Source organism: Eretmochelys imbricata, chromosome 2 (genome assembly GCF_965152235.1).
Source record: "Eretmochelys imbricata isolate rEreImb1 chromosome 2, rEreImb1.hap1, whole genome shotgun sequence".
NCBI classification, from domain to species: Eukaryota; Metazoa; Chordata; order Testudines; family Cheloniidae; genus Eretmochelys; species Eretmochelys imbricata.
In genome coordinates, this window is record NC_135573.1 from 51,913,814 (window position 1) to 52,202,171 (window position 288,358).

The following is a 288,358-nucleotide window of genomic DNA, read 5'->3' on the forward strand; positions in this document are numbered from 1 at the left end:
CCAGCTCCTTAGGGGGAAAAAATACCAGGACAATGTGCAATGCAGATTCCCTTCCTACCCTATGTTCCTCCTGCTACTCTGATCTTTCTAACCCCTGTAGTATTTTTCCTTTGATGTGAATGGTCTTTTCTGGGAGATGAATCTTTGGTTGAGGGTTCTGCACTGGCATAATAGTGTGGTTTTGCAGAACTGTAGTGTAGTAGCTAATTGAGATTGCAACTAATGAGTGCACTGCTGCTTCGGAAATATTTATAAGACGGGCTCAATTCTCAGTTCTTCACTGAGCTACATCCAGCCCTTGTTCTTTATTGTTATGTTTTCATGCTGACAGAGAAACATCATTGACCTTTTTCTAAGTGTTATAGCTCATCATCATGTTTCCTCATCTTGAACTGTTTGCCAGGTTATAAATTAACTGTGCATATCCTGTTTTGAAATTATGATGGCATAATGTAATCCATTTAAAAAAAAACTGTTTTGAATACCAAAGAAAAACTTTACAATATACAAATGGCATTAGACTGAACCATGTCTCAAGGGCTCCCGCAATGAACAAAATAATTTGATTTATAGGCTCTTGTGTAGCAAAAGTATTGTTGACTCAGGTAGTTGGAGGGGAAAGCCCCATCTCATCTCTTCTGTGTTATTCTTGAGTTTCTGCTAAGCTCGAAAATAATTTTGAATTCAGTTTTATTATTCTTGAGCCCAAGGCAGTCCAATAAAAGTAATAACGTTTTACACAGAGAAAATTAACTCTAATTATAATCCCTATGCAGGAAGTGTTTTATGATATTCCATTTAGATTTACCTTGCTTGTTTGACATTAGAGCTGGGCAGAATTTTTCAGACAAAAGCTTTTTTTACTGAAAAATGCAGGTTTGGGTTGACTGGAACATTTTGCGACTTCATGTCAAATTCACTTAATGGTTTATGTCAAAAATGAAACAAAATAAATATTTCAAAAAAGGTAAAATATTTTGACTTTTTGATTCAAAATGACTCATTTAAAATTTTACTTCAGTTTTGTTTTAAAAAACTTAAAAAGCAATTAAAAACTTAAAGCAAATTGAAATGTTTTATTTCAAGTCAAACAAAATGTTTCATTCAACCCAGAAACAAAATATTTTTGACTTTCTCAGTTTGCTGAAAAATTACAATTTTGGGTTGACCTGAAACAATTTTTTAATTAATGTTCAGTTCAGCCCTTAAACCAAAAAAAAAAACAGCTATGCATACAGCTCTACTTATTTAACAGATGGTCCCATGCAGGCAGCAGACGCTGAGAACTGGGAAGAAAGGAGGTGCCATATAAACCATTTTTTTTCTTGGCAACTTTGCAGAATTTTTCATTGTGTTTGAAAATGCACTTACTAAAATCATTATTAACAATTATAGATGGAGAATGGACTGCTTTGGTACCTGGCAATTGACATTTGGGGCTATTTTTTCCAAAATACAAGTACTGAGATTATGCTACTTTCATCTACTTGAAGATTGTTGATATTTGATCATTTCTGTTAATATTTGACAGGTTTTTTCTATGTTAGTATCAGGAGCTTACTGAAGACGTATTTTTGTTAGTCTTCCTGTTCTTAGAACAGTTTTTTATAGAATCATACAAGTGTAGGGCTGGAAGGGACCTCGAGAGGTCATCTAGTCCAGCCCCCTGCACTGTGGCAGGAACAAGTAAACCTGGACCATCCCTGACAGTTGTTTGTTCAATCTGTTCTTAAAAACCTCCTATGACTGGGGAGTCCATAATCTCCCTTGGAAGCCTATTCCAGAGTTCAACTACCTGTATGGTTAGAAAGTTTTACCTAATATCTAATCTAAATTTCCCTTGCTGCAGATTAGGCCCATTACTTCTTGTCCTACCTTCAGTGGACATGGAGAACAACTGATCAGTCCTCTGTATAATAGCGCTTACCATATTTGAAGACTGTTATCAGGTCCTCCCTCAGTCTTTTCTCAAAATTAAACATGTAATGTTTTTTAACCTTTCCTCATGGGTCAAGTTTTCTATAAACTGAGCATGTTTAGTCTTTGTAGACTATATTTGAAGATCTCTTTTGTCAGACCTGTAATTGTCAGTCTATCTTCAAAATCCATAACAATTTCTAAAAACATTGTTCTCTTTGCAGAAAGAGAAGGTGCTTTCACCACAGATGCCAGCATTCTCCAAGGATTAATCCCTTCATCCTTAAATTACACCAGCTCCTATTAATATCATGGGACCTGACGGTGGTTTCCTAAGCAGTGGACAACTTCATGTCATTGTGTGGGGAAGTTTGGCAGCTGTGACAACACTCTTATTCCTTACTTTCCTCATCTTTCTGTGCTCCAGCTGTGACAGGTAAGACTCTAGTGCATCAGGAGGCAATAAAGATAAAAAGAAGGAAATGTGACAGAGGGATCCTGTTGCATTTTTTGTTAAGGTATAAATAAAGGAAAATCCTACTCTCATCATAATATGCTCTCGTCAGTTCTAGGGTAAATATTTTGATACTGTAAGTATAGCATGGATTGAAGTCATTTAATTTACAACCAAGTAGCAAGAATGGCTAAAATCACAAGAATGGCTAAAAATGGGCCACAAACCAAAGTAGTTTATTGGCCAGTTTTCTTCACATGAAATTGCAAGCCCAATAGCAAGGATTGTTAATGAATCTGTGAATTCGGGGGTCAGATCCTATGACTGGAGAATTGCAAATATATTACCTATTTTTAAAAAAGGAAAAAAAGTGACCCAGGAAACTAAATGCCTGTTAGTTTGACCTCAATTGTATGCAAGGTCTTGGAACAAATTTTGAGAGAGAAAATAGTTAAGGCCATAGAGGTAAAGAGTAATTGGGGTAAAATACAACATGGATTTACAAAAGGTAGATCATGCAAGACCAACCTGATCTCTTTCTTTGAGATGATAACTGATTTTTTAGACAAAGGAAATGCGCTAAATCTAATCTACCTGGATTTCAGTAAGGCATTTGATACAGTTCCAGATGGGAAATTATTAGTTAAATTGGAGAAGATGGGGATTAATATGAGAATTGAAAGGTGGTTAAGGAGCTGGTTAAAGGGGAAACTACAATGGATCAGACTGAAAGGTGAACTTGTCAGGCTGGAGGGAGGTTACTAGTGGAGTTCCTCAGGGATCAGTCTTGGGACAAATCTAATTCAACATTTTTATTACTGACTTTGCACAAAAAGTGGAAGTGTGCTAATAAAATTTGTGGATGACACAAAGTTGGGAGGTATTGCCAATATGAGCATAGCCACTGACTCCATGGGTGCTCCGGGGGCTGGAGCACCCAAGGAGAAAAATTAGTGGGTGCTCTGCACCCATTGACAGCTAAGCTCCCCTCACCCCGCGCTCCAGCTCCTCCTCCTCCTCCTCCCCTGGGGGCTACTGAAGTGTTCAGAGGAATGGAAAACCTACCTTATGAGAGGAGATTAAAGGAACTTGGCTTGTTTAGCCTAACCAAATGCAGGCTGAGGGGAGATATGAATGCTGTCTATAAATACATAAGAGGGAAAATACCAGGGAGGGAAAGGGATTATTTAAATTAAGCACCAGTGTGGACACAAGAACAAATCGATAAAAACTGACCATCAACAAGTTCAGGCTTGAAATTTGATGAAGGCTTCTAACTAAGGCTGTCGATTAAGTGTAGTTAACTCACACATTAACTCACAAAATTAATCACGATTTAAAAAATTAATCGCGATTAATCTCGGTTTTAATCACACTGTTAAACAATAGAATACCAATTGAAATTTATCAGATATATTTGATGTTTTTCTACATTTTCAAATATATTGTATTCTGCATTTTAATTGAAATCAAAGTGTATATTATTTATTATTCTAAATAGTTCCATAAAATTATAAACAAAAGAAACAGTATTTTTCAGTTCACCTCATACAAGTACTGCAGTGCAATCTCTTTGTTGTGAAAGTGCAACTTACAAATGTAGAAATTTTTTGTTACATAACTGCACTCAAAAACAAAACAATGTACAACTTCAGAGCCTACAAGTCCACTAAGTCCTACTTCTTGTTCAGCCAATCGCTAAGACAAACAGGTTTGTTTACATTTACAGGAGATAATGCTCCCTCTTCTTATTTATAATGTCACCAGAAAGTGAGAACAGGCATTTGCATGGCACTTTTGTAGTAAATACGTAAGGTATTTACGTGCCAAATAGGCTAAACATTCATTTGCCCCTTCATGCTTCGGCCATCATTCTAGAGGACATGCTTCCATGCTGATGATGTTCGTTAAAAAAAAGTGTTAATTAAATTTGTGATTGAACTCCTGGGCGGAGAATTGTATGTCCCCTGCTCTGTTTTACCTGCATTCTGCCATATATTTTATGTTATAGCAGTCTCAGATGATGACTCAGCACATGTTGTTCGTTTTAAGAACACTTTCACTGCAGATTTGACAAAACACAATGGAGGTACCAATGTGAGATTTCTAAAGAGAGCTACAGCACTCGACCCAAGGTTTAAGAATCTGAAGTGCCTTCCAAAATCTGAGAGGCATGAGCATGCTCTCAGAAGTTTTAAAAGAGCAACTCTCTGATGTGGAAACTACAGAACCCAAACCACCAAAAAAGAAAGCTGCTTTGGATTGTTATTGAGTAGAACCTGTCATCAGCATGGATGCATGTCCCCTGAAATGGTGGTTGAAGATTGAAGGGACATATGAATCTTTAGTGCACCTGGCACGTAAATATCTTGTGACGCTGGCTACAATAGTGCCATGAGAACGCCTGTTCTCACTTTCAGGTGACACTAAATAAGAAGCATGCAGCATTATCTCCTGCTAATGTAAACAAACTTGTTTGTCTTTGTGATTGCCTGAACAAGCAGTAAAACTGAGTTGACTTGCAGGCTCTAAAATTGTACATTGTTTTATTTTTCAGTGCAGTTCTTTTTGTACATAATTCTACATTTGTAAGTTCAACTTTCATGATAAAGAGATTGTACCGTAGCAGTGGTTCCCAAACTTGTTCCGCCGCTTGTTCAGGGTAAGCCCCTGTCGGGCCGGGCCAGTTTGTTTACCTGCCACGTCCACAGGTTCAGCCGATCGCCGCTGCCAGTGGCCGCGGTTCGCTGCTCCAGGCCAATGGGAGCTGCTGGAAGTAGCGTGGGGTGAGGGACTTACTGGCCGCCGCTTCCAGCTGCAATCCGCCGAACCTGAGGACGTGGCAGGTAAACAGCCCGGCCTGGCAGGGGCTTTCCCTGCACAAGCGGCGGAACAAGTTTGGGAACCACTGCACTATAGTATTTGTATTAGGTGAATTAAAAAATACTATTTTTTGGTTTTGACAGTGCGAATACTTGTAATCAAAAATAAATATAAAGTGAGCACGGTACATTTTGTATTCTGTGTTGTAATTGAAATCAATATATTTGAAAAATGTAGAAAACATCCAAAAATATTTAAATAAATGGTATTCTATTATTGTTTAACAGTGTGATTAATCGCTTTTATTAATCGCAATTAATTTTTTTAATCGCTTGACACCCCTAATTCTAACCAGCAGAGGAGTGAAGTTCTGGAAAAGCCTTCCAAGGGGAACAATGGAGCAAACAACTGGCTTCAAGATTGAGCTTGATAAGTTTATGGAAAGAATGGTCTGATGACATTGCCTACAACAGCATGTGGTCTATCTGTGACTGCCAGGAGCAAATATCCCCAGCAGCCAGAGGTGGGACACTAGATGGGGAGAGTTCTGAGTTACTTCAGAGTATTCTTTCCCAGGTGTCATGCTGACATGCTTAGGATCCAACTGACAGCCAAATTTGGTGTCAGCAAGGATTTTTCCCCCTGGTCAGATTGGCAGAGATCCTGGTGGTCGGGGGGAAGGTTGCCTTCGTCTGCAGCATGGGGCACAGGTCACCTGCAGGTTTAAACTAGTGTAAATGGTGGATTCTCTGTAACTTGAAGTCTTTAAATCATGATTTGAGGAGTTCAGTAACTCAGGCAGAGGTTATGGCTCTATTACAGGAGTGGGTGGGTGAGGTTCTGTGGCCTGCAGTGTGCAGGTCAGATTCGATGATCACGATGGTCCCTTCTTGCCTCAAAGTCTATGAGTCTTTGAGGTTAAAATCGCTATGGTTTTGGAGTAAAGTCCTAAACTCTGAATTCCCTTGCAAAGAAAGGCAACCTGTATCGTATACTGAACAGATCTTGTACTTCGTTTCCTCTGCAATGGACCCCTCTCACAGGCTCCAGCATGTCAATAAGGTGCTCATCCACATACTACAACCTGAAACTCCCAAGGACACCTAAGGTCACAGCCCAGTGCTATAGTATCCATGACTTGTGTAGTGAGAAAAGAGGTTTGCTGTTTTCTGCAGGTTATGGTCCAAACATTCTCCCTCTCTGCCCAGCTAGTGGGTCAATTAGATCTGTCCAGACTTTGTGGATTCTTTTCAATAATAGATGTTTGTTTACAGTTGTCATAAATGTAAAGGGAAGAGTAAACGCCTTTAAAATCCCTCCTGGCCAGAGGAAAAATCCTCTCACCTGTAAAGGGTTAAGAAACTAAAGGTAACCTCGCTGGCACCTGACCAAAATGACCAATGAGGAGACAAGATACTTTCAAAAGCTGGGAGGAGGGAGAGAAACAAAGGGTCTGTGTCTGTTGGTATGCTGCTTTGCCGGGGATAGACCAGGAATGGAGTCTTAGAACTTTTAGTAAGTAATCTAGCTAGGTATGTGTTAGATTATGATTTCTTTAAATGGCTGAGAAAAGAATTGTGCTGAATAGAATGACTATTTCTGTCTGTGTGTCTTTTTTGTAACTTAAGGTTTTGCCTAGAAGGATTCTCTATGTTTTGAATCTAATTACCCTGTAAGGTACCTACCATCCTGATTTTACAGGGGTGATTCCTTTACTCTTATTTACTTCTATTTCTATTAAAAGTCTTCTTGTAAGAAAACTGAATGCTTTTTCATTGTTCTCAGATCCAAGGGTTTGGGTCTGTGGTCACCTATGCAAATTGGTGAGGATTTTTACCAAACCTTTCCCAGGAAGTGGGGTGCAAGGGTTTGGAGGATTTTGGGGGGAAAGACATGTCCAAACTACGTTTCCCAGTAAACCCAGTTAGAGTTTGGTGGTGGCAGTGGTTATTCCAAGGACAAAGGATAAAATTGATTTGTACCTTGGGGAAGTTTTAACCTAAGCTGGTAAAAGTAAGCTTAGGAGGTTTTCATGCAGGTCCCCACATCTGTACCCTAGAGTTCAGAGTGGGGGAGGAACCTTGACAACAGTATTGATTACAGTACAATACAAAAGAGAAAAGATTTACGCTTAGGTAAATTGTGTTTGATGACGTCAGTACTTCAGTCTGACTTGAATAGTTTCTTTCGGTACTGGCATCATTGACTGATAACAGCTCCAGCAAATATATTAACTGCTACTTCAGAACCAACAGAGGGGGCACTTCATAGGGTATACGCGAACAGTGAGTGTGGGAATTGTTTTGATTTCTCAAATTCTTAGCACTGAAGAGGGGCTGATGAGGGCTTCAGATCCCCACACACTTTTCAAGTCTTGTGTTAACAGTTGTTGGACTAAGTTATTCTACACATCTTGCAGGGTAGCTTCAGTAAATTGCTCCTAGGCCCTCAAGGGAAAACCCTGTAAAACCTTCCGCACTTCCAGGGTGTGTCTTTCGCTTCCACAACCTACCTGCTGGTGATGTGTAGGAGCTCTGCACACCAACAACCTCCTTTTTCCCCTCATTGCATCCCAGACTCCCTCCTCTCTTTGAAATGCCAGTGTAGACCCGGGAGCCCAGGGCGGAAGAGAGAGTGAGTGGTATTCTGCTCCCAGTGTTCAGTGCTCGGATCACTAATCTGCCCAGGTTTTCAGGCAGAGCAGAGAATCTTGGAGAGAAGCAGGAGATGAATGTTCCACCACACTGTTATCCAGTGGGTTGAACTGGGCAGAAGCATATGGGAGACAGACGAAGCAGTAAGCAAAGTATTATACTGATATTCCTACAAGTTTCACCTTTTTCTCCTCCCTCTTTGGAGACTTAGGGGCTGATCCTGCACCCCCTGAAGTTAAGAACAAGGTTCAAACCTTCAGATTTCAAGCAAGCATGGTACTAAGCAAAGCTTTGATTTGCCACACTACCCTTAAGATTTCCTTTGTTATTAGAGAGCCTCGTTCCACCAAGACCAGCAGCTTCTCTTAATAGAAATACTTTGTTTTTCAAAGGTGAATTTCAAGCCCTTTCCAAAACATGTGAAATCAGCCCCACTGATAAAGTGATGATGACTTTCATTGGATTTAATGGATCATGCAGCTAAGTGAGGTGCAGTGTAGTGCTTTAAAAATGTACTCCTTAAAATCCAGAGGACTTTTCTGAAAAAATTCTAACAATGGTGGATTAAGTTTTGAGCAGAAAAACTTAAATCTAAATTTTGTTTTATTTATACTAGTGTAAATGCAGAGTAATTTCATAAATATCAATGGAGTTCACCTGGATTTTACATCATTTTAAATGAGAGCAGAAACACGTCCATAATATTTACAGCTGAAAGTAGAGCTGTGGTTGCCTGAGGTGTGCAACCTGCATCTGACCCAAAATGGATGTCTAATAAGTAGATTGAGGTGTACCTCTTTATATGAACAATAAAGAGTAAAAAGGTTTTTAACAAATTTCAAAAATTATACATTAAAATTATGAAAATTACAAAAATTATGCGTCATTTTCCTTTACTGATGTAAAGAATGTGGACGTGCACAACAAGGAATGTCGATGTGTACCCCAAAATGTGGCTTACGTTGTGGTCTATGGGAATGTCAGGAGAAACAGACAGTTTCAGCATATTCCTCTCAGACCAGTGATTGCAAGTCATTAAGGCTAAATAGGTTATTTTCTTAGATGACCTGCCTGAATCACTGGGAGAGACCAGTCTGAGGCAAAAGGAAGACTTCACATCTGGGTTCTGTAAAAAGACCACTTGGCAATATCGTAATTGGGGGCCAGAAACTCATATGGAAGGTGCGGTTTTTTTGAGAGAGCCTGTAACAAAGCGGTCTTTGGCAGGACACTACTGAGAGTATCAATTCAGGACAAATTGCTTAGAGCAGGGCAGTCATAGCCCAAGGCTGGGGTCCTTCACTACTAAGGCATGCCAAACCAGCCAAACAGAGAAGACTTCGGTTTTACCCCACTGGCTAACCACAAGTCATACAAGCAACTCCCTCAGACACTTCAGTTTTCCAGTATCACCACCAGCACCGCTCCTTATGGGGATGAATGGTTATGAAAACTAATAACCCAGTAAAAGAAAAAAGGTTCTCACGATCCCAAAGGGCCAAGCCCCAGACCCAGGTCAATATACAAGTCAGATCTTGCCCACAAATCACACTGTTGCTAATTATTTAGAATCTAAAATCTAAAGGTTTATTCATAAAAAGAAAGAAATATAGATGAGAGTTAAAATTAGTTACATGGAATCAAATACACAGAACAATTGCAAAATTCTTAGTTCAGGCTTGATGGGATTACTGTTGATTTAAACCAATCATGTCTCTGGAATGCAAACATCCCAGCTTGGATGGGTTGTTCAGTCATTTTGTTCAGACCTTCAGTTTCAAGCAAAGTTCCTCCACAAGTGAGAAGCAGTCTTGAAGACAAAATGTAGGGGTTTTCAGGGCCTTTTATATCCTCTGCCATGTGGAAGGACCCCTTTGTTCTTCCTGTGGAAAATCACAGCAGCAAGATGGAGTTTGGAGTCACATGGTCAAGTTACATGTCCGTGCATGACTCAGTTTGCAGGCGGCAGCCATTGCTCAGATGCTCCTTGAACGTTCCCAGGAAGGCTCCTAAGATATAGATTGGAGTCTCCCAAGGTCCATTGTCAGTTAAGTGTTTCTTCACTGGGCACTTATTCAGAATAGTCCTTTCTCAAAAAGCTGACCAAATGCTTCAGTGATACTACTTAGAATCAAATACATTGAGATACAAGTACATAGCCAATATTCATAACTTCAAATACAAAAATGATACATACATACAGACAGCATAATTATAACGAGCAAATTACAACCTTTCCGTAGACACATTACTTGATCTCCTTTGTACAAGATTTGGTGCAACCTTGGTTGCAACAATGATTTATACTGTCCCAGTTCATGTCAATAACGTCACATAGCCTAACTTTCCTGAAAGGGAAAAACAGACTGAGGCACTCTCTGGAAGACAAGTTGGGACCAAGCTGGGACCAAGAGCTTCTTGGTGTCAGGGGGCTTATTCCTTCACTCTCCCACTTCCCTAGTCCTTCTCTCATGAACAGAGAGCAACAATACCCAAAGTCTGAAGGTGCAAACAATTCCATGTTTATTGGGGTAAACTTCCAGCAAGCTTAAATCCAAGTTCCTTTTTTCTTATTTTCAAATCCCAATTTACTTCCTGTTTGCCCCTAATTTAAATAGTTTATACCTTAACCAGTCATTCTACTAAAATTTACCTAACCAATCCTAACATATTGTAGCATGATTAGCTAACCAATTATATCCCACCACCTTAATTAGTTTACACCCACCAAAATTAATTATACAGCAGACAGAAACAATCACAGAACCAGACAGAGACCATGCAAATAAACAATAGTAAATAGGGAAGTATAATGACAAAACAATACAGAATTGAGGATTTCACAACTACATCTATAAAGACATAAGGGTTTCCCAGCAGTGTCTATTGATAAGTGTCTATTGATGCTCAAATAAATTGGTTAGTCTCTAAGGTGCCACAAGTACTCCTTTTCTTTTTATTGATAAGTGAGTTCTTACCAAACAGAAAACTATCAAACTAAATTTCCTTTTACATCTTTTAGGCTCTTCTCTTTATCTGGAGGTGATAGATGGGATCACCTTTTTAACAGCCTGAGATTGCCTTATTTCAGTATGACTAGTTTGGAATGTGAAGATGTGACCGTTCGCTTCCCAGTTTATGGCTGCCTCTGCTGCTTAGCCAAAGGCATTAGCCTAAGAACAGGGCCTCAGACTGTCACAGTGAGAGAATGCCCTTACACAGATTTCTTTCTTTTATACTTCTATAACTAGCTAAATGATAAACATATACGTAAATTCTTCAAGTATAGGCCTTTACAGACAGGCCTGAATATCTATATCCTAACACTTGGCTTCTTAAAAAGCATGTGTAAATTGGTTCTACGCTTAAAAGGGATACCCATCTAATCTCATTCTTTACTACATGATCTCATGTGCACTCCCACATTCGTCACAACTGCCTGTATACAGATATGAGTTAAAAATCCTCTTATTCTTAATCAAAGTTCTGATTAATGAATATTGCTCTATATTGTATCTAATAATGCTTGAGTCCCCGAGACAGTGCCAGAAACAGGAAGCAGCGGAAAGCTTTTATGAGAATCAATCTGTTGGATATTTCTAACAAGTTATGCAAATTCATTGTTAGAAGTTATCTAGTGATGTTCTTCAGTTATTCAGCATGTTGCTAATCTGCATGCAGTATCGTTTATTACAAGTTATTTTGTTTGGCAGGTTGTTTACAAAGTATATATAATTTCTTCATAGCGCACTTTTTGAAAATTGTTGATGGAATATTTGATGACTTAAGAGTAAAATCTACCATGCTTAAAATGCTTTGTCAAAAACCTTTGGGGAAACAAAGTATTTGTAAACATGAATCACATTCTGCATGGCATGGACATTGTTGTGTATTTAATTGGTGTAATTACTTGTTTCACAATTAAGTAGAAGTTTAAAGATATAGGCAGATTTCTGTTGAGGAAAATGCCATGTGTCTCTGAGTATTTGGGTTAGGCGACATCATTAGTCTCCCACCTCACCACCCTGTGCTTCCCCTCCCCACTGCACTTTTTACTCCCCTTTTCTTCCAGATTAGAAGTCTCTATGTGTCAGCCTTATAGCTATGTTTCAGAGTAAGTAATCTGTTTCAGAAAGGGGCTGTTGACATAGTTAATCCCTTCTAAGAATCTGTAGATTATAAAGCCTATCTGAAACACATTCATTGTGTAATGAAGTACATGCCACATGGTGCTACACACACTGTAAGTGTTTTGCTTTTTAAAGTGCCCACTCTTTATCCACTTGTAGATTTTTTTTAAGGAATCATAAACTGTGCTGTTAGTAGGACTTTTGTGGCCCATAGGACCTTTAAAAAGCCTCTTCTAATTCCTCAGACTGTAGTGTTCCTTAAAAGGTGTTGCCCTGGCCATTTAAAGAGACAGCTTCACAGATTACAGAATCTGTCACGGAAAATACGTACATGAGAATTTCAGAAAGTGACAAAAAGAACGGTTAAATTGATATTTTAATGTGATAGTTCACAAACTTCTCCATTCTGTGAATGGACGTTAGAACAGAAAAACGTTTTGATGAGACTGTCTGAACCTGTTTGCTGCCCCTCTCTAGATCGTGGCACCTCCCAGGTTAAGAATCCATGTTTTAGTCTGAAGAATAAAAGTGCAGCAATATGGTCAATAGAGATCACTATCAGAACATTCATTTTACTAGAGGTTTACTGGATGTTCTCAGCATAATTTTACATTTTTTTTTAATTTAAGGGAAAAGAGGCCAAAACATCAGAATGGGGACCATGAAAATCTGATGAATGTGGTAAATATTATTTATGTATTACAGCTTGTGTCTTTCTAATGCTTTGTAATCAGCCCTTTTCCTGAGCCTGGGCATACAAAATAAAATATTGCAGGTGAGAAAACAGAAATAGACCTATTTTAGACCTAGGTTTAGGGGAGTTAATGGGAGGATTTGTGAGGTGGGTACAGTTAATTCCCCTTACTAGTAATCCTGATATTAGCAACTTCCAGTTAATGGCAACATATTGCTGGGAACCAATCCCATCCCATTAACATCAGCGTTGACGGGATTCTGATATTATCAATGGCATGCCACTTATTAGCAACTTTTCTTGGAAGAAAGGCACCACCTGAGCCCCAGAAGGGAGCAATGGGATGTGCTGAGCACCCCCTGCAGGCAGGTTTGTGAGGCTACAGTCAGGGAAGGAAGTGCTGGGTTGTGTCTTCTCTGGCTGCAGCCCCGCAAACCTGCTTGTGGCTGGTGCTCGGCACATCCAGCACTTCCTTCTGGGGCCTGCAGCCCAACAAACCTGCCTGCACAAGGTGACCATACAGGACGTAAGGGTTTGGAAGGGAGGCTGTGGGCCGGGGCAGTCGTGGAGTGGGGGACTGCAGCCCAGCAAATCTACCTGCACACAGGGACCACTCAGGAGGTAAGAGGCTGCAGGCTGGGAGGGGAGGCCATGGGCAGAGCAGTAGCAGGGAAAGGGGCTGCAGCCCGAATGCCACAGCAGCATGGTACTGCTCTCTGGGCTGCACCTTGCTGGGGGACTGCATGCAGGGAAAGAAGCACTGGGATGTGGTGAGCCCCAGCCCCAAGAGAGTTCAGTTGGGTGCACAGGGATGAGGCAGCATCTGCGATATCAGGCAGTATCCTGAGGCTTTAGCACGTCCAGCATAGTAAATGACAAGGTGATGTCCCAACATTTAATGCTTACCTTTGAATTTTTATTGCATGGACTTAAGTCAGACTTAATTCAACTTATGCAGTGATGACATAAATAACAATGCTAGTTTCACGCTGAACATAAATTGGTCAGAAAACAGGTGTGTGTACTGGTCGCCATTAAAAAGTCAACCTTTACTTAAAATCATCACATAGGGATATCAAAGAAAGTGCAGTCATTTTGTGTTTTAATATTGTGGTAGATAAGATATCTCCGTGTGGTAACTGAAGGTAAATGTTAACTTTTCACTGTGCAACAGTTTCTGATTTTATTTACGCAGACTAGCTCCATTGAGTGCAGTAGACTTACTCCTGATTTGCACATGATAGCTTAGAGTACAGTTGTATCCTGTACATGGCAAAGTACAATAGTATAACTTGTGGGAATTTGTCAGTCTGTGTGCAAAATAAATGTAATTTACACATTGGCCACACAGTAGCAAAAGCGGCGAAGAAGAATGGCAGCTTGGTGGGCTATTTTCTCTACACCTTCCTATTAGTAGCTTTTCCTGCTACCCTAAACCCCATGACTTCCACTTTTTCCGCACTCAGTATGGAAATTACACTTGCTTTGCACACCCACTAACATCTATTTTTTTACCAATTTATACTACAGAACATTACCAGTGAGTTTGGAATAGAGATTTCCATGAGAGTTATGTCTGCTTTATTCTTGGCTGAACTTCACAGTATAATTAGATGCAGTTAGTGTTTTATATAGCATATGCACAAAGACTTTAATATATAAGGCCTGATTCTAATCTTACACCAGTTTTATACCCGATACAGAGCAGTGTGAGATCAGAATCAAATTCATAATATGTGTATGCAGTAGCAATATGTGTATCAGTGTAAACAGATTTGTGTCCAGTTTCAAATTAACTGGACTACATTCACAGTATTATTTTGCAATATAGTTTATCTCTTGCTCTACTTAAATGGTAGGTAATCCTTCAGATTTTGTTTTCCAGCCTTCAGATAAGGAGATGTTCAGCCATTCCATCACAAGTCTGGCTATAGATCCTCTTGTCAGCAGTGACCAGAATGGGGGACTAAGTAATGGGGATGGTAAGTACTGCAGTACTTTGAAAAGGAAAGGGAAAGAAATACCCTACTCTCTAATTAGTTTCTTTTGTATAGCATCCTTTATATCTGCTTCACTTTGTGCAGTCTCTTAGCCCCATCCTGCAAATATCCACATGCTTACCTTTATGCATGTGAGTAATGCCATTGACTTTAATAGAACTATTCACATGAGTAAAGCTAAGCACATGTGTAAATGTTTGCAAAATCAGCACCTTCAGCTGTAAACTCTTTAGGGAAGGAATTATCCCTTCTTTTAGATTTCAGCAGCACAAAGGCACATTTTGGGCAGGATGGGAAAAGAAATTATAAATAATGACAATGTACAAAGCTGTCCTGATACCAGAATCATTTGAACACACTATACGGTCAGTAGTTTGGAAAAAAACAAAACAACTTTCTTGTTCACTTGAACATATTTTTATATTTTAGAAAACTGAAACATGAATAAGCTTTTTTTAAATTCCTCTTGCTTTGCTGAACACTCAGAATGATTCACACTCATGTAACACCAGAAAATATTGTACTCAGTTGAAACTAAAAATAAACATGCTCCTAATACAGAGCTCCGAGGGGCCAACTGTTTTTTTCTCTCTGGGTTAACCACTGACACCCTGGGCTGCATTCCCTAGTTTACAGCTAAACCCCTAATCTCACTGTGAGGCTGTAAACTAATCCGTTAAACCTTTAGCACTCAAAAAACAATTAACAAAAGGAATTTTGAAACCTAGTCTTTTTTATGGCTGATCCCCATTCCCTCATATTGGTTGGTGTTTCACATTTAGGTGTATTTACCTCACAGAGTGACTTAATACACTGAGTAGGCCCAGCAAAGCCAGAAGGGGAGTATTTACAAAAGCTTCCATTGGAAAGTGCATGTAACTGACACACAAATTTTACAGTTTAGGTATAAGTTGCCCTTTAAATAGCATGGACAGATTTGTTTTAATTTGTTATTTGTGAGGTCTTTCATGGCTCTGTCTGCTGCCCCAGTGATGTTTGTGTGGATCTTTTCAGCAAGGGAGCATGGTCAGTTTCAGGCCTGAGAGCAGCACTGCTTAAGGTACTCAGGTTTGTCCCTCTTTCCTCCCCCTGCTTCCACTCTCTGTGCACACTTGCTACCTAGCCAGCCTCTTCACTTTCAATGGCCTTGGCAACAGCAGCATAGGGATGAGCTTTCAAACTTCCAAACTGTCCCACCCCATTTCCCAGTCCTTGCCTGGTTCCTGGTGCTGCCCAGGAGCTGCATCCTGGGAGTGAAAAACACCCTACCAGATTCCCATTGGCCCCTGCACAGGGCTTGAGTTGAAGGAGAAGAAGATTCCACTTCTGCTCTTTACCCAATTCCTGTTGTTCCCTGGCTTTGTTCAGGGATCCCAGGAGGGAAAGGAGACTTCCTGACACCATCACTCTCAGCCTGAAACTCAGAAACATCCTCAATTATGTTGCTGTGCTACAGGTAAACATCCTCTTGTTGGGCTGGGGCAAAAGTGTACGCCCAGAGCAGGGTGTGAAAGCGGTCATCATACTTGTGCATGGCAAAGAAAGTAGAGCTGACAACCAGCAAAATCAGTGACACTTCTTACACACAAAGTGCAGTCAAATCCACACATTAGACTGGAAAAATGGAGGAAAATACCACTTTCTCTCTCTTCTTTTTTTGAGCTTTTGTCAGTGTGAAGTGTTACTAGAAGCTAGTAAGTAAAATAACTTCACAGAGAAATTATTTTCATGTAGATGTCCCTTATAAAAGCACACGATAAAATCTGGAAAGTGTTTGTATGGATATGTGTATATATCCGACTCCAGCAAACTGCAGTGCATACCCACATGTGCACAACCAGATAATGAGATCTGTAAATTCCATTCCAGGAGTGTTCTCTTTGAAAATAACAACTTATTGTAACCCGCATCTGAAAACATGACATGTTCTGCTTAATAAAACAGCTTGCCCTTTTTTTCTTTTCTCCCCCCCCCCCATCTAAGATGGACTACCTTATTTGTGACTGAGTTACTAGAAATCCCTCATTTGTAGAACTAAAGGTTGTCAGTTCATATTATGCATTACAATATTAAGAAAAGTACTTAAATAAGGAACTTGTGGAGTAATGAATGTGCTCTGCAACCCAGCTGACTTCAGTAGGGTTGCACAAGGTGTGGGTCAGGTCAGAATTAGGCCATTCTGTTCAAGTGAGGGCCTTTCTATTTGTGTCAGAGAAATGAGCAAACAGAAATCAAATATCCAACGGGACTTTTCAAAAAGAACAGTAGCTGAGTCCAGGATCCTCACCAACATCTTCACTCTTAACCCCAGCAGTCTCTAATATGCAAAAATGGATACCAGCCATTTTTGAGAACATTACATATGTTGCATCTACTCGCCCGTTCCCTGGGCTCACTATGAGCATTGCTGCTGTGTAAAGTGTTTTGAGATTCATTGCATAAATACTATACTGCAAAACCAAACTACCTTATCTGGTAAGTACAGCAATGTCTTTTTATTTAAAACCTGAGAATACTGTGAATGCCAGAGAATTCCAAGTTATCTTTTCTCACTGTAAATAGCAAATAGTAATGCAGAAACAAAGTAGGTCATATGCTTATTTAATCTAACCTTCCTGAAGTCAGGGAGAGTTGGTAAATTATTCTGTTTTATTTTTTTGTAGTTCTCTCAGAAGACAGCACAACTGCCTGCATCCAACCTTATGAAGAAGTACAAACTTCTGTTTCTGATCTGTTAGACCATCAGGACCCTCTGGGAAAGTCGATAAAATGTCACCAGAGCAGGGAGCTACCCAGAATTCCTCCTAATGATGCCATGGAAACCATCCTCTCCCCAAGAAATATCGAAAATGATCAGGGTCTTGGAATGGAAGGGCCTTATGAGGTCTTGAAAGATAGCTCCTCTCAAGAAAACATAGTTGAAGACTGCTTGTATGAAACTGTGAAGGAAATTAAGGAGGTAGGAGTAGCAGCCAACACTGAGAGAGGCTGTGGCAGCAAACCAAAGTGTACACTGGCAGTTGCTGAAGATCTAGACCAGGTCCCTGAGTGCAGGACTGAATCAGCAGAATATGCCTCTGTTGACCGAAATAAAAAAAGTCGGCAAAGTACTAATTCAGAGAGTCCTCTTGGCAACACTCCAGACATGGAAGATGAGGCTCCACCTCCCGTACCTATGAAATTTCTTGATGAAAACGAGAACGTTCAGGAAAAGGGAGCAGAGGAGGAAGAAGAGGTGACTGAGGGGGCTGGTGAACCTGATAAGGTAAACCCTATACTGACAATTGTATAATGACAGAAAAAAGACCCTATGTACATAGATGATGGTCATAGAGCTGAAAGTTTAAAAATCATCCTTTATTTTAAAGAACATATTTAAATTAAGGTCATGCATTACTGTGAAATAGTGTAGGTGTGAAGCATACACTCCAGTCTCTCTGGTGAGGGCAGTTATCCATACCATCCTGACCTCCAGATTGGAGTCCAGCAGTGTGCTTTACTTGGGGCCACTCTTAAAGGCTACTCAGAAATTGCAGGTAGTACGAACTGCTTTTGCCTGCATCTTCAGGGGTGTTAGATGTATAGAAGCTATCACACTAGTTCTCTAAAGGCTGCACTGGCATCCTATTCTTTTCTGTGACTCAGGATCTTTTTCCTTTAGTTTTTGCTAATAGCTTATGCAAACAATACCTAGATGTACAAAATGGAGAGCAGGGCTTCTTGGTAGAGGCCATTCTTACTTTGGAATGCACTTCCCGTGTTGGTTTAACAGCAGTCCAAGAAAAGTTTACAGGCAGGTATGATGAGGCCCAGTCCTGAAGTTCTTGCAGTCTAGAGGCCAGGTTCTCTGCTGTGTCTAAGGCCTGGTCTACACTACGAGTTCAGGTCAAATTTAGCAGCATTATCTCATTTTAACCCTGCACCCATCCACATGACAAAGCCCTTTTTTTCACTTAAAGGGCTCTTAAAATCGATTTCTTTACTCCACCCCCGACAAGGGGATTAGCACTGAAATCGGCCTTGCTGGGTCGAATTTGGGGTACTGTGGACGCAATTCGACGGTATTGGCCTCCGGGAGCTATCCCAGAGTGCTCAGTTGTGACTGCTCTGGACAGCACTCTCAACTCAGATGCACTGGCCAGATATACAGGAAAAGGCCCGCGAACTTTTGAATCTCATTTCCTGTTTGGCCAGCATGGCGAGCTCACCTGCACCAGCTCACCATGCAGAGTTCATCATCACAGGAGACCATGCAGTCCCAGAATCTCCGAAGAGCTCCAGCATGGACTGAATGGGAGGTACGGGATCTGATCGCTGTATGGGGAGACGAATCGGTGCTGGCAGAACTCAGTTCAAAAAGGTGAAATGCCAAAATATTTGAAAAGATCTCCAGTGGCATGAAGGACAGAGGCTATCACAGGGACCCGCAGCAGTGCCGCGTGAAAATTAAGGAGCTCAGGCAAGCCTACCAAAAAACCAGAGAGCCAAACGGCTGCTTCGGTTCAGAGACCCAGACATGCTGCTTCTATGATGAGCTGCATGCCGTTCTAGGCGGATCAGCCACTGCTACCCCAACCCTGTGCTTTGACTCCATCCAAGGAGTGGGAAGCAACACAGAAGCGAGTTTTGGGGGCGAGGAAGATGAGGAGGAGGAGGAGGCTGTAGATAGCTCACAGCAAGGAAGCAGAGAAACCAGTTTCCCCAACAGCCAGGATCTGTTTATCACCCTGGACCTGGAGTCAGTACCCCCCGAACCCACCCAAGTTGGGCTCCTGGACCCTGAAGGCAGAGAAGGGACCCCTGGTGAGTGTACCTTTGTAAATATTATACAAGCTTTAAAAGCAAGTGTGTTTAATGATTAATTTGCCCTGGCATTCGTGGCCAGTACAGCTATTGGAAAAGTCTGTTAACGTGTCTGGGGATGGAGCGGAAATCCTCCAGGGACATCTCCATAAAGCTCTCCTGGATGTACTCCCAAAGCCTTTGCAAAAGGTTTCTGGGGAGGGCAGCCTTATTCCATCCTCCATGCTAAGACACTTTACCACACCAGGCCAGTAGCACATCGTCGGGAATCATTGCAGAACAAAGCATTGCAGCATATGGTCCCAGTGTTTGCTGGCATTCAAACAACATCCGTTCTTTATCTCTCTGTATTACCCTCAGGAGAGTGATATCATTCATGGTCACCTGGTTGAAATAGGGTGGTTTTAGTAAGCGGACATTCAGAGGTGCCCATTCCTGCTGGGCTGTTTGCCTGTGGCTGAACAGAAATCTTCCCCGCTTTTAGCCACGTGGTGGGGGGAGGGTGAAGCCATCATCCCAAAGAATTGGGTGTGGAGGGGGTGGGGGGGTGTTAGTTGGGTTTCTGCTGCACATGAACCCGAAAACTGTAGCCCCTCTTTTCAAATTGCCAACCCATTTTTAATGGCCAACCCAACGGCTACTTGGTATGGGAAATGAGGGTGCTGCTGTTTGAAACCATTCCCATATGTTATGAAGGTTAAAGAAGCCAAAAGACTGTGGCTTACCATGGCTGCCTGCAAGCCGAAATCTGCTTCCCAGCCCTGCGTGAGAGATCTCTCACACCAAACTGGCATACCCTCAATAAGAGGCAAAATGCGACCTTGTAATGAAAGCACATGTGCTATGTAATGTTAACAGCAAGGTTTACCATCAAGGAGTGTACACATTGTTCTATAAAATGTGTCTTTTTAACTGCCACTCTCCCTTTTTTTTCCTCCACCAGCTGCATATGTTTCTCCTTCCCAGAGGCTAGCGAAGATTAGAAGGTGAAAAAATCGCACTCGTGATGAAATGTTCTCTGACTTCATGCTGTCCTCCCACACTGACAGAGAACAGCAAAATACGTGGCGGCAGACAATCTCAGAGTGCAGGAAAACACATTATGACCGCGAGGAGAGGTGGCGGGCTGAAGATGGTAGGTGGCATCAGCTTGCTGAAAGAAGGCAGGAGTCAATGCTCAGGCTGCTGGAGGATCAAACTCATATGCTCCAGCATATGGTTGAGCTGCAGGAAAAGCAGCAGGAGCACAGACCGCTGCTACAGCCCCTGTGTAACCAACTGCCCTCCTCCCCAAGTTCCATAGCCTCTTCACCCAGACGCCCAAGAACACGGTGGGGGCCTCAGGCCACCCAGCTACTCCACCCCAGAGGATTGTCCAAGCAAGAGAAGGCTGGGATTCAATAAGTTTTAAAGTGCTGTGTGGCCTTGTCCTTCCCTCCTCCTCCACCCCACCTGGGCTACCTTGGCAGTTAGCCCCCTATTTGTGTGATGAATAAATAAAGAGTGCATGAATGTGAAGCGACAATGACTGTATTGCCTCTGCAAGTGATGATCGAAGAGGGGAGGGGAGGGTGCTTAGCTTACAGGAAAGTAGAGTGAAACCAGGGCTGGGGGGGGTCCATCAAGGAGAAACAAACAGAACTTTCATACCATAGCCTGGCCATTCCTGAAACTGGTTTTCAAAGCTTCTCTGATGCGTACCGCGCCCTCCTGTACTATTGTAACCGCCCTGGTGTTTGGCTGCGCGTAATCAGTGGCCAGGCGATTTGCCTCAACCTCCCACCCCGCCATAAATGTCTCCCCCTTACTCTCACAGATATTATGGAGCGCACAGCAAGCAGTAATAACAATGGGAATATTGGTTTCACTAAGGTCTAACCGAGTCAGTCAGTAAACTGCGCCAGCGCGCTTTTAAATGCCCAAATGCACATTCTACCACCATTCTGCACTTGTTCAGCCTACAGTTGAACAGCTCCTGACTGTCCAGGGTGCCTGTGTACGGCTTCATGAGCCATGGCATTATGGGGTAGGCTGGGTCCCCAAGGATAACTATAGGCATTTCAACTCCCCAGTGGTTATTTTCTGGTCTGGAAAGTAAGTCCCTTGCTGCAGCTTTTGAAACAGACCAGAGTTCCTGAAAATGTGAGCGTCATGTACCTTTCCCAGCCATCCCACGTTGATGTCGGTGAAACGTCCCTTGTGATCCACCAGTTCTTGCAGCACCATTGAAAAGTACCCCTTGTGGTTTATGTACTCGCTGCTTTGGTGCTCTGGTGCAAAGATAGGGATATGGGTTCCGTCTATCACCCCACCACAGTTAGGGAATCCGATTGCAGCAAAGCCATCCACTATGACCTGCACATTTCCCAGAGTCATTACCCTTCATATCAGCAGCTCAGTGATTGAGTTGGCTACTTGCATCACAGCAGCCCCCATAGTAGATTTGCCCACTCCAAATTGATTCCCAACTGACCGGTAGCTGTCTGGCATTGCAAGCTTCCACAGGGCTATCGCCACTCGCTTCTCAGCTGTGAGGGCTGCTCTCATCTTGGTATTCTTGCTCTTCAGGGCAGGGGAAAGCAACTCACAAAGTTCCATGAAAGTGCCCTTACGCATGCAAAAGTTTTGCAGCCACTGGGAATCGTCCCAGACCTGCAACACTATGCGGTCCCACCAGTCTGTGCTTGTTTTCCGGGCCCAGAATCGGCGTTCCACGCCATGAACCTGCCCAATTGACACCAGGATGTGCACATTGCAGGGGCCCGTACTTTGTGAGAAGTCTATGTCCATGTCCTAATCACTCTCGTCACTGTGCTGCAGTCGCCTCCTCCTCGCCTGGTTTCACTTTTCTTGCAGGTTATGGTTCTGCATATGCTGCTGGATAATGCGTGCGGAGTTTATAGTGCTCATAATTGCCGTGGTGATATGAGCGGGCTCCATGTTCCCAGTGCTACGGCGTCTGTGCTGAAAAAAGGCACGAAATGATTGTCTGCTGTTGCTCTGACAGAGGGAGGGGTGACTGACAACATGGCTTACAGGTTTGGCTTAGAGAGAATTAAAATCAACAAAGGGGGTGGCTTTGCATCAAGGAGAAACAGAATGGCCCCCTCAAGGGTAGAACTCAAAACCCTGGGTTTAGCAGGCCGTTGATTTCACGGAGGGAGGGAGGAAGAGAGGAGAAAATGAATACAAAACAAATCTGGTCTATTTCTTGTTTAGATTCACTTCCTCTATCTTTATACATCTTGCTGGCAGCAGACGGTGCAGTAGGACTGCTGGCCATCATCATCTCCAGTCTCCTGGGTGCTCGGCAGAAGACAGTGCAGTCTGACTGCTGGCCATTGTCATCTCCTGGCTGCTCATTAGAAGATGCTGCAATAGGACTGCCAGCAGGACTGAATCGTCAAGAGACGAAACTTAAAAGGGAAATGACCTGGCTGAGTCACTCCCATGTTTGCCCAAGCGCCCCGACCAACCTCACCGAGGTCAGCTAAAAGAGCACCCTGGAGTACAGCGACGATGGCTACCAGTCATACTATGCTGTCTGCTGCCAAAAGGCAATGAGCTGTGTAGCAATGTAGTACCGTGTCTGCCAGCACCCAGAAGACATACAGTGACGGTGAGCTGAGTGGGCTCCACGCTTGCCATGGTATGGCGTCTGCACGGGTAACCCAGGAAAAAAGGCGCGAAACAATTGTCTGCCGTTGCTTTCACAGAGGGAGGGAGGGAAGGGGTGCTTGATGATATGTACCCAGAACCATCCACGACAATGTTTTTGCCCCATTAGGCATTGGGATTTCTACCCAGAATTCAAATGGGCTGCGGAGACTGCATGAACTGTGGAATAGCTACCCACAGTGCAACGCTCTGGAAGTCGACGGTTGCCTCGGTACTGTGGACGCACTCCGCGGACTAAATGCACTTAGAGCATTTATGTGGGGGGAAACACAATAGACTGTATAAAAATGCGTTCTACAAAACCGACTTCTATAAATTCGACCTAATCAAGTTGCAGTGGGGGAGGTTTAGATTGGATATTAGGAAAAACTTTTTCACTATAAGGGTGGTGAAACACTGGAATGCATTACCTAGGGAGGTGGTAGAATCTCCTTCCTTAGAGGTTTTTAAGGTCAGGCTTGACAAAGCCCTGGCTGGGATGATTTAACTGGGAATTGGTCCTGCTTCGAGCAGGGGGTTGGACTAGATGACCTTCTGGGGTCCCTTCCAACCCTGATATTCTATGATTCTATGATTCTAATTTCATAGTGTAGACATAGCCAAGGCACAACATAGGAGGGGACAAAGGTGACTTTAAGCCACCTTTTTGCCACCCAGATTCCACTTGCATCAGTGGTTGGGACAGCCCGCTGATGTAAGTTAAATCTGCCCTAGGAGCTACTCTATCTTAGGCATCTTCCCCCTGGCTGCTATTAAGCTGCTCTGTAGGCTAGAATGGCCATAGAGTTCTTAACAGTGTTAAGATAGAGCAGGTTTCACAAAAGGCTCAAGTGAAATTGTAGTGACTTTTTCCCCCAATTATTTACATTTGCTGAGGTAGATAATAGCAGAATGAGTTTGGGGGCTTTCATGAGACAAGAACTGCTTTAGTCTTTATGTGTAACTATAGACTCCTAAAAGACATGATTGTTTATAGTCTAGTCAGCGCTGTTAAGTGATTTTCGAGACTGCGTGATCACAATGGCAAAAATGTTAGCCTAGTGATCAAAGTTAACTTTTCCCGGTAGTAGGGCAATAATGTGTGAGAGCAGTTCATCACTTTGCCATATACTAGTTCTTCTTGTACACCACTCTAATCAGTGCTGGAGGAGACCAACTGTGGAGAGGGAAACTGAGGCAGGAAGTGCCAGCCATGCCACGCTTGACCAACAGTGTGTGCTACAGGGAAGCCACATCCTTATGATATGGGGTTGTATTATTTGTTATTTGTGTGTGCTCAAATTATATTGGGTATTTATTAGGGCTGTCAATTAATCACAGTTAACTTACGCGATTAACTCAAAAAAATTAATCACAATTAATCGCACTTTTAAGCAATAGAATACCAATTGAAATTTATTAAATATTTTTGGATGCTTCTCTACATTTTCAAATATATCGATTTCAATTACAACACAGAATACAAAGTGTACAGTGCTCACTTTATATTGTTTTTTATTACAAATATTTGCACTGTGAAAATGATAAAAGAAATAGTATTTTTCAGTTCACCTCATACAAGTACTCGAGTGCAATCTTTTTATCATGAAAGTGCATGTTACAAATGTAGGGTTTTTTTGTTACATAACTGCACTCAAAAACAAACCAATGTAAAACTTTTGAGCCTACAAGTCCACTCTGTCTTACGTCTTGTACAGGCAATTGCAAAGACAAACAAGTTTGTTTATATTTGCAGGAGATAATGCCCCACGCTTCTTGTTTACAATGTCACCTGAAAGTGAGAACAGGCATTTGCAGGGCACTGTTGTAACTGGCGTCCCAAGATATTTACGTGCCAGATGCGCTAAAGATTCCTATGTCCCTTCATGCTTCAACCACCATTCCAGAGGACATGCGTCCATGCTGATGACACTTATTAAAAAAATAATGTGTTAATTAAATTTGTGACTGAACTCCTTGGGGGAGAATTGTACGTTTTACCCGCATTCTGCCATATATTTCATGTTATAGCAGTCTCAGATGATGACCCAGCACATATTGTTCATTTTAAGAACACTTTTACTACAAATTTGACAAAATGCAAAGAAGATATCAATGTGAAATTTTTAAGACAGCTACAGCACTCAACCCACAATTTAAGAATCTGAAGTGCCTTCCAAAATCTGAGAGGGATGAAGTGTGGAGCATGCTTTCAGAAATTTTAAAAGAGCAAGACTCTGATGCAGAAACTACAGAACTCAAACCACCAAAAAAAAGAAAATCAACCTTCTGCTGGTGGCATCTGACTCAGATGATGAAAATGGATATGTGTTGGTCGCACTGCTTTGGATCATGATCAAGCAGAACCCATCATCAGCGTGAACGCATGTCCTCTGGAATGGTGGTTGAAGTAGGAAGGGACATGAATCTTTAGCACATCTGGCATGTAAAATATCTTGCAACACTGGCTACAACAGTGCCATACAAATGCCTGTTCTCACTTTCAGGTGACATTGTAAACAAGAAGCAGGTAGTATTATCTTCTGCAAATGTAAACAAACTTGTTTATCTGAGCGACTGGCTGAACAAGAAGTAGGACTGAGTGGACTTGTAGGCTCTAAAGTTTTACATTGTTTTATTTTTGAATGCAGGGGGTTTTTTGTACATAATTCTACATTTGTAAGTTCAACTTTCATGTTAAAGAGATTGCACTACAGTACTTGTATTAGGTGAATTGAAAAAATACTAGTTTGTTTGTTTTTTACAGTGCAAATATTTGTAATAAGAAATAAATACAAAGTGAGCACTGTACATTTTGTATTCTGTGGTATAATTGAAATCAATATATTTGAAAATGTAGAAAACATCCAAAAATATTTAAATAAATGGTATTCTATTATTGTTTAACAGCACGATTAATCACACGATTAATCACGATTAATTTTTTTAATCACGCAATTAATCGTGATTTTTTAATCACTTGACAGCCCTAGTATTTATTAAAATATTAACAAATCTCCAGAGTTTCACAATTTTTAATGTGAATGATTTTTTCTGAAATGTGTATTGGATATATATTACTTGCTGTTTATTATTGGTGAGTCTCCTATTTAACATGTTTCAATCATCCAATCAGGGAGCAGAAAAACGCCCTATAATATAGGTGGCTATATTAGAATTAAAGTGAACAATTTACACACAACCCATAAGCCTGAAAATTATTCATCAAGATTGTTCAGTGAATACTTACAAATAACAAGGTTATTGAAAGAAAATTAAGATTGCTTTGCTAATAATTAACCAAAAAGAGCTAAATATATAATAAATATTATTTGTAATGAATATTTACACCAACCCTAATATTTATGGGGAAAATTTGTCAGTATTAATGACTTTATTCCTGTCAGGTGTGAAAAATCTTCCAAAAAATCTTCTTATTTCATAGTCGTTGATGCAAAGAAATGTATTTGCTACTCTGTAGCTCCCCAATCCAGAGAATACAATGTCAGAATCTGCAGGGACTGGGAATTGATTAAAATGGTTCACGCTTTGAAGAATTAATCGAGAGCTGACACATACAGTTCCCTGAGTGCCAGAGAAAAGGTGTTTGTCTAATTAAAATGTATTCAGAGTAAAAGTCATCCTGAGGTAGAGCTCCGGCAGCATCACGTGTTTCTTGACATGTACGTGCATAATGCATTGAAGTGCAGGCCTGCTCTGTCTTTGAGAACTACAGCTGCAGCACAGTTGAAAATGGGAATTGATTGAATCTTTTAAGCATTGTAGATGGGGGTTGTTGTAGGGGGTTTTTTTATTCTAATTTCCCATTCCTCTGTTTAGCTTTCACTATCAACGCACAGCAGCATCTGCTGGTTCTGCTGTAGCAACAAAAAAGGGAATGTTTATGTAAATATATCTTTGATTTTTTTGTTAAACCAACTTCACGGGTAACACCTGTATTTCCTCAGTTGTGAGGCCAAAGCCTCCAACCCAACATCAAGACAACAGCCACAACCATTTTGCAAAGGTTCCATCGACATTTTAACAAAGAATGGTACCTCCAGTAACTCAAGTGTCTCTTTTAAAGGGATATTATTCCCTTGAATTTGTTTAAACTAACTATTTTTAATTAGAAATAATTCTTAGATGTAAATAGAGTGTTATGGTAAGCCTTACATAACAGCCTGGTGTTAATTGTTCATGATTGTAAACCCTTTGAAAACTCCTCCTTTTTTCACTAGAAATCTAACTGCAGGAATCCTATAGAACCAAGTCCATTTAACCATTGAATTGTATTTACCTTTATTTATGATAGTCAGGTTCAGAACAATGCTGGTGCACTAAAAAGCCATACTACCCTCAGGGCTGTTTATCTCAAAAGCAGTAGCATGGATATTAGTTAATGTAAAATAGAATGGAGTGAGCAAATACCCATGTAATATATATTGATTCTAAGGGGAATGCTGTATTACAGATTTCACCATGTTCACTGTTAATGAGGATTTTTTTCTCTTACAGAGGCTTAGTTCACTGTCTTACAAGTCTCGAGAGGAAGACCCGTCTCTTACAGAAGATGATGTAGGTTTCTTGCATGAAATTTAATAACTAAGCAGAAGACATTTTTTTCAGACTGAGATCAGCATAAGTTGTGCATGATTAAGTGGGGTCTGAGAAAGGTGAAAATTCTCTGGAGGGAGACTAAAGATATGGATTATTTTTTCCATTTATAAAGCCAAAGTCATAAAATCTGAAGTGTTCTAAAGGAGAACATTGCATTTTGGTTTTTCATACCTGTTACTAGGGGGTTACTGCCTTGTAAAGAATTAATACCAATAAATAATTTGAGGCCATAAATAGTCCAGTTGATTTCAATGAGGAGTTCTGCTTAAAATAAATCAATGGCCCAATATGGCCTGTTTTTTTAAGTGCTCCCCTACCCATAGTGATTGGGGCAGTGTAAAATAGATTTAAATCATAATAAAACCATTTGGAATATAAAGCCATCCTCTAAAAATGTATACAAGTAAAACAAACTAAGGGGATCCAAATAGGGAAGGAAGAGAAAAGTTTTTTTTAAAAAAAAAGAGAGAAGCTGAGTGTGGTCACCTCGAGTAACCCCATGAAATACACAAATATGTGTTGTCTAAACAAAAAAGCAAACACAAACTTTACAGTGCGCCACATGATCTCATATATTATATTAAAAGAGTCATAGACAGGCAGTCATCCTTGAAGTTGGGTTCCTTTAATTTAGTCCTGGGACTCTATGCATCCATGAACATGGTATTTCAGGAAATATATTAGTAGGAAAACTTTTTGTCTGTATTTCCTATTGTTTGTAGGAAATAAGAGATGGGAAATATCACCACCTGGAAAGTGATACATCTGTTAATCAATTAAAAAATACACCAGAACATTAATAGAAGTGTTTGAACTGCCTATGTGAATCACAGATGCACCTGCGGCACTCAATGTTATCTTATGATAATGCACATCTCTTGTTTCTTAATTCACTTAATCCAAATCATGAATGACCCTGCATGCGTGTGAAAGACCCAAGATAGAAGAGCTATGTTTCCATTAACAAAGGTGGTAGGCTCAGAAAACCCACATATGTCAGCTCCACCCCCTGCCTTATGCACTGCAAGGCTCTCTGCGTTCCAGCAGAGAAGGGGTATAGACAGAAGTGGAACCACAAAGCTAAATCCACACATAGGGTGGAGCACTGAGTATCATCTACTTCTGCACCACATATCTAGAGCAGCGGCTGTGTGCTGTCTACTGCATTCTGGGGTTCAGGATTCCAAGTCTGGACTCCAGGCCTTTTATGTGTGCTTGTTTGAGCACATGGCCCCTGTATTCAGCTCTGTGAGTTTTATGAGATTTGGCTCTCTTTATTAATTATTCCCTTTGAAAGTGCCTTTTTATGGAACCATTAATGCCCTTGTTTGCGGTTTATTATTTCATAGCTTTTTAGGCACATTGATTTTGTCATCTGCTAGTGGGAATTGACTAGTGTGACCATGGGTGTTCCCTCTCCCTGTCAGCCTCCAAGACATGCTGACAAGGGTTTGCTCTTTAACTTGTAATCCTAAATCACAGAGGGACTGATCCTGTGACTCCTGCTCAGGAAGCAATCCCACTGAAGCCAAATGAATAAGGTCTGAAGCATCAGGCCCAGCATTAGCTCTAGTTTTATTTAATATTGCCTTGTCTGAGTAAATGTTGTCCTCCGTTTTTATTTTCTCTTCACATCCTTGGTCCCTCATAGCACCTGTGACTACTATAGTTTCAGTGCAGCCTCTATCCACGGGTAAAAGAGTAGGCATTCTATCAGAGGATCTAAAATTAGGTCCAAATTACATTCCACACACACACTGTTTTCCAGAAGCTGAAACCCGTCATCTCCTTGTCACACCCACAGTCAGCCAGAGCATTGAGAATCTTGAGGTAGAACTTACTGTAACTCTATCAACTTTCCCACAGGGCTGGCTCTCTTTTGTATACAGATTTGGCTACAAGGGATTATGTTCAATGGTGGTTGTTAATAAATAATGTTTTCTCCATAAAGAAAATCGATGCATGTAGCAGCAATATACTTTTCCATGGCTGACTTCAAAACAGATTGAGGATGATGAAACAGAAGTTCTTTGCTATGCTTAAAAATTAAATCCGTCTCTCTCTTCCCTAGATTTCCGCTATGTACTCTTCTGTGAGTAAACCAGGGCAGGCCATCAGAGTGCTGGATTCTACTTACACTAGTATTCAAGAAGTTGTACCTCAAAGGTCTCCATCTATTTGCAGTGGCCTCTATGCTAGCGTAAAGGACTTGGAAAACACCTCAGACATTACCACTGTGCCTCAGTCAGCGGACAGGCCAAATGGGGAGTCCGAGCCGGACTACGAAGTGGTCCAGTCAGTAAGCCAAGAGGAAGACAAGACCTTATCAGTGCCTAACACCAGCCAAGCTGTTCTCCAAGGAGAGAATGACTATGAGAGTATAGGGGACTTGCAGCAAAACTCTAGGGATATCACCAGACTTTAATTGCCCTGGCAACAAGATTATGACAAGTATTATCAACAGATATTTTCAACAGATTCATGTGAAACAAGAACAGGAATATTTTTCCTTTTGAACAACAGAAAGTCAAAGTATAAGTACAGAACAAAAGTTAAAGACAAAGAAGCAAAACATTTTTCATCCAGGATGCACTATCTTGCTGGTTGTGTGAACCTCACTAGAATGATTACATCTGTTCAGGATTGAAATCAAAAGGGTTTAAAGGATCCTTTATTGTTAGAGTTTCAAGACAACCAGTATTTGGGAAAGAGTACCACATTTGTCACCTCAAAGTGATCACTTCCTAAAAATACTGTCATTAAAGAAAACCAGCTTTACATTTCTAAATATTATTCTTGTCCTTAGCTTCAAAATATTTCTCAAGGATCGTTTGGCTTCAAGTTCAGCCCTCCTCTTCAAAGAGCAAATCTCAGATTATTTTAGCTCCATACTTCAACTCAGACTTTCTTTGTGGGGCCAGGAAAAATGAGTTTAACTTTACACAGGAGGAGCTCTGCATTTCAGTATATTAGGACTGTGAGCTCTTGCAGCCAGATGTGATAAGAGATGGATACAGAATATTAATGTGTTCCATTCCGGTTTTATTACTGCAATGGTCTAAACAAAAGGTACTTCAGTTCACAAGTGACTTACATCAATAGTACTTGAATTCATTTTGTAGAGTCCATGTTTTTTTAAGTCAAGCTTTAGAACTTGACTGTCAGTATTTAAGGACTGGTATTTGTAGGGGTTGTTTGTTGCCTTTTTAAAAATTATCTGGGAGCATATTGCTTTAAAACTATAGCCTTAACATTTAGGTTCTGTCTCTCGCACACATTCAGACTTACACACACAGCATTTGGGCAGCTGTCGTGTTACATCTGAAGGGCTGTGCAAATGGATGTCCGGTCCACATTAACGCAGCATTGACCTCATCTTTAAGAAATCTGCTTCTTTTAAGTTGCTCAACTTAAATGTAATCAGATCCAAATGTAAAAAACATATTTTTTTATTATGAGAATTTATTTACTGGGTGTGGTCCATGGGGGTTGATATTTTAAGTTTTATGCTTACTTCCTAACAAATTTTCCATGTTCAAAAATATTGTATATTAACTTGCCATTTTATGTAACAAAAAAATTATCCTGGTTTTAAAAACATTACCTATTAGTTGTAATAGAAGCACATAAATGAATACTTTAATTGTTACTAGGCTTTATCCGATTTCTAAGCAGGTGTGTAGAATATGCCTTGCTGTTTTTTCAAAAATCAAAATCATTCAGTCTGTGCAAAGACCACTTTGTTAAAAGGCAAAGAGAGAAAAGAAGAGGATGAGAAATGTTCAGGGAAAGCCCTGGTGCTCAACATTCCTATACTAAAAACTAATGGGGAAAGAAAACAGCAAGGGAGGAGAAGATTCTCTTGGGATGAGATGGTAATTGACCATTTTGGCAACCAGTTTTAAAATCAGTATCATTCCAGAGCATTCAAGTTACATGGTTACTAATAAAAACAAAGGATATGGCTTAGAGAGATTAAATAGATAGGTGTTTTGCTGGTTCTTTTGTTTCTTTCAACACACCATAATGGACCACACTAAGAACACAGGAAAATGCACCACATCTGGTATATGTGTGTGTGTTATTTTATACACACAAACACAGCTGCAAAATTTAAATTCAGATTTAAATTTCTCCTTCTCCCAAAATTTGATAGTGTTCAAATCCATGGGCCATCTCATGTTCGTATATGCAATATTATATAGTGTGTGTTTGAAAATGTTTGTTTTTGCTTTAAAAAAGAAAAGCAAAAAGATATGCATACACTGAGACTGGGCCCAGTTAGTGGTATAATGTTTCAATTGGTATTAAGCAATACTAGTAATTTTTACCAGGGATGTATCAAATCTAACTGGGCATTTTTGTAACTTATGGGCACAGTAAATACTTGGTCTCATAAAGCACTACATACCAAACATGAATTTGTTTAATAACACACAGTTATAAAAGTGATTATTTTAAGCTGTAAGCAGTAAATTCATTCATTACTATACAAGACACAGAATTATTTTGTGAAGCAGTGATACTCTCCAATGAAATCTTGCAGTATCAGAGCAATGAAAACTTTCTGGATCCTAACCTCCCACTCACTCTGGGACATTTGGGCTGTGACTCTTTTCGTGCACATGCAGAGGCAGTTCAGACTAAGCCACAAGTATCTTGGTCCTGGCTCAAAGTCCTTTCAATACTTTCATCCTTGTACCAGATTCTCTGCCTCCAGTTTATTGTTTCTGCCTCTTCCACCTTTCAAAGCCAATTTTTGGGGGGGGGCAGCCACAGTCTTTCCCCCCTATTTTCCCATTTCCTTTCCTCAAAAATTTTGGAGGGGAGGGCTCCCTAAACAAGGGCCGCTGCTGGGATCCTTCTTTGCCTATTCTTCCCACTCCCATCATGGCAGCACAGGTCAAAGGTCAAGAGGCATACCATTTGTAAGGAAACCTACTCAGGAGCCACAGATGGGGAGATCTGCCAAGACTACTCCCTAAGGGGCTCAGAGTCTGGGTGGCTAGTTGGGGCATTTATATTCCTTCACACCCCTGAGATTCCTTTGTGGGGGTGGATCAGTGCTCTTCAGCTGTTGGAAGCCAGCAAACAGAACAGTCCTCCCTCATGAAGGACTCTTCAGGGGCAAGTCCAAAATTCCCTTTCAGCCTCCAGGTCCAATCCACCTTTAAAGAGAAATGTGCCAGGGTCCCATCCCAAGTTCTCACCTGGATAATGTAATCACTTGACAAGGAATCTGGCATCTCTTCTCACTCCTTTCCAAGAGTAAGATCTGGACTCTCAATGATGCTTCCACTGCACTTCCTCTTCAGCTGTATATTGGATGGGGGAAGCACCAGAGCTCAGCAGCATCCTTCGGCAGATGTTTCAAACCAGGGTCACAAATAGATTAATACTAGTATTTTTAAGGCAGAGGGACATGCTTTGCCTGGCCTTACTTCTCTCTCCTTTTCCATTAATTCCTCCATGCTCACTACATCCCAAATGTCTCATATTAGGGGTGAGGTCAGTATCCAGAACATATTTGCTATCTGATGATTTTCTTTCTACAGCCTGCTGTACACTTAAAAGTTTCGCTGGCATAGCTATATTGGTTAGTAGTGTGAAAAAAATCACACCCTAATCAGCATAGCTGAATCAGCAAAAGCCGTAGTGGAGATACCAGCAAAAAAGTCCTTTGGCTGGAATCACTAATTTCTTTCAGGGAACTGGTGTAAACTATGCCAGCAAAATAACTTTCTTTGTCAGTATAAACTAGAATCTCACGATATAAACTGTCTCTTCACTAGGAGCTTTTGCTGATTTAGTTATACCAGCAAATCTTTTCTAGTGTAGTCAAGGCCTAAAACTGATCTCTCCTCCAGCCACAAAGATAAAGCCACAGAGTATCTATATCACATCCTTATTGAGGCCCATGTACCTAGTTACCAAAATAATCTAATCTATTCATAATCTGACCAACTGATTAGTATTCAATGTTTCCATACCACTTCGTAAGTGTTCATTTAGTACAGAGGTAGAGAGGATGTGGCCAGCTCCTGAAGCCTCTTGGACAAGTCAGAACTGACTGTGCAATTTGTAGGAAGAGAGGAACACAGACTAAAAGTCTTGGAAAGTCAGAATGGTTAGGCCCAGGATGGGAATAGCCATGTCACAGTCTTTGCAGAAAGATAGATGTTACAACAAAGCCTTGCAATGAAGAATTATTGATCTTTTTTTGTAAATCTTTAGTGATCCAGTGAGCTTTCAGGCCGGGGGCGTACTGGGTCTACATCTGTCTAGGATTAATAGTTGCTCATGGTCTTTTGCATAAAAATCACTTGTAAACTCTCTCATATGTAGCAGGGTGAATAGTATTAGAAAAAAATTGCAGGAGGGAAATAGGTGCTGTGATTCAGACTCTCATTGGTCACCCAAAGCTGAAATCTTCCACAGTAGCAGTTGGCTAGGTGTCAACTGCTGCATCCTTCAGGACATAACATATTGTGCCTTTAGGAATCCATCTTCCAAGGATTCTTCTGGGCTGTATACTTTTCCATGGATCCCTGCACAGTTCCTGCTGATACTCTTGCTCAAAATTCTGTATACCGAGTGTTCTCTGTTGTTAAACCTTTTAATGGTGCTTTTTAAGATGCTGGATAAATGGTTTCAATGTGCTTTCTCAAAGCTGAAATGTAAAGCTGTGACATACATCATTCTCTGTTGCAATGTGTGCTTTCCAGAACTTAGCTTTGGCAGTATTATTCTAACTGCAAAACTCTCTAACAATGCTTCCTTTTTTCTCGTCAGCTCACACAGATTCAAAATGGAGTCTTCACACCTGACAAGTCAATCAGAGTTTAAAATCAACCAGTCAGAGCCAGTGCCTTGGCTTAGGATCAGTTGGACACGTGAAGGTGTGATCTGTACATTATGGGGTTGGAATAATATATAAATGGGGCCCAGTTCAGGAACTTACCTCCCACTCCCAATTCTTATATATACATTTTACTTTGTAATCTATCTAATGAAATATAGTCCTGAAACATAAATTGAATTAGAGTCAAATTCTGAGGTCCTTTCTTTGCCTTTACACAGGCAAACTCTAATTTAATTCAGATTTGAATCACTGACTTCAATTGGAGCATACCTGAGTAAGGCTGTTGGACTTTGCCCAAATGAAGAACTTGGCATTTAGCTTCTTGCAAAATACAAGAATTCAGAAAGAATGACTCAGCATCTCAGACAGTGGTTTGTTGCGCTGTTACAGACCTCAAACCAAACATTGTTCTGAGGGAAAGAGGATCAACTTTTATTGACTTGGATGAGTATTGCAACTGTTGACACCAGTGCAGAAGTTGGTCCCTAGTGTCTCTCTGTATGATGGTAGTGATGGAGGACATTGTGAAGGAAGCTCTCGGTCTGAGGAAAGGCAGGAAGATACATTCCAGCATCCCTTTCCAACTAGCCATAGCTTTTAGTGATAAAAGAAATTGGTAGATTTATAACACTGAAGAGATAAATGGGACAAGGGAGTTCCCACACTCAGATAATTATCTGAAGTCCCTTCCTTGCAGAACAGAGAGCCCCATCATATATACCATTGAATGGGTCAGTATGGAAGAACCTATGCTCATAATTCTTATGTTCTCCCCCCACCCGACCCAACCTAGAAACATGCAATAGATTTATTGCCTACGTGCCACTTTTCCAGTAGTGCTAAAGCATACCACGTGCACTGGGCATTGCACTTTTCTTGGGGGCTAGTCCAAACATGAATGGTGATTTCTAATGTGATCGGTTTCTGACGTGACCCAGTGATCAGTTTACAAAACATAACTGCACATCTTGCATATGTAAACCACTGGTCAGTGTGTATCATGCATCTGTCCTCAATCCACAGAGGACATGAGTCGGCTACAGTGCCTGGCTGTCTAATTCAAACTATAACAACTCATGCTTTTAGCTCTGGAGGGCCCCAGTTCAAACTCTTGCCAAGCTGGCAATCATCACACGTAGGCTGACAAAGTGCCTGCAGCTAAAGATATAAACAGATCACTGTTTCTGCACAAGAGTTATTAGGCTGATCTACTGTACATGCTGTTGTCCTGCTGCTTACTTTCTAAACTTATGGCTTTCATTTATGTTCTTTTTATCCTTTTAATAGTCGTTGCCTACAAGTTTGTATATTTAGAAACCCACTGGCTAATTTTAACAAGCATGAGTACATGTTTGTAATAGAAAAGATAAAAGGAGACTCGGATTTAAAGGGCAGCTATGTTCAAAGGGTAGCTGTGTTATTTCTTCCTGTTTGTATAAAAATAACAAACTGTTCAGACAATTGGAGGGTACTTAAAGTTAATTTTGTTTTAAAGATTCCATTATTTATTTTATTCGGGATAACTTCCTTTCAGTACAATATAATGTTGTCACCTCTTGTGTTTTATATGAATCTTATAAAATTTAGTACTGGGGTGGGGGGGGGTGTTCAGTGTCTCCAGCTCCTGGAATCCTGTGATTACTTGAGAATCTCAGCTTCTCAATTTTTTAATGAAAATTTCTAATGCCTCATACTTGCAGAGAAAAGCTTGAAAACATGACAAAAGTGTAACCAAAAGGGTCTACAACCCAAGACGCAACTTTTATTTTTAAAAAAGTCATGATTTTTTTAACACTGGGAGTTGGCAGTGCTGAAGCTCTGACTTCGTAATGCCCTGAAAGAGACTTAAAGTATTTCATTTCTGGCTTTCACTATAGGCTGGGTTTGTAACATCCATCGTTTATGGAGCTGTTTGGTTGTTGGTGTTTTTTGTCACATTGACAGCAATCAGCATTTTAACAACACTTCAGTCGTTTTTGAAATATGGCTTAGCTGTCAGGGAGCGTGGATACTGCATCAGATTGAGAACTTAGCGTGAAATTTTCAACAGCAGCTAATTGATTTAGAAGAATGGGCCCTATGCTCCTCCGTCACTTAGGTCCTTTTGAAAATCACAGCCTTAAGGACCAGATCCTGCAGATCCTTAAGGACCTGATCCTTACTCAGGTGAGTAGCTGTCACCTCAGCAAGCAGCTCAGCTGACAAGCAAGGATTGGTGAAACATAAACAGATAATATGATAAAAATGTATTTTAAAAAACACATCTAAGACAAGACAAGAACTTTTCAGGCTCTTGCAAGCAAGTGCAGTCTCTCAGATACCTGAGGACACTTGCATTTTGCTTTTATCCTTGAGGCTATATCGGAACTATTACTTAGCCCGTTTCGTCAGCGTTTTCCTACAAGCAACCAGCTCCAGTCTACTGCTCTGGCTTTGCACAGACAACTGAATTTTCCTAGTAGCTGCTGATTTGGCACCTGTGTCTCCCTTATTGCCACCTGGGCCTGTTTCCGCTCCTGGAAGCGGCTGTTTGCTTCACAAGCTTTAACTCATACCAGGAAAGCTAACTGATCCTCCTCAGGCAGACCAGTTCTCCAATTTAAAGAAAAGGGTGTTGAGAGCCAAACTGCCAAAACAGAAAGAATAGTTTCTTCTGAGGGATGAAATGTAGAATGCTGTAGCAACTGGAAGAAGAGTAAGAAAAGGAATGACAGGTAAGTTTCATTTATGTTTCAGCCATATCACAAAGATGTATTCCTCCCAGGAAAGATTCCCCTAGCAAGAAAGACTGCAATTCAAGGGGAACATTCCCAATGCCTAGAAAGAGATTAATTCAGCTCCCCCATCTCTCTTCAGGAGCGTTGCTCCTGAAGGTTTCCATAAGCCAGGGGTTCTCAGACTTCATTGCACTGCAACCCCCTTCTGACAACAAAAATTACCCCAGGACCTCAGGAGGAGGATCAAAGCCTGAGCTCCCCTGAGCACCACCACCCCAGATGAGGGGGCGGGGATCCCAAAGCCTGACCTCCACCACTCCAGGCAGGGGGGAGAGGGGCCAAAGCCCAATGGCTTCAGCCACAGGCAGGAGGCCTGTAACCTGAGCCCCGCCGCCCAGGTCTGAAGCCTTTGGCCCCGGGCAGTGGGGCTTGGGCTTCGGCCCTAGGCCCCAGCAAGTGTAAGCCAGCCTTGGCGATCCCATTAAAATGGGGTTTTGACAGTTTTGACACCCACAGTTTGAGAACCGATGCAAAAAGAGGCAATGCCAGGAATTCTCTCCTCCCTCTGCCCCATGCGGTACTCGGCTAGCTTTTTCTGGAGAGCCCAGATAAACAAACAAACAAAAATAATGAAAACCTAACTTCTAATTAGTCAGCACTGTATGGGAAATCTCAAGTGGACAAATTTTACAATTGCAGTGATGGAAATCCTGTTTAACCACTGCTTCCAAGGTGGTGATCTGCACGGTGCACTAATGGACTGTGACTGAAATCAGAAGAATTGGCCTCTTTGATTTCAGTAGGATTATTCGCAAAAGTAAGAGTTGCTGGAGCAGGCCCTTAGATACAAAACAGCTAATTTGTGTTTCTGTGAGTATTCTGTGTATTACAACTGAAGTGATAAAAGGTTCTTTATTTCTCTGACCCTGGTCTACAATCGATCATGACTTCCATTGCACCAAATAGAAATACGGAGCTTTTTGTATGGGGAAAAGTTGTTAGTAATGGCTATTACAAAAGAAAAGGAGTACTTGTGGCACCTTAGAGACTAACCAATTTATTTGAGCATGAGCTTTCGTGAGCTACAGCTCACTTCATCAGATGCATACCGTGGAAACTTCAGCAGACGCTGCAGTTTCCACGGTATGCATCTGATGAAGTGAGCTGTAGCTCACGAAAGCTCATGCTCAAATAAATTGGTTAGTCTCTAAGGTGCCACAAGTACTCCTTTTCTTTTTGCGAATACAGACTAACACGGCTGTTACTCTGAAACCTATTACAAAAGAGTATGCCTTGGTAATAATTCTTCAAGGATTTGCTTTAAAGCAGGTGTTATAGAGAATAGCTAGGCTTCAGCACAAAAATCTTTATTTATGTATGAGACATCGTATCCTTAAAGCATATGGGGTTTATATTTGTAATTATAGGCACTTGTTTTTAGTTTAACTATTGTTCTAAAATGGAAAAAACATTTTTTATTAGAATGATTTCCTCGTAATGGTCTAATAAGGAACAAATAGTGTTTTCTGGGCTATAGTTGACTTTTGTCACTGAAGCAGAACTGAAAAAATATTCTCTAACCAGCCTGATTTGAAAATGAGATGATTAGAGCTGTATCCTGCTATGATATCTTGGACTAGATACAGAGAACATGTTAAATATATGGTATGTAGTTCAGATGCATGGATAGTGAGACCTTTAAAGGAATGCTTGTGATATAAGAAAGTGCAATCAGTGCATGCAGACTTCCAAGATGGCAGCATTTGAGGTTTGTTTGCAATATGGTTGGTGATTTGGCTTGCTACCTTTGAAATCCATATAGTTTTATTCACAGAACCAACCAGCAGTAAAGTAGGTTAGTTTTCAGAAATTATATTCCATAAACTGTAGCTTGGCTGTAATTTCAGGGGTTGTACCATTATGAAAGTAATTCAGATCCAAAATTCTAAGTTATGGTTTTGTAAATTGATAAATGACATGAAATTCCTTTCAGTGTGGTGGGGGTTGGTTTTTGGGCGGGTTGGTTGTTTTTTTTTTGTTGGTAATATGTATGATCTGGTGTCATCTAGCTCTACCATTATTCTAAGAATGTTCGTTTGATGTTTCTAGCCAATTTAGCTTTTGGCTGCTGAAAGCACAGTAGGTAATTATGGTTATTTACTGTAAATATAGACAAGTTGTGTGTAAATAAACTTTTTTGCCTTGATGTAACTTAAGTATGAGGCAAGTTATGTAAAAGTAAGAACACAGGTCAATAATTTAAAATATAGGTTTTAATTATGTACAGCAGTGCCCTAATCCTTATTTGTTTGTATGCTGGTAAAATCTTCATATACTGTACTGTACTCTCTGAAAAGCTTTTAAAATTGGCTCTGCCATATTTCTGATTCATGTGATATTTGCATATCGCTTTTGAATATATTGGTGATCCGTGTAAACAATGTCAAACTGAGAAATGTTTCACATTGAAATGAAATGAAACACACCAAATTTTAAAAATCTTAGGGAAATTCAGTCGATTGAAAATCTATAAAAATTTAATCAAAACTAATAACTACAATAAATCAGTTTTGTCACTTTTTGAAAGTGTCTTTTTTTTCTTTTTTTTAACAAATATTTCCACATTCTTTTTCATCCTGCTCCTGAAGCCTCTGAAATCCTCATTGTTTGATGGAGTCTTTTGATATTAATTTCAACCAGAAATATTTTGGGCTGGCCATTCAATCTGATTATTTAAAGGGAGACTCTGACACTCTTACTCATGTTGAGTAACACCTTCTGCCACAGGCTGATCTTGTAGAGAGTTGGTATGTGTGTACTTCCATGCATTACAAGCAGTCCCACTGCAGACACAACTGATAACCTGATTTCACTGAAATTGGTGGTATTGGAATTTGGCTGTTAAACTTTTTAACGTGCAGTTTTTCAGCATTTTTGAAGAGCAACGATTACCAAGTTTGTGCACCATATTCTGATGATGCTGTAAAATTCTATTTTCTTTGCTAAAATGTGTACCCAGGGTAACATTGCAAAGCTCTAGTTGCCTCAAAATACATTTTTTGTTTGTTTTGGGTTTTGTTTTAGTTCTGAAAACTTGTAACTTTCACTGTTCATAGATGCTTAGAATTTGCATAAGGAATGCATAAGGAAAACATTTTAATGGTAGACTTCAAAATATTTTGAAGTGTTATCTTCATACTTGTACTCATAGCATGTAGCCTGGCTTTGAGAAACTCAGCAAAAATCAATAACATGTTAAGTAAGTGTCTGATTTTGCTGCCAATAATTTTGTATTTATTTTACATGTATTTTCACATTTCAGAGTTAGAGTACAAATCATGCAAGGTAGCTAGCCAAGACTCACTTTAGAAGGGAAAGACTGGACGGGAAGGTTATTTCCAATGTTAAGATAAAGGGATTAATTTTAATATATTCAGAAACAGAAATGAGTTTCCACAGTCCGGTATTTACTATTCCAGCCTTAAAGGTACCTGATGAGGAACTGCTACCTTCCAGCATACAGACCTTATCCTGTACATAAGTAGTCTCATTAATTCATCTTGGAGACGCAGAACTGCTCAGCTGAACCGGCCTGTATAGATATTTGTAGCATTTGATCAGACAGACTCAGCAAAATATTTTTGCTAATCAAATGTTTAGTCTATTGTATGTCTGTATGTTGCATTTAAAAATAAAACAACCCATACATAACCACCCAGACTTTTTCCTTGGCTAATCATAAGGCATTGTTATAACTTAAAAACCATGGACATCATTGTCTTAATACAGTTAGACATGTCCAACTATCTGAATGAAGCTTTTGATCATGGAACACCAGCATTCCACCTCACTGAGCAGTTTGTGACTTTCCACTTGCAGAATCATAGAAGTGTAGGACTGGAAGGGACCTCGAGAGGTCATCTAGTCCAGTCCCCTGCGCGCAAGGCAGGACTAAGTATTATCTAGACCATTCCTGACAGGTGTTTGGAGGTTTTTAAGAGCAGATTAGACAGTGACAGAGATTTCACAACCTCCCTAGGCAATTTTGATCCAGTGCTTAACTACCCTGACAGGAAATTTTCACAAATGTCTAATCTAAATTTCCCTTGCTTCAATTAAGCCCATTTCTTCCTGTCCTAGCCTCAGTGGTTAACAAGAACAACTTTTCTTTGTAACAACCCTTTACGTACTTGAAAACTGTTAACGTGTCCCCCCCTCAGTCTTCTCCAGACTAAAACAAATGCAAGAATCAAGCGCTCTGTGTGTGGGGAGAGGATTTTAATTTCGGATGCAATGTATTCTGTTATATGAAAGCCTGTGCATGTCATCAGAGATTTTAATAAACAGATTTTTCTAGTCTTCCCTATTAGGCACCTTATATAGACTATCACCATGATGTCTAAATGCAGTGTTAAAGACAATACTGGGCATGCCCTAAATGGCAAAATTCCCAGCCTTCTGTGTTCGCCGTGTGATGGTTTAGGTTTGTTCTTGTTTTGCTCTTTTCTTCCTAGTTCAGAGGTGGGCAAACTATGGCCTACGGGACCCTCCTGCCCAGTCCCTGAGCTCCTGGCCCGGGAGGCTCGCCCCCGGCCCCTCCCCCGCTGTTCCCCCTTCCCCGCAGCCTCAGCGTGCCGTGCTGCCAGTGTAGTGTATTAAACTGCTCCGCGTAGGAATGGGCTAGTGGTAGCCGTTATGGAGAGCAATTTACTACTCTACGTTGGCGCAACGCTCCGGGTGGCCGGGCAACGCTTTGGGCAGCGCGACTGTAGTGCCGCCAGCCACCAGTGCCCTGTGCTGCGCGGTGAGGGGGCAGGGGGGTTGGATAGAGGGCAGGGGAGTTTGGGGTGGTGGTCAGGGGGCGGGGGTGTGGATGGGGTTGGGGTGGTCAGAAGGCAGGGAATGGGGAAGTGGGGTTTGAATGGGGGCAGGGCTCCCGGGGGGCGGTCAAGAAGGAAGGGGGGTTGGATGGGGTAGTGGGGGGCAATCAGGGGCAGGGGTTCTGGGGGCGGTCAGGGAGTGGGGGGGCAGGTGTCCCGGGGGGGCCATCAGGGGGTGACAAGCAAGGGGGGGCGGATAGGGGGCGGGGGCACAGCCTCCCCTAACCGGCCCTCCATAAATTTCCAAAATCCGATGTGGCCCACAGGCCCAAAGGTTTGCCTGCCCCTGTCCTAGTTGCTTCCCCACTCCATGCACCCCGGCTCATTGCAGAGGAGCTAGTGCCCACACAAGACCAGCTTTATGGACGGAAAGCTGGTAGGTGTTTTATATGCGTGCGCACAATCAAAGCAAATCACAGGCAAGGTGATGTTACAACAGTTGTCAGGAATGGGGGAGGTGAGGCTAGAGGCCTTTTCTCCACTGTGCAGTTTAAATGGGAAACTGTTTTGAACAAGGCTTGTTACCTCAGTGGTAATGCAACTGCGACACACCAATAAATGCAGAGAGTCCTATGACAGGGTGAAGCCCTGCTCCCTTTAATAGGGAGGAACAGCCTGGATTTTTTTTTTTTTTCCAAATAGAGAAGATGTCACTTCTTTTGGCGGAAGAGGCAATGTTTTCCCTGATGAGGCCTGTCTGTTTTGTTAAGCACTGGTAATGGCTACGCAGAAAGACAGACATTTGCTGAAATGCAAGCGATGTGCTAATGAACGCTATGGCCTTGTTTGTGTTATGAAAAAATAATTAATTGTAAATTTTTATTGCCGCTGACGGGGAGTGAGTGAAGAAAAACTGCTGGTTATGGTGACACCTTCACCAGCGACGGGGCAGATTATCTGATGTAATTCCCTTGAAATCCATAGTTGCATCAGAGAGGAATAATAAACAATGGGTAGAATGCCTTACGTCTGAAGAGCTCCAAGAACTATTCAGGCAATGAATGAAACGCCACAGCACCTTGCTGGTAATTGCATTCGGGTCTGCAGTGCTAAGGGAGGTGAAAAGCAGTAAGAAGCTGCTATTGTTACATAAACACAGAGTTGCATCTCTTTTGCATGAGAAGCAATTGGCCTGAGGTTGGAGCAGTCATTCTATATGCCCTTTAAATGGGGGAGAATTGATTTTTCCCCTCACGCTCATTAAGTCAGTGAAAGTTGACTCTACTGGAAAAGATTCCCTTTCTTCTATGTATTGCCCCCCCCACCCCGCTCACAAGCCCTGTCATTTTGATGGTTAACATTCTCTCTTATAACTATTAATGAGGAGGCTACTTCATAAAGCTCTGTTGCAGTGTCATAAATCTGCATAAACTCAGGTGAGCCTCTTGTATATTTCATAGGAACTACGATAATGAATATAGACTGTCAGCGGAACAAAACTGGTAGGTTACCTTTACTTATATATAAAGTGTCAGACTGGGGTTTTTTTTATCGTCTGCACAAGTTATACTTAATAGCCTCAAAAATTCAGTGAAGCTCTAGTTGACAAACTCTTTCTATAATTACTTCTCTATCAGTTATTAGCCAACCAAGCATGTGCACTATTATTAACTCTTAGATTAATTACATGAGCATAACGAAGGGCGCCTTCTGTTAAAGGGCTATTAGAACAGGAATTGGAAAGTATTAGTCTTGGCGAAACTATAGTTTCTGTGCTTTGGTTCACAGCTCTTTGATGCACTGAGTCAGGACTTCCTGATACGCTTTGCAGTGGCGTAGTGCATTAGAGCTAACATGGATGCTCCTAACCTAGCCAATGCCAAGCAGCTTATCAACCAAACCAGTCAAGACCTATGAATTCACAGTTTGTTAGTGAAATGGAGAGGAAGGTTCATGATCATTTTACCATGGCTATGGGGCTATCGGCGTTCTTTAGTGCACTAAAATATCCGACAATAGAATAATAATCAAATATTCTTCTTCAAGCAGTGTCCCTATAGGTGCTCCACTGTAGGTGTATCTGCTCCCTAGCGCCTCTAATCAGAGATTTTAGGTAGCAGTGTCCATTCAGCCCACACATGCGCTCTCCCTCCTTTGTGGCCTTCCTCAAAGCTATCTAGTGCTTTGTGTGTGAACCCCCCTTAATTCCTTCTGGACCATCTTTGGCCTCAAACGGAGTGAGCAGTTATCTCTTCATTCTCTGCATCATTAGTATAAGCAGTAGTTATTTTGGTTCTTTTGTTCTTCTTAGTTGTTAGTGTTTCCATTTACCAATTTTGGGTTTAAAAAAAAAAAAAGAAGCAAAAGAACTTTAGTTCATTTTCCGGCCCTTTTGGTGGGGGGATCCTCCCCCTCTCAGCGGTGTTCAGAAGATATTCTAACTTTTCTCTCATTATTAATAAAAAAAAAAGAGGAAGAAAGAACATCTTTTTTCTGCATTCCTCACTGCTAGAGGGTGATAGTCATCCCAGGCATAGATGATTCCTGCCTCCCCATACTAGGGTGGCACAATCTAAAAGGGAGGACGTGAGCATCCCATGTGATCACCCAGTGACACCCCCACAGCCCTGCACCCAGTCCGGGGCCACCATGCTCTTCCCACCCCACATTGTCTGGGGAGGGGACTCTGTTCTTCTCCTGTTGTGCCCCCCTACCCCACCCATGACACGTTCAGCCACTCTCCCTGGCAGCCGGGTTCAGGTGGGGAGCAGGACGGAGTCTCTTCTCACACAGGAGAGTCCCCAAAGGTGGTACCTCTCTGGACGTGTTACAGCCTGAGTGATTTGCCTTAATCACCTTCTACTGTTTCTGGTTCCTGGCGAAGCAGTGGTAACCCTGTTCCTAGTATTGAATACAATCCCTAGCCCACAGTGATACTGCTACATAAACTTAATATAATATGGTCTCCAAAGATATTACATGGGATTACAACATCCGTATCACCAGCCTCTTCTGCTTTACATTAAATGGGATGAGGACGTCTGCATCTGGAAGCAATCTGCCTGCCTGAATATCTTAGACACCCGTGACTAGCCCACACTGTCTGATTCGGGCTCGCAGGGCTCAGGTTAAAGGGCTTTTTTAATTGCAGAGTAGACGCTCAGGCTGGATCCTGGATTCTAGAACCCTATGAAGTGGGAAGGTCCTAGAGCTCTATCAAGCCTGAATGTCTACATCACAATTAAACAGCCCTGCAAGACCAAGTCAGCTGTCACAGGCCAGTCTTGAGTGTCTAGCTGCAGTGTCAACATACCCTAAATGTACAAAATGAGTACCCAGCCCCAGCACCTATCCTGCAGTGCGGTGAGCACTGGATAAAACTCCCAGGAGCCTTTAAGAACCAGACAGGAAATTATCAATCCAAAACCACAGAGTTGCTTACAGAGATGAGCAAAGGACTGAATTCTTGTATTGGGAAGAGTGAGGAAAACAGAGAGAAATAGCGAGAGCTATTAAATAAGTTCCAAGTCTTTAATAATGTTCTTTGATCTTCCTCTTCCTCTTCTTATCCCACTCCTAATTAGTCTTTGCCTATAACACCTTAGGATGAAGTACATTAAGAGCTCATCCTTCAGTAATGTTAATTCCTTTCCTAAAAGTCCAATGACATGTTGGCTCTGATTAAGTGGAATATTCATATTATTTTACTTGTTTCCCTTAACATGATTAGATTTCTATTAATTGGAAAACTTGCTCTTTCAGTCATATCTTGAAGCAAACTCACAGGTTGACTGAGAAAGCACCAGCTACAATCTGTATTCTGAGAAAAATTACTTTGATAAAACCATTTAGCATTTATTATCTTCTGGGGTTTTTACAAAAGTGAACTAATTAATCCAACTAAAACAGATAAGGCAAGTGTTATCTTTGTTGCACAACTGAGGAAACTGAGGCAGAGAAATGAACTGACTTTGCAAAGGGCACAGATGGAGATGGAATTAGAACTCAGGGGTCTATGGCTCAAGGTCTAGGTTCACCAGGCCACAACTCTCCCCAATCAGACCCTGACTATAGAATTTTGGGATGAAATCCTAGGAGCATTAGCCACTCTGCAGTCCCTATTGGGAGGAAGTGTGGGTGCCACTGGGGCCAAAAGACTGCATTATTTGTGTGTGTGTGTGTGTGCTTGATGTAGATGTTGAGCATGAGTGAAGGAAAAATGGAGAGGAGAGGATCAGAAAGTAAAAAAGAGAACAGATGGAGAGAGGGCAAAGTTCTTTTCTATCTCCCAGACTCTGAAGTTAAATCTATTATTAAAATCTCAATGGAGTTGTGTGTGTGTGTGTGTCATAAATACAGGGAAGCAGCCATGGGTATAATAGGCCCCGGGAGGCTAAGACTCCCCAAATCCATGCCGTGGCCCCACTCATGCTCTGCCCTGAGGTCCTGCTCTCACTCCCCCTCACCCTTTCTTCCTCCAAAGCTGGCGAGGGCTCAGCTTGGGTCTCGGGCCAGCCAGCAGCCTGGGCTGGCCTAGGGGTCAGGGTGGCTGGAGTGGGCTGGCTGATGCTCGAGACAGTTTGACTGGGGTTCCTCCAGCCACAGTGGGGGTGGAAGAGCCACTCAGGGCTCCAGTGGGAGCGAGGGTAGGGGCAGGGCTGGGTGACTAGCATCCCCAAAGGCGGGTTCACGCACCACCCATGCTTCAGTATTCAACAGCAACTGTCAAATGTTAACAGAATAGCTTTGGCTACTGTTAAGGATCACAGGAAGAGAAAGAGGGAAATGTTGCCAAAAACTCTCAGACAGGGAATGGGTATTCTGAACATTTACTGATGCTCACGAAGGTTGTTATTTTACATATTTGGAAACATAAGTAGGAAGAGGATTGTGAGTGTGAGAGGGGATTAACGGGTATGGGACTCTTCACTTGGGATTTTCACACGTTGTCCCCCACTTTCATTTGTGGGTGTTTGGTTTAATGATAATGGGATAATTATTGACTTTGCATTCCAGCTGCAAGTCTGGCTTAAACATTAACGAATGTTTCTTTCAGAATCCGTTTAACCCACAACTGAAAATGTTTGTTCAGGATTTCTAAAATCAGTTTAAGTTCCAAGGTGTTTTCTTTTGTTTTTGCTATTTTCAGTTATTGTATGTCTGTTGGAGAGAGACTAGAGTGCTTACTACAGTTGTTTACAATCATTTTGCTCGTTTTGCCAAGTTTTGCTTCCCTAGGTCATAAACAGCAGGTCACTTTTAGAAATCTGCAATGTAAATAAATTGTGTGTGAAAAGTGCTGGCTCAACAGTCCTGGAAGCAGAAGTTGTCATACAGCGTTGAACAACAGCATAATGGGCATGGGCAGGGCACTGATGTACTCCACACTGTGCCTCAGACCACTCAAGCCGGACACTGATAGTTGACTACTGCACACCCTTGAGTGGCTTATTGCTGTGAAAGTATGGCTCACTGACTAATTTATGGAAATAAATGTTTTTTTGGAGCGGGGGTAATTATGCAACACATCATGCTGCTATCCAAAATCCTTCCCACTAGAAGGGAGAGATAAAACAGAAGGAAAAAGTTTTCTACTATCCTAGAAGCTGTCAGAGATTTTGGCATTTGGGTTCAGGATGGTAGAGGTTTGTGGCACCTGGAATGGTGAAGTGGAAGTGGGCGGTTTGGGATTGTGAGAAAGCACATTATCTGAATGTTCCTGCCACACTATAGTGAAATAGTTAGCAGTGGTGACATTCAGATTGCCAGAGTTAGGTTTCAGAGTTAACGCCATTGACATGAATGGGCCAGGTGACACACACCTTGGAGCTATGGTTTCAAGCTGTCTGCTGACTCAGGCAAACATTTCATGGGTTTAAACTCTGCTTCTTTTCAGGATTGTCTCCACAACAAGGAGGCCTAGAGCCTAGCTTTTATCAAAATTAAAGCTTAAATGCTGGGATGATTTTGTTGGGGTTGGTCTTGCTTTGAGCAGAGGGTTGGACTAGATGACCTCCTGAGGTCCCTTCCAACCCTGATATTCTATGAGTCTATGATTCTAAGTGGTAAATATGTGGATTCTGTAATCACTCTCCTGTAGCATGTGTGGTCTTGGTTATAGACGATAGTGTAATGTGTTTCTCTGTGCAGCAACAGGGTGAACAGTAGAGCTTTGCTGCTTGTCTCAAGCATATGGACGTAAAATGAAGTACTGTGCGTTGTGTACATACAGACTGATGGGTGATTTTTCCTATTGTGATATTCACAGTCAATCGTCATCACCTTCCGGCCATTCTCCTATTTACAGAGACGCTCCCAGAAGGAAACTTAGTTAACATAGCGCCCTTGTCAGCCTATGTAATTGCTACAGAAATATGAAACAGAAGAGACAGAATCTGCTATACTCTACAGGTTTGTTTTAAAGGTTGGTACTTCAGTCGCCTTAATAAGAGAAGCAGCAACTACCCTAGGCTACAGTGCGTGACTTATACGCTACCCTAGTGTGCTGGGTTCTCATGGGCTTGGCCACACTCTATTAAGATAGCTTCTCCCATTTTCATCAGCTGTATCGTAGAATAAACTTACACGCTTTTGTTCTGGGGCTCATGTATAATTCTGATGTCTTCATAACCAGCTCCAACCCAAGGCTTGTAAACTCTAGTCCATCACCCACACCGCAAGCAATGAAATAAGAATTGTTCAACGGTGAGCTGGACCGGTGAGTCCAGAGTGAGGCAAATTTTAATATTTCATTCCAAGGTCGCACTGTATTATATGGAAAGCTTTATTGAAAGAAATCTCTCATGGATGCGCGTGTGTGTGTATAAACTATATAGATTAGCTATGCAAAAAACACTATAAAGGTTGCAAAGCCAGGCACTCAAAATTTAGGAAATGCCTCTGCAATCTTAATTTGGTCCCTTTGTGAATGCATTTGAAACAGTCTTGAATTATGTAACAATTCTGCCTGGTGTTGGCTGCAGCAACAGGGGCTGAGTTCAGTATCTAAGGGTTCCTCTTAAAATTACAAACCAGAACCATCTCAAGCTGGTGAAATCAGACGATAACAACCCCCGCCGCAGAGCCCCAGTGTGCACTCCTCATATACCCCTGCAGAGCTACAGTCCTCCTGTTCCGCCGCCCTCTCCGCAGCCTCAATTGCCCCTGCACAGCCCCATTTTGCAATGTGCTTCCCAGACCTTTCCTGTCCCTGCTCCCTACCAGGTTCAGCTTTTCGATGTCATGTGGATAGTTTTGTAGCTAGGCATCAGTGGCACTGCTAACTGTGCTGCAGGACGGCTGTATATGGGGAAGGGAACCAGTTCTGGTTAAAGAAGCCTGGAGTCAGTATTGGTTTGCTTTGAGAGTATATATTTTATTTATTGTTACTAATTGTTGGGGACACTGGGGCATGGCCACTAGGTAACTTGAGGGGATGGAAGACCCCGAGTGTCGATGAAGCCCCCTCGCACTAGGCCCATGAGTCCTTGGCCCCCCCCGCCTGGAGGCACTCGCAGCAGTTATGCTGAGGATCTGCAACAATATGTTTCGTTTCAGGCAGTCTCACTTTGCAACAAGGCCAAACAGGGCAGATATGGCAGAACAATGCTGAACAAAGCAGCTTTATGTATGGTTTAACAGATGGTACAGAGAACAAGGGAACTAGCTAGTAACTGGATTGGCTGGCTATGTGGATGCTTAGGGCAGCTTGCTATTGGATACGTATGCTGAAGAAAGGATGTATAAAAGCCTGTGTAACTTCCTGCTCCGGGTGCAGGATTTGAGATTCTGTTCTCCCTGTACCTTGTTTGCAGCTGCAAATAAACTTTTCTGCTTCTCCACCCCATTGTGATTATTGGGTGATGCCCACTGGGCAACAAACCTTGCTGTTGTTTGCCTCTGGCACTGGGTGCCGGCAACATAATGAAGGTAAAAAGGCATCTGCTTTATATACATGCCAAACCCATAAAAAATCTAGTGTCTCCCATTTTTCCCACAGTGAACCATTTAAATTCTGCACTGCAGGATCATTGGAAACCTGTTCAAATTCAACAGCTGTTTGCATCAGCAGCAGCTTTTGTTGCTCACTCCTATGCCTATCAACTTCGGTGATTTTGAAGAGACTGGCAGGATGGATTTGCAGCAGTGGTGTGCCATCTAGTAGGCAAGGCATGCCCAACCTACTGTGCGTTGTTCAGCCGGAAGCCCGTGGGTAGCATCTGGCCTCTCCTCCGGCCCCCCATGGAGGATGCCATTTTATGCACAGCGTGACCCACACATACAGCATGGAGGACACCTTACAAATGGTGTCCTCTGCAATAGCGTGGCCTCGCATGCACACTCCATGCACTGTCACGCCACATGGAAGATGCCATTTTGGACCATCTAAGGCATGCAACAAATGTCACAGCACACCACTGATTTGCAGGCAGGACTCCTGATGGCTAGATGCATTGATGGACTTTGGCAGATTTGAAAGAATCTGTGGGTATGGCATTGGCAGTGGAGGCAGCTACAAGAAAGGCACCAGAAGCTGCTATAAAAGGTGCTATGGCTAGGGCCTGCTGGAAGTGGGACTACTGATGTGCTCCCTGAGTGGAGGGTACCACTCCTTTGATCCAAGGTTCTCAACCTGTGGACTCCAGATCGCAGCAGATGGTGGTCCCAAGAGAGCTGGTTAATCACATGCTTCTTTATTAAGGATATCTAAAAATACATAAAAATCTATCTTTAGGGAGTATAGGGAACTGCTGTCATTTCCACCGGGATAGTGAATGGGAGGGAAGGTAGTCCTTAAAATTGAGAAGGGAGATGGCCCATGAGACCATCTCTGTATTAAGATGTGGTCCACACTCTGAAAAGCCTGAAACACTCTCAATGATCTAATGGGAGGCTTTCAATAAGCAGCAAACTGCAGGCTTAGCTGCAGGAAGAGGACACATCTCAGAAAGCACAGAAGCTAAGCTTAGCTTTATGGACCTGACCAGCAAAAGGCTGAGTCTACCCTTACCCCAGATGTTTAGAGGGAAAACTTAAATTAGCTTTTCATTTCCATTGTTGACTAAAGTTCACTAAGAGAGCTTGATCTATGTTATATTAGGTTACAATCTCCACAAATAGAAGCAGACATTGGGACAGACAGCCCTAGTCATTATTTGTTTAACAAAGAGAAACTTGAGACATGGCATACAATCTTTTTTGATCACAAAGTAGCTTTTTTGAGCAAATACCAGGAAATGCATTATGGCACTGAGGGCCTAAGAATAGGCTGGCGTTGTGGCAAAGAACTGGAAACATCTTTGCAAGTGGCCCAGAGGGAGCCGGACTCTGATCTCACACTGGTGTAAGTAAGGACTAACCAAACTGATGTCAGTGGAGTTACACCAGAAGAGATCAGGTGCAAGTGGGACCAGAATTAGGTCCCAGATGTGTTAGTCTAAGACCTACTGTGATTCTCAAAGTTAGAACTAATAATTGCACTGTGGTTTGTTTAGCTGTGCAGAAAGGGAGTAGGCACTACTCAGAAAATAGCTGTAACATCTACTGAGTACTGATCAATATCACTTTCTTGATAAAAGTATCCCAAGTGCCATAAAGTTCTAGATAAGGAGTATAATTCCACATTCTTTGTAGCCCATTGTATGTAATCTCTGGTTTAAATCTGCTGTAATGAATGAAATGGAATGCTAAACGGTATTATACTGTTCAGCCACTAGGTGGCACTGTGTGTGACAGACTATTTAAACTGACCTCAGCCATACATGGCAGAAAATGAAAAGGATTTTAAGATGAACACAGCTGGTGTATATCTGGCTCAGGAGCAAATTCTAAAGTCACTCCATTTCTGGAACAGGAGCATGACAATGAACTGCTCCCAGTTTCAGTTGTTGTTGCAGAACTGTTTAATTAGGCCTGTTGTCCCTAACAATGCTGCTAATTGTGCAAGGATCAGAACCAGGCCAGTGTGCTGCATATTTGCTAGCTTCTCCTTCTTATCCTGCATTTCCCAAGTCCTGCACACTGAAGAATGTATGTTACTGTATTTATGTGGCAAATCCATCCGTCTTTCAGATGAAATGTAAAGAAGGCCCTGACTGCTGGCAGTGACTGTGTTCCCTGTCACTGGAGTCTGTGAGATGGGTCAGAGCGCCAAGTTTGTATAATTTTTGGTGGTGCCCAGAATGGGTCCAAGTACCCCCTGCCCCACTACCACCTGCCTAAGGATCTGGGAGGGAGTTTGGGCGCAGGAGGGGTGCAGGCTCTGGGTTGGGGTTGGGGGTACAGGTTCTGGGAGGGGTTTGGAGTGTGGGATGGGGTTTGGGGTGCAGGCTCTGGGCTGGTGGAGGACGGGATGAGACGTGTGGGCTGTGGGAGGGAGTCTGGGTGTGGGGTGCGGGCTGGGGTAGGGGGCTGGGGGCAGGAGGAGGTGTGGGGGACAGGCTCTGGGAGGGAGTTTGGGTGCAAGCTGGGGCATGGGGTTAGGGAGTGGGAGAGGGTGAGGGATGAGGCACTTCAGGCGGCTTCTGAAAGCGACCTGCACACCCCTCTGGCAGCGTCATCTAGGCAGTGGCCCACACGCTGCTGCACACAGGCACCGCTCCTGCAGCTCCCATTGGCTGTAGTTCCTGGCCAATGGGAGCTGCGGAGTCAGGACTCGGGACAGAGGCAGCATGGGGAGACACACCCTCCCTCCCCCGGGGCTACAGGGACATGCCGGCCACTTCCGGGAGTGGCGCAGAGCAAGGGCGGGCAGGAAGCCGCCTTAGCCTCACTGCACTGCAGGTGGTTGCAGCCAGGGGCCCCCCAGGCCCTTTTAAATCACCTGTGGGTGGCAGACAGGGCCGGGAGGCATGTGGAGGCAGCAGGCGGGCCCGGTGGAGAGACCCAGCCTTGAACATTGGTGGAGCCAGGCCCTGAATGTTCCTGGAGCACAGGCCACACGGACCCATATAACTTGCCACCCCGAGGAAGGGTTTGATACTAGCAGGAATTGTCGACCAGCTCAACATCAAGACAGGGAAGACAAGGAGCTTTCGCTTGGTTCCAATTGCCATGTAGCTGATCACGCACCTCTGTTCAAATTGATTCACTGCAGTTAGCTATGCTAGCTCCAGTTTCTTGGCAAAATTCCCATTGAGTCAATGGGCCGGTCTCCCTAAATTCACACTGTTTAAATCTGCTTTGATACCTTTCACTTTCTGGCCCTCCGTTTTGGAAGTGCTACAGATCGCACTAAGCCTTTAGACAGGAGCGAGGTTGAATAGGCCCATAATTATTATTATTTATTTGTATGACCTAAGGGCCTGAGTCATTGTGCAGGATGCTGCACAAACACAGAAGAAAAAGATGCCCTTCTGCTTTCCAGTAGTGACCCTCGCAAGGCCTAGCAATGATCCGCAGGAGGGAGCCACATGAAGCACTCCTCAGATGGACTGGCTAGGGGCCTCTAAAGAAAGGGAAGAATTGGATTCCTTCCCCTTCCTCCCCCGCAAAAACCCCAAAACTTTTAATTAGTGTGAAAAACACTTTCAACTTGCTAGTTATAATAACCAACTAGTATACAGTGATATCAAAAGAATGTAATGTCTTGAGGTACCTAAGCTTGGTGTAACTATAAAGTGCAGTAGAAATGACTGATTTTTTACCTCCATGCTGTGCTCACAATAAGAGCACTGCAGCATTTGTCTGCCAGGTCGTGCATTATTGGAAAGGTGTCTCTGACCTGTGCAGATAACAGCTAATTATTTTTGCTCCACTGTAAGACAGTCAACCTCAATCCTCCGTTCAGAAGGTCTTTGGAACCTTAATCATTTTCTTTAGCAATGCACCCTGTTAAGAAAGAAGGTATCAAGATTTTCCTACAATAGTCTTCAAATCTCCCCCTTGATAACTGTTACAATTCCAAGCCACTGGAGATATTCTGGTGTTTAATTTACAGCCTGTTGTCCTCTGTTTATAGAGCATGGATTACACAGTCATTGCTCAATAAATAATGATACCCCTACACTAAGCTACTTGCTATTAATTAGTTCAGGCACAAAAATAACTTTAGTATTCTATTCCTCATTATTTACTGTTCCTCCTAATTGCTTCTGGGCAAACTGGAAAATCTTGCTATATCGTGGGGATTTTTGTATCAATGAAAATATCAGGGGGGCTCATTAATGACCGTTCTGGGACTGCAGAATCACACGGGCAAATCTTGAAGTCCTTAATTCTTAATCAAGCAAAAATTCTCTTGGTGTCATAGGAAACTTTTTGCCTGAGCATAACTGGCTTGGTCCTCTAGCACAGGCCCCATCAATGCACATTTATTCCTGATGGAATCGTTTCTAGGTCAATTAAGCTTTGGGGAAATGGAGGGACAAATAATAATCTGTCTTCCCCTCCCCAAAATGCCAAACCAGCCCAGTGTACCATAGTATCATCAAAGTGGATAGAATCTTACATATGATTGGAGGATTGAGTCTAAAGATTTTTTTTTTTTTTTAGACCCACTGAAAAAATGTGCAGTTGGCTATGAGTGTGGGATCTCTTATCTGCAGTATGGACTGGGGATGGGAGTTGGGCTTAGAATTTGTGAAGTGGTGGCCCCAAAGTGCTTGGTGCTGTACAAAGTCATGAAATGAAATGGCTCTTGACCCGGATGGCTTCCAATATAATTCAAGACAAACAGCCAGCAGGCCTGGGCAGCAAACAGGAGGGGAGAATGAGGATAACAGTGAAATAAAAGAATGACCCACCTCTTTGATCAATATAGGTGGGCAGTAGCACCCTCTGCTGTAAGTAGCATTTTTAATATATACATATCCGTGTGTGTGTACACACGTGCCGGGGGGAATGGAGAGATTTCAAAAGGGCTGACTTTCAAAAATTAAGGAAATTAGTTAGGGAAGTGGATTGGACTGAAGAATTTATGGGTTTAAAGGTAGAGGAGGCCTGGGATTATTTTAAATTAAAGCTGCAGAAGCTATCGGAAGCCTGCATCCCAAGAAAGGGGAAAAAATTCATAGGCAGGAGTTGTAGACCAAGCTGGATGAGCAAGCATCTTAGAGAGGTAATTAAGAAAAAGCAGAAAGCATATAGGGAGTGGAAGAAGGGAGGGATCAGTAAGGCAAGCTACCTTATTGAGGTCAGAATATGTAGGGATAAAGTGAGACAGGCTAAAAGTCAAGTAGAGTTGGACCTTGCAAAGGGAATTAAAACCAATAGTAAAAGGTTCTATAGTCATATAAATAGGAAGAAAACAAAGAAAGAAGAAGTGGGACCGCTAAAAACTGAGGATGGAGTGGAGGTCAAGGATAATCTAGGCATGGCCCAATATCTAAACAAATACTTTGCCTCAGTCTTTAATAAGACTAAAGAGGATCTTAGGGATAATGGTAGCATGATAAATGGGAATGAGGATATGGAGGTAGACATCACCATATCTGAGGTAGAAGCGAAACTCAAACAGCTTAATGGGACTAAATCGGGGGGCCCAGATAATCTTCATCCAAGAATATTAAAAGAATTGGCACAAGAAATTGCAAGCCCATTAGCAAGAATTTTTAATGAATCTGTAAACTCAGGGGTTGTACCGTATGATTGGAGGATTGCTAACATAGTTCCTATTTTTAAGAAAGGGAAAAAAAGTGATCCAAGTAATTATAGGCCTGTTAGTTTGACATCTGTAGTATGCAAGGTCTTGGAAAAAATTTTGAAGGAGAAGGTAGTTAAGGACATTGAAGTCAATGGTAAATGGGACAAAATACAACATGGTTTTACAAAAGGTAGATCGTGCCAAACCAACCTGATCTCCTTCTTTGAGAAAGTAACAGATTTTTTAGATAAAGGAAACGCAGTGGATCTAATTTACTTAGATTTTAGTAAGGCGTTTGATACGGTGCCACATGGGGAATTATTAGTTAAATTGGATAAGATGGGCATCAATAGGAATATTGAAAGGTGGATAGGGAATTGGTTAAAGGGGAGACTACAACGGGTCCTACTGAAAGGTGAACTGTCAAGTTGGAGGGAGGTTACCAGTGGAGTTCCTCAGGGATCGGTTTTGGGACCAATCTTATTTAATCTTTTTATTACTGACCTGGGCACAAAAAGTGGGAGTGTGCTACTAAAGTTTGCAGATGATACAAAGCTGGGAGGTATTGCTAATTTAGAGAAGGACAGGGATACCCTACAGGAGGATCTGGATGACCTTGTAAACTGGAGTAATAGGAATAGGATGAAATTTAATAGTGAGAAGTGTAAGGTCATGCATTTAGGGATTAATAACAAGAATTTTAGTTATAAGCTAGGGACGCATCAACTAGAAGTAACAGAGGAGGAAAAGGACCTTGGAGTATTGGTTGATCATAGGATGACTATGAGCTGCCAATGTGATATGGCTGTGAAAAAAGCTAATGTCGTCTTGGGATGCATCAGGAGAGGTATTTCCAGTAGGGATAAGGAGGTTTTAGTACCGTTATATAAGGCACTGGTGAGACCTCACCTGGAGTACTGTGTGCAGTTCTGGTCTCCCATGTTTAAGAAGGATGAATTCAAACTGGAACAGGTACAGAGAAGGGCTACTAGGATGATCCGAGGAATGGAAAACTTGTCTTATGAAAGGAGACTCAGGGAGCTTGGCTTGTTTAGCCTAACTAAAAGAAGGCTGAGGGGAGATATGATTGCTCTCTACAAATATATCAGAGGGATAAATACCAGAGAGGGAGAGGAATTATTTAAACTCAGTACCAATGTGGACACAAGAACAAATGGATATAAACTGGCCACTAGGAAATTTAGATTAGAAATTAGACGAAGGTTTCTAACCATCAGAGGAGTGAAGTTTTGGAATAGCCTTCCGAGGGAAGTAGTGGGGGCAAAAGATCTATCTTGCTTTAAGATTAAACTCGATAAGTTTATGGAGGAGATGGTATGATGGGATAACATGGTTTTGGTAATTAAATATTCATGGTAAATAGGCCCAATGGCCTGTGATGGGTTTTAGATGGGGTAAGATCCAAGTTACCTGGGAAAGAATTTTCTGGGAAAGAATTTTCTGTAGTATCTGGCTGATGAATCTTGCCCATATGCTCAGGGTTTAGCTGATCGCCATATTTGGGGTCGGGAAGGAATTTTCCTCCAGGGCAGATTGGAAGAGGCCCTGGAGGTTTTTCGCCTTCCTCTGTAGCATGGGGCACGGGTCACTTGCTGGAGGATTCTCTGCTCCTTGAGGTCTTTAAACTACAATTTGAGGACTTCAATAGCACAGATATAGGTGTGAGGTTTTTTTTGTAGGAGTGGTGGGTGAAATTCTGTGGCCTGCGTTGTGCAGGAGGTCAGACTAGATGATCATAATGGTCCCTTCTGACCTAAATATCTATGAATCTATGAATCTATGAGAGAGATACATATATCTGCATTTGAATAATTTAGTATAAAATCAAGTGGTGGTGTGTAAATCCTATATAACAGCCTTGAAAAATCCCCTCGCTAAGGGCCAGTATTTTTTTAAGTGAGCAAGTAGAATAAATGTTGAGGGCTCAGCTATTGTGCCTGGCAAGCTCCACCCCATCTACCACCTCTGCTAATTTGGAATGCAGGCCTGACCGCCGCCAGCAGCACCCCTCCACCTCCCTCCTTTATCCCCTGACCCAGTGTTGGCAGCTCTCATGTTTGATGTGCGTTTTGTGAAGGCCCAGCTCCTGGAGTCAGGTGATATGTGGTAATACCAAACCCTGAATTAGATTATATGAGAATCTAAGCACGTATTTTTTTTTTTTTTTTATAGAAAATGTTTCTAGCCCTCAGGGTTGTGGAGAAAAGCTTGAAAACGGGGAACCCTAAAGGCTCCAAAAACAGAAGAGAAATGAGAAGCCAGATCTATTTTTTTAAATCATGATTTTACAGGAGCCTGACTCCAAATTTCTGAATGCTTGGGGTCGTCAACGCTGCAGCCAGCAAACCGGGAAACCCACCCTCCTTGCCTCATTCAGCTCCCTGTCATTGTGCTGCTCCTTCTTTCCCCTGGCTAACCTTTCCATGTCCCCGAACTCGTGGCTGCCCTTTCCCTCATCTGGGAGTCAGTGTTGTCTCCTTTCAGGCCATGCAATAGGCATCTCTTCTGCCTCCTGCTCCCCAGGCTGTCTGTCTCTGAAGCAAGGGTCGAAAGGAGCAGCAGCATCCACCACAGAAAACAGAGTTTGGGAGGGCAGGGAAGGCTCGGAAGAGGAGCTGAGCAAGCAGCCACAAAGAAGCAAGGAACAGATTGGGGCCAGGCAAGGGGAGAGGAGGAGGAAACCGAGGCACAGGCCCTCATTAACTTCAAGGTAAGTCATTTCAGCAGGCTATGGGCGTTTGTAAGTTTCCATAGGAATTTGCTGGGCTACAATACATAGTAGTGCTCAGGGAATAAGTTAGACCTGCTGCTTTATTTGTCTTAGCTGGCCCACTCTGGTGGTCTTGCAAAATTTTCTAATCTCCCTTTTCTTTGCTTTTGCAATGCAGATATTGGTGCATAATCTAGTAGCTCACAGCATACACAGCTACTGGATTTGGGTATTACATGAGGTGCAATGGTGGGTCAGCCATGAATAGAAGAACATCTTAAGAAAAAGAACCTGCCAGTTGTAATCCTTTGTGTGCCTGCCAAACTTCTGCCAGCTGACAATCTGCAGGAAATATGTTTGTGAGAAAAAGGTCTGAGTCCTGTGCTTTGGAGAGCAAATTAGGACTCTAACTATGAGTCTGTTTGTTTGTTTTGAAAGGCTTGCTTAGAGGAAACCTGCTAAAATGTCATCGGTAAAGGATATGCTTCCAGCCTGAATGCCAGCAAAGTGTAACAGCTCAGCAAAGCCATGAATAAACAATAGTTTCACTGATGAGAAAGTAGCATGGAAATCAATATAATATTTCAGCTTCACTTGCGTTAGGTAGGAAAAGGGGAATTAACATCTATGTTTGATGGATCTGGAATTGCACTAAAGTCTCTGAATTCTTCTGCTTTTTTAGTTTCTCTTGGGGATGGAGGAGAGAAGGATTTACTGTCTGTGTCCAACTTCAGGAGCTAAACTTTGCTTTCCTGATAAATGGACTTTTCTAGCTTCCTAGGGCAGCTGAAATAGAAGTCTGCTATTATTGTCGTAACTGGCAGCAGCACAATGGTCAGGGCTTCATTTGGTTTTTTTGTAATTCTAGCCTCATTTTTAAAGGGTTTATAACTAGTCTTTTCGCAAGATAAAATAGCACGCCTAGTCATCCCTCTCTTTAAAAAGACAAGCCAGAAAAGTAGGGCTGTAGATTAATTGCAATTAACTCTCACAATTAACTCAAAAAAATTAATCGCACTGTTAAACAATAGAATATCAACTGAAATTTATTAAATATTTTTGGATGTTCTTGTACATTTTCAAATATATTGTTTTCAATTACAACACAATACAGTACAAAGTGTACACTGCTCACTTTATATTACTTTTATTACAAATATTTGCATTGTAAAAATGATAAAAGAAGCAGTATTTTTCAATTCACCTTGTACAAGTACTGTAGTGCAATCTCTTTATCATGAAAGTGCAACTTACAAATGTAGATTTTTTTTGTTACATAACTGCACTCAAAAACAGAACAATACAAAACTTTAGCGCCTACAAGTCCACTCAGTCCTACTTCTCTCTCAGCCAATGGCTTAGAGAAACAAGTTTGTTTACATTTACAGGATATCATGCTGCTCACTTCTTATTTACAATGTCACCAGAAAGTGAGAACAGGCATTCGCATGGGACTTTTGTAGCCAGTATTGCAAGGTATTTTCATGCCAGATATGCTAAACATTTGTATGCCCCTTCATGCTTTGGCCGCCATTCCAAAGGACATGGTTCCATGCTGATGACACTCATTAAAAAAAGAATACATTAATTATATTTGTAACTGAACTCCTTGGGGGAGAGTTGTATGTCTCTGGCTCTATTTTACCCGTATTCTGCCTTATATTTAATGTTATAGTAGTCTCAGATGATGACTCAGCACGTTGTTCACTTTAAGAACACTTTCGCTGCAGATTTGACCAAACACAAAGAAGGTACGAATGAGAGATTTCTAAAGATAGCTACCGTACTCCACCTGCGGTTTAAGAATCTGAAGTGCCCTCCAATCTGAGAGGGATGAGGTATGGCGCGTGCTTTCAGAAGTCTTAAAAGAGCAACATTCTGATGCGGAAACTACAGAACCGGAACCACCAAAACAGCAAATCAGCTTTTGCTGGTGGCATCTGACTCAGATAATGAAAATGAACATGCGTTGGTCTGCACTGCTTTGGATTGTTATCGAGCAGATCCTGACATCCACATGGGCGCATGTCCTTTGGAATGGTGGCTGAAGCATGAAGGGGACATACGAATCTTTAGTGCATCTGGCACATAAATATCTTACAACAGTGCCATGCGAACACCTGTTCTGACTTGCAGGTAACATTGTGAACAAGAAGCAGGCAGCATTATCTCCTGCAAATGTAAACAAACTTGTTTGTCTTTGCAATTGGCTGAATGAGAAGCAGGACTGATTGGACTTGCAGGCTCTAAAATTTTACATTGTTTTATTTTTGAATGCAGTGTTTTTTGTACATTTGTAAGTTCAACTTTCATGATAGAGAGATTGCACTACAGTACTTATTAGGTGAATTGAAAAATACTATTGTTTTTTACAGTGCAAATATTTGTAATAAAAAATAAATATAAAGTGAGCACTATACACTTTTTATTCTTTTATAATTGAAATCAATATATTTGAAAATGTAGAAAACATCCAAAAATATTTTTAAAATGTTATTCTATTATTGTTTAACAGTGTGATTAATCGTGATTAACTTCTCTTCTCTTCTGCAGACTAAATAACCCCAGTTCCCCCAGCCTCTCCTCGTAAGTCATGTGCCCCAGCCCCCTAATCATTTCCGTTGCCCTCCGCTGGACTCTCTCTAATTTGTCCACATCAATTCTGTAGTGGGGGGACCAAAACTGGACGCAATACTCCAGATGTGGCCTCACCAGTGCCAAGCAGAGGGGAATAATCACTTCCCTCGATCTGCTGGCAATGCTCCTCCTAATACAGCCCAATATGCCGTTAGCCTTCTGACTGCTGACTCATATCCAGCTTCTCGTCCACTGTAATCCCCAGGTCCTTTTCTGCAGAACTGCTGCTTAGCCAGTCGGTCCCCAGCCTGTAGCAGTGCATGGGATTCTTCCTTCCTAAGTGCAGGACTCTGCACTTGTCCTTGTTAAACCTCATCAGATTTCTTTTGGCCCAATCCTCCAATTTGTCTAGGTTGACAGCCCTACAGAAAAGGTTTAAATGAGCCACTTCCCCCTAGTGCTTTATTATGTAAGTAAGCTGCTGAAAATATGCTGAGAACAATAGGACAAGCCCATAAAGTTGTGTGTTTAGATTCAGCTGTGCAATTCTCATTAGAACTAATGGGAGTTTCCTGACTAAATCCCTGTACTTTGCTCTAGCATTTTAACTTCATGTACTAGTTTATCTCCAGTTTCTGTGTCTTCATTAAAATAGTTATTTCCACTGAAATGGGTTAGTAAAATAAGACTCAGGTCCTGCAACAGGACCACACAGACAGATGTCTCTACCCCTATGGACAGCCATCTACAGGATCCTGGAGGGTAGGGTGGGTAGTGCCCTATTCTGACTGGAGGAAGGGAAGTTCATGTGTGGAGAAGTCCTCCACACATGGATCTAAGTGAAACTCAGGGAACCAGCTATCCCTATGCTAGACAACACTACTGGGCAGTGCTATTAATCGTGCTGCCTTGATCATGCCACGGCAAATCAAATCTTCTCATCCTATCCTGATCCATTTTTACTTTCATTCCCCAACATTTAACAAAATATAAACTGATGTATCTGACATACACCTGAATCTCTATCCCCACCACTTCACAGGAAGGTGGTTTCTAGTTAACAATCCTAGGGCATGTTGTACAACTCTCCATTAGTGGAGGTGAAGAAGAATTCTACATGCAGATGAAGCTATTTAGAGGTATTTCTACTGTGCTCTTCACCATAATATCTGACTGCCCGAAGACAAATGATAGTAGCAAATACTGTGCACTAGTGATTGGTCTCGAAGTGCATGTGGAATTCTTTAAGCTGATATTTCTAGAGCTGCCGTGTCATTTTATCTCCTGTACCTGTGTTCTATCTTGGGAGGAATAAGCAGTGTTTCACTATTATAGAATCTTCAATATTATAAGTATTTTGTTATCAATGAAATTTGTAGGAACCAAGGATTTTATGAATCAGTAAATCCAAGGTAAACCCCTTATATGAACAATTCAGTCTGGAACAAAAATAGTCCCAGGAACAACAACAGTATCTGATATTATTTTAATTTGTACACACGCTTCTTCTCAAAAGCTTCTAATGTTTTGATAGCTCCATAACATATGTAGGAAGAAGCCAGAAAATAATCCACATCTCCAATACTTATCAGCAATGTCTGTTTTTAAATGGATATTTACTATGACTATTACTTTAGCTGAATATGAATGTTAATAAGATTCACAGGTTACATGCTGAAGTCCTATGTTTACTGCACCTTCATACCTGTTGGAGGTTTCTTATCCCAAGAGTGCCAGCATTCTGGAAACAGAGGGGAGTCAAGAGTTCCGTCCACTCCCTCCCCCAAAAATCCATAGACTTAAAACTGACACATGAATATCCAAAATGGAAATCTGAGGTATAGTTCTAAGGGCAAGATCAAGCCTCCAGCACTGCTGAAATCAATGGAGGTTTTTGTCATTGACTTCAACAGAAGCAGGATCTGGTCTTTAGTGACTATTTTCTTAGACACTTACATTAGAATTTCTCTCTCTCTCTCTTTTTTTTAAGGAAATGCTCATCATTGCTTCAATATCTCCACAATTGTGAATGGTTCTGGTGTGTCACTGAGAACTGGTATTTTACTGCTGCTTCCCAGCAGGAAATCCAGCATGAAATCCAGTAGGGTTCTATGTAGGCTAATATTACCTCTCTGGGTGATGACCTGTGAAGGATTCATGAACCTTTAAGACTGCATAGTCATCCTTTATTCCCAGTTTAGGATTTATATCCTACCCATCTAATCTCTTCTATCTCTCTCTCTCCTTTTTCCTTCTATTGTCCTTTTCCTTCTATTGACTCTCTTTCCCCTTGTCAAGAATGAGGGAAAGCATAAAGGGAATGGTGACCCTTCCTTCAAATCTCTCCTCAAGCCCTATTTCTGTTCGGGTGCCTACTGGAAATTGCCACTTGATAATAGCTTGGCGGAGGACCAGTGTAATAGCAATCCCATCTCCTGCTATTTTATTTTAAATATAACTGATGTGGAACCATGGAGTTGTGCACACAGAGGCGCCGACTCCATGGGTGCTCTGGGGCTGGAGCAACCATGGGGAAAAAATGGTGGGTGCTCAGCACCCACCGGCAGCCCCCCTATTGGGCCCCACCGATCACCGCTTCCCCCTCCCTCCCTGCGCCTTCTGCTGGCCGCAATCAGCTGTTTCGCGGCATGCAGAAGGCTGGGAGCAAGGAAGGAACAAGGATGCAGCATGCTCGGGGGAGGGGGCATAACTGAGCAGGAAGAGGAGGGGTGGGGGTAGGGTCTTGAGGGGTGGAGTGGGGGTGGCCTGGGGCAGGGCTGGGGGTCGAGCACCCCCCACCCCTGACACTTTGGAAAGCCAGCACCTGTGTGCACATCCTCTAATCTGTGTAACTGCATATCTTTATTAGCTGAGGTACTATCTTTTGAGCTCCTCAAAGCCAAGACCTGAAGAAAAGCTTTGTGGCACTTGAAAGGTTTCCTCTTTCACCAACAGAAGCTGATCCAAGAAGAGATTTCACCCACCTCATCTCTCTCATATCCTGGGACCAAGATGGCTACAACAGCACTGCAAATATCTGTATTACTGTTGCCTTTGTCCTTCCTCCCCTATTGCCTCCTATTTTTTGTTACATTTGTTTGCTGCATCTTGTCTTAAACTAGCCTGCAAAGCAAGGACTGTGTCGTTTGCTGTTTGTACAGCACCTAGCACAATGGGGCCTGACTCTTGATGGTCACCTCTGTGTGCTCTGGCAATACAAATAACAAAGATATGAATATTTTTGTCACTACCGTCTGCAGATATGGCTATGAAGTCACAAAAGCAATATACCTATTGATTGTGTACTTTATGATGGATCTCTAATCATTATGGATTACAATTTATGCACCTTTCTAATGATTACTTTATAAGGAATAAGTTCCCATCTAGCTCTGGTTTCTGTCAACTTAGATGAGTAAATTAGGATTAATTACACCATGAGCAGAAGTGGACAACTGCCTAATTTTTATGTGGTGGAGAAATCCAAAAGCAGCTTCATGAAAATGAGTTTCTGACTTCAGACAGATGATTTAAAGAGAAATTAACTCAGTTATAACAGTGATTGTAAATACCTGTGCCAAATATACACCTAAACATACAAATGCAATCTGCATGTTACCTGCTCAAGGGTAATCAGAGAAGGAGTTAATGTTGAAACTTATGAAAACAAAAGAATCTAGTAAACAAATCTGTTGCTACCTAGGGCTTCACAGTTGTTGCTCTTCTGAATACCCAGCCAGATGAGGCACGTGGTGACCGTAAGGAATCCCCTCTGCTCCAAAACGTCTGGCCCCTTCCACTTAAATTGAAGGAGAATCTCTGCCAACAAAGGGCTTAGGGCATACAACTGTAGTTGTTTCCATCCTGTAGAGGGCGATAGCATACAAACAAACCAACCAAAGAGAAATACTAAGACAGTTGAATGCTGGAGTTCAACGCACAGTTGACTCTGTTTACAAATCTTGGAAAATAACATGGGGGAAGGAGATGCTTTGAATGAACACTGTTAAACAAAATGGGAAATAAAATGGCAAAGGATGGCAAAACTGCTGAAATATCGATTTGCAGGGGAGAATACACAAAAAAAAGACTTGTGCATCCATTGTCCCAAATATCTTTGAGACCAGTGAAGCAGAGCTATTTAGTGAGTTGGCATTGCTCAAAATCAACTAATCTCCCTGAGCAGACTTAGATTCAAAGCAGTCCAGAGAGCAGCTCTTTGTTAATCATAATAAAGAATGTGCTGTATTCAAATGAAGTTTCAGCAAAAGTGGATACATGCCAATGCAGTACCAATGTTGCAAAAGGGAATAAAGGCAAGCTCGTAAATTATACACCCTTCATCTCAATGTCTGCAATTTGCAAAATAATGGATACAATAGTGGAGTAAATTTTCAAAATGCATGTGCAAATGACATATCGTTCTCTGTGACCTAGTAGGAAATAACTAATAGGGATAGATAGTTTTTGTTAATGATCTACTTTTTGACAAAACTATGATACATTAATAAATTATATTTAAGTATTTGGAATAATAATTCATGGGACAAAAAAGATTGACTAAATCTACTTTAAAAAGAAAGTAAGCTTACAATTTGTAAGAGGAGTTTGATGCTTCTATGCAAAAATATTAATCTAGGTTCCAAGTCCCATAAGACACGGGTTTGCAGGCTACTTAGTTTTCTGAACTGCACACAATTAGGACAGCTGGGACCACAGAGACAGAAGAAAGTAAAACTATTTGTACCATTTTCTAAGAGCCAGATTCTGCCATATTTACTTGCGTTGAGCAGTGGCCTACCCCATGAATTGTCCCGTAGGTAGGGGTGCAAAAACCCCAAGGGCTTGGATGAGGGGCATGGAGTGAGGACAGGGAAGAAAAAGAGAGAGAGAGAGAGAGTGTGTGTGTGTGTGTGTGTGTAGGGTACTGTCAGACATGGAAGGGGGATTCAGGGCAGGCAGAAGAAGATAAAACAGAAATCTCTTGCACAGCTTTTTAGAGGATGGAATGGTGTGCAGGCCACTGGAGAGCATAAACAGTTTGCAGTAAGCTAAGCTGGCATGGGTAGAAACAACAGAGTCGGGGGAGTGGAGGAAGTAGGGGAGATTTCCCAGGAGACTAGGAAGGGATGGATGGAGACTAAGACATGGAAGGGGGAGTGGAGTGCAGAAACCAAGGGAGAGATGGAGGTGGGATGGGGCTGCTGAGGCTCAGGGGAAGCACCATGCTACATTTCAAACACTCTCATTTGTAGATTAAAATGTTTAAAAAGTATATAAAACCCTCCTGTTCTCCCACTTCAATCCGTTTCACTGACCCCTTCCATGTACCAGTCTACCATCCTCCCAGGCTGTGTCCCACCCTGGTCTCCTGCACACTGCCATCTGTGCCTCTCCCAGTCACTGCACACAACCTCTCGAATCCCCACCCCATATTCCCTGGTCTCCTGTAGTCCCTTATATGCTCCTTTCTATGCCTTTGTCCCTTACCACTACTCCTAGCCCCTAGTCCCCTGCACCCCTTTCCATATCTGTCCTTTATGTCCCGACCCCAAATTCCACCCTTCCATAGGCTGCTTATCTATTGCCTGCCTTCATAATCCGCTCCAGCCTTTCCCAGAGTGCCTTCATTCTGTCTTTGTCTAGACTTGGATTTCAAGATGTGCTGTAACAAGGCGTTAGCCCATGTGCTCTGACTGACCAATTCTAAAAGTCTAGTGTAGACAAAGCAGTAGGTATTTAAAGCGAGGCTCTTATGCGACCAGCTAACACATGTCAATGCATCCACTGCCTTGTCTAATGCCTTCTTACAGCACATCTTTAAATCCAAGTCTAGACAAAGCCTTTGAGGCTCGAGAACACAGCTCTGTTCCATCCCACTAAGTGCCCCTCAGTCCTTGCCCTTCCTCATTTTGCCCCACATTGTCCTGCCCCTTCCCATGCTGATGATATGTCTATTTTTTGTCTCAGGCCAGCTGCTGCTGCAGCAAAGCCTGGAATAGAAAGTCAACTAATATTTATAAATGTTTATATTTGAAAAGTTTACTCTGAAAACACTTTAAAGGAGCCCTTTATGTTTTAATAATTCTACACTCTTATAAGTCAAAAAAAAGTTCATTTAAAAAATAATTACAAGAAAATGTTTGAAACATCAGGACTTCAGATTTTTTCTTTGGAATTTCATGAATCCTCCCAAAAAACCTCTACCCCAGAATGAGATTCAGTGTGTGAAATATTGGGGGGAAGAGGGGAGGGAGAATCAGTATATTCTTGGAGAAGTTAGGGTACAGTTAGAAATTGAGTTTTTAATGGAAAGTTAGCTTCAGCCTTGACTATCCTCTGAGATCATTGTATGTAAGACATTAAGTAAATGCCATGTGTTTAACAAATATTAATGGCTTAAGATAAATAATAGCCCTATGAGATAGGTCACTGTCCCATTTTCCTACGGCCAACCCCAAGCATTCAAAAATCATGAATCAGGACCCCAAACTCATGAGATTCAATAATAATGATTTTGAGCCATTTTAAAAACAGATTTGGGGTTCTTTTTCTTTGCCTTCTGGTTTCTTTTAGACGTTAGAGTATGCTTGGGTCAGATTTTAAAGCTTTTCTCCACAAACAATGAGGGCTAGAAAGTTTTGTTTGTTTGTTTGTTTGTTTTTGTTTTTTTTAACGAAAGCTGAGAGTCTCATGAAATCACTTGTTTCCCAGAGCTCTGGATTTAAGAAAACAACAAATTTAATGAGATGCGAAATAAAATCGTGAGAACTGACAATGCTGCATTTTACAGGTGGGGAAATGGAAGCAGGAAGAGCTTAAATGACTTGACCACGCTTGCACAGGAAATCTGCTCCACAGCCAGAAACAGAACCTAGCAATCTTGACATCTCAGTCTTGGGTCTTGACCACAGGACCATTGTCATAAGAAAAATGCAGGTAGTCATAATTACTGGAAAGCGTTCTAATTATGGTGACCAGATGTCCCGAGTTTATAGGGACAGTCCCAATAGTTGGGGCTTTGTCTTATATAGACCCCCTATCTCACCCTACCCCCGTCCTGATTTTTCACACTTGCTATCTGATCACCTTAATTTTAACAGATCAAAATACTGTACACTTCCACCTAAAGCTACAAATAGTTCATAAGAGCCCAGTGCCTAATGTTCATCTTTATGGATTAAACAGTTTTATGGCTGATGCAAATATAATTTGTTACATTGTTTAGAATATAATCTCTGAGACCAGAGAAAGCTGCCTCGATGACAGCTCTGAAACGTTCTCAGGGTGTATTCCTTCCTTTCTCTCTTCATAGACTGTACGATAGCCTTGCTTTTCAAGCTCATGTTTTTGTTATGGAACAAAAACCTCACTCCCAGCGGTGGCGCCAAAATCTAGTGCACACTGTAAAAGTAACTGACAGATCCGATGTGTAGTGTAGTGGAGGCCTGCTGGAGTGAATCTACCAATGGCAAGCTCCCTTTCTCTGAACCACATATGTTTACAGACAGCATTCTGCCGGTAGGTGAAATAGTCAGAATAAAAATCTGTACAGGATCCTGAGCAGGAGCATGGATCGAATGCATTGTGAGCATTTGTGACACTGGCAAACTGAGACATCTGCTGAAGTGATGCAAGGTTGCTGGTAAAACAGTAGAATTTCAAATAGGAGGATCACACACACTCACCTTTGTAGGGGAGAACATACACAATGTTGTTTTTCTTAAATGCACAAAATAATTTCCATGCAAGATAGCTATTCTAAAAGGTTACACGCATTCATTTTTGTGGGAGGAAGAAAGATACGTTCAGATCCCTCCAAAGATCATGATGTATGAACAGTAGAAATGGTCAGGGAAAATCGGGAGAGGAGAGGAAGAGTTTCTGTGAAAAAATGTCAACAAATGATTTGTTTCCCTCCAAAATGTTCAGACTTTTACTGGAGTGTTTGACAACTGAAAAATGTTTGGGTTTTTTTTAATTTAAGCCAAAAAATTAGGAAAGCAGACTTTTTTTGTGGGGGGGAGGGGAATTCCATCAAAACATTTCAAATGATAAACTTCAACCAGTTCTAATGAACAGTATTTACTTACTGTAAAGCTCACTATTTTTATGTGACACACTCATCCTTAGCTTTTCCATTTTATGCCCTTTAAGGTAAAGTTGATCATATTTCTAAAATTACCAGTATGAAAATAGTCAATTGCATCATAACGTAGCATTTATCTAAAGCTTTTGTCTTCTAATTGCTTTACAAACATAAATTATTCCTCACAACACCCCTGCCAGGTAGGCAAATTAAGTATTATGCTCATTTTACAGTAGAGGAATCTGCTAATATGAGTAAAAGAACATACATGATCTTCAGATTGTTCATTAGGAAGCCAGAATTTTTTCTCAAAGCTTAATTTTCTTACAGAAAAGGATAAATTGCTATTAAAAGCAAGGATGTAAAATTATACTGGTGTGAAGGGTCAGATTTGTTAGATGAAGTGGTGGTGTTATTCTGTGGAACCAGAGACTAACTTAAGGCTCATCTCATATACCACCAGGAACTGAGAAGAATTCAAACTGTGGATTCAGCTTTCCGTCCGTCTCTGGCAGTGGTGGCATACGAGTTATCAGGCTACCTGATTATTTTTTCCTTCAGTTCTGACACAATTTTAATAGCCACTACCTCAAGAACTGTTAGAAGGAAAATCAATGTGGCACATAATCTGAAATGTTCAGATCCCAGTTTTCAAAGGTAGATAACATTCATCCATAATACCAAGACTTTGCGTAAATCACGACTGCTAAAACTACACCAAAACTGAAGTCAGGGCACGGGGAAGGCAAGATGACAACATAAATAATTAATAACAATCAAAGTTATATTGTTTTAAAAGTGTGTATGTCACCCAGTTTATTTAATTCATTATTTCAGTATTTTCTCAGTTGTTGATTGACAACTGTGTAAAAACGGTCAGTAGTATCACAAACGTTACAGTGCAGGTTTACCCTAAAAAGTGAGTTGGTAAATATGGCATTGTGAGCTTCTCTAGTTATATTGTGTCTTACTAAATTCCTGATCAAATCTGCTCATCTTGCAAGGAAGAAGTGTTGGTTGCTCTTTTTTTGCTCTTTTTAACTGCTAGCCCTGAAAATTCAGCCTAGATTCTGGGACTCGAGCTGAATTGTTTCCATTTCACGTGTCACCAGTAAAGAGAAGTTAATGACCCCAATCCTACAAATGTTTCAGCATATGCTTAATGTACCTCACGCAAATAATCCTACTGATGTTGGACTGATGTCAGTTGGCCTACTCTCATGCTTTAAGTTAAGCATGTGTTTAAGTGTTTGCAGAACCGAGGCCAATAACTGCGTACTTCCCACTCTTGGTACCCTATAGAAGTAGTCTGAGAGGCTGTTTTAGTCCAATGCTGCCATTAATGTCTTATGCAGTGTCTATTTCTCATTGGCCTAAGTAAGTGAAGTGGAGAAAGCACTGGTTTTACAAATTTTCTAATTTCTCCTCTTGTTTCTCTCATTGTGGTTTATGTTTAAACATGGAAACAGGAAGAGCCCATGATGTTAGCACTAGCATGAGACGTGGATGACTTCTCAGGCTTTTCCAGGAGAGGAAACCATGCAAGAAGCACACATATTAGCTTTATTTTTTGTGAAATTATTGAAGATTTATATAGTTGATGGTGGGGGGAGACAGTTTTTAACCTAGATGACACCCTTTCTTCATGGTCTGTTCTGTTATGATCTGCCAACACTGAAACACTTTGTTGGACCAGCAAAAGTACTTTCAGGACTAATAACCTTTTCTAAGTACTGATCTTGTACCCGTGATCAGAAAGAGAAATGTTTGACTTCTGATTAAAACTGTTACTATTGACTTCATTCCAACACATGATTACTATTAGAACCTTCTTAACGTAAATATAGCCTTGATTGCATGGTGGAATTGCTCCACACAATAGCCAGATTCAGAAGCAATCTTGTGCTCCCCATTCTCTAGATGAGTGGGCACATGAATGTCACAGAAGCGATGATTTGGGTTACTAAAGAGAGGGTGGGAAGGTTGCCACCTCTCTTCTTTTGCACAGCATCTGGTAGACAATGTACAGACTAATGTTGTCAATCATTCCCTTCTTCTTGAAGGTGCCTGACTGTCCTCCCAGCTGTTCAGTGATCATTGCAAAGCAAAAAGAATCAGAAGTTCACAAAGAGGGTGGGGAGAAGGCAGATCCCCAATTAAAGAAGTTGGCAGCAGCCCCAATGCCTGGGAGTACAAGAGAAGTAGCAGACTACACACATAACAAATGCATGTGCTGCTTTTAAAGGTACAGCTCAAGCAAATTCAACTACATTTGTTACACACTATAATTAAGTATTAGAAACAGAGAAATTAGGATCATAAAGGAGTTCTTAGGTCACGCCTCTCTACAGGAATGTTCCCTTCAATATACTTCCATACACATTCACAAGATGTGGTGATGTCTAGTTTATGGATTAGAAAAAGGCATTAGAATGAAGCGACTCAGATTAAAATAGGGGTTTCTAGTGGAGACAAGAAAAAGTGTTTGTTTTTAACACAATGTGGTGCTCACATTACATATATCTAGGCGGTTGTGATTTACTTCTCATTGCTGCTAGGTTTTAAAAAAAGCAGAGAAGAATTGAAGTACAACATGAGTTGCGAGGGGTGCGGGTCTTGTCTCCGGTGATAAAAGGCCAACATTAATGGAAAGGAGAAAAAGATGGATCTGAGACTAAAGATCAAAAATCAAAATTCAGTCATTCCATGGCAAGTGAAGACAGGTATAGATAGACTGGGAAGTATCTTGTGCCAGTGGTTCTCAATCAGGGGTATGCAGATGTCTTCGGAGGTACATCAAATCATCTAGATATTTGCTGAGGTTTTACAAAAGGCTATATAAAAAGCCCTAGCCAAGTCAGTACAAACTAAACTAAAATTTCATACAGGCAATGACTTGTAATGACTAAAATGTAAGTACAATATTTATATTCCAATAGATTTATTTTATAAAGCAGGTGCTTGGAAGTTTAGGGAGGAAACAGAAAGACCCCAAGAATTGGTAAAATAGATAAAATAAGCTCTAACCAGCAAATTTATGCTGACTCTCTGCACGAACAAAGAAAGTCATAAATAAATTACAATTTGGGCATGAGACATTCAATGTAAAAAGAACAAGGAGTTCTTGTGGTACCTTAGAGACTAAATTTATTTGGGCATAGCCCATGAAAGCTTATGCCCAAATAAATTTGTTAGTCTCTAAGGTGCCACAAGAACTCCTCGTTGTTTTTGCTGATACAGACTAACACAGCTACCACTCTGAAATGTAAAAAGAATTGAGCAGGGAGGAGAAAACATAGGTGCCAGTGCGTGATTGGTTAAATTTTGTTACCTAGGGGTATTGAATAATATCATAGGCTTAGAGAAGTTAAAGGAGGTAACTAGTTTTACCTATATAATGTAACTAAAAAACAATGCTTTTTGGGAACCATCTCCGGACTTCAATTTAACATTAAGCTGCTAGAACTCTGATCCCTCTGCATGACCGTGGTGTGCAGAGGCAGCACCGGCATCCTCAGATGAGAGGATCCCGACTGACCATTGTAGTAGAAAGAGAGCCTGAAACATCAGGCTTTGTATCAGAAGCCCAGTGTGCTCCAGGTGAAGTTTGTCTGTATATTGGGAGTGGTGAGCATAAGAGATTTGCTTCATATATGTATTCTGTGTGTGCTGCTAATAAATAGATGTTTAGAGCACAGCTGTGTAAGGCTCTTTCACTGGGAAAAGGTTCCACGGACCCATAGAGCCCTGAGCCCCGTGGGAAAGGGCAGGTACTTAAATTGATCAGGTTTCTTCCTGAGCCCCATGGATAAGGATAGGTGCCTTACACCCCCAACCCTTGGAAGGGAAAAGGTAGGGGGTGCCTAAATTGGCTGAGTCATGCCTTGAGCCCTCAGTAGGGTATAGGCAGGGTGTCCTACATTTTTGTGGGTAACAGCATGGCAAAAAAAACCCAAAACCATGTATTCCCCCCAAGTGCTAAGGCTGACTCTGAGGTAAGGAAAGAGAGTTGATTGGGAGACAGTGGATTCTGTTACACATTTGACTCCTAACACTTAGTGGACCTAGAAAAATGAAGATTTTGAAGTGCTGTGGAAACTGCGTTTATGATCCCTTAACTGTTCTTCTAAATCTTAGGACATCACTTTTGTTTTTAAATTAACCTCTTGGAAAATCTGTGTTAAACTCTGTTCCAGGTGCTGCTGGAGGAGAAATGGGCAGGGGAGAAATGGAACAAATAGTTATTTCTGTACTCCAGGTGAACATGAAATTCTGCGAGAGAAACTATTCTTGCTATCATCCCAATCTGGCTCAGCTAGGAAGTGCTACAAATCTCAGACCAGTTTCTACTCTGTTTCACTGGTCTAAATCCAATGCACAGACAATAATTATCAAGCCCACTGAATTCTACAATAATTCTGAGGAGAAACAGTCTGAATGAAGGTCTAAATATACAGACCTGTATTCTGAAATTACATTGAAGAAAACAGTTTATTCTAGCTTTACCCCAGCATAAATTAGTGTAGAATGTAACTCTATGGAAGTATTTGAATATGTTTGCTTTCCTGGGCCAGATAATTGAGTCTTTATTTAGTCCTTCACATTCTAGATGTGTGGCTGCATAACCTTACACTTGTGATCATGATGAATTCAATTTGCCTACCATCTATTTTCCCATTTCCCTTCTAGTGTATAATTATAACTAAAACACATAGGGGTAGAATCTGATATCAGATTCATCACTGTAAACCTTGAATAATTCCAGTAAATTGACTCAGTGAATTTGAATTCAGTGGAATTATTCCACTTATACCGGTGCAAATGAGATCAGAATGTGGCCCACTATCCCTCATAAAGTGTTTATAATTTAAACTACTGTGGACTTCCTCACATGTGAAGCCTTTTTTGCAGATGACTCTGCTCTACCTAGTCATAGTGTAGCCAATTAGTTCATTTTATCATCCATTTATCATTGTAGTATGTGATGTTATGGTCAATTCATATGCTATTTCATTAATAATCAATGTGTGCGAAATAGATTTGTTACTAGGTCATAGGCTTAACAATGCTTGACATGAGTGGGTGAATGATGAATAACCCTATGCCATTAAAGTCACAAGATTACTGCAAAAGATGTGCCAAAAGGTAACATTATAAAAAACTAGATTGCAATAAATGGGAAGGTAATGTCGAGATCACGAGACACCTGATTGTAACATCATGGAATGTCCTGTCCTGACCACAGGGTACATGTTGTATGTAGGTGCTAATGAGCATAAGAGGAACTAAGAACAACCTTGGAAAACTGGGACACCCCAATATCCATGGAATATACAAGCACAGATAAGGAAAAGAGGTTTGAAACCCTCATGCATATGCATAAGGTGTTATGTATGCTCAGAACAACAAGATAAGAGATTCCCTAGTTGGGTAAAAGTGGGAAGACTCAAGGGTTGAGCCCAAGAATTGACCTCACAGAAAACACCAGCAGGAACCATCCCTCTATTGATGATTATCTATTGAGAGGTCCATTGGGTCCTCGAATATTTTTCAGGATGTGAGTTTGATTACAGTCTTAGTTATTGTGTAGGATTTCTATATGCATGGGTAACTGTAACCTTACTTATTGATTTAAAAAAAACTTGTAGTGCAGATAAAACTTTGTACTTGTGATTATGTCTGTGGTCACTATCCTTCGACTTTGAGTGCTCCTAGAGTCTCCAAATTTGAGAAAAACACCGGACGTAATTTTCATTCAGTTGTGCTTGAAACTGTAGCAGTAGGACCTAAACTCATGGTAGTTGAATACAAAATTACTACATTCAATTTAAATAAAAAAGGCTATAATAGTGAAAATTACCTACAGCTTATCCTTGACAGGTTCTTAGAAGCAACTAAACAGTTTGGACTCACTGTCAACCTGGAAAAAACTGAAGTCCTCTTCCAATCAGCTCCCTGAGCCAAATATAATCATTGATGGTCCAAAATTAAAGAATGACAATCAATTTGCGTACTTTGGCAGTGTCAACTCAAGTGATGGTTCTACAGATCAAGAAATATCAAAACAGAATTCAAAAGGCAAGTCAGGCTTTAGGAAGGCTTAGGACACTCAAGCAACATACCATCAAACTCTCAACAAAACTGATGATATATAATGCAGCAGTGATAGCATCCCTTTTATATGGGATACGAAATATGAACAGTTTACTGCAGCCACATCAAGCAACCTGAAAATTTTCACATGGGCTGTCTTTGCTTTCTTCTGAGGGTCCACTGACAAGACAAAGAGTCAAACATTAACATCCTTGAAAGAGCAAAAACAACCAACATTGTGGCGATGACTATCAAAGCGCAGCTTAGATGGACAGATCATATTATGACAGACTCCTGAAAGTATCCTCTATGTCTAGCAGAAACTTAGAAAATACAGGAATGGTGATCAGTGTAAATGCTTCAAAGACACCTGTAAGCAAAATCTCACCTCATGGAACATAAATATTGATAACTTTGAAGACATAACTAAGGACAGACCTGAATGGAGAGCAACACTTTGAGAGAGACAGACATGTAAAACTGATTGGAAAAAAGGGTCAAACTTAATGCCGAGCCTTCAGCAGGCGCCTACACATTCCTATGTGACATCTGTTTGCAACCTTGCTCCTCACAGATTAGACTATGGAGCCACAAAAGATGTTGTGACATCATTGTTGGATATGACAGACAGCCATACTGTGAATTTAAGGTATTATGGAAGATCAGAAATTAGATTTGTGATATTCAAATCAGGGCTGTCAAACAATTAAAAAATTAATCATGATTAAACATGAGATTAAATAAATAATTATGATTCATTGCAGTTTTAATCACACTGTTAAACAATAATAGAATATAATTTATTTAAACATTTTAGATGTTTTCTACATTTTCAAATATATTCATTTCAATTACAACACAGAATACAAAGTGTACACTGATCACTTTATATTATTTTTATCACAAATATTTGCACTGTAAAAAAAATACAAGAAATGGTATTTTTCAATTCACCTCATGCAATTACCATAGTGCAATCTCTTTATCATGAAAGTGCAATTTACAAATGCAGATTTATTTTTTTACATAGCTACATTCAAAAATAAACCAATGTAAAATTTTAGAGCCTACAAGTCCCATTCAGCCAATCACTAAGGCAAACAAGTTTGTTTACATTTAGAGGAGATAATGTTGCCTGCTTCTTATTTAGAATGTCGCCTGAAAGTGAGAACAGGTGTTTACATGGCACTGTTGTAGCATTGTAAAGTATTTACATTGCCAGCTATGCTAAACATTTGTGTGCCCCTTCATGTTTTGACCCACCATTTCCTGAGCACTGTAGGAAAACATCCAAAAATATTTATAATACATTTAAATTGGTATTCTATTATTGTTTAATAGTGTGTGATTAATTTAAGTCGAGCTAATTTGTTTTGAGTTAATTGCTTGAGTTAACGGTGATTGATAGCCCTAATTCAAATACATGAATGTACTGTATATATGGATTCACTCTGTCTTTAACCTTTCAAGGCTTTTAGGCCTTAGGCATGATGGAACCCACATTTAAAGCAAAACTTAAACCTGTCTTTGGACTTCATTTACACTGTCCATTTTGCCTTCCAATGTATGTGGTTAGAAGTGAAAAGAGGAGGGATTTATTTTTTGTCTCTTTTGCAAAATCAGGATTGAGCCACTAAACGCAACAGAGGTAAGAAGCTAGATAATCATGTGTATGTCAGAAGGTATGAGAGAACTGCACATCTAATCAATGATGACTATTGTCAAACTTGTCAATCTCCAACTGAGCAAATTTTTGCCAGTGTATCTGGCAGTATCACAGTCTTATTACTGTGTTTTGTTAAGCATGTGGTAAAGCAATAAAACAGCATTGCATTATAGTTGGTAAAAGAGTGTGAAGCTACAGCAAAATGAGTCTTTCAAGTGCTTGCAGTACTTACTTCAAGACTTTTTGGAAAATATATTGAATAAGAACTAGGTATAGGAGAATTGGCGATGGTCAGTCTATTCACAGATCCTATCACAAGTACAAGAATGCTTTAGAGAAAGATGTAAATCCCCACCTACCCAGAAGCAGGAGGTAGAGAGAGAAAAGAAAGTTACTTGTATTAACAGCACAGCACGTTAATACATTTAAAAATGAAGTGGGAGGGGGGTGGGGAACGACAGCAGAGGTGAGGATGCTAATAGCTGCCATAGTCCTGTAACACTGGTTAGGACTCCAATTCTTTACAACAAGTGTGCAAAGCCAAGGGCTATCCTCTCAAACTGTTGGTAGCTCTGATTCAGGGAGTCCTTTTAAAAATAACAAAGTATCCTGCTCTGGAAAGATTGTGGTTTATCAATGAAAGTGCTATATCTGTGTAATATAGGCTGTATCGTCTACTAGAACAATATTCTATGCACAGGGGGGTGGATTTGAAAAAAACAAATTTATTGGAGCACCATCTCTAACTCCTGTGATCCTGTATACATGGAGACACACGTTGCTGTATAATAGTTAACTGATTGGGAATTCCTTATTTCTGTTGTAAATAACATATGGGACACTTTGGGACTCAGATGAATGATGCCCCTCGCAATGAGGTTAGGTTGAGAAGGTGTAACTGCCCGATAATGATTGTTTTCAAAATGACTGTTTGGTTTTGATTAATGGTGGGAATCTACTAATCCTAAGTGTTTATAAGAGCTTATTTAAATGACCGCATCCCTCAAGTGTCATCACGGGGCCAGTCATGTGGCAAATGTTAAGCACCGCTAATCGTCTCGCCCTGGCTCCCTTTCTCAAGCAGCAGCAGCAGCAGCGAGCCTTTCCTCCCGCCCCGGGAGAGGCGTGGTGGTGACAGCGCTGGAGCATGGCCATTGCTCTCCTGCGAAGCGCCCGGCTGAGCTCACGGTGAGCGGGAGGAATCCAGTCCGGGTTTTGGGGCAGGGGACGAGCGGGCTGCCTGCAAGGAGAGGCGAGTAAAGCAGGAACGCACCGCTGCCGACAGCTGGGGCAGAGCAGAAGGGAAGGGCGGGGCAGGCCCGCGCCGAGGTGGGGAAGCCGCGGGACTGGGGAGTCAGTGCCCCCCCACCCCCCCCGAGCCGATTGCACCCGCCTGTCCCATGGCTGCAGCGCGCCCATTGCGCCGCCCCGCTGCCCCCTCCAGCCGCTGTGTCCCGCTGTGAGCGCCGCCGGGTGTCTATGAGTGGCCGGCGCGGGGCCGCCGCCCTGAGCTGAGGCGCGCCCCGGGCTCCGTATCATGCAGGCGCGGCGCTTGGCCAAGCGATCCAGCCTGGGCAGCCGGCGGCGAAGCGTGCCGCTGGCAGCGCCCGCCCCGGACGGGGGCCGGGTCCCCAAGCCCGAGAGCGGCTGCTGGAGGCCGCCCGGCCGAGAGGGCTCTGCCGCGGCGCTGGAGGAGGAGGAGGACGAGGACGTGGTGGTGGAGGTGGAGGAGGAGGAGGAGGATGAAGAGGAAGGCGGCTTGGGGAGCCCGCCCGCGCCGCTGCCCATCCCCGCCAAGGGAAGCCTGAAGGTGCGTCCCGGGCCGGGGGGCTGGAGTCCCGCCGGCCCCCTCCCGGTTAGGGAGTGTCTTGAGTGCCCTGCCCTGGCCTCCCTCTGCCCCTGGTCCCGTGGGAGGCGTTGGCGAGGTGTCCCGCTCCCGCTCCGGGGTGTCGCTGCAGGCGGGGCGGGGCGGCCGCTCCCTAGTCCGGAGCGAGAAGCTGCGCGCGGGGGCGGGCTGCCCCCCTCTCTGGGATGCGGCCTGGCGGTGTGCGTCATGGGTGCTGCCCCCCGGGTGCTGCCCCCTGCCCGTGGTGGGGTGACGGAGCAGGTCGTGGTTTGGGAGAACTGGGGTGTTGGGGGCAGCACCCGTGACCCCACCGCACCTCGGGGGGGGGGGAGGGGGGTGAAGATGGGGAGCGTGCTGTGAGTGCCACCATCTTCTCTGGGGTTGGGCATGGGTGATAGGGGAGGGGCAGAGGTGCTGCCCTTCTAAGACTGGAGGAGGGGAGCCTTGGGGGTGAGGGTTATGGGTGCACTTCAGGACTGGGTGCACCACCCCCTCAGTGCCCCAAGCTGTCTCTTTCTCCAGGGTGAGGCATGGGGGGGGGGGGATGTGGTGGGTGCTGCTCCATTCTCTGGTGTGGGTGTATGTGTTGTGGATGCCACCCTGTTCTCCAGGCTTGGGCTCAGAGATGGGCATTGTGTCTGCTGCCCCTTCCTCTGGGTGAGAGGTGGTCTTTTAGCTTAAAAATGCTATTGAAAACTGCAGTAATACACAGAAAGATATAAACTAGAGAATCTCAACATGTAAAATAATCCATTGTTTAGCTACAAGGAGCTATATTGTTGGCTTACTGCTGTTCCTTAGCTCACTGAAACAGGAGGGGTAAGTCATGGGTATAGCAAATGAGGAGCTGTTTTGCTGTTTATAACATAAACAGCTGTGATCCCCTTTTAAATCTGATTCTGTACTCAACAAGTATTGAAAGTAGTGTGAGCTTTACTTTACTAGTGCTCAGCGTGGTAAACAACAAAAACAAGCGGGGTTATTTTTTGGTTTTTTGTTAACCTTATAATTTTACGGGGGATTGTTGGTTTCTGAAATAGTGGGTACAGCCATTTTTTTGAAGTAGGAATTAGCATTTTATCAGGGATTTGGGAAAAGCAATCAAAGTCATGGGAATCTTACAATTAAAATGGATGTGGTGATGTCTTCTAACGTTTTAGGTGGTTTAGAATACAAAAAAACCCCACAAATATTCCCCTTCTTAAATGTATGTTCTCAAGATTTATTGTCAGATGATGTTGAGGGATTTGTAACTTAATTTTGACCATCACTTTAGATTTTTCAGGAGTAAAGCTGGACATATGAGTGCCCATGTGTCACATGAGACACAATTGCCAAGAAGTGCTAGGATATGAGGGTTACAGGTAGCTCTGGTAAGCTGCATTAAATGGGTGATTTTAAAAAAAATGTTTAATTTCCATATTAATTGAATATTAAGATTTACTCAATGCCTACACAAGAGGTTTTCGTGGGGTGCTCAGAGGAGTGTTCAGGGAGGTGAGCGGCAATGACAGTCCTGCGTGGGGGGGTACGGGGAGGGCGTGCCACCTCCACCTCCTGACTTACCTCAGCAGGCCACACAGCCTGTGGGTCAGTGTCAATGCCTCCATGCCCAGTTCTCGCTCCATCCCCAGAGACTGTCGCACACACCTTCTCCCACCCTGAAAACCCAAGGCGAGAGGGACAGGTATTGAGGGAGGGCACACCCAAAAATTGTACCTCAAAGAGGGGAACTCGGCTCAAAAAGTTTGAAAACCGCTGGCCTAAGCCCTGTGTGGAGGCTTGATTCAAAGTCAATGTGATTATCTCCATTGAGTTCAGTGTGCTCGGGATCAAGACTTGTCTGAGCGTTTTAGAAATGCCTGTAGGCCCTGAACCTGCAAAGGTTTATGCACTTGCCTAACTTTACTAGCATGAGCAGCTCTGTTGATTTCAATGAGACAACTCATGGTAAATAATAATAGTAATGGTAGTAAAGTGAAGCATATTGCATAAAGTAAGTCTTTGCAGGATCGGGGACACAGGTAGGTAGAGATGTTGTGGGACATTTATATTGAAGCCAGATAATTATATACACTTTTTTTTTTTTAGTTTTAACAGTTCTATTTAATGATTTTCTAACAACGAGGAAAAAATATGAAAACCTTATAGAACTTGTGAAAGGTGCCAGGTTGATATTAGTCCTTTGCATATCCACAGAAAAAAGCAAAACAAAAGCATCAACAATGCATGATACCTCTGCGCTATTAAAGTGTTTCAGTCCTTACTCAGAGGGATTGTTGTAGGAGTGTGAGGGTAAATCCAAGCAAGTTCAATCATTTGGCCTGTCTGCAGAGCCTTTTGCAAAGGTGTCAGTTGGAGTGATAGTTTTTGTGACACATCACTGTGATCTGGACTGAGACCACCAATCCATATTATTCAGGTTTCCAAGCAGTTGACACCTTGTAACTACTTAGTCACTTCAGATCTATGTGACACTTGAACTGGTAATCTAGAGATGAAGGGCTCTGTGATCGATTACTAATCCCATGTATCACCCCATTCCACTGAAGTTACAATTATTAAAGTCTTTGCATGTGGCATGGAAAGTGAATCTTTTTAAAGCATATGTTATGAGGCAAATTACATCTTGTATCACATCGGAGAAGGAAGCTAATGGGGAAAGTCTAAAGTGGAATACTGGTAAAATTAAATATTATCTGGATTATATAGCTATAAATTGCATACAGTGTGGATTTCCTGAATATACTATTTGCCAACACAGAAAACATTCTTTTGAAAAGTGTGTTATGTGAATACATATGACAGTATTCAGATGTGAGGGTTTCTGTCTTGCATTGATTGTATGTATGTGCCTAATGTTCACTGACAAGCATGTGAGTCTTATAGATCAGATCACGGTAGTAATTTTGTTTTTTGATCAGATACTGTTCAATGTAGTTTACTTGGTCTAAAGTGTTATCTCTTTCACTAAATAGTGGCTTTCATTGAGTAGTAACATAGGTGTTGGTATATTAGAAGAGAGTATGCATAGTTGTCAAACTGCATTGTTTCAGTGTTTTATTCTTGACTAATTTCAGAGTAACAGCCATGTTAGTCTGTATTTGCAAAAAGATGTATGCATCCGATGAAGTGAGCTGTAGCTCACGAAAGCTTATGCTCAAATAAATTGGTTAGTCTCTAAGGTGCCACAAGTACTCCTTTCCTTTTATTCTTGATTAAGTATTATAAACAAAATATTGAGTTATAATTTAACATGTACAAGTATATAAGTGAGATTGCCCTTGTTTATAGACTGATAAACATTTGCCCCCATGAATCAATTCTCAGGACTCTAATAAAATAATTTTAAAACATAACACATTAAAAATAATGAAACAGACAAAATGAAGCTCACTCTGACCCCGAAACCATAGGAGCAAATAGGCCTTGCATCATGCACTAAACGTCAGAAAATTTAGATTCTTGGCAAATACGTAGCCAAGGGCCTGTGACCAAAAACATTCTATCTCCTGTTCCCAGAACTCAGAACTGGGAACTCTTAGCAAAACTGACACCAGTTGATGTCAGCTATTAATAGATGTTTCATATGTAGTCAGGACCTAAATCATGATGGGCTTTATAAATAAAATTCAAAATCTGGAAACAGTGGTTTTCACTGCATTCCATGCAATGCGGGTGCAATGTGTACTGTCTCCAGAGAACACCATTCAGTAAGAGGGATGCAACATTCTCATTGTCTCTTGTAGGTATCTAAAATGTGTTTATCAACTTGATATTGAAGGATCAAAGAACTTTACATTAGCTGAAGATTCCAAGTTCTCTTCATTGAATGGTTTATGTGGAGTGAATTGCAATAGTCCAGTTTGTTGGCATGGGGGCTGCACTGGAGTTAGGGCTTGAAAAAATTATTTTATATCTAATTACCGATTCGTGAAAACTGCTTGTGCCACCATACCCCCAAAGCCATGCCCTCTCTAATATAAAGAAATAAAACTGTTGTATACTGTATTTACTGGTGACAACATCAATCAGCTTTCTATTTAACATATTTTAAAATGTGGAGGGAAAGAGGATGACAGAGACACTAAAGAGAAGTCAAGAAGTTATCTGCCACAATCTGTTATAGGAAAGAAAAAGTAGAGTGACGTCAGGGAGAGAAAATAGATAGAACATGCAAGCAAAGAAGCTATTGTAAGTACGGCTAGTGGAAAATAAGGGAAAAATTGAATACATTTGATTTTCATTAACGCTCATCTAAATATATTTGCTGACTAGTTTAAAGACCTTATTAAATATGAGTTGATGTATAGTGAAATTAATCAAATATCTATTTCTGAAGTTGTTGGTTTTTTTTTAATGAGTCCCTTTTACCTTATCTCTTTTTAGCATGTGACTCATCATAGTATTTTCTTGTCTTCTGTTATGGTGGGAAGTGTTTGGCAAATAGGTTGGTCTTGCAGCATGTTCTGAAGATGGCTAAGCTTTGGCTCAGACTTTTTTCTCCTCCAGTAACTTACTCCAGTGTAGGGCACTCTTGACCACAGACACTTTATCTCCAGCTCTTATGAGCTTCATCCTAGGCCTCACTGCTGCATTTTCCCCAGAAGAGGTCCAAGACAGAGAGAGTCGCTGAGTTAGCTGGGACCTGACCTCATGATAGCCTTGGTTTTAATCTATAAGGATTTGTATCCTCCACCTCCTTTAAATGCCAAATCAAAGTACAGGTAGGATGTGTCCTCGTGAGGAAGTACACTGCCACAACATCCCACATAAACTGAAGCCTCTTTGTCATTTGCACCTTTAACCCCAGATATAATGAATGGCAATAGTCCAGTCTGGAGGTGAAAAATGCATGGGTCACTGTGGCCAGATCTTGCCTAAGAGGAAAGAATTGGAGGTGGAAGAAAGCCTTGGGGGACGGCACTTTATGCCACCTGGAACCTAGAAGAGGCATGAGGGTTGTATGTGGTGGAAGAGAGAGATGGAGACTAAGGGAATAAAGGGGGATAGTGAAGTGACCTTTTCAGAACCTTAAAGATCTTGTTTAGTGAAGTTTCCAGGGTCTTGTGTTATCAGAACTAGTTTATCCATGTGCATATGAGAACAATAAATACCAAGTTGCTGGTTGTATAACTTCAGTTTGTCTATGAAACTGTTCTTCTGTGACACAGCTGAAAATTCATCTTCAGCTATAATAGCAGCCATTTGAAATTAGTCTGAAATTAATATATTGGAGTTGTCGCTAGTATTGAATATCTAGAAGCGCAGACTAATTTTTACTGTGCCCATCTAATCTGTGTGAAATCCTCTTGAATCCCTGTGCATCCCGCAATAAGTTAGAGTAATTGTTAGGGGCTGTGGTGTTGTGGCCTGTGCTGGCTACATTAAATCCCAAGGGATCATAAATAATAGAGTATGTGTATTGAGGCTGCACTCTTCATATGATAAGATTATATCAATACCATACAGTTTTTATGAACAGAGAATTGGAAGGAGGACTGGCTGGTGAGAATTCCCTTGGTGAGTAGGAATACTAAAGGACATGTTCATCCCTCAGATACATATACATTACTCTCGTACATACATAAAGCCAATGATCAGAGGGGTAGCCGTGTTAGTCTGGATCTGTAAAAGCGGCAAAGAGTCCTATGGCACCTTATAGACTAACAGACTTATTGGAGCATAAGCTTTCGTGGGTAAATACCCTCTTTGTCAGATCCAACATGTCTGTTAGTCTATAAGGTGCCACAGGACTCTTTGCCAGTAAAGCAAATGGGAGTTCATTGGGCCTAAGGTTAGAATTTAGTCCTAAATGTTCATCAAAGAACAGAATTTCATGGATCTCAATTTCATTTCATTTTGCTAATGAGCAGGTTAGCTTGCATAGGCTGGCTCATACGTCAGCTCTGAAGTTTATTGCTACTTTCTGCTTAGTTTTGTAACTGAATATTTTAGCTACTATCTGGTAGGGGTTGAACATTGAGCAGTTTGGAGACATTAACTGCAGCAGTTTGGAAAAGAAGCCTTATGCATGGATTGGCTAGAATGATTTGTACGTCATAGGCATTCCTGATTAGTAGAGATGGGTGAACCATGTTGCATTCAAAGGGTCACAGATCTACACCTTATTTTTATAGGGTTGTAAAACTAGTTAGTTTTTGAGTCTTTTCCCCAATAATTTCATGTTGTGTGCATATATGTTATTTAGAAGATTCAAAATAAAATAATGAGCTATAAAACCCATTTCATATTGATTTTACAAGACAGTGCTTTCAGGGGGTTACATTCAGAAATCTTTCCGCATATAAAAGTCCTCCCCCACTTGCTTCCGCCAGCCAAATTAGCATTTCCAATTCCAACATCTCCCACAGCCATCCGCCACCCCCATTTGTCCCCAAGAAAGGCCTAGAAAAACAGGTGAGGCTTGCAGTGGGTCTTGAGGCTAAAATTTGTCTTCTGGAGGAAGACAGGAAGCAGAATCCAAAACTGAGGACCCCTTGTTGAGAGTGCTTTGCTGCCAGCTTCTTGCAGTTGTACATGGAGCGGGCTGTGAGTCTGAGCACTTACTATGCCCTCAGCTATCACAGTAATGCACACTTTTTTAACTAAAGAGAAGCCTATGTTAATATATTGAAGATAGAAGAGCCCCCAAACGTAGGCTGGCACCCTGTATTTTTGTTGGAGTTGTGTGAGGGGTGTGTGTGTAAGGGTTGTTTTAGTTCTTTCAGTAGCATTTCTCTCTCTTTCCCTCTGTTCCTTCTTTCGCAGTCTTTCTAAAGTACCACAGGAATTCAATACTTTTTGTAGTAAATCAGGCCTAGATGGGTTGATGTAAGTCCCCTTGCATCGAACTGTGTGTGCATGTGTCTATGTTCAGATTTGTCTCCAGCCAACGTAAGCGCCCTGTTACAGTGATGCAGTAAAACCACCTCCCAGAATGGCATGGATCTATGGTCAACCTGCTGAGGTCGAGTCTGTGTGAGTAAAGATGCTCCATGACCTCCGTCAACCCTAACGGTCCTCCAGCAGCTGTCCCACAATGTCCCATTCCATGCGACCATGATGGCTCTGGTCACAAGTGTAAACTCCATTGGCCAGGGGTCACAGAGACTGGAAACCACACCTGTTTCCCTCCAAACCTCAGCCTGTTTTTGAAATGCCAAGCTTGGCAAGCATGCCTAGCTGCTCACCCTTCTTATGAGCAACTGTCCAACCAGCTATGCTGGCTCCATGCACTAGATGCGCTCCTGCATGGAGTAGACAGGGGTTATTAGATCTCCTGGGCCTTTGGGGAGAAGAAGCAGTGCAGGCACAGCTATGGAGCAGCTGTAGAAATGTGGCGATCTACGAACAGACTGCATGGGGAATGGAGGCAAAGGGATACGTTAGGGATCAGCAGCCTTGCCACGTGAAAGCAAAGGAACTCGGTTAGGTGTCCCACAAGACCTGGGAGGCCAACAATCAATCTGGTGCTGAGCTGCAAACCTGCTGCTTTTACAATGAGTTTTATGCCATGCTTGGCGGAGATCCCACTAGCACCCTGCAGGTCATTGTGGATACCTCGAAGGAGCCAGAGAATCCTGCCGTGCACAGTGAGCAGAGGGGAGCTGATGATTCAGCCACGCTGAGAGCCAGGAGCTGTTTGAGATTCTGCCACAGTCTAGCCAGTCCTGCAAGGGAGCGCAGATGAGTCTGCTGAAGGGAAAGGCAACGCGAGTAAGTGTGCAAATGCATTTTTACTTATAATGTCTAAATTTAAAGATGGTGCCGAGCCCATCCCCAAGTTAATAAGACACAGGTATCAACTTTTCATTATTTTACTCATATGAGAAGAGGTAGAGGTACAACAAACAGAGGTAGAGTTGGTTTCTGCTTTTCCCTAGTAGGTGGGAGTGTGGGAGAGCCTGCGGAACACTTTGTTTATGTACATAGGGTCCTTTTATCCTCCTGAAAGAGACCCTGCAATTTTCTCCTAAAGGTTTCTATGGATGGCTACCTTATATCTTCCTCCATGGAAGGACATTTTCCCATGCCATTCTGAGTTTGGCTGGCACCATTGCAGTAAACAAGCTAGCGGCATATGGGTCTGGATGGCTTCGGGATACCAGCAGCAGCTCTGTTCTCTGTGCCTTTGTTAACCTCAGAAGTGAGATATCAGCTGAAGCTGCAACCACTTGTGCAAAATAATACCAGTACTCGGCGCTATTGCCCAATACTAATACACATGGAATAGGGACTGAAATTGTATTGTTTTATGCAACAGAAAAGCGTCTCCCGAGCAGGCCACACACTCCATAGCTGGGGCTGGAGAGCAGTGGGAGCCAAGGCACTCCAAAGCCAAAGTGAGAATAAGCATTTTTTATTAAGTGTTTATAGGAACAAGGGAACTGAGTTTTGAAACTCATCTTTCCCTTTCCATTGTGACTGTGAAACCAGTGGCACATCTCTCTGTCTTTATCAGCAGCTTCTGGCATGAAAACCTTGAGTGGTGCTCCCTCTATGCAGAACGTCTGGCCCTGAGGAGGAGGAGAAAGAAGAGGAGTAGGGAGGACATGTTCTGTGAGATCCTGCAAGCCAGTGTTCCATCAGACCATGATCCAGAGGCTTTGAGGGCCAATATGACTGACAGCATGGAGAAGGAAATAGGACAGGAGAAAATCCCAGCAGGAAAAGGAAGGGGGAAGTGCACGAGGACATAATGGCTCTTCTGCGGCTGGAAACCCAAATGTTGCACATCCTGATTGACCTACAGGCCCCAAAATCCCAGACTCCCCTCCCTTTGCAGAACTCCATGGTCACTACTTCCTACTCCCCCAACATTCCATGTAGCATCATGTGCCACATCCTTACTCTTAGCACTCCACACAAGGGGACAGCAAGGAAAACCACAGCATCACATACACTCACCTGTGAGAACTGCCAGTGGCATACATGTAACCACAGTGGACTACATCTGTGCACCAAAATGGACAGAAATGTTTACTTCTCTTCCAATTTTAAAGTTCCACTCTGCTAATGTATGTTAAAAGTTTGTATTGCATTGTTTTTCTGCACTGTTTTTCCTACTCATAAAGTTCTATTTTTTGAGAATCAAATTATTTTTTAGTTCACAACACATAATGCAGAATGCATAGTGGTACTCAAAGCACACACATTTGTAAATGTACTGCAAGCACTACACAGTTCTTAGCAGTGCCCAGAGTTTCAGATCTGGAGAACTGTCTAGCACAGAATGCTACTGTGGCTAACTGTTAAAGTGCTGTGAAATTATACAGGACACAATAGGCAGCTATAACCCTTGGGTTATTTTTCTTGCTGATATCCAATCAAGTGAGTAAACACTGCCAGCCTCCCTTCAATTTACCAATAGCACATTCAGCTCTCATTCTGCACCTGCTGAGTTAGTCACCTTGATCAATTGGTCCTTCAGCCTTCATATAGATTGCGCCAGTCACAACATGTCTTCCATTCTTCTTGTATCCTGGCCTTCCTTCTCCATGTTCAGCCATGTCTTTTCACGATAAAATCTTCCCATTTCTTTGGAGGTCAGCTGAGTGGTTGTTTCAGTTCCCGTGGGTACCACTTGGCGACAGCTGAAGTCCACTGATTGCCAGTGAGCCTCGCTGTATGCCCGGCCCATCGTATTTTACTATGCCTGCTCTCAAGGATGACATCCTGCACTCCATTCTGCTGTCTGATCGCTTCACTGGGGACTGGATCATGGATTGAAATACCCAGAATTCTTCTTTCCATCGCCCTCTCAGTGACAGTTGCTGCTCCTCTGTCTTCGTCAGCGCCCATGGGCGCTGTGTTAGTAGTTGAGTGTTTCCTTGGTGCAGTTGAGAGGGCCAATATATGGCTTCATGAGTCCGGGGAGCCAAGGGGAAGGCTGGGTCCCCCAGAATCACTATCAGCATTTCCATATCACCAATTGAAATCCACTGGTTGGGGAAAAAATGCCACAGCTTGCAGCTTTCTGAACTGTCCTGTATTCTTAAAGATGCAAGCATTATGCACCACCTCTGACCGGGCAACATTGATGTTGATGAAATGCCCCCAATGATCCACCAATAGTAGTCCTTTCTATCGATATACTCTGTGGCAAGGTGGGCTGGTGCCAAAATAGGAATGTGCATGCTATCTACTGCCCCACTGCAGTTTGGGAACCCTGTTGCTGCAGATCCATCCACTATGTCCTTCACGTTGCTGAGAGTCACAGTCCTGTGTAGAAGGTTATGATTAATGATTCTACATGCTTGCATAACAATGGCCCCCGCTGTGAATTTTCCAGCTCCAAAATGATTTCCCACTGACCTGTAACAATCCAGTGTTGCAAGATTCCAGAGTGTGACCACCACTCAGTCCTCTGAGGACAAAGCAGTTCTCATTCTAGTGTCCCTATGGTGGTGGACTGGGGCAAGTTTGGCATACAGATCCAGAAATGTGGCCTTTTGCATCTGAAAGTTCTTCAGCTACAGCTTATCATCCCAAACCTGCATTACAATGCAGTCCCATCAGTGCTCAATTTTTGGGCCTAAAAGCGGTGCTCCACCACCTGTGGCTGCTCCATGAATGTTTTTTGCTATGTCCCTCAATAAATTCTTCTTGAAGAAATTGTCATGTCCTCCCCCATTGTTGCCGTACTTTGTGTGGGTCTGTAGCTACAGGCTAAAATCTGTGTCTGTATTTGCAATGTTCATGAGAACGGTGCAGACCTTTGTGGGCTCCATACTTCTGTCAGAGATGGCAGACACCGAAAAGTGCTAAGCAGGTTTATGGGATTTAAAAAGAAAGCCACAAAAATTACGGGATATGGATGGCATTATGGGATGGAGGAAGTTGCATGCTGGCTCCCAGAGATCCCTGAGTGAGTCATTTCTGTCTCACAACACATTGCCAAAAAATTCTAAAGGCATTGTACCAGATGGCTGCTTGTGGTACACTGTGCATTGACACATCCAGTCCTTGTGAGTATGCACAGTGCTGATGCACGTATGCATGCGCCCAGGCGATTTACAGAGTTCAGCAGCTATGCATGCACACAGCTTGCATTGATCAAAGTTTGTAATGTAGATATGGCCATAGTTCAGTTGAAACTTTTAAACTTATAGTGTTTGAGTGGGTTCAGACTTGGGCAAAATGAGTTAATGCGTTCTTATTGATTATTCATGTGCTCATTCATTCAGCTTTCATGTGTACTTTGCAATATACTTATATAAGGGGAACTTATAAGAGACAAACTTCTACAAACCCAAACTCTTTATTTCAGAGGGTGGGATTTTAGCCATGTGGCTGTTATGAACAGTGATGGGAACTGGTAGACGAAGGCCTTAATAGTGAGTTAGGATTGTGCACTGCAATTAAACTGACCAGAGAAAACTGAAGTATATTCGTGTTGAGTGTTGACTGTATAATAATTAGCAGTAGTAATTAAAATAAATTGTGCATCAATGTAAATTGACATAGCACTTTACAAATACAAAGTGTGACACATTCCCTTCCCCTAAAAGAAGGGCTTGTAAGTTTGGTATATTTTGCAGATTTGGGGCAGGGAGGTATTTTTTGTGCTTGTTCATGTTTTTCCATTAGAAATTCAGGCATTGTCTACTCTTGAAGACTTTATGGATGTCCTGGGAGCAATTAGGGTTATGACACTTTTGATGTCAAAGAAACAAAGCTATTCAGACTGTTCTAATCTTGGCTTTTGTTTACTTTTATTAATATCTATTTAAAACACATAGGGAACAGCTTTTTTTGGTTATGAATTAAACTTCTCACTTCTTCAGTTAAACAGATTTAGCCTGTATCTTAGTGGAGCTTTTCAATTGTGTTAATATAATTGAAAAACACACCTTTTTGCCTGTCAAGACATAACCCAAGTTAAATCAGTGCAGAATAGACCAGCCTGGAGAGAGCCTCCAGTCTGCATTTGGGTCAGCTAAGAAATGCTCCACACAAAAATGGAAATCCTGACATTTCTGGTATTTCTAAGGAGAAAAACCCAAACAAGCAGAAACTAAACTTTCATTTTCAGGCTGCCTCTGTACACCAAAAAAAAAGCAAAACTGGTCACAAACCCTATTTCTATTTCCCTTCACACTATAGGACACATACCAAAAAAAAAAAAAAAAGAAAGGGTGGAGGAAGGAAACTGTGTGTTAGGGCATGTCTACACTACAAAGTTAAGTCAATGTAAAGCAGCTTATGTTGATCTAAGTATGTAAACTACAGTGTTCCTCCCACCACTGTAACTCACCCTCTATACTGACCTAATAAATCCACCTTGATGAAAGGTATAAGGCTTAGGTCGACGTAGTTTGGGTGATGCATTGTCTGTATATACACTGTGTGACCGGGTCGGGCCAGAGGGCTACAGAAGAGTAATAGAAGGCAGATATATTAGCCCCAAGTTAAGTAGGTCCCTTTTCCCTGAGTAAGGTAACAGGGAAGGTTTCAGAACAATCAGGAACTTTCTGGAGACAATTAAGACAGACAAGCTGACTAGAACACCTGCAGCCAATCAAGAAGCTGCTAGAATCAATTAAGGCAGGCTAATCAGAGTACCTGGGTTTAAAAAGGAGCTCACTTCAGTTTGTGATGTGTGTGTGTGTGTGTGTGTGTGTGTGAGGAGCTGGGAGCAAGAGGTACTCAGAGCTGAGAGCGAGAACGCGGACTGTTGGAGGACTGAGGAGTGCAAGCATTATCAGACACCAGGAGAAAGGTCCTATGGTGAGAATAAAGAAGGGGTTAGGAGGAGGCCATGGGGAAGTAGCGCAGGGAGTTGTAGCTGTTGCACAGCTGTTCCAGGAGGCACTCTAGACAGCTGCATTCCACAGGGCCCTGGGCTGGAATCCGGAGTAGAGGGCAGGTCCGGGTTCCCCCCAAACCTCCCAACTTCTGGTCCGACACAGGAGGAGTTGACCTGGACTGTGGGTTCACAAAAACAGCCAAACTGAGGGCTGCCTTGAAGCTCCAAGGTGAGCAAATCCGCCAATAAGTGCAAGATCCACCAAGGTAAAGGAGGAACTTTGTCACAACTGGTGTTAGCAGTGGGATCTTGTGTGCACGAGCGTGGCAGTAGAAGGAGGGTGTTTGTTTAAAAAAAAAAAGAGAGAGAGAGAGAGGGTTTATTTTTATTTTTTCACCACAGTGGAGGATGTAGTGCGGGCATTGATACAAGTCACGGCTGCCCAGCAGGAGGCTACCAGTGTCCAGGCAGCTGCCCAACAGGAGGCAGTGCAGCTGCAGCAAGAGACTAATCGCCTGCTGATTGACCAGGCTGTTCAAGACCGGGCTATGTTGCGGGAATTGGTAAACCAGGTGAGAGCCCTTACAGAGCTAAGCCGCGGCCATGATGGGACGCAGATTATGCGGGCCAGCAATTGGCTGCAGAAAATGATGCGGGAAGATGATGTAGAGGCATACCTCCTGGCCTTTGAGAGGACAGCCGTGCGGGAGGCTTGGCCCTTAGAGCAGTGGTCTGGCATCCTCGCTCCATTCCTATGTGAGAAGGCCCAGAAGGCCTATTATGATTTGCCTGAAGAGGCTGCGGCAGACTATCCCCAGCTGAAAGCAGATATCCTGGCCAGACCTGGGGTAACGACCGCGGTGCGGGCCCAGCGATTTCATGAGTGGAGGTACCAGGAAATCAAAACCCTGCGGTCCCAATTATATGACCTCATTCATGTCGCATGAAAGTGGTTACGAATTGAGTCCCAGAGTCCGGAGGAGATACTAGAGGTTCTTGTGATCGACCGGTACATGAGAGGATTAGCGCCAGACCTTCGCGCCTGGGTAAGCCAGAACAAACCCTCCACCTACGACGAGGTTGTCGCACTGGCAGAAAGGTGAAGGACGATGAGGGAGCTGATCTGACCAGTTAAGGAAGAAGCACCTTAGGTTAAACTAGCAGCACCAAGCCCTAGAGCTCGGGTGACTGGGCACCAGGAGAGCCCAGGTGGAAAAAAAGAGGGTCTGAAGGCCCACCAGAAGCCACAAAGAGTCGGAGCACTGTGGGAGAAGAGGATCGTGATGTTAGACTGCCCAAACCAAGAGACCGGGGAACGCCTAGGGCTCCATACAGATGTTACGCCTGCGGGGAGTGGGGACACATAGCTGCACAATGTCCCAATGCTGAGGAGCCTATGCAGTGTAACCTGGGGAACTGGGCAGACCCATGCTCCCTAATCGACCTTGTGGGGGTCTCACTAACCCCACATATGTACACCAGACCAGTGAAGCTAAATGGGGTAGAGACCACAGCACTGGTTGATTCAGGGAGTGCTATCATGCTTGTCTCGGGGAACCTCGTGAAGCATAGTCAGCTGCTGTGGGCTAAGTGTACGGGGATAACATGCGTCTGTGGGACAGTTGGGTATTACCCCACTATCCCAGTAAAAATCAAGATTCAGGGGAACACTACTGAGGTAGCAGCAGGTGTAGTCCGTAAACTCCCATACCCGGTGCTCATAAGGAGGGACTTCCCAGGGTTTGGAGACTTACTCCTGGTAGCGGAATTGGAGAAAGGGGGAAGCCCTGGAATTAGTGAGGCATCCACAGTAGACTGTCAACCCCCAATCTTCTCTGAAATATCCCCAGATTTGTTCTCCAGTCCCAGACAGGGTAGAAAGACAAAAAGGGAAAGAAGGGCAGCTAAGGCCTTGGGAACCCGAATACTGGCCCAAAGCCAGAGGGTAGGCGGACCCGAGCAGCTGAAAAGGAGGCCACCCAGGAGGGAGAAGCACTCGAGTCTGACCCACACCCTAACGCCTCTGAACCAGTAGAAGCAACAGAGACTGGCCCCCTAGATCTCAGGCAGATTAGCCCCGGGAGAGGAAATTTTGGACGGGACCAGGCTGAAGACCCAAGGTACGACAACATTAGGACGGAGGTGACCGAAATAGATGGGGTCCCCGTGGAAGGGAAAACCCAGGGACCAGAACCCTACTTCACAATGAAGAAGAATCTCTTATACCGGGTTGCACCAGTACAGGGGCACAAGGTACAGCAGATCCTAATACCTCAAAAACACCAGAATGCTGTATTAAGTCTGGCCCATAGTCATCTTTCTGGGGGGCATTTGGGGGTAGAGAAGACTCTGGCAGGGGTCCTGCAATGATTTTTATGGCCCGGAGTACTTGAAGAAGTGCGGAGGTACTGTGCGTCCTGCCAGAAGTGTCAGCTGCACAGTCCCCATCCCCACTTGAGGGCACCCTTTTCCATCATAGAGGTCCCCTTTGAGTGAACAGCCATGGACCTAGTGGGACTCCTGGAGAAGACAGCCCGGGGCCCCCAATATATACTTGTCATTCTGGATTATGCTACTCGCTACCCAGAAGCTGTCCCCCGATGGAACACGGCTTCTAAAACAATAGCTGAAGAATTGGTGGGGATCTTTGCCCGAGCGGGGCTACTAAAGGAGATATTAACAGACCAAGGTACCCCATTTACGTCAAAGCTAATAAAGGACCTCTGTACGCTGCTCCATATACATACCCTGAGAACTTCAGTCTATCATCTGCAGACCGATGGGCTGGTAGAAAGGTTTAACCGAGCCCTCAAGGCAATGATAAGGAAAGTGGTAAGTTGGGACGGGAAGGATTGGGACACCCTACTACCCTACCTTATGTTTGCAATCCGGGAGGTACCTCAGGCCTCAACTGGGTTTTCCCCCTTTGAATTATTATGCGGACGCCACCCCCATGGCATACTAGATATCGCAAAAGAATCTGGGAAGAGGAACCCAATGGGGGGAGAAATATAATTGACCATGTGTTGCAGATGTGCGAACGGGTAGCCAGGGTCACCCCTATTGTATGGGAACATTTGAAAAAGGCACAGGAGGCCCATTACAATTGCCAGGCAAAAGTCCGACAGTTCCAACCAGGGGATCGGGTGATAGTGTTGGTACCCACAGCAGAAAGCAAGCTTTTGGCCCAATGGCAAGGGCCCTATGAGGTGGTTGAACTCGTGAGGGAAGTAACCTACATGGTGCGGAGCCAGGATGCTGGAAACAAGAACAAATTTATCACATTAACCTCTTAAAGCCTTGGCACCAATGAGAGGCGTGTTTTATTGGCCCAAAAGACACCAATCCAGGGAAATAACATGCAGGAGCAGATCAGGATATCAACTGATCTGACACCAAACCAGAAGAAGGAGGTAACTGAGATGATCAACTGATACCAGGACATATTTTCAACCAAACCAGGTTGGACCACTGAAGCATATCACCACATTGTCACAGACCCTGGGGCAAAGGTAACTTTAAGGTCCTATCGGGTCCCGGCGGCAAAAAGGGAGGAGATCAAGGCAGAGGTAAAAAGGATGTTGGAGTTGGGAGTCATCGAAGAGTCCCACAGTCAGTAGTCAAGCCTGCTTGTGTTGGTGCCCAAACCCGGTGGCACCACTAGGTTTTGTAATGACTTTCGCCGGCTGAATGAGATCTCCAAATTTGATGCATACCCCCTACCCCGTATTGATGAGTTAGTTGACCGCCTGGGCAATGCCCGATTTTTTGACCACCCTTGATTTAACAAAGGGATAATGGCAGATTCCCCTTGCCAAAGAAGCGAAAGAAAAGACGGCATTCTGTACACCAGAGGGTCTGTTTCAATATACTGTTCTTCCTTTTGGACTGCATGGGGCACCTGCCACCTTCCAGCGTCTTATGGACAAGCTCCTACGATCCCAGACCAGTTATGCAGTGGCATACCTGGATGATGTGATTATTCACACCCCCGACTGGGAAACCCACTTAGGAAAGGTGGAAGCGGTCCTGGACACGCTAAGACGGGCTGGCTTCACAGCCAACCCAGCCAAGTGTGCTATAGGGCTAGCTGAGGCTAAATACCTTGGCTACATTGTAGGAAGGAGCATAGCCAAGCCCCAACTAAACAAACTAGAGGCTATCCAAAATTGGCCCTTGCTGAATCGGAAAAAGCAAGTCCGGGCATTCCTGGGTGTGGTGGGGTACTACCGATGATTTATTCCCCATTTTGCTACCAGAGCGACTCCACTGACAGACCTGATAAAAGTCTAGGGTCCAGACATGGTGAAGTGGACAGATGCCGCAGAGAAAGCATTCTTGGATCTACGGACAGCCCTCTGCAGTAACCCTGTGCTTATAGCCCCAGACTTCAACGAAGAATTCATTTTACAAACAGATGCATCTGAAGTAGGATTGGGAGCTGTCCTATCGCAGATGGTTGGAGATGAAGAACACCCAATCCTCCACCGCAGCAGGAAACTCCTCCTGAGAGCAGAAGTATGCCGTGGTTGAAAGAGAGTGCCTAGCTGTGAAATGGGCCATGGAAACACTACAGTATTACCTTCTGGGACGATGGTTTACCCTTGTGACCGACCATGCACCCCTCCAGTGGATGCAGTGAAATAAAGAGAAGAATGCAAAGGTGACCAGATGGTTCCTGTCCCTACAACCTTTCCAATTCACCATACAACACCGGGCTGGAAGCCACCATGGCAATACAGATGGTTTGTCACGAGTACACTGCCTGACGTCTCAAGTTGCCCAACCCTGTAGTGTTGAGCAGGGGGGAGGGGGGGAATATTTGACAGGGTTGGGCCAGATGGCTACAGGAGAGTAATAGAGGGCAGACATATTAGCCCCAGGTTAAGTAGGTCCCTTTTCCCTGGGTAGGGTAACAGGGAAGGTTCCAGAACAATCAGGAACTTTCTGGAGACAATTAAGACATACAGGCTGATTAGAACACCTGCAGCCAATCAAGAAGCTGCTAGAATCAATTAAAGGCAGGCTAATCAGGGTACCTGGGTTTAAAAAGGAGCTCACTTCAGTTTGTGGTGCGTGTGTGAGGAGCTGGGAGCAAGAGGTATTAGGAGCTGAGAGTGAGAACGTGGACTGTTGGAGGACTGAGGAGTGCAAGCATTATCAGACACCAGGAGAAAGGTCCTATGGTGAGAATAAAGAAGGGGTTAGGAGGAGGCCATGGGGAAGTAGCGCAGGGAGTTGTAGCTGTTGCACAGCTGTTCCAGGAGGCACTCTAGACAGCTGCATTCCACAGGGCCCTGGGCTGGAACCCGGAGTAGAGGGCAGGTCCGGGTTCCCCCCAAACCTCCCAACTCCTGGTCCGACACAGGAGGAGTTGACCTGGACTGTGGGTTCACAAAAACAGCCAAACTGAGGGCTGCCTTGAAGCTCCAAGGTGAGCAAATCCGCCGATAAGCACAAGACCCACCAAAGTAGAGGAGGAGCTTTGTCACAACTATTCCTTGCATCGCTTGTTCCCCGTCAGGGTGGCTGACAGCCAAAGCTGTTAAATTGACAGGAATGTCAATTTCAGTGCTGGTAGGGTTTCTGTTTTGAAACTGAGGGCAGCGGATGGTCCAGCTGTGAGCCCTAGCAGTGCTGACAGCTGGAGCCTCGCTGCCCAGCGCTGAGAGCCTGGGCTGTGGGCTCCCCACAGAGCTCCCAGGTGGAGCCTGGCTGCAGCCTGGGCTCTCAGCTCCCCGTGCCAGATGGAGCTCCCAGCTGGGAGCTGAGCTGGTGAGCTGAGAGCCTGGGTGACAGCTGGATCCCAGCTGAGAGCTGAACTGGGGTGGTCTGAGAGCTTGGCCAGGAGCCCAGGCCCCAGCCGGGAGCTGAGCCACAGCGGGGGGAGGTGCCTGGGCTCTCCACACCCCACATTGCCCCTCTTAAGTTGGTGCAAGTGCTCTGGGTGAGTTCGTGCACCAGCAACAGGAGGACAGTGTGGACATGAAAAACCAAGGCAATTACTGCAGGGGCTGTAAATCAAGCCAAACTGTGTTAGGTCGACTTGTAGTGTAGACATGTATTTAAATTCTGTAACTAGCTATAGTCCCAATTACGCTTTTGAAGTTCACAGCACATTATGGTGAATGGGAGAGGAAGGGCAAGTTCCCACCTTTGCTTCACCTGTTGTCTAGCCGGAGACTTTTTTTTTCATGATCTGCATTATAAAAGCTGTATCTTTGTTATGGAAAAGATAGAAACTTTACATTAAAATGTAGAATGTGCAGCATTTTATACAATGTAATAAAAATTGCAGATTGATATTAAAATTATGGAATACACAGTTTTTCCACCCCAGTTTACTTTTGTTTTTTATAAGATTGTTTTTCTTCCCATTTGTCTTTGGAGGATGTTGCTTTGTTTTATTGAAATACGTAAATTTTCCATCATGTAAAAATCGCTCCAGGAACATGAACAACACCTACAGGGTACTCTGTAAGGACAGGGAGGATTCAGGTGCAGAGGGAGAGGAAGGATGTTCCAATGGTTAGAACACTAGACTAGGACTTGGGAGACTGGGGTCCAATCCCTGCTCCACTGCAGACTTCCTGTGTGACCACAGGCAAGTCGAGTAGCTTCTCTCTGCCAGAGTTCCCAATCTGGGGATTGCAATACTGCCCTACTTAATGGGGTTGTTGTGTGGATAAGTACATTAAAGAGTATGAGGAAGTAAGATGCTACAAGGGTGGGCCATAAAAGTACCTTTGATAAATAGATGTTGTACCAGGGCAATTCATGAGTTTCTGCTTACAGTCTTAGTAGTTGCCTGAATAGGATGTCCAGAAATTCTTTTTTGATTGCTTGTAACGTTAAAAAAAATCCTTTTACCAGACACAAGAAGAGACTCTAGTCCTCAGCGAGAAATTAGTATATTTGTGCTACATTTGCTAACCCTAGGATTAAATCCTGGCTCCATGTGAGTTAATGACAAAACTCTTATTGACTTTGTTACTAATTTTTTTTTTTAATGTTCTATATATTTTTCAAAGGGGTGTGGGGGGGCAGAAGAGGAAGGTGATGGCAGGGTGTGTGTTTTCCCTCCACTTTCCCATAACTCAAAAGAACAGTATTTATCTGACATTAAAAAAACAAACAAAACAAAAAAAATAAACACACACACACAAAAACAAAACAAAACCAACCACCCCTTTGATTACAGACATAGCATGAAAGTTTCAGCGCCGGAAGAGAATGTTTTGGAAAACTACGAATGTGTGAAAACAAAGGATTGTAAGAGAAATAATATAGCAGCTTTAAATACAGTGCTGTGATGGGGTGTACCTGGCATTTGCCGCTCCCTACGGGTGGCACTGCTACAACACACCACAAGAAAGGAGCAATAAAGGTGGGTCCTTGAGGCCTGCCTAGAGAGGCCTCACAGAAGTAGCCAATCAGAGCCCAGTAGGCTCAGATAAAAGGAGCTGCAGGGGCTTAGCATAGAATCATAGAAGATTGGGGTTGGAAGAGACCTCAGGAGGTCATCTAGTCCAACCCCTGCTCAAAGCAGGATCAACCCAACTAAATCATCCCAGCCAGGGCTTTGTCAAGCCGGGCCTTAAAAACCTCTAAGGATGGAGATTCCACCACCTCCCTAGGTAACCCATTCCAGTGCTTCACCACCCTGCTAGTGAAATAGTTTTTCCTACTATCCACCCTCGACCTCCCCATCTGCAACTTGAGACCATTTCTCCTTGTTCTGTCATCTGCCACCACCAGGGCCGGCTCCAGCATTTTTGCCGCCCCAAGCGGGGGAGAAAAAAAAGAAAAAAAAAAAAGGAAAAAAAAACCTGATTGAGCTGCTGCCGAAGTGGAAGAGAGGGAATGAAGGACTCGCCGCCGAAGACTCGGACATCCTGTCCCAATGACTGAGTGCCGCCCCTTTCTATTGGCCGCCCCAGACACCTGCTTCCTTCGCTGGTGCCTGGAGTCGGCCCTGGCCACCACTGAGAACAGCTGAGCGCAGTCCTCTTTGGAACCCCCATTCAAGTAGTTGAAAGCTGCTATCAAATCTCCCCTCATTCTTCTCTTCTGCAGACTAAATAACCCCAGTTCCCTCAGCCTCTCCTCATAAGTCATGTGCTCCAGCCCCCTAATCGTTTCCGTTGGTCTCTGCTGGACTCTCTCTAATTTGTCCACATCCCTTCTGTAGAGGGGGGATCGAAACTGGATGTAATATTCCAGGTGTGGCCTCACCAGTGCCAAGCAGAGGGGAATAATCACTTCCCTCGATCTGCTGGCAATGCTCCTACTAATACAGCCCAATATGCCGTTAGCCTTCTTGCAACAAGGGCACATTGTTGACTCATATCCAGCTTCTCATCCACTGTAATCCCCAGGTCCTTTTCTGTAGAACTGCCACTTAGCCAGTCGGTCCCCAGCCTGTAGCAGTGCATGGGATTCTTCCTTCCTAAGTGCAAGACTCTGCACTTGTCCTTGTTGAACCTCATCGGATTTCTTTTGGCCCAATCCTCCAATTTATCTAGGTCCCTCTGGACCCTATCGCTACACTCCAGTGTATCTACCTCTCCCTGCAGCTTAGTGTCATCTGTGAACTTGCTGAGGGTGCAATCCATCCCATCATCCAGCTCATTAAAGAAGAGGTTGAACAAAACCGGCCCCAGGACCAACTCATGTGGCACTCCGTTTGATACTGGCTGCCAACTAGACATCGAGCCTTTGATCATTATCCGTTGAGCTCGACAATCTAGCCAGCTTTCTGTCCACCTTATAGTCCATTCATCCAATCCATACTTCTTTTGCTTTCTGGCAAGAATACTGGGGGAGACCATATCAAAAGCTTTGCTAAAGTCAAGATATGTCATGTCCTCCGCTTTCTCGCTATCCACAGAGCCAATCAGGTTGGTCAGGCATGACTTGCCCTTGGTGAATGCATGTTGACTATTCCTGATCTCCTCCAAGTGCTTCAAAATGGATTCCTTAAGGACCTGCTCCATGATTGTTCTGGGGGCTGAGGTGAGACTGTAGTTCCCTGGATTCTCCTTCTTCCCTTTTTTAAAGATGGGCACTATATTTGCCTTTTTCCAATCGTCCAGGATCTCCCGCAATTGCCACGAGTTTTCAAAGATAATGGCCAATGGCTCTGCAATCGCATCAGCTGACTCTCTCAGTACCCTCGGATGCATTGCATCTGGCCCCCTGGATTATGCATGTCCAGCTTTTCTAAATAGTCCTTAACCTGTTCTTTCACCACTGAGGGCTGCTCACCTCCTCCCCATACTGTGTTGCCCAGTGCAGCAGTCTGGGAGCGGACCTTGTCTGTGAAGACTGAGGCAAAGAAAGAATGTCCGTTCCTGACTGAAGCTAGAGGAGTGAAAAAGAGTGTGCCTCTCTGGCCAGAGGACCCTGACAGGTAGCCAAAGTTTATGGCTGGCTGAATATACACTGAGATTGCAGAGGGAGAAGGCCCAGAGGATGTTGGCCCTAAGATAGGACTGGCAATAGACAGGGTCGGTTAGGAAGAGGCTCAAGGAACTAGCAGTGAAAGACTGAAGTGAGCAGTTTGTGGCTGCTGTGTGTAGGGTCCCTGGGTTGGGGCGTGGAGTAGTGGGCAGGCCCTGGTTCCCCCACTGCCACAGGTAAAGTGACATAAACCTCCAAAGGAAGCAGGGCTTATTTGGGAGCTGAAACAAAGGGCTGCATTTAAACAAAGCTGGGCTGAAGACCCTAGCCAGGGCAAAGAGACTTTTATTTGCTGGATTATTTTTAATACACTGGAAGGGGGACATTTGGACTTTGTGACATGGCTGAAGGGGCCAAATCACTGAAAACACCTCCGAAGCCTGTGGGGGGAGAGGGAAGAAGGGAGGTGAATGCCAGGGGCAAGAAAAGGACTGTAGTACCACACCCAGCCACTAGAAAGCATTCAAGAGGGGAGTGCCCCATTGCATGTGTTTATGGGATCCTGCTGTTGTTATAGCATGGAATGAGATTGAGAGATTAACTCTTTGATCTTGGTTTGTTAGTTTGTTTACTATCAAGCTCATTTTAAAATTGTTGGTGAACTGTCTTTTGAGACATGGGTACTGTATGGTAATAATTCTATTGAACAGTAATAGACACTTTCCTCACAAGTGAGAACATATGTTGTACTGCTGGTTTAAAAAAAAACCTTGTGAGTATCTAATAAAGTACAGGGATACCATATTTGTAAAATTTCCAAAGGAGTGCTTTGTTTTTAAAAGAGCAGTAAGCAGTTGGGCCATTCCTAATGCTTAAGTCACCCAAAAGAATACTGAAAGATGGTAAAGTAAGGGAAAATCTGGAATTCACATCTCATATTTGCAATTATATGTGAAAAGAAAACAATAGATTAAAAATGAAAAGTGATTGAATATTCATCAGCTCACCTCTCGTAGACTTGTACTGTCACTGTAGGCTGTAGCTCCTTGCAGAACAGAACATTCAAGTGTTTTGCTTTTTTAGTACTGATGAACAGTGTGTAATTTGATCGCTTTCACCATTTGGCAACTTGCCAAACTTTTTAACTTGGAATAATAATGATTGTGATGACATTTGTCTCACAGTATTAAAAGTACATGGCTGGGTGGTACACATTGTTTGACAATAAAACTAATGAGGGCAGGAAATTGCGATACTGTAGATCAACTACTGTTGCTTGAACTTTGTGAAGAGCAAAAAAAATCTTTTTTTACGGTCACTAATTTTTCGTAAAGAAATAATCCAAGGGTGAAAATCCCAACTGCAATGAAGTCAGTGGCAAAACTCCCATTGACTTCAGTGGGGCCAGGATTTCACCCATGAATGTATAACACCAATCCAGTAACCATATAATTTTTTTTAACAATAGCCTTAATATTTTCTGTTTTAAAGTATATCTTCAAACTACAGTAGACAGTACCAAATAATCATTAGGCATAGGATTAAAGAAAAAAAGTAAAATGCTTATATGATTAGATCCTGAAATGTGTAACTTTATAGACAATCATTTCAGAATCATTCACTGAGGTTTTCTTAACATAATTTCAGAAAGGTTGCTTGGATTTTTGATAAGTAGTGCGATTATGACAAGCAATCAGAAGACTGAATTTGGTATTGGATGGCTAATTAGGAAATTATCTGCTTTAGCAGATAGTGGTTTATGCCTGCATCACATTTCCACGTGCACAAATTGTATGATGATCATACATTATAAAGGTTATAAACTAAATATTTGACCTGAGTTGATCATTTTACATACTCGATATCACTTTGGAAATAACTTTTAAAAGATTAATCTTCTGGATAGCAAATATTTGTGATTGCAGTGCTGTCTTCACAAGCCAAGCTTTTTCAGAGTTAATTGTAATTAATGTAAGACCATCAAATGAACCAAAAATTTGAAATTAGATTTTTGCTCCGTATGAGATAGTATACTCCTAAAGAAAACACTCTCGCTTGGGTACCTGCTGCTCTCTGTCCAGATAAGTATCCTTATTCAAATGTACTGAGGTAGAGCAAAGAGATATGGATATTTTTCTTTTCTATATATTGATAGCTCCCTCTGCTAACGCATTGAAGCACCATGTACTTGATGGAAGCCCTAATGTTCTCTTTCTCTGGGAAGGCAGGTTGCTGTCTGTATGCTTTCTGAGGCCCCTTTTTCAGTAAAAAAAGTTTTTCTTTCCTCCAGTTTACCAGCAGTCATTAGGAAGACAGTCTCTAAAGCTCATGCTCAAATAAATTGATTAGTCTCTAAGGTGCCACAAGTACTCCTTTTCTTTTTGCGAATACAGACTAACACGGCTGTTACTCTGAAATCTCTCTTTTCTGGAGCAGGGGAAGAAGTCTGAGGTCTCCCCTAGCTCTAATGGTGGCTTCTGCAGTGCTTCCAAGTGACAACAGCCATGCCCAGAAGCGAAATTGAAGGGCCTCCTCCTTCTGCTCTCAGACTCTTGTACTGGGACACTCTTCCCCCTAAAAAAGCAGAATGAATCTTTTGGGGCAAATGGATCTTTGGGGAGCATCTTTTGGCTGTTCAATTCTCTTACCAGACAGTCTCCTTGCTTGTTCAGCTGCTGTAAAGAGCATGCCTTTCACTTGTATCAAACAAGGTAAATCAGAGAGGAGAACATGTGTGATGTGGATCCCCCTAATATTCTCCCTATGGTGCCCTCTAAAACGGTCTCAGGGCACTGAGATCAGTACCCAGTATTGACCCCAGTACCTTTAACTGACAGTACCTGTATAATCAGGCTGTTCCAACAGTGGGACACAACTAAGAACCAGCTCAGCCCCTCCTCTTGCACTGGAACCTCATTGTGTAAACAGCCTTATTGATTCAGATGAAGACGACTTCTCCCTCCTGTGGGCCAGGAGGTTAAGATTTCAGATAAGAGGTCCTGGCTCCACTCTCTGTCTCCCATCTGGCCCTTTGCAAATTCAAATAACGTGGCATCTCCTGGTCTCAGATTTTGCAGACCTGTCCAGAAAGCCGACTCTCTCCAAGCCTTCAACAGATCTTGATGACATAGCCTTTTAGCCTTTCTCCCCACCTTGGAACTTGATCTGGAGGCCTCCAGAAAACAGATGGAATAACCTAGCATTACTTGCTGAGTCAGTTAGGGGATAAAATCACATCTGCAGGGGAAATTTCTCACTCCTTCTGGGATCATTCTAAATGTGATGGCTTTTGTTTCCTCTCCCTTCATGCAGTTATTGTGGATTTGATTGACTTTATCAATTCCATTTTAGAGACAGCAGAACCAACCTCTCAATTTTCACTGACCCAAAACCACTAAAGGTGATAAGAAAGACAGACACAGCAGCTTTTCCTGTTACTTGGGGGGAAAGAGGAGTGGTTTTGAAATGCTTGAAACTGGAGAGGAAGAAGGGTAATTAGCACAGCCTAACTACATAACTGTAGTGCTCAGGGCATGACATTTTCCACAGCCCTGAGTGATGTAGTATTAGGTGTAGACCAGGCCTCAGTCACGTCTAACTTATGTTGTGGTCAAACATAAGCCAGAGTTAAATGACAATATATTCAGGAATGTTTGGCGTGCAAAACTGACTTGGGCACTCACTGTAGAGGCAGAAAGAAAGGGGTTATGAAATTGTGTATGCCAATAAACATGGTATAAAATAAAAGAAATAACACACGACAAGTAGGCTTGTTTTCTGTAAAAAAGGTCTGTCACATCTCTTCTTTAAAAGTTTAGCTAGGAAGCCAGGCTTATTGGTGCTTCAGAGGATCTCTAATGACTTTTCAAAAAAATAAGAAAATCCAGGCTCTATGTATTTAGATCCTTCCGGAGTTTCTAGTTGCAGGACCAATCTTTAGATAGATCTAGGTATCAGAATTTGCAGGACTCTGATAAGAAGAGGCTTTTGTGGATTTTGGTGCAGGTAATCCATTAATCCACTTCAGATCAATATAAATTCAGGTACAGAACTGGTGCCAAAACTGTAGACCTTTAAAAGCTGGTTTCTGGTTTTTCACCCATGTTTTGAAGATCTAAATATTGAATATTATTTGTTGGAGTCATTTTCAACTATTGTGACCTATTCTCTGGCTTCCCTGCATCCCACTATTTCTGCTTCCATTCATCCTAAAGAGTTTATGGCGGTCATCTTCTTTGCCATTGCTAATTTACATCTATGCTCATCTCCTCCTACAAACCCTTTCACTATCTCTATGCTTTGCTCAGATTTGTCTCCCGACTGCTCCTTTTTGTCTCTTTCACTCATTTCCTTCTTCTGTATTGCCCCTTGTGCTTGAAACTGCTTCCAAGTTAAGGATCCTCCTCCCCAAATTACAATAATATGTATGCAGTATTGTAGCTGGGTTGGTCCCAGGATGTTAGACACACAAGGTGGGTGAGGTAATATTGTTTATTGGACCAATTTCTGAGAGAGAGAGAAAGAGAGAGAGAGACAAGCTTTCGAGCTTACACAGATCTCTTCTTCAGGCAGATCTGTGTAAGCTCAAAAGCTTGTCTTGCTCACCAACAGAAGTTGGTCCAATAAGTGATATTACCTCACCTATCTTGTCTCCTTAATACTATACAAATTTTGTGTATATTATAAATCAGCATTCAAATGTATCCAGTCAAGAAGGGTTGGCAGAAGGCTTCCATTCTGAATTATTTCACCTTCACCCAACCATTTTATAGGGTTGTTGTGGGGTGCTAGCATTGATACCTGCTTATCTTTCATATATATAGACACATAATTATGTGCCTTAGTAAAGAGCCTACTAAAATAATAATGTATATGGGAAAAGGGATCTGTAATATATTTCCTTTCACATCTCTTCTCCTCTGTCCACAGCACATATATAACTCTCTGGAATGGTGGAAACAAAAGGCCAGTGGGTGTATGTGAATCATTTTTGTTTGTGTGTGTCGGAAAAGGAGATGGCAGAAAGGGGCTCTAGTGGCTTCCTGAAGTTTTTCTTGGATCAAGGCTATTATCATCTGTCCTTTCTGGTGCCAGTTCTCACAAAAGACTTTTTGCAAAAAACAGCATTTCCAGTTATCTCCAGCTGCTGGCTGCCCTGCATGGGACAGGCATGTGCCCAGGTGAATGATGGAGTCAAGCCTCTGCCCCTTTTTGACCTGAATGTCTAGTCAACATTTGGCCCTGGGGATGTTCTAGTTGGGAGTAGAAATGTAATGCTGGAGTCTGCTATTTTCTTTGATGCCGTCTTGCTTATTTAAAAGGGAGGTACAAGGTCTTGCTTCTTCGAACACAGGAGGAACGAGAAACAAAAAAATAATTTCTTAGCTTACAGCCAAGTCTTTTTAGTAGGCAGCAGACACAAAAGCACTGTTTCTCTACCCCCCCACCCCTTTCCCCCGAGCTGTACACCAGGCTGACAGGCTGCTGCTGGCTTGCTTGCTTTTTCCATCTAATTCTGTTCTCTCTCCGTGTTCTCCTCCAACCTCCCCCCTCCCGTCCCCAACCATTGGAGTGGTTCACATAACCCTTGTGTTCACCTGCCTGTCTACAGCCCCACTTTGGTTTTCACTAGCCTTGGTTACTACTTACAGGATAACCCCAAATACACTTCCAGTCCCACTTTTTCACCAAAATGTGTGCTCTGGTCCTCAGCATCCAGCCCTCTCTTGGACAGTTCAGAGAAATAATGATGATTCATTTGCTCCATGAAGGAGACAAAACACATCTGTTTACCACATGAACTGAGTTGACATTCACTTCTCCACAAACGCAGCACTGTAGGTTTAGATTAACAGTAAAACAAGTTCATGAACAAAGGAAGATGGGATTTTAAGAGATTTCAGGTATAAGAGATAAAGTTAAGAAATGGTTACAAGCAAATGAAAGTGAAAACACACACATTAAAATCGAAAACTTAATCTAGGAAGTTTTGGTTCAAGGCTTTTTTCAACATGGTCTTTCTTACCCACAGTCTTCCAGCAAGATGGTGACTGACTGTCTCCTTGGTCAGGATCTCTTCCAGAGCCCCAAAGGTGCTGGTGCTTTTGTCGTCTTAGATGAAAGAGAGAACTAGGTGTTCTTTACTCCTTTATTTTATACTCCATTGAACCTTTGCAGTGGATTAGCTTTAGAGTGACCAGATGACAAGAATAAAATATCGGGACAGGTGGGGGACAGCCACAGGTTCACAGCCCCCACCTCAATGGAGCCATGGAGGAAGGAGGATACACAGCCTGAGGAAGCTGCAGGTCGGCACCCGCTTATGGCTTACGGCACCCGCTCCAGCCCTGCTGCAAGCTGCGGGTTGGGGGCGCATGGCCCAGGCTCCCGCCCCCAGCCCCATCGCAAGCTGTGGGTGGAGGGCCCCAGCCGCAGCCCCGCCGCTTACCTGGGGGATGGTTCCCACCCACTGGGAAGCACCTGGCAGGTTCCTCTGGCTCCTAGGGTCAGCAGTGGCCAGTGGGGTCTCCACTCCATGTGCTGTGCCTGCCACAAGCACTGGCTCCAGCTGTCATTGACTGGAAGCTGTGGGGGCGGGACTTACTTGGGGGCGTGAGTAGCACACAGCGCCCCAGGGTCACCAGCAGCCATGGGGGGTCTGGCCCTGTCCGTGCCTGCAGCTTCCATTGGCCGTGATGGAGCCAGTGCTTGTGGTAGGTGCAGCATACAGAGACAACCCCCCGGCCGCCCCCTGCCTTGGGGCCGCAGGGTCCTGGTGCACACTGTTTCCTGGGAGCCGCCCCAAATAAGCACCACTGGGACTCCAGGTGATTGCTCACCAGTGTACTCCTTCAGCCCCGAGCCAAAATATCGGGACAAATGGCTTCCCGACCATATATCGGTCGGGACGTGGGACAAACAACTAAATATTGGGACATCTGGTCACTCTAATTAGTCTGAAGAATACTCCTCAAATTAAAATTTATTCAAACTGTGAGGAAGGTGACATGGGGTCTGGTGGCAAAGGAAGCTCCATGCTCTTTCTTCTACCACTCATATTTGCTGAAATGCACATTGTTCTGTTTCCTGCCATTTCCTCCCTCTGCTGTCTTGATGACCATATTTGCTACTTACATGTAAATTGAGGTAAACACATATTCCTTTGTTTAGAATAAACCTGTTTAACAACTTTGCCTAGGCAGTTTTTGAACATGTGCTAATAACATTCTTGGGGAATTCATCACTTTACATATAATGTTGCTATATACATTTCATTATTATTGACCAGTGAGTTGTTAGTTTTCAAATGATACCTCAGAAAGCATATTTTGTACAAATATTATTACAATAGGGTGTTAATTCAGGGGTGCTTTGCATCACAGAGGGTTGGTGTTTAACTTCTCCTTACTGTTATGCTAATTGAAGGGCACATTCACACCCATCAACCTCAATAAGATTTTAAATCCAATAATAACAAAAGTTTTACCCAGGTCATAACATAGCCGTGTGTGTGTGTGTGTGTGTGTGTGTGTACACATTCACTTGGGTATGTGTCTGCTCCATCCACGACAGCCAGTTTGCCTATACCAGTATCATATATATACACACACATACCCAAAAAAAAGTAAAATGGTGAATGCTGACTCCAAATCTTAGTGCTATAGTTTGGAAGGGGGTAATATTACACTGTTGGATGCCAGGTTATTCTATTTTTAAAATTACTAAAAATATTTAGTTTAGAGAAACAAAGAATGGTAGGCTGATTCTTAAATTGTTTCTCTTACTGCCAAATCAGGGACAACCAAATCAAAAGATAGTCTTCTGAATAGCCTGTATCAATAATTCCTATTTTAGAGATTGTGGCTCCCACTGTTTTAGTCACAGGGGTTCTTTTACATATTTTTAGGGGACACCAAGGTCAAGACCAAGCAAAATAGCCGTGATTAATAATTGTGCTTATTAAAGAGAGAAAAAGAAAACATTAGACAAAACAGAAGACTGTACACAAATGATGAACTGGGTACTTCAATTGCAATTTCTTCAGTACGTCTCTCTGTGGAGAGCTTTTAACAGAGATTATACCCTTCAGAGTGAGCCATTGGGGGAGGGGGGCAGGGAGCACTTTGTTTGGTAAATTACCAAAGTATATTGTTATCCACAAATGATCATGAGTCCATTCGTTAGATGTACATCCTTTAACAACTAAGTGTTTATACATGGGCAAAATTTTGTTTCAGGGCAAGTGGACTTATTGGTTATTTACAAGATGACCAAATAGCAAGTATGAAAAATTGTGACAGTGTGTGTATGGAGTGGGGGCGGAAACAGGTGCCTATATAAGAAAAAGCCGCGAATATCGGGACTGTCCATATAAAATTGGGATATCTGGTCACCCTAGTTATTTGTAACCAGCCAGTTTATAGTTGGGTAAAGTAAACAATCTTATCTACATCTTGTGAAATAGAAGAAAATATTTAAATCCGTTACTTAGAAAAAGCCATTTAAGGATCTGCGACAGACCAGTTATGAATATTAAGAATAGTAAATACCACTAAAACCCACTGTTTCTCTGTTTATAAATGTTGAGCCCCTTTCTCCTCTTCAGAAGTACATGGTCTAATCATCTGGAAATTACTAGGAGAAACTGTGTTAATATTTTAAGTAACAACAACAGTTTCATGTCCCAGTGAAACCATTACAAGAGTTTAAATCTAATCCCTTGGCAGCATCTTAGTTAATTTCCTTTCTCCAATCAATTCTGAGGTTTTGGGGATGTTTTCCTAAGGTTGGTTTCTTCTTGAGTCTATTTTCTTATGTTTGCGGTACCTTGCTTGTAGAGATGGACAGGATGAGTTGTAGAGTGCTTGCTGTCCAAGCATGGTAGCAGAGGGTGGATGTGTGTGTGTGCACATGTGCTTGCTTCAGAGATTTTTAATAGTCTCTTTCTGATTTTCAGGAAATTTATAGGAAAACACACCATCTTCAGGCTTGTTTGCATTTAGAGTTTGTTGCTGTCACTCTCACTGGCTACATGCCTCTGGATTTGGTGTAGCTGATCCCCTTCGGCTCCTGAATATGTAGTCTGTCTAATGAATATGCAAAGTTGTTTAATTGCCTTTGTTGTTCTTGTGGTATGAAGGCATCCAGTTAACTTTTACAGTTTTAACTTTTTTTTAAAATTTTTTTATTCAGTCCATTTTCTGAAATATTCTTTCAATTTTATTAAAATTTGACAGGAAATAAAATTTTATTTTCAAAAAGTCCAAACACTCCAATTCTTGATATAGAAGCTTTTAGTTCTCAAAACAATCTTTTAAAATAAAGACTTCCCAAGAATTATTTAATCTTAAATTGTTGATTGTACGTAACAGGTTTTGGAAACATGATTTTCTTGTCTTCCTGGATGGATGAGAAATGCTTGAGGACTACCAGTAATAATTAATTTTTCCATTAATATAAATATGAATACTTAAATGGCTTCTTACATTAGTAATTAGTTTAGTATCAGATGACCTTGATATAGTTATACAAACAAAGGTTTTCATCTATAAGTAGAAAGAATCAGTATCTTCTGGAAAACATTTTCCCACTACAAATGTTCTCCAGGTTTAAAGAATGAGGATTTTATTGTGTTTGCAAAATAAAACGATTTCAATAAGGATACTTCTCTAGAATTCCTTGTGTGGGTTCAAACTAAGGTTTTTCTTTGCAAAGGTGAGGTTGAAAAGACTCACTTTAATGGCTTGGTTCATAGCTCTGATAACACATCCAAAGCATTACTTCTTTTTAAAGTTTTTCAAATAAAACATCCACCTGTTCTTTACACAACCAGGCATTCTTCTCAAACATAAATATCGTACAAAATCTGTTTTCTTCAGATAAAGATCATATCTATACCAAACTGCTATACAAGAGGGATGTTGTCCTATTCTTTGATAGGTCACTCTGATTGGCTTGTTTGCTTTTGAGCAAATGGCTGCTACATTTACAACCTACCATTTACAGTATATTGTTGTTAGACTCTTATCAAATATTCTATACAAAGCATAAAGCACAATAACACACTTATACATCTTTCAAAACTCTGTATAAAAGAAAATAGTATAGAATGTTTAAGTGTAATAGAAGTTATAAAGCTGCATTCCAGAATCTGTGTAAATGCCCTTGGAGGTAATACATTCTCTTTAGCCATACAGCCCTGTTTATCTTTCCTGACATTTGCTGGTTCTTGGGAGATAAGGTAGAAGCCTCCTGGGATTCTTTTGGTTAGCTTGAATATTTCACATAATTTAAATAAAACTATATGCATGAAGTATTTTCCTCTAAGCACCCTGTGCATGAAAATAGTAACTGTATCATAAGCTTCAGTAAAGGCATAGGCAAGCTTAATGACAAATAATTTTATGCATATCTCTTCTGCATTAATATTTCTCTCCTACAGTGCCATAGCACTATCTTGTGAAGCCAACAGATATGTATTTAGTATTCAAAAATACAGATAACTATTAGTTCTTATTCAATCAAAAAATTAAGACATGGATTTGTCTTAGCCATGGTTTAAAAAAAAAATCCAGTCCCATTTATATATGAAGAGAACACTTACAATGGTCCTAATAATGCATTATTTCATGTATTGTTAGCAAGCTGGAATTTACAAATGCTTAGAGTGATTAGACTAAACTGACTTGGTTTCTGTGTAATGAGCACCCACTGGTGAGGCAAATAATTAAATGCAAAGTGTAGTCCAAAACGTAGTAATACATTAACATTCAGGGCAGAGCTTTCCAAACATCGTTACTAGAATCTATCTTACCTCATTGTATTCTTGTATGAATAGAGAGTTCTGGCTGAATAGAAATTCAGATACTACAATGCAGTTCTTTCCTTCCAATGTTTCTGCATTCTCAGAGAGGCAAAAAATGAGACTTCACCTCACATGAACATTAAGAGAGCTTGAGCTGGAAATACATTAAAAAGTAACTGGAAACCCTTATTCTTCCAGAAATTCATTTTTAAAGAGTCTGTTACTCGTTTAATGTTGTCTTGGCAACAAGAGATGCCTATCCTATGCTTCTTGTTGCTGCTAGTGATATTTTGCTATGGACTGTACTTCTATTTTTTTCTTATATAGGAAAAGAGAGATGATTATTACTGACCCCACAACACAGCTATGTTGGCTTAGGCCTGGTCTATACCAAAAAGTTAAGTCGACCCATTTATATCTCTCAGGGATGTGAAAAATCCACACCTCCTGAGCTGGTGTAATTAAGCTGACCTAAGCCCCAGTGTAGACGGCCCTTAGTGAATGGCAGAATTCTGTCAACCTAGCTAATGCCTCTCTGGGAGTTGGATTACCTGTGCTGATGGGAGAACCTCTGCCGTCAGTGTAGGTAATGTCTACACTGAAGCAGTAGAGCGGAGCAGCTGTGCTGCTGTAGTGCTTCAAGTGTAGACAAGCCAGGAGACCAGATTGTGACCTAAAATAGTCTTACAGCCATCTGTCACCCTTTTTTGGCTAAACTTTGTGTGTGTGTGTATGTGTCCCATTATTATTATACTGGAAGATGCTAATGGCTGCCAGCAATTTGATTTATAGGTGATTATAGACCTCCTTAAAGCTGATGGCCATGCTAGCCACTCTTCATTCAGGCTAAATGAAAGAAACAGTTAAGCTCCTTCATAGAATAAGATAACTGGAGAGAATAAGAAGTCACCCCATAAGGGACTGGGTGCATGGGAAGGCCTGAGCAACAATTAATTCAGGGGAAGTAAAAGGGGTTTCCCTGGGAGTTACTGCAAATGCAGGAGCTGGGGCTTTGATTGTTTGAAGCTCTGTGTGTCAGAGGCAGGGAAATTTGCTGAAGGCAACAAAAAGGAATGAGGGAATAAAGAGGACTCCAGCAGACATGAGAGAAGCAGTTGTGAGTATGGCACCAAAAGGGAGCAGAGACAGAGCTCCTTGGGGTGCAGGACTGGCTGGAAAACAGGCTTGGATTTCTGCTCCCTGTTTGTTCCTACTGTGTTCACAAAGCTTTGTTTCCCTGTACATTCTTTGTAAATGAACAAGATTGCATCAATGAAGTATCCAACTCATACCAACTTATCCTCCTACCAGAAACAACCCGGCAAAGCCCCAAGTATTGACTAATCACTTGGGACAATGGGACAACAATATATTAGTCCCTTTAAGGTATATGAGAAAGCTTACAAGTTCAACCTTGGCGTGAAGTTTTTTTTTGTCAGTATTTTCTGCATTATGGGTTACTTGCAAAAATTGCGTGGCCCCACTTCTTCCTATTATAGACCATGTGGATTTTTGTGAATAGCCTATAATGAACACTCTCAATCTTTTCTTAGAATTTCAATGCTGGCTTGCATTCTTAAATGTGTAATACATTAATGGGACCTCCTGATTTGTTAACCAGATAGTAAGTGTGTTCTGAACTTAGTGAACTTCCAAGGACACAGGGAGAGAGGTTTGTAGCAGATGAACATCAAAGCAGAAGACGGGTAACTTATTAGGGCTTGAAAAATCCACTCAAAAAGAAGGATAATATAGCAAGAAGGAGCTCTGGGATGGGGGAAAGAATTTGGAGGAAAAATAGGAGATAGAAAATACATGGGAGGAGGTAGAGAATGCTATATAGGCAACAGGAGTGGGAAAGAGAGAGAAGGGAATGGAGGGAAGAGAAGGAAAAAGGGAAAAAGGAAAGACTCTGAAGACAACGTGTGAAATTGTACACCATGATCAGTTAGAAGAAAGAAAAAAGAGTGAGGCTAAGTACGGAAACCGCTTACAAACAAAAGCAAGAGTGATGTATTAAGTAAAGCTGGCTGAAGAATATGGAGCCATGCTGTGACGATTAGTGTTTTCACTATTAATTGGAAGGAAGCTTAGAATGGAATCAGACCAATAGACTTTATAGTGACTCGCATGAAAATTAAGAATCTCTGTTAAACTAAATAGCATCTTGCTTTACACTCAAATCTTTTTAAGGTTGTGCATAAACCTGGGGCTCAGAATTAGATTGCTGATTATTGATCAAGTAGACCATGTTAAACTACCCAAAATAGGGGAAATGTGGCAGAGGTAGTTACTTGTGAGCCAGAGGAACTCAGGCCCAGATCCACAAAGGGACTTAGGTGTAGTGATGCTCAGTGTTTTGGCACCTAACTTTTAGACCCCTGGGAAATCACTGGAACAACACAGTGATCCACAAAGCCTCAGTCAAGTGCTAGGTGCTCTATACAATGCAGGGGAGAGATGGGCACCTTAGAATGTGGTCCACAGAAGTCAGCATGCCAGGAGGGGAGCTGTCTAAGCTAACCCATGGGAGATGCTGATGAGAGAGGAGTCTCCCATGGAAATAGGTGCCTGAGGCTGATCTGAAGGGGGGTAGCTGTCTGTGCTTGTAATCCACCACCCGGAACCCTTCTCCTGGAGTCAGGTGGCTTAGGCGCCTAAGTCACTTCCTATGAGAGTGAGTTAGGCACCTACCTCACTCCACACAAAATAGCTGGAGGTGGAGAAAGTGGGGGTGGTGCCCACATAACTTTTTGCCCACTTTGAAAAGGTATTGGAGCAAGAGAGCTGCACCTAGGTCTCCCATTTTCCAGGTGTGTGCCCTAACCACCAGGCCATAGGGTCAATCTCTCTCAATGCCTCTTTCATTTTTTTTTATCCAAAGTGGAACAGTTTCAACAGGACAGATGGAGGGATCCCCACATGAGACTGTCCCAGGGGTGGGCAAACTTTTTGGCCCAAGGGCCACATCTGGGTATGGAAATTGTGTGGCGGGCCATGAATGTTCATGAAATTGGGGGTTGGGGTTCAGGAGGGGGTGAGGGCTTCGGCTGGGGATGTGGGCTCTGGGGTGGGACCAGAAATGAGGAGTTCAGGATGTGGGAGGGGGCTCCAGGCTGGGGTTTGGGGTGTGGGCTCTCGGGTGGGGCTGGGGATGAGGGGTTGGGCATGCAGGACAGTACTCCAGGCTGGTACCGAGGGGTTTGGAGGGCAGGATGGGGATCAGGGCTGGGGCAGGGGGTTGGAGCACGGGAGGGTGTCAGGGCTGCAGGTGCTCACCTCAGGCAGCTCCCGGAAGCAGTGGCATGTCCCCTCTCTGGCTCCTATACGGAGGTGCAGCCAGACAGCTAGGTGCACTGCCCCGTCCTCAGGCGCTGCCCTTGCAGGTCCCATTGGCTTCAAGCTTCGGGGCGGCGCTTGAGACGGGGCAGCGTGCGGAGCCCCCTGGCTGCCCGTACGCGTTGGAGCCGGAGAGGGGGGATATGCTGCTGCTTCTGGGAGCCGCGCGGAGCCACGGCACATGCAGAGCAGGGCAAGCCCCAGACCCTGCTCCCTGTTGGGAGCTCGAAGGCTGGATTAAAATGTCTGAAAGGCTGGATGCAGCCCCCGGGCCTTAGTTTGTCCACCCCTGGACTATCCCATAGTTCAGTGGTCAGAGCGCTCTCCTGAGAGATGGGCTACCCCTGTTCAAATCCTTTCTACCCTTTAGGCACAGGGGGAAATGGAACCTGGATCTCCCACATCCCAGATGAGTGCTCTAACCATTGGGTAAAAGTGATAAGGTAGGAATCACCACATTGTCATCTGCTCCCCATCCCCAAATATATGCCTGCTGGATCAAGCCCCATGGGTGAGATAGGTAGATGAGCACCTGTCTCCCTCCCCGGTTTGTAGATTGCTCTGGGGCTTAGGCAGGAAATGGGCATCTGGATGCCTAGAGCAGTGGCTCTCAAACTTTTGTACTGGTGACTCCTTTCATATACCAAGCCTCTGAGTGCGACTGCCCCCCCCCTATAAATTAAAAACACTTTTTAATATATTTAACACCATTATAAATGCTGGAGGCAAAGCGGGGTTTGGGGTGGAGACTGACAGCTCGTGACCCCCCATGTAATAACCTCACGACCCCCTGAGAATCCCTGGCCTAGAGTGAGGCAGCACTGCACATACTCTGAGGCAAGAACTAAGGCACCTAGGGAATTTTTACAATGGACAATTAGATTGAGCGAGGGTAGGCAGCAGCCATGCAGAAGTTTTGTGGACCACAGTGATGCCTAAGTACATTTGTGGAGTTGGACCCCAAAGAGCAGCTGAGTCTGGTTTATGAGGGATCTTGTTGGCCTTAAGTAGGGGTGGAGTAATAGAATGGCTTAATTCACCCATGGGCTGTTCGGGTTCTGGCTAAAATGATAAAAGCCTCGTCTTAGGGGCTCAGAGGAAACATGCACATGCAGGGGTTTCTCTAGGCAGTTGTTCCCTTGAAGCATTTTCCCTACCAGGGGTCGTATAGAGGCATTCCTCTAGATACTTTCTTTATCCCCTATAGAGGAACTGATGTGTAGTATAACAATTTTGATGAGTTTTAGAGGTATGTTCTATATTTGTATGATGTGACACTCCGCCCCTGAAATTAGTGCAAGAATGGTCATAGCCTTGAAGCTATCTAATTTACTCCATCCCTGAGAAGAACTCCCACAGCGTGTTGAATTGGGGATTTTTCGGACCTCATTTAGCCATGCCAGAATCCTAGTAGAAATCTGTGGGTAAGAATGAGAGAGCTGAATTGCCCCTGGAGATTAGAGAAGTCTATTAGCCTCACATTGCCAAATGGCTGCTTGCCAGAATGACATAAGCAGTGTTCTGTCAGGCTTACATATGCACATTTCTTCTGCAAGCAGGATGCTGTAACACATGCAGCCATGTCCTCTGCTTAAGTAAAATGGTGTAACTCTACTGGATACTACATCCGTTTACACTACATAAAGGCCTGGTCTATGGTTATTTATGTTGCTTATAAAATTGACAGTGTAGCGTGATGGGTGCAGTGATACACTTTATCATATATGCTGTTTATCATTTCTGTGGCTCCATCAGTATACGTAGGACTTCACCAAGAAAATTAAAGAATAAAGTTCACTGTCCTATACAGTGCACACACTGGGTATGTCTACACAGCAAAAAAAACCCCATGGCTGGCCTGTGCCAGCTGACTTGGGTTGCATGGCTGTTTCTTCTTTGCATGCTTGCTCATGTTGATTCCAATTAGTTGTGCACGTGCTGCGTGAATAGTAGCCAGAAGGTTTTTCCCCTAGCAGTACCCGTAGAGTCAGCTCAGGCGCCCCTTGGTGTTGCACCTTAGTAGCACCGTATATAGGGCCCTGCCGACCCACTGCCATTTCAGTTCCTTCTTACTGCCCATGACCCTTACGCTCATTCTCTCTTGCTTTGGCAAGCCTTCTCCCTAGTAATCTTCACACTGTTTTTTCTGTAAATAGTTAGATCATTCGTTAGTAGTTGTAGTTAGTTTCGTCATTATACAGCTAGAATTCCAGTAAGGAATTGTTCTGGGAATATTCTCTCCAACCCCCCCACCCCCCCCCCGGTATTGGGGTTGGGGCATGCCTTGGTCCCTGGGGTTTAAACCCTACGCAGCTTGTAACAAGTCTATGCCCAGGAGTGACCCTCCCACTTCCTGCTTGATGTGTCTAGGAGAATCACATCAGAAGGACCGTTGCCAGTGGTGAGCTGGAGCCGATTCGCTAGAACCGGTTGTTAAATTTAGAAGCCCTTTTAGAACTGGTTGTTCCGCGAGGGACAACCAGTTCTAAAAGGGCTTCTAAATTTAACTGGCCAAAAGTGGCGTCTTAGGGGTTGACTCCATGGGTCCTCCAGCCCTGGAGCACCCAAGGGGAAAACTTGGTGGGTGCAGAGCACTCACCAGCAGCTCCCTGCCCCACCCCTGGCCCCAGCTCATCTCCGCTCTGCCGCCTCCCCTGAATGTGCTGCCCCACTCTGCTTCTCTGCCCCACCAGGCTTCCTGCGAATCAGCTGTTTGCATGGGAAGCTGGGGCAGGCTGAGAAACAGGCTGCGGCTTTCCGCTCGGGCCCAGGGAGGCGGAGGTGAGCTGGGGCGGGGGGGAGGGGGCATGAGGAGGGCCGCCCGTGCCGCAGCAGGTAACCCCGGGTGGGGGGGGCTGCACAGGGGAACCTCTCCTCGCCCCAGCTCACCTCCGTCACCCTGGCCTGAATCTGAAGTTGCCGCCTGCTTCTCAGCCCTCCCAGGCTTCCCGTTGAACAGATGATTCGCGGGAAGCCAGGGCGAGGCGCGGAGAAGCAGAGCGGGGCAGCACGTTCAATGGAAGAGGCGGAGCAGAGGTGAGGTGATCTGGGGCCGGGCGCAGGGTGGGGAGCTGCCGGTGGGTGCTCTGCATCCACCAAATTTTCCCCATGGGTGCTCCAGCCCTGGAGGGGTGGGGAACGGCTGCTCCCCCTGCTCCCCCCCAGCTATGCTCCCCTGCCCCTAGGAGCCAGAGGGACCTGCCGGATGCTTCCTGGGAGCTGCCCCAGCTAAGCACCTCCGGGACTCCCCACCTCGCACCCCGGCAGGTGCCTCTGGCTCTTAGGGGTGGGGTGGGCACCCACTACAGTGGCCCATGAGACCCTTCTGCCTGGTTCTGGGGGCAGTCAGGGGACAGGGGAGGGGGGTGGAGGGGGTAGGATCCTGGGGTGGGGGCGTCAAGGAATGCGGGGGGGTTGGATGAGGCAGGAGTCCCAGGGGGCGGGGGGGGGGCAACGACCCCCTCGTGGGGTGAGGAGGGAACCCGTTGTTAAGATTTTGGCAGTTTATCACTGACTGTTGCAAGATCTGTAGGGGATTCCACCCCAGGTCTCAAAAAGAGAGGGACCAACAGTTGAAGATCCTTCTGATGGAGACAGCCCTCTGTCCCCACTCGGAGCCGAGTCTGGCTGAACCGACGCCTAGCACATCAGCATCGATGTACAGTGCTCCGGCGTTGACGCAGGGAACCGTGGCGCTGAGAAAGGACTCAGATAGAGATGCTCAGCACTGACAGGGCTCCCTGCGCAGGGGCTCCACGCATGGCAGTGTGCGGCACCCTTCCCAAGCCCTGGTGCATTGCAAGAAGAAGAAGCCAGACGGGGGCTCTCACTCACATGAGACTAGGATGGAAGGACTTGGGCGCAGTGAGACCCAGGTTGCGCCGCATTAGTGCGGCCCCTCCTAGCCTGGCACTGTTGACTCCAGTCCTGAGAGGGGGACAGTTGAGTCCAGCTCCGCAGAACTCCCCTCCCTGGGAGAGATGCGGAGAAGTGTTGGAGCTGCCCTCCACCCCAGAGACCTTTGAGGCGATGAGAACTCATCACCTTCACAGCACCACCTTCCCCACCTAGGCAAGACAGGGCACTGAGCTCAAAAGCAACGGTACCCCTGAGACCCTCGTTGTCATCCCGAGGCAAGCCAGCGATGGTACCACTCAGTCACCATCACCTCCGCACCGGTCACTGGTACCTTCTGGCAGCAGACTGGCAGGGCAGCTGCACCAGTCCCCAGTCTCCCAACACTGCTCCCTTTTGGTCCTCCTACAGTTAGTCCTCCCAATCGGAGATGGTGGAGTCCTTTGGACGGAGCCGGCACAGATCTGGGAGCCAGCTTTACCCTGCTCTGCTGTGAGAACCCCCACTCCTCGGCTGTTCACGCACAGCCTCTGACGTGTAATCTGCTCCCAGCTACTTGCAAGCGAATGACCCTAGCCAATATCTCCAGTCCCAGAGGCAACCCTAGGAACCTCCGTCTTGCAGTGTCCAGTAATGCCCGCTGGACGCTGCAGGCTTTTATAAGTTCTTCAGTTTAACAAAGAAATTGATATGTACCAGGCTTGTTTCCCCAAAGGGAGTCTCTGACACACTTCAAACCAAACACACTGCTTCAGAATAAACAAACAGATTTATTAATTATATAGAGAGATTTTAAGTGATTGTAAGTTAAAGCATAACCAATCAGATTTGGTCAAATGAAATAAAAGAAAAATGCATTCTAAGCTGATCTTAACACTTTCAGTGTCCTTAAAAACTTAGATGCTTCTCACCACAGGCTGGCTGGTTACTTTTCAGCCAGGCTCTCTCCTTTGATCAGCTCTTCAGTTGCTTGGTGGTGTCTAGATGTAGGTGGAAGAGAGAGAGCAGGGCAAAATGTCTCTCCCTTTTATCATGTCCTTTCTTTCCTCCTGCTGTGCCCCCCCCTCGCCCTTCAGAGTCAGGTGAGCATTCCCTCATCGCAGTCCCAAACTGCCCAGAGGAAGGGGTGACTCCCTTGAGGGTCTAACAGATTCTTCTGTTGCTGCCTAAGCCAGTGTCCATTGTTCCTGTGAGGCTGGACTGGGTTTGTCTCATCCATGCCTTGGCGAGGTGTGAACTGCCTCCCTGTTCTTGGAGAGTTTTTGCAAGGGCTTGCTTTAAGCCATGAGGATACATTTTCAGCCTCATAACTATATACATGAAATTATAACCTGTAACCTTACTATAACATTACTATAACAATTACTATAACATCACAAAAACAACCACGCTCAGTGCATCATGAGCCTTCCGAAGACACCCAATATGACAAACTTTGCATTGGATACCACACAATCATGTTATAAAGATGAACATGGGGGTGAAGGTATAGAGCGTCATAGCGATCATGTACTTAAATACTGTCATAATGTAGCACACACAGGAGCCAAATTAAGGTTGCGCAGGCATTAACTCTGACATTTTGGGGGGAGGGTGTGTGTGTATAAATTCTGATCCCACAGCAATATTGATGGAAATTGAGGGCACTAATGAGGCCCTTGAGGAGGGACTTCTAGTCTATTTTTTAAATGTTTTTTTAAATATAATCACCATTACCACAACCAAATTTATACCATCTGTAACTTATTTCTTAGTTCTAGTTGTTTACATGTTGAGTGTTTTGCTTTCCAAGACAGTGGAGAGGCAAATTTTCTCAGTAGCATGTCAACTGGCTGTGTGTCAAGAAGTATAAAATGACTAATGCTTTCTACTATTTACATTTTTAAAGTAACTGTTCCAGTTTTCTGTTGAAACTGCCAATAGTCCTGCCATGGAAACATTAGGATGAGACACACATTAAATCATTTGTCCTAAGTATTTATGTGCCTGTGGTGACATGTGCTTTTCATAGCAGAACAAATTGGCATAATTATCTATCCTGTGAACCGAAAATAACATACCATTCTTGTACCTGCCGATGTTTAAAAACTATACATAGAGATGTTTGGGAGAGACAATCGTCTTTCTGCTCTGTTATTAATTTGTCAGGAGACCTTTTTTGGAGGGGAAAAGAGGTAGTTTACTTACCATACGTCTACATTAGAAGTTTCACTTGTAAAATTTCCACTGACATACAGCTGCCAACATGGCCATCTCACTAGAGTGCAATCTCTCTTATCTGCATTTGCAAGTGAGCCCATCCTCAGTGATGGGTTATATTGGCAGAAGATGTGGCTGGGTATCCCAGTGTCCCCAGCACCACTGGCCTGTACACTGCCTTCTGGGAAAAGATTGTAGTGCATTGTGGGATACCAGTACTCCTCTCAGGGTATTATGGAACTTTGGGGTCAAATTCTCACAAGCGCCACTGTACCATCCCATAACCTGCTCTTCCTTGTGCCAGTTTTCGATCTCTGCCATCTTACTGTGAAAAGTATAGATGCTGAACGGATCAGCAGAGCTATCGTGTCTGTTTTAGAGACCAAGTAACTGATTATACTGTGTTTGCAGAACTCAGACAATTCCTATGACAGCTGGGTGTGCAGCAATGAATTGGAGATAACTGAGGATGTCTGAATGATGCAGGCAATGAGTGGCCTTTGCTAGTTGCTGCAGCCATTCACTGACCTACTGCACATGGTAGAGTGGCAGTTCTGGGCTCACGAAACTAGCATGGAAAAGTGGAATTGCATCACGATGCAAATATGGGCTCATAGCAGTGGCTGCAGGATTTGTGGAAGGCCACATTTCTGGAGCTGTGTGCTGAGCTTGTCCCAGCTCTTCAGTGCAGACTCTCCAGAATGAGAGCTTCATTTGACAGTGAAGAAATGGGTGGCTATCGTTCTAGAAGCTTGGAACCCCAGATGGCTATCAGAGGGTGGTCAATCAGTTCAGTGCTGGAAAAATCTATGGTGGGGGTGGTCATCGTCCAGGTGTGCCAGGCCATTAAATGTGTTCTGTGGCACAGGATGTAACTCCAGGCAATGTGCAGGAAACAATGGATTCAACAAAATGGGCTTCCTAATTATGGTGGGGCCGCAGATGGGATGCATACCCTGAACCGTCGATTCCTTCCCTCTCTTCCTCCACCCCCCCATCCCACTTCAGAGTAAATAAACAGAGAAGGGGTACTTTTTTATGGTTGTGCAAGCATGGGTGGATCACCATGGATGTTTCACTGACACTAACACTGGCTGGTCAGGAAAGGTTCTTGATGCACACATCTTTAGGAATACAGGATTTCTTAAGAAGCTGCAAGCAGGGACATTGTTTCCAGACTGCCATATCCACATTGGTGGGGTTGCCATGCCAATCATGATACTCACTGAGGGAATCTTTAATTGCACACTTTGACAGGGGGCTGCAGCCAGACAGTGTACTGCCTGGTGTGGTATTTTGTTTTACTTTGTGAATTTGCATTATCTCTGTATTATAAGATAAAGTAAGACAATCATGGCTTTCACAAAATAGAACTCTATTATGCAGAAATAAACAACAAATGAATTACAGTATTAATTCAGTATACAAAATACAGTATAATGTGGGCTGCATCCCACATCAGCATATGTGTACTCATAGCAGTTCTCCTTATTGTTCATTGGAATCATGTGCTGGTGCCTTCAGGGGGTATGTGGTCCAGGCCCCGGGAAGAAGGAATTGTCCATACAACATAATGGCTGCTGTGATGTAGGCTTTGGGATGTTTTGCTCCATAATGCTTTGGAGCACCTGTGTTTCCTATCTAACGAGCTGCATGAGGTCTTGGTGCACATTTCAATGCATAGCTGCTGACTTTTATTTTTCCTGTGGGGTGCTCCATCCCCACTCCTCCCCGCCCCTACTCTGCCCTTTCCCCAAGGCCCCACCCTCACTCCACCTCTTCCCACCCCCCTCACTCTACCCCCTTCCGCCAAAGCCCTGCCCTCTCTCCGCCTTGCTCTTACGCTACTCTGCCCCCTCCCTGAGGCCCTCGCTGCTCTCTGCCCTCCCCCAAACCCCTTCCCCAGTCGCCTATCAGCTGTTTGGCGGCACTTTGGATTAGCTGATCGGGGGGCACTGCCAAAAAGCCGTGGCAAGTGGGTGCTAAGCACCCACTATTTTTTTTTCTGTGCCTGCTCCAGCCCCAGAGCAGCCACGGAATCAGCACCTATGTCTCAGTCCACCTCTCTGTCCTTCTGCCTTTCCCCTGTATGTGTTCCCTGGTTTCACAGGTTTCGAACTTGGACCTCTACAGAAGTTCCAAGAACAGGTCCTCTCCTGTCTCCACCCACCCCCCAGCCCCCCGATCAACATCAGTCTTTCAGCAGGCATGGCCGGGGTGGCCCTCAAGAATGTCCCAGCCGAGCGGTCACTGATAAACAACCAGAAAGGCAGCCATTGTTAGATGTAAGGGGTTAGCAGACATCAAAAAATGAATGCCACAGCTGCTTAAAATATTTAACATAAAGATCTGTGTAAAAAAAAAATATGAACAGGATCACAGTCACATCTGCTTGCTTCAGGCTCATGCACCAGCACATGCCATGGTGAGCGTATAGGGGTACTTTTGAAACCCTTTAGGAGTGATGGGTGCAGGGCTAGATGTGCGGTCTAGGGTAAATGTAGGGATAATGCAGTAAACACTGTTGAACTTTGGCAGTGGGATCCTGGCAGCTATATCGCTTTCGAGGATACAAAAGGCCCAGAGAAAGCAATTGCTCAAGATGGCTCAAGGTTGTCTGGGCCCATACACAGCTGACTTCTTCACAGTGATCATACCTCTGGAGCTTATTGCAGAGTGTCTTAAGGCTGCTCTTCCTAGAAATGCACAGGCAAAGATCAGCGTACTTGCTGAAAGTTTCCCCAACACTGTGCCAGAGGACAAAAAAGGATGTCTGGGCCAAAGTAAACCAGAAACTCTGCAAGCGGAGGAGAGTTGTGGTAGTTGGCTATTTCTGTGAGCCAGTCCAAACCCCATGAGCCAGCAGCGGTTTCTGCCTCTTTCCTGAATGTATGCACAGCATGCAAATACTTTGTTTTGTACTTGGATTTTCAGACATGCAAGGCAAAATATTTTGTTTATGGTCTAGAAAACCTTCATCTCATAAGCTTACAAGAATATTTCTGCAACATCATGTAGTGAATGCCCAGGTACCAGATTGCTTGCAAGCATTGTTTTGTATTTTTGATGTATTTATTTTAAATGCTCAGGTATTGGTTTGTGTATATGTCTTTTCTGGTTTTATTTTTATTTTAAAAATGTTTTTCCTTTGAAAGGCTTCTTATCAAAGGCTTCTGCCAAAGCATGTGTTTGGGAATGTTTTTTGGTATCTTAAAGAATTTCTGTTTTTTTTTTTTTTGACTATTGCTGCCTTAAAATAAACCACCTACTTTAAAACAGAATCCCTTTGTTCTCTGCTACTTGCAGTTGGCAGCCATTTTGAGAGGGAGATAGGGGCCAGATAAAGGGAAGTGAAGTGTTGGGGATCATTAAGAGAGCTTTAAAAAGTGTGCATTAATAGGGGCAGTAAAATACGCCTATTTGAGTCCCTATCCCTTTCCTTGATGTGTTCTGTCTCTGGGTCCAGCTGCATCTCAAATAGCTCCTGGTTATCTGTGGGCTCTGCATCCTCCATATCCCCCTCCTCAATGAACTCTTCCTCACTGTGCATTTCTGGGGTTTCTTCTGCTGGATGTTGCGAGGTGTCCACTGTCAGAGGTTGGTGATGGGGTCCCAGCTCAGTATGACATCCAAACTCTGTGTAGTAGAAGCATCTCAGGGGGACAGCGCCAGACGAGGGTTGACACATTTCCAATGGTTGGTAACCCAACCCCTGAGGCCCTGCCCCCTGCCTCGCTTCTTCCCCTGGGGCACCGCCCCAGCTCTGCCTCTGCACACCACATGCTGTTGCCGCGAGCCTGGCCCCAGAGGTGGTGGCAGCGGCTGCTCTGATCTCCTTCCTTCTGCTTAGGGTTGTCATAGATTAAAAAAACAAACAAACCTGACATCGTGGCTTGTCAAACTCGGACACACAAGCCAAAACCTGGACTCTCCGAGTGAAAACCAGACAGGTGGCAACCCTGCACTGGACTATTCGTCACCTGCCTTTGCCCAGTCTTGGAATTGTCCCTGTCATACCCCAGCTTCTGCATCTTCTTTGCAATGTCCAAATAAACATCCAGGCAGCAGCAGTGGGAGATTTAGTTGTAGCTTTATGTGGAACCATACCTGTCGGCTTTCAAAGATGGGCTAACAGGAATAGAGATATTTCCAAAACATCCTGAGTGTTTTAAATGTGAGAATGGGGAGGCTGGGATTCCAGAAACCATGACCCTGGGCAGCAGAGAGCAAGGATTCAACCAGAGGAGTCACATGTGAGATTACTGCCAGGACTGTTTGTGTCCTCCACTTTACTGATCAATAAGAATTCAAGTGGTGCATAGGCATTCAAGAAGTCAGCCCCCAGATTTTTACAGTGTGGCCTTGGCATCTTCCTCTCTATTGCAGAAGTGCAGCCACTCAGATCAGGATGACCTGTGGTTTCTGCAGGCTGCAAGTCCACATTAAACAGCTGCATTCTGGTTTATTTTTTTTGCAGTTTGAATGCATTCCTTAGGCTTCTGACAAGTGACCAGTTTGAGGGTTCAGTAGGAAAAGTTTGTGTGCCCTGAGGTAACATGATCAGGCCCTTCTAACTAACTTCCTGTGCCAGCACAGCCCTGCTCCTCCATTGCCCAGGAGTGGGGAAGTTGAGAGAATGGAGGAACTGGGCAGAGGTGTGATGTAAGGCTGGCAGGGGACACTTGTAACTGGGCCTGAGAAAGTTAATGTGTATGTAATGCCGATAGACCCTGGTCATCTGCGGGCAGGATCGAACCTTGAGCCTCTGGAGCTTAGTGCGTGAGCTTCTATAGCATGAGCTAAAAGCCAACTGCCTGTTAGCTAAAGTGGTAGAGCAGACTTATTTAACTCTCTTTCTAAGTGGTCTTGGTACCACTAGATGGGACAGAACACCACACCATGGAGGTATGTGGGTTACATGTTGAGCTGGTAAGAGTGTTGAAGGCTCCTCCACCCCAGGAGCTGCTAGCATGACCCTCTGGGCTTTTTTCCCCGGCCACAGTCCCAGAGGGTACTCTTATACTTGGAGAAGTGGAAGCGTCTAAAGCGGGTAGCCCTCCCTTTTGTAGCGGGGGAGGCTCCGAGTGAATACTGACCACCATCATGTATTTAAAGGTCACAGCTTTTTTGTAACCCTGACCCATGTTGTGTGACTGGGGTTGGGAAATAAAGGCTGGTCTCTTAACAGCCCTCCTGTGTGTTTGCACCTTTGCAGCGCGAGGGTCTGAATCTCCCTGTAGAAGACGCAGGTGGTGGCAAATTATCATAGCTGCTATGAAACAGCCTCTTTGGAATGGCCAGTTTCCGCTTAATGGTCAAACAGGACCTGGCCAGTAATTCATGCTCTTGCAACCAAGAAGCAGGCTCTTCTATGGGGAAGGGGGAGAGAGACAGATTTAAATATGTTATCTTTATTTTCAAGTAAAACACAAATTATTAAATTGCTTCTTGGGAGCCTCCCAGTTGTGTTCAATAATATATACACCTGGAGATATAAAAACACACTTCACATTCCTTCCAAATGATAATATTTACAGTTATGCTGTGCAATAATTGTAGTAAATATATAAAGTTTTGGAGGGCTATCCATTTTGAATCATAGCACCTGTTCATGGAGAAATCCTATTTTTTCCCAGTTAGCTGCTGTCAGAAGTTTTTTAATACTGGTTAGATTTCTTGGTTTCATTTTAGAAAGATATCTATATAAATTGTGAATTCTCCTGTTATTTTCCAAATAAAAACACTCTGTGTGTGTGTGTGTGTGTGTAAATACATAATATTTATTTATTTGATTTATTCTTAGGTTAAGAATTATGAGTTATCTGAAGCTGCTTACCTTATAATGCAGTCAGGAATTGCTTCCCAAAACAATGATGATATTGTCTGGACTGCCTTTGTCACTAGTAAATTTTTGAAGAAAAATGACAGCAATTTTAGAGTCTATGAAGGGCAAAGAGGTAGTGGCCTACTTAGTGATGCTAAATTGAAATGGCTGCCTTAAGGGTGTTGAATTTCTTCCCCTTTTAAGATAAATAAAGGAAAATGTAATAATAATTGCTTTTAATTTTGCAGGCAGGCAGCATTAGGCGTGAAACGACCTTCACTACATTTCAACAGGATGACCTAAAAAGTGACATCAGTCAAAAATTACCAGACCAACAGTTTCTCCTGTTGGCCATGAGGGAGGAAGATTTAAAAACTGCGGACACCAAAAAAACAAACAGAATTCATGAGCACGAAAAAGAAAACACTCGTTCTGTCTGTCTTCTTGAACAGAAACGTAAGGTTGTTTCTTCAAATATTGATGTGCCTCCAGCAAGGTAAGGACAGACTTTTAAAAGCATGTTTTGTTTTGTCTTTTAATGGAAGAGGGGAGGAAAGTTTGATTACTGGTACTGTTGGCATAGTGAGGCTAATTGTCATTCTCCAGCAGGTCATACTAAAGCATTAAACCGTTCTTCTGAAGTGTCTGCTGGAGAACTAAACATACCAATAACAAAAAACGGAAACTGAAAGCATTTGAACCTTACCAGCATGTGTTGCTTCTGCTCCCTCTCTGAATGGTTGTGCAGGGTATAGTGAATTTCAATCCACTTTGCTGCACTGCTAGTAGTGTGCTCTGGAAAAGATTCTTTAAAAAAGAGAAACAAATATTGAGTGACAATAAAGGGAGGTGGGGGAGAGCAAAATGGAGATGGAATCGTATTAACAGAGAAATGGACATAAATACAGTGTGAGGTTGTCATTTTACATCCAGGCCCAGTATGGTGTAGTGCATACCTGAGGCAACCTAGAAGAAACCTGGGGAAGGATCTGTGCCCCTGACAAGTAAGAGATTGATGACTGAGGCAAAGCCAAGGGTCTTCCCGCACCTATCCCATCTGCCTGCATGCTCGCTCTCCAGGAGTGGCTGAAGGTTCCTAAAAGTGTGTGGGGGAGCCACTGGTGCTCAAATTGTGGCCCTGCCCCCCCAGCTGCCCCTTCCCCCTGAGGCCTCCTTCCTGTGCTGCCTCTTCCCCCCCAAGATTCTGCCCTCCATTCTCTCCTCTCCGCCCCTTCCCCACATGTTGCTTGCCTTTACGGCCTGTAAAAAGTAAGAGGGCCATGGTCCTCTGTCCCCTTGTTCCAGCACCCCTGTTGCTATCTCACACCGTACCTGCACCTGCAACATGGAAAGGATACTCAAGGGAGCATGTGGGGTCTTACTCTTTATTACACCCCGAGGGCGGAGTCATCATGAGGCCTATTGAAGAGGGGAGAGAAAATAAATGAATGAATGGAGGGAAATAAACCTGAAGGGGAAGGAGAAGGTAACAAAGGAAAGAAAAATCTGTGTGTTCCCAGGAATTGGGATGTGGTGTGGATAATTCAACTAAAAAAATTTCTTTGTGGTGTAGACAGTTGCATGTACTTTTACTTTGTACATTTTGTTACACTTCTGCCCACTGTGGAACTACTGTAATGCACACAAACATAGTTGGTTAAACTGCTCAAGATGAGGATTTGGGGATAAATAACTGTCCTCCAACTTGACAAATGCCCAGGTGAGAAGGAGATGACGCTATGTTTATTTGTATGTTTTCTGGAGTTTAAGTAACAGCTAGAGAGGGAATTTCATGCTGTGTGTCTGTAAAAATGGAGGAATCGATGGTTTGGAATCTTCTGGAACTTTGTGAGGTCAATACACTGTTTAAGGATGAGAGCAAGAGAATGCTTTCTCTAGAAAATTCTGAAAATTAGAATGCTAGAAAACATCACGCACACATACACGCGTTTGTAAAGTTTCTGTGATGGTTCAAACTTCTCCTGATTCTTTTCTCTGTAATGGCTAAAACCACTATGGTTTTGTTGTAGTGAATGTCCTGGGGTCCAGGTTAACCTGTAGTGTTCTTGTATGTTTTTTCTTTTTTAATTTTGGCATTAAGGTTTCAGCAAAGGCCTTGTAAAATGTCTGCATAGTAAATTCATTTGTGTGTAATAGTCAGTGGAATGCTTTCCAATATGTCTAGTTGTCCAAGTTCATTTATTACAAGTTCTGCCTTTGAAGTATATTGTGGTACTGGGAGTGGAAAAAGGATGATGCGATTGAGCTGCAAAGTTCAAGACTAGATCAGAGCTTCCTCAACGTCTGAAGGGGGTGGTACCACTGGTTTTGCTCTGCCCTAGAGATAGAAGCCAACTGTGGAAACCTGTGAAGTTCACAGATGTTCAGAGCTGGGATTCTGTTTCAGTTCCATCTCTAATAAACAAGTGAATGTTTAAAATTTGACAACCATAAGGCCTAGTCTACATGAGGGGCGGGAGGATTGATCTAAGTTACACAACTTCAGCTACGTGAATAATGTAGCTGAAGTCGACGTACTTAGATCTACTCACCGCGGGGTCTTCACTTTGGTGAGTCGACAGCTGATGCTCCCCAGACAACTCTGCCTGAGCCTCTCACTCTGGTGGAGTACTGGAGTCAACGGGAGAGCGCTCAGAAGTTGATTTATTGCATCTAGACTAGACACGATAAATCGACCCCCGCTGGATCGATCACTGCCCATCGATCCTGCGGGTAATGTAGACAAGCCCTTAGTGTATTTCAGTGTTTTCATGATACTCATCACCATATTATCTGAGTGCCATCCAAACATGACTGGACTTATCTCAATACACTGCTGTGAGTAAGGCAGTATTAGTATCTCCATTTAAGGAAACTGAGGCACAGAGCGTATGGGCCTTTTGTTCAATCATAGAAATATAGGGCTGGAAGGGACCTCAAGAGGCAGGACCAAGTAAACATAGGCCATACCTGACAGGGGGTTATCCAACCTGTTCTTAAACATCTCCAATGATGGGATTCTACAACCTGACTTGGAAGCTTATTTCAGAACTTAACTGCCTTTATAGTTAGAAAGGTTTTCCTAATATCTAACCTAAATCTCCCTTGCTGTAGATTAAGCCCATTACATCATGTCCTATCTTCAGTGGACATGGAGAACAATTGAAGAATGTCCTCTTGTAACAGCCCTTAACATATTTGAAGACTGCTATCAGGTCCTCCCTCAGTCTTCTTTTCTCAAGACTAACAATGCCCATTTTTAACTTTTCCTTATAGGCCAGGTTTTGTGAACTTTTTATTGTTTATGTTGCTCTCCTCTGGACTCTCCTACAGTGAGGTGCCCAGGATTCACATGGTCTCCATCAGCTCTCTCCTCTGGGAATCTTTGCTGCATTTGGGGAAATAGGGGAAGGGGGTAATTTCTCAGAGCAGCACTCTCTGTCCAGTAGTCCCTTGTCTGGCTCTGTTTGGTCTTGTGTTCTCCACATCAGTAAATTTTAGTGAATCTACTGTATGCAAGTTGTTGCAAACTAAATGGCTTGTTTGTTTGAATGATGCAATAAGAAACTAGGCAAGGATTGCAGTAATTTTGTTTATAGAAAGCATTATCTTGTTTATTTAAGATCTGCTTACAGTTTAGAAGAAAACACACAAACTTCTGCAACTGTGTGTGAGGACTGAAGATAAGGATACAGACCACTACAGAAGTACAACTTATTTATTTTTTGTTTTAATAATGTAGTGGAGATTATTTAAGGGGATATAACTGAGGAACTTTGTGTTTTGTTTCTGGTCCCAACGTCAACAATTAAAATGGAACTTTATAATAGCTCTGCAAACAAAGGGGGGAGTACAAGGGATCAGAGCTTCAGAGCCACACTGATAATAGTACAGAATCCTTAACACAGCATGCAAATATCTTAAAAGTAGCTCTTTAACATAGGCTTCTTCAGAATTAGCAGAGTACTCAAGTGAGCTAATATCCCTTCCTTTTCAAAAAACCAAACCAAACCCAACCACATATTGTTTTTCCCATAACATCTCCGTTATAAAGGTGTAGGTAAGACACAGAAGTTCTTTCAGTAAATAAGAATGAAGGTCTTAGTGAGATGTGTAAGTGTAATGACTAAGAATCATTCTGCAAATGCAGTCATTTATAAATGTCGCTTGACAGATGAGCATCTGCCTTTGGATTTGCAACTTGATTATTTTGTTTGGATTATGAAACTTTAGAAATGTAGAAAAGTTTAAATCCAATCCAACAGCTGTTTGGAAGCTTAGTTCTGAGTTATGCTTTAGTTCCACTAGATGGCAATACAGAGCACTTTGGTTTTGTAAAAATGTAACTAGGCTGGCCAGAATACAGGAATTCCGTTTTGTAAAAAAACAATTGAGATTTTGAAATTTGTTTTATTATAGTGTGGAACAGGGACTTTTCTCTTATTTTTTCATGAAAAATTTTGAGAGGCAAACAGATTCCAGAATAGCCTGTAGTCATGTGGCTAGGGCACTCACCAGGGATATGGGAGACCCAAGTTCAAGTCCCTGCTTAAGATCAGGCAGGACTTGAACGTGGGTCTCCCACATCCCAGGTGAGTTGCTCTAGCCACAATTCTTGACCAGCTATCAGTGTAACTCTGAGTTTAAAGGAATAGTAGATAGATAGATTAAAATATATTTGTGTGTTTTTGAAGATCCTTTAGATTATTACATGTGAAAGAATTTAGAAATCTTACTTACATTTCAGCATTAATGGTGATTGTTTACTTTTTGCATTTGACTCCGATTGGACGCTTTCTGGGTCTCAGTGCATTATCATGATGCTGCAATGTTTGGATTGCAAATGGGATTAAAATAAGAGAAAATCATAGACGCTTTATTGTTGATCTGAGGCCTTGTCTACATGACAGGGAAAAGTCGATCTAAATTACGCAATTTGAGTTACGTGAATAGCGTAACTCAAGTCGACGTAGCTTAGATCTACTTACCATGGGGTCCACACTACATGATGTCGACGGGAGAGCGATCTGTGGTCAATTTAGCGGGTCTTCACTAGACTCTCTAAATCAACTGCTGATGCATCGATCACCGCGTGTCAATCCCCCAGTAAATGTAGACAGGCCCTTAGATTTCATTTTTGCAAAAAGTAAATGTGGGGCTTACATCAACATGAGAATTTCCTTTTTAAGATTATTACATTTCTCATATAACTTATGTTGCCATACTAACATACAATGATTTGAGCTGGATATTTCTTTCTGTTTTAAATGTTTGTATAAATTTGACATAAGTGATATGGAGGGCTTTTTGTGTGCAATTTGAGGGAGAGGGGAAATGCAGTATTAACATCTTTCTAGTTCAACAACAGGGTTAGAAAGAATTTGAGGGAACTGTCAGTCAGCTGCCAGCTGAATATCCCTTCCTGAAGTGTAGCTTTTTCTTACATGTAAGTGCCTTTGTGTTTACTTCAATTTTAGTCAGTCTGCTTCTGCTTCTGTATATGTGTTTGTTACATAATTGTTTTGGAGAGTTTGGGCCTAATACGTACAAGTTTTTCCAGTTGGACCAGGAAGAAATTAGGGGTTCATTCATGTAGGGTAATCTTTTCCTCAGCATTATCTTTAATCAGCCTACTATTGAACTTGCTTTTATTAAACCTTCATGTGGCTCAGGAGGTTGCAACTTGCACCAGTGTATAAGGGAGTCTGAGTATTAGTATAACATTTTTAAAACCTCACATTATTCTGAATTTATCCCCCTGGTTTTGTTCCTGTGTTTTACACTGTACTCCTGGGGAAATTCTGTGCCAATTTTTTTTTTAATTCTGTGCGCAATATTTTAAAATTCTGCAAAATTCTGCATATGTTATTTGTCAAAATAACACAATTATACCAATTTCAATTATTTTGGTAATTTATTTAAAAATACCTGTCAACAAGTAACAATATAGACAACGAAAAAGATTCAGGAAATATTTTTTGACTAATAGATGCCTTACTAGGCATATTAATACAGAACTTTGAGTAATAATTCATTAAAACTACAATACAGAAACATATTTCCTGCACCCCTAAGAATCAGTGCAAAGGGTTGGTGGAGTCAGGGGTAATGGAGGAGCTAAGGGAGAGGGAAGTAATTTCTGGGAAGGCACATGGGAGTGAACCTGGAGGGTTGTTGGGGTTCGGCGGGTGGGTGGGAGAAGTAGAGAATGTTTTTTCTTGCAGGGGAGGGATTGTTAGTGAGTTGGGGAGCCTCCCCCATGCAGACCCTGACTGGCCCTTACCCTCTCCCAATCGGTCGGGCACATCTGCCCCTTTCCCCTATGCCCCTGCACTCCAACTCTCATTCAGCCCTGGCTTCAGTCTGTCCCTCCCAGTAGGCCTTCTGAACCCCTGTTTAGGTGACACCCCCCCAACAGACCCGTGTGCCCTGTGCTGTCTGTCCCCTTCTCCCTTCCCGTCCCTCATATCCCATGCTTCTTCATCTGGCCCCACAAACAGGGCTCTGTGAGGAACGCAGCCTCTGCTCTCTCCCTGTTGGCTGCTGACTGCTGCAGCCAGTGAGTGGTGAGCTGGCTGCTTCTATTTTGGTGTCAAAGCAGCCCCTGGTGGGCAAAAAAGTAACTGCAGCACCTCCCCAGCAGAATGTATTTTCTGCAGCGAAAAAAAGTCTGCAGGGCACATGAATTCTGCGTGTATAGAGAAGCGCAGGATTCCCCCAGGAGTAACATTTGTAGGCTGGCTGTACTGTTCTAACCCTCACAAAAATGACTTATCATGAAATTATCCCAGTGAGAAAAATGTAAAAATGGCAAAATAAAATAAATATGATCAAGTTAAACATCATAATGATGAAGTCTCCGATGTGTTCAACATACAGTTTGAGATATTTCTTTGTATAAGGCTTTGGAAGCAGACTTAGAAGATGATATTGTATTTATGTAATAGGTTTACCATTCTTCCAAAAATCTTCCTGTTGAGCACTGAAGATGGTTTACTATGGCCCACATCCACTTGTCTCCATCTGTAAAAGTGGTTAGCACCTTATCCTACCATGAGTCAAGACAAGAGGCTGAATTGTTTTCACTGTTTGATTATACAAAGTTGCCAGCAGGACTGTGATCTCATTACCAAGCATATTCCAATTAATTCTTCTAATGTGCACAGAGGAGAAATGTCTCTTAATCAGCAAAGAACATTGGGCAGTGGCTCTTGAAGAGCTGCAATCAATAGTCATTGCTGCTTTATCTATCAGCCATCAGAGTGAATCCATGTCTTGTTCTCAAACTTTAATTCTTCAAAAAAATGATGTGTAATTTCATAATACTGCTAAACAGCTGGCAGTGTTCAATAAAAGTAGCTTCCTTGCGGTTTGCATTAACCATTGTTCAAAAAATCACTGTTGGAGTGCCAGACATCTGTGCTTCTCATGTAAGAAAAAAAACAATGGGTGTGGGTTTTAACTTTTGCCTCTATGAAGAAAACATTACCATGTATATGGGTACGTTTAGTATGTTCATGTCTATAGTGAATTTTTGTAAAACATTTTCAAATGGAAAAAAAAACAGTTACATCCTAGATTAGACAGTAGTCTCTCATGTTATATCAGGTAGTCAGGAAAGATAAGATTAGTATTCAGACAGAAGATGTTACTCTCTATACGATACCAAAATTGCAAACAATGATCTTTTCTTTTTAACCAACTTTTAGAAGTTAATGAGTTTCATTATGTAATAGCAACTATGGTGTATTCTGTGCAAGATTCACTTTATTACAAACTGGAGGTGGGAAAGGTGACAATTTTGCATATTTATCATAATGTTGTATCTGAGATTTTTACATAGATTTTATTTATAACTGTATGACCAAACTCCACACTAATAAATGACCTTGCAACCTTATTGCCTTCACTGAGAATAGAGTAAAATTTGACCAGTGGTCTATATTTGATGAAGGGTCTATATAGATGAAAGGTCACCTTTCAAGGATTTTCTAATTACAATTGTTACAAGATGTTTTACATGCATTAAACATGCATTAAGGATTATTAGATACTCAAATGCTGTAGTGATGAGGGACATATGAATCAGGCATCTAAAATAATCTGAACATCCATATATCAAAGTGACTTGAGATACATAGGTAGGTAGAATATTTATTATTTTAATGTCCTTCTCTTTTACAGAAGCAGTCTATAAAAGGATATATTTATTTAAGGCAGGTACCACATATTCCTCTATGTTTTAAAAGTGGCTAACACACTGTAGGCACTAATGCAAGATTAATAACAAATCCTCCTAGTCATAATAATCCACTTGATAGTAGTAAATATTTTTTACAGTAACATACAAGGCAGGAGTATTGTGTTAGATCAATTAGATTTGTTTAAAGGGATGCATGCTTTCTGATGAGCTGCTAGCATTTTCTTTGAGAATATTATACTCTTGTATATTTATAACAGCACTTGGGTGGTTAATGTATTGTGCAAATGGAGTTAGTGAAAAGCTTTTTTTATTTTTCAGTATGATATGCATATTCGTTTTCTGTACGGATGCATAACCATTTCTTATACGCTTGCAATGGTGGTTCCGTTTTGTTCAAGATCCTTTTAATGCACTTTACCTGCCAAATGGCTGCTAATTTACTATATTTTTTTGAGAATATAATGGGCAACGTCTCTGGTTTTAAACATATTAGCTGAGCTAATTTTACAGATTTAATAGCTTTATGTAATGATCTCCATATTGGACATCTTGTACATACACCTGACTACACACATAGTGCAAGTGCAAGCACAACATGAGAGCATGTGTTCAAGTGTGTCTGAAATATCCACTGGAGTGTGCACCTGGTTCACTTGCAGGCATATGTGTACACTGACCTTCAGCCGCTCTTTTAGGTTGGTGTTTATTAAAACCAGGCCCAAAGAATACAAGACAGGGGCTAGCACCAGCTCCCCAATCTGTTTTTTTTTCTGTAAGCAGTCAGCCCTTTAGTCAAACCCCATTGATTTAAATCAACCTTTTTTTTTTCCCCCACGACATATTTTTTTCGTTTGAAATTCATTCTTTCTCCCCGATTTTTACTTCAGCTGAACACTCTCACTGTGTCTCTCCCTTAATTTGTTTGCTTTGCTACTGGCTGTCTCCTCTTCAGTTCTTTGGTTTTGTTTGTTTTTCCTCCAGGTCCATTTGTTCCTTTACCTTACCAGCATATTGCCCTATGCCCTCCGTTTCCTCTTCCCATCCCAGGTACTCTGTTTTCTCTCTCATCTCCCTCCATCCTGCCTCAGGTTCTCTCTTCTGTTCCTCATCTCTGTTGCCCCCAGTTTTCTCTCCTAGTTTCCAGAGTCTGTCTTCCTTTAAGGCTGCTGTACAAGGCAAGGAAGGGATAGTAAGAAAGGAGGGCAACACTGACCCTTTCCCCTGCACAGTGCCACTTACAGGGAAGGAGGGGAAGGACTGCATCAGATTTAATGGAGGATGACTGCTGCTCTGGTCAGTTCCAGGAGGGAGGAGAGGATAATGGAGATGCTGAGCTTGGCCAACCTTAATGTGCATTTTTGCTGAAAAGTGTCTGAAAATGGGACCCCCCCTTACTCCAAGATCTGCTTACTTGAGTGATTTAAAAAAAGAAGACAAACATTTTACTCCATTTTACCCCAGAACCAGCATAGCTAAGGCCACGTCTGTACTACACCATGGAAAGGGTTTTTCCATTGCAGTAGGAACTCCACTTCCCTGAGTGATGGTAGCTAGGCTGATGGAAGCATTCATCCATTGACCTTGCTACATCTACACCAGGAGTTAGGTTGGCATAGTGCTCCGGGTATGACGTTTTTTATGCCTCTGAGTGTGGTAGCTATGTCATCCCCAGCTTTACGTGTAAAACAGGTCTATGAGGAAGTGAGCAGAATTCTGTTCCCAAGAGAAGAGGCCTGCCTTTGGTTTCATTTTTAATCTTATCTTGGGAAATGTGATTTTGTGTCCTTGTTACTTCCAGTTCCTTGAATTAGTTCTTCTGGATCTTTGCAAACTTCTCATTATCTCTTTCTCTCCCACAGCCTTGTCTGGATTTCTCATCCTCTCACTTCCACTCTTGTATCTGAGACACAAGGTGGGTGAAATATAGGGTTTCCAGCCCTCCAGGATTGTCCTGGAGTCCCCAGGAATTAGAGATTAGTCTCTAAAGTTTATGTCATGTGATGAACCTCCAGGAATACGTCCAACCTAAATTGGCAACCCTACTGAGGTAATATCTTTTACTGGACCAAGCTCTTCCTCAGTTCTGGGAAAGGTAGAGTGTCACAGCTAAATACAAGGTCAAACAGATTGTTTACCATAAGCAGCTAGCACATATTCTAATGAACCATTCAATGTGAAGTGGCCTGTTAACACCCCTATAGTTGTAGGACAAAAAAGGGAGGTTAGTGCATTACAGATTGTTGTAATAAGCCATAAATCCAGTGTCTTTATTAAGACCATGATTTTTAGTGGCTACCAAAGTGCTTTGCTAACTTTTTTCCCCTAACTTTGCTAGATACTAAAAATTATTATCTTAATAAAGACACTGGATTTATGGTTTATTACAACAATCTGTAACCCACTGATCTCCCTGTTTTGTCTTATGACTACAGGGGTTTTAATGGGCCACTTTCACTTTGAACGGTCCCTTGTTTTACCAGAAGTAGTTAAAATATGTGCTGTTTGACCTTGTATTTAGCTGTGACATTCTGACTACCTTTCCCAGACCTGAGGAAGAGCTCAGAAGTTTTGCTATGTCTACATTGGCAATTGAACAACAAAACTTTTGTCTTTCAGAGGTGTTAACCTCCCCTTCCTCCCCCTGCCCAAAGACAAAAGTTTTGCCGGCAACAAGAGCCAGTGTGAACAGCGCTTTGTTGGCTGGAGTGCTCTCCTGCTGACAAAGCAAATGCCAGTTGTTGGGGGTGGAAGTATTTTGTTGACAGGAGAGCCTACAAACAGCGGCTACGCTGCGCGACTTTTAGTGGCATGGCTGTAGCGACAGCCATGTCACTAAAAGCTGTGTAGTGTAGACATAGCCCTTGTCTCTCTCACCAACAGATGTTGGTCCAATAAAACATGTTACCTCACCCACATGGTCTCTCTAATATCCTGGGACTGACACAGCTACAACAACACTGCATACAAGTCTTGTATCTGTCATTAGTGCTCTTTTACAAATCTCTCTCCAGCTACCTTTTCCACTGATTTGTTGCTGCAGAACACTTCAGTGGGATAGAATCGTAAGACTTGAGAGGTCATCTAATCCAGTCCTCGGCACTGATGGCAGGACTAAGTATTATCTAGACCATCCCTGACAGGTGTTTGTCTAACCTGCTCTTAAAAATGAAGAAGTGGAAGAGAGTGTTGCATGTAGATATTGCTTACTCTCACTAGTTGAGAGGAGACTTCTTTAACTTGGTGTGCCAGTGCACCTGCAGAACGGGCAGGTGAATAGGTGATATCAGTATGCTGTTTCAACTAGGGATTATGTTCTCATTATTACCCCTTGTTTCCTCACATCCCTTTCTAAGAAAAATGTGGTGGTCCCTTTGTAATTAGGGCCCTACAAAATTCACAGTCCATTTTGGTCAATTTCACAGTCATAGGTTTTTTTAAAAAGTAAATTTAATGATTTTAGCTATTTAAATCTGAAAGTTCATGGTGTTGTAATTATAGGGGTCCTGACCCAAAAAGGAGTTGTGGAGGGATCACGAGATTATTGTAGGGGGGGGTTGCAGTACTGCTACCCTTACTTCTGTGCTGCTGCTGGTGGTGGAGATGTCTTGAGAGCTGGGCAGCTGAAGAGCGGCGGCTGCTGACCAGGAGCCCAGCTCTGAAGGCAGAGCTGCCATCAGCAGTGGTGCAGAAGTAAGGGCCTGGTATAGCATTGCCACCCTTACTTCTGCGCAGTTGCTGGCAGGGCACAGCCTTGAGAGCTGGGTGCCCGCCAACACCCATCGCTCTCTGGCCTCCCAGCTCTGAAAACAGTGCAGAAGTAAGGGTAACAGTACCGTGACCCCACTACAATAACCTTGCGACCCCCCTGAAAATCCCTTTTGGGTCAGGACCCCCAATTTGAGAAATGTTGGTCTCCCTTATGAAATCTGTATAGACTAGGGTAAAAGCACACAAAAGATCAGATTTCATGGGGGTAGACCAGATTTCACGGTTCATGATGTGTTTTTCATGACTGTGAATTTGGTAGGACTCTATTTGTGATGAACCAGTGCCAACAGGTATCAGCATAAATTGCAGCACTGTAGTACTGAATAACTATTAAAGAACCATAGTCACATTTTCTCTCTTACACACACGTAATGTGCTAGGCTCTGTCATCTTGAGAAATCACTTACTGTATTTTAACCTCTGTGCCTCAGTTTCCCCACCTGTAAACCGGAACAACAATACATATGTACCTAACAGAGGTGCTGTGTGGGCTAATTAGTAAACATTTCTAAAATACTTTAAAGATGAAGAATGCCATTCGAGTGTTTCTGATAGTTTACTTTTAGTCGTATAATTTTATTTACAGTAAAAGCTGTTTTATCTGGCACTTCACCAGCCGGAAAGCTCTATAAATTGCCATTTGTGATCTTCATTGAAACTGTTTTATAGTCCAGTTGGCGTGGGGCCAGTGAGGGGTTGGGAGGGGCTGTGGAGCATAGGCTCTGGGAGGGAGTTTGAGTGTGGGAGGGCACTTGGGGTACGTGAGGGAATGTGGGGTGCTGGATCCCGGGGCCACTCACCTCGGGTGGCTCCCCGCAAGAGGTGATTTGTCCCGGCTGCTGCTAGGCGGAGGCATGGCAGGTGGCTCTGTGCGCTGCCCCCGCCCTAAGCACTAGCAACACAGCTCCCATTGGCTGGAACTGTGGCCAGTGGGAGCTGCGGGCGTGGCACCTGCAGGCAGAGGATCAGGCAGTGCACAGAGCCTTCTGCCACGCCTCCGCTTAGGAGTAGCTGGGACAGGTCGCCGCTTGTGGGGAGCCACTTGAGGTGAGCAGCCCCCAGATCTGGCACTCTGCATCCCTTCCCGTGCCCCAAGCCCTCTCCCTCACAAAACTCCCTCCCTCTTAGTTAACCTGTATTTTTTCACTTTTCGGCACCCCCATGCCCCCAACATGCCAGATAAAACAGCCTTTACTGTATTTAGATATGATTTTACATTTTGTAGTATACATTTTTATTATTGTAAATGTCAAGATTACAAAAAAGGCACATTTAGAGTATTACTTTTCCATAACTATTTATTAAAGGAAAAATATAGTGCAGAATGTCAAAATGTCTTGAAGATTTTATTAAATTTTTAGTAGAGCAAGAAATTTGAGAAAACATACATTAAATAAATAAAATATAATTAATATTAAAACAAACTAAATATGTATTAAACTAATAATAAATTAACACTAAATTAAGTACAAACCCATGTAAGTTTTTATATCTTGTTTTAAGTTCAGCCATGTTATGTGGTATGAATATGTATATTTATATTTGTTATGCATATAGGAAGCTTTGTATTCCATTACATTGCCTGTAAATGCAATTTAACTCACGTCTTTATTAGTTTGTTTCTGGTTTTTATTTTTGCAAGAACCCAGTCTTACGGAAATACAAAATATCATGAAGTGGCAGAGTCAGATTGTCATTATTATAATGCAGAGTTTGCACAGGCAAACTATATATTTTGTGACAATTTCTGCTCTTTCTTTCTTTCATCCACAAAACCTCGCTGAGGACACAGGTTGGCCCTATGAGATTAATTGTATTGTGTGGATCTGGTGAAATTAAAATCCACAGAAGAGAAGCTTTGTGTCATCAGAACCCTTCAGTACAATTTCTGTCTCATAATGCACTTTCGGGTCTGTTTTTCTTTTCTACTGTATGTGATACTCCAAGTATACTTTAAATCAGTGCTTAATTTGTAAAGAAAGAAATGCTGATGCTCGAGCAATAATCATGATACTGTTGCTAGAACAAAATGGTGTCCTCTGCACAGAGTGACCTCCCGGACACCTTGCATGCAAGTGTAGAATTGTTTGATTTACTAAAAATATAATGGCATGCCACTGACAGAAGAGGTGCCGGTCCTGCGCCATGCCATGAGAAAAGGTGCTGGGGGTTATGCCAGGGCAAGACCCAACATAAATTAAGCTATGTTTTAAATCAGCATTTTATGTATCAGGATCAGATTGTGTACTTCTGAAGATGCACTCTTTGGGCAAACTCAAATTACAAAACTGGAAACAAACCACTTTCTACTCCCTCTTTTCCCTGTTGTGCGTTTTATAAAATATTGCTGAATAGCTTTCTCAACTAATCAGTATCCAGCTGATTTATACCATTTTTTTGTTTTTCTACCTCAGAATTGCCAGCTCTAGTGCTATAAATAGAAGCAAGGTTTATACAGCTTTTAAAAGAAAAATTGCATCAACAGTTTAACTTACGTAATTAAGAAAAACTAAAAAAGTTTTATATTTGGAACAAAACAGGCTTATTAATTCATGCTTTTGCTTTATTGCTGCTATAAATCCTCTTGTTCTTTTAGTTTTTTACTGTTTAGTTATACTGTGATTTTTTTAATTAAAACCCCCTCAATATTTTAATACAATTTTGGGGTCCTCAGCCTTAAATGTAGTCAGATGTCAATGGAAAAATAGTCTCAACTCAGAACATTGTCAAAATTTATCCCTAACTTGACTCTGCCTCTAGTAAAATCCTTATCCATGCATTTAATCACTTCCATCACCGCAACTGTGATTCTCTCTTTATTTCCCAAATCTCACAGTCCAAGGATCTGTTCGCTGTTACAAACCCAGAGTAACTCCATTATCATTAGTGTAACCCATAGCCTCTAAATTTCAGAAGTCCAGAATGTTTTAGACAAACTATTTGGTTGTTCCAGGAATGAAAAATAAAGTGGAAGCCATTAAAAAGTCAATATTATCCTGTTGTTACCACCCAATGATTACAGGTATTCGTGTTCTGTGGGAGAAAACTTTGATAATCTAATTGTGGAAGCTTTTGGCAAAGTACAACATTTCTAATAGCAGCCGCTGTATATCTCTCCACTGAATGAAACTCAGAGGACCAAATCCTCACCTGGTGTAAATCAGTATAGCTGCATTAGAGCTGGAGCTACACTGATTTACATCAGCTGACAGTCCGGCCCAAAATTGTCCTCCTAGTTTGCCAAAACTGTCTCCTGACTCCTTCCATTATACATTTTCCCATATATCTGCCTATTATTGCTTAGTGTTTTCATGTCTAGTCTCCAAACCTTCCTTTTCCTTCAACTTCAGCTAAAAATTTTAGAAAAAAAATCCTTCCTTCACACCATTCACCTAATTTAATAAATCTTTCCATTCTGTCCTTACTATGACCAGTTTGCAAGAATACATACTTGCATCTTAACCTTTTGTAAAAAGCTCACCTTGATTTTTGTTTCCCCTATTCCATCTTTCTCATATTCTCCTTCAGTTGTTCATACAGGAGATGATGTATCCAACTTGCTTTTAAAGTGTTATTTTTATTCTTCCTCTTGCTTTTTTTGAGACATTGAATAAGTGACATTCTGTGAAAATAAGTTGTAGAGTGTTGTGTTGTACTAATAAAGTGTTGTATTGTTTAAAGGTTCCTCTTGTTCTTTTACTGTACTCTTCAGTGTATTTATGTGCATGGGAAACATCCGAGTAACTTCTTTTTGCTATAAGGCAATTGAAAGGGACGCTGCTAAAAGCATTGCAGCTTTGGAGAGGGAAGGGAATAGTTGGAAGAATGGGAAAGTTGGCCAAACTTGTGAACTTAATCCTTATTTTTCACCATCATTTTCATGAAATCATTAAAGCTTTGTGTAACCCTTCTGCCCGTCAGAGTTGGCAGCAACAAGGGCCAGGTTCAATATCTAGGGGATCCATTCCAATAACACAATGCAAACCGGCTCGAGCCCCCACCCAGTGACCTGGGACAAATATATACCACCCCCGCTGGGCGCCTCCAAGAGGCAATACTTCCTCTCTTGCAAGCACATAGTCTGAGTGTAGCAAAAAGCCTTTTAATAACAGAGAGAAACAATGTGGCATTATGTTGGGGAAACACCACCGACAGGATTCATAACACAATCCATGAGCAAAAAAAACTCACCCCAAGCAAATTGGGGCATGCCCCTTTCCCTTTGGTTCTTGAGTCCAGCAATCCCAAATCACCCAAAGTCCCAAAAGTCCAATGACCCAAAAGTCTCTGTCCCTGGTCAGGGCAGCCCCAGAGTTCGAAAGTTTATCTGCGGAGCTTTACCTCCCACCCTGGGTGGAGATGGGACGGGGGTAAGAGGCACCTTACATGATCTGAAGCTGACTGCCCCACAGCTCCATAGGCCTTCGCTCCGCTCCGCCAGCCGCCCCACAAACTCCTTTGCTCAGCTCTGCGGCCCACAAGCAGCTCCTGCCGTCCCACGAACTGCTCCACCAGCCGGTCCACGAACTGCTCCACGTCCCACCAGCAGCTCCCGCCGTCCTACGAACTGCTCCACCAGCCTGTCCACAAGGCACTCCAGCCATCCCGCAAACTGCTCCACAATATGTCTTCAGGCTCCCCCACTACTTAACACAATGCTCAGTGATTTCAGCTCTTAGTCAGTTCAGCTCTTTGGTGAATTCAGCTTGTAGTAGGGGAGCCTCAGTGCTGGTGCACTATTAGCCCAAAGTGAGCTCAGCAGCCTGTAACTAGACTTCTAATGAAATCAAAATTAGCTCTGATATTCCACAATGGAGAGAGGAGGAAGTGCAATTAGCATGTAAGGCCCTCACCAAGGGTCCCATGCCACCAAGTATTAATACTTATCCCCAGCCTCTGTCAATTCACAGAGTTTTGGAACCCATGACCCTTCCCTAGCGAGTGCTACTTAGTTGACGGTGAGTCCCTCCATCATAACAAAAGGCCAAGTACAGTTCCAACACAGTTCCCATAATCAGGGTAATAACAATTTATTCTTCCTGCCCCAATAACAGAGACACTGGGGATCCCACAGCAGCCAAAGTGACCATTTGGGCAGCTATGGCCTCATTCTAGGCGGGGTGGGTGTGCCTATGCAAATGAGATTGGCCCCTGAAGTTTTTTTCCACAACTTGCCACACCTCACCACCAGATGTCAGGGTGGAGCTCATCCTGACACTGCTTACATCTGTATATCCTGATGAAATCTAACATTTTGTTTATTGAAAATAAGTATCTATTTGTCCCAAAGAGGAGTATTTTTATTTCAGCTCTTTCTAAAACTGACAAAAGTCCAAAGTTCCTATCTGCTTGCTTGCTTTTTGCTATGTAAGAAATTTTTCATGCAGCTCTGATTTGATGATCTTCAACCAGAGAGAAACCAAATTTCTCTTCATAAGCCAGCAGAAGATTTAGAAGGGTCATGTATAGATTTGAGTATATTTTTATGGCTCTTGTTTTTTTAAAACAAGTAAAATAGTAAATCACAAATACAAATAGGTAATAATTCACTCAATATTCAGTACAGTGCAGTCACAAACAGGACAGATTGAAAACATACACAAATCTTCTTTAAGTAAACACTGACAATTTGATGTTTCTTTCTACAAGCCAAAAATAAAATGCTTTGCCTGACCCCCAATATAGCTTTTTTCTTTTTAAAACACCCCAAAACTTTTAACAAAATAGATGCAGAGCAAAACAGATCTTCAATTAAAGATGGACTTTTCTGTCACTGACCCATGTGTCTGTCAAAGGTTTCTATACGTTTCTAGATCTAACACTTAAAAAAAAATTATTTATACTGCAGTAGTGCCAAAATGTACTAGGCTGTCTCTGGACTTATTATTTTTGTTTGTGGAAGTACCTAGGAGTCCTGGTCATGAGCCAAGACCTCATTGTGCTATGCCCTGTACCAGCATAAATAGGTACCTTTCATGGAAACTACATCACATAGGCTGCAACCTTGCATACTGCTGAGTGCCCACAATGGGAGCTGAGGGAGCTCAGCACCACATTGGATGAGACTTCCAGGGTGGATTTGATTTAAATCAAATTGATTTAAATCATGGTTTAAATCACTAGTCAAGAAGACTCGATTTAATCATGGATTTCTACATAAAAGTGCATTCTTGTTGGTTGTTATAACCTTAATACATATTCTTCACAACTCAAAGATAGATGTACGTTTCATTTTTGGAAGGTACACACTATACATTTTTTAAGTGATTTATTTTGAAAACTTTTCAAATTAGTTTTACAGCTATATCAGAAAATGAATGATTGTTTGGTTATTTCATTTACCAAAGGTAATTGAAGCAGATATTTATGAAGTCATTGGGAGTTGAACTATCTTCAATTCAACAGGTTAATCATTAATATTTGGAGGATTTTCTTGCCATGCAGTATTAGAGGAGAAAATCACCAGACAGACTTTTAAATTGTTTTATTTAACTAAAACAACAACATTAAGTATTCTGGATTTTTTGCTTCAACAGCAAACATAATATTTTAACAAAACAAGCATATGTCTTTCGCTTCTCACATTTATCTTCAGACTTCTTCTCCTTGTCCAGATGTATTCGGTCCCCAACAATCTTCTATTCATTGAACTTTTTGAAACTTTGCTCTTTTAGAGAGAGGAAAGGGATTGACTCTGTGTACAGAGGGACAATAGAGTTGCGGTCTGTTATTTCTCACCTCTATATATTATTTATTTATTTAAAAACATTTTTGCTGTTAACAAGCATGTTACCTCTGGAGACACAAATCCAGTCTGAGAACTGCAAAACAAACTAAGCATCTCTGATGGTATTTTCCAGACTGAACACTGATTCCCATTGGGTATGTAGAAAGATTAACCTAAATCATCTATTCAGAAGCCTGTGGAACCCCATACAATTGGGTCTCTAATCCATGAACTATTGGAGCTCATTTACAAAATTTTTCTTAAACATTACATGACTATATTGTCTCATACTATAGAATTAGAATTTATAATCCGTATTCCATGATGAGATATCTTGGAGCTATAATGTATCTTAATTAAAGCTATCTTTAGATAAAATGCTTTTTGAGGAAAAAACTTATCAAAAAATACCTGATTTTAAATAAAAAAATCAGATTTTTTTTTAATCATTGATTTTTATCCACCCTGATCAAATCCCCCTGATATTCATTGAATATCAAATTTGGAACTTAAGTTCAGCCCATCTCTCATTGTTCTAAAGCTAACAAGGAAAATGCCTCCTTTTATTTGTTTTGGTAAATATAGTTAACATTTTAGAGGGAGTGATGTACTCTGTAGCTTTAGGTTTTATATAAAATAATTTAGTTTAAAAACTATTCAGCATTTCACAGATATTATACTGCTAGCTATGCCCTGCTGAAGATCATGGATGGATAAATGCTTTAAAACAATCATTAGTCCAGAGAGAGCAAGAGTGAGAAAAAGTGACTCTGTAGTCCAATGGCTAGGGCAGCCTCCTGGAAGTCAAGAGACCCAGGGTTCGGTCCGGTCCAGTGCCCCTGCTCCGATCACTGTTCACATCCTTTCTCCCTTTGTAGCAGAGAAAGGGAATTGAACCTGTGAGTGCGCTAACCGCTGGCCTAAAAGTTAGGTCTACTGCCAGAGCCACTAACATCTCTTCTTGTCTGGAGTGAGGCAGGACCCTAACTCATTCCTGCCAAAAATGCATAAGGTTCCAGGAGAGGGGTTCCCATTCATGGATCACTAAACGGAGATTTCAGAGTAACAGCCGTGTTAGTCTGTACTCGCAAAAAGAAAAGGAGTTCTTGTGGCACCTTAGAGACTAACCAATTTATTTGAGCATGAGCTTTCGTGAGCTACAGCTCACTTCATCAGATACATACCGTGGAAACTGCAGCAGACTTTATATATACACAGAGAATATGAAACAATACCTCCTCCCACCCCACTGTCCTGCTGGTAATAGCTTATCTAAAGTAATCGTCAGGTTAGGCCATTTCCAGCACAAATCCAGGTTTTCTCACCCTCCACCCCCCCACACAAATTCACTCTCCTGCTGGTGATAGCCCATCCAAGGTGACAACTCTTTACACAATGTGCATGATAATGAAGTTAGGCCATTTCCTGCACAAATCCAGGTTCTCTCACTCCCTCACCCCCCTCCAGAAACCCACCCCCATACACACACAGACTCACTCTCCTGCTGGTAATAGCTCGTCCAAACTGACCACTCTCCAAGTTTAAATCCAAGTTAAACCAGAACATCTGGGGGGGGGGGGGGGAGGAAAAAACAAGAGGAAATAGGCTACCTTGCATAATGACTTAGCCACTCCCAGTCTCTATTTAAGTCTAAATTAATAGTATCCAATTTGCAAATGAATTCCAATTCAGCAGTTTCTCGCTGGAGTCTGGATTTGAAGTTTTTTTGTTTTAAGATAGCGACCTTCATGTCTGTGATTGCGTGACCAGAGAGATTGAAGTGTTCTCCGACTGGTTTATGAATGTTATAATTCTTGACATCTGATTTGTGTCCATTTATTCTTTTACGTAGAGACTGTCCAGTTTGACCAATGTACATGGCAGAGGGGCATTGCTGGCACATGATGGCATAAATCACATTGGTGGATGTGCAGGTGAACGAGCCTCTGATAGTGTGGCTGATGTTATTAGGCCCTGTGATGGTGTCCCCTGAATAGATATGTGGGCACAATTGGCAACGGGCTTTGTTGCAAGGATAAGTTCCTGGGTTAGTGGTTCTGTTGTGTGGTATGTGGTTGTTGGTGAGTATTTGCTTCAGGTTGCGGGGCTGTCTGTAGGCAAGGACTGGCCTGTCTCCCAAGATTTGTGAGAGTGTTGGGTCATCTACAACCTATCCTAAAGGATGACCCAACACTCTCACAAATCTTGGGAGACAGGCCAGTCCTTGCCTACAGACAGCCCCGCAACCTGAAGCAAATACTCACCAACAACCACATACCACACAACAGAACCACTAACCCAGGAACTTATCCTTGCAACAAAGCCCGTTGCCAATTGTGCCCACATATCTATTCAGGGGACACCATCACAGGGCCTAATAACATCAGCCACACTATCAGAGGCTCGTTCACCTGCACATCCACCAATGTGATTTATGCCATCATGTGCCAGCAATGCCCCTCTGCCATGTACATTGGTCAAACTGGACAGTCTCTACGTAAAAGAATAAATGGACACAAATCAGATGTCAAGAATTATAACATTCATAAACCAGTCGGAGAACACTTCAATCTCTCTGGTCACGCAATCACAGACATGAAGGTCGCTATCTTAAAACAAAAAAACTTCAAATCCAGACTCCAGCGAGAAACTGCTGAATTGGAATTCATTTGCAAATTGGATACTATTAATTTAGGCTTAAATAGAGACTGGGAGTGGCTAAGTCATTATGCAAGGTAGCCTATTTCCTCTTGTTTTTTCCTCCCCCCCCCCCAGATGTTCTGGTTTAACTTGGATTTAAACTTGGAGAGTGGTCAGTTTGGACGAGCTATTACCAGCAGGAGAGTGAGTCTGTGTGTGTATGGGGGTGGGTTTCTGGAGGGGGGTGAGGGAGTGAGAGAACCTGGATTTGTGCAGGAAATGGCCTAACTTCATTATCATGCACATTGTGTAAAGAGTTGTCACCTTGGATGGGCTATCACCAGCAGGAGAGTGAATTTGTGTGGGGGGGTGGAGGGTGAGAAAACCTGGATTTGTGCTGGAAATGGCCTAACCTGACGATTACTTTAGATAAGCTATTACCAGCAGGACAGTGGGGTGGGAGGAGGTATTGTTTCATATTCTCTGTGTATATATAAAGTCTGCTGCAGTTTCCACGGTATGTATCTGATGAAGTGAGCTGTAGCTCACGAAAGCTCATGCTCAAATAAATTGGTTAGTCTCTAAGGTGCCACAAGAACTCCTTTTCTTTAAACGGAGATTGGTGGTTTCCTGCAGCCCTGATTTAGGAGCCTATCTCCATGAGAGAGGAGGGGTTTAGCACACCCTTCTCATCAACATCTCCCATTGGCTAGCGGAGGCAGTTTACCACCTAGCATGCTGGCTTTTGTGGATCACATTCTAAGGCACTTGTCTCTCCCTCTGCATTGTATTGGGGGCCTAGGTACCTAACTCAGGCTTTGTGGATTGCAGTGTGTGATTTTCTAGGCACCTAAAAACTAAGCCCCATGATGCTCACCATTGTAATGCTTAAGTCCTTTGCGGATCCAGGCCTTAATCTCTCTATACCCCATCTGTAACATGGGGATAACAGTGCTTTGTTATGAGGAAAAATACATCAAAGATTGTGGGGCACTCAGATACTATTGTAATTGGTGGTTACAGAAGTATGGTAGATAGATGAAATATGGATGTTTTTAAATGGCAAAAGTAGTAATGGGTTCTGAAAGCAGAGTCCAGCATTTACTGACTTGGAAAGGAAGAGTGGTATTTTACTTAAGAGTGGTCTTATACTTTGTTGTATGCCTCGGTACTGGATCTAACCCAATTTGTTGTTGTTTGGTTGGCTGAAAGCCCAGAAATACCAGTTTTGTGCACCAAGGGGTGGCACTGCAGGTAGTTTTAAAATGGGTATGAATATTATACTCTTGAAAAAGCAACTCTCGTACTGTGAGCACTGCTGGCTCTGCAACTTAAACTGAAATATTGGATTAGTCTTTTTATTTATTACATTGCTGTGTATCAGGTGGCTGCAGTTCAGAAAAAGGTTAACACCTTTTTTACTTCAGTTACAACCATCTTAACGATAGATACTGATTACAGAAGGGAACTGAACATTTGCTACCTTACCTGCTGTGTTTCTCTGACAGTTAATTATACTCCTCACAGTATTTGCTGCTGGACACAGGGAGGAATGTTTTGTATATTCAGTGCTTTGAGCACTGGTTGTTTACAAAAGATATAAAGTAGATTCATTATTTTGGGCTCACCAGGAAGTAAAGAGGAATTTTGTTGGCAATCGTCCACATGTCCAGCTTTGAAATTTGATTACCATTCATTTGAACACTGATGTAGCTTTTCTGCACTGTATAGCTTTTGATAGTGGACCCTGTGGAACACAAAAGGGTGGTGGTGAAGAATTAAATAATTTTTAATAATACAGTATCAAAAGATATCGTAAGAGCCTGCTAGATCTGACTTTGAAAAGACCATACCTTGAGGTAGCTTGGGTGAATCATAAGGATGACTTCTGTCCTCCCATCCACTCCAGGAAAATAAAAGACACTTATTGAAATTAGATTTGGGGAAGTCTGATAGGTGACCTCATTTGTCTACCTATTACCGGAGGATTTTTCCGTATTGAATATGTTCCCTATTGAATATTTCCAAATGCTTTGTCCAGTTGAAACTTACAGCATCTGAAAAATAATCTCTTTGAAGATGGTTTTCATTGATAATTGTGTGACTGGGTTAGATGAGGATCACCTTCCTTATGCATTCCAAAACATGGATGTGTGTGTTGTGTTCATAGATTCATAGATTCATAGATATTAAGGTCAGAAGGGACCACTATGATAATCTAGTCTGACCTCCTGCACAACGCAGGCCACAGAATCTCACCCACCCACTCCTGCGAAAAACCTCTCACCTATGTCTAGTGCTACTGAAGTCCTCAAATCGTGGTTTAAAGACTTCAAGGAGCAGAGAATCCTCCAGCAAGTGACCCGTGCCCCATGCTACAGAGGAAGGCGAAAAACTTCCAGGGCCTCTTCCAATCTGCCCTGGAGGAAAATTCCTTCCCAACCCCAAATATGGCGATCAGCTAACCCCTGAGCATGTGGGCAAGATTCACCAACCAGATACCCAGGAAAGAATTCTCTGTAGTAACTCAGATCCCACCCCATCTAACATCCCATCACAGGCCATTGGACCTATTTACCATGAGGTATCTGAGTATGAAGTATGTAATAATAACTGACAATAGAATTTTGCTGAGAAAATGTTCTCTATTTTATACCTGAATCTCTTTATTTTGGGGTAGGAGAATGGTAATTCGCTCAAAAAGAAAGTTGTGTCTCAGGTAGTGATTATTTTTAAAAGTTGTAATGTCCATGTTAGTGAGTTTAGGGTAGCAGCTCAGCTAACAATGATGCCTAGAAGTTATTCAGCATTTTGCAGATAAAGGGCTGTACAAAGTGAACTAATTTTACCACACCTTGGTAAGTAAGCATAACCGTTTTACAGATTTGGGGAAACTGAGGTAGAGAGATTAAGTGATTACACAGTGTAGCAGAGCCAGGATTAAAAATGATGTCTTCTCCTGTCTCCCAGCAATCATCTCTTACTGGTGAGTCCTCTGCTCTCTTCCAGCCCCCACAGCTGTCCATCCCTGTTTAGACTCTGTCTGTCTGAGGTCCTTCCTGGAAATCCCACCATAACTCAAGTTGAAAATAGCAAAAGAATAAACTGCAGCTAAACCCCCTTCTGTCTCCTTTCTCTCTCTCTCTCTCTCTCTCTCAAACCCGCTACCTTCATTCCTCTCACAGATGCTTAATTGCTTACTGCAATAAAACATACACTAGCGTTCCAGATTCTTGTGTCTGGAATCTGCTTCAACTTTCCTCCTTTTCCATATGGGGAGACCAGGGTCCAAAGAGGTTAAGGCCAAACATAAAAAATGTCTGTCGGTTTTGGGTGTCTAACTGGAGATATTTTGGACCTGATTCATAAAGATGCTGAGTGCACACAACTTACACTGACATTAGTAAGAGCTGCAGCTAATTAGAACATCTGAAAATGAACCCAGTGTGTTCAAATTGAGCACTCAAGACCAGAGGTGACTTATTGAAAATGTTAGCCTAAGTGAGTTGTCTAAGGCTACAGAAGAAATCTGCCAACGCTGGGAATAGATCCAGAAGGTTCTGGCTCCCGGTCCCATTTTAAACAATTGTAACAGTTGTTGCCATTACATAACCAATCCTTTGGAAAATAAAGATGAGGTGTGGAGCATTTAGAGTACAGATACATGGTGCTCTGAGCATAAAGAGTTGAGGGACCTAATTAAATCCGGTCCCTCTTATGTTTTGTTTAAAACAGGACCTTAGGCCAGATCTTAGAGTGTGGTACATCTGTTTTGGGTCAGGCCATTCTTCATCATCTGTATTGCAGTAGTACCTAGGCATGCCAACCAAGGATCACTACACAGGGGCATAACACAGGCCATAGAATTTCAACCTGTAATTCATGTGTCACGCTCCAATAACTTGTGGTGGAACTAGGGCATATCTTTTGGAAAGGCAACCCACATAAAACTTTCAAAAGCACATACGTCTCATTTTCAGAAGTGTTTGCCTGTACTTCAGAGTCAAAGTGTCATGGAAAGTCAATGGGACTTGGGCTCCTAAGTCACTTAGGTGCTTTTTGAAAAATTCAACTCCAGTCCTTTGGTAAGCTCTTCTAGTGGTTAGTTACAGGAGTTAAAAAATTATCACCTTATTTCTAGTCTGAATTTGTCTAGCTTCAACTTCCAGCCACTGGATCTTGTTATGCCTTTGTCTGCTAGATTCTCTTTGATGGCTTGGGTAATCACTGTGTAGGATTCCCCTGTTAGCCTTTCAGAGTAGCAGCCGTGTTAGTCTGTATTCGCAAAAAGAAAAGGAGTACTTGTGGCACCTTAGAGACTAACCAATTTATTTGAGCATAAGCTTTCGTGAGCTACAGCTCACTTCATCGGATGCATGCATGCATCCGATGAAGTGAGCTACATGCATCCGATGAAGTGAGCTGTAGCTCACAAAAGCTTATGCTCAAATAAATTTGTTAGTCTCTAAGGTGCCACAAGTCCTCCTTTTCTTTTTCCTATTAGCTTTGTAAGTACACCTCAGTCCTGATGGCAGCAGTCCTGGCCCAGATTTCCTGCAGACTTTTTATGGTTTGGTGGACTTCTAAAGTCCTTTATAAGGTTAAATTAAGCTAAAGCACTTCACAGCAACCACATCAGTCAGGTATGTTTTAGGATGAGCAGAAAAACTTAACAGCAGGAGCAACTGCACTTAGGTATCCCCAATATTCTTAGTTGTGAACTGGGTAAAAAAAAACACATCAGCAAATTGTTTTGTGCATGTGTGTGTTTGGGGAAGGTCTATATTTGAAGTACAAAACTTCTGTACTAGTTTCCTTCAAACTTATATTTTACTGAGATCTACAAACCAGCGAAGTGTGAACCAATTAAGTTAGTTGTGGATTTTATACATGTACAAATTTTGAAAATAACATACGGGGAAAGTGGTTTGTTTTTGTACTTGCAGAACTCAAAAACTGCTGAACAGATTTAGCTGAAACTCAGTCTAAACAACCCACCCACCCCTCTGGGTTGAAACCAAATATGCAAAATTTCAGGCCAAAAGAAATTTGTTTGAGGAAGTTTGAGCAGCTGAAAAGGTGGGGAGTGTTTATAATAGAGAATTGTTTAAAGTGTAACAATAGCTGTTACTAGTTATTTAATGGGAGAAGTGAGATAGCAGTTTTGGCTTCACTGGCAAGTGGGGTGATGAATATACCGCATGATGTGGACCGTTGAGTGAGCTGTGATGTTTAACCTCCATGTCCTAATCACTCAAAAGAGTAGATAAAACTGGTCTTTTTCACTTCACATCATTAAATACAACAGAACCATGTGGATTTTTGAAAGTATACAGATGAAGAAAGTGTTTCTGTGACTTATACTTTAATACTTTGGAAGCCTGTTTTCAGTACACTCAGGTATGTCCCTGCAATTGTTGCTCTGTGTTTCAACAGCTCCGATGTACAGTAGGTGCGTGGACTAGACATATCAGAGAGGTGTTTGAGCTGTTGGGAGGTTGTCTGGTTGACAGTTTGGTACCTCTGATGTGTTTTTAAAATTGAAGCACAACAGTTTGAAAAAACAAGTATTTCATAATTCCTTTGAACCCCATTAGAAGTTATGGTTACACAATATCACATAATATATTTAGGAAGATTCCTATAGACAATACTCTGGTGTGTTAGTGGCCAAGAAGTTAGTGCCCCTACCCTGTCTCAAAAGCCTAGTACTGTGGTATGAAAGAACTACTACAGACGGATAGTTCTAAATAGCCCTTGCCACAAAAAGAGCCCTTCTCTCAGTTCAGAAGCAAAGGCTGATACGAAACACATTTTCTAACCCAGTGATTACTTTGCATTATTACTAATAACAGATTTTTTGCACTTTTCACAAACATTTTCAGAGTGCCATTTATATGACCTTGCAGCTGCTTCTCTTTTGAAGTTTGATGTATGTTTTGCATTCTCTGGGTAAAAATAAAATCTTGTAAATGTTCTTGGACAAGTGAAAAATTATTATAGAGTGAAAAAGAAGTGTCCAGATGGCTTAATATTTTTGTCTTTTTTGTAACGCAGTAGTTATCAAATGTTTTCACACTATGGCCCGCTTCTTCAGATAGAGATCCTCTTGTGGACCACCTTCCCATCCAATCTTAATATCACACATTAAAGAGACAAGTGAAAACAAGTTCTCTTTAAAGAAACAGAGAAACAGTGCTGACACAAAAATGTACATTTCCTCTTCATTTATTAGTGCCAAATTTCCCCTTGTTGCCTGTGTTCCTCATTGGCCTAATCACTCCAGGTCACTAGTAACTTGTTCAGTTTTCCTTTTTGTTTGCTACACCTCTGATTCTGATATCATCTGCAAATTTGATCTTGTTTGAATTTGTACCAAGTAAACACCAACAGAGACATGCAGCAGCTTCTCAAGATACAGAGAGTTCCTTGATTTAACTTTTATTAAATTTTTTGAGTCAAATTGAGCCTTTAGGCTGAAATAGGTTACATCTAGGGCCATCGTTGCCATTGTGACAGAAGTAGCTCCATGCACAACAGTTGATTTGATGAGCATAGTTTGAGAATCACTGTAACAGTGTTTTAAGGGGACAACTTTTACTTTTTTATTCAGGTTCTCCACATTCAGTGTCTCATCACTAAATAAATATGTTGTGAAAATCTCTCAAAAATGTTAACCACACTGTAAAAACCTTAAGAAATGTGCATAGGCCACTTTAATATGCAGAAGAGAACTCCTAAATGTAATTTTGAAGTTTGGTATTAGTCAAAAGAAATGAAGCTACTCTATTTCCTACTGTAAATAATTATATAATGGTGTGGCTTGCCAAATGGAAGAACTATATTTAATAACTTATGCAACTAAGTGGAGTAACATGTTCCTATCCTGTAATTCTTGACTAATATTTAACTAAAATCAGGCATTAAAAGAAGTTCTGAACTTCCAAAAATAAACTGAAGCATTATCTTGTTGTGGCTAAGGAACTATATTGAAAATAAATAGAAGAAACTTGAGAGAGCAACTTTGAAAATTTAGAATAATTTTGATTGTTGTGCTGCTGTATGTCACAGTTCAGGGCAACTGCACCTCTGTTTCCCCTCGTGGTCCAGCAAGGACTCCCAATCTCAGGCCTCCAGCTCCCGAGCTGTTGCCTCTTTTGGATAGAAATCTGTGTCTTTCTCCCTTCCGACTACAATACTCCCAGGCTGCACAGGTCCCTGCCTTCACTGTGTTTTTCCCAGCAAAGATGGTTTGCCTAAACAGACCTGCTTGCTTTTTCTTCAGAGACTGACAAGAGTGATTGCTACAGGTATAAATTACCACACGATTCTTTCTAAGCAAGTCTACTTTATTCTTAAGGTAAAAAGCATTACAGTAAAAACATATTAAAACCATTAAACGGAATCTACATGTATGCTAATAAGATTACTAGAGTTCACCACAACTCTAACGTGCTCTGGCAAGTAAAGTCTTTCAGCCCCCCAGCCTAAGGGTTTCTTTGTGGTTACCAGTTAATCAGAAGTTTAGTCCACCCTTTTATACAGATTAGGGGTCTTTGATCTGGAATTTCCAGAAGCAGGTACGGAACATACAATGGGCCTCTCTCCCCAGGGCGTATCTTGAAAAGGTTGGCTTTGGAGGGAAGAATTTGCATTGCTCTCACCTGTGTCCTAGGAAATCCACCATAGGCACCAACTCCGTGAGTACTCTGGGGCTGGAGACCCACAGGGGAAAAAATGGGTGAGCACCCACCGGCATGCCGCCTATCAGCTCACCCTTCCTCCCCCCCCAGAACTTCCCCCCCACCGGCAGGCCCTGCTGTTCAGTGCCTCCCTGCACCTCCTGCCCACCATGATCAGCTGTTTTGGTGGGGGTGAGAAGAGAGGGGTGGGGACGGGGCCTGGGGCAGAGCTGGGAGTCGAGCACCCCCTGGCACATTGGAAAGTTGGCGCCTGTGCAAGCCACTTCAGACATATGGTTTCAAAAAGACCTTTGAACTTGTTAATGCCTTCCAGAGGTTGCATTAATCTTTTCTTCCTGCTGAAGAAGTTCCGTACAATCTCGCAATAGTCTATAAACCTTTGCATTTCTAATGCAGTGTACCCCAAAGATGTTAAACCTGATTTGATAAGGTTTAACTTACTTCAGTAAAGTGTATTTGGGATATTATAGGCTACTGTCAGTCTGTCACACTATATTTTAATTGTTGTGACCAGCTGTGAGATACCATTAAACAGTGTTCAGTAGCGTTACTCAAAATATTTTGATAAAGCTACATTCTGTGCCAAGGTGGTTCATCCTCTAACTGTTCGATTACTGGGCTCAGGCTACTGTTTTTAAAATTATTATTAATGTAATATTTCCCGAGCACTTTATAAACAAGTACAAGAAAACAAGCTCCCAGGCTCAAAGAGAGAAATTGTACAAACAAAGCTGTGAAGAAGTTGCTGGGAATGTATATTGTTCTCCCCTTCAAGGGTTTCTGAAATCCTGTGCTAGCCTGATGACTCCTGTACCTTGCCTGCTAGTCTCCACTGTATCATTGTCTCTATTTTATAAGTGGGGAAACTGAGGTACGGAGTGGTTAAGTGACTTGTCCAAGGTTACTCAGAAGGCCAGCAGTGGAGCTGGAAATAGAACCTAAGTCTCCTGAGTCGCAGTCCAGTGCCTTATTCACAAGGAATCACTGACTCACTAGCATATTTCTATAGAGCAGGATTGCTTTCATCCTTATTAAATTCTATAGGAATTTTCCATAAGGCTACAAAACTATGAATACTAAGTAATAGACTAATCAAATTGAGAATTGTTTTGTGTGTCTGTTGCAAGAAGCAGGAGCACAAATCCTGCACAGGACCAGCTTGTGAATAGCACTGAATCAGTGATACTCAGATCTCAGTGGTTCAGGAACCAAATTAGCAGTCAAAATTATCCAAAAGAGCCACAGGTTTTCTTATTCTCACAGCAAAATGAGTGACCAAGTATTATTTTATTAACTACAATTGGTTAATAACATAGTAAAAGCATCCTAATTGGTAAATAACTTAGATGGGTTAATAATTAAATCACAGTGTTTTAATATTGTGCGGCAAAGAGCTGCAGTAGACACATTAAAGAGCCACTTGTGGCTCCCAAGCCTCAGTCTGACTGTCACTGTGCTAGATTGTTCAGGGTCTTGCTAGGTTGTTTCCATTAGGAGGAGAAATTGATTGTACAAGTCTGGTATTTCTTTAGTGTAATCCTGTTTGTGTACAAACAATGTACACAAAATCATGTTTCCCCAGACACAGGAGGAATTAACAACAGGAGGCAGCTTTCGTGTTCAGAAATCAAGTCTGCCTTTTTCACCAGTTACTGTGCATGCATGAGCCCCTGTGCATCCAAATCTCCCACTGAGCTGTCAGCACCCAGATTGCCCCACACAGAAACCTCTCACTCCACACCTGGATCCTCCCTACACTAACTCCGTTCACACTTGTGTCCTGCTGGGCTGAGCCTGCCCACCCACACCTGGCACAGAGGGACAGGGCCCCGGGGTGTTTCTGGGGCAGGCCCAGCCCTTGCACTGTGTCAAGGTCAGGTGCAGCCTCACTCCCGAGCCTCTGTGCTAGGGGAAGTGCGGGCTTCAGGGTGATCTCCCATCTCAGTGCAGTCAGTGGCATGTGCTCCCCACTGCCATGCTGGAGCTACATTTATTTATTGACAAATAAAAATTGCAGAATTATAAAATATTGTGAGCATAATTTTTAATTTTTGGCACAGAATTTTAATTTTTTTGGCGTAGAATTCCCTCAGGAATAGATAGTATAGCACAGGTCTCATTCAAGTGGAGGAAAGAAGCATAATCTTTCTCTGAACTGATTCATGGTTAGAAAGCGATATAAGAATCAGACGTGTATCCTGTTCTATTCCATTCTGGGTCACATTGACTGTATCTAGCCACTGATACGTGCTATTTACTTGGTGTTTTTATTGACCCTATTCAGTGATATAACAACATTCAGTTCTTGAAGAATGTAAAATAGATTTACTGACATTCTGCAATGGTGGTGTATTTAACTAAGCATAATAAAAAATAAGGAGAGTGGGGCAGTGCATTCATAGTAATGTGTTTGACAAATGTAGCTCTTCCTGTTTGTGAATTATCAGCAAATAGACTTGGATTAATACAGCTTAGTATGCGGTATTTGAAATGGTCCACTGAACACTTCATTCAAATGTGTTTCTACCTATGGGCTTTTCATTAACTGTTTAGTTTTTGACTATTAGCTATTCATTACTAATAGAGTCTGGCTGCTCATTTCAGTTGCCTAGAATTGTTTTTTCTCCTTAAGTGACAGATGACTGCAAAATTTATAATGGAGAATAAAGAAATCAAAGAGATTTCAATATGGCTGGATGAGCACTACTGGCAAGACCCTTTTGTACAAACACATTTGTTCTAGTACTTGTGAGATGTTTGATTTCTGTGAACATTCTTGCAAGCAAAAAGTCACACAGATTAATCTTTGTAGAAAATCAAGTGATGAGGTTGAAAATTCCATTGAAAAGTATTTGTGGATTTTATTTAAATGCATATTTTAATAGTTTTTTCAATACTTTCCCAGCTCTGCTGATAAATATGTAGTGTCATTTTTTACAGGTAGAAAAAGTATCTCGTTTTGTGTCTGTGCCAGAGCTATGACAGACCTAAGAGGAGGGAAAAAACAACAACCCTGTATTCAGTGGAAGGCAACATTTTTGTTGCCTTTTGCCTAGGAGTATCTGTACATAATTACCTTGTTTGGAGAAAAACTGTGTGAAGAAAAGCAGCTGAGGCTTCAGATATGAGTTATATGTGTATAGAGCTTTACAAGCATGATGTCATTCTAATTTGCACTGCTAGGGGATGAGCTCATCGGGGAGTGGCCTTGCAGATTTACAGCTGTGCCAATTCATCACTGTTGTGATTAACATTCTCCAAGCTTCCCTCTTGAACTAAACAACAGACACTCTGTTATGAATTATTTAAAGCCCAAAGAGAGCTCATACAAAATATAATCAAACACCAGTCAGAAGACACAAAAGAGTGAACTCTTGTCTCTTGCTTGTCCTGCATTGTAAGCAATGGCATAACTGCTGTTCCCAAAGGGGTACACAGATAATTGCACTGTTTTCACACTTTGTTTTTCTAATATTTTTGGGCTACTTGTTTTTCACATCAATGAGACTTGCGTTATATTGGACAAACGGTGTACTGAACTGTGCATGGGTAGTGTCTAGATGGGTCTTTTTATTATTGTTTTATGAAGATTTAGTATAATCTGTCATGTGGATATTTTGTTCCATTATTTAACTGACCTCTCCTGTCTTTAATAGGAATTTATAAGAGAAGCAGGAACTATTAAAGCTTGGACTGCCAGAAAACTAGATCCTTATATTCCTAAAAGACAGACCTAGACTCATTGGAGTATGTTTTTTCCAAACAAGCCACAAGGAAGCATTGATGTGTTTCTTTTGAGAGCTAGTTAGTTTGTTTTGCACTTCATAGTTTTATTGTATGGTTATGGCAGAAATATGACTTCAAGATAGACTAGTAGGGTAAGTTTTTCACTTTACAAATAAAGTTGAGGTTAAAAATTCCACAGAGGAGTTTTGAACAGATTTTGCCTCTTAAAATATTCAATTCTGACTTGAGATCCAATTTGATTTTTCCACAACGTTCATGTCACTTTACAGGTGGGACATGACAGCAATTTAAAATCACATAGTTTAAATGGGAGCTATTGCTGCTATGTGACATCTCACAGTTGGCTGTGTTTTAGTAATGGGTGATGGGATTAATATATGCGAGGCAAAATTTTGTTCTCAGACCTCTTGGAGGAACAGAACATCAGGGATGAGAACTGCTGTGCAAATGTGTGAACAGAAATTTGTCCAGCATTTGTAAAATGCTTTTGGATCATAATCTCTTTTTATGAAGGAATGCTAGATATTATTGCAGTTACCCTTCAATGTCTCTTGTATCCTACTTCAGAACGATACCTTCTAAACTCACCCACCGCCTGGGCTGAAAACGGGGCAAGCTGCCATCTTTCATGAGCTCTGATGGTTGTCTGCTATGTTCTCTGTAGCAGCTTTGTTTTTTCTGATGTGAAATAACCCAGGTGCCTGACATTCCTCTAAAAGAAAAGGAGTACTTGTGGCACCTTAGAGACTAACCAATTTATTTGAGCATAAGCTTTCGTGAGCTACAGCTCATTGCATCCGATGAAGTGAGCTGTAGCTCACGAAAGCTTATGCTCAAATAAATTGGTTAGTCTCTAAGGTGCCACAAGTACTCCTTTTCTTTTTGCGAATACACACTAACACAGCTGTTACTCTGAAACCTGACGTTCCTCTGTTCATCATCGAGGATGGCTCCTTTCTGGTGACAGGTGAGGGGTGTGACTTGCTGTGGTACAGAAAGCAGTGGGGATAAAATGAAATATGAAGTCAGAACGTACAAGGAGTAGAGTTTGAGGGCTTATATCTGGTTTGTATTTAACATTACCCCTTTCCTTTATGATTCTGTTAGTGGAGCTTGGCTGAATACATGAAAGAAAACAATTAAGCATTTCATCTGGGATTGGAAAGAGGACACTCTTAGATGAAGTAATTTAATACAAAGGCCAAGCTGTTTTTACTTGTACATTCATTAAAAAGTTGCTCAATTAGAAAATCCTAATTTCCTTTATTAGCGGCTGGTTACAATGTGTCATGCTATACTATTTCTCCTGTCCAGAAGAAGGAAGGAAAGAATATTCTCTGTATACAAGAGGACAACAAGCCCCACAGAAGATAAATTAAAAACTAAATTTGCACTTTGATCCTCTGTAAAATGGCAGAGTAAGAATTGCCACTGAAGAACTCAATGGACTTAGTATAATTCCTATAGCCTCCCTAAATCTAACATATGAAGAGACAGCTTATCTTCCATGACAGTATTCTGACAGCCTGGACAGAATTTAGAAACACTTAAGTGACCATGAAGTACTTAAGGTTGGAAGCCTGTCAGCTTTCCCTGTCCTTTTCCTCCACATTGAGCATTAGCAATGTCTAGAGTACAGCAAATGGAATTTCAGTATGAGAGCCCAGCTCCTTATAATCAGTGTTATAGTTAACAGACAAATTGGTTACCAAGTTAGTGTGTGTGTTTTCAAAACAGTAATCTCTTAATTTCACACTGTGAATGGGAGGGATGCCAAACTATACTTATTCAGAGGTGAATTCTACATGCCTTCAGCAATGAAAGTATATGATTATCAACCCGGTATTTCCTACTGAACAAAGCCCGTAATGCTAAGTAAATACTGTTTAGTTTCCAGTATATTACAGCAGCTTATACATAGTTACATTTAAAGATTAACTTAATGAGCGTTTCCATTCAAAAGCAAAAAGCCTGTGATGCAATTTCAGAAATTGCAAATCAAAGCCCTTCATTCACAAAACATTACGATAATCTCCAAGGTAAACCTCAGTTATTTTGACAAGTCTCCTCAAGAATTTTAATTTGGGAGCTAATGTGGTAGATAAGGCATTGCACTGGGAGTCAGGAGGAACTGGGTTCTGTTCCCAGTTCTACCAGACCTGTTGTGTGATGTTGGGAAGGTCACTTCAATTTTCTGCCTCAATCTCTCCATATGTCAAATGAGGACAGTGATATGCCGAGCTGTCCCTTGGGTATGGTGAACCAGGCTGACAGCTCTGGGCCCTGTTCTTCAGTGTGCTTGTGTCATGCAGGGGGCGCTAGGCCAGCCCAGGGGGTGGGGTTAGGGGATCAGGGGGCCAGGCTGTCCTGGGGCGTTAGCAGGGGTTGGGCCCACACTCACTGGTGAGAAGTGCATGTTGTATTTCTTTTTCTTGCTCCGCATCATGGGGCTGGGGCACAGTCTCTGGCAGTGGCAGCAGCGACCCCAGCCTGCCCTGCTCTGCCCCGCCCTACAGCTCCCAGCGTTGCCCACCGCCGCACCGGCCACCAGTGTCCTGGTACCACCAGAACACACCAGCGCCAGGCTGTCCAAATCCATTGCCCTTCCATCCCGGACATCTCCTTTTTCCGGGACCCCCTAGCACAGGTGCCACCCCATGACTCTCCATCATCCCTCGCCTCCTAGCACGGGTGTCCCCACCCCACACCAGATTTCATTTGTATAAAAAATGTTAAGGAGGTCACAGATTGTCACAGATTGATTTGTCCCGGGCCCCAAACCCCACTAGGGTCAGCCTTGATGATATGTACCTATCTTTTGCTATATGCATTCAGATGTACTGATAAACACTGTATTTTCCACTGAATGCATCCGATGAAGTGAGCTGTAGCTCACGAAAGCTTATGCTCAAATAAATTTGTTAGTCTCTAAGGTTCCACAAGTACTCCTTTTCTTTTTGTGGATACAGACTAACACGGCTGCTACTCTGAAACCTGATAAATGATTGTTGTCTTTCAGGTATGTGTAGTCCTACAAACCTCCCCCCCGCCCCCCGATTTTTGAATAAATTGCATTTTTTTCAAGAACAGCTTTAGAATATCCTCAAAACCTGGGTTACGGCAGTTAACTAAGATTGGACTTCAATGTTGCAGCCTTTTTAGCAGTATTAGTAGATACATTATGCATTTACTCTGAAGATGTTGTACAAAGTATCTTATTTAGTGGCATGAAATCCTGAAGCTCAGTCTTTTTCCCCCCCATTGGATTATACCCTCTCTCTCGTCTTCAAATTAGCTGCCAGAATTTCATTGCATGTCATCCTTACAAAGATGACACAGTCTATTGAAGGTTACGTAAGTTAATGGTAGTATGTTTAAAACACAACTGGCAAAAACCAGCCGACTCTTGGTTGAGAAAAATGTGCCCTTGAAATTTAACAATCCATGTATTTGTGTTGTGATTTTACAGTGCATCTGTAACATTCACCATAGCAATAATGTATCTCCAAAATTGTGTCAGGGTGTTAATTTTAAACCCTTTTAATAAGAGGTTAATTTATAACCTCTAGCCTGAAATGTGAAATACACAGAAGCCAAATTCTTCCCTGGTGTAAGACTGCATCAGCTTTTGGATGCCCTACTTGGATGCCTTTTCATGGGGCCTAATTTTCAGTGTCATGTAGAACGTTCTGAAAATCAGGCTTCTTTAAGATACCTCAAGTTGGACACCCAAAATCACTGGTCACTTTTTAAAATTTAGGTCCATGAGCGCACATTTTAACTATCATATCCTCTTGTGTTTAAACTTTTTTTAAAGTATAAAATTATGAAATTCACCATAATTACAGTGGCCTGCCATGTTAAAATAATTTGCATATTCATTTGAGTCTAGATGCTGAAAGAACATTCTTCAACTGAAGGCAGTTTTTAAATGTGAATGTTTGTTTCAAATAGACATGGTATATTACAGTGCTGTTCTTTACATGTATCAGTGTTGATAGATGTAAATGTCTATTGTTTGTCATGGATATGAGTGAGGTAATGTGGGGAAGGTAAGATTATGGTTGTGAGTTGCAAAGGTTGGGTGAAGACTTAACTAGTGATTTCCTGCCTTTTTATGCTTGTGCGTAGTACATAAACTTGAACAACTGTAACTGTTTCTTTAACAACATTTTGTTTGCGGGGGATATAGATCAATGTATCTTCTGACATTGGTACTGTATGTAAGCGAGAATCAGACCGGCAGAAATAAGCTGTTTCAAGTACTCTGTACTCAACATCTGGGAGTTATAATTCCCAGTTTAGGTAGACATACATGCACTAGCTTTGCTTGAGCTACTGCATTAAGAATAGCAGCATGGCCATGCGAGTGTAAGCCCACCCAACTCCCTGGGCAGGTACTGGGATGGCTAGCTTGAGCTGCACGTGGTCTGTCTCCCCGAGTTGGGAATTACACCTTCCAGCAGCTATATAGACATACCCTAAGAATGAGAGAGAGATTGACGCTTCCTTACTTTTGTTTATGTGTAGGTAGATAAACCAAATGTTTGAATACTCTGCATTAGATAAGGGATATTACAAAGATGTACGGTCATTTAGGCTGGTATACTCCTCTAAACTAATGAAAGCAGATTGGAGCAAATCCTTGCAGTAACCCATGGTTTAGCTGTCCCACCAGTTATGCACAGACAACTCCCATTTAAGTCAACTGGAGTTTTGCATGCACAAGTGCAAGATAATCAGGCCTCTGATGGTGGTAGAAGGGGAGGAGCACTGGGATTCTCTCCCTTTTTTCCGGACAGGGCCAACCAGAGGTGGGGCCAGGAGGGCCATTTGACCTGGGCCTCAAGGTCAAAGGGGGGCCTCAAATTTAGACACTTGTTAATTTTTTGGCATTTGATAAGTTTTGCAACTTGTTTTTATGGGCATCCCTATCAGACCAAAATGTGACACACACTCTCAGTTTAGAGCTGCAAATTTAAGCAAATAAGAGATGTGATTTGGTAAAAGACATAATTTGTTTGTTAACGGATATAGATTTTTTTCATATTAAAGAGTTTAAAATGTTCATAAATATTAATAAAAATATATCGGTTCTGATAGCACAAGATTAGACTGTGTATCGTCATTTTTTATTTTTATTATGACTAGGGACCTCAAAAGCTGGAAGTGGCCTGGGCCTCTCTGGACCTCTCAGAGGGCCTGCTCCTGGATGAGGATCTGTGTTTGAGAACAGAAATGTTGCAGGAATGAGTATGTATTAGAGCATGGATCCATGGAGTCCAGAGGCCAGGCTTCCTGCCCTCTCCATATTCCTCTAAATTCCATCGCCTTAAAGGGATCCTGCAAAAGCAAGCCAGGGAGGTTGAACCCTGGGAAGTACCATGGGCACTCAGTTCCCATTCTGTGGGATGGTGTGATATTTCCCATACATGGTGCTCTAGTTTCAAAGATGGAGTAAGTGGCATGATGCCTGGACTCCATTTGTTGTCCTGCAATGCATTACATCAACTAAAGCAGTGGTATAGCACAAACTGAAGTTATTTAAAGAGTAAGGAAGACCTTTTACAATACAAATATATATGAGATTAAAGTTGTGTTTGAACTGGACTTGCTTAGCTATCCCTTAGGCAAACAGTCAAGGCCAACAGACAAACCACAGATGGATATGTTGCATAACTGCCCTGCTGATCAGCCATTGATGTATTGTTTGTGACAGAATATTCCTTCAGTGTTGCACTTAATATGAAGTACAGTTAATAGAATAGACGGATGAAAATAATCCCAATTTGAATCTGCCCTTGAGTTTTTCAGTTCTTGAAAACACAATCCTTTTTTGTAAGGCAGGAAAATCCATCCTAAAGTATGAATTATCCTTTCAATAATATTTTGCTTGAGAAGTAGTTTCAGTGGAGGCTGTGACAATATATTGGCTACGTTCAAGTTGACTTACACTGAACATGTGGCTGTCTAGCCATAGAACTGAAAAGGTATTACTTTTTAGTAAAAAGATCCCCTTAGAGGATCGTGTACTGACATAAATATCTGACTTGTTCATGGACTTCTGTGAAATGTTCTGTTATTGTAAGCGCATGCTTTCTTTTTAAAATACAGCTTTAAAATAATTAATAGAGAAAGAAAAGAACAGCAGTTTGTTATACATACCATATGTATATACCATATAGTAGCATATCATAAATTTATCTAGATAGTCAAAAGATTATACTCCTGTGGGGGAAAAGGACAAAACCAAAATTAATAAATAAAAATAGAAGATGAACATAGAATAATGCCATTGTAGGTAATATTTGATTTTCAAGCAAATGAAAGCCTTATGGCTTTGTTCTGCTTCTGCCTAAGTAAGCAACATAGGCTCCAGTTCTGCACTTTCTGAAATCTGTGGCAAAACTCCCATTCACTTCAGTTCGTGTGGGATCTGCTCTGTTAGGAGCCCATATTTCTTCAAAATTACCCCAGCCTCTCCTGAAGTATGTAACATCCATTCTTGTTTTGGTACCTTTAGCTGCTGTAACTGCTATTTTAATCCATTCTAGTTGGTAGGTGTGTGGATGTCAGGGAAGTTTTTCAAATCCTGAGCCAAGGTATACAAGCTGTTTTTCTCTTTTCTATCAAGTCAGTATCTGCAGCTCCTGATTATTTTTGTTGGTTCTCTCTGAGCTCCCTCCAATTTGTCAGTACCTTTCTAATAGTATGATGCCCAAAACTGAATGCAGTATTCCAGGTGCTGTTCCTCCAGATCCAGGCAGAGGGAGTAGCACCTCCCTGCTCTATAGAAAGAGAAGGCTTTTGAATCATTATGTAATGTGAAAAGGCATCCACAATAGGCAGACAGCTACTGTATATTGTTCTGGGATCACACTTGGTGTCTGGAGACTGGACCCCAGTTCACACACAAATAACCAGAAGTAGTAGTCCCAGTTAGGATGAGAACATGGCTTTTGAGCTGTATAACCAGGTGCAGTGTCATTTATTTTAAGGAATAATTTCACAAATTCAAGCCAGCATAATCTGTTAAATTAAACCGATACTTCCTTCCTTATAACATGCTATAAAGAAAGACATTAGATCAGATTACCTAGTCTGTGAAGGCCACTTTGTGCAAACAGTGCAAAGCTGTTTTAAACTGTCCAGAGATAGCCGGTGAAGAACTCCCACTGCCAGGTGGAACTCTCCACAAGTGGAGAGTTGACAGGCACAGCTTCTCATAGCCTCCTGCGCCAGCCATCCCCCACTGCTGGTATAAGGGGAAGGAGTGGGCATTGTAGAGGTGGGACAAGGAGGTGAGCGAGCACTGGTTGAGCACCACCACCACCAGTGGTGTAATTTAGGGATGCCCTTATCCCCCTGTAAATTACTTTGGGCCAGACAACCTAAACCCAGAATCCATAAGTGGCTCACTGCTGTCCCCTAAGCTCTGCTTGGTTGGAGTGGAGAATCAAGTCCATAGTGGGGTGCAGAGGAGCAAGGAAAAAAAGAAAAGACAGAAAATACAGTACTTCTTTTTAGAAAAGTAAACAAGCATACTGCAGAAAGGAAGTCAGGTAACCTACGCTAGTAATTTCTGTAAAATAAAGAAATAAAACTTATAGCTCTAATTGAGGATTTGAGTCTGTATCTATAAATTCAGAGCAGGGGAAATAACCTTACTAGACTGTTGTTTTTTAAAAAGAAAACGTTAGAAAGTAAGAAGGATCTAAATTCAAGTTACTGGTTCAACAAAAATGTAAAAGTGAGAACTGCTCAGCTAATTTACCCCAAACAAAGCTTCCCACTCTGTACAAAGTCCATGTAATATATGTGCAGCATGGCAGTGTGACCTGGCCTGGAATTGGTCACCTCTGCATCGTTAGTATCACAGCCAGCTGAATGTCTTTTTCAAATCATTATTTATGTAAAAGTAATTCATTACCTGTAAAGGTCACCTCTTCTCTGTCTGGAATAGCTAAAATCCTAACCAGTCTTGTCAGTTTCCAGTGAAGGAGATGGGTTTGCCTGGTATTGTAGAGAGGACTGGGTCAAAGTGGATATCTTGCAACTACAGAATGTTGGCCCTCAGCATCATGGAGAAAAACTATTACTTTCAAACTATTAAAGTTATAATTTTATTTTTATAAAAGCTTTGTTTATAACCCTAAACTTGGAATTTTCATGAATTCTAGCATGATTTTTTAAATACTATATTGTAATAATGAGGATGGGGAGCCAGCCAAAGGGCAGAAGTACAGTGGAGAAGAGAAATAAGGAGAAAGGGGTACAGGAAAAAGTCAAGGCAGGGGATCCAGAAGGGAAGATTGGGGAGGAGTGTGTGGGTTTTATGCAAATTATGTAATGTATATTAATGAGTTGTGCAGTGCTCTAATTTGCATTAACCCTCCAGATTTTTGGATCTACAGCTTTAACAGGAATGCTTTAAAGATACTAAACTAATAAATTACTTTTCAAAAGCCTGCCTTCAAAAGAAAGATGCTCTCCTAAATGTATAGAACATAGGTGCTGAGAAAATTATTAAAATACAGATTTTAGACAGAAGAAAATCTAATGGCCACATCCTGAGAGGTCCTGTACACCAATGGTTCTCAAACTAGGGTCACCGCTTGTTCAGGGAAAGCCCCAGTGGGCCAGGCCGATTTGTTTATCTGCCGTGTCTGCAGGTTCGGCCGATCATGACTCCCACTGGCCGTAGCCAATGGGGGCTGCAGGAAGGGCGGTCAGCACATCCCTCAGCTTGCGCCGCTTTCTGCAGCCCCCATTGGCCTGGAACGGGAAACCGCAGCCAGTGGGAGTCGTGATCAGCTGAACCTGTGGATGCGGCAGGTAAACAAACCGGCCCAGCCTGCCAGGGGCTTTCTCTTTTCTTCTGCCCTAGTTTGAGAATCACTTCTGTATACTACTAACTGTCTCTGAATCAGTGGAGATTATAGGTGCTCAGCAGTTGTTAGGATTTGGTCCTAAGTGAATAAAGATAAACTGGACTTCGAAGGCAATAAAGTTAGTATAAGTCTAGAACAAGGGGGGAAATATTATAAGATGTTCTACATGGGTATCTACAAGGATATCTAAGGTTGTAGAAGAATGTCTATAGTATATTATTTGGGAAATAGTATGCTATCTTGTAATTAAAGTCTGTCTCATAATATGTATGTAAAAGTGAGCAGAGTTAAGGTTACACATCCAACCATAAGTTTGGCATTTTCTGACTCTTGAGTACTAGGCTGGGTAACTTTAACATTCTCTTATATATGTTTTTGTATGGAATAAGACTTCTGCAGGACATTCATGGAAATGACACTGGGGAGGTGGGGTGGTGTTGTGCTCTCACACCAGTGTAAATCAGAGTAACTTCAATGGAGTGTAGAACTAGTGCAAAGAAATGATTGGCTATTGTATTATTTTATGATTGTTTTATTATAATAATGATATTATGCTTGTTGAGATAGTGCTACTTTATGGATAAGAATGAAGATATGCATTCTACCCAGCAGAACTTGCAATCTAAAAGGAAAAAATGGTTTTAACAAAAATACTTTTTCTCACAACTGTAGTCTTTTATACACAAAAGTGTTATAATACTGTATCTATAAGCAGTCACTGATGAAAATAGGAGTGAGTGTTAGCAAGGAAAACACTTCGTCTGTCAAGACTAAGCTAATATGATTAGATAACTGTAGGCCATGACTTAGCTTGTTTCCTGTAATGAGAAATAGATGAATTTAGGCCAGTAGTGCTAAACAAGGAATTAGAATTAAGCCAAATGCATTCTACTGCCAGTATAAATCGCACCACTGACTCCATTGTTTTAAATGCAAAGCAGTCAGGCAATAAACAGGCTCATATAACAAGCACGTCATACTGGTATGAATGTTTAAAATTAAAAGCATCTCAGAAAAACAGTTTTATAGAGAGTATCTGTAAATAATCCTGGTATCTCTTATGTGTTTTGATCCACTTAGGTTGACAATTATACCTGTTCAACAGTAGTTTACAGCTTATATTACAGAGTGCACATTTATCAGAAATAAACAAGTTTTTGCATTGTTATGCTTTCTAATAATCATTTTTATGGGTTCTATCTTCAAATTCTAAAATTGTATATTTATTTTGTTTAAATATAAATATATACACTAATTATCTTTAGCTCAAACCACATTACAAAATCTTACATATAATGTACTTTGTAATAACTATAAAAATAGAGCACTAAAATAAAATATTTTGTAGATAGTAAAAAAGAACCCACTCACCCCCATTATCATACACCTGCATTCCACCTAACCTGTGATTTTTTTCAAAGGCTTCTAGCACAGATCAGCACCAGTTTTCACTGGAACATATGGAGGATATTATCATGCCAAATTTCAGCTTTCAAATCCTATTCATCTTGGCTGCAGAACTGTTCAAGAGAGTAAGAGCTGTTTGGGGGGGGAGGTTATTTATAATATAAAATACAGATTTTTTCACTCTTCTGTACTAAAAAAATGGCTATACAATTTTTGTTCAAACTCAAAAAAATCACCTCAGGAATATACCAAGGGTAGAAAATTTCATCTGAAAAATTTCGTAACTTTATGAGCAATTTAAAGCAATGGGTTATAATGGAAACTGTTATGCAATCTGTAGTGCAGTGGGCTAGTTTGCCTTTATTATATTTACTGCTTTGCTTTATATTCTGCTTTGCATTATATTCAGCAGTAATACAAGAAACCTACAGGCCTGTATCCTGTAAGAAAGGGGTCAGCAACCTTTCAGAAATGGTGTGCCGAGTCTTCATTTATTCATTCTAATTTAAGGTTTCACGTGCCAGTAATACATTTTAAGATTTTTAAAAGGTCTCTTTCTATAAGTCTATAATATATAAATAAACTATTGTTGTATGTAAAGTAAATAAGATTTTTTAAATGTTTAAGAAGCTTCATTTAAAATTAAATTAAAATGCAGAGCCCCCCGGACCAGTGGCCAGGACCCGGGCAGTGTGAGTGCCACTGAAAATCAGCTTGCGTGCTGCCTTTGGCACACATGCCACAGGTAGCCTACCCCTGCTGTAAGACATTAGCTTCAGCAAGTTAGCATAAGGCTTGAGACCTATGAACTTTGGACAGATAAACTTTGCACAGATAAACAGCCCAACAGAAAACCCCAAGTATCTAGGGAGCTGAAAATAGAGTTTATGGGGAAGTTCTGACCACAGGTAAATAATTCAACCACAGAAGTGTCCTGGCAAAGAACTGACATACATAACAGGTACAGGAGATACATTTAAGGCTAGCCTGCTTGCTTGCCTATATATCTTTTCTTATAAGTGTTTTATTTTCTTATGGGTTTGATTATTTGTCTTATTATAATAGGTTTATAGGTCCATATTAAAGTATATTTTGGCTGTAACACAAGGGACCTGCAGGCCACATCCTGTATGTTGAGATAAAGCATAAGGTTCATATATGGCTGCGACCTTTAACATAGAGGATGTGTTAAAGCAGATTGGCATATGGGCTTTCCTAAGTTCATACCCTTTTAAACTTAACAGGTACACCACAGCTTGGAACTTGAAAAGAACCGAAATAACCAATTAGGACAGAAATAGCAAATGTGATACCTAACCACAAAAGGACCATGGTAACGAATGGACGTATATGATAATAAGTTGAGATCACTGATATACTAATCTATAGGAAAAAGACACTCCAACATTTGTAAGGTGAGGAAATACAAAAAAGGAAAAAGGGAAAAATGCCCTACTGAATATGCATTGAACATAATGGTGTCAGCATAATATATTATAAAAGTGGGATCCCAGCCTAGAGATGGTAGGAAAGAGAGATATAGTCCTTGGGAGGTGCCAGAATGATGGTCACTGGTGATGATGGGGAAGGTGATGGTGAAGAGGAAGATGATGGCTAACATTTCAGGTTGTTCTGCAAGAGATTGTGTGAGTACACAGATGTGCAGATGTACATTCTGTAGTATTTCTACCTGTCTGACTAAGTTGGGGGTGTCTGTGACTGTGAAAAATGTATTAATAAACTATATTTATAAATATAGAAGAGTTCCTATAGTGAATATTGCAACTGTGCACATCAGGGTTCCCAACTATATCATAATTTAAATAATACTAGGCCTGATCATGGGACAAGAACCTGTCCACACTCAAAGTGATAACTGTGGATTCTTAAGAAATCAATATAATTAATACATCATCTAAAGATCAGGCAACAAACCTTACCTGTAGTGGGTCACAATGAATGTCCTGCTATTTTTTTTTTTAAATTAGTACAAGTAGCCACATATAAGACTAAAGGTAAATGACTAAACCTGTGTTTAATCTGATTGCCCCACGAGTTTGTTGATAACTTTTCTAAGGCTGAATTGATATTTAATAGACGATGAACTTGGAAAAGCTGGCATATACAGAGTAATGTTTTAGGACTGTCACATCATAGAGATGAGTCATTATAACCTTCTTAAAATATTTAACACAACACAATTCAGACTTTCCACTCCTCTGGCAAAACAATCCTGAGGTAACATGCCTACATAAGGAGAGTGGTCAATTTGGATGAGCTATTACCAGCAGGAGAGTGAGTTTGTGGGGGGGGGGGGGGGAAGAAAACCTGGATTTGTGCTGGAAATGGCCCACCTTGATTATCATGCACATTGTAGGGAGAGTGGTCACTTTGGATGAGCTATTACCAGCAGGAGAGTGAGTTTGTGTGTGTGGCGGGGGGTGAGAAAACCTGGATTTGTGCTGGAAATGGCCCACCTTGATTATCATGCACATTGTAGGGAGAGTGGTCACTTTGGATGAACTATTACCAGCAGGAGAGTGAGTTTGTGTGTGTATGGGGGTGGGGGGTGAGAAAACCTGGATTTGTGCTGGAAATGGCCCAACTTGATTATCATACACATTGTAAGGAGAGTGATCACTTTAGATAAGCTATTACCAGCAGGAGAGTGGGGTGGGAGGAGGTATTGTTTCATGGTCTCTGTGTATATAATGTCTTCTGCAGTTTCCACAGTATGCATCCGATGAAGTGAGCTGTAGCTCACGAAAGCTTATGCTCAAATAAATTGGTTAGTCTCTAAGGTGCCACAAGTACTCCTTTTCTTTTTGCGAATACAGACTAACACGGCTGTTACTCTGAAACATGCCTACGTATAGTGTCTCGAAGTTCACTAAAAGAGTATGTGTAGTCCAGAACTTCACCAGATGTCAGTGCTTCATCTTACGTTCTTTATTTCCTGAGCAAAGGCGCAATGCTATTTTCCCTTCTTTAGTCCGTGAGAATTTCAGTTTTATACCACTCCAACAAGAACTAGCACTGCTAAATTCTTCATATCCAGACTTATAAATAAAGCATGTGGGGTTTGCACAGACAAATTACCTGTTTGGAATGATTTGGAAGCGTAATTTAAGGCACAGCTTTGCAAATTTAACTTATGCCATATAGGAGAGAAAGGCCTCCAAAGGGAACATGACAACAAATAGCTTTTGAGATGGTAATATAAATGAAATTAAGGAATTATTTTGCCATCTTTAATTATAGTAAAATTTTACCTAAGCCAAAGATGAATCATCTCAAACTAAAATGCATTAGGGAACAATTCTAAGTCCAGCTGGGCAACGGAATGCAGGTTATCAGTAAATCACCATCACTGCGGTCATTAAAATGCAGGATAGACACTACAGTAGTTGGAGCAATCCAGTGAACGGCTCTGTACAATGTATGGGAACAGACTGGAAGATCCCATAGTGGTCCTTCTTTTTGACTCTATAGAGTACTGCTAGATAGGATCAAAAGTCCTGCTTTGCCACAGTCAGGATAGGACAAGCCATGGTTTAGTTGGCTGTATTAGAGGAGACGCAGTTGGTAGTAGGAGAGTGGAAATTTTCTTCTTCGTAGGCTGATGTAAATGTAGAGCAATAACTGTAATTTTACATTTAGATGCTTGTAACCATCGCTACCTTCTCTCTCTTATTTGATATCACTTAATCCCTGCTCTCCCGTTAATAAAAATTTTGCCATAAACCAATTCAGTGCTGTGTTCGAAGGGGAGGGTGTATTTACACCAGTTAAATTAATAAACTGTGATGTATTGACTGTTTAATAGATCAGCGAACTTAATATCTTCTGTGAATGCACAGTAATAGGGACTTGTCCATTGCAGAAAAATATTGCTGAGGAGCTTGGAGGCTGGAATGCTTTGAGGTGAGATTTGGGCCGTGAGAGCCTTGAGGAGTTTGCTGGTGGGGAAGATGGACTGATCTGGCAGGGAGCTGACACACAGTCCAATGGCTAGCAAAACTCTCTCTCGCTGAGGCAGAGCAGTAACACAGTTGCTCACAGCTCTGGGTGTCCCCAGCAGTGTGTTACAGCCAGCTATTGAGCTGTCCTCCATCCGGCCATATCATCAGGAGAACCCAAAGGTGATTTAGAACCTCCTTACCCCCAAGCCCCTTCAGTAGCACTGAGCAGATCCCTCGCTAGCTTGAGGATTTAGCGCGAAATTTAGATAATTAATTCATGAAAAATCTCTTGTGTGAATAGAAACTGGAAAGATTGGGATTGTTTATCTTAGAAAGGAGATGAATAAGAGGAAACATGCAAAAAGTATAATAATGAGTTTTAGAGAGCAGGTAGATGGGAAACTTCTGTTTTCCTCGTCTCAACACAAGGGGAAATTCAGTGAAACTGAAAGATGTTTCACTGTAGCTCACGAAAGCTCATGCTCAAATAAATTGGTTAGTCTCTAAGGTGCCACAAGTACTCCTTTTCTTTTTGCGAATACAGACTAACACGGCTGTTACTCTGAAACCTGAAAGATATCAATTCACTCAACACAAAATTAGACTGTGGAACACATTGCAACAGGGTGTAGTTGAGGCCAAGAGTCATATTGAGTCAGACCAAAGATCCAGCTAGCCCAGGATCCTGTCATCCAACAGTGCCAGTGCCAGGAGCTTCAGAGGGAATGAGCAGAACAGGCAATCATCAAGTGATCCATTCCCTGTTGCCCATTCCTAGCTTCTGGCAAACAGAGGCTAGGGACACCATCCCTGCCCATCTTGGCTAACAGCCATTGATGGAGCTAACCTGCATTAATTTGTCTATGTTTTTTTTAAACCCTGTTACAGTTTTGGCCTTCACAACATCCTTTGGCAAAATTCCACAGGTTGACTGTGTGTGTAAAGAAATACTTCCTTTTGTTTGTTTTAATCCTGCTGCCTATTAATTTCATTTGGTGGCCCCTAGTTCTTGTGTTATGAGGAGGAGTAAATAACACTTCCTTATTTACTTCCTCCACACCAGTCATGATTTTATAGACCTCTATCAACTCTTTTCCAAACTGAAAAGTCCCACTCTTATTAATCCTAATTTGAAAGCCATTCCATACCCCTAATCATTTTTGTTGCCCTTTTCTGTACTTTTTCCAATATCTTTTTTGAGATGGGGTGATTCACATCTGCATGCAGTATTTAAGATGTGGGCATACCATGGGTTTATATAGAGGCAATATGATATTATCTGTCCTTTTCCTAATGCTTCCCAACATTCTGTTAGCTCTTTTGACTGCCGCTGTACAATGAGTGGATGTTTTCAGAGAACTATCCACAATGACTTCAAGATCTTTCTTGAGTGGTAACAGCTAATTTAGACCCCATCATTTTATCTGTATAGTTGGGATTATGTTTTCCAATGTGCATTACTTTGCATTTATCAATATTGAATTTCATCTTCCATTTTGTAGCCCAGTCACACAGTTTTGTGAGGTCCCTTTGTAACTCTTTGCAGTCTGCTTTAAACTTAACTATCTTGAGTAGTTTTGTATCATCTGCAAATTTTACCACTTCACTGTTTACCCCTTTTTCCAGATCATTTATGAATATGTTGAATAGTACTGGTCCCAGTACAGACCCCTGGGGGACACCACTATCTATCTCTCTCCATTCTGAAAACTGAGCATTTATTCCTACCCTTTGTTTCCTATCTTTTAACAAGTTACCGGTCCATGAAAGGACCTTCCCTCTTATCCTGTGACAGCGTACTTTGCTTAAGAGCCTTTGGTGAGGGACCTTGTCAAAGGCTTTCTGAAAATCTAAATACAGTATATCCACTGGATCACTCTTGTCCACATGCTTGTTGATCCCCTCAAAGAATTCTAGTAGATGGTTGAGAGACGATTTCCTTTACAAAAAACATGCTGACTCTTCCCCAACAAACCATGTTCATCTATGTATCTGATAATTCTGTTCTTCACTATAGTTTCAACCAGTTTGCCCGGTACTGAAGTCAAGCTTACCAACCTGTAATTGCCGGGATCACCTCTGGAGCCTTTTTTAAAAATTGGCATCACATTAGCTATTCTCCAGTCATCTGGTACAGAAGCTGATTTAAATGATAGGTTACATACCACAGTTAGTAGTTCAGCAATTTCACATTTGAGTTCCTTCAGAACTCTTGGGTGAATACCATCTGGTCCCGGTGAGTTATTACTGTTTAATTTATCAGTTTGTTCCAAAACCTCCTCTAATGACACCTCAATCTGGGACAATTCCTCAGATTTTTCACCTAAAAAGAATGGCTCAGGTTTGGGATTCTCCCTCACATCCTCAGACTGATGCAAAGAATTCATTTAGTTTCTCCGCAATGGTCTTATCGTCCTTGAGTGCTCCTTTAGCACCTCGATTGTCCAGTGGCCCCACTAGTTGTTTAGCAGGCTTCCTGCTTCTGATGTACTTCAAAAAAAGATTTGCTTTTACTTTTTGAGTCTTTGGCTAGCTATTCTTCAAATTCTTTCTTGGCCTTCCTAATTATATTTTTACACTTCACTTGCCAGAGTTTATGCTCCTTTCTATTTTCCTCAATAGGATTTAACTTCCACTTTTTAAAGGATGCCTTTTTGCCTTTCACTGTTTCTTTGACTTTGTTGTTTAGGTGTGGTGGCATTTTTTTAGTTCTCTTACTATGTTTTTTAATTTGGGGTATACATTTAAGTTGAGCCTCTATTATGGTGTCTTTAAAAAGTTGCCTTGCAGCTTGCAGGGATTTCACTTTTGGCACTGAATCTTTTAGTTTTTGTTTAACTAACTTCCTCATTTTTGTGTAGTCCCCCTTTCTGAAATTAAATGCTTCTGTGTTGGGCTGCTGTGGTGTTTTCCCTGCCACAGGGATGTTAAATCTAATTATTTTATGGTCACTATTACCAAGCGGTTCAACTATATTCATCTCTTGTACCAGATCCTGTGCTCCATTTAGGACTACATCAAGAATTGCCTCTCCCCTTGTGGGTTCCAGGACTAGCTGCTCCAAGAAGCAGTCATTTAAGGTGTCAAGAAACTTTGTCTCTGCATCCCGTCATGAGGTGACATGCCCAGTCAGTATGGGAATAGTTGAAATCCCCCAATATTATTGAGTTTTTTATTTTTATAGCCTCTCTAATCTGCCTGAGCATTTCACAGTTGCTATCACCATACTGGTCAGGTGGTCAGTAGTATATCTCTACTGCCATGTTCTTATTGTTCAAGCATGGAATTACTATCCATAGAGGTTCTATGGTACAGTTTGGTTCATTTAAGATTTTTACTTCATTTGACTCTACGCTTTTTTTCACATATAGTGCCACTCCCCCACTAGCACAACCTGTTCTGTGCTTCCAATATATTTTGTACCTTGGTATTACTGTGTCCCATGGATTATCCTCATTTCCCCAAGTTTCTGTGATGCCTATTATATCAATATCCTCATTAAATATGAGGCACTGTAGTTCACTCACATTATTATTTAGACTTCAAGCATTTGTATATAATCAATTTTAAAAACTGTCACTTTTCAGCTGTCTTCCATTTCGTGATGTAATTGAATGGGACTCTTTTTCATTTGACTGTTTCTCATCCGATCCTACCCATATTTTATCTTCCATCTGCTCCGCCTGACTAGGATATAGAGAATCTCCATTAATAGATCCTCCCCTAAGGGATGTCTCTGTCCGAACCATGCTCCTCCTCCACAGGGATATCGGCTTTCCCCCAGCCTTTAGTTTAAAAACTGCTCTACGGCCTTTTTAATTTTAAGTGCCAGCAATCTGGTTCCATTTTGGTTTAGGTGGAGCCCATCCTTCCTGTATAGGCTCCCCTTTCCCAAAAGGTTCCCCACTTCCTAATAAATCTAAACCCCTCCTCCCTACAGTATTGTCTCATCCATGCATTGAGACCCTGCAGTTCTGCCTGTCTAACTGGCCCTGTATGTGGAACTGGAAGCATCTCAGAGAATGCTACTGTGGAGGTCCTGGACTTCAGTCTCTCTTACTTAGGAGCCTATATATAAATATATCTCTTCAGGGTTTAAACAAATCTCCAACTATTAGTGATTAGGATGAGATAGTCATTGAGGGGGATTATTCCACACCTATTATCCCACATCTACTGGGGGTTAGACTCAGGCTCTAGGTTTTTTGCTGCCCCAAGCAAAAAATTTTCCGCCCCAAGCTCAGGTGGGGCTGGGGCTCGCAGGCAGCGCTGGAAGCGGAGGGAGTGATGTCACCTTCTCCTAGCGCCTCCCCCGCCTGCCCATACAGAGAAGCCCTGAGCTAAGGGGTGGCACAAGGCAGCGCAGCAGCCAGTGTGCAGATGAGGTGGCTCAGCCCCGGCTCCCCGGCAGGACTCGCCCTCTCGTCTCCAGGTAGCGTCTGGGCCCTGGCAGCTCAGCATCCCGGGGCCGGGGCTTCCCCTTCCCACTGCAGCCTTCGCCCCGTCTAAGTGGCGCAGCTCCGAGAGCGCAACTGCCCCGAAAAAAAAGGCTGGCCAGAGTGCCGCCCCTGGAAATGTGCCACCCCAAGCATGTGCTTGCTTTGCTGGTGCCTAGAGCCGGTCCTGGTTAGACTAGATGACCCTTGCGGTTCCTTTTAACCCTATGATTCTACCTATTGGGGATTCTTGTATCTTCCTCTGAAGCATCTGGCAATGGGCACTCTATAAGACTTGATTCTGGACTAGATGGACCAGAGGTCTGATCCAATGTGGCAATACTTATGTTCCTATGTATCTAGTATCTGCAACCCATTAACCACTGTATTAAGTCTGTAGGGCCACATACTGTTTACCCCTTTCTTCAAATGAATACTGCTATTTTTTTAAATAACCCCATTGATTTCAGTTGGGCTATTTAAGGAGTAAGGTACTTCATTACGTGAATAAGGTTGACAAAATCTCACCCATAATCTGTAACCAGCCCAAATACCTTGGCTATCATACAGTTACTATGTTTAGAAACTGTGGCATATTTTAGATACTATTCTTTTAGCTTCAAAAAAGTTGGTTATGTATTGGCTCAGCTTGATAAAACACTTAAATGCTAAAAACAGTCAACAACCTTTGGGTCAGTTTTGAAACTGACCAAATCATTTCTGAGGGCCCAGTCCTAGTCTTCTTGCTCATGTGTGCAGTCCCATGAAGCTGGCCCTTGGCCATTTGATTTCTTGGCAGTTTCTGGACTATAGACTTGCAACATTAAAAAAATATATTTTGTAACAGTATCTATTTTATTAGAAGGTTTTAACTGTTCTTTGAAACTTTCGATATTTGAAGGATCTTGGGAGAAGAAAACAACTGAATATTATTTTGGAATTATAGAACAGCAAATTTCTATAGCTTAAATTTTACTAACAATTAAGTGGTAGATACTATTGTTCTGTGTAGAAGTTATCTCAGTGGCTACATACAATACTTTAAGACATGTTTTGGGAATTAATTTGGTTCAAAGTGTCAGCTATAATTGGGATAAAAATTAGAAACCGTATAGATTTGAAACCTTCTGTTTGTATTTTGTCTCATGTTTTGGGAAAGAAACAAATCCTTATAAAAAACTGGGGATGATGATACTGACCTCCTTTGTAAAGTGCTTTGAGATATACTGATGAAAAGGATTATTCTGGCAGGTCAAGGAAGATTTTCCTGAAAAATACTTTGAACGACAGCATCATATGGAAGGGATATTGAGGCAGTGTGATATTCGTACTGCTCCTTTTTTATTGAACAAGCTGCTGCACATTAACTAGGAGCAAGGCAGTGATAATACATTCTGAAGATGCAGGATGACTTCTCTTTTCATAAATTCATAGATTCCAAGGCCAGAAGGGACCATTGTGATCATCTAGTCCAGGCGTCTCAACCACGCGGTCCGCCAAGCTCCCCGTGCCCCATCCTCTCCCCAGCACGCTGCGTCCACAGCCTACCTCCAGACCAAGGGTAGGCAAACTACAGCCCTGGGCTGGATCTGGCCCCTCAGGGGTTTGGATCCGGCCTGCAGATTTGCCAACCCCGTGGTGCTGAGGGCCCCGCACCGCTCCAGGAAGCGGCGGGCACCGCTTCCCTGCGACCCTGGGGGAGGGGGAGCAGAGAACTCCATGAGCTGTTCTTGCCTGTGGGTACCTCCCCTGAAGATCCCACTGGCCGAGAATGGGGAACCTTCGGGGGAGGTACCCACAGGCAAGAACAGCTCACGGAGTTCTCTGCTCCCCCTCCCCCCGGGGCCATGGGGATAGGGTGCCCACTGCTGCACGGGGCCAGGGCCGGGGCCAGGGCAGGCAGGGAGCCTACCCTGGGCCCGATGCGTGCCCCTGCCACCCCAGAGCCACTCAAGGTAAGCAGCGCTGGGTCGGAACCCGAACCCCTCCTGCACCCCAGCTCCCTGCCCTGCGCCCCCTGCCTGCACCCCAAACCCCACACTCCCTCCTGCACCCCAACTTCCTGCCCGGAGCTCCCTCCTGCACCCCAACCTCCTGCCCGGAGCCCCCTGCGGTACCCCACAGGTAGGGGCAGGGGTGGAATGGGGGGTGATGAGGCTCTCGGGGCAATGTACGAGTCCTCATGTGACCCTCCTGGTGATTCGAGTTTGAGACCCCGATCTAGTCTGACCTCTTGTATAACACAGGTCATAGAACTTCCCCAGTATAATTTCTAGACCATGTGTTTTAGAAAAACATCCAATCTTGATTTAAAAGTTGGTATTGATGGAGAGAACAACTACGACCCTTGGAAATTGTCCCAATGGTTACTTACCCTTGCTGTTAAAATTTTACACCTTGTTTTCAGTCTGAATTTGTCTAGCTTTAACTTCCAATCATTTGATCATGTTATTGCTAGATTGAAGAGCCTATTATCAAAAATTTGCTCCCCATTGTAACAGTTCTGGGGTGCAATGTAGACCAGTAAGGAGTTGTGGCACCACTTGCTTTGTAAGCCTGGGTACTGTACAATGCTTTGCTGCTATAGCTTCAACCTGGGATGATCTCAACCAGCCTACCAGCATGTAAGTCACACCTTGAGCATCTGTGTCCTAGACAGTCCTGGTTCAGCAGCTCTGTCTACAGCCCCACTCTGGCTTCCACCAGCCTTGGTTACAACCAGCAAGGTGACTCTAACACACTCCCAGTCCCAAATTTTCCCCAAACTCTGTGTTCTTCAATGTCCAGGCCTCTCCTGGACAGTTTTGAGAAATAATAAGGTTATTTTGTTCATTTAAAGACACAAGAGCACATCACAGCTTATAAACTTTACAGGGGTAAAATATATTACCTTCTCCTCAAATGCAGAGTTGGTTTATAGTAAAATATAAAACAGATTTATTGACAATAGGTCATAGGTACAGTGGTGCCAAGTAAAAGGAATAAAGTTAGAAAAGGTTCCAAGCAAATATAAGTGAAAACACACACCTAAAAGTCTAAAACTTAGTCTTGCAAGGTACAGGCTTTGTTCAAGATGGTTTTTGTCACCAATTTTCTTTTCAGTCATGGCTGACTTTCCCTCAGTCAAGACCTTCCTCAGACGTACAATAAGCTGCTTCCCTTGTCTTCCTAAGTGAAAGATCTTTGCCTAAGCAGGTTTCTTACTTGTGTTTATTTTCCAGAGACTTCAGCCTCCGCTTGGTTGAAGGACCTATTTTTCTCTGTTTGCAAGAGCTCTGTTCTCTTGGGCTGTCTAGTGATGAATGCCAAAGACGGCTTCTGTCCTTGCTTATCTTCCAAAATTCCAGAGTGTCATTGTTTCAAGAGGCAGGATGACCTCATGCTGTTCTTCCCTTCCTGTGGGTTTCCAATCCCTCTGTATGTAAGTTGGGTTTCCATTGTTTTGATTCCATCATGCTTCATTTTCATAGGAGTGAGGTAAATAGCTGCTTTCTCTCTTGTCTGGCAGGGAACCTGTTTCTCCCTGTTTGGACACAGACTTTAAAGCATAATATCACTAAGTGTCCATATTTCCTCATACAGTGTTAATACATACATTTCACAATTATATTAATCATCCGTGTGTCATTAGCTTTCAGAAAAGACCTCACTTTATACACTTCTAAAATATAGTAATATTGTATACAATGTTGATTCCATTGCTTATCACTTGAATCTCAGCCCCTCTGTCTTTATAGACCAGTAAACCTGTGAAGTGGATTCTTCTGAGGGTTACCTCTCAAAGTAAACTTTATTCAAGCTGTAAGAAAGGTGAAGTGGAGTCTGGTCAGCACTCTTCGCTTGCTGGTGTTGCTAAATTGCAAATTGTTTTTTTTCCTGCAGTCTCCCCCTCTTGTTAGTTTGAGGGCCCTGTTTACTGCTTATATGTAAATAGAGGGAGGGATAGCTCAGTGGTTTGAGCGTTGGCCTGCTAAACCCAGGGTTGTGAGTTCAATCCTTGAGGGGGTCAATTAGGGATCTGGGGCAAAAATTGGGGATTGGTCCTGCTTTGAGCAGGGGGTTGGACTAGATGACCTCCTCAGGTCCCTTCCAACCCTGATACTCTATGATTCTATGAAATGTACCTTCTTTCTTGCTGCCTGATGACCAGACTGGTCAGAGAAGCAAATACATTCTTTTGTCTAGGGGAGACCTGTTTACCAGTTCCCCCTGATATGCCTGGCTTAAACACATTTTAGTCATAACACCAGCATATATCCATAACTCTCTTAATACACACTACATACATACATCATACAAGACTATTATCAGTGAGCTATTAGTATTGAAAAGATACCTTACAAGATATATTTTGTACAAAGATTATTACAATAGTTTGTAGGGGTGAATACAAGGGTGTTTATGGTTACGCACATGTAGGTACTTATAAACTGTAACCAAATCACCCCTTAACCTTTTCTTTGTTAAGATAAATAGATTGAGTTCCTTGAATCTATCACTGTAAGGTTTTCTAATCCTTTAATCATTCTCGTGGCTCTTCTCTGAACCCTTTCCAATTTATCAGCATCCTCTTGAATTGTGGGCACCAGAACTGGACATAGTATTCCAGCAGTGGTCACACCCGTGTTAAATACCAACTCTGTTCCTACTCAAGATTCCCCTGTTTATGCATCCCTTTTGGCCACAGCATTACACTCAGAGTTATGTTCAGCTGATTATCCCGCATGATCCCCGAATCTTTTTCAGAGTCACTGCTTCCCAGGTACAATCCCCTATCCTAAGTATGACCTACATTCTTTATTCACAGAGATAAATATTTAGATTTATCCATATTAAAACATTGTTTGCTTGCATCCATCTTACCAAGCAATCTAGATCACTCTATATCATTCTATATCAGTGATGTGCACTCTTCATTATTTACCACTTCTCCAACTTTTGTGTCATCTGCAAACTTTATCAGTGATAAATTTATGTTTTCTTCCAGGTCATTGATAAACATTTTAAATGGTGTAGGGCCAAGAACCAATCCCTGCAGGACCCACTAGAAACAGACCTGCTTGATGATGATTCCCTGTTTACAATTTTATTTTGATACCTATCAGCCAGTTTTTAATCCATTTAATGTGTGCCATGTTAATTTAATAACATTCTAGTTTTTTAATCAAAATGTTGTGCGGTACCAAGTCAAACGCCTTACAGAAGTCTAAGTATATTACATCAACACTATTACCTTTATCAGCCAAATCTGTAATCTCAATAAAGATAGATATCAAGTTAGTTTGACAGGATCTATTTTCCATAAATCCATGTTGATTAGCATTAATTGTATTACCATCCTTTAATTCTGTATTAATCAAATCTTGTGTCAGCTGTTCCACTATCTTTCCTGCAATCAGTGTCAGACTGACAGTCCTATACTTGCCTGGGTCATCCCAGTAACCCTTTTTAAATATGACAGCCTTGGTCAGGGAACATCACAGATTTTTCCCTTCCTACTCCAACTCATTCCCCAAAGGCCTGCACCTGTTCCTGGTGCACTTCCTCTGCTGGGCTAGAATTTCCCCCCATCTCCCTTCTTCTGTTGACACAGAAGTAATCAGATTACACAATAAATCTTGGGCCTTGTAGTTAATGGCTCAACCAAATGGTTTCCAATTCCCTTTCTGCAAAGTCACCAGTATAAGCTATCCACTGAAGATAAAGATGCCTCTCAACAAACTCATTTGCTAGAATAGCAACAGAAAGCAAACACAAATGCGGCTGGGTAGGGGGAAGAGGGGAATACAAATGAAGTGAGTTAAAGCCTGTATTTCATAAAACAGTGCCGTATGCAGTATGAATTACTTTATAAAGATTGACTAATCCAAAACACCAAGAGAGTTGTTCTGTTTTTAAATGTGCAGTAAAACCTTGCTGATCTTCATACTATCAAATTCACACCAAAAATTAGTAGTCTCTCCCAAATGCCCAGCAAAAATGCAATAGCAAAGCCTTGTACTGAATTGATTAGTTTAAAAATTAATTACCAGTAATTCATTATTTTAAAAATTAATGGCCAGTAAATTTATTAATGGGCTATGAAGTATAATAAACAATAGGAATTTATCTAGAGTTGTCAAATTCAATGATCAAGGTGCATTTTGTGAGTCATGAGCCTTGTTTTTTATTGTGTGTGCACTTGCTGACTGATTTGCAAAGTCCAGTCATTGGCATTGGTTCATTAATGTGAATTTTTGGGATTCTCCCACCTAGATGTGAGTTTTCTCTCTGCTTTTTGATAGAGTTCCTCTTTGACAGCTGAATTCACAGCTAGTGATGTTCAGTAGTTTTGTTTTGGTGCACTCTGTTTTCAGAAATTTGTTTCCAATCCATTTAAATTTTCCTGATTGTCTGTCTCTTGGAGTAGTTTGGCAGAATGTAAATGGAAGTGCTATTTGAAGTATCCTGTAATATAAAGATAGCTACTTTTACAGCCACAAAAATGGAACAAGAACTCAGCCCTGAATATATACCTATTCTAGAGGCCTGATTCATCCCTGCTACTGGAGGCAAACCGTGCCTGTCTTAACAAGCAGGGGACACTGTGCCCAGGCAGGTTTTGCACTGCTGCTTACTGAGAGGTTCTGCCAGGCATCTGGGTAGCTTTAAGTTGAAATTCAGGCTATATAGGAAACTCTCTGAATGAAGAAAAGGAGGACTTGTGGCACCTTAGAGACTTAACAAATTTATTTGAGCATAAGCTTTCGTGAGCTACAGCCCACTTCATCGGATGCCTACCGTGGAAAATACATTGGGGAGATTTATATACACAGAGAACATGAAACAATGGGTGTTACCATACAAACTGTGACGAGAGTGATCAGATAAGGTGAGCTATTACTAGCAGGAGAGCGGGGGATGGGGGGGAACCTTTTGTAGTGATGATCAAGGTGGGCCATTTCCAGCAGTTGACAAGGAACAGTGTGGGGAGGGGGGGTGGAATAAACATGGCAAAATAGTTTTACTTTGTGTAATGACCCATCCACTCCGTCTTTATTCAAATTAATTAATTGAATCCAGTTTGCAAATTAATTCCAATTCAGCAGTCTCTCGGAGTCTGTTTTTGAAGTTTTTTTTTGTTGAAGAATTGAAACTTTTAGGTCTGTAATCGAGTGCCCAAAGAGACTGAAGTGTTCTTCGACTGGTTTTTGAATGTTATAATTCTTGACGTCTGATTTGTGTCCATTTATTCTTTTACGTAGAGACTGTCCAGTTTGGCCAATGTACATGGCAGAGGGGCATTGCTGGCACATGATGGCATATATGACATTGGTAGATGTGCAGGTGAATGAGCCTCTGATAGTGTGGCTGATGTGATTAGGCCCTATGATGGTGTCCCCTGAATAGATTCATTCTCTGAATGAAGTTGCCTGGGATTCTGCTGAGAATCAGTTATCCTCACTCTCCCTGCTACAGCAGGCTTTTCCCACTTTTGGGAAGATGCAAGCACACAGTAGGCCCCTTAGCTAGCTGTCACAACCCCCTGCCCTGGTAGACTTACCATCCCCTGTGGACCCTTGTGCTACAGATCATTCTAGGGCTGAATCTAGCCCCACATTTTCAAAGTTTTTTTTTATCTTAAAGCAGGTGGTTACTTGGTTGGTTGGTGGGTCTGTTCTGTAACCTAACCAGTCTTTTAAGCTAATGGCCAAGTGATGATAAAGTGAAAATTGTGTGTGTGTGTGTGTGTGTGTGTGTGTTGACTTAATAGAATTAAGCACAAGTAACTAAAATAAAATAAAAACTGTCCCACTCAATTTTAGCTTTGAAATTAAAGAGTGCTTCCAGGTATCCTGTTACTCAGCTGAGAGTGCTGCTTATTTTACCTGCCCTACTTTTGTTTCTTTAGGCCTCAATCCAGAAAAGCACTTAGGCACATGAGTAGTTGAAATCACTGGGGTAACAGAGAGAGAGAGGTTCACAACATCTTTCATGCAAACCCATTTTCATTTCAGTATTTTTCCCTTTGATTTGGGCTGATTTGCTAAAGGTAGTCAACTTTAGTATACAGTAGGTGATTGACACAAACTTTCAGATCTGGTTCTTTTCTGATTCTCTGCTTGAGTAGTTTTGTTGCCATCTTCTAGTGTCCTGTGGACTAGGTAGGGTTGCCAGGCATCCAGTTTTTGACTGGAATGCCCAGTTGAAAAGGGACCCTGGTGGCTCCAGTCAGCACCACCGACCCGGCCGTTAAAAGTCCGGTTGATAGTGCTGCGGGTTTAACGCAGGCCAGCTCCTACCTGTCATGGCACTGCACTGTGCCCTGGGAGCAGCCAGCAGGTTGGCTCCTAGGTGGGGGGGAGGGGGGGCACCAGCTCCGCACTCCCATTGGTCGGGAACTGCTGCCAGTGGGAGCTGGGGGAGGGGGGCAGTGCCTGCAGGTGAGAGCAGCACACAGAGCCTCCTGGCCCTCCCCGCCTAGGAGCCAGACCTGCTGGCTACTTCCAGGAGGCAGTGCGGAGTCAGGACAGGCAGGGAGCCTGCTTTAGCCCTGCTGCGCCACTGACTGGGAGCCACCCGAGGCAAGCCCATGCCCTTGCCCCAGCCCTGAGCCCCCCAAAACATGGAGCCCCTTCTTGCACCCCAAACCTCTCATCCCCAGCCCTACCCCAGAGCCTACATCCCCAACCGGAGCCCTCACCCCCTCCTGCATCCCAACCCCCTGCCCCAGCTCCGTGAAAGTGAGTGAGGGTGGGGAAGAGCAAGCCATTGAGAGAGGGGGAATGTAGTAAGCGGGGGGTGGGGGGCGGGCAAGGCCTCGGGGAAGGGGCGGGGAGGGCATTGAGGAAGGGGCGTGACTGGGGTGTTCAGTTTTGTGCGATTGGAAAGTTGGCAACCCTAGGACTAGGTGTTGGATCATATTAAAGAAGTTCTGTATTAAAATCACAAATGAGTTTGATTCCCCATAGTTTAAATTCCAGGGTATTACTAATTATGAGGTCTTTTGGTTTTTGGTCTCTTGTTTTTACTATTTCTCTCCCTCTGTGTGTGAAACTTGCAAGCTGCTAATTGTGTTAGTACATCCTAAGACAGAGTCTGTTCTCAAAGCAATACTTTGTAACAACTACTACTCACAGAGAGAGAGACTCAAAGTGATACTTTGTAACAACAGAAACAGCACACTGAGACTCCCCGCCCTTTTGTTGTATTTATCTCGCTTTGTTAACAATTGTGATTAAAATAGAGATAGAGGATGTATGTGGATGGATGCTTGGTGTGGATAATAAATCAATGATCAGGGAGGTGCCAGCCTAGGAGTTCAGTATTGATCGGCCAAAGAATGCACAGAGTGGAGACAACCAGATGACCCATCGAGGGCAGACTGGAATCCACCCAGCAGCCTCAAGGATGCGAGAACCAAAGAACAAGATAACATCTGGCAGCATGGAGCCGTCAGGAATGTGCAATCTGCTGATTGATTCAGCAACAGCATGATGAAGCAATTGCCATAGACTGGCATAGGAATACATTCCTATAAAGATGGTCTCTAGAAACTGAGAACTTTGGGGTCTGAGTCTGCAAACCAACTTCCAGGAGCATCAGATGAGCATCTGATAAGGCCCTGCTCCCTCCTCGTGTCCAGGCCACCTGGCCAGTGGCTTGGCACGAGCAACTCTAAGGCTGGTAACTATGATAACAGCCTTGCAGAACCTGTGTGTGTGTGTGTGTATGAATGAATGTGTGAATAAATATGAAATTGAATGGAATGTTATAGCTATAACTAACTGCTTATTATGATTCTTTCTGTATTCAGAAAGATAAATGTGGCATTTTGCCTTTTCCCCTTCAATAAGATCCTGCTGGTTTTTATTTTATTGGTATAACATAGGCCTATCATGAAACTGCTGAAAGAGTCATTTACTGAGATGTTTTCTGCCTTCCTTTCAATGTGTTTCAGAAAATCTTCGGAAGAACTGGACATGGATAAAGTGACAGCAGCTATGGTACTAACCAGTTTATCCACCAGCCCTTTGGTTCACAGCCCTCCTGTACGGCCCAATGGTAAACATACAACATAATACTCTGGGGGATTGTAAGAAGTGGTAGTAATACATTATACTGAGAATCTGAAAGTTACTTTTCCGTTTTGTGGCAGGCACATAGCACACCTGAATAAATATGGTAGGGATAACGTATCCTTACCTGCCCCAGTAGTAGTAATTCAACTGGAAAAGAAAAATAGCTGCCCAATTGTCCTGTTGTACCCATTGTAATTATCCACTAGTGGAGCTAGAGGCAAGCTTGAGGACTAGTGAGAGCATTCAGGTAAGTAAGGAGGAGCAGAATCCACCTCTGGAGGGGACTGTGATTTACTCTATGTTTATACTGTGCCTAGGACAGTTGGGCCTTGACCTATTAGAGGTCTCTAGGTGCTGTTGGAGAAAAGCCCATAAATGAGAATATGGCTTCTGAGTGGCAGTGGAGCTGCTCTGTCATCTGTAGCCCTAGCTCACCCCTTGCATGGGAGGAAAGACCAGAGGAGGATCATTACAGTGGTGGATCTTCTGACCGCCCTGAAACGTTAGTTCTCCAGAGTATCAGATTATTTTATACATACATATGAAGTCAATATGGCAGTGATTTTCAGCCTTTTCCATACTATCCCCACCCACCCACATCCTCCCTAGTCAGGATATAGCCAGGACCTATTCCCATTTAGCAATATGAGAAGGCAGGGTAATTGTGACACCCCCCTCCCCCATCACCTCCAGGAGATCTGATTGCAACTTCAAGGCTGAAAAGCCATGCAGGAGGATTCTGCATAAGTACAGGTCCCCCCCATGCAGTTCTAGTTGCAGAATCGGGGACTTCATTCCCATCCTGTGCATTTGTTTCCAGGATCATTTCTCTCAGACAACATGCAGCCAAGCTCATGAATCTCATAAGTAGGGCCCTACCAAATTCATAGTCGATTTGCGTCAATTTTATGGTCAGAGGAGTTTAAAAATCATAAATTTCATGGTTTCAGACATTTAAATCTGAAATTTCATGGTGTTGTAATTGTACAGTCCTGACCCAAAAAGGAGATTGGGGGGGGCACAAAGTTATTGTAGGGAGGGTTGCAGTACTGCTACCCTTATTTCTACGCTGTTGCTGGTAGCAGTGCTGCCTTGAGAGCTGGGAGGCCAGAGAGCGGCAGCTGCTGGCCAGGAGCCCAGTTCTGAAGGCAGAGCCGCCGCCAGCAGCAACACAGAAGTAAGGATGGCCTGGTATGGTATTGCCACCCTTACTTCTGCGCTGCTGCCTGCAGAGCTGGGTACCCAGCCAGCTGCTGCCCCTCTCCAGCCACCCAGCTCTGAAGGCAGCACAGAAGTAAGGGTGGCAATACCATGACTCTCCTAAAATACCCTTGCAACCCCCTGAAAATCCCTTTTGGGTCAGGACCGCCAATTTGAGAAATGCTGGTCACCACCGTGAAATCTGTATGGTATAGGGTAAAAGCACACAAAACACCAGATTTCACATGGGGAGACCAGATTTCACGGTCCGTGACAGGTTTTTCATGGCTGTGAATTTGGTAGAGCCCTTCCAATAAGACAGTTGATTACATGAACACAAGTATGAAACAATTCATAAATCTGATAAGAAATTAGTGTTTTCAACATCTGATAATGAAATTGATAAGAAAATGTCATTGATAGTTTGAGAGGGCTTGTAAGGGTTTAAAAATTTATAATATTATGTGGCAGAGATCCTGACACTGTGATGCACTTGTTGGAGGTCCATGGAGACCTAGCCTGTCCTGTGTGCTGGCTCTTCCTCCTAACTTCCAGCTGCTGACTATATACTAAACACTCTCCTACTGTAAACAATTGCAGTAGTCGCAGCAGGGATATTAACGGGTCATGATTCCGTGGATGAGGCGGGAGTGAGCTGGGAATAGAAGCACTCTTTCTATTAAGATGAAGTCCACGCTTAGAAAATGTTTGAGAAACCCTTGCTTTTGAGGTTTCATAAGAATAGCTAATTCTTCATCTTTCTTAAAAATGTTAATTTCCTTCACTCCGTATAACATGCCCACTGCCTGGGAATCTGTGTATCTAAGGTACTTAGATAGCCCCCTCCCACCCTAGCATCTGAACATCTTCTAACAATTTAAAAGCACAAATAACAACAAGAGAGCATCAGTGCATGCTCTTGTCAAAAGTCAGATTCAGGACTCACATAATTTGTTAGACCACTCTGTTTATTAGCAAAGCGTTTTGCTAATGCACCCAGATGTGAGCCCCTCTCTGAGGCTCAAGATAACTTATTTATACAGTTTTGCCAAAGCCAATTTAACATAAGAGACAAAAGAAAGCAGAAACTGACAAATATACATACATATCTTATTTGCATACTAACGTTTACCAATCTCCTAGCTCAGTAGGAGCTCTTAAGTTAATTAGTTTGAGGACCCATTGTCTCACACTCCTTAATGTTTCTCTTCCTGACAACTATATTTCAACAAACCCTTCAAGTAGCATTTCTTTATGAATTATAATTTCAATATAATTCATTCTACTTTCACACTATCTAATAGCTTTTGATTGATCAGCTCTCCCAGTTGATAAGTTCTACTAAATTGTTGTTAATATGTACAAGGTCATGGATAACTGAGTTTGATATTCATTCTGATGCAGTTTTGAGTGCTCTGTGATAGTTCTACATATACTGTTTGAATATTTGCTAAATGCTGCAAAGATAAAATTAAAAGTTTTAAACATTATTAAACATTTGCAAGAATGGTGGGCCAAATTCTGAAGTCCTTACTCAGGCAAAATTTATCACTGCTTGAATGAGAGTTTTGCCTGAGTGAGTCCTTAGAAAAGAGTAAGGATTTAATAATTTAAATCTGTTTTAGTATTGCTGGAATATATTAACATTATTTTGACATCAGTAATGTAATTTAGTAGTGATTGATTGTACATGGGCTTTTTTTTTCCAAAATAGGAAGCAACTAGCACTGTAAGAAGAAAAGGAGTACTTGTGGCACCTTAGAGGCTAACAAATTTATTTGAGCATAAGTTTTTGTGAGCTACAGCTCACTTCATTGGATTCATCAGAAGTGAGCTGTAGCTCACGAAAGCTTATGCTCAAATAAATTTGTTAGTCTCTAAGGTGCCACAAGTACTCCTTTTCTTTTTGCGAATACAGACTAACACGGCTGCTACTCTGAAACCTAGCACTGTAAGGAAATTTGTTACATTTTGCTTAGCAGGTTAACAACATTAGTTTTAGCATTCATATTTAGGTTGGATTCTGCTCTACAGTAGAGTTGCTCTGGATTTATCTGTGTGTAAACTAGATCAGAATATGGCCCCTTTTTTCCACAAATCAGTAATATTGGGTCTGATGCTCATTTACAGGTAGCCCCCCCTTTATACTGCTTTGGCAATGTAAAGGGGCCATAAAGTGGAAGTAAATTACAATTATACTTATTTTAAGCCTCCTTTACGCTGCCAAATGTGTTAGTGTAAATGCAAATCAGGTCCACTTTGTGTTTGTTTTCTTCTTGTCAACCTCATTTAGTCGTTTTCTTTTGTATTTGTATTTCAAAAATGTTTTTGATTAAATCTCCATCTCACTGAGGCAAAGGGAAGCTGTAAAACCAGAGAACACAAAGCACTGCCATAAATGTGTCAGAAAATTACATTTGAAAGCATGTTTCCTCCTTTGTTTTTCTGAACAAACAGCATTTTTAAATGGTGCTAAGTTCACAAGTTGATACCAGGTGTGCTGCTTAGCTTGGTCATGGGACTGAAGTGCAACTCATTCAAAAAACAGAAAAAAGGAGAAACACACAAGAATTCCAAAGTGCTGTAATCACAAACTGAAACAGTTTTGCATTATGTACTAATGTATTGTTTTGTGCTTTGTCAGCGATGAGCTAATTATTTGTACATTTTCAAAAGGAATTGTGGAACTCACTAACTTACCCACATTTTGCACTCTGACCCCGATCCTGCAAACACTTAAGCACATAAGTGAGTATAATTATACATGAGTTTAATGTTTTCAGGATTGGGCCCTGTGTTGTGAGCAATGGATATTTTTAATAATTTCTCATGCTTTAGAGCCTGATCCAAAATCCGTGGAAGTCAGTGAAAGATTTCTATTGACTTCAGTGGGTTTTGGATGAGGCTTTTGGTAACGAGTGAAGGAAATGATTCTTGTGCCTGTACTACCACTGAGAATGAGACTTGTGTGTGAAAAAGTGAGGAAGAGTTTGTGAGGGACAGGAAACTGCAGGTACTGTCAGCTTTGGAAAAATTCCAGTCTCACATTTAATACTGAATTTTATTATTTACTTGCTAAGCACCAGCAGAGTGCTTGGCACTGTATGAGTGTGGGGGGCGAGGGGGTCCCTGGGAGGGGGTCCCCTGCTCCAGGGCAGGTATTTCTAAATAAATAAATAAAGATCTGATACATAAACACACTGGCAGACCATGCGGTTGATGTTGGAGCAGTTTTGATTGTTTGGTGTTTTAACAGTAGGCTGATGACAGCATTTTTACAGATATGGGTTAGTGTTTTGGGTCTGTGTAAGAATCTTCTCGGGGTGGGGGGTGTCTGAAATTACAAACCAAGGATTTAGGCATACTCAGAAGTTTAAGATTGGGGAATGTGTATAGCACATTTAGGGTTTCTGCCAGTCAAAGGGAGGGGATTTGATTTTTTAATCTAATTTATTTTATCTATCAATTTGGGCCCTATTCAGGGAAAACATTCCTATGCATGATTGTAGTGAAACATATGCTTAAGTCGCACTGAAGTCAGTATGTCCTAGGAATGCTCAAAATTAAGCATGTGCTTCAATGCTTTCCTGAATCAAGCACTCATCAATCTGACTGCTCCAGATATAGTTATATTCCAGAATAGTTTTTTGTCTCCCCGCTTCAGCTTTTTCTTTTCTAGAAAGGTAGTGTCAAGGCTGATTCCCCACTCTGGCACTTAGAGTGCAAAAGGTGGGGGCCCGCAAGGATTTTAAAAATTAATACTGGCCACTCCAGGCTGGTATTAAACTCCCAAGGTCACAACTTCTCTCTGTCCTTGGATGGGTAGATGCTGCCACCACCCAAGTGCAAACCCCTCCCCCCCTTTCTAGAACCCAGGAAGGAAGACTTGGGAATTCCTTCCTGTGGGGGTACCCTCAAGCCCTTTCACCCCCCCTTCCCGGGAAGAGCTGAGCAAAAAAAAAAAAAAAAAGGGGAAATTAGCTGTTGTCACCAGTCAATTAAACAACATATGCACAAACCTTTTAGGGACACAAAAATCCAGTCCTGCCACCAAGAGGGACTTTATAGCTAACTGGCTGGCTGGGTGTCCATAAAAGGGAGCTAACCCCCCCTCCCCACTTTCATTTATCACAGGTGGTTTTTTTACTGAAACAAATTTTAGTAAGATCGGTCTGTCCTCTTTGCAAACTGAGTTATCTGGCTTTTCTCTGCCTAAGGTAAACTGAGCACCAGATAAAAGCAAACGGATCTCCTTAGCTTTAACTCATGACATCTGTTAACTCCTGTTGTTGCTGTTCTTACAGAATCCTTGAACGGATCTTGGAAAGAAGGAGGATTTGTGCCTTCTAGTACCAGCAGTAGTGGATACTGGAGCTGGAGTGCACCCAGTGATCAGTCCAATCCATCCACCCCATCTCCGCCTCTGTCTGCTGACAGCTTCAAACCCTTTCGAATGCCCTCTCAGCCTGATGATAGTATTGATGAAGCCGAAACCAGCAATCTCCTTTTTGATGAGCCCATCCCTAGGAAGAGAAAGGTTCGCCTCCTGTGCAGCTCCACAGTGCTACACATCCGGGATCCTGTTCTGCTGGGGAGGGGGAGGAAGAAACCCACAAAAGATCACACAAGCAACTTTGCAGGGAGTTTCAGAGGCTACACAGATACTCTCCATAGCCCCGTGTATGTGCTAGCCCATGCAGCATGTCCCCCTTAACTCCACCCCTCTGGCTAGTACACATGCTGCCATCAGCACCAAGTGTTTGCTAGCAGATGTTAGGGACACACATAGCTCCTGCCCAGAGAAGCAGCAAGATGCTCCCTGAAGAGACCCCTGGCCACGCAGGGGATTTCTGCCCTGCTTTGGCAAATTCCTTTGGGATAGGCTGTAACAGGCAGCCTCTCCCTTTTCCCTTTTTGCCATCACAAGGCAGGATTTGGCCCTGTATTTCTAGTTCACTGAAAATGTTGGTAGCTTATCGGATGCCCTAATAAGGTGAAGCACTCAGAACAAACATGAGGGGCGGGCGGGGAGACAAACTGAATCTGTATAGTGTCATCAGGCCAAATTTATCCCTAGGGAAACTTCACTGAAATCAACCTCACTCCGCCAAGGAAGGATCCGTGTGGCCACTCACAACTAAATAAATGAAACTAAACCAAATGCTTTAATTTGGTATGTAACTCCCCTTCCCCCATCACTATGCCAGCAAGCAAAGTGCCTCTCTTGAAGAAGAAAACAAAGAGATGGCATTAGTCCAAGCTTTCTTCACTCCTAACACAGCAGGATAGATTTTACATAGCAAGATGAAAAAGAGCTTTGTGTGAGAAAGAGGAAAACAAGGTATTTATCCTTTCTTGGTGACTTCTTCTCTTGATCAGATCGAGAGCAATAATTGCCGCACTGCTGGCAGGATGAAGTTTTAATGATTGTTTTTAAACCCGATCAGATTTTATCTTTTTGCTACAGGAGTTGCTCATTTGGTGTCCCACAATCACGCTTGCTTTTGTTGGGACATCTTTTGCGAGGGTGATATAAAATACTGTTCCCTGTTGCTAAATAAAAAAACAGTATGGAGAACACATTTGCTATGATAAATTAAAAGTTAGTTATTAAAATAAATCCAGAGATAACTCTGGGGGTTGTGGGAGGACAGAGAGAGAAAAAGAAATGCTGTGATTTTTTTATTACCCAGTTAAAGCTGTGTTTGTCATTGTTCTGATTGTTCAGCAATGATTAGGCAGATGTTTTTACAACTGCCATTCTTACTGTTTTATTATTCATATTTTACATACCCTCCACAAACATTTTATACTTGATGGTCTGTTTTGGTGTTTTCAGTTTTTGGCTTGTACAACAAACATCAAATTTGTATAAGGAATGAATGATATTACATGGGGTTCACCTATAGCAAATTCACTTTCTCCTATGTTTTCATTCTGACCCTGACTAGTAATTGTCTGATTGTGACTTTGCACTTTGGAGAAAAATATTTATGATCTAATTACTGGTTTGTTAGCGCTGTCAGTCCACAAAGTGTAAATGTGAAAATACAGCGATTGATAACTTCACCAATTAGGAGTAACAGAATGCCTAATCAGTTAGTGTCAAATTACTTCTGTTTCATGGAGTCACATCTTGGATAATGTCATTTACTCCGCTTCCACCCCTCAAGAAAGTTGAATGTTTACATTTTGCCATAAATTCAACCCATTCCCCACCAAATCACTTACTTATTTCTGAGTGGGAGGAGTTAAAAGCACTAAAGAATGATCAGGCAATTGCTTGACTATCTTAATATTCAGAACTCACTAATTTGGAGAAGAGAAGGTGCCTATAACAGTAAAACAGTTTCTATAGAAATGGACTATTCCATTGCCAGGGAAAGCAATAAATTCTTGAAAATTGGCAGGTTTCATGAGATCCAGTCTCTGGCTGACTGTTGCCTTTTTAACACACTGCCCTGTGTGTGGAGATGTGGGTGTGTCTCTATTTAAATTTAATTTTATCCAGTGTTTTGATTTATCATTCTATAAAGTTAGTGGGAGGTGGCTCTTTGTTATACTTAACATTATTTGTATTTGTGGCCTTATTTTCCTAGATGCTGAGCACCCACCGTTCCTAGGGAAGTCATTGGAAGCTGTGGGTATTAAGCTCCTTTGAAAATCAGGCAACTTATCCTTCACGTGTTCAAGAGCCAGATTCTGCTTTTTCATCCCATATAGATTGACTGAAGTCAATGGGCTGCAAGGTCTTTAATTAGGGGTAGAATCTGGCCCTAAGTTTTCCTGCAAAATGATCCAGGAGGTGTTGCAGGGGGATCCCAATTTCTGCTGTAGTTACACCAAGTGTAAATCCAGAGTAGCTCTATTGTATTCAGCAGAATTACACCAGTGTAACTGACAGCAGAATATGGCCCGGTTTAGGATGGAGTAACATATAGTTACGATGTATTACCTTTCATGTGAACATATGAATAATAGCATATTTTTTTAAAACCTGCTTTTCTTATAACTTGTCAGAACTCTATGAAGGTAATGTTCAAATGCCTATGGAAAAACTGTGGAAAGGTACTGAGCACAGCTGCAGGGATTCAGAAACACATCCGGACCATTCATCTTGGGTAAGAGGACAATCGTTCTTTGAAGAGATTTGGTACTGACCCATTTTCAGATTCTTCAGTGCTCACACAAGCAGGGCCAGGTGGAGGCATAGGCATCCTGGACCAGCTTCTGGAGTCAAGTGATTACATCAGAATTTAAGGTGCCATTTAAAAAACAAACTAACAATCCCCTTCACCCCAGAAATGTGGCATGAGTGTAACCAACACAGTGGTTTCAAAAAGGAGTCACTTTACCTACTTCTAAGTCCTAAACTCCTCACTTCCAACGTTTTTGAAAACTCAGTCTGTACGCTCAGAGTAAGGGTATGTCTATACTACACACCGAATCGGTGGGCAGCGATTGATCCAGCGGGGGTCGATTTATCACGTCTAGTCTAGACGCAATAAATCAACCCCCGAGCGCTCTCCCGTCGACTCCTGTACTCCACCGCTGCAAGAGGTGCAGGCAGAGTCGGCGGGGTAGGCAGCAGTCGACTCACCACAGTGAAGACACTGCAGTGAGTAGGTCTAAGTACGTCAACTTCAGCTTCGTTATTCACATAGCTGAAATTGCGTAACTTAGATCGATTCCCCCCCCCCCCCCACAGTGTAGACCAGGCCTAAATGAGGTAAATTTGATGCAGTGACACAGTATATTTCATGTGCAACAAAGGGATTTAATCATTTTAAGTTGAAATCTCAACAGAGCCTTTACTACAGATTAATGACTGATGCCTCCACAATCCATTTTAGGGATTTCTAAGGCACTTCTTCTTCTAGCGTCAAAGTCCCATTCCAAGTTAGAGAAAGTGGCTTTCTTTACTAGTGGAAATACGACTAATGAAACTGGTGACTGCCCACCTTTGCTATCACTTCGACTAGTACGACAAATACACTGTATTTTCCATAGCCATACTTCACGTGAGGATCTCGAAGCACTTTACCGACATTAACTATTTACCGCGAGGCAAGTATCTCAATTTACTGATGGGTAAACTGAGGCACAGAAGTTAAGTGATGGGTCCACGGGCAAAAAAATGAGTCAGTGGCAGGGTCAAGAAAGCCACATAGAAGACTGACTTCTAGTCCCCTGCTCTAAATACTACACAAGACTTCTGCCAAGCACTTCCCTGCAAATGAGTAAAATGTTTATATGATACACACATCACTCTTTATAAAAGTAAGCACAGCTGAAGCTTAAATGTTCATATATTTAATTTATTTGCTATGTATCTGGGACTTTAAAAATTAACCTTGAATTGCAACAATCTTGCCTTAGTATAGTAATATGTGTTTTGTCTTTTCTTGAATTAGACGTGTAGGAGAGTCTGACTACAGTGATGGAGAGGAAGATTTTTACTACACAGAGATCAGGCTCAACACAGACTCAGTAGCGGATGGCTTAAGCAGCCTTTCTCCAGTCTCTCCATCTCTAGGATCTCCTCCTCCTTTTCCCACCCAAGATGCAAACCGTCCTGAAACTTCATGTGCCAAAACTGAGACTAAATTGATGACACCTTTGAGCCGCTCAGCTCCTACCAATCTCTACCTCGTACACACAGATCATGCTTACCAGGTAAAGTTAGTGACAGTGAACTAACCTATTTAATAGAATTCAGTGATCACACACCTGCTTGAGTTTAACAACCAAAGCCCCTTTACATCAACTGGCTAATGTTTTTTGTATCAGAGAGACACTGGGAGAGACTGATACGGCCTGGCCCATATTGGATTTTTCTGCACACGTCCTAGTGGCTGCCAAAACATTTCTGATTTGTCTGTTGTGAGGTGGGCAGCTTTGCATACAAGTGGTTGAGCAGGAAAAATAAAAAGAAGGCTATAATATCTACCGCTCTGACTGGTAATTCTTTACAAATGGCAGAAAAACCCAAGCAGATTCCAACTTCTATTAGAGAACTTTCCAACTTAATTCAAACAGCATGTAAAAATGGGCTAGAAATTATTTTGAAAACTCTTGCTTTTAACATGCTTTGATCTCCTGGACACCATATAATTTCTAAGAAAAATACGGTCTTTGAAGTATTGGGGTCCATGGCCTGCTTATGGACATGAGAAATGAATTCTTACCACATGTAATAAATTTAATACTTTTTTTCATATATTGTGTGTGTATTTTACACAAACTAAAAACCTTTGTTATGCATCTGCAAGCACCAAAGCAATATAATATACTCACTTGGATCTGATATCTAGTCTTTAGTGAGACCACCTCCAGCTGTACGTTAACTACAAGTAGAGCCCTACAAAAGTCATGGTCCATTTTGGTCAATTTCACAGTCACAGGATTTTTAAAATAATAATTGTCATGATTCCAGCTATTTAAATCTGAAGTTTCACAGTATTGTAATTTTAAGGGTCCTGACCCATAAAGGAGTTGGGGGGGGGAAGGTTGCAAGGTTATTGGGGGGGGGTTGCGGCACTGCTACCCTTACTTCTGCACTGCTGCTGGCGGTGGCGGTGCCTTCAGAGCTGGGCGGCTGGAGAGCGGCGGCTGCTGGCCGGGATCCCAGCTCTGAAGGCAGCGCCACCGCCAGCAGCAGCGCAGAAGTAAGGGCGGCGTGGTACGGTATTGCCCCCCGTACTTTTGCGCTGCTGCTCTGCCTTCAGAGCTGGGTGCCCAGCTAACAGCCGCTGCTCTCTAGCCGCCCAGATCTGAAGGCAGCACAGAAGTAAGGGTGGCAATACTGTGACCCGCCCTGCAACTCCCTTTTGGGTCAAGACCCCCAATTTGAGAAACGCTGGTCTCCCCCGTGAGAGCTGTATAGTATTGGGTAAAAGCACACAAAAGACCAGATTTCACGGGGGGAGTCCAGATTTCACAGTCTGTGATGAGTTTTTCATGGCCGTGGATTTGGTAGGGTCCTAGGTATAAGATAATTGGAGGTAGGTTTGTCAGTGCTTTGGGTTTTCCTTGGAGGTCTCTCATTCAAGTATTTTGGGAAATAGCAGTGATGACACCATTATCTGAGTGAGCATTGAACCAATGCTCCGGCATGGTGCTAATGGATACACCATCTTCCCTTCAAACAAACTTTTGTTAGCCACTTGATGCTGCTAATCTTGCCAATTGTCTTTGGGTTTCAAACATTCCTGTTTTCGGAAAATTATTGCAGAGATTGTGATAAAGCAATTCTGATATCACTGAGAGTTACCAGATCTCCTTGATAACTTTCAGTCAGGCTTTCATTATGGATATAGCACAGAGACATTACTGACCTCATTGGCTGATGCCCTCCTATCACTAGATAAGATTGTGTGTCGGTGTTGATTCGCGTAGATCCATAGCAGCTAGTCACATACAGACCTTAGTTGCCTAGATATTGTTGTTCAGACAGTCCTGATCCTTTCCCCTTTGAGAGATCCCAGAGATTGGCTTTAGACAGTACTTATGTGTCCTGAGAACTATCTTGTGCAGAAGTCTGCAATATTCTAGTTTGTCATCTCTCCTGCTGAACGTGACTGTGAGTCTAGTGAGGGAGACTCTCAGATACGGTGAGTGGCTGCAAACAAACATGATATTTTAAATTGATATTGGCTGGTTGAAACAACTAAAGAATGCAAGGAAAGCTCACTTTTAAATGGTCTAAATGTAAAACAAGAACCTTGTGATGATAAAGGTTGATTGACAAGAGGCATAGGAAGCCAGTCCTAAAGGCAGCTACTCATTCACCCTGATAAGCAGAGAGGAACAAATTGTGAAATACTGACTTTATACAGTAAGAAAGGAGTTAAGAAGATGTGTTGAAGGAAACCCCAAGTACCTCAGCAGAGCACATCTTTTAGCCAGGTTCCAACAGCCCATAGAGGAGGAGGCAGCTCAACGGAAAGATGCTCATCACAAATGTGATGAGCACATTCTAAAACCTAGATGGAAGGAAAAGGAGTGAGCTGAGGGGACAATTGTGTTTTTCAAAATCTTGATTTAGCTTTATTTTTTTCAATAACTGCCCTTATATGCTGAGAATGATTTCAGCCCACTGTTTTAAACAGGGAAAGCTGTTTTTCCGTATGTTTATCTTATAATTGCAGAGTAACTACCTCATGTTGTTGATCATTAACCATTTTGGTATCTGAAATTTCTCTCCTTAGTAGTTTCAACCAGAAAGTAACATTACTTTAAAGTACTATCATTCTAGTTAAAGTTTTTGTTAGAATTGACCAGATGCTGGTTTTTAGAACTTTATATATATGGTAGTTGCCCTGAGGAATTAGATAGTTTGGGGAGGAAATTGTTAAAGACATCCATTTTGTGAGAAAATCCAGCTTCCTAGAGATACCCAGACATGCTTATTTAATTCTCCAGTTGTAAATAGAATGGCAAAGTAATTTCCTTATTTTTTTTTGTTAGCAGCAAGACTTTGTATTGCACAGTAAAGTGTGACTTCTCCTGCTATGCAACTGTGATATAGTAAAATATGGATTGTCTTTGTAATTACTCCCTGGCGACTTCTACGCCAAAAAAATTAAAAATTCTGTGCACAATATTTTAAAATTCTGCATATTTTATTTGTCAAAATAACACAGTATAATCATGCCAGTTTCAAATATGTTAGTAATTTATTTCAAAATACCTGTCAACAAATATGTCTGTCACAATACAGACAACAATAAAAGATTCAGGAAATCTTTTCTGACGATTCCTTAGTAGGCATATTAATACAGAACTTTGAGTAATAATTCATTTAAACTACAATACAGAAACGTATTTGACGAACCCCTCAGAAGCAGTGCAAAAGCTTCGGGGAGTCAGGGGTAATAGAGGAGCTGAGAGAGAAGGAAGTAATTGCTAGAAAGGAGCCTGGTAGTGGTTGGGGGGAGTATGGAACATGGGGTTTTTTTGCAGGGGGTTCTGGGGGGAAGGGATTGTTAGGGAGCCTCCCTCTGCAGGCCCTGGCTGACCCTAGCCTCTCCCAAGCACATCTGCCCCTGTCCCCATGTGTCCTTCCTTCCCCCTACCCCCACATGTCCGTGCATCCCCACTCGGCCAACCCCTGTCCCCATGTGGCCCTTCACCCCCCCACTCAGCCCTGTTCCAGTCTGACCCCCCACTAGCCCTTCTGGTCTATGTACTCCCCCCACCCCCAAGCAGCCCTGTGTGTCCTCACTCTGTCTGTCCCTCCAGGCAGGGCGCTGTGAGGAACGCAGCCTCTGCTCTCTCCCTAGCGGCTGCTGACTGCTACATCTGGTGAGCAGTGAACTGGTTGCATCTGTTCTGGCACAACAGCAGCCCCCGGTGGGTGAAAGGTGTAACTGCAGAACCTCTCTGGCAGAATGTATTTTCTGTGGAGAAAAAAAAAAATTCTGCAGGGCACATGAATTCCCCCCGGAGTATTGTAATGGAAACGTTTTTACACCAATTACATACAAGAGAAAAGTGCCAAAAAAGTATTTAGAAATTTGGTCACATTTTTTTGTGTACTCAGTGGAGCAAGCGAGAATCTTTTGTCTGTTTCTTTGAATATTAATCTGGTCCTGATGAAGTATATTAACGTTTTATTGTAACTTTGCCTTAATGAAAAGTTTCAAAAGAAAAAAAATTATACATGGATTTCTGAGTTCATACCTAGTAGTGTTTGATATAAGACTTGAGCTTTTAGAGGTTTCCTTATAGAAGCCATTTCTCAGGAGACCTATAGCCTTTTTTCTGCCCAGTTAAATAATGATCACATATAAAGACCTTGTTCTTTCTTTGTTGCCCTATTCGTGCTTATCCCCACAGAGAACAAGGGTAGAATGCTTGTCACAGCCATCATTGTGGAATTATTTTGAGCTGCTGAAAACCTGGCTGATTTGCAGTTTCAAAGAGCAAAAGATCTTGTTGCAATGCTTTGGAAGAGGAGCACTTCTTTTTGTTGGAATATTTTCTTTTTAAACAGGCTACTCCTCCAGTGAACATTCCAGGGTCAACAAAGTTCACTCCAAATGGCCGTAGCTTTAGCATCTCTTGGCAGTCCCCTCCAGTTACCTTCACGGGCATTCCGGTAAGTGGAAGATGAACAAAGACTGTACCTAATCAATGAAAAGTTTTAAAACTTACCAGTAATGCTCTTATGATTGAAATTAAATGTGACAGAGATACAGAGAAACAGATAAATTCCCACAGGTCCTGATTCTCCTCTTACGCCAGCGGTTCTCAAACTATAGGTTGGGACCCCAAAGTGGGTTGTGATCCCTTTTTAATGGGGTTTCCAGGGCTGGCATTAGACTTGCTGGGGCCCCACCGTCTAGGGCCAAAACCAAAGCCTGAGCCCTACTACAGGGGGCCAAAGCCCAAGGGCATCAGCCCTGGGTGGCAGGGCTCAGGTTACAGGCTTCTGCCTGGGACTGAAGCTCTTGGGCTTTGGCTTTAGTCCTCCCACCTGGGGCTGCAGGACTCCAGCAGGCTCAGGCTTTGGTTCCCCCCTCCTGGGATCATGTAGTAACTTTTGTTGTCAGAAGGGGATCGTGGTACAATGAAGTTTGAGAACCCAAGTGTTATACTACATTGGGAGTAACTGCATGTAAGTCAATTTACAATCTTTAAATAATTAGAGAATTGGGTCTGTAGTATATTTTTAAAACTATCTGATTACAAAAGAATGAACTGGGTAGCTAGAGAATCTGTAAAATCTTCTACATTTGCCACTGCATGTGTCCGTTCTGTATATTCCTAAAGGATTAATTATAAAACCAGAGGAAATCAGCAATTTGATCATTCTCCTAGAAGGCTTATTAGAAAGGTATTTATGTTTTAAAGAATCTAGCAGAGGTGTTGATGTCCAAAAGATACTCTTGGGGGAATTCTGTGTCACTGCACGTGAACAGAATTCATTCCCCCGCAGATTCCTTCGCTTCCCTGCAGAAAAAATGACTTTCTGATGGGGAAGCAAAGGGAAGCTGCAAGAGCAGTCATGGTACAACGTTTCAGGCAGCCAGAGCAGCTCACAGAGAGGTAAATCACTGCAGGGCTGGGGACACCCCAGTCAGTAGCTCCTACCCTGAGCCAGGATCAACTGCTAGTCCTGGCTGGGAGGAGAGGCTGGGGCTGTGTCAGATCCACCCCCAGAAACCTCCCCTAGCTGCAGGAAACTCAGCTTCCTGCCCCTATCACTCCTCAGCTGTGGGGAGGAGGTGTCACTCTACGGGGAGCTGCTCCTCCATCCACCCAAGCCCTGTGCATCTGGACCTCCCACACCCAGACACCCCTGCCAAGCCTCACCTGGTACATCCAGAACCCCACCCCACTGAACTTCAATGTATGCACCAACTCCCACCCCTGCACCCAGACCACCCTTCACTGAGCTCCCTGCACTCAAACCCCCCCCAGAGCCCCCAAATCCAGACCCCCACACCACTGATTGCCAACTAGCTGCACCCAGACCACCCCCACCACCAAGCCCCACTCCTCCAGCATACAGACCTGGCTGAGCCCCCCACACCCAGACCCCTCCGCTGAGCCCCAACAACCTGGAAGCTCCTGCAGAATCCCATTGCCCCTGTACCTGGAACCGCCTCAACGAGCCTCTGTGCATCCAGATCCCCCCACTGAGCTGCCTGCACCCATATTGTCTCACACAAAATCCTCTCACCCCACACCCGGATCCCCTCCACACTTAGCTCCTGTCTGGTTGAGCCTAGCTGCCCGGCTCCTGGTGCAAAGGGGTATGGCCCCAGGGTGTTTCTGGGGCAGGGACAGGCCTTGTGCTGTATCAGTGTCCGGTGCAGCCTCACCACTGAGTCCGTGTCCGGGAGGGTGGGAGGACTGCAGGATGCACCTCCACCTTCGTGCAGCCAGTGGCCTGTGCTACCCACTGCTATGTTGGAGCCTCCACATTTATTTATTGACAAATAAAACTTGTAGAATTTTAAAATATTGTGCATGTAATTTTTAATTTGTTGGCACAGAATGTCCTCAGGAGTAAATAGAGCACTGCAAATCCTGAACAAATGAAAGAAAAGAATTGTCCTAACAAAACTGATGTATTTTTAAGTCATGATTCTAGCCTCAGATACATGCATGCAACTTCTGTTGATTTCACTAGGGAAAATTTTGCCTTTATATTGAAAACATGCACTTAGTATGTATTGAAATTATTTGTTAATGGTGGAGCATTAGATTTCAAGATCAACTTTGACAAGGATTATAAGATACTCACAGGGACTTGTGATGACAGTAAATGGAAATTTTGCTTGAGTAAGGACTGTTGAATCAGGCCTTTTGCTTAATTATAGAGAAACTTTCCACAATCCCATCCAAATAAAATACAGTAACTCCTCACTTAACGTAGTTATGTTTCTGCAAAATGCAACTTTAAGTGAAATGATGTTAAGCAAATCCAATTTCCCCATAAGAATGAATGTAAATGGGGGGTTAGGTTCCAGGGAAGTTTTTCTTGCCGTACAATACAGTACGATAGTTGGGAGGTGCCCCCTCCTTACACCACACAGGCACAGCCCATTGGCACTGGAGACAGTGAGGCAGGCAAGGAGGCTGAAGGTGCTGTAGGCTAGGAGAAGCATGTTGCGCAGCAGCAGCGGCAGCTTCCCCAACCCTGCAAGCACCAGGGGTGGGGGGCTCAACCCTCGGGCCGCCCACTCCACTCTTGCCCCCAGCCCTTCTCTCCGCACGCCACGTCCTCACTCCCTCCCCTGCCTGTGGCAATCAGCTGGCTTGCGATGTTCAGGGGGCAGGAGGGTGAGGGGAGAAGCGAGGACTCAGCGTGCAGCCTCCCCCCTTCCTCCTGCCTGCAGCAATCAGCTGGTTGGCAGCGTTCGGGAGGGAGGGGGAGCCTGTGCGCCGAGTCCTCGCTCCTCTGCTCTCCCTCCTGAATGCCGCAAGCCAGCTGATTGCTGCGGACAGGAGGCGGGTGGAGGAGGGGGAAGGCTCTGATCCGCGGGGTCTGCCAGCGGGCTGGGAGGACTGATAGGAGGACTGACAGCTGTGGACAAAGCAAAGCAGGCAGACAAACGACATTATAGCGAAGCATTGCACAACTTTACATGGAGCATGTTCTGTAATTGAGCAGGGATGTAAGATCGAAACAATGTTAAGCGAGAGGACATTAAGTGGGGAGTTACTGTAAAATCAAATAAGGGTCTAGAGAGGCAACTAGATAATAGATACCTAATTCAATGTGTATCAAAAATTTAAATTAAAATCATTAATTTTAAGATGCAGAAAATCTATTAGTGAATAAATAGAGTACAGCATATTCTCATTTTAATGTTTTTTTATTAAAAAATGTTAAACAGGCTTCTGAGCAGCTGGCAGTCATTTGAAATGAAATGCTTTGATATCCAACATAAAAATTACACAATCAGAATTTTCATAGTTTATCACATAATGCACACGAGTCATCCAGAGAGCCACATAGGGTTTTTCCCCCCAACAATGTATATTAGACACAGTGATAACAGATAAGGCCTCCCTGTCCTCTCTTCACCAAGTGAATCAGAAAAGCCTCTTACTCTCAACCTTTGGTAAGTCTTGGAGATTTTCTTCAGAGGCTGTGGGCTCTTGTGGAACGGATAAAAATGAAAGTGGTTGAATCAATTACACTGCACTCTGCCAATGAATATTTATTAAATTCCATCAAGGAACAACTAAACAGTGAAAGCCATCATGCTGGCAGCAATTTGAACAAGAGTGCCTCGACAGAGCATGCCATGCGTAAAGTACTCTCGGAATTTGATTGCACAACAATACAGTTGATAGAGTAATTATTAAACTAGCTCCTTTTGTGGAGTAGCAGAAATTGGCGCCAGTAGCATTGGGAATCCAAGAATGCAATTAGTGACATTGTAAATCAGACACTAAAAGGGAAGGGATTAGACATGTAGGTATTTAGTTGACTTCAAGCAATAACATTGATCCTGCAGCTATAGAGAGTGAGTGTTCCTAACAGAATTTAAGAAACAAATAATAATTTTCTGGGGAAATTATAAGATGCTAGTGATTTACAATATAATTTAAAACAATCTCCTGTGAAGACCTAGAGTAACAGTGTTGATAGCACAATTATAGGCCATTCGGGGGCCCATGTCGGCTATTTTTATCCGTCTTTCTCCTGACAATCTTGCAAATGCTGCTCAGTGCAAAAATAAGTAAACCACCAAGTCAACCACACAACACCACTACATGGACACATTTCTCTGTTTTATAATTCTTAATAGGCATTAAAATATATGGTTAGGTGAAGTGGACACTAATATTTTAAAGATGCATGTGGAGGCTGTTTTCTTCATCTTTTTCTATCTGAGAGAGACAACAGGTATTGTGAAAAATAGCCCATCATTCTTTGTCTTATTGTTAATAATTACTAGCGTTTAGCAGATAGTGCAGTTCACATCCTCAAAGGACTTTGCACACATTGCTGCGGCCAGGCCCAAACTGATGAATACTAGAGAGTTCAGCCCAGATCCTCAAAGCACCTGTCAGGCTCTTTAGGCTCCTAAGTCCACCATTTAGGCACCACTGACATTCTCAAAGCTGCTGCTGAGGTGACCACGGGTCAGCATATGCAAAGTCAACTGAACCCTGATGCTGTCCCATGGTTAGTGTGCAGCTCTGATCCTACCTCATGCTGAAGCTCCAGAGATGGGATGCTCAGATTAGTCAGGGGGATGCCTGTCTCACCAGTCCTGTAGACAAGCTCTGAGCACACCAAGACCTGATGTCTGTCAGATCCTGCTGGAGGCAAGCCAGCGATTGGTGGTGGGGTAGAACAGTGCCCACACATTGGAGCACAGGGAAATGTAGGATGAACATGAAAGGCGTATTGCATATGAGAGCTCAAGATGAGCAGTGCAAATTTATTAATTGGTTCACCATTTCATCAATGGAAAGTGGATATACACCAGCCTTTGTAAACTTGAGTAAACACCCTTACCAAGCACTTCAGGCAAACTTACCACGAAAGATAAATTTAAAGTGATAACCAAAGTGATAACCAAAAAGTCAGAGTTAGTTACCAAAATAAAATATAAGCATGCAGTCTAAACTCTCAACACTATTAGACTGGGCAACATCTAGATTAAGCAGTTCTCTCACCCCACTGGATATTGCAGTTCACAGTACACAGGGTTCACCCTTGAAACCTGGGCCAGTCTTCAGTCTTCTCAGTGTCCTTGTTCCTTGCAGCGTAGGTGGGGGAAAGAGAAAGGCCAAGCAGCAGGCCCCTGTATTCTGTTTTATATCCTTAGTCCATTTGCTTGGAGAACACAAGTCCAGGCATGTCTGGTGGGCATTGCTGAGTGTAACGATGCTGCCCATGGGAGCCAGCTAAGGTCACTCCATCAGAGTGAACTGCAAACAAAACGGGGAAAATAAACCCCAAACGCTGCTGGATATTCCAATATTTAGATTTACCAAGCCAGCCCAAAACTGCCTCTGTATTACCTCACTGGTTACTCAGAAGTCCAAACAATGCAGTTTCCTTAAAGTACTCACCTGCAGGCCTCCATCCAGACACACATCAAACATATGATGATGAATTCTGAAAATCTTATTTTATCATATAAAAGAAAAAGGTTCTCCCAAAGGACCAAGCCCCAGACCCAGGTCAAATGATAACTCAGATCTTACCCAAAATACATGCTTATAGCCAATTCTTATTAACTAAACTAAAATTTATTAAAAAAGAAAAGAGAGAGTTGGCTGAAAGATCAATATATATACAGACTTGAGTTTGAGGTCCAGATACATAGCAGAGATGGTGAGTTTGTAGTTGCAAAAAGTTCTTTTAGAAATAGTCCATAGGTTATAGTCCAACGTCAGTGACTGGGGATCTCAATTCTTATAGCTTGGGGTTTCCCCTTCTTGAAACCCAAAGCAGATCTGAGATGAAGAAAGATTGTGTCCCAGGGTTTTTAATACATTTCCAGCAGCCTTTTGGCCTGAGAAAACAATAAGCTTAACTTTTCTTCTCCCAAACATCATGGCAATTAGCACAGGGTAATTTATCCATAACCAGTTCAGATACAGGTTACCACAGCCTTCAAAGCGACATATAGACCATAATACTATTTCATTCAAGTGTCTTCCTAATATTAATACTCCTTTTTTTGATCTTTGAATCAAAGCCATAGTAATAAACAAGACTTGTTTGCTTACATCACAAGACCTGAGCAAACAGCTACCCTTCTATCTCTAACAATACAGGCTTACATTTCAAAGCTCTATTCATTTACATATCTTCCTAACAAGTCTTTAAAGTTCGGCCATGGGTCATGTCAGTCTGTGAGTTAATTAACTCTTTCTGGCCCTGTGTCACCTTTCAATGAGATATTATATTACATTCATAACATCACACTGAGTCACCTGTGTGCTATTCCCCTGGTGTAGCCTTATGCAGATGAGTCATTGAATTGTAACTTCCTTGCTGGACAATGGCTGTTGATGGTTGTTTGATACTCACCCAAGCATTGCTTACTTTCCTTGCTGTTGTCTCTGGGCAGCTAATAGCTGGCCGACTCCCCAGCTTACAGCATGTTTTACTGACAACGATACAACATAACTTCATATGCACTGATGGTATACATATTTAGATAGAACAGTGACTTTCAGCAGATCATAACCTTTCCCGATACCTTTCATGGCATGCTTTATATGCAAGATCCTCATTTATATATAAATGAGGAATATGGGGGTTACAGGGCACTCCCCCAAGGTATAGAATGTCACACTAGGTTGCCAGGCACCCCATACAATGCATGGGAGAGTTAGGCACCTAACTCAGGGCTGAGAATTCCATTGAGTGGCAGGCTGCTTCACGGTTAGACACTCCCATGCTGAGTAGAGCAACAACTATGTATGTTTAAGATCTGGGCCTGCCTTCCTCCCTACTTATCACAACACCCAGCGTTCTCCCTAATCCTTAAAAGTAGGGTGGGAGTGTGAAGGGTTCCCCCTGGGGTGCCACTTGGAACTGGGGTACCACTGAGCCTGCCTGACCCACCAGTCTGGGCTCCCTTTCACCCTGTGGTGCTGTGATAAGTTGCCAAGCTCTCCAAGCTTGCTCTTTAACCAGCATACACACAGATAGTGACACACCCAGCTGTAGCATCTGATGCTGAGATTAGCTCTGCATGGGAAGGCTCAGTTAAGGTACCTCTCAGTTGTTAAGGCACGCACCCCCCCCCCAAGAGTGTGAACCCAAAATTATACCACCTTGTGCTGCACAGGGAACTGTACAGCGTAAGCTCATAAAATTAGCTCCCTCCCTCAGTGTGGAGAGAGATGTGCAACAGCTTTCTGCTCCAAGTTATAATTTTTAGACAAAACAAAAACAAGTTTATTAACTGCAAAAAATAGATTTTAAGTGATTATAAGTGATAGCAAACAGATCAAAGTGGATTACCTTAAACAAAACTGCAAACTGGATTTAACACACTAGATAGGTAGGATATGAACTAGTGAATTCTCACCGTGAGTGATAAACAGGCTGGCAGATTCTTAAGGCACAAGTTGCCTTGCTTTCCCAGGTTTTCATACACAGGCTAAAAGTCCCTCTAGCTTGGGACCGTCACTTCCCACAGTTTAGTCCTTGCCCCTCAGGTGTTTCCAGGTGTGTTGCTATAGGGAGAGAGAGGTCCCATCATGACGTCATTATCCCCTTCTTCTATCTTCTTCCCACTTGCTGGAAAGCTCTTTTGCTGTGAGCTGGGTCAAACAGTTCCCATTGTGTAGTGCTATCTCTGAGAGGTTTCCACTGTACACAGTTCCTTGTGCTTGGGCACATTTCCTCAATAAGCCATGAACATTGTTTGGCCTTTTTACTAGTGTCCTGAAAGGCTGCTTGTGGGTGTTTTCAACCTCATAACACGTTTCAGTAACACACACATAGCCAAACTTCATAACTTCCCATACGACGAGAACACATACAATCCAACAAGATATTACTGTCTAGCAGATCAAGACTTTTAGAATGCTACCTCACAAGGCCTACTTTGTGCAAAACATATCCTAATTACATGACTGTGGTGAATTTTGGGGTGCCAGGATGTCACAGGGACATCTAACAGAGAACTGATCAATGTGAGAGAGGAGGCCTTCCTCTGTCAGTTCTACATACTCTGTGGCCTTAATCCTTGAGTCTGGTCTGAGTGGAGTCTATACATTGGCACGAGTAAGGTTAACTGCTATGTATGATTCTCCATGTGGAACAGAAATAAATAAGTCTCACACCAGTGGTGTACCTGTTCCCATATTCAAAAGAGGCATGTGCGTAATAAAAAGGGGCAAGGTATGGGCACTTGTAAGGAGATCAACTGACATGCAGATAATCCAGTGGGCAGGGATGACATTGGAGTTTGCAGCTTGGTACCAGAGGGCCTAATTTGATGGCCATGCAGCATTCTTATTAATGCAGGATTGAGTTCCCCAGGCACCCAAGTGTGCTGTCAAGCTGTTTAAAGTAGCTCATGAGCGTGAGTGCCAGCCTCAGGGCAGACTCTTTACAAACCAGGGCACAAACCCCTAACTGGCTGTGTTCTACAATTAGTAGCACTGTCAAGTGATTAAAAAAATTAATTGTGATTAATCACACTGTTAAACAATAATAGAACACCCTTTAAATATTTTTGAATGTTTTCTACATTTTCACATATATTGATTTCAATTACAACACCGAATACAAAGTATACAGTGCTCACTTCATATTTTTATTACAAATATTTGCACTGTAAAAAACAAAAAGAAATAGTATTTCAATTCACCCCATAAAAGTACTGTAGTGCAATCTCTTTATCAAGAAAGTTGAATTTACAAATGTAGAATTATGTAAAAAAAATAATTGCCTTCACAAATAAAACAATGTAAAACTGTAGAGCCTACAAGTCCGCTCAGTCCTACTTCTTGTTCAGCCAATTGCTCAAACAAACAAGTTCGTTTACATTTGCAGGAGATAATGCTGCCCGCTTCTTGTTTACAATGTTACCTGAAAGTGAGAACAGGCGTTTGCAAGGTACTGTTGTAGCTGACGTTGCAAGATATTTACGTGCCAGATATGCTAAAGATTCATATGTCCCTTCATGCTTCAACCACCTTTCCAGAGGACACGTATCCGTGCTGATTATGGGTTCTGCTCGATAACAATCCAAAACAGTGCAGACCAATGCACATTCACTTTCATCATGTGAGTCAGATGCCACCAGCAGAAAGTTGATTTTCATTTTTGGTGGTTTTGGTTCTGTAGTTTCCGCATCAGAGTTGTTGCTCTTTTAAGACTTTTGAAAGCATATTCCACACCTTGTCCCTCTCAGATTGTGGAAGGCACTTCAGATTCTTAAATCTTGGGTTGAGTGCTGTAGTTATCTTTAGAAAATCTCACAATGATACCTTCTTTGCATTTTGTCAAATCTGCAATGAAAGTGTTCTTAAAATGAACAATATGTGCTGGGTCATCATCCGAGACTGCTATAACATGAAATATAAGGCAGAATGCAGGTAAAACAGAGCAGGACACATACAATTCTCCCCCAAGGAGGTCAGTCACAAATTTAATTAACACACACATTTTTTTAACGAGTGTCATCAGCATGGAAGCACGTCCTCTGGAATGGTAGCCAAAGCATGAAGGAGCATACGAATATTTAGCATATCCGGCATGTAAATACCTTGCAAAGCCAGTTACAAAAGTGCCATGCGAATGCCTGTTCTCACTTTCAGGTGACATTGTAAACAAGAAGCAGTAGCGTTATCTCCCGCAAATGTAAACAAACTTGTTTGTCTTAATGATTGGTTGAACAAGAAGTAGGACTGAGTGGACTTGTTGGCTCTAAAGTTTTGTATTGTTTTGTTTTTGAGTGCAGTTACATAACAAAAAAAAACCCTCTAGATTTGAAAGTAATTTCAATTCTCCTCATACAGGTACTGTAGCGCAATCTCGTTATCATGAAAGTGCAACTATTGCTTTTATCATTTTACAGTGCCAATATTTATAATAAAAAATATAAAGTGAGCATTGTACACTTTGTATTCTGTGTTGTAATTGAAATCAATATATTTGAAAATGTAGAAATTTAATTTCAATAGTTTAACTATTCTGTTGTTTAACAGTATGATTAAAACTGTGATTAATCATGATCAATTTTTTTAATAAGTCAATTTTTGAGTTAACGATTAATCGACAGCCCTAATAATTAGATTTCACCAACCAAGTGTGAACTCCTAAAACTTGATAACAGCCTTACCATGGAGTCACAGACAGTCCCTTTGGGCAATCCTGTCTATCTTGCTACCTAGCCAAGCCTCCCTTTGTGATAGATGGTCACTTACACCAAAAATCACAATAATAGTCAGGTTACTACCAGTCCCAAAGGACCAGTCACCCCAGGTCAGTCGTACCTCAGATCTCAAACCAAAGACCATGCTCGTAGCCAACCCTATAATATGAACTAAAGATTTATTAACTAAGAAAAAGAAATGAGTTACTTACAAAGTTAAAGCCGGTAAACATACACACACACAAATGAGATACAGTTTTAGTTTCCAAAAGATAATAGTAGCTGCTATAATATGCAAGTTCTAGAGTTTCTTTAGGGCTAACCTAAGCCAAGCCGCTTGGGGATCCCTGGCTAATATATTGCCCTCTGAATTCCAAGCAGCACAGTGACAACAATTCTTCCTTGATAGGGCTTTTTATGCCTTCCCCCAGCGTTCAAGCTGTGATAGGATGAGGGCTTGTTCACACACCCTCTTCATGGGTATTGGGGAAGCAGTCAACAAAGTTTGTGGGCACTGATGTCCCACAATGGCTTGTCTGGTGTCTAAAGGCCTTCTTTAGTTGGGGAGAAGATGACACCTCATGATAAACTAGCATTTCACACTTCATAATGCTTCTCTACTGACTGTGGGGTTTCACAGTTTTAGCAAACACTTTTATAGTTACAGAGCAAACACTTAAACATTACCTTATAACATGGAGATACAGATATTATAAATGAGATTAATACTTGCAGCCTCCTACAAGCAGTTCATCAAATCTAAACACATTATTATAATGTTAATATCTATTTTAACAATACTTACACACCGCTGAGCCAGACTGGTTTCCAGCTATGCATTTGTCAGTGTTCATTGAGACCCAGGGGCCTTGGCAGGAATTGGCCACTTGGTCTGCCAGCGTCACATGTGCATCTCTGCTGTGTGCCAAGAAGATAAATCATGGCAGCCATTAAGAGACTCAGAAGGGTGGAACCAGAGATCTGTGAGTATGGGATTTCAGAGTTAGATTCAGTTCCTGATTCTACTGGGAATTGTACTTACAGAAAATCAGAGTGGAGATCGCTAAGTCCCCTGCTCCGAATACTTATCGGGAGGGGCATCCCCCAAAGGAGAGGAACCAGTTCTGTTGCCTCCCTCCTTACTGCTGCCAACATAGGGGGCATTTTGGGACTGGAACACAGTGCTGTGGCAATCCCCAACAAGAGGATCATAGACAGCTGGTGGTGTTTAGCGTCACTGCCAAACTGCATCAAGGCTGGGACAGAGAAGCAGGGGGCTATAATCCTCTCCCTGACAGCTGCATCATTGCTGCACCCAGCATAAGCTGGACACAGTGGAATATCTGGCCTTCAGTGTATGCTACAATTCAATAGAAGCATACTGGAACATTTCAGCATGGTGCCAACAATTGCCCAAACCACTGCACAAAAATAGACTACAGACTTCAGCTACCTGTCCACACCAGTAAAACAGTGTTTTTGTAACCAAACATCAGTAGTCTCCTCTGATCCATTTATAACACCACAGTTGGGGGAAGCAGTTGTTTCAGTAGGATTCATCACCCCACCCTCCATGCAACCATTTGTTAGCCGAGACTGTATCTACACCTTCCAGCCTGCCTGTGTGTATCAGATCATTCTGGTAAAGTCTGAGCCACTACCCTTAATACCTTAGCAGGACATGCAAACAAACCATCACCAGCAGGACATGGGCAATGCACTCTGCATGTCCTGCCACACAGCAAGCTGGGAGGAAGATGGACTGACCAAGCCAGTTGTTCAAGCACAATTAAGGGATCCCATCCACATGGCACAACAACAGTTTAACAAATTGGTTACAGAATGGCAGCCATGTGCCAGCTTAGGACTCCAGAAAGGACAAACATGGTTAGCAGGCACAGTTTCCAATCAAGTATTTACCATACTGCACATGGTCACATGCCATGTTTAGTATGAGCCACACCACTAACTGGTTGGAGTCATTCCTGATTTCCACCAGTGTAACTGAGATCAGAATCTTGTCAGAAGTAATTCAATTAAATGATTAGTCATTATATTACTGTAAACCAGAGTTTTCCTTCACTAAACTGTTCTCTGCTGTGCCTGCAGTTAGATAAGAGCTTTCTGCTCAACAACTAAGCGGGAATGTAGAAGCCGTGTCAATCATATGCCAACAGCATTACAAAAATTCTCTACGTGTTTTTAGCAATGGCATTAACAAAAAATATTTAGTTTCCCTGTCTGGGTCAGGTCCATTCTAATTCTTCAAAATGGATGGTATGAGAATTTCAAAAGGCAGCAGTGGAAAATGATAATTTACAAAGGACTGTTACTTTCACGATCTGCAACAATTTGTAGGAATCTATACTCAAGGGCACAGAAATCTCCATATCCAGAAACATCTTAAGGAAAACGCATTTCTCTGTGTACACCAAAATGAGCATTCAGATATATCATGGACATTTAACTCCTCCTCCTAGGGTTCTTGTAGTTGGTTCTTGTGTTGATCTCCACCACACAGGAGTGGAATCACCTCCTGAGAGGTCAGAGTTCACAGGAAAGGTTTAGGGCCACCAAAGTTGGCATTGAGTTGATTTGAGTTGCCCGTGGCCAGACCCTTGTAGTAAGTTTACTCAAAAGGGGGTGCGTGGGCAAAAGCCATCTACCACCCTGCTCTGCCAGGGGCCCAGAGCCACCCAAAGATAGGAAAAGACTCCTAAGAAGGTTTTGAGGGCATGGGAAATACGATGATTTAGTATATCTCCTTGGCAGCCTCTGCCAGCAGGGATCCTAGGGAGCCATAAACTAGAACGGACATCCCTGGCAGAATCGCCCGGGGAAAGCTCTGGTCACACTTACAGTTCTTCCTCCAGGGGGAATCCCCCTTTGATGCAGCTGCCCCAGGGATGCAGGTGTGTAAACCACACCCTGGAGTAATAAGTGAAACGCCTTGATTGCAGTGGAGGTTACTGGTTTTTAATCTTAGCCAGGCGACATCCCCACCCCTGAGTTAATCGTACTTTTCCCTGATCAAATGACAAGTCATTAACTATTCATCATGCGCATTCACTGTTCATTAACTATCTCAAAGAGTGAGAACTATTTAGGGTTCTTAACAAGAAAAACTCAGAATCATCCATTTTCTTTATTTCCCAAAATACACAATCATGTTGCTCTGTGTTCTGGTTGGTTCTATTCATGCTGCTGGAGGGTCACAGGAAGAGGGAAGGAAGTTCATCATGTGCAGATAAAGCTATGAGGCCACTTTTCAGAACAGACTCCCTAACTTTTGGAGGGTTAGATGTCACATACTCACCTTACTTAACTATCTTTCCCACCACACACCAGGAACTGGGATTTCCTAGGAAACAGCCAGTGTTGGACATGCAGCTGCAGTGCCAAAGAATGTGTTTATATTGTATGTACATACATGTGTGCTTTATTAACTACATTTTTGTGTGTGTTGCCAGGTCTCACCAACTCATAATCGTCCTGCAGGGACTGGAGAGCCGAAACAACAGACCCACACAGTTCTCTCATCACCGCCCAGAGTGTCATTTGGCTTAAGGTATGAGACCATTAGCTCCTATTGACAGAGCAATAGGTTCAATATTTGGAGGGAGCCAAATAGAGTCAATAGAACACAACCGCAATAGACACACCATTTTTCTCTCTCTCATTATTACAGAAAGTAAAGGTTTTGGGGGAATTGAATCACTGAGAGTTTCTAAAGACATGCTATTAGGCAATACCCCAGATGAATCTGAGCCGTGAAGTTCCAAGTCAGACCTGAATTTCACTAATATTCAAGGGTGTTTGGATCCACTGTTCTAGTTTGGAACATCTCTAAACTTCACTACACTGCCTTGCATATTCCCTTGGATCCAGGGATATCTTCATGCCCATCAGCATTCATGCAGCATTTTTACTTAATTCATGTAGCCATGGAAAATGTATCTTACAACAGATCATTTAGGTCAAGATATTTTTGGTTTCACTAAGAAACCTAGCACTTTGCTCTTGGCTGTGGACATGATCCACCTCAAGTCAACGGATATTGAATCAGGCACCACATAAATTCATGACACTGTTTTTGCTTTTTATGTTCAAAATCCCATGTTGGATCTAAATTTCTAACATTACAAGAGACACATGTTAATCCTTAATAACCTTACATTTGATGGTACTCTGAAGAAATGTAAAATGACATTAAAGGAGATACCATGCTTATCGTTTTTTCAGGTCTTCCCAATCAAATCTGTTCTGTTTACTAGACAAACATTATTTTTCTAAAACTTAGCCTAGGATCTGGCAGTCAAGCTGGGTTCTTCCTGGTTTGTGTGCTATTCCCAGCAGTGAATTTTCAGTGATCAAAATGTTGCTGCGACTCGTATTGCTGATGCAGGAGGCAGAGCAGAATCCAGGTAGTTCTCCCCTAGATGTTCTGCAGTGTTTACAGTATTAAACTTCATTTTGTCTGTAACATAAGCAGATATGACTCAAAGATACACAGGGACAAATCTGGCACTTGTGTAATGGTGCAGCTATTTTAGAGTTGCACGTGCTTACACTAGGGCTAAATTTGGCCCACAGGATGCAAATATGTTGAATAGGAAGGTGCCATTTTAACAGTTACTTTAAGCTTACCCTGACACTTATTCCACATTGTAGCTTGTGCTTTAGGGTTTGTAGTCAAATATCTCAAACAAAGAATCCTTGTGCAGTGCTAGCTTTGGAATATCAAGTGACTTACAGAGAGCTACCATTAAAACAAAACCAACATTCACTATCTTCTGTCATGTAGAATATGGTACCAATCTGTTTACAGTGAGAGTCAAAGTAAATCCAGGGCTAGGTACGAGCATGTAGATTGTCTTCTGAATTTAGTGGCTTTTCCCCTAAATGGAATAGCTTCCATATGGGACAACTATCATAGAATACCAAGGCCTGCCTACAGCTGTGCAAAATTTTTATACTGCAAACCTAAACCAAGCAAACCTCTTGCCTGCTGTACTCCACACAGCACTGCAGTAATAGCTGTGATTTTCTATTACTGCATGACACTCTGTTGTATATCTGACTCCAGGGCTATATGTATTATAGGGACTAGTCCTGGATCGGCAGAGGTGGACAACGAGATCTAATAAGTCTTTCTGGTTGCTAATTTCTGGGATTCTCTTAAAGATACATCAGTGGAACCAGAGGAGCATTTTCTAATCGAGTTTATTACGAATGAGAAGGGAGAAGAGGGCAGATTGTCTAGTCCCCTCACACACCTTACAAAGGATTGGGTGGGCAAGAGGCCTACTTGAAGCAACACTGCAGAGCGAACCCACCAGCTACTCTCTAACCCAGGGGCTACTCTCTAACCCTTCCCCCCACTCCTTTACTGTGCTGCCTGGAGCGCTGGTGGCTGGCAGCAATACAGCCGCACTGCCCAGAGCACCAGGACAGGCAACTGCACCGCCTGGCTGGAGTCAGCCACGCCACCGCACACCACAGAGCACTGGGTCAGGCCAGGCTCTGCAGCTGTGCTGCCCCCAGAAAGAGCTCGCAGCCCCGCCACCCAGAGCATTGCGCCGGCGGTGCAGTGAGCTGAGGCTGCGGGGGATGGGGCGAGCCTCCCGGGCCAGGAGCTCAGGGGCCTGGCAGGAGGGTCCCGTGAGCCATAGTTTGCCCACCTCTGCTCTAAAGACTACAGCAGAGGGGGGAGGGGTCGGGGGTGTCACTCAATAGCAGGTTTCACCTCACTCCAAGTCTGACTACTTCAGCAGAATCCTGGTAACTTGAAAATAGGAAGAAACCCATTGAAAATATCAGGCTCTTTCAATGTCATGCTGCATTTAGATGATTTTGTCTCTTTCAAAAAGTGTGTGGTGATGAGGGATGCTAAAAAACTTCTTATTAACTACGTGTTCCTTTTTCTTGGACAGGAAACCTAGAGGGGAGGGGAAAAAATGCCGAAAAGTGTATGGGATGGAGAACCGAGATATGTGGTGCACTGCCTGCCGTTGGAAGAAAGCCTGCCAAAGGTTCATCGACTAAAGACTGGAAGTGTGGAGGACCCGGGGGATGGGGAGTACAATAGCAGGATCCTGTTCCTGGAGCTGCCCCTGCCTACCCTCCAGTGCTGCCTTTTAAACAGACTTGTATATCAAAACAAAGCACTTGTAGCCAAGGAGAAGCACTTAGCAAAACCAGTGTGGAGCAATAGAGCAAAAAAAAAAGTCTTATCAAATATTGAACCCAGAGCAGCTATTAATGTTTTTCTTAAATAACTTGTTGCTAACTTCTGTGAACTACTTGCTCCCCGTGACTGTTCTTTAACCGTGTCAATGTCTATGCTGTGAACGTCTGTATCAGTTGAACCAAGCACCGCGTCTTGCCCTGAAGTGAAGATTTCTTTTTAAAAGCTTAAATTCACACTTTAAGACATAAGCTACAGTTCACTCAACAGCAGCTGTACCAAGAGTGGAGTCTGTTAAATAATTCTGCTGATGTGAATGATCTTGGTTGGATTCCTCATTTTCGGGTGTTTTTTTGAGGAATTCAAATCTTGATATGTCAGAAGGACAAGCAACAGCACTCCTGGATGATTTTTTAAAAGCAGTCACAAACCAGAACAAGAGTGGCGGTACATTTTAAATTAGATTGTAATACTCCAGAGAAGGAAAAAATGAAAAAAGGAAACACCAGCAGATCTCAGCCACAAGTAAGTCCAAGATTTGAGGGAAACCGTTTCAATGATCATTGAAACATACAGGAATATAATTTGGGTTCCAGTATCTTTTCTTATCACCAGTCCCTTTTCCTAGCAATGACCATCTTATGCTGATGAACCCTATTAAGAACTGGTAAATGCAGCCTTTTGGATTCTATGTAATATCTATTCAGGGATGTGAGCCAACCCAGCAGTTCAGCTCTTGCTTTCTTTTCTCTTGTGTATATAAGATGGTTACTAAATTAATGGCTCACTCATTCTTTCCATTAGCAATGCCAAATTTTATTTGTGCAAAAAAATGTATAGGAAACAAAACCCCCCAAGAAGTGCTCCCACCGCATCATCCCAGCAAGTGGAGTGTGACAGCAGTGGAGCAACATATGTATATGTTAAGTGAAGTCCTTTTTTATTTAGGAAAAAAAAAGTCACTGAGGTCAGAAATAGTCAACTTCCATGCAGACGGCACTTTGATGGATGTGTGGGCTTTGGTGTATTTAGTTCTTCAGTCTGCTAGAGGGTATAAATGCAGAATGCTGATGTTTCATCCCTAGATAGATGGAGTTATTTATTTTCATACTAAAATAACTACTGATGTATAAAGTAAGGCGGAAATGCCACATGAATGCGCATCACCAACTCCTGCCTGTTTAAAAAGAAAAACAACAAAAAAACCCCATAGGTATAGGCACCTATCATATTAACAGGGCTATACAGACCCATTACCAGCTGGGCTTGTTTTTCATGGAGTCTGATAAACTGGATCACATAGCTCTCATGACAGCATTACTTAACTTGCATTGCTGCCTATGCCCATTTAAAGAACAAAAGCACACACTTTTGAACATAGTATAGCGCGTAGTGTTAAAGAAAAGGCAATACGTGTTTGAATGGAAAGAACAAAAGAATAATAAGAGCCTGTTTTTTTTAAACAAATTTGCTGTGTTGCATGCCTAATTTGAGCATGTTATTTCTGCAACAGTGTTTACAAATCACGCAATTTTTATGCACAAATGGCTAGTGAAAGTCACTTGCGTGCATACAGTTACGTGATTTTTATGCACAGTTGTGCACCTAACTTGTTTAGAAAAATCAGACCCTAAAATCCAGCAAGGATAATAAAACAAAACACGAAATAAATTAACACAACAGAAGGTAAAGATTGGCAGATATACAGCGCCATCTGCACTCTATTGTTTGCACTTCCTTATCTTTTGGTGAAGTCATAGGTCATGGCTTTTCCTTCTGTGATTTTTCTTTTTTTTTTTTCCCCCAAAGATGTATTTAGGGAAATACCTCTTAGCAATTTGTAACTGGTTTCTAGTTACTTCCTTTTAAATGCTGACATTGTTGTCAGTGCCTTTACTATGGTGGGACACAGAATGTGGAGCTTGCTCCACTGATATCCCTCCTTATTTCTAAAAGCCTCTCAAGAGGCTTATAAAACAATATTGACCACTGTTGACCCCATATTCATTACTTATCCTCATTATTGTTCCCTTTTCTTTGTATTCCCCTTCTCCCTTATTTACTCAGATCTCTTGAATTTTAAAGCGGATTTTAAAATATATTATTGTAATTGGTTTGTAAAATGTTGTACACCATCATGAGCACCTTGGCAGGGGGCACTTCATAAATGAACATATTAATTAGATCATCAAATTTCCACAACATGGGGCAAATTCTGGTTGGCCCCAGGAACCAGGTACAGCACTTGTCCCAGCTTTAATACTGGAGGAAAGTGAGTTAGAGAAAAGGCACAGACCTTATTAATTACATGCATACTCCGCTCACTCTGCTCTGGCTTGTAGAAAGATCTACTGGGCATGCTCAGAGGCTTAATATAAACGTTAGCGAAGCCATTCCCATAACGTAATTCACATAGCCACTCCCGTACTGCTAACTTTATATCTATTCTTAGAAAGATAGGCACACAAATAGACCACCAAAGCATTGTTATTGTCCACCTCTGGCCAGAGTTACTCTTTCATTCTGTTCTTGATAAGAATAAGATTATTTACAAATGCCATGAATCGGCCACTGCCTGGCCAAAGTGCTTGGCACATATGTCTGTATGGACTGCTTCCCTACACTGTTTAACCACACCAAGTCATGCTTCTCTGGAGGATCTGTCAGGTGACCCCTGATTTTTCAGAGGAGTCAGAATCTGGTGATCGGTTTCCATCATGCATTCTCACAGTTGGCCATGGGTTCTTTGGCATGTGTGTACACACACACACACACACACCCCACTAGCAACCAGAACTTGACCCTTAAAATAGAAATATTGAAGGATATATATAAAATTCTTTTAATTGCTTAGTAGAAATGATGCTGGTGACAGAAGTTGGTACCACATGATCTTATCAGACTTTTATATTGACAGATATACCACTGGGTCCTAATTTTTGCTGAAGTGACTTTCCTGCTACAGCAAAACAAATGTCTTTTTGGGAAAAAGCCTGAAAAATGAAATTTCAAGCAAAAGGGAAACATTTTAGATAAGCATTTTAAACATGATTAGCTTGTCTCTATTCCTGCATAAAATGCCAAATATGGAAAATATATAAAATTCAGATAATCTTATTCACACAGCTGTTTCCATCCAGGTCAATGGATCTGATTCTGCACTGCCTTGCACCTTGTGTAGTCCTTTACAGGTATGCAAAGTAAGCAAAACTTCCATTCTGATTTGCATATTTACACCTGCTTTTCATAGGTGTCAACTGCTATTCAAGTTGGTGCAAACATGCCCAGTGGGTCTGTCTGTGTGAATAAGGTGAGCAGGCTTCACACATGGTCAGACTCGAGGGCTGGAGATTTTATGCAGTGCAATCATCTAACTGGGATATCTGAATACTGATTGTCTAGTGATCAATCAGTTCCCTTCTCCCCCTCCAGCTGTTTTGTTAGCAATAAGCAATGATACAACAAGAAGACAGAGATCTTTATGGAACATGTATATAGGCCAATGTTACATGCTGAGACCTCTGTGTTTTTCCAGTATTAGGCTGGCTACCAGCTTGCATATGTGAGCTCCAGGTATCAGTCCAAACTGGGTCTCCTCCTGAAACCTGAGCCTGTTTCTTTCTCCAGTCCCACTCACTGATATTACACCCCCAAGTTTTCCCTGAGAGCAACACACTACATAGCAGTATGGTGTCATTCTTGCCATATCTCCATTGCCCGTGTTCTGGTCAGGGACTATCTAGAGCAGGTTTCAGAGTAGCAGCTGGGTTAGTCTGTATCCACAAAAAGAACAGAAGTACTTGTGGCACCTTAGAAGCTAACAAATGTATTAGAACGTAAGCTTTTGTGGGCTACAGCCCACTTCATCAGATGCATAGAATGGAACATATAGTAACCAGAGCAGGGGCTCTCAAACTGGGGGTCATGAACCCTCAGGGGGTCGAAGGTTATTACATGGGGGATCACGACCTGTCAGCCTCCACCCCAAACCCCACTTTGCCTCCAGCATTTATAATGGAGTTAAATATATAAAAACGTGTTTTTAACTTATAAGGGGGGGTTGCACTTAAAGGCTGTGTGTGTGAAAGGGGTCACCAGTACAGAAGTTTGAGAACCCCTGATCTAGAAGCCTGGAGTTCTGGTGGATTAAATGTACAGATGTAACCTAGAGGGCTTCCCTGCAGGTCCATTGCTCTCCCATAGAGTACATTAAGAGAGCTGCTCAAGAGCCTGGGAGAGGGATGTGAAATTAGAAGTCTCCTGACCAGTTGGGAAGGCTTAACAGGTTATGAGGGCTTGTCCCCACTCTTGATTGGACCAAACTGCACAGCAGTCATCACTAAAATCAAATTATACTGCTCTTCACTATAAACAGTGGTGGTTGGAAAGAGGTTACTAAAATGACATCTTGTTTTCTATTTCCACTTCACTGAACTCACCTAGAGGTAGCACTGCTGGAACTGAAATCTGAAGAAACTAATGGAGTTAATCCTAGACTGCCAGGATTTATCTTGTACATAGTTACTGTCTGTTCTAAAAGCTGTTATAAAACCCTTCTGGAATCCCACAACAACAAAATCTCCACTACAATAATGTTTTATACCACCTTCAGCAAAACAACAGAAAACTAGTCAAGGTGACAGTTTAGGTGCAGAAGGTAGATGCTAAATTAAGCCACTTGTGGTGTCAAGATCCTTGTGCTTCAAAAACCTTTTAAGGTTGCAAAAAGTGGTGTCTTGAATTGTGGTTGATAGCATCTGCTTCCAGTATTCCCCATCTGATACTACAGTACTGTTTACATAGACTTCTTTATCAAATTTCCATCATACACAAGATACAAGGATTTTTCTGTGACATTCAGCAGGACAATTTCTTTCACTATCTGAAAATCAAGCTTTGTTCTTTCTGCTTCATACAGTATATCATCTCTAACCAATCCAGAAAGATTCTACAGTCAGAAGGTAGCTGGCACTATTTTTGATGATGCACAGGCTGAAGAAGAATACAGCTCACTCATCCATACCCTTGTTTACTCCACATTGCTGACAGTAGTAAGAACTTGTTTTTGTCAATAAACTTGTCAGATAATACATAAGGGAATAGACAAATGCAGTAAGAAGCCACAGTTCAATAGAACTGCTTTGCTAACCTTAACCAATTTTAAGAAAAAAAAATTCTGATAAAACCTTTGCATCCAAGTTTGAGATGACTATTGTATGTTTCCCTGAGAGAAATAAAGAAATAATTATAATATGAAAAACAAATTAGCAGTAGAAATAAATTTAGCTTTCCTATTATATGGGACTACTCACATAAATCAGGATTTCAAGATTTTGTCTGAATTCTTAAAATCTAACCCAGTGCTACAAAGGAGCTCCTAAATTACATTTGTAAATTCTCAATGTTCATCATCTTTCCCCTCTAGGAAATGTCAGAATTTTATCTTTCATTTTACACTACTCTACTGTAGAAGATAGAGATATCCCTGATTCTGAATCCGTATCCAGTCATGTTAAGGAAGAGTTCTCCTTGCCAATTAGTTATTTCAATAGCAAATAGTAGTGCAGCATTTGGTATGTAATGTTCAGATAAACAGAAGTTACAAAGTTACTAAGAAGTTTCTCTATAGAGAAATACCTTGAGAAAAATAATGAAATGACGTAAATAATGTGGATTTCCTCAGGGAAAATAAAGGGGCAGTAGATGCAAAAAAAAATAGGTCTGTTTGAACCTACAATTACTAAGAATTTTAATATGTATTTTATTTTATTTTTCTGGACAGAATTATTTAATGAAATAAGGACTATATTGCCATTTGAATTATTAAAATCAGAAATGAGTGTTTTTGTGAACATGACCTTTTCTTGCCAACACAGAGTATTTAAGCCTGTGTATGCTTCAAATAGTAAAAGGAAAGGGGTTTTAGCTGATGTAAAGTTATGGGAATGGAGTTTGAAACATGACCTGATACAATAGGTGGTCTACATATTTGTATAAAGCTTTCTAGAATGTAATGTAAACATGAAGTCTTGTCGTTGTACAATCACCCAGTTAAACATGCATTATCTATAACTGGGTTACTGTTTCTTCAAGTGGCTCACAACAAAAATGTATACTTTGTAGCATGCTATCCTGCAACTACTAAGTACTATGGTTTGCAAGGTGCTAATTTCCTTATGGTGCACAAGATATTTTTAAACTAGATACTTTTCATATCTACTAGAGTACAAGCTTAAATGAAACTCAAGATCATGCATGCAAAGAAGAAAATGCATTGTATTGAAATGCACACAGTTCTCAAACTTCTCAATTTCTACATGAAGAAATGACCCCCCTTTTTTTTTAGCTCTGTTGTAATATCTCCTTATCAGAATCTCTTTACAGAATTAACATCATGACCAGGGATCCAACTGGGCAGATATACGCTCAAGTGAGTAAAATCATGCATGTGCATAAATATCTGAACATTTTAATAAAGTTTTTAGCTTGAAGTAATTCTCATGCTGACACACTGTTAATGATAGTGACTGATCTTTCTCTCTGAGTGTAGGTACAGTAAATCTGCAAAGCAGGGCACAGTCAAAGTTTACTAGAGGTTGAAGAGATGTATTTCAGTAGCAGAAAAGCACTTATGCAAAGCACATGAGAGTCTCACCAATGGGATTACTCATATGCTTAAAGTCTAAATTTGTTTCCATGCTTTGCTGACTCAGGACCAAGGAGAGACAGCTTATTCTTATATAGTCTTGTTTTGAAATATATTGCAAGACAACCTGGCCATTTGTAATTTTGTGCTATTTGTTACAGATTCAGAATACTTTTACACTAAGAAAAGTCTCATGCAGAGAACTGGCGCTTTTTTTTTTTTTTAAGACATTGTTTAGAATTCCAAAGTTGCCCTGTCACTATCAAACTCAAGGAAAGCCTGTCAGCACACGCACATGACACGTATAGGTCACTCACATTATGACATACAGTTTGATCTCCGCATTGCCTATGCGCTCAACACACCCATTGACTTCAATAGGAATTCTGGGTGCACAGGAAACAAAGGATCGGGCCCATAGTTCTTAATGTGTCAGTTCACCTAAAAACTTTCAAAATGCAACTATTTTGTATCATCATGATTGATGTTGTTCTGTGGAAGTTTTAGTGTTTCTAAAAAGATACTGGAAAGGAATCAGACAGCAGCCTTCTTTATACGATGCAATACTTGCTTACTAAACAAAGGGCTAAACTATAGAAACAAGTGCTCGAAAGCAAGCTCTTGAAAGCTAACTTACCATCAATAACAATAGGTTAGTACAGGCAAAACTTCAGAGCTGTAACAGTGCTGGCATCAATTTACTAAAAACTGTGAAACAAAACTCAGATTCCATGAATGAACCAAAAGGGTTGCTGCTTTATACACCAACAGTGCACACACTGTAACAAAGCAGAAGAAATAATCCCGAACACCTGGGAGGAAGTTAGAAATAGTGACTATCAAGTCTTTCTGAAAGGAAAAATGTTGCCTTTGGTAGCATAGAGATAGTTTAGTCTGAAATTAACATTTCAATGTCATGAAGACAAGCCTACTTCACGGACATGAATTCCATGTTATGAAAAGAGATTTTGCTTGGTCTCTTGAGGTTTTTAGTATATTTATAGTCTCAGTTGTAAAGTTCTTAAAATTGTCAACTATTTAGCTTGAAGGCGTAGTACATTTTGACAACGATTTCTGAAATGATTTCTGAAACACTGTGTCATACCAGTTTGAGCCTGATCCTACAAGGTGATCTGCTCAGACTTCAGGACCCTGTGCTAGAAAGGTCCTCACAGAAGGATCATTTGCAAGAACATTGTTCACAGGTAGAAACACTTCTTATAGCTGGGGCAATCAAAAGACAAGCCTTACAGATGTTCTGGTATTATGTTATACACAGGTTTCGCTAAGTTTATTAAAGGGGCTTTGTCATGTGGGTTAAAACCCACAATTTAGAGGTTATGGGGGAGGGCCATTTAAACCAAACAAAACTGTTTTAGAATTTTAAATGGCAGTTTAAATTATTTGTTTTAATTAGATTTACAAATCCCCTGCAGAGCTAGCACCTCATACATTGCAGCACTGAGTGCTGGAAAGTCAAACTGATTCTGTATTTCACTGTTTAAATAATGAAATATATGGAAGTAAAAAATTGAACTTTAAAATCTAATTTTACTGATTTAGTAATCGCAGGTAGCAGTTACGGAGGGAATGTTAATTGTTTAAAAAAAGAACAGCTCTGGAGCCAGATGCTGGGTGCTGCTCTTGCAGTATAGAGCAACCATAAAGCCAGTGGATCTGGATCCTGTGAATTCTCTCTGGCCAGGGAATCTTTGAGGGCCATAGAGCCACCACAGCAGTTCCTGTGCCAACCCTCCTCCCCCGCCCCCCATCTGCTTCCTGATATAGAAGGGATGCAGCCAAGGGAGGGATGTCATGGCCAGGTTTTCCTCCACCCCCATCAAATCCTGGCTGACAGAATCCCTCACCTAAGTAGCACCACCGGCGTCAGAGACTGTCTGCATGAGTTCAATGAGCAGGAGTTGCACCAAGGTTTTGTGCTTTTTTGTTGAGGACCAAAAACAAATGCACCTGAAAATGTCTGGCCTGAAAACTAATGAAATCCAACCAGACTGGAGAAATATTCTCCCTGCCTAAGAACTGCCACTTTACCAAAAACTGTGCCAGCCTTTATCTTAGATGGTGTTTATAGTCTTCACAAGCTCCTGCCAGACAAAAAACCCTATGACGGCCTCAAGCATCCGATATTGCCTAGTGGGTCCAAATGATATTAGCGGTGCTGCTAACACCACATAATCATCTATCCACTTACCAAATAGTATTCTTCCAGCTTTTCCCAGTTATGCCAAAAACCATTCAAGTACTGAAGTAATTCATGGGAAACTCCTGTCTTCCCACACTGAAAATATTCCTTAAGTGTGGTACCACCCTCAGCACGTGAGCATATTTTATTATAAAGCCACATCTAACCCCCACTTAAAAGCGCTGGGGAATTGCCATTTTGTCTGCTTCAAAGTCTCTCTGCTCCCTCAACAAAGCTCTGGGCCTGGAACTATTAATTGATCTAGGAGTCCTAGTGAGCAGCTTCATCTAAAGTCAGTGGCAGCATCACTCCAAGAGAAAGTAGAATTCAGGGTGGACAAAGTAACAGCCTCAAATCATCAAGTGCAGACTCCTCATGTGGATGTGCAGGAGAATAGCCCTTGTCTTACTGAGTGCCGTCATGTGTCACATTTCCTTAACAGCAAGAAAGACAAATTCTCCCATCCTCCAATTAATATATTTGCCTCACTCTGAGAATCCCATAGTTAACTGAATATTAAGACAAGCAGCAATTTCTTAAACAGGATGTTTCCTTGCTTCACATTTAAAGAAACATGATTAACTTTCCCCTAGAAGAAAACCAAGCTAATGGGCAGACTCAGTTACAGAGGTACTACTTGAGGGAGGCTTGAGCCAAGAAGTTAAGATCTTAATCCAAATATCCTCAGAACTGGAGCATGGTGGGATTTAAGTGTTCTGTTTGGGCCCATCTCTACTTGTTCTTGCGCAAGAGCGGTGACCAACGCCTTGGAGAGGGTATAATACAGGGGCTCTCAACCTTTTCCTTTCTGAGCTCCCCTACCCCCATATGCTGTAAAAACTCCACACCCCACCTGTGCCATAACAACTGTTTTTCAGCACATAAAAGCCAGGGCCAGTGTGAGGGTTGGCAAGTGGGGCCCTCACGAAGCTAAGTTGCTCAGGCATCAGGTGGCAAGGTTCAGGGCCCCGGGCTTCAGTTCTGCACGACAGGGCTTTGGCTTTCTGCGCTGGGCCCCAGTGAGTCTAAGGCCAGCTCAGCTTGGTGAACCCCCTGAAACCTGCTCATGGCCCCCCAGGAGGCACCAGACCCCTGGTTGAGAACTGCTGGTATAGTAGACCTTATGCACTTTGTACCTTACAGTATGCAGCATGACAATCTAATCTAGTCTGGTTACATCTGGATAACACTTCTCTATCCAGATACTTGTGGCCTCCTCACTGTAAACTGAGTACAGGTTCTTTTCTGCTGCCAAAATATTGTGCTATTCTCAAATCGCTTTTAAGTAGAAGATTCTGTCAGTGATCAACACCACTTGTATTTACTGTTTTTATCACATACTAGTCAAGAAACTTGCCAGAAGAGATTATTCATTAGCTTAGGTCATTTCCCCCCCTCTAAAGTACCTTAAAGCAAATGTGATTTGCATATTTATTAAACTGCATTACTTATTTGTATACATGTCCATTTTTAAGTAACTGTTGTAAATTAATACATGAAAATGAGCCTTTCATGGACACCGTTAAGATGATTCTTTCTACAGAGTAGGTCAGTCAAAACAACTATTGCTGGTTATTATTTTAAAATAAGATTAATATAGCAATAATTAATGCTAGCATTTCTTGGGGATGCAGGGAGAGAAGCACATATTGCACATTCTCAAGTTCATATTAAACAGGGCATTTTCTCTAGAGCCAAGAGATCCGACACTAGTGTCTATCTTCAGTACACAACTGCAGCATATTTTGCTTGTCAGCTGCACAATTCATGTTTTTACAAAACACTATTATATTACATTACAGGGCTTTGGTCCAATCACGCAGTCTTTTCTCAAGAGAATAGTTCCTACTCATGTGAACAGCCTCACTGAGGACAATAGAACTACTCATGCAAGTAGGGACTATTAGAGTAAGGGTTGCAAGATGAGGGCCCTTAGTTTTCACTTGACATCAATGGCTATTAGCCAGGATGGGCAGGGATGGTGTCCCTAGCCTCTGATTGCCAGAAGCTGGGAATGGGCGACAGGGGATGGATCACTTGATGATTGCCTCTTCTGTTCATTCCCTCTGGGGCATCTGGCATCAGAAAACAGGATACTGGGCTAAATGGACCTGTGGTCTGACCCAGTATGGCTGTTCTTATGTTCACACATTCCTCCAGAAGTTTTTTAAAAAAACAAAAACACAACAAAAAACAAGCTTATGCCAAAAAGCTGGCTAAGTAGAACTGTGGAGTCTCTTCCCCATTACTCTAGAAAACAGGATTTTGCTATCAGTATTTATGAGAGGAAGGATGGTCTTGACAATAGGTGCTGGACTGGGGATTTAAGAGATCTTGGCTCAATTTTGATTTCTTGTGTGACTTTGGGCAAGTCACTTAATAGCTTTTTGCCGCTGGTGGGGATGACAATGCTACGTCGCTTACCATTTGTCTGTCCTGGCTATTTAGACTGTAACCTCTTTAGGACAGGGCCTGACTCTTATCTGTGTTCGTACAATGTTTAGCACAATGGGGCCTAATCTTTAATCCTTCTACTAGTAAGAGTTAATTTGATTTGGGGGGCATGTGTGGGGAGAGAGAAGTGGGGACAGGTCAGTGGTTAGCCAAATAATCTTATGTAAAATGAGACGTAGGACCACAGCCTCAGCTGTGCCAGGGTTCTATTTGTTATGGTTTGATGAGCATCAAGGGTAGCTTTGAACTACCTTTGTACTCCCCTGACTGCAGGGGCTGCCAGGAGCCAGTTTTTGGCCCATGGTGTAATGCAAGGAAGTCTGAGGTTCCTCTAAATTTTGCCAGTTTGTAACAGCCCCTGAGTCCATTCATGTTGGTGGGGAATTACGGGAATGGAGCAAGCTATGGCCACTGGGGCTGGTGGAGGTAGGACAGAGCTAGCTACACTGACTCTGTGCCCATCTGGGATTTCCTATGCTGAGGGGAATCCTCAGCTGGCTTGTTAGTGCAGCATTCTAATCCCTTTGCACCATTAGAACAGCATAAAAAGGGGCAAAAGGGTATCTTGGATCTAGTCCATAATGTCATTAAGAAACAAATCTGTCCTAACCAACATCAAATTGCACTAAATTTCATAACATCCCACAAATATGAAGAAGCACTTATACAATTTTGACCTTTTCCTGTAATAAAGGAGTCATTTTAATGCACAGAAAGAGAATAACAATATTATAGACTGTGTATGGCTTTAGTGTAAGACAAAAGGCCAAATATTAGTCAGAATTGGCCCAATCTTGCCACCATATGTAGGCAAAGTGCCTAATAAAATCAGTGAGTATTTTGCTTGCATTGGGACTGCAGGATTCAGGTCCTATGTCCTTATGATTGTTTTCCTACAATAGGGAAATTCAAACTCCGTTCAGTGTTTCTCATCTATTTCCTGCCAAATGTTGCTTTGGAGACTATAAAATAATTTTGAAATTTTAAAAACATTTCAAGAAGCAATTCAGTCTTTTTTTTTAAAACTATATTTTTAAAAATTATTTTCTCTTCCACTCTGTGCAAAAGAAGTGATCTTTAATTAGAGTTACTCAGCATTGCACTTTTGTATATATTTTTCCTACTTGTTACGCCATGTATTTTTTTATATTAAATAATTAAGAGCAATGGGTTTTTTAAAATCTTTATTATTACTACCAGCATCTTGCAGAGCTTTGACCTACAATTTTTAGAAATTGATCCTGAAATATGGAGAAATCTGATACTAAGAAATTTTTATTAAATTGGCAAAAATGTATACTCTCTGGATCAGAAGAGTTGCTTTTTAATGGTATATACACAAAAATACTGTAGCTTCTGAAATTAATTGGCACTTGGTAGATTCAGTACACAAATGGGATACTACAGCTTTAAAAAGGCAAATCTCCTAGCAGGTAGAAAAGGTGTAGCCCTGGAACTTGTACATATACAGAACTTGCACTGGTTAAGTAAACTGTATTTTTTAATTGGTTTGGTTGAACTCCTTTGTGATCAGTCTTTAAATCCATTTAAACCTGGTTTATAAAACTGTCCACTCTGGAGTTGACACCAGTTTAGCTGAATTGATTTAAAAACACACCCTTAGGTAAACCGGTGCAAGTCTCTACGGATTCGGCCCTGATTATTAAAGGGAAGCTGCAAATCTTTACTCATGCAAGTATGAGTAAGATCACAGAAGCCACTGACTACTCATGCTAGTAAATGTTTGCAGGATCAGCCTCTAAAGGCTATATCCTCCATCACTCCCCACGTGGAATGCTCTTTGCATTAAAAAAAATATATATCTGACCCTAAACCTACATCCAGATGGATTTAAGGTCCCCCCCCCCCCACATTTTTTGTCTTTCAAGATGAGCACCTGTTGATTTAAAAAGCAAGCAAAGACCATCAGAGCCTTCTGTAGGTGTTGTAGAACACACTGAAAATAAACACTATGTCTAATTGTTTACCTCACCCAAATTGTGTTTATTTCAAATTTCCAAATCATCCCTTGTACTTCAGAGCACTAGAATCTACAGTGACTGGAAGCCAGAGCAAACTGGCTGGCGAAAAAAGAAAAAAAAACTCTTTATTTTGCCTCCTCCTTTTTCTGCCAAGGGCAGATCCTTTCTAGGTTACCCTCCCATAACACAAACACAACTGGCTGAGGTACTGTGGGATCAGCCTAGGATCTGAAGGTTTTGAGATTACAGCATGGAAGCAGAAGGAATCTGAACCCCTAATTCTATCCAAAAGACACACACGCGTGCCTTCCTCACCAGTACCATATGAATAGGTAGATGATGGTACAACACCTAGCTTCCTCTGAAGCTGATGCTCTGTTAACTCGCCAGTTTTAGTTGATCTGTAACGGCACAATTCTTCAGCTGTTACTGACAAACTCTGAAACCATTTTGATAATTTTGCCTGAGTAGTAAAAGCAGAATCGGTCCCTACCCAGTGTGAAATTGCTGTCTTCTCTCCCTGCAAAGGCTAAAGATGTGTCTGTGAAACCCAACTTCCACTTGCCCAAGGGTGGTGAAACTTATTCTGAACTGGAGTCCCTTCATGGCAGCACACAGAACAGCTTTGCCACTGAGCCAGTTTCTACATTTTCATTTGTTTACACAAAAACTGAAGGAAGAAAAAAAAGACTCCTTTATGTATCTGATCAGTGCAGGTGAATAACTCCCATGCTAAGGGGAAAGTCTTCAACGCCATGTGCAGAGGATTTAGATGTGCAACTCCTGTTGGCAGCAAGGGGTAATTTTGTGACTAATCCACTATACACACTGGTAACAAATTTCCCTAAGGTGTTACTGAAATTTGGAAGGGTGGAGGGAGAGCTTTTTTAAAATCACAATCCTCACCCTCCTCGCAGTTCCAGTCACCAACCTTGTTCAGACAGCATGCGCTAAGCAGAAAATAATATTTATGAGGCACACAAGGTGGGTGAGGTACTAGTGTTTATTGGATCAACTTCTGTTGGTGAAAGAGAGACGCTTTTGAGTGTCGGAGAACTCGAACGCTTGTCAATTTCACCAACAGAAGTTGGTCCAGTAAAAGATATTACCTCACCCACCTTGTCTGTCTAGAAGGCGTGATACTATTGGAATGCTGGGTGCACTTCCAAGATGTCTTTATTCAAGCAAAACTCCTATTGACTTAGGAGAGACTCTTTGGGCCTAAATTTGAGGACCCAGTTACAACTGAGTTTAATTTAGACTTAACCCTGAAATGCATCTGCGAACCCACTTCTGTATCCATGGAATATACACCGCTCCCTGCACTTCAGGACACACTGTAATTCACAGGATCAGGCCTATAATTATTAGACATGCTTGTGTGCATTCTGCTGCCAGAATGGAAAGGTTTTAGGGTTAGGCCAAGAATGTAGAGATTGGGGCTACCCGAAATTCCTTTGTGAAGTCTGCCATTGCTTTGTATAAAAATTTTTAATGCACTTATGATTCTTTGTGCCCACATATGCATATTTTTGCATGCTGAATTCAAATCTTTCAATGCACTTTCAAGGAGTCTTATGATGTGTAAGGTAACAACTCTAAGCACAAATTATGGTGCAGATGTTGGAAAGCTAACTCTGCAGACAGTGCTAGTGAAGGCTCAGAGTTGCTCAGGACGATAGAAGAGGCTAGATTCCAAAGGGTTAACGAAATGTAAGTAGTAAGCACACTTGGTAGTGTTTTCAAATACTCAGCCATTGCCAAAAACAAATAAAAAGTAAGCAGCACTAGTCTATGCTGAGGACTAAAATTTCCGTGTTTGAAATGAAGCTGCTTTTTAGCTAGCTCATAACACCATATTTAAGACCAAGTTTTCCTAAGACTTAGGTCTCCATTGTATTAATAAGGGCAGCATTGGTCTAAACCCCAGACAAACCAGGCTAAACGCGTACATGCTGGTATACCTGAAGTTCAGCAAGACTCTGCTATACTGGGTTTGGAGATTGTATGTTCTAGTTCAGCATCTCACAAACTGGAGTTCACTCTAGGGGGTCCACAGCCCCCGCTGATCAACTCCTCCCCCTCCCTCCCAGTGCCTCCAGCATGCCGGGGAAACAGCTGTTCAGCAGCATGCAGGAGGTGCTAGAGGGAGGAGCAGGAGCAGGGACAGGGTGTGCTCGGGGAGGGGGGAATTGGAGGGCAGGGGTGGAGCAGGGGTGGCAGGGATGGAATCGGGGCAGGGCCTGGGGCTGAGCGAGAGGTTTGTGGGTCCCTGAAAAATTTTAAAATCAAAATGGAGGTCTTCAGGTTACTAAAAAGTTTAAGAACCGGTGTTCTAGTTTATCTAGTAGCCTACAAGGTGATAAAATGCTTAAAGTATCTCACAGAGACAGTTAGGAGAAAAAAGTAGCCAACTCTTTAATAACACTGTTCAGTGACCGTTAATTTGCAAGATATATGTTGGTTACTGATCTCATGCAAGTTTGTCAAAATGCAGTTCTGTTGCAAATCGGTGGTGATGAACTTGCCTAACAGAAGAAGCTTCCTTTGATCTTAGTGAATGAATGTATGCAACTACAAACTATGCATTTTCATACAGTCATTTATTGTATTTTGTATTGATTCAAAGCCAAAAAAAATGTCTAGATATCATCTTGCTCATGAGGGCCCCAGCCTGCATTCTTAACACACCCTGAATTCCCCTTGACTTCAAAGGGAGTTTTGAGAGTCCAAGGAATGAAGGATCAGGCCCTATTGTTTTCAATGCATGCTTCACCGGAGAAATGATTAGAAGATGGCAGGAAGACATGGTATTACATAGGACGTTAAACTACAGGCAATTGCTTCTTCTGTAATACATGTCAAACCATTCTGGTGAATGCTTTTATCCTTGTAAGAATCAGATGTGCTAAGAACATTGTCACTTTAAAAGTACAGTACAGTAACCCTGGACTACAAGTCTAAGATGGTTTTTGCTTATACACAATCTATTCAAACACAGGATACCAATATAAAGACAGCAGTGGCGATATTTTTTTTATTTATTCAGAAAAGTATGTGCTTCTAGGGGGTATTCAGTTACAATTTCAAAAACAACATACAGAAATGTTTTTATTTTATGGATCAGCTCACTTACGAATGTTGTAGTTTTTATAAAGGTAGCATGAAAACATATTTTTCAAGTTACATCCATATTTCCTATGTTCCTGTGTTGTATGTGTAATATTCCCATCCCTTCTAAAGCTTTTTTGTAACATTAGCCACTATAGTTTTGTTTTTTAGCAAAGCTTATGTCTGGTCTCCAATATGAAAATCATTCTTCTTAGCACTACTGTGGCCCTGATCCTGCAGCGTGATGCATGCTGGCCCTGTGCCAACACTGAGTCCATTGATTTCAGTAAGGATGGAGGCCAACATCTTCAGATGGTATAAACTGTCATAGCTATTGGAAGTATGACCATTTGTACCAGCTGACGATCTATCCCCAGCAAGGGCACATAAATCCATCTGCATAGACCCTCGATGTAGTCAAAGGGGATCTGTGGAGACCCAAGGTCTAACTAAACATATCACTGCCAGAGCAGGGCCTATGGCAAAACTAAAAAGGCACTATTACATTTCTCTGCAATCTTTGATTGCCCTTTGGGTCTGACCCAGGGCCCACTGCAGTCAACGTGAGCCCTTCCAATGATTGCAGTGGGAGCAGCTCAGGCCCTCTGTCATCAGTTAATATCACAAAATTCACTTTTTAAATATGAGAAAAAAGAGCTTCCAACTCTGGCGCTAATGGAAATATTGGAAACTTTTAATATATATTTGGGAAGTATTTGAAAAATAAATTGTCTGTCTTTTTTATATTACAACTTTTAGCCAAATACAAGTATTCTGATTACTACTTCTGTGGATATCTATCCGACTGTAAATAATCTCATAATGTTCAGGTACATAAACCTGGAGGGAAAAAAGGACTCTTCATCAGCTCTGCATTTTGCTCGCTATTGGTATATTGTGTATATATCTAGCTATCTATAGAAAAGGTAATGTGTTTAAATGTTGGGTGTTTTTTATTGCTGTTCCTCTAAGGAAAGACAACCCTTTTTTTATTCTACTTGTTTTATCTTTTATGAGTTAGATGAAAAAAGTTTTCTAATTTTTTGCACCAGAAATGGATAAATTACTGTTGCTATGTGTATCAGGACATTAATTTCTGATTGAAAATGTAAAATTAAAACTGGCCATAATGGGCACACCAGTTAAAATGCACTTTTCCCGTGGCACAGTGTACTCTCTCTCATTGGGCTTTCAAAGGACCATTAAATGTTTACATTTTTTTTGTTGCCCATTACAGTTTCAAATGTTTAAATGGCTTCCCTGAAACTAGAGAAAGATCTCATGCATGACCGATATACCAGGATCCAAGAAAGGATCATGACAGTTAGATAAAATAAGGAATTTGTACAAATACCATTTTAGTGATCGTTTTCTAACATTTGGGCTCTCATACTTTGTGATGCTTCGATGTGTCAATAAATATGCTCTTGCTTAGCTAGTCTAACATCATTGTAGACCTGTAATTTACTGTTTATGGTTATGCCATGATTTGCACTGGTTTAAATTCAGTCAGAATGCTGGCCATCCAGCCAAAATATTCAGACTGTTACGATGTCCACAAAATATTAAATAAATGCACTTGTAATTGATATAACTACTATGGAATATGTTCAACTATTTCATGTAATAAAAAGGCTTTGTGTATAACTTCTACTTGTAGGTTGTTTATTTGTGCAAAGTTTAATTCTTTTACAGCACATGACTGTAAGCATACTGAGCCCAAACCAGTCACCAGAAGTGGGACTGGGCTCATCATCAGCCTGGTCATAAGTCAAATATTTACAGGTGATCTCCTGGTCTACCTTGGGACTGGAAATTTGGACCCAGAGTTTTAGTTTTGGGTCAGAGAAGTCACTTTGCCTCTTCCTCTGTTCTCCCATTTCAGATTCGTGCCCTCAAAAATATTGACCTCTACCTGCTGAGCTGAAGCACAGCTCCCTCGTCTCAGCATGTTAGCTGCTGTACACTTGAACAGGCCTCACAGCGCCTGTGTTCCAATGAAAGCTCCCAAAATGCACCATTTAACCTCGTAAGTTAAAGGAGCAGCTTCCTTAGCTTTGCCAAGAACCAGGATTGCCATACACCAGAAGAGATCTGAGGTGCATTCCGGCAGGGGTACCTAGTGATGATCCATAAAATATATACGTAGAAGCAGCAGCATTAGATTCCCCTTTTGAACCACGGTTGTGAATGTGTAGCCTAAGAAACACGAAAACTAACCTGAACACAGTCATTGAAATACCTTGCTGAGAACTCAATCCCAGGATAAAGTGTGGGCTGGCAGCCAGGCCACAGATTTCCCCTACTCACATTTTTTTTCCCTTCCGTTTTGACAGTTTTCCAACCAGATTGCCTCAAACCTCAGCCCTTTCTCGGAACCAAACTCCAGAAAGGTTTAGATGAGGAAGACCCACTGTTCCCATCCCTACAACCATCCAATACATTGCTGGCTTCCACTAACATGCATCTGACAAGATTTCTTTTCATTTTCCAAATAGCTCCCATCCTTATAAGTGCTGTTTTGCGCCTCAAGTATTTATTTTGAAACCAGGAGCGGTCAGCGATTACTATCAGTGAAAGATGGCTATTTGGTGATCTACCTTAGAGGAAAAATCCCACTCCTGCAGGACAGTTATCCACACCCATATGGTCCTGTAGCTGGCAGTCTCAGTGGAGAAGTCCAGGACTGAATGGCATGGAGGGCAAACTACCTCATCACTCCTAGAGCTAGTTCCTCCAGAGCAGGGGTGAGGTACAGCAGCTGTGCAATGAGGGAGAAATGATTTGAAATAATATATCTTGGACTGCAAATGCTCTAAAGCAAATGTTTCCAATTAAATTCAACGACAATAAAATAATCTTAACATACAGTATTTAAAAATGTATCAAGATTGTGCATCATGTTCACTGGGTGAAATTGTACTTCAGTGGTTAGATCAGCCTCTGTCGTGAAGCTGGGGGCTTTAATTCTTCCTAGCTGTATGCTTTGTGGGTACACTTTTATGTTCTCTCATCAAGAGAGAGCCAGGATTCAGCCCTGAGACTTTATGCTCCATTTAGTGGATAAACTCAAGGGATGCCACTTCTCTAGCTACATGGCACTTTTGTCACTATGGTCATCTGGATAATGTATAGCATCACCTAGGGTAGCACTCGGGTCCTTCTGCTCGCAAAAAGGAAAACAGCTTTGGACTCACCACTTATGCCAAAGGAGAACTCCACTACATCTAGCAGTACCAAGGCCTATGAAACACATCTATGACAGTCAACCAGGTAAAGGTCAGTGAATATAATGAGTTAGCAATACATTCTAAAGCTGTGTATTCATCGTCTGCTCTCCAAGATCAATGCTACAAAGTTATTGTAATACAATCCTATTTTCCAGTAAATTTCACAGTAGAAACCTGCTGCCCTACAAGTCACAAGATATGTGAAATAATTTTACTTAATAATAATATTATTTTGAAGCCCCTAACTTGGATAGGGTTGTTTGGTTTTTTTCCAGTTCATTAACTTTGACAACCATCTGCCAAGATTTCGAGCAAGGCTCAGTCTGGATAGTTTGGAACCAAATTAAAATCCTTGTGGTTATAAAATTGCAGTGTTGGTTTGAAGATTTGTAGCAATGCAAAAAAAATGTAGTCAAACAGGAAAACATTCTGCTACCATTTTAAAATCAAGCTCTAGAGATGAATGACAGAGAAAGCATTTGCACCTTCCTGAAGTTTCATATCATTCCTCATCCTGATACTGTTAGTGATACATGGAAGGTTTTCTTTATATTTTCTGGGGAGGGAACTGACAGAAAGACTTTAAACGTATTAATTATAACAGTGGACAGGTACTGTGCAAGTTTCCCTTATATCTCTACATGTCAGCCCTATCCTGCTTAGTAGCCTCCTAGCTCAGTCCTGTACTATAGTTACCCTGCTGCAGTAGCCTGTTCTGACTGAGACTCAGCCGTGCTGAACTTGGCCAGCGTGTAATGTGTTTTAGGGATATAGGAAAATGTAGATCAATAAAATCTATAGCATGACTCTGAAGATCCAGAGCATTAATCCACTGAATGTTACTGCCTGTGATTCATTCACAAAGATGTAAACCACATTTTCTCTGTTAAAATCGATATATGCCTTGTGTTCCCAGCCATAGAGTTTTGCAGCTTTGTTCCAAAGTGCACCGAACACCATCATGTTTATTTTCATTTTAAAATGACTTTGGCCTCTAAATGTGGTATTTTAAAGATGGCAAAATGCCAGAAAATGTGAGAAGAAAACAAAAACAACAACAACAAAAACTATGAACTTCTGAGCGGGGGGTCCAAATGAGTCATAGTTTGCAGGTATTTGTGATGTATCAGTGCTATGTACACATGGCTTGATTTTTACAGGTGTGAGCACCCACCAACCCACTGATATCAATGGGAGCGGCAGGTGCTTGGCCTTTGTGAAAATCAGGCAGTTCGTTTATCTGGGCAAACCTTTATCACATGCTGACCTCTTGTGGTATGTAGCAGATTTACAGTCTCTAAAAATTAAAGGCGTGTAAATAGAGACAATGCTAAGCGTTTGTGGAGAGATGTGTACAAAAGTGTATTTTACCAGGCCTTCAGGAGCTATAGTTATATAAATTGGGACTGTACCACGACTTACACAACATTAATAAAAACACTCCTCGTGACTCAGAAGCTAACGATGGATGTTTTTCTTCAGTCTTGCCCTCCCTTTCTTTAGAGGGCAGTGAGCCAAGTAACATGGCAAAAAACTACAATAGCAACTAATGTGGGCCAACCAAAGTCTGATGTCCTCTGTTAATGAAAATATTGATATCAACTCCTATTTAGTCCCTCAACCAGACAAACTGGTAAAAGACCCAGATGTTCCATCCCCACGTCTGCCCCCAGGGACTCCCTTGCACCTAGCAGCATGGAAAATTTCCTGTGGGTCTCCTCAGCTTTTTGGAAGCAGCTGCCGACCTTATCAGGGAATAATGGGCCCCTGGACCAGTAAAAGTTAATGGACCATCATGCGGAGAATGGGATTGCTGAGGCTCTCATTTAAAACTGAATCCCACTCCAATAGATATAACTACAAACATTAAAGTCTTGTTTTTAATCTACCAAAAAGAGAGGCTATTTACAGAACAGTCATTTCAGAAGAAGAGCACTCCACCACTGTAAAATCCTGGTCCCAGATATACTCCATGATAGAATTTGTACATGCTCACAACTTTCCCCACACAACCGGAAACATAAACAAGTCATCACGCTAAGAGAACTTCCAGCGACACTTCTAAGACTCATACCCTTCACAGAGGTAATGTAGATCAAGGCTTTCCTAACAATCCTATCCAGCCAAACAGCACTGGACCACCAGCACATCTGGTCCTTTCTGGAGTTTGGTAGAGAGAAAGGGCTTAGGTCTGAGACTAGATTTGGTTGGAAAACTCAAAAATGGGAGGAAAACAATGTGAGTAGGGGAAGTCTGTGGCCAGGCCTGTTCTCCACCCCTCCGCCAGGAACCGGCCCTATAGTAAAAGGCTGTAAGAAAATCAAGGGCCACAATTCTGTTGCAGAAGCGCAACTTTCAACACTGTCTGCAACTTTTTCACAATGCTACTCACTCAAATTTGGCCTAGCCGCCCCTCCATCATGACAGCAGCGACCTCTTGTGAGACCTTGAGGACTTTGCCTGCCGTGGCTGCCCAGCTGTGCCAGGGACCAGGTTCAGGGAGGCCCCAGTGAGTGGGGCCTGGGTTTGTGCCTCCAGCAGGCCACGGTACTGAGACAGGGGAGCCCCAGCAGTGCTAGCCCCCCCTCCCCCAGCATCTTCAGGGGTGTCTGGGCTGGGGCTGGCTCTAGGGCACAGGGACTTGAGCCCCGCCTCCTATGCTCCCCTACCCTAGGGATTGGAGAAATGGGGGGTGGAGGGGTAAATCCAGCCCTCGTTGGAGGTAAAGGACCCTGCTGCCATCTCAACATCTAGTAAGTTATAAAACAAGAGAGAGTTGAGTTCCTGCATGAACCTTCTCCACAGCCATGTACATGCACCAAACTGCAACTTTAACAAACAGGCCACAACTTTTGGCCAAAAAAAAACCAAACACACACACACACACACACACACACACACCCCAATCACAACTTTCTGACAGCCTGACCTGCTCAGCACCCAGGTTCTGAGAGCAGAGAATGAACCTCAGCTCCTGATTGCCCCATCATGCCCCTCAGCTTGAACTATCTTGTTAGCAAAAGCGGTCAAGTCGACAACGCAGCAGCAAAACCTGATGTAGCCCTGGCTTAGTACTCCATCAGTGGAGTGGGCATTAGCCAGCACACACACCAGGGGAGAAGGAGCTCTTAAGATGACAGGGTGTAAGAGGGTCATTTTTCCAAGACATTCTGTCTAAAGCTCACAGTAGACTTAACCCCAGCTGCACGGACCTGAGCATTTGACTATCATCATATTAGGCCTTCTGCTCTGCCGTAAGATTGCGATTTTACTAGACAACTCAAAGGGTAAGAACAGATTTCACTGAGGTTAAAGAGGCAAGGTATTACCGCCCTCCTGTATCGTGTAATCTATATCATCTTGACTTTCATGGGTCAAATGGCCTGGGACCAGAAATGAGGACTCCAGAACAGATGCGTCACAGCCATGAAAATAGTGTAGGCATGTGCACCACTCATGCTACTTGAAAAACAAACGATGGGGTTGAAGAGGGAACAAAGCATCGATTCCTCCTCCTCGCTCCCTCAGTGTACACAGTGATCACAACCATGCACATATGAAAAATCAGGGTCATGCTCTCTAAGACCAGATTCGTTGCTGGGTCCCCGATTTACAATGTCCTTCCCTTCGCCAACTCTTCAGCTGTTGCCTCCCAAAGTCCATGTCTCATCTTCCACTTAGGATGGGTCATATTTAGAAACTACACTTGATGAAGATACACCACTGTAGATACCACTATTTCTACAAGATGCATGTGGGGTGGGGAATCTGGTATGGTTTCAAGGTAGAGAGACTTGGAAACTAGCAGAGGAAGAGGGGACTTGGAGTAGGTGGGTGATAAACTAATGCTGTTATATACAGAGAGAGCCCGAGAGATCAAAGGATCTCATTTATTTCCACTTTAGCCTCATTTCTGTTCCTTGCAGTTTCCTGCCTCTGCTGTACATTATCACCTCTATTATAAAACTCTGCCTGCCCACAATTATCGCCCTCTTAATCTAGTGCCCGGCTTTTGATCCAGTGCTGTACATGCCTTCTCACCATACAATGCCTTGTGCTACCTCTGCACAGACAGAAAATCAGGTATTTTCCCACCTAATATTTCTCACGCTCTGTCCATGCTCTCCAGTTTAGGTTTCCTCTTTATAAAGCCGATCCAGTTTCTATGTCCTTTAGACAACCTATTTTTTTTTTCTTACCTCAATATTGGGCTGATCCAACTCCCACTGCAGGAAAAGGGTAACTCCCTCTGACCTCAGTGAAAGTTAGACTGGGCTCTGATTAGATTATAAGGCTGAAAAGGCTATTTTTAGCATGAACATTATAATAATGATTTCATATTATATGATGAGCATAAACTAGAGATGTAGATTCAGTCATGCCTTTTGTTTGGAATTCAGTCCTGCTCCCAGTGAAACCAATGGAAGTTCTGCTATAGACTTCAATGGGAACGTATGAATAGCCATACTGGGTCAGGCCAATAGTCCAGTCCACTATCCTGTCTCTGGCAGTGGCCAGTGCCGGTGCTTCAGAGGGAATGAACAGAACAGGGCAATTGTCAAGTGATCCATCCCCTGTCATCCAGTACCAGCTTCTGGCATTTAGAGGTCTGGGTAAGGGACACCCAGAGCATGGGGTGGCATCCCTGACTCTCTTGGCTAATAGCCATTGATGGACCTATCCTCCATGCACTTATCTAATTTTTCTTTGAACCCAGTTTTACCTTTAGCCTTGACAACAGCCCCTGGCAATGAGTTTCACAGATTGACTGTGTGTTGCGTGAAGAAATACTTCCTCATGTTAGTTTTAACAGAACACAAGACCAGGGGAAATTAATATGCAGCACTTATGTGAAGGAATAAGAACATAGGATTGACAGTTCATTTATCCACTCAATTCTTCCCCTTCATTAAAAAAATAATAATAATGTATTTCCCCAAGGATCAACACAGCAATTCACACACAAGATTATATGTAAAAAGAAAAGGAGTACTTGTGGCACCTTAGAGACTAACCAATTTATTTGAGCATGAGCTTTCGTGAGCTGCAGCTCACTGCTCAAATAAATTGGTTAGTCTCTAAGGTGCCACAAGTACTCCTTTTCTTTTTGCGAATACAGACTAACACGGCTGTTACTCTGAAACCTAAGATTATATGTGAAACCAATACAGGGAATTCCAGTAATACACTGACCCTGATCCTCTGGTCTGGCCCAGTTGTGTTTGGTGCAAGACCTGGGGAAACGTGGCTTTATGCAGGCTATAGACGCCCCTTTCACCTGAGGGAGCCACAGGCTGGTTTTGCCCACAGTGTAATTAGAGCGGCCTCAGGGCTGCTGTATCTGGCAGTGAGCAGCAATAGCCAAGGGGCTGTTATGCCAGCCAGGGATCACCAGAGTGTAGCAGTAAGCCCGCCACATCTCTTTGCTCTGGCCCCGCCCACAGCATGGCCCCACTCCATTAGGCCAGAAGAGTTGGGGCAGAACCAGCTATGCCAGCCCCTTTGTGTCACTAGAGCAGTGCAAAGGGACCACAGCAAGACCTGGATTCTGGGCTGCTATATCCTAAAGCCTTTGCAATCCATACGGGTCAGCCTACGTTATGAGGTAGATTGTCACAACTCTTACCTGAGCTGACAGTGGAGTAAGCCCAGCCCCTCATACTTCACGCCTGCCTGAGTAAGGGCTGCACAGATTAAGACTCCTGATGCAGCGGCAGCTCGTTCAATGCTCCCCAGGGAGTAAATGGGAAAGGAAGAGATGGAAGGGTGGGAATTTTGGCTCTGCCGCACCTCAGCTTTCTGGCTAGAATAGCTGGTCGGGCACCCGAGGGCCTGGGGTGGGGGAGTAAAGCTGCTCCACACGAGGATTGAAGTAACTTACGCCTCATCTCAAGCAAGGAGTCAAGTCTCTGGGGGCTTGCTCAGGACTAGGTGCATAAAGCACAACCTAGCCCAGTGGGAACAACAGAACCTCACAACCAGGTGGAACACGCCGAGAGGCAGTCAGTTCTTAAAGGCACAACCCTAACATCCTAGGGCAGCTGTTTTTAAACTTTTTGAGCTGAGCCCACTCCCCCCCCCCTTTTGAGTTACAATTTTGGTTGTGCCCCCCCAACCCAGACAAATATAGACACATGCGAAAGTATGCTAGATAACCTACTCAGAAACCAAACAGAGACCTTAACGCAACTTTAATTACGTTACCTACACCTGTAAATTTCAGATACACAAATAATTTACCAATGGCCCAGCCAAGACTTCCTCCACAGCCAGCTGTTTCTACCTTACAGCCAGGCTGCACCGCGAGGGCAGGGCCATTACCTGCTCATCCTCCTTGGGTTTTCAGGTTGGGGGAAGGTGTGTGCGATGGTCTCTGGGGGCGGAGCCAGCACTGGGCATGGAAGTTGCCAGGAGCAGAAACTGGCGCAGCTGCGGTGGATGTTGACGCTGACCCACAGGCTGGGTTGCCCACTGAGGTGAGTCAGGGGGTGGAGGTAGCATTCCCTCCCTACCCCACCATGGAAGCTGACCCAGGCCCCACCGCACAGGGCTGGCACGAGCAGGGGAGCTGGAACACTTTTTATAGTGGAGGTGCTGATGATGGAAACTATGGAAACCATATATTTGGTGTTTGTTATTATTACTTCAAGCCACGGAGTGCTGCAGCACCCCCAGTTCCAGCACCACTGGGCATGAGCCACTTGGCATCACTATTTGCCCCCTCTGAACATTCCTCCATGCCCCCCAAGGGGTTGCGCCCCAGTTTGAAACCCTCTGTCATAGGGATTATTTTGAATACTACAAATCCCTCTTCTAGATAATTCTGTCCAGCCAATCCAGCCCAGCCCAGCGACATCTGCCTTCTCTCCCCAATTTAAAGTTACAAAACATACAAAGAATTCTTATCCTTGTTATTCTTCTGAAAATAGCAAGCAGTCATTGTTTCCTCTCTTTCTTCAGGAATATTGCATAGGTAATGTTTCTTTGTGTTGTTTTTAATACAGCCCAGCAACATATTCCTCAGTATTACATAGATTTTAACAAAGATTAAAACTGAAATGAAATGCAAGTGGTTTTGTGGGGAATAATTGTAACTAATCCCTACAGTTGAAGGGGTAGAGCCTGATGGAAAATGAATAGGTTCTTTAACTTATTAATTTTGACTAAATTCCTACTGAACACCTACAGTAAATCTGCAAGTTGCTAAGTGAGAAAAATATTAAATCGAAACACATAGTTCTCCTTTGACAGCTGAAATCAGCTGGGATGCACTTGCTAGCAGTACTCAAATTTAAACTCTGGCCCTAGCCTCCATAAATCTTGCATAACGCTTATGCTTTTCCTTCTTCTTGGCTGCTAAGTATCTGTCGATGTCCCCAGAGGCAAGTCTTCTGCCAGATCCTTGCCCACATTACTCTTCAACAGTTTCCAGTGTGGACTCCCCAATCTCCTAATTAATCGCAGATTGATAGTTCTTACAGGGATTTCCCCAAACATTCCCCAGCTAGGTACCATGGGCTCTAATTATTTTACAAGGAAGTGTTCACTCCTCCCACATCCACAGTTACTCACAAAATCATGTCACAATCCCATACTTTATTGTCCCTAAAAATTTGCTGCCCTAGGTGACCGTTAAAGAAATATACTGGGTCAAATTTTGTTCTCATTTATACTGGTGTAACTCAGAATAAATCCACTGAAAGCAATGGGAGTTACACTGGTTTAAAACTGGGGCAGATGAGCAGAGAATCCAGCCCATTTTCTAGTACTCTTAGTTTAGAATATCTCCTGGGAAGGGATGTCCACCACACAGCTTCAAATACTATCCCGCCGAGGCTCCAGATATTCTACAAGTGATCCCCCTGCTTTCCTTTTCTGTTTACAAAAATTGTAATGAAAATATTCCTGTTACAGATCATTAATGTTAGCAAGCCAACAAATGGCTGCAAGTCTGACAGGTGTTGGAGGAGGGGAGGAGGTGTCAACCCAATTAAAGGCTTTCACTACCTTCTCTCACATTAGCAGCAGCTAAAAGCTGTGACCAAGATCATGAACTGCAGATGAGGTGTGCTCAGCGCAAATCAAGCATGTGTCCGCCAAGGTGGCTTTTAGTCACTTACGCATTAGTCTCATCCTGGGACTGGGAAGGTTATGGCCCCCACCTCACCCCATTCTCAAGCCACAGAGGAAACAGGAGACTGTTACAATGGTTGGTTACGGAGTCTGGATCTCTAGCTCAAGCTGTAGCAATGCATGATTTTAGAGCTGGAGGTCTCCAGATCAATCCCATGTGACATCAGACCAGTCCTTTGTATAAACTAGAAGAGCCCCCGAGGCCGTTCCAGCAGCTGAGGATTGCTGGGGCAGAGGGATTCCACAGCCAGGCCCTCCTCTGCTGGTTACCAAGAGGCATAGAGTCAATATAGTTGCTTTATACCACTGGGGCAGTCCTCATATGCAGGACAATCTTCTAGTGGCCAGATCCATTCAGGCCATTTTGGACTCTGTGAGATTACAGCAGAATCTCACACACACACACACAGGTGTGCTCAGAGATAGACAGGTTGCAGCCTATGTCATGCTTCAGGATTTCTTCTTTTGACCTCATACCAATGATCACAACCTAAGTCCATCAGAAAACCCCTTTGCTTCATAGGAGCTGGGATAGTCTGGCCTATTGTAAAGTTTGAAGTTGGGTGGTGCTGAGGTCTTACTTTTTCCAGCCAAGAGGCCAAAACCAAGGCAATTTAAAAAGAATTTGGGAATGTGTGTATATGTACATACATATGTACACACACACAGACAGACAGACTGAATCTATATATTTCATGTAGAAGGATTCCAAAAAGTTTCATAAACTATATATAGGATTATTTTCACCACTGCCAACATACAGAGTAAAATCCAGCCAGAGTTTATCACATCAAAACCTTATACACAGCAGTTTACACAGGGAAGTGAAGAGAATATTGCATCCAGCTAACATGCAGGGATATAGACAGGTAGAATGTAATCCAGATGGAATTTGGCCAGGACATGGAATACACATACTCCCCCCTCTCCCGCCGACTCTCATTAAAAGTTCCCTTGGAATGGGATGGCCCATTTATGACTATATACAACAATCCCAAACTTCAAAGATGCCGCCCCAGGTGGTCTTTCACCCTTGCACACGAGAGTAACTAATACAGTTGTTCATATCTAATGATCACATAAACAGCCTTAATGCACAGATATGATGGGGGGCAGGAGGGTGATGAAGCATGCACTACAGAAGAGATTCTGAGCCCAGGAAACACTGTATGGTTGCTATACCTGTTGATCCAGACAGCTGGGAAGAATTAGTAGATTCTCACTGCAGGGGTCACAACTGCAGGTGTCAATGGGAAATTCAGTGCAGCTGTCTCAAGACACAGACAAAGACAGTAAAATAAAGAAGAGTAGTCAATCCCTCTGAGGTCAGATTCAGGAGTTAGGTAACCTGAACAGGAATATACACCATTAATAATGTGGGACAGTAGAACAGGACATGCCATTTTATATAGTGATAGACATGCAGACTTTTGCTTCAGTTTTACTGTGATATTTTCCCCTCTTACTATTGTCTTCTCTTTGATCTATTTAGAACCACATAGGCTCCTCAAAAAGAAAAGGAGGACTTGTAGCACCTTAGAGACTAACAAATTTATTTGAGCATAAGCTTTCGTGAGCTACAGCTCACTTCATCGGATGCATTTGTTAGTCTCTAAGGTGCCACAAGTACTCCTTTTCTTTTTGCTGATACAGACTAACACGGCTGCTACTCTGAAACCTGTCATAGGCTCCTCAGGACTTCCAAATGACATACCCTCAATCTCACCCCATTTCATGAAATTTCAGTTTTATTCTTAATGTGCTTTTAAAATCTGATTTTCATACTCATTTTGCTTCTTATTTTCACGTCTCTTTTACTGGAGATGGGAAATAAATGGGTATTAATGAAAAAGAGGAGAATCAAGTTTTAAGTGACATTAGTCTCATGGATATTATTACAGCAAAAATGAATCCAAGCCATTATAGCCCTGTTAGGAAAACATTCCGGCACTGATTCACATATTCAAAAATAGTAGCCTAAATTCACGCTCCCAAATCCATATTAAGGCTTTAAATAACTGGCCTGATTTTCACAAGTGCTCAACCCTTAGCATGTCAGAAATGTTCACATATATATTCATATGTCAAGGTTTTTTTGGACACAAAATGCAGCTTCCACAAAATCAAAGTTTTCTGGAAAATTGAAATGAAATACTTAGTTCCAGGTCTAATCAACCCAAATCAAAACATTTTGGGTCAATTCAGCATTAATCTACATTCACCTGAGCTGCGACAACACCTCAGGAGAACTGCAGTTCAGGATCCTCTTGTCCCCATTTTCCTTTATGGGTGAGGCTCCCTGGCAGGACTACATCTCCCATGACGCACCACTATCTCCTCTCTGGTTGAACTAATACAGCACAGCACAGGAGTCATGTGACCATCATGAGTGATGGAAAGAAGACTGTGGCACTTGAAATGGACACTTCCAATGAGGCACCATGGTAACTCAGGGGGACCCGGATTAGCTTCTAACAATGTCGAAACTAAATGTTATAATTTGGGAACATTTTGGAACTTTGTGTCCTGATTTCGACAAAAACAAATGTCAAAATATCAGCAGTTCCTGTGGGATGGAAATTCTGATTTTCAGTCAGCTCTTCTAAACATCTCCAGCTCCCATTGACTTCAGCTGATCTCAGCACTTCTGAAAAGTCACGTCCTAACCATACAACTTGTATCACAACTCAGAGTTATGCTGAAAAATGCTGTCTCTCAAACAATACCCATGTGGTACACAAAGAGGCAATCTCATGTAATATTCATGTTGATTTTTCCTTAGCATGCTTCCTTCCTTGAACAAACGATGTGGTCTCCATTTACACAAACAGCATTAACTCCCTTTTGAACTGCTCAGGCAATAAAAAAGAAATGGAGACTGTTCACAACCCCTTAGGTAGGAATTCTTCCTGCATGAGGCAGTCCCCAATAAGTACAGATCTGGCATAGCAGCTCTTACATCCCCTGCTCTGCAGGGAGGATCATGTTGAGGGTGAAGAAAGGCATGTCTGTGCTCCCACTATCCTCAGTTGGTGAATGGTCCCAAGGGCATTGCTGCCAGCCGGCACATGCTAGAGTAGCTCCTAGGCTGTTCTAACCTGCATTCAAGGCGATGGCATGCACAGAATCAGAGAGTTGAATTCAGCTCCCTGGTGGCTCCCCTGGTCGCAACAGGCAATCTGACCTTGGGTTTTTGAATGTCATAGAATCATAGAAGATTAGGGTTGGAAGAGATCTCAGGAGGTCATCTAGTCCAACACCCTGCTCAAAGCAGAGCCAACACCAACTAAATCATCCCAGCCAGGACTTTGTCAGGCCAGGCCTTAAAAACCTCTAAGGATGGAGATTTCACTACCTCCCTAAGTAATTCATTCCAGTGCTTCACCAGCCTCCTAATGAAATAGTTTTTCCTAATATCCAACCTAGACCTCACCCACTGCAACTTGAGACCATTACTTCTCGTTCTGTCATCTGCTACCACTGAGAACAGCCTCGCTCCATTCTCTTTAGATCCCCCATTCAGGTAATTGGGGGATGCTATCAAATCCCCCCTCACTCTTCTCTTCTGCAGATTAAATAAGCCAAGTTCCCTCAGCCTCTCCTCGTAAGTCATGTGCCCCAGCCCTCTAATCATCTTCCTTGCCCTCTGCTGGACTCTGTTCAATTTGTCCACATCCTTTCTGTAGTTGGGGGCCCAAAACTGGACTCAGTACTCCAGATGTGGCCTCACCAGTGCCGAACAGAGGGGAATAATCACATCCCTCGATCTGCTGGCACTGCTCCTACTAATGCAGCCCAATATGTAGTTAGCCTTCTTGGCAACAAGGGCACACTGTTGACTCATATCTAGCTTCTCGTCACTGTAATCCCCAGGTACTTTTCTGCAGAACTGCTGCTTAGCCAGTCAGTCCCCAGCCTGTAGCAGTGCAGGATTCTGCACTTGTCCTTGTTGAAACTCATCAGATTTCTTTTGACCCAATCCTCCAATTTGTCTAGGTCACTCTGGACCCTGTCCCTACACTCCAGCATATCTACCTCTCTCCCTGGCTTAGTGTCATCCGCGAACTTGCTGAGGGTGCAATCTATCCCATCATCCAGCTCATTAATGAAGATGTTGAACAAAACCGGCCCCAGGGGCACTCCGCTGACACTGGCTGCCAACTATACAGCAAGCCGTTGATCACTACCCATTGAGCCCGATGATCTAGCCAGCCTTCTATCCACCTTATAGTCCATTCATCTAATCCATACTACTTTAACTTTCTGGCAAGAACACTGTGGGAGACCGTATCAAAAGCTTTGCTAAAGTCAAGGTATATCACATCCACCACTTTCCCCAAATCCACAGAGCCAGTTATCTCATCATAGAAGGAAAGCAGGTTGGTCAGACATGACTTGCCCTTGGTGAATCCATGTTGACTGTTCCTGATCACCTTCCTCTCTGCCAAGTGCTTCAAAATGGATTCCTTGAGGACCTACTCCATCATTGCTCTGGCGACTGAGGTGAGGCTGACCGGTCTGTAGTTCCCTGGATTCTCCTTCTTCCCTTTTTTAAAGATGGGCACTATATTTGCCTTTTTCCAATCAGCCCGGACCTCCCTCGATCACCACGAGTTTTCAAAGATAATGGCCAACGGCTCTGCAATCACATCTGCCAACTCCCTCAGGACCCTCGGATGCATTGCATCTGGCCCCACAGACTTGGGCATGTCTAAATAGCCCTTAACCTGTTATTTCACTACTAAGGGCTGCTCACCTCCTCCCCACGCTGTGTTACCCAGTGCAGCAGTCTGGAAGCTGACCTTGTCTGAAGACCAAGGCAAAAAAAGCATTGAGTACTTCAGCTTTTTCCACATCATCTGTCACTAGGTTGTCTCCCTCATTCAGTAAGGGTCCCACACTTTCCCTGACCATCTTCTTGTTGCTAACATATCTGTAGAAACCGTTCTTGTTACCCTTCACATCCCTGGCTAACTGCAACTCCAATTGTGCTTTGGCCTTCCTGATTACAGTGCTGCACGCTTGAGCAATATTTTTATAATCCTCCCTAGTCATCTGTCCAAGTTTCCACTTCTCATAAGCTTCCTTTTTGCGTTTAAGCTCACCGAAAATTTCTGTTAAGCCAAGCTGGTCACCTGCCATATTTGGGATGGTTTGTACATCAGGATCCCTGCACCCTCAATAAGGCTTCTTTAAAATACAGCCAGCTCTCCTGGACTCCTTTCCCCATCGTATTAGCCTCCCAGGGGATCCTGCCCATCAGTTCCCTGAGGGAGTCAAAGTCTGTTTTTCTGAAGTCCAGGGTCCGTATTCTGCTGCTCTCCTTTTTTCCTTTTGTCAGGATCCTGAACTTGACCACCCAGTCACTGCTACCCAGGTTGCCACCCACTTCTACTTCCCCTACCAATTCTTCCCTGTTTGTGAGCAGCAAGTCAAGAGAAGCATGGCCCCTGGTTGGTTCCTCCAGCACTTGCACCAGAAAGTTGTCCCCAACACTCTCCAAAAACTTCCTGGATTGTCTGTGTACTGCTGTATTGCTCTCCCAGCAGATATCAGGGTGATTGAATTCCCCCATGAGAACCAGGGCCTGTGATCTGGAAACTTCTGTTAGTTGTCCGAATAAAGCCTTGTCTACCTCATCCTCCTGGTCTGGTGGTCTATAGCAGATGCCCACCATGACACCACTCTTGTTGAGCTCACCTCTAAACTTAACCTAAAGACTCTCAACAGGCTTTTCTCCAGTTTCATACTGGCCCTCTGAGCAATCATACTGCGCTTACATACAGTGCAACTCCTCCACCTTTTCTCCCCCACCTGTCCTTCCTGAACAGTTTATACCCATCCATGACAGTGCTCCAGTCATATGAGTTACCCCAAGTCTGCTATTCTGATCACATCATAGTTCCTTGACTGTGCCAGAACTTCCAGTTCTTCATGCTGGTTTTCCCAGGCTTCCTGTGTTTGTGTACAGGCACCTAAGAGCCCTGCTTTCTCAGTATGACTCAGGAGCCTCCCCTGTTGCACCCTCCTCCTTGTGTTTCCTCCTGGTATCCAGGGCCGGCTCCAGGCACGAGCTTTCAAAGCAGGTGCTTGGGGTAGCATTCCGAATGGGGCAGCAGACCATGTCTCGAGGCGGCAATTCAGCAGCAGCTCCGCGGCAACTGCTTGGGGCGGCAAAATTGTTAGAGCCGCCCCTGCTGGTATCCCACTTCCCCACTTACCTCAGGGTTTAGGTCTCCATCCCCCCGCGAATCTACTTTAAAGCCTCCTCATTAGGTTAGCAAGCCTGCCTACGAAGATGCTCTTCCCTCTCTTCATTAGGTGGATCCCATGTCTTCCTAGCAATTCTTCTTCATGGAACAATATCCCATGTCAAAGAATCCAAAGCCCTCTCTCTGACACCACCTGCGTAACCACACATTTTACTTCCACAATTCAATGGTCCCTACTTGGGCCTTTTCCTTCAACAGGGAGGATGGACGAGAACACAACTTGCATCTCAAACTACTTTATCCTTCTTCCCAGAGCCACATAGTCTGCAGTGACCCGCTCAAGGTCATTCTTGGCAGTATCATTGGTGCCCACGTGGAGAAGTAGGAAGGGGTAGCAGTCCGAGGGCTTGATCAGTCTCAGCAGACACTCTGTCACATCCTGAATTCTAGCTCCAGGCAAGCAGCACACTTAGAGTTTCCCGCTCTGGATGGCACATGGATGACTCCGCCCCCTTTAGGGGGGAGTCCCTGACCACTCATCTCTTCCTCTTGGGAGTGGTGGTCATGGAATCTCCATCCCTAGGGCAATGCATCCCATGCCTTCCAGTTGATGGGGTCTCACTCTGATCCCTTCCCTCAGAGGACTCTTCCAAACCATTCTCCGCTGTAGTACCTGTGCAGAGAGCCTGAAAACAGTTTCTTACCTCTATCTGCACTGGGGGTACATGGGCTCTCCTCTTTCTTCTTCTGGAGGTCACATGCTGCCAATTTTCTTCCACATTCTGCACTGCCCTCTCAGATTCTTCAGCATGCTGTGCCTGCAGTACCAAACGCTGACTTCTATCCAGAAAGTCTTCATTTTCTCTGATGCAACACAGGGTTGACACTTGGGCCTCTAGTCCTTTAACCTTCTCTTCCAATATGGAGAGCAGCTTTCACTTCCTACAGACGAAGTCACTTCTATCCTCTGGGAGAAAGACAAACATGGCACATCCTGTGCAGGTCACAACAGTTGATTGCTCACTATCCATATTGTCTTCCTTCTAAGAGCCTCTTCAGATGTTGTATTTACTGCTCACAGAAGCCTGAAAGGCAAAAACTCTGTGGGAACTCCCCCCAGGCAAATTCCCTCGGTTTGCTTCTCCTCTCTTCGCAGCTCACTCGGTTGGCAACTGGCTGCTTTTCTAAACATTTCCAAAGGCTGTTCTCTCCACTCCTGTAGCATCTGTACATCTAGCACTTTCTAGGATCCCCCTGACTTCCCAATCTCTTTATTTTTAAACGACTCTCCTCCTGCCGGATGTCCCTCATGTGGGATTTAACAAGGTAACACACTAGAGAGAGTCTGTTTGACAACAGACATGACTCGGCTCCCCTCTGAACTGGCTTGGCTGCCAACGTGACAAGGGCCAGACCTGATTCAAAATGCAGAGCCTATACTTGAGGGTATGGAAGCCATTTTGGAATACATAACACCCTTGAACCTGCACAGTAATCTGCCCTCGAGGGGCTGAGTAGGAAGCAGACAAGACAGAGCACTGATTTTTTTTATGCCACCTTGTTTTGTAATAGAGAAAACAGACATATTTACACCTGACAAAGCAGTCTTGAGGCAATTTCTTCAGGAAGCTGACAAATCCCTCTTAAAATATAATTGAATTTGAAAAATTAAATCTAGCAGAAGGTTGATTTTTTTTAAAAATAAGACAATGGGAGAATGAGGTTCAGAATCAAGCAGATTGGTTAGAGATATCTTATTGTGTTGGGTACCCACAGAGTATGCTTGTATTTCTCCTCTATTCCACATTTGACAATTACTTATGCCTCCTGGACATATGATGCTCAGGCATTTGTGTGATCCTCCGCAGGCCTGCTCTTAGGCAGAGGCAGTAAGGGGTGACCACCTGCACTTGGAGAGGCCCTGTGCTTTTTTGGGGGGCCCCCATATATACATGCACCTATGACCACATGACCATGCAGCTGCTGTCTGAAACAGTCTCCGTTCTATGCCTAGAAACCCCTCTCCATTTTAGGCTGAGAAGCTGCATCCAATCCTTACACAATGTGGGATCACAATGCCCCTTCCTCACTGACAGCCTGTCTCCTCATAGCCCCAGGTGCTGCCCAGACCTCTCTGAATAGGCCAAAGTGAGAGCATCTGTTCTAGCATATGGGTGCTGCTGGGCCTTCTTTATTGCAAGGAGCCAGCCACCCTGCAACAGGGACCATTTTGTCTCAGAATGTTTATAGGTGCAAGACTCCAAAGGCTAAATTCTTAGCTACTTTGAGGCACTTAAAAGTGGATGTAATAAACATCTGTTTGAAGTTTCTAAACTATGTCCTCTAACTCCTCATGCAGATTCTCTACAATATTCATATTGGGTAACACACAAATTATTTGCCCGCTTCTGAGTTTGCTAATGCAGAGAAGATAGAACTAAAACGTTACCTGCTTTATTCCACTAGTGTTACAGGTTTACGCTGGTCAGAAAAATACCATACAGCAAGAGAGATAAATGCAGTGAGACTTAGCTCATTTGAGAGCCTCTGCAAACATATTTGGGCCAGGGACTTCGATCTTACCCTCGGTAAGACAATCAACTGGATCGAAGAGCCAGCAAACATCAGTCCTGCTCCAGACCTACCATGGACTGCTAGAGCACTTAAAGAATAACTCAGAAAATGTATGAAGACTGGGATTTTCAAAAAAGCCTAAGGTAGTTATTAGGTAGGCATCAAAATCCCACTGGAAGTTGTGTACCTAAAATCCCAGAGACTCCTTTGAAAATCCCAAACACAAAGAACAAATCTAACCATGAAATCAATGCATAACTGTGCAATCTATAAACTTCTGGACTAGCACCATGTCACAGTAATTAATTACAACATTCAACTGAAAACTTTGTGCTGAAAACAGCTCCCTGTAGCAAATATAAGTCCCTATTTCTTTACTGTCTGTATCTTTCTGAAATTAAAATAAATAAAAATTAATTATGCTGCATAATCAATATATTTTTAAAGGCTTGTCACTTGCAGTGGCTGTCCATTTCTGAAGTACTACAAGTGAACTGTTAAGGGGGATGCAATTAATGCCCTGATTAGGCCTTGAATCAGCAAGATTACTTTTGAAACGCCTGGCCTAAGTGATTTAGGAGCATAAATCCCAATGAAAGTCAACAGCACTTGTGATCCTAAATCACTCAGGCACTTTTGCAAATCCCATCTTTAAGCACATGCCTACATTTAAGCATTGGAGTCAACGGGACTGCTCACTCAGGACTATAAAATGTTACAGTTGCATTCATTTTCTTGTTTTTCAGACATTCCATTTTAAGGCACTGAGTCTAAGGCATTCTTCCCCCATGTGTTCTATGACCATGCCCACATTTACTTTGTTAATTCTAACGTGCCATGCTTTGAAGCAGAGTTACTGAAAGTGCTTGGAAGTATTACCCTAGCTGACAACCCTCTTATCAATTCTTGCTCCTGGCTGAGCAAATTTGACCTAGCCCTAACCTCAACCTTAACCCTGTGAAACTGTCAATAATTGCTTTCAGCCTTATCTCATAGAATAGCTCAGGGTGAAGTACCATGAGAATTCTTTCAAAATCACAGTTCCTATTTAGGATGTTTCAGAAAAGGACCCAGTGTTAGGTGAGAACCCTAACCCCTTCCTCTGGACTTCTCCCCCAGCCACCACTCATGTTATTCTACGCACACTTTCATTTTTCCCAGGGGATGCTCCATCCCCACTCCACCGCCTCCCAAGGCCCAGCCCTCACTCTGCCTCTTCCTGCCATGCTCCACTCCCTGCCAAGGCCCCATCCTTGCTCCGCCTCTTCCCAACCTTGCTCCAACCCCTTCCCCCAGCCGCCCTCCCACCCACACATGGCTCTCCGCCCTCCCCCAACTGCCAAACAGTTGATTGGTGGCGCCATCAAACAGCTGTGGCTGGTGGGTGCTGAGCACCCACTATTTTTTCCCCCTGGAGTCAGCGCCTATGGTCCCACGGCCAAACTATGTAATTTGCTAGTGGAAGACATTTGTTATTACAAAATGACTATGGTAAGTGGAAAAATTGACATAAACTTAAATAGAGGATCACAGATATTACACAGAGAGAACACATTGCACTGAGAAACATGTTTACAATACATCCACTCTACACAGCTGGCAGTTACAATAATCAAAGCCTATCTATAGGTGTTGCATTAAAGTCTCAAAGCTTTAAAATCCATCTAATTCTAGACACACCCCTAAAGGAGAAACCTTGATTTTACACAGTGCGTGGAAATATTTTTTAAAAATCTTCAAATTAGAAATTTAGGGTTTTTTTTAAAAAACACACAACCCCTGAGTAGAGCAATTCATAGAATATCAGGGTTGAAAGGGACCTCAGGAGGTCATCTAGTCCAACCTCCTGCTCAAAGCAGGACCAATCCCCAATTTTTGTCCTAGATCCCTAAATGGCCCCCTCAAGGGTTGAACTCACAACCCTGGGTTTAAGCAGGCCAATGCTCAAACCACTAAGCTATCCCTCCCCCCTGCATAGTGGAAACTCGATGCCCAAACAGATTACATCATCATGGCGTATAAAGTAAGATTTCAACAGTTGCTCACTGGTTCCAATTTGTCTCAAGCCAGTAGCAACTGAAAAACAGGGGTTGTTTGCAGGCTTGCATGAGATAAATTGGTGGTGGGTCTCAGTCCAGGAGAAAGATCTCAGAAGTCCGATTTCTACATCGATAACCCCCACTAGCTCAGCAGGGAATCTAGGGATTGTTTTGTAACCCTGGAAACTGAACTACCCTTTCACCCTCCGGTTCAGGGCAAAAGACTAATGCAGGGTTATAGTGGTAAGCTCACACTGCCACTGCTTGTGCGGCATCTGTCCTATTGGCAGACTGAAGATTTCACTTTCCAAGGCATCTTTCACAATATGCCACTTTGCACAAGCCCTAATTTCACTTTAAAAAAAAAATCTAAGTAAAAGAAAAGTGCTCAAATATACTCAGTTTAATTGAACTTGTGATTCAGATTTGCTTTGTGTTTCTAGAATGGACCCAATCCTGCAACGATCCAAGGCCAGCAGACCCACACACTCACACAGAGCCCCGTGAGCTTCATTGGGGGTTCTCCCACATGGTTCTCTTTGCAGGATATGGGCCATAATGATTAATTATAGAGGGAGGCATAGAACAGAACCCTGATGCCACAAATTCTGGAGCATTTTGGGATGAAGCACCAAATTTCTTGGTGACATTTTGGATATGGGCTGCACTTCACAAGTCTGTTTGGTCATCTCAAAAGAACATGATGATAGAGCTAACTGAAACAAGCACCAGAGTTGGCCTAGTGGAAGGACCACTAGAGTGAGACTCAGGAAATGTCGGATCTATTCCTGGCTTACCAGTGGCCAGCTAGGTGACTGTGAGCAAGTCATTGCACCTTTATGTGCCTCAGTTCCCCCAACTGTAAAACGGGGGCAATGATACTGAACTCCTTTACAAAGCATTTTTAGATCTACTGATGAAGGGCTATATAATCAAGGGCTATTATTATCATTATAGATTTAAAGGGGGAGGGATTGTCCCCTTTTTGCTTCCTTAGGATGTATAAAGAAGTTCTGAGAGGTGATTCTTTTTAAATGCAAGCTCACGAAGAGAAGAACGAAACTAGGCAGAGTGGGGGTAAGCAAGAAAAAATTAAGGTGGGGGAAACCATGGGATCTGCTATATCAAACTTTGGAATACCAATTACAATATACTGCATTTTAGAAAAATTGTAGACCATGAATTTTAGGAACCAAAGAAAATCAGAACAAAACCCCACACCCTACTTCCTATTTACGAGTAATTTTAAAATAAACTCTCAGTGAAAAATCATGCTTATTAAAGAGTCACTGTCAAAGTTAAAGAAAAAACCCCCACATTTCTAAAACCTGTTTACCCACTATTGTTACAAAGACCACAACTGAAAGGCATTATAGTTTAAAGTTCCCTTTTTTTCAGTTTTGCTTTGTGCATTTGACAGCATTTTGCATACCATTTCCCCTGTTATTTTTTGAGTCGCCACGTAATAACAGAGAAGTGCCATTGTAGAACCATGGAAACTAGCCAGGAAACACACGGACACCTGAAATTACCCTGACTTCCCACTGAAAGCCACCCAGCCAACATGCACTGGAAACTCTAGGCCCCGCCCACAGTCATGTTTGCCCTAGATACACAAACATAACATTAAAGCATTTTTTAAAGATGCGTCACCTCTGGGCACATGGTCCCATTCGATTGATCCTTTGCCCACTCCACCCACACATGAGCCAACTGAACTGATGCTACCTTCCACCATGCACAGAAAACTCAGCCTGTGCCTCCTCCAGCCAACTGATATTGTGATCCCCAAGCCCCTTCTCCCCAGAAAACTCACACTGTGTCTCCACCCCCCCATAACAAGCAGCTACTGGGCTTCCCTCAACTCACATGGAGACTTCTTTCCAGGGGGAGAACTCGAACAGAAAGCTTTGCTGCTGAGTGCGAGGCTTCCCCCCAGGGGCAGGCCGGGGCAGCGGAGCACCTTGCTGCAGAGAGAAAGGGAGAGAGAGAGCCCACTTGGAGCCGCTCTTTCTCCCATGTCACTGCAATACAGCAGACGAGCTGCTGCAGTCAGGCAATAGATGGAGCAGTCGCTCCTAGCACTCCTTGCATAATGACAGGTTTCAGAGTAACAGCTGTGTTAGTCTGTATTCGCAAAAAGAAAAGGAGTACTTGTGGCACCTTAGAGACTAACCAATTTATTACTTCATCCGATGAAGTGAGCTGTAGCTCACGAAAGCTTATGCTCAAATAAATTGGTTAGTCTCTAAGGTGCCACAAGTACTCCTGTTCTTTTTCCTAGCACTCCTGACTTCCACCAGAGCCAAACTGCAAAGAGATGGTGGGGCAGGGGCAGAGGGGTGCTGCAACTTCATTTCAATCAGAATAGCCACGCCTTGTCAAAAAGATGTGATGAAAAAAGAACGTTCAGGTTGCAAAATGGAGCAAAGTTAGTAAATGCCAGAGTTAAGGGTGCTGGTGCAACTTTAACTCAACCCACTTGCGCATTGTGATCATCTTTAATTACATGAGCACATACTATTTTTTCCACAGGACCCTTAGATCATTCAGTTCACAGGATGGATAGTGCACACTTAATGAGCAACTATTTGGCATTATTCTCATTGCCTTATTTACTGCACACCATTCACAGCACACCTGCTCAGAATTATTAATTCCTTCCTGGGCTCTTCTACAGTGCTCCTCATTATAGCAACCAAGAGTATCACAAACAGTGAGTTTATCTTTATAACATCCTTGTGAGATGAGGGGGTACTATTCTCCCTATTTTACAGATGGGATACACAAAGAGATGTAAGGTTAAAAGTATCCGTTAATTTGGGCGCCCAATTTGACATACCTCCAACCTGATTTTTCAGCATACTTAGCATTATATAACATTTTATATGTTCAAAGCTCCCATTGACTGCAGTTGCAGCTGTGAGTGCTCGGCGCTTCTGCAAATCAGACCCCAGGTGTCTCAGTTTGGGCACTCAGAAAGTGAGGAACACACAATTAGTGATCACTTCTGAAAAGTTTTGTGTCAGTGACTTGCCCAGCACAGGGGTATGCACAGGAATAAGAATTTGACTGCTGTTAGAGGGGCACATTATGTTCCTCCTGCCTCATCCCCAGGGTGGGAGGAGCTCTCGTGCGCTCCCCGCCCTGCCCCCAGGGCTGGAGGAGCTCTCAATTCCCCCTGCCCAGGCCCCACAGGAGTTCTGTGCCCCTGCTGATTATTGGCGGGGGCCTGGCCCAGCATCGTGCAGAAACTCTGTGGCAGAGAGAGGGATTGAATCCAATTCATCAGGGCAGTATTCAAGTGCCCTAACCATGAGATCATCCTTTTTCTTCCTGTAATCCCTGCCTCATTCATCACCTACACTTAGCTTCTACAACAAATAAGGCAGGGGTCCTACATACAAGAGTCTCCTTCACTGTACAGCTGTGATTCATCCCCTGACCACCATCCATTCAGTGTACTGAGTGAGGCAGGGGTCCTGTGGAAGAAATAGTATGTGATTATGTAATTAAAGACTGTAACATAACATAACGCATGTGCACAAGGGAGCCAAATGAAGGTTACATAGGCAACCTTAATTTTGACCTGTTCTAAATGTTGAGTGCTTGATGTTGCAATCTTAAGTGTTCTTTTAACATAGGGGTTTTTTTAATGTAATTTCTTAGGTTTTATTAAAAGCAAACTGAGGGAACAGAAATTCCACCATGTGAAATCATATTGACACCCACGTGGTTCATCAACAGGGTTGGAACCTTTAGTTCCACAACACAGATCTCTGCTATTTGCGCTAACAGTGTAACAGATAGCAGCAGTGGGTTATTATCCTCTATGTAGAACAGCATTAGAGGAGGGTGGGACACACACTTTTCCTAGTGGTTTTAACAGCTGTTTGCTGATGCCAAAGGACTGGTGAGACTCAGGAATCTTGGGTTCTATTCCAGAGGTCAGATGACTTTGATGCAGTAGTCATAGACCTACCTGCCTCTCTTTCCCCATGACCTGAATCCTTCTGCCCCAACCCTTCCAACCTGTCCTCTTCCTGTCTCTTCTAGCAACTTGGCCAATATTACACAGCAGGTCTGCTGCCTCCCAGTCCAGCTCCCTAGCCATTATGGAACACCTCCTCCCACTTCCTGTCTCTTTTAGTTTCCACTCCTCTGGCTTCGCATCCCAGACCTAGTCTCCCCCTCTAGGTGGCCTGTCCATGTCCCAGTCTACCTCCCTGCTAGGCTCCTCATCCTATCTCAATCGAATCCCTCCAGGCTCCTGTCCCAGTCTCCTTGCCCAGCCAATCTGAGTCCCACTCCCACCCCCTGGTTTATTGTCCAATCTGTCTACCCCACTGGCTCCTAGCTTTCCCCCTCTTCACTGACTCCTAATCCCCAATCTTCTTGCCTACCAGTTCCAGTCTTCCCTCTACCCCTCAATCTCCTGTCCTATTCTCCCCCCAGTCCTAGTTCCCACCCTCCTCCAGGTTCCTTTTCCCATTATACTCTACAACGCTTCTTCAAATCTGCTTCTTCACCTTCGCATTTGAGTTAGAAGGCATCCTCACTCCTTGCTTCCTGGGCACCAGCAGAGGGAACATTGAGAGTACAGAGGAGACAGTCTCTGTGCTCTCAATTCCTGTGTTTGGTGCCACAACAGCCAGGAGTAGATACTGCAGGGAAAGTCCTGCTTAGCCCCTACAGCTCTGGGAAGGAGCATGCTCAGTGCAGATGGACTCCTCAGAGAATTTATCTGCCAAATTCTATAACAAGTTTTTGCTGAGCATGTGAAAACCGAGATTTTTCAGAAATTTATAAATTGGTCAAATTTGAATAGTTTTTTTCCTGGGAACAGCAAAAGGCACATCCTTGGCACAAATACCATCCCATCTCAAGCACATGCCAAACCATGGAGGCACCAGAGTTTCTCCCCAGTGAAATGGTTGTGTAACTTCTTTTAACACAAAGGAGAAAAAAAAATATTTTTCCCTAATCTCATGCTCAGAAATAGCAGAACCATTTTTGCTGAAACTTTCCCCAAAAGTCCAGGCAGACATACGGTACAGGAAATTTCAGTCTGAATGGTTAAATCTGGCAAAGTTCTAAGCAGCTGTGAAAAGAGGGTCTTATCATTGGAAGTGATAGGCAACCTTAAGAACTGGCAACACTATCAGCTCTGCCTATAATACAGTGAGAGAGCTAAATAAACATGACAGTATCAGTAACCATGTTGCCAGCTCTCATGATTGCAATATGCGGTGTTTCTTCTTAAAAGCCCCAGACACTGGAGTCCTGTAAATGACACTGCACCCCATATTCTTCATAGTGATATTATTATGATATTATAGCCTAATTATGATGTATTTTATTCAAGACGGTTCATGTAAGGTGTCATTCGAAAAGTCATGATTTGCTGCATATGATTATCCTATTTGGATGCATGTATCATTTTTTATCTGCAGTTATGAATACCGACTATGCATCTGTACTTCAAATGTAGTTGCAACTAGGTAACGCCCACTTGACAAGATGCTTCCAGCCTAGACAGCTAATTGGGCCTATTCAGGGCAATGAGCCATTAGGGAAAACAACAGGCCTTAGGAGAAGCTTATCTCCCAACTGCTGAGCCTTCCTGAGAACCCTACAGATAGCCTGTAAGTAATGGCTGCTATAACTCTACAAGGACATATAACCAGGCCACATGATGCTGGACTCCAGCTTGGGATGTCAGTATTTTTCCACAAACCAGTCTGGGAACCAAGTTTTGAAACAAAGGGTTCCCGCCCTATGCTAAAGCTATATAAGGCAGGGAGTTGTTGTTCTTCACTCCCCACATAAGAGGACTCCGGGAAACACCTGAGGAACAAAGACTGAACTGGGGGAAGTGCTGGACCCAGGCTAAAGGGATTTCATGGCTGCAGACAACCCTAAAGACTCAAAAACCAGTAGGCAAATGAAAAGACCCCCAACAGGTTTTTAAACTGTCATGAGTTTAAAGCCAAAGCTGTGATTTTGGGGTTTCCAATTATTTTTTCCACTTGGGGCTGGCAATACTGCAGTAGCCTCATCAGGCTGCCAAGCTTTACCTAGTTTACTACATAGCTTCCCCACTCAAAGACAACCACAGGTGGAAAAGCATAAAACTGTATGATGTAGGAGTTTGGATACTCCTTTGGTGGCTGATTTTCTCCACAATCTTCCTATTTCTAATTTTCTTATTAATTCTATTTTACTGTCCCATCTGATCAATTGCATCCCCAGTTAAAGGGGAACAATAATATTTTTTTCTGCCTCAATCCATCCCAGCAGCCACCTACACCCTTCAAAAATCCTAGGGCCCTTTAGATCGAGTAAACTGAGCCCCCAGTGGCCAGTGTAATGCAGCACCAGCCCTCTCTGCAGAAAGGAGTCTGCGCTGGTAAATGGTTTCTATAGCAGCAGCAAGGCTGGCAAACAGGGCTGGGCACAGACAGCAAGAGTTTCCAACCTCCCAAGGCATTTAGGCTGTTATTCTTCTGCGCTGTTCCTTCTTCTGAACAGTACATGTAGGAGATGCAGCCTGGTAAGTCCTGAAGCCCAGCAATGCTGTCTGCTTGTGTGTGAATGACCAGTGTGCTGTCAGTGCTGGGGGGAACTGGGAGAGGACTGCCCTTGGGACTAGATTGTAATGAAGATCCTGCTCTGATGGAGGCAAGTTGCAAAGGAGACCAGCGGGTCATTTTACTTTATTTTGAGACAAAAATGAGCTGTAGCATAGAATAAAAATGCTTCCAACTGAATCAGACCTGAAGCCCCAGACAGCTAGAATCTATGTTATTAGTAAAGAAGCAGGACAGTGTGGGGAAAGGGAGGAAGGAGGAATGACAATAATTACCTATATTTATATTGCACCTTTCATCTGGAAGGATCCCAAAGCACTTTATTGACTGATGGCCCAATTCATCAGTGACATTCATCCTGCACAACCCAAATTCAGCCCTGAGGATCAAATCCTGAAATCCTTCCCCACGCAGGGAATTTTGACCCAGTATGGACTAAGGACAGCTGTAACTTGCCCTTAAATTAATTAATTCAACACGTGGATCACTCAACCTAAGGCTGCCATCTGTCCTGTTATTTCCAACATTATATTGATTTCCTCAGGGAGATTCTATGCGTCAGCAGCAGTATTTGGGGGACCAGCTCTGGAATCAGTTCTGAGGCTTGAAAAACATAATCCTGTGGGAAAATTGGGTTGTGATATGCTAAAACAAAATCCATGTCACCCCATTAAGTGGCAGGATTTTACTTCATTGGACAAACTTCCAAAAGTGGAAACTCAAGCATGACTACTTAACGTTTCACTTTCCTATGCATGTGAATTGGAGTGTGCATTAGAAATATTTAGGCTGCTTGATTTTTAGGATATTTTCATCTCTAAATGCAAATTGATATACAAAGCCACCTCACACTGTATCTCTTTTTTTAATAAAATATGTGAATTTCATGCAAAACATTTAGTGTTTGGTATTAATCACAATTAAAGATAATCTTATTTCTGAACATCTGTGAGAGACAGACAATAGAGTGAGTCAAAACTGCCATCAAAGTAAAAAAAGAGTTTAGAAACCTAAAGATGTATGTTATTTTAATATAACACAGCATAGTCAAATATAAGACCAAAAAACCCCACAGGGCGAGGAGAGAGAATGTTAGCCCAATTCTGCTCACTTTGTTCATGTGCATAATCCTATCACGACATTGAAATCGGTAGAATTAGACCCATAAACAAGGTGAGCAGAATTTAACACTTCAAGATGCATCTAAACATTAGGAAAGTTGAAAGTGTGCATCAGACCTTTGAATTTTAAAGATCATGTCAATTAAGTATCCGCATCAATGATGTATTCCTAGTGTGTGCTTAACTGAGTGTACTGTGTCATTTCTAATTCCAGAAAAGTCAAAGAAATTCTGTGCTTCAAAAATGACTCACACACGCAACCTGGCACCTAGTTTCAAGTGAGTAGAACAGCAGTATAACTTCCCTTAGGGATTTCTGTGACTTTGTTTCAAAAAGATATTTAGCACTGTATTACAGTCTGACTCTATATGCACTTTACTTACTGCTGGAGCCCAATTGACTCTTTACTTGTATAGATTTGTCAGACCATTTGCTTACTATAAAGCTACTAGCAACTCTTCCCCCCAAATTAAACTACCTTTTAAAATTGCTTTCCTGGTATATGTGAAGATTAGAATCCTCTTGGTGTTCCTTGTTTAACAGAAAAGTTATTATTTGTATAGTCTCAAAAGTGTGCTAAGTGCCTTGTAGTGTAGACAAATGTCACAGAGTCCTTGTCTCAAAGAACTTATAGTCTAAGACAATGTACAGGAGAAGGAGGGGTATACAAATTAGGAAACAAGTTACAGACTAAGAGTTTGATTTTTTGCAACATGCTGAACACTCTGGCCCTGATTTAACAAGGCATTTAAGCATATGCTTAATTTTAAATATGATTAATTCCAGTTGATTCAGTAGGACTATTCACTTGCTTAAGTGCTTTGCTGGATCGGGGCCAGAGTAAGGATGTTAAGCTTTTTTTCCCTCCCTCCTTATTTTTCTAAGGCCAGGTCTACACTATAAACTTACATTGGTATAACTATGTCACTCAGGGGTGTGAAAAATACACACCTCCCGAGTAATGCAGTTATACCAACCTAACCCCCAATGTAGACAGCACTATGCTGGCAGGAGAGCTTCTTCCATGCAATAGTTACTGCCTCTCACGGAGGTGGATTAACTATGCCGACAGGAAAAGCTCCTCCCATTGGCGTAGTAGCATCTTCACTGAAGTGCTACAGCGGTGCCTCTGCAGTGTTTTTGTAGACCTGCCTGGCCTAAGCCTCCTTGATGGAAGAGAAAAGGTGAGATAAGGCTCATGGAAGAAATGTTTTGGGGTTTTTTAAGATGAGAGTGGGGGGTAGGACTTTTAAATATGCTGAAGGGAAAGTCAATGGGAGTTTGGTTCTTAAGGGTATGTCTACACTTGCAGAGTTTTTGGACTAAAAGTTTCACCAGTGATAGGGAACGGGGGAAAATAAAGCGCTGGTTTGTGTACTCACTTAATTCCTTAGGCGTCAGAGAGTGATTACATTAGCAGCACTTCGCAGGGCTCCAGGGCAGCCATCCCACAGAGCTGCTCTCTCCAGTCTGAAAATGGGTCTTGTGGGAAGGGAGGGGGGTGATCGCAGGACATCCTGGGTGCCTGCACAGCCTCCTCTCCCCAGACACTGAAAAGCTCCAGTAGCTCAGCATTGCTCCAAGTAGGGGATCGGGAGCAGGAATTGTCACCTGGCCAGATAAGTAAACACTTGCCAAGAAAACACAAAGGGGAGTTTCAAAGTTCCCAGGGCTTTACAGGGGGAGGAGTGGATGTCTGTTTACCTGGCATCAGAGCAGCAGAGCTGCTGGCTAGAGTGCTCACCGAGGCACTAAGAAAAGGAGGACTTGTGGCACCTTAGAGACTAACAAATTTATTGAGCATAAGCTTTCGTGAGCTACAGCCCACTTTATCGGATACATGCAGTGGAAAATACAGTGGGGAGATTTTATATACACAGAGAACCTGAAACAATGGGTGTTACCATATACTCTGTAACGAGAGTGATCAGGTAAGGTGAGCTATTACCAGCAGGAGAGAAAAAAAAAAAAACTTTTGTAGTGATAATCAAGGTGGGCCATTTCCAGCAGTTGACAAAAACGTGTGAGGAACAGTAGGTGGGGGGAGGGGAAATAAACATGGGGGAATAGTTTTACTTTGTGTAATGACACATCCACTGCCAGTCTCTATTCAAGCCTAATGTAATGGTGTCCAGTTTGCAAATTAATTCCAATTCAGCAGTCTCTCGTTGGAGTCTGTTTTTGAAGTTTTTTTTGTTGAAGAATTGCAACTATTAGGTCTGTAATCGAGTGACCAGAGAGATTGAAGTGTTCTCCAACTGGTTTTCGAATGTTATAATTCCTGACGTCTGATTTGTGTCCATTTATTCTTTTATGTAGAGATTGTCTGGTTTGGCCAATGTACATGGCAGAGGGGCATTGCTGGCACATATCACATTGGTATGTGCAGGTGAACGAGCCTCTGATAGTGTGGCTGATGTGATTAGGCCCTATGAGGGTGTCCCCTGAATAGATATGTGGACACAGTTGGCCACGGGCTTTGTTGCAAGGATAGGTTCCTAGGTTAGTGGTTCTGTTGTGTGGTGTGTGGTTGCTGGTGAGTATTTGCTTCAGGCTGGGGGGCTGTCTGTAGGCAAGGACTGGCCTGTCTCCCAAGGTCTGAGAGAGTGATGGGTCATCCTTCAGGATAGGTTGTAGATCCTTGATGGTGCATTGGAGAGGTTTTAGTTGGGGGCTGAAGGTGATGGCTAGTGGCGTTCTGTTATTTTCTTTATTGGGCCTGTCCTGTAGTAGGTGACTTCTGGGGACTCTTCTGGCTCTGTCAATCTGTTTCTTCACTTCAGCAGGTGGGTATTGTAGTTGTAAGAACGCTTGATAGAGATCAGGTAGGTGTTTGTCTCTGTCTGAGGTTGGAGCAAATGCGGTTGTATCGTAGAGCTTGGCTGTAGACAATGGATCGTGTGGTGTGGTCTGGATGAAAGCTGGAGGCATGTAGGTAAGTATAGCGGTCAGTAGGTTTCCGGTATAGGGTGGTGTTTATGTGACCATCGCTTATTAGCACCGTAGTGTCCAGGAAGTGGATCTCTTGTGTGGACTGGTCCAGGCTGAGGTTGATGGTGGGATGGAAATTGTTGAAATCATGGTGGAATTCCTCAAGGGCTTCTTTTCCATGGGTCCAGACGATGAAGATGTCATCAGTGTAGAGCAGGGGCAAGTAGAGTAGGGGCATTAGGGGACGAGAGCTGAGGAAGCATTGTTCTAAGTCAGCCATAAAAATGTTGGCATACTGTGGGGCCATGCAGGTACCCATAGCAGTGCCACTGATTTGAAGGTATACATTGTCCCCAAATGTGAAATAGTTATGGGTGAGGACAAAGTAACAAAGTTCAGCCACCAGGTTTGCCATGACATTATCAGGGATACTGTTCCTGACGGCTTGTAGTCCATCTTTGTGTGGAATGTTGGTGTAGAGAGCTTCTACATCCATAGTGGCTAGGATGGTGTTTTCAGGAAGATCACCGATGGATTGTAGTTTCCTCAAGAAGTCAGTGGTGTCTCAAAGATAACTAGGAGTGCTGGTAGTGTAGGGCCTGAGGAGAGAGTCTACGTAGCCAGAAAATCCTGCTGTCAGGGTGCCAATGCCTGAGATGATGGGGCGTCCAGGATTTCCAGGTTTATGGATCTTGGGTAGCAGATAGAATACCCCTGCTCGGGGCTCTAGGGGTGTGTCCATGCGGATTTGTTCCTGAGCTTTTTCACAGAGTTTCTTGAGCAGATGGTGTAGTTTCTTTTGGTAACCCTTTGTGGGATCAGAGGGTAATAGCTTGTAGAAAGTGGTGTTGGAGAGCTGCCTAGCAGCCTCTTGTTCATATTCCAACCTGTTCATGATGACGACAGCACCTCCTTTGTCAGCCCTTTTGATGATGATGTCAGAGTTGTTTCTGAGGCTGTGAATGGCATTGTGTTCTGCATGGCTGAGGTTATGGGGCAAGTGATGCTGCTTTTCCACAATTTCAGCCCGTGGATGTCGACGGAAGCACTCTATGTAGGAGTCCAGTCTGTTGTTTTGACCTTCAGGAGGAGTCCACCCAGAATCCTTCTTTTTGTAGTGTTGGTAGGAAGGTCTCTGTGGGTTAGTATGCTGTTCAGAGGTGTGTTGGAAATATTCCTTGAGTCGGAGACATCAAAAAGAGGATTCTAGGTCACCACAGAACTATATACTATATACCTAGGCACTATGGGATAGCCTCAGGAGGCTAAAAGCTGTGTAAACACAAAGAACGTGTCTTCACTTGCACATCACCACAGAAGCATCACCAATAAGAGCTGTACGCCTCTTATGGATGTGGTTTTCTTTTTGCAGTGAAACTTCTGAGTTTCACCACATAAAGTCATTGGTAAGTGTAGACTTTCCCATGGTTTTTGTGCAAAAAAGGGACTTTTTCCACTTGAAATGGCAAGTGTAGACATGTCCTAACTCTCTTAGGCCTTGTCTACACTGCCACTTTACAGCGCTGAAACTTTCTCGCTCAGGTGTGTGTTTTTTCACAGCTCTGAGTGAGAAAGTTTCAGCCCTGTAAAGTGGCAAGGTAGACAGTGCACCAGTGCTGGTAGCTACTCCCCTCGTGGGGGTGGTTTTTTTACAGTGCTGTTTTTTTACAATGCTCCTAGCACTGTTTTACAGTGCTCCCAGTGCTGGTGCCATGACTACACAGCCTGGCAGCGCTTTAACATTGATAGCGAAGACATACCCTTAGACGCTTTTGAAAAACTCCATCTTTGTTCAGAATGAGATTTCCAGCCATATTTTTCTCCTTTACGCCCTATGACTGGAAAGGTCTTAATGGGCCATTTCACCTTGAATGGTCCCTTGATATGAATATGTGTTAACTCCTTATGCTAAACAATCGGTTTTACCTTGTATTTAGCTGTGATGCTCTGAGTACGTTTCCCAGACCTGAACAAGAGCTCTGTGCAAGCTAGAAAGTTTGTCTCTCTCACCAACAGAAGTTGGTCCAGTAAAACAGTGGTTTTCAAACTTTTTAGGCTGCATACCCCTTTCCAAATAATGTAGTCTACCACATACCCCCAGCTGAGATAGTCATAATATACCTATGATTAGATTGCCAGGTCTTACTAAATAAAGTGCCTTGTCTGTCATTACAGGATTTTTCTCACGTACCCCCTGATGAGAGCTTGTGTACCCCTAGGGGTACACGTACCCCAGTTTGAAAACCACTGAAATAAAAGATATTACCTCACCCACCTGGTCTCTTTAATTTCCAGCCATAGGAAATCCAGTAGAAGAAAGCGTAGGAGAGGAAGGCATATGTCATGCAGCAGAGTCATAAGGAAAATGATATTGCATTGTGAGCACTGATGATGTGTTTGTCTACAGATGTGTGAGAGACTCCGCAGGGGTACCCAGGGTTGTGAGGCGTTTATGTTTTTGAAATTAATCACTTCTCCCCATAGCCTACAATCACAAAACTAGAATTTTTCTTTTTAAGGAAGCTTGAAATTCACTGTTTCCGGGTAACTTGAATTATTATAGTTAACATTGCTAACACCTTTCCACGCCTTAAAAGGGAGATGAAAGAGAAGAGCTTCATTTGAAGGCCTCAGATTTCACTTTTGTATCACTTTACCATACTTCAGAGCAGCAGAAATGTTTCCGTGATTTAAAATCCAAGGGAAATAGTGTTTCTTTAAGCTAATCCATTCTCTGTGGTGTTTTCAGCCCAGCCCACCCATCAGAAAATTGTGATAGGGTATAAATACTAAAACTGGCTAGAAACAATAGAGATGGATTTGTTCCTTTTCAGTGTCTAACATAAGCATAATGACGAATGTTTTTTAATATTCTTTCATTTTTAATAATACAGTGGAATTAACAAAATGAGCCAGGAATATTTTTAATGCTCTATTGGACTACTTCACTCTCTCCACTGGAGAAACATGCAAGAGGGGGCCTTAGAAGCTCTGGCAGAACCTCCTGTTGAATATCCCCTCACAAGGAAGGAGTTTAGGCCCTGTGAAGTGTGGGGGAGCCATGTACACAAAGCCTTCCCACTACTCTGCAGCACTCTAGTCTCTCCCACCCATTGCTAGCCTGGCTCTGCTAGGAACTTTTACACTCTTCCACACCTGCAGCTGCATGTTTGTATCCCCTTCACTCAGAGGACTGGAGCCTAGGGCCCTCAGCTATTTAGCAAATAAAGTTTTAGGGCCAGATTATGGAGGCTTCAGGGCCATAAAGGAGCCACAACTGTCCTGTGGAGAATTTCCCTATGTTGGCAGCTATGCAGGGCTGTCATAAATGGCCCCCCTGTTGCAGTGTAAGGAGTATGCAGGGGTGTGTCTGCATAGTGCTGAATGTTACAGGGATTTCTGGGCTGCTTCACAGCCCTGCTGTAAATAAGAGCAGCTCAGGAGCTGCTAAAACACATGCTCGTACCTATCCCAGCCCCCACAGCAGCCCAGAATCCAAGAGGAAGGAGGATACGAAAGATACATGAAGTCACCTTCCTCCAGTCCCACCCCAAGGCTCTGCTTGTAGTGCTATTGTGCAGCTGTAAAGTGGTGGCTCGTTGTTCAAGCTGCAGATGTGGTGGCTGGACAGACACAGGGGCCATCAATAAGTGTGAAATGGTAGGTGGAGAAGTCCCAAGAGGTTGAGAGACAGCTGCCAGAACAACCCTTGTGGGCAGGGGAGGGGGAGGGGGAGGGCAAGAAGATGAGACCAGAGTGGAGTGATTCAGAAGAATAAGCACAGCTGAGAGAACACCCTGTCCTGGAGATCACAATTTGCAAATAGCATTGAATACTTAGCACAGCATTCAAACTATTAACGCCAGATGTGGCACATGACTCTGTCATAGCTTTTGAAAGGCATGAAATAAGAGACCTACAAAAATCAAGCAGAGGAAGCAGCTTAACATATATCATGGATTTTATTTTCTTCAAACCAACCCCTCCCTCCTCCCATCTATGTCATTGATTGGTTGAGCTCCTGCTGTCTGCAAACTGCCATCTGAGAAGTGTGGGAACTCCAGGTTGCTGAAGGATGGAGATAAACTTGAATTGGCCCTTATGACTACACTGCAATTAGACACCCTTGACTGGCCCATGCCTGCTGACTCAGGCTCACAGGACTCGAGCTCTCAGAGCTGTTTAATTGTGGTGAAGATGTCCCAGGCTCTAGTCCCTGCCGAGGTGGGAGCCCAATCAGTCGGCAAAGGCTAGCCACAAGTTTTTAATTACAGCGTAGACATATCCTAAGAGGAAACACCATCCTCAGCCTGAGGCAGAGGTGAATGGCCTGCATGCTGGTTTCAATCAGCTCTTGAATTTGGATAGTGGAGGAAGGGGGAGTTTTAATTTTTTTTTTAAACCTAAGGTGGGAAAATGTTTGTTTGAAAATAAATCAGTAAAGATGGATCTCAGAAGTACATGTTCAATTTATGCTATAAATATTGAAGTGTCATAAAAAAGTCAAAAAGTTAACTAAGGCTGGAAGTTGCAGTCAGTATAGAACCTGAAGCTCTGATATATATATGTTAAAGTCAGAACTAAAGGCAGAAAATATGGACTTTCATACAGATCCCATCACAAGTTTTTCTGTCCCAACCACTGCAAACTTATGTATTAAGGATAAGATAAAATAGACTATGGCTTTGCTGAAACCAAAAGGTAAGATCTGTTTCATCTAGTGGCTCAAGAATTATTAAAAAACTAAACCACAACAAAACATGGGCACAAAGGAGTTTTTGACATTGATTGTATTGCCATCTGAAGGCCCATTACTTGGTAAGAGGAACCAGTAGCACAAAAGCAGAAGATTAGACATCTCATCTTCCTCCTCTTTTTTGTAACAGGTTTATTTGCCAGCTTCCATAAATGAGACAGTTACTTTCATAGGGGCTAAGGTTGATTTTCAAAGGAGCAGTGACAAACAGATGCCACTGTGGGTATAGCCTCTAGAGCAATGGTGGGCAACCTGCGGCCCACAAGCGGCGGCCACTTCCTGCAGCTCCCAGTGGCTGAGAACGGCGAACTGCGGGGAGCCATGCCTGCGGATGGTCAATGTAAACAAACTGTCTTGCAGCCCGCCAGCAGATTACCCTGACCGGCTGCGTGTGGGCCGCAGGTTGCCTACTCCTGCTCTAGAGTATATTGGAATATGCTTTGTAAAAAAACCCTCACCTTTGCTTTTCTTTCTCTCTCTGCAGACAAATGGACACGCTGAGTTCAATTGAGGCAGAGTACATAAAGAATCTGCAGAAAGAAGTCTACCTACTGGAACTTGAGACATCATTTCTATATCCTTTAAAAAAAACAAATCTTTATTATTTAAAAAGCTATTTATTTTTCCTGACAGAATACCATATTGCACCTGATAAAGAATTACAGAATGTTGCAGCATTCACTTGGGGAACTGTACTTAATTCTCCTGCTAGAAAAAAACATAGTTGAATCATTTCATTTACTGTAGGACACGGAGAGGATTCCTTTTGTGTGGGGCTCCATGGATGATTCTTCCTTGTTTGGAATGTGTGTGCGAGTCCCCTTATTTGGGAGGATACATTTGATCCCTGCAGGTCTCATGGGTATGCTCTTATCTTAGTTTGAGAATAGACTGAATTCTATAGGAAAAGGACTTTCTCACCACTGGGGATGGAGTACAGCAGAGACCATGACCACCTCCTTGACAGATTGAACTTTTGTCTTGGATACAAAGTTCAGTTGCCTGTTTGGAAACTATGGCTTGGTCTACACTACAAAGTCAGGTTGATGCAAGGCAGCTTACATTGACCCAGCTGTGCATGTCTCTACACTTAAATTGGTCTCCCACCGCTGGAAGCTCCCGGTTATGCCAACATAGTAACACCACCACCCCAAAGAGCGTAGAGCCATAGTCAATGTACTTAAGTGAATAGAGTGCCTCTGTAGACACTGCATTACTTAGGTCAGCCCACACTGTCCTCCAGCAGCTGTCCCACAATGCTCCTGTGAACTCCACTGCCCAGGGGTCACAGAGAGTGGAAGGCCCTCCCCTCCCCCCAGTTTTAAAGCCCTGCAAACTTTTTAAATTCCTTTTCCTGGTTGCCTGGCAGGGTGAGCCCATCTAGCAGCTCTCCATTGTTGAGTGCAACTGGCCAGCTGATCACGTCAGCAACATGCTCCAGACACACTCCTGCATGAAGTAAACAGGAGATATTGGATCTCCTGGGCCTATGGGGAGAAGAGTCTGTGCAGGCACAGCTATGAACCAGCTGTAGAAATGCTGACAAGACATGTCTGAGCAGATTGCTCAGGGGATGCAGGAGAAGGGGTATGACAGGGACCAGCAGCAGTGCCAAATGAAAGCCGAGGACCTGCGGCAGGCATACTCGAAGGCCAGGGAGACCAACAGTCGATCCACTGCTGAGCCATAGGTGTGCCACTTTTACAAAGAGCTGCATGTCAGGTAGTCTGCAATCCTGTGCCAAAAGTTTCTAGGGAGGGCTGCCTTATTTCTTCCTCCACAGTAGGACACTTTCCCACACCACTCAGCAGTTACTTCAGCAGGCACCATTGCAGTACACAGATAAGCAGCATATGGGCATGGGTGGCAGGTGAACCCCTACTTTGGGGAGGCTAGCCTGCAAGCCCCGCCCCTTCCACCCAAGACCCTGCCCCCCCACTGGAGCCCCGAACTCCCCCAAAAGGAAAAGCCCTGAGGGCCCCCCCTCCGACCGGAGGAGCCCGCACCTGCTGGCCCCAGCGACAGGCCGGCCCCAGCACTGGGCCGAGCTACCGCCCACTCCCCTCCTGAGCCCCAGGCCAGCCCCAGTGCCGGGCCAAGCCACCGCCCTCTCCGCCCCCGACCCCGAGCTGGCCCCAGCAGTGGGCCGAACTGCTGGTCCCACCCGAGCGCCGGGCCGGCCCCAGCACCGCCAGAGTCGGGCCGGCCCCAGCGCCGAGCCGAGCTGGCAGCCTTCCCGAGCGCCAGTTCCTCCCACCTCCCCCCCTTCAAGCTGCCGGCCCCAGCACCCAGCCAAGCCTCCTCAGTCAGCTGGCTGCTGGTTCACTGCGTTGGGGAAGGGGTGGGGCCCAGTCATCTGGCGGCAGGTCAGCGGCAGCGCCCTGGCCTATTATACCGGCTGCCCATGCATATGAGCCTGGGCGGCTCGAGACACCAACAGCAGCTGTGCTCTCTCTGCTTCTGTTACCCTCGGGACTGAGATGTCAGCTAAAATCCCCACTTCCTGTGGAAAAGGGTGCCACTATTCAGTCCCATTGCCCTGTGCTACTAGAATCATGCAACTGAGAACGTCCCTCTTCATTTCCCCAACCTCTGAAAGGCCACGCTCATCATGGCGGGTGCTGTGGCACCATGCACAAGCAATCCCAAGCAGAAGAAAGAATGTAGTGCTGTTGAGCTGGTTGCTGTACAGCTTCATGAGTCAGGGGAGCAAGGGGTAGGCTGGGTCCCCCAGGGTTACTATTAGCATTTCCCAGGGGTGAGTAATATTAAACACTTACCGGTATGGGGGCATGGCTCCTGGCCCCCAGAAGGGGCAGGACCTCAGGCAGAAGGGGAGGGGCTGGGGGTCAGTCCTCCAGCCAGCCCATCCGCGCTGCCTGGCCCACGCCGCTCGGGGCTCCAGTAGCGATTTAAAGGGCCCAGGACGCCAGCCACTGCCACAGTAGCAGCAATGGCAGCCAGGAGCCCCGGGCCCTTTTAAATCGCCGGCCCTGGGGCAGCTGCTCCTTTTGTCTGCCCGCTCTCCCTCTTCTCCCCCCCGGCATCAGCGGCCCGGAGGGGAGCAAAAGAGGCAGCGCTTTAACGTCGGTTGCGTACAGACTAGTACTGGCTTCTTACCGGTATGCCGTACCGGCCTACTTTCACCCCTGGCATTTCCACGTTTCCAATGGTAATCTGCCAATTGGGAAAGAAAGTCCTTGCTTGTACCCATCATGCATTGCCAAAACTTCCCAAAGGATTGTGCACTGGGGACAGTGGTGAGTTGCACAGTGGGATGCCTACACATCTGATCTGCATGCATCCGATGAAGTGAGCTGTAGCTCATGAAAGCTCATGGTCAAATAAATTTGTTAGTCTCTAAGGTGCCACCAGTACTCCTTTTCTTTATTCTGATTGTAGTAATTTTAGCAACAAAATGAGAAAACCACCACTAATATGCTCCCAGTTACCAAATGAATGTTGGAAATAATAAAACTGTATTAGTCTGATCTTTTGCCCATCTGAGCAAATTGTTCCTTAACCATACATTGTAAACAAGAAAGCAGGCTAAAAAGGCTACCAGTATTCAACCAAAAATCAGCACTCAAGCGGAAAAAGTGTTGCAGAAGATGAAGGTAGTTTTCTAATGTTGTCTAGATTTCTTTAACTCCCACTCAGTAAATCTCTTTTTTAAATACAACCCGAATGCAGCACACTAATCTGCTTCTTCATTCCTGCTGGCCTCTTGCTCTCTCAAGCTCTCCCCCCATTTCCTTTTAAATGTACATTCCCTAGCTAGCTCACACACACAAACACCCTGACACACAACCAGTTTGACCAGGCAGTAGAGTCACCTCAAGTCACACATCTTACATCTCTCCAGCTTAACAGGCCTTATTTACTCTGGAACTGTTAGTAGTTATTGCTCCTACAGTTCTGGTTACAAAAGTTCTAGTCTATAAAGAATTTGAAAATAAAGATACTCACCAGTGCGCACACACTGAATATCCTCTCCCTTGGACCAAACACTAGGAAAATTCACTCCCTCCTCGCCTCTGAAGTGCAAAGGGGAAAAATTTAGGGACTGTCCATAAATTACGTACCACATTTTTTGGTGATTTTTCAAGACCAATCCACCCTTTGGAATACTTTGTAACGCTGAAACAAACATGCAGAATTAAGGGCTCACCTACCTCCTTACACGTTACATAATTCCTGGACAGCCCCTTATAGCAACTCACTCCATGAAGAAACCTTGTTACAGCATGGTTCCATTTTGCTGTGCAAATGGGCCCCTAACTATGTTTTGACAATGGCTCTGACTTGTGCAATGCTTTGGCATGATTCAGGAATGAAACAGAGAGGTCTTGTTTATACTACAAAATGGAAGCATGTTGTTACCAGTCAGGGGACAATCTTCTATTGACTCTGAAGGCTGTAATATTCAAGATGCTGTATAGGACATCCACAGAGAACAGAAAAGGGGGTGGAATCAGGAGCCATGTAATGATTAGTATGGCCTACATGTGCTACTCACACAAGAGCTGTATCAACTACAGCTAAAAACCTAGCATCACGTAGCACCTAAACAGCTGTAACTTGGGTACATTAGTCCCTATACCTTCATCAGTGGCATTTAAATAGGGGCAGACATTTCCTGAGCACCTAAGGAGTGGCTTTTGTCCTTGTCTTCATATGCAGATATATAAAGGACCCGTGCAGGATTCAGGAACTTGCTGAAAAATACCTATGCCCAGATCCTCTGTCACTGTGGTACCTGAGCTAGGGTTGCCAGGCATCTGGTTTTTGACCGGAACACCAGCTCGAAAAGGCACACTGGCCGCTCCAGTCGGCAGCGCAGTGGGGGGAGGGGCTAAAGCAGACTCCCTGCCTGTCCTGGCTCCACGCGGCTCCCAGAAGCAGCTGCTGGGTCCCTGTGGCCCCTAGGTTCATGGGCGGCCAGGGAAGCTCTGCGCACTTCCCCCACCCCCGGTGACAACTCTGCAGCTCCCATTGGCTGGGAACCGTGACCAATGGGAACTGCGGGGGCAGCACCTGCAGACGCAATGGCAGCACGCAGAGCCTCCCTGGCTGCCCATACGCCTAGGGGCGCAGGGACCTGATGGCCACTTCCTGGGAGCCGTGGGAAGTGCCAGGACCCCGCACCCCCTCCCGCGCCCCAACCCCCTGCCCCAACCCAGAGTCCCTTTCCACACCCAAACTTCCTCCTGGAGCCTGCACCCCCCACATACCCTAACCCTCTGCCCCAGCCCTAAGCCCCTTCCTGCACCCCAAAGTCCCTCATCCCCAGCCCACTCCCACAACCAGAACCCTCATCCCCCCCCTCACTCCAATGCCCTGCCCCAGCCCCGAGCTCCTGCCTGCACCCCAAAAACCTCATTGCTGGCCCCACCCCAGAGCCCACACCCCCAGCCAGAGCCCGGACCCCCTCAGCCCCAATCTGGAGCCCTCTCTTGCACTCTAAGCCCCTCATCCCCAGCCCCACACCAGAGCCCACACCCCAAGCTGGAGCCCACACCCCTCCCGCACTGCAAACCACTCATACCCAGCCCAGAGCCCTCTCCTGCACCCCAAACCTCTCAGCCCCACCCCAGAGACCGTACCCCCAGCCGGAGCCCGAATCCCCACCCCCTACCCCAGCCCAGAGCCCTCTTCTACACCCTGAGCCCTTCATTTCTGGCCCCACCTGTAACCCACATCTCCAGGCCAGAGCCCATAACCCCCACCCCCCACACCCCAACCCAGATCCCTCTCCCACATCCCATGCCCCTCATCCCTGGCCTTATCCCAGAGCCCACACTCCCAGCCGGAGCCCTCATCCCCCCAACCCCCTAGTGAGGGTGAGGGAGAGCAAGCGACGGACGGAGGAGGGATGGAGTGAGCAGGGGTGGGACCTCAGAAAGGAGCAGGGTCTCGGGGCAGAGGTGTTTGATTTTGTGCGATCAGAATGTTGGCAACCGCTATGTTCCCGCTCAACAGCCTAGTGTCTTTTGTCAGCTGTTGGCTGTGTGTGTGTGTTTTTTTTCTCTCTGCATGCTGCATTAGCTCTGGCCAGATAGCAGACTTTGATGGAACTGCCCAAGAAGACCGGAGTCGGGTCAGTGGCAAAGGCACTTGGCCAGGTTTATTACCTACAAAGCACGGTATTAGTGCCCTATACATACTACAAGTACACTCAATACATGTTTCAGAGTAGCAGCCGTGTTAGTCTGTATTCGCAAAAAGAAAAGGAGGGAGTCTACATAGCCAGACAATCCTGCTGTCAAGGTGCCAATGCCTGAGATAATGGGGCGTCCAGGATTTCCAGGTTTATGGATCTTGGGTAGCAGATAGAATACCCCAGTTCAGAGTTCCAGGGGTGTGTCTGTGCGGATTTGTTCTTGTGCTTTTTCAGGGAGTTTCTTGAGCAAATGCTATAGTTTCTTTTGGTAATCCTCAGTGGGATCAGAGGGTAATGGCTTGTAGAAAGTGGTGTTAGAGAGCTGCCTAGCAGCCTCTTGTTCATATTCCTACCTATTCATGATGACGACAGCACCTCCTTTGTCAGCCTTTTTGATTATGATGTCACTGCTGTGGGTACCCGCATGGCCCCACAGTATGCCAACATTTTTACGGCTGACTTAGAACAATGCTTCCTCAGCTCTCGTCCCCTAATGCTCCTACTCTACTTGTGCTACATTGATGACATCTTCATCATCTGGACCCATGGAAAAGAAGCCCTTGAGGAATTCCACCATGATTTCAACAATTTCCATCCCACCATCAACCTCAGCCTGGACCAGTCCACACAAGAGATCCACTTCCTGGACACTACGGTGCTAATAAGCGATGGTCACATAAACACCACCCTATACCGGAAACCTTACTGACCGCTATTCCTACCTACATGCCTCCAGCTTTCATCCAGACCACGCCACACGATCCATTGTCTACAGCCAAACTCTACGATACAACCGCATTTGCTCCAACCCCTCAGACAGAGACAAACACCTACACGATCTCTATCAAGTGTTCTTACAACTACAATACCCACCTGCTGAAGTGAAGAAACAGATTGACAGAGCCAGAAGAGTACCCAGAAGTCACCTACTACAGGACAGGCCCAACAAAGAAAATAACAGAACACCACTAGCCATCACCTTCAGCCCCCAACTAAAACCTCTCCAATGCACCATCAAGGATCTACAACCTATCCTGAAGGACGACCAATCACTCTCACAGATCTTGGGAGACAGGCCAGTCCCTGCTTATAGACAGCCCCCTTGCCTGAAGCAAATACCAGCAACCACACAACAGAACCACTAACCCAGGAACCTATCCTTGCAACAAAGCCCGTTGCCAACTGTGTCCACATATCTATTCAGGAGACACCATCATAGGGCCTAATCACATTAGCCACACTATCAGAGGCTTGTTCACCTGCACATCTACCAATGTGATATATGCCATCATGTGCCAGCAATGACCCTCTGCCATGTACATTGATCAAACTGGACAGTCTCTGCGTAAAAGAATAAATGGACACAAATCAGACGTCAAGAATTATAACATTAAAAAACAAGTTGGAGAACACTTCAATCTCTCTGGTCACTCGATTACAGACCTAAAAGTGACAATACTTCAACAAAAAAACTTCAAAAATAGACTCCACTGAGAGACTGCTGAATTGGAATTAATTTGCAAACTGGATACAATTAACTTAGGCTTGAATAGAGACTGGGAGTGGATGGGTCATTACACAAAGTAAAACTATTTCCCCATGTTTATCCCCCCCTCCCCCACTCCTCACTGTTCCTCAGATGTTCTTGTCAACTGCTGGAAATGGCCCACCTTGATTATCACTACAAAGGGTTCCCCCTTCTCCCCCCCACTCTCCTGCTGGTAATAGCTCACCTTACCTGATCGCTCTTGTTACAATGTGTATGGTAACACCCATTGTTTCATGTTCTCTGTGTATATAAATCTCCCCACTGTATTTTCCACTGAATGCATCCGATGAAGTGAGCTGTAGCTCACGAAAGCTTATGCTCAAATAAATTTGTTAGTCTCTAAGGTGCCACAAGTACTCCTTTTCTTTTTACTCAATACATGTGTAACCCTTCTGCCAGTCACAGTTGGCAGCAACAAAGGCAGGGTTCAGTATCTAGCGGTTCCGTTCCAATAACACAATGCAAAACCGGCTCGAGCCCCGACCCAGTGACCTGGGACAAATATATACCACCACCCCTGGTGTGCCTCTAAGAGGCAATACTTCCCCTCTAGCAAGCACAGAGTCTGAGTGTAGCAAAAGCCTTTTAATAACAGAGAGAAACAATGTGGCATTATGTTGGGGAAACACCACCAACAGGATTCATAACACAACCCATGAACAAAACCCACCCCAAGCAAATTGGGTTATGTCCTTTCCCTTTGGTTCTTGAGTCCAGCAACTCAAAAGTCCCCCAAAGTCCCAACAACCCCAAACGTCTCTGTCTCTGTCCTTGTTGAGTCCAGAGTCCAAAAGTTCATCTACAGAGTTTTAACACCCCCCCCCGCAGCCTGTGGGGAAATGGGGGGGGGGAGTAAAGGGGCACCTTACATGCTCCAACGGCCAACTGCCCCGCCTCTCCATGGGTTTCTGCTACAGCCTTCACCACCAGCTGCTCCACTCCGCCAGCTGCTCCTCTCCGGTAGCCAGCCCGCGAGCCGCTCACCCATATAGCTTCAGGTCCCCTACTACTTAACACAGTACTCAGTGATTTCAGCTCACAGCAGGGGAGCCCGAGTGCTGGCGCACCAAGGGCCCAAAGGGAATTCAGCTCTGCAATCTGTAACCAGACTCCTAATAGAATCAAAATTAGCTCTGCTATTACACAGTGAAGAAAGGTTTAGTTGGGGATTGGTCACCCTCACTGACTTTCACCAGGCTGGGGTAGGGGGTTCGGGTGCAGGAGGGGATGAGGGCTCTAGCTGGGAGTGTGGGCTCTGGGATAAGGCCAGGGATGAGGGATTTGGGATGCAGGAGAGGGCTCTGGGCTGGGGCAGATTTAGTTGGGGATTGGTCCTGCTTTGAGCAGGGGGTTGGATTAGATAACCTCCTGAGGTCCCTTCCAACCCTTATATTCTATGAAAAGAGAAGGTGCAGTGGGCATTTAAGGCCCTTAGAAAGGTACAAACATCTATCCCCAGCCTCTCTCTATTCACTGAGTTTTGGAACCCATGTTCCTTGCCTAGCGAGTGCTACTTAGTTGATGGCAAGTCCCTCCATCATAACAAAAAGCCAAGTACAGTTCCACTGTCCTTGATTCACATAATCGGGAAAACACCACTTTATTCTTCCTGCCCCAATAACAGAGAAACTGGGGATCCCACAGCAGCCAAAGTGACCACCTCGGTGGGGTGGGTGTGCCTATGCAAATGAGATCAGCCCCTGAAGTTCTTTTCCACAACCCGCCACAACTCACCACCAGATGTCAGTAGAGCTCATCCTGACTGCTTACACACGTATGCCCATGAGAATGGACTTTCTGCTCCCCCTCGGCCAGAGAGAGAGACACACCCTCTGTGACCCCTCTTTTATAGACTGATACAAGCAAGTTACATATTGCCCCTGATGTGGTTAGTTATCACCCTTTACCCTGTACACTTTAGTTCACTCAAAACATCACTATCCATCTTACTATCATCCTGACCTTATCTTTAGGACAGGTCAGTGTGTCCCTGTATCACCTTCTGGGAGTGTGTTTATACCATAACTTGGTATTGGGGTGTTCTGGCACAATCCTCCTGGAATGTGTGTACACAAATGTCCTGTGCCTTCCCCACTCTAAACTCTAGGGTACAGATGTGCGGACCTGCATGAAAGACCCCATAAGCTTATTCTTACCAGCTTAGGTTAAACGCTGCCACCACCAAAGTTTTACACAAAGAACAGGGGAAGTGCCCACTTGGAAATGTCTCCCCCTAAACTATCCCCCCAAGCACTACACCCCTTTCCTGGGGAAGACTTGATAAAAATCCTCACCAATTTGCATAGGTGAACACAGACCCAAACCCTTGGATCTTAAGAACAATGAAAAAGCAATCAGGTTCTTAAAAGAGAATTTTAATTAAAGAAAAATTAAAAGAATCACCTCTGTAAAATCAGGATGGTAAATACCTTCCAGGGTAATCAGATTCAAAACACAGAGAATCCCTCTAGACAAAACCTTAAGTACAAAAAACACAAAAACAGGAATATCCATTCCATTCAGCACAACTTGTTTTATCAGCCATTTAAACAAAACAGAATCTAACGCATCTCTAACTAGATTGCTTATTAACCCTTTACAGGAGTTCTGACCTGCATTCCTGCTCTGGTCCTAGCAAAAACATCACACAGACAGAGAGAACCCTTTGTTCCTCCAACTTTGAAAGATTCTTGACTCCTCATTGGTCATTTTGGTCAGGTGCCAGCGAAGTTATCTTAGCTTCTTAATCCTTTACAGGTGAAAGGGTTTTTCCTCTGGCCAGGAGGGATTTAAAGGTGTTTACCCTTCCCTTTATATTTATGACAGCCTAGCATTCTTAGGAGTGTTTATGTTGTTGCAAAACCAGCCCTGTTCTTGCCAAGTTCAGTGAATTTGCAAGTAGGCATGTTTTGTAACAGGGCCAGACTTTTTCTCATAGCCTGACTCCTGCTAACTTTGTTTTATATCAGCAGGGGCTGTGACTGTAGTTCAGGCCTTAGGCTTTACAGCAGGCCTCTTATACCAGGCCCTATGTCTCAGGCTCTCTCTTTCTACTACAATGTCCTCTCTGCCAATGAACTCTTTCCAGTGAATTTTTTAACCATGCCCCTGTCCACACTGAATCTAAAGGTTGATCCCATCTATGACATTCTGGGGTGCAATCCAGACCAGTGAGGAGCTGTGTCATCTCTGCCGTGCAACCTGGGGTGCCTCACAATGCTTTGCTGCTGTAGCTCCCAATCTGGGTTCCTCACAAACAGCCTACCAGCATGCAGGTCATACCCTGAGTGTCCGTGTATAGCCACAGTCCTGATACAACAGCTCTGACACCAGCTACTATCAGCAAACACCAGTCTCACTCTGGCTTTCAGCAGCCTTGATTACTACCTGCAAGGTGACCCCAAAACACACCCTGAGTCCTGGATTTCCCCCCCAAAAATGTGTGGTTTGCACTGTCCAGCCCACTCCTAGATAGTCTAGCTATATTAGGTGTATTGCTCCTCTTAGGGGATTAACATACAACAGACTGCTACCTTAAATTAAGTTACCCAAACAATTGACAAGACTGGATTAGTTTAAATTAAAGAATAAAACAGGTTTATTTCATAGAATTGTATGGCTGGAAGGGACCTCGAGAAGTCACCTAGTCCAGTCCCTTGCACTCATGGCAGGACTAAATATTATCCAGACCATCCTTGACAGGTGTTAGTCTATCCTGCTCTTAAAAATCTCCAGTGATGGAGATTCCACAACCTCCTTAGGCAATTTATTCTAGTGCTTAACCACCGTGACAGTTAGGAAGTAGGGCTGTTGATTAATCGCAGTTAACTCAGGTGATTACCTCAAAAAAATTAATCGTGATTAATCACTGTTTTAATCGCATGGTTAAACAAACCATTGAAATATATTAAATATTTTGGATGTTTTTCTACATTTTCATATATATCTTGTATTCTGTGTTGTAATTGAAATCAAAGTATATTTTGATTACAAATATTTGCACTGTAAAAATGATAAACAGAAGAAATAGTATTTTTCAATTCATCTCATACAAGTACTGTAGGGCAATCTCTTTGTCCTGAAAGTGCAACTGACAAATGTAGATTATTTTTTATATAACTGCACTCAAAAACAAAACAATGTAAAACTTCAGAGCCTACAAGTCCACTCAGTCCTACTTCTTGTTCAGTCAATCGCTAAGACAAACAAATTTGTTTACATTTACAGGAGATAATGCTGTCCTCTTTTTATTTACAATGTCACCAGAAAGTGAGAACAGGCATTTGCATGGCACTTTTGTAGCCAGCATTGCAAGGTATTTACATGCCAGATAGGCTAAACGTTCATATGCCCCTTCATGCTTTTGCCACCATTCCAGAGCACATGCTTCCATGCTGATGAGGCTTGTTAAAAAAAATAATGCATTAATTAAATTTGTGACTGAACTCTTTGGGGTAGAATTGTACATCCCATGCTTGGTTTTACCTGCATTTTGCCATATATTTCATATTATGGCAGTCTCAGATGCCCCAGCACATGTTGTTGTTCATTTTAAGAACACTTTCTCTGCAGATTTGACAAAACGCAAGGAAAGTAACAATATGAGATTTGTAAAGATAACTACAGCACGCAACCCAAGATTTAAGAATCTGAAGTGCCTTCCAAAATCTGAGAAGGACGAGGTAGGGAGCATGCTTTCAGAAGTCTTAAAAGAGCAACGCCTCTGATGCAGAAACTACAGAACCCAAACCACCAAAAAAGAAAATCAACCTTCCGCTGGTGGCATCTGACTCAGATGATGAAAATGAACATGCATCGGTCTGCACTGCTTTGGATGGTTTTCAAGGAGAACCCATCATCAGCATGGGTGCATGTCCCCTGGAAAGGTGGTTGAAGCATGAAGGGACATATGAATCTTTAGCACATCTGGCACGTAAATATCTTGTGATGCCGGCTGCAACAGTGCCATGAGAACACCTGTTCTCACTTTCAGGTGACATTGTTAACAAGAAGTGTGCAGCATTATCTCCTGCAAATCTAAACAAACTTGTTTGTCTGAGCCATTGGCTGAACAAGGAGAACGACTGAGTGGACCTGCAATTTTATGTTGTTCTATTTTTGAATGCTGTTTTTTTGTACATAATTCTATATTTGTAAGTTCAGCTTCCATGATAACGAGATTGCACTACAATACTTGCATTAGGTGAGTTGAAAAATACTATTTCTTTTGTATTTTTACAGTGCAAATACTTGTAAGCAAAAATAAATATAAAGTGAGCACTGTACACTTTGTATTCTGTGTTGTAACTGAAATCAATATATTTGGAAATGTAGAAAACATCCAAAAATATTTAAATAAATGGTATTCTATTATTGTTTAACAGTGCGATTAATCAAGATTAATTTTTTTAATCGCTTGACAGCCCTACTAGGAAGTTTCTCCTAAAGTACAAACTAAACTGGCCTTGCTGCAATTGAAGCCAATTGCTTCTTGTCCTATCCTCAGAGGTTAACAAGAGTAATTTACCTCCTTCCCTCTTGTAACAACCTTTTATGTACTTGAAAACTTATGTCCCCTCTCAGTTTTCTCTTCTTCAGACTAAACAAACCCAATTTTTTCAATCTTCCCTCATAGTTCATGTTTTCTAGACCTTTACTCATTTTTGTTGCTCTTTTCTGGACTTTCTCTAATTTGTCCACATCTTTCCTGAAATGTGGCACCCAGAACTGGACACAATATTCCAACTGAGGCCTGATCAGTGCAGAGTAGAGTGGAAGAATTACTTCTCGTGTCTTGCTTACAAGATACATCCCAGAATGATGTTCGCTTTATTTGCAACAGTGTTTTGACTCATATTTAGCTTGTGATCCACTCTGACCCCCAGACCCCTTTCCACAGTACTCCTTCCTAGGCAGACATTTTCCATTTTGTATGTGTGCAACTGATTGTTCCTTCCTAAGTGGAGTACTTTGCATTTGTCCTTATTGAATTTCATTTACTTCATTTACTATTTACTTCAGATCATTTCTCCAGTCATCCAGATCTTTTTGAATTTAAATACTATCCTCCAAAGCATTTGTAAACCTTCCTAGCTTGATATCAGCCACAAATTTTGTAAGTGTACTCTCTATGCCATTATCTAAATCATTGATGAAGATACTGAACAGAACCGGACCCAGAACTGATCTCTGCAGTATGTCACTCAATATACCCTTCCAGCTTGATTGTGAACCACTGATAACCACTCTCTGGGAACAGTTTTCCAACCACTTTTGCACCCACTTTATAGTAGCTCCATCTAGATTGTATTTCCCTAGTTTGTTTATGAGAAGATCACATGAGACAGTATCAAAAGCCTTCCTAAAGTCAAGATATACCACATCTATTGCTTTCCCACTATCCACAAGGCTTGTTACCCTGTCAAAGAAAGTATTAGGTTGGTTTGACATGATTTGTTCTTGACGAATCCATTCTGACTGCTACTTATCACTTTATTATCTTCTAGGTGTTTGGAAATTGATTGCTTAATTATTTGCTCCATTATCTTTCCAGGCACTGAAATTAAGCTGACTGGTCTGTAATTCCCCAGGTTGTCCTTTTACCCCTTTTTACAGATGGGCACTATATTTTCCCTATTCCAGTTCTCTGGAATCTCTCTGTGATGGGTTCGGTCACAGAGACCCCCTTGGGACTGTCACCAGATGTGCTGAAACTACCTCTGAGCCAGTTTTCCCTGCCAGCTTGGGACTCCAGAACCCTGTCTTGTTGAGCCAGACACGCAAGCCAAGCTGTAGCACAGACCCAGGGTCTGAACCATGTCCCCAAAGCTGCAGGCTTTAACTGAAAAACACTCAGCAGGTATTCCTGTCTCCAGCACCCAGACACCCAGCTCCCAATGGGATCCAAACCCCAAATAAATCCATTTTACTCTGTATAAAGTTTATACAGGGTAAACTCATAAGCTGATAGAACTCATAAGGTGAACCTATAACACTGATAGAGAGATATGAGCAGCTGTTTGCTCCCTCAGGTATTAATCACTTACTCTGGGTTAATTATAAACAAAAGTGATTTTATTAAGTATAAAAAGTAGGATTTAAGTGGTTTCAAATAATAACAGACAGAACAAAGTAAGTCACCAAGTAAAATAAAGCAAAAACATGCAAGTCTAAGCCTAATACATTAAGAAACTGAATACAGGTAAATCTCATCCTCAGAGATGTTCCAATAAGCTTCTTTCACAGATGAGACTCCTTCTTAGTCTGGGCCCAATCCTTTCCCCTGTTTCAGTTCTTGTTAGTTCCAGCTCATGTGGTAACTAGGGGATTTCTCATGACTGCAGCCCCCTTTGTTCTGTTCCACTCCCTTTAATAGCTTTGGCACAAGGTGGGAATCCTTTGTCTCTCTCTAGGTTCCCACCCTTGCTTCTAAATGGAAAAGCACCACGTTAAAGATGGATTCCAATTCAGGTGACATGATCACATGTCCTCTGAGACTT

General features: G+C 42.8%; 2 protein-coding genes across 2 annotated transcripts; both read left to right on the forward strand.

Moving 5' to 3' along the window:
* Window positions 1–2,228: 2,228 nt before the first annotated feature.
* PAG1 (phosphoprotein membrane anchor with glycosphingolipid microdomains 1) lies at window positions 2,229–30,177 on the forward strand. The gene is made up of 6 exons (XM_077808948.1): window positions 2,229–2,353; window positions 12,608–12,659; window positions 14,558–14,654; window positions 17,336–17,937; window positions 27,651–27,710; window positions 29,824–30,177. Exons 1-6 carry the CDS (start codon window positions 2,229–2,231, stop codon window positions 30,175–30,177), a joined length of 1,290 nt encoding a protein of 429 aa, XP_077665074.1.
* A 48,249-nt stretch (window positions 30,178–78,426) lies between these two features.
* On the forward strand, window positions 78,427–219,023 carry ZNF704 (zinc finger protein 704). The gene is made up of 9 exons (XM_077808949.1): window positions 78,427–78,699; window positions 127,158–127,405; window positions 188,334–188,437; window positions 193,959–194,191; window positions 196,675–196,775; window positions 198,069–198,330; window positions 202,652–202,756; window positions 216,449–216,546; window positions 218,912–219,023. Exons 1-9 carry the CDS (start codon window positions 78,427–78,429, stop codon window positions 219,021–219,023), a joined length of 1,536 nt encoding a protein of 511 aa, XP_077665075.1.
* The last annotated feature ends 69,335 nt before the right edge of the window (window positions 219,024–288,358 follow it).

Bases quoted from the DNA above. Each gene is read 5' to 3' on its own strand.
- PAG1 (XM_077808948.1), top strand. From the start codon at position 2,229: ATGGGACCTGACGGTGGTTTCCTAAGCAGTGGACAACTTCATGTCATT. The intron at 2,354-12,607 runs GTAAGACTCTAG...TTTTAATTTAAG, and splicing joins CTGTGCTCCAGCTGTGACAG to GGAAAAGAGGCCAAAACATC. The intron at 27,711-29,823 runs GTAGGTTTCTTG...TCTCTTCCCTAG, and splicing joins CGTCTCTTACAGAAGATGAT to ATTTCCGCTATGTACTCTTC.
- ZNF704 (XM_077808949.1), top strand. From the start codon at position 78,427: ATGCAGGCGCGGCGCTTGGCCAAGCGATCCAGCCTGGGCAGCCGGCGG. The intron at 78,700-127,157 runs GTGCGTCCCGGG...TTAATTTTGCAG, and splicing joins CCGCCAAGGGAAGCCTGAAG to GCAGGCAGCATTAGGCGTGA. The intron at 188,438-193,958 runs GTAAACATACAA...CTGTTCTTACAG, and splicing joins CCCTCCTGTACGGCCCAATG to AATCCTTGAACGGATCTTGG.